Consider the following 274,521-nt stretch of genomic DNA (forward strand, 5'->3'; position numbering starts at 1 on the left):
GCTGCGCGGTGCTTGGAGATGGTGACAGCGGTGGGGAAGGGGCTGGGATCACCCCAGAGCTGCCCGAGACCCCGTGCTACCCCAAACCCCATTCTACCCGACCCCAAAGCTACCCAAGACCCCATAGTACCCGACCCCAAAGCTACCCGAGCCCCCGTGCTGTGGAGAGGCTCCCCGAGCGGTCCCTTCCCCTGCAGCTCTGTGATTTATTTATTTTCATTTTTATTTCTCATTTTTTTTTTGATCCTCCGTTCTCCCCTATCTGCCTGTTCCTCCAAACGCGATCGCTCCGGGCGGCGGGGAGCTCGTACGCCGTGCTTCGGGGCCGTTTTTCATCCACCCTTTCGGCTTTCTGCTGAAAAAAAAAAAAAGGCAAAACAACAAAAAAAACGAGCCCTGGGGCAGTCAGGGCGGCCCCGCAGCCTGGCGATGCTTCACCCACGGGAGCAGCGCCCGTTCGTGGCACCCGTGGGGTGTCCCCGAGCCCGAAGCCATCCCACGGCTGGGGGGGACCCCAGAAAAGCGCGAGCGGTGCTGAGCGGTGTGCGTGCTGCACGGGGAGGATCCCATCTCGGTCCCTCTCGCGGCGTGCCGGGGGAAGCAAATGGGCTGAACGTGGGATAAGGGGGGAAAAAAGGAGCCGTGGGTACGAGGTGACACCCGAGGGACGGGGCTGGCGGCGTGGCAGCGGGTGCTGGAGGGGTTCCAGCGCTGGGGGGACCCCAGCCCCGCGGCTGTTTGCCCTTTCCGAGTCCTGTTCGCAAAAGCGTGTGGTGAGATTCGGGGGGGAAAAAGCTTTTTTTTTATTTTCTTTTTATCCCCAGTCCTTCCACCCAGCTAGAGGGAGGCAGAGTCCGTCCCCGTAAAGAAACGCGTGGGGATGATGGGGTGCACGGCGTCCCCGTCCCCTCCCAGCACTGAAACTTCCCCGGGATCCGCAGGGCTGTGCTCCCGTGGCTGCCTCCCGCGGCTCCGAGCTGCCGTGCAGCTCAGCTCCAGGCGCGCGTCCCCGGCAGCACGATCCTAAAGGTTGATTGTTTTTTTTTTTTTTTCCCCTATAAAGCGTGTTTTGTGCCTTGCGGGGGCTGCGCTGCCTCTGGGCCGGGGGAGCCGGAGGCGTAACCTGGACGTGGTCCTGGGGGGTACCCCCGGGATGCTCGGGTACCCCCGGGATGCTCGGATGCCCGTGGCACCGGGTTGTGGGGTGGCTGTGAGAGCTCTCGATGGGAAAAGTTGCGTTTTGGTGCTGAGCACGGAGCCATTTGGGTTTTGGGGGTCTGTGCCCGTGCGGGGACCGTCCTGCACTCGCTGGCTGAGAGACGTCCCCGTGAACCTGGTGATTGGAAGCCGTTAATTGTTCCCTGCCAGATTGACTTAGAAATTAACGAGTTTGCTGGCGCTTTCTCCTCCTTCCTGTGCGTGGTGAGGGCCCATATTTCAAACAGGGTGGAGGGGGAAGCCATAAATACTCGGAGTAATGCGAGAGAAGCTTCCAGCTGAAGCGGTGCCGCGGAGCGATGCGGGAGCGCAGGGCGGTGAGGGGGCTCCGTCGGGGGCAGGAGCTCCCCGCGTCCTCCTGTGCTCATCTTTTGGCATCGTCATCGCTACCAGGACCGGGTCCTTGTGCCCCCAGTCCCTGTCCTCATGTCGGACCCCGGTGCCCATCTTCTGGGGATGATCGTCCTCTTGTGGGGTCGCACCTCGAGCAGCCTGAGCGAGGCGTTCGTGGGGAGAAGAGGGAAATGGGCCTTTGCTCCCTTCCCACGGGGGTGGGCTCCTGGCAGAGCCTTGGCGCTGTTGCTGCTTTGGGGTCGGGGTTGGAAGGAGGCTGAGGGGACAGCCGAGGATCGTGCAGGTGGTGTGTGGGGAAACTGAGGCGGGGGGAAGTGTCTGGGTGTGCGTAGCGCTGACTCCTGCACACCCCGTTCCCGTCCTGCTTCGGCCACATTCGGAGACCTCAAAGCAGCCCCAGGCGGGACAGCCCCAAAACCCAGCTCTGGGGCTGCCAAAAGCCCCAAAGCACCAGAGAGAGGCCATCAAGAGCCCGGCGTCCCCAATTAGGCAGGCAGCAACGAAGAAAACCTTAACGACCGCCGCGCGGGCTGCCAAACCCGGCGGCGATGCTCAGCCGGGCAGGGGCCTCCTGCGTCGGTGCACCCCGGGTTCCACAGCCCTAAAACACCGCACGGGGCTCAGCCAAAATCCCTGCAGCTCCCTGCCCTGCTGCGGGGTAAATGGGGGTAGCGGGCACGTGCTGAGCCCTCCGTCCCCTTTTCCACGTGGCGCCCGAGGTCGCGTGGGTGGCCGCGAGACGTTGCGTGTGGCCCGCCGCTGCGTCTGGGTTTTGTTGGGACCCTCTCCGTTCCCAGCTGAGCAAATTTTTCTCTTGGCACCACGGATCACAAAATGCAGGTGTGGGATGCCGAGGTAAGGGCAGGTCTGCCCCAAGTCGGTGCTGGCGGCGTGGGCTGATGGTAAGGAGGGAGGCAGTTGGGTTGCGTTGGGGTGCTGCGAAGGACTTCCATCCACAGCTGCTCAACTTGGAGCTCTAAATTCTTAGCCAAGTCGGTAAGGACGTGCGCGTTATTCCTGCCTCCATCCCAAAAAAGGCAAATCCGTAAATGATTTAACTCTGCCTCGACAGAGTGAACAAATGTGCCCAACTTTCTGCCTCAGTTAAATCCTTTCCCCAGCCCGCTCCCTCCAGCCGAGGAGCTCCCCTCCAGCTGCCACCACCGCGGGGATCGGTGCCGGGGGTTTGGGTGCCCTGGGCCGGTCGCACCCGCTGGTGCCAGGGGGGAAAAAAAAACAGCCAGGGCTGGTAGGAAGCGAAGCTCGTGGCTACAACAGGATTGTTTTTTTTCAGAATCGTTGGTGATTTAAAATTGCGAGCCCCGAAGTAGTAAAACTCAGGGCAGCTTCCTTCTTTATTACACAATAAGCCGGAACAATTTGAGGGCTGTCTTCGTTAGGCTCTCTCTGCTCTTGTCCTCCCCGACTGTTTGCTTTATAACTCGGCTGTTGTTGGTTTATTTTCTTTTGACACCACAGCCTTGCAAACTGGAACTTGTCTCTTCTACCTCCCTCCACCTCCTTGGACCCTCCGGACTGCTGGGTCTGCTCCAACAAAATGCCCTCGGACTTCTTGTTTCCTAGCGTGGCTATCGCTGGCCCAGCTCGGTAACATCGATCTCGGCGTTGGCGGTGCGGTAGCTGCCCGTCGGGTCGGTTGCTGCTTTCTACGTGAGCCCTTGCAGAGTTTTTCGCAGAGGCTGTGCCCAGGGCAGCCCCAGCACCCCGAAAAGTCACGCTGCCCTCGTGACGTGCCGTGGGAAGCAGTTTCCCTTCAGCTCCCTTTATCCAGGAGGCCTCCTGGCTCCGATCTCCCAAGGAGCTGCCGGGCACGGCGTGGCCCCGGGGGCAGAGGGAGGAAGCGGAGAGGTGAGGAGGAGGATGGTGACGGGTGTCCCTGGGATACCCAGGGCGCACGTGCGAGCTCAAGGAGAGGGGACACGGGCTTTGCGTAGATCCCAGTGTTTAAGAGGAGGTGTGCGTCTTCCGAGGCACCTAGGGGATGCTCTCGTCTCTGGAGATCAAGGAATCAAGGGGTGGTGACAGCAGCCCGTGGGACACGCTGGAGTTTCTCCCTGCCCCTGAGGCTTGTCCCCATCAGGGACCCCGCTCCTGGAGGAGTGAGGCTTTGCCGTGTCCCGGTCCTGGGCTGTTGGGGACTCGCGTGGGTTTCTGCCTCTGGGATTTAGGGAGATGGGCTGCACGTGGCTCCTGGGGTCGTGGAGCCCTGCTGCTTTGCCATCACCCCAGCCCAGGGGGAGATGAGGTTTTAGCAGTGCCCTCTTCCATGCACCGTTACAGCTTGGGCTGTCGCAACCTGAAGGTCGTCATGCAAATAAGGCCTCAAATAACCTCCGCGTTCCCGCTCCGTTTCCTGACAACACTTGCACAATTAAGGGCTGATCTAGGTAGGAAAGCAGATCTTGGTTTGTCTAAACAGGTTTAGAAACCTATCAAATTAAACCGGGCCAGGCGACCGATACGACGTGAGCGCCGGGATGGGTTTCACAGCTGCCTAAATCAGATGAGGTCGGGGCTGTGGCCGGGCAGGGCTGCTCTGGGTTAAGAAGCCTGTGGCAGTTTCTGCTCGGCTCCCGCTCCTGCTGGGGTGTCGGGGCTGTTTTGCAAAGCAGCAGCTGAATCACTTGTTTACAGCCTCCGGTTTTGGGGTTATTGCTGTGTGTGGTGCTGGTTTGCATCAGACCCGAAGAGCTGTGGTCTCGCAGGCCCCCAGCCTGCCCCGATCCCAGCGGGGATATCAGCAGAGGAGGAATCCCAGAGGCTGGGTGACCTCCATCCCAAAAAACGCCCTAACGGGGCCATGCAGGAGGGTGGGGGACTCCTATCGAGGCCAGTTTGGCTGCAGCGGGGCCGTGGCTGTGCACGAAGGCTCCCAGGAGGAGGCACGAAGCCTTTTTCCTGGGAGGTGATGTGTTTTGGTATTTCTTAGTTGAAATATGCTGCATCCCAAACCCAGAAGCGCCCTGACTTTACATATCGCTGCTCCCCGCTTTCTTTTTTTTTTCCTCTTTTCGCTGCTTTCCGTGGGCAGCAAACACACGATGCGGGGCTCCCACGTGCCGCGGGTGCAGGAGGCACAAGGCTGGAGGCGCAGCGCTGCCACCGCCGGCTCCCGCGGTTGCGCTTGCTGCAGCCACCGAGCTGGGGCTGCAAAGAGCTGGCAGGAGAGGGAGGGAATAACGTGCTGCCGTGTGCCCGACTTTTCAAAACGCGATAATCCCGTCTCAGGAAAAGAGCAGCCTCGTCTAAAATTCAGCTCGTCGTCCCTTTGTGGTGCTTGAGCCGCGTCTGACCGTCCCTCCCTTTGGAGACGCTGCTGAATTGTTTCCCCCTTCGTGGCGTCCCCGTATCCAGATGGGTGCTGCTAACCCGCGGCTGCTCTGAACGGGAAAGGTTCTGTTCTCAAAAGTCCTGATTTATCATTCCCTGGAGCTCGTGCTTCCCTCCATTTTGCTTTTGTGAAGAGAGCGGAGACGGGGAGAGCGGCTACCTGCTCGCAGCGCTGCAAATGCGCGCGTGTGTGCGCGCATCCGTGCAAAACCCGCAGGAACTGTGCTTTTTTTTTTTTTTTTTCCCCTGATTAATCTTCAGCCCTGATGACATCAAGCGTCTCCCATGAACCGTACATGGGTGCTGCTCCGGGCTCGCTCCCACCGAGGCTTCCCTTGCGCTGCTCTCCTTTGTTCCCTGCCCGCGGTGCCTCCCCCTCGGCAGGGCAGCGGAGCCGCACGTCCCAGCGCCGAGTTCCCGTTTCGCCCCCGGCCTGCGCGGTTCAGGATGTGGAGATGGGAAAGAAAGGTGCTGGGCAGAGCCGCTTCCCGCTGCGGGCAAGCAGGTGGGGGAGACGCGGTGGCCTTTGTCCCCAGCAGGAGGGGACGCCCCGGTCACAGGGGTGGCCCTGGGCGGGCCGGCGGCTGCGGGAGGTTTTTCCAGGGATGGTGCCGGGGAGGGTTTGGTGTGGAAGCACGTGGGAGGCGTTTCCCAGCATCAAACTGGACGGGCTGTGGTTTCCACCGACAAACCGTCGTCCCCTGGGACAGCTCCTGGCCCCTCCGGGCGGCTTGTTGGTGCTCCAGCCTGGGAGAAGGGGAAGACGGGGACCGAACACCGCAGCCCAGCACCGAGACCCGCGTGCAGGATGGTGCTGGGGCTGGCTGCCCCCCCGGGAGCAGCCCGGCTGAACCGAGCACCCCGTGCAGGAAAAAAGGGACCCACGGGAGTGACGTGATGGGCTGGGCACCACGGTGGCCATGGCACGGGGTCTGTCCCGTGCCCAGCTTACGAAGCAGCCGCTCTTTCTGTCCCCTGGTCCCCTGCTCGGCGCTGGCACCGACCTGGCCCCGCGGCAGCCGGGCTGGACCCATCCCACGGCGCGCACAAACCCGGTGGCTCCTTCCCTCCGAGTCGCCATCTTATTTTTTCTTAAACGTTTATGTATAACCATACACTAACCTATAAAAATTAGTTTAGGATGGCTGCCAAGAAAATCTCTGCAGTGCCTTGTGGGTAGTTCCCTGTGAATTACCATAAAAGCGGTAGTGCTGAGGCTGCTGTGGCAGTTGTGAGGATGCCAGTCATAATGCTCTGTATTTAAAATTCAGATGAATGTGTAATGCATTCGTGTCTGGATTGCAGCGGCTCGTAGCGTTTCTGGCATCCGTGCCCTGCGCGCCGCTGCATCCTCTCTCGCTTTTTAATGCCTCCTCGCGCTCCTCCAGTGTTTTGCCTGATCGCGGAGCGCAACAGGTAGCAGAACGTGGGCCGGGCGCTCCGGGAGGGAGAGTGGTTTCTGATAGCTTCCTCCCAGGAGAGAGGAACCTCCTGTTTCCATTGAGCCAGCAGCAATATTTCACCGAAGGGAGCGGCCGCCCCGTAACCCTTCCCCTCCGCATCCTGCGGCGCGCGCCGGAGCCCGAGCGACGTCCTGCTTCCAAGGGCGCTTTGGTTTCGCGGTGTGCCGAGCGCGGCTCTCGGGACCCAGAAGTGCTCGAGGAGACGGCCGCGGGGGTTGTCTCGGTGTGAGAAACGCAGGCTTGGCAATGCAAAGTGTGTCTTTACCCGGTGCTGCTGCTGCTCCTCCGGAGCAGAAAACCAAGGCTCTGAAACAGCCTCGGCCGAGGAGCTGGTGCGGGTACTGGCAGAAGGCACCGCTGCTCTCCCGCTTGGCGTGATGGATCATTTCATTTAAATTTTGCTGAAATATAATATTCATCACGGTGTCAGTGGCCCACCTTCATTATAGCTCACTGATAAACATCTCTAATCGGAGAGTGATCTCTCCGCCCTGCCAGAAGCCGCCTGGGGATAATGAATACGGTTTTTGGAGCCGGGAGAGGGTGTCTGGGGGCTGTGTTCCTGCTCTCCCCTCCCTGTCTGTGTGCCCAGAATTATTCGCCTGGCTGACGAATAAGGCAAGGAGCAAAAGTGTTTTTTCCCAGGGCCGTTTGTGGTCTGTGTGTGTGGCTGTGAGATGGTGGCAGCCGGGACGTAACCCGGTGTCCCCATGGGTACCTGACAGCGTTTTCCACCCAGGAGGTTCTGAAGGGTCTCAAACACGATCGTTTTCTTACCTACTTTATGCTCGGTGGGGTTTTAGGGCACGGCACGAGCAGGGTTTTGCCCCAGCCGGGCTGCCTCCTCCTGCAAGGGTTTGGTGCTGGCTGCAGCCTCCGCCTCCCCCAGGTCCCCCTGGCAGCGGCAGCGCCCGGGCTCCGCGGTGCCAGCAGCACGGCTCCCCCGTGCTGCACCACGGAGGGCTCAGAGCAGCCCTTTCCCCTTCTCCCTGCGGAGCCCAGAGCCAGCGAGGGAGCCTGAAGGAGCCGGACCCAGCGCCGTGCGGTGCTTCGACCCTCCCAAGCCTCTGTGTGCTGCCTGGCGGAGCAGGACAGCGTGGGGAGAGGTCGGGGCCATACTGGGGACTCTCCTCCTCCTGGTGCATCCTTCGAATCGCTGCTCGTCTTGCTCCTCTCGACTGGTTTCATGCCGAGGAAGGGTTGCTGTGTGTCGGAGGGCTCTGCCACCTCCATCCAGCTCGGCTGCTGGCTTCAGCCGCCTGCTGCAAAGCAAAGGTGACGTCTGCGGTGCCCGGGATGGATTTTTTCATCTGTGCAGCAGTGGGAGATGGCAGCCAGCGGTCCTGCACGCCCTGGCACATCCACTGCGCTCCTCCAGGGAAAGCCTTTGGTTGTTGGGCCCCCTGAGCCCCTCTCAGGAAGGAGCCTGGTGGCTCGAGGGGTTGGCTCCTGGTCATCTCTGCCTTCCTGACCCTCAGCACCAGAGCCCTGTGAGTCCTCAGCAGCCCTTGGTACAGGCGTGACCCCTTGGGTGGTGTTTCTGCAAAAAGGGCTTTCCTCTCCCTGCACCTCCGCTTCCTCCTCTGCGTTTGACCCAGAACAAGCTGAATTTTGCTCTGGTTTGGGATTTCCTGTCACCTCTGCTCCTCTCTGGCTTCCGTGTCCTCACACGTGCAACACACTTCTGTCCCACCGCAAAACTTGTCAGCAGGAGGAAAATCGCCCGGAATTTGGAATCGCTGGAGCTCTGGGCTGCGTTTGGACGCTGCCTGCTCGAGGACCCGTGCCCAAAGTCCCTCCGAGGACAGCCGAGCAGCGGCAGAATTATCTGCTGCCTCCTTCCTCCCCAGGCTTGCTGCGAGGGCTGGTGGCGTGATGCTGATAAGATGATTGATTTTCCAGGAGCCCACAGCTCGGTGCCCTCGGAGGCTGCGGATGAAGAAGAAGCCACCGCCGTGCTCCCCGGCAGGACGGAGCAGAGCTGCGCGCACCGGCCGAGCGGCAGCGGGGTCCGAGGATCAGACAGCCTTGCTACCCATGGGACATTGTCCTCCTTCCTCGGGGAGGAAGAGGAGGAAGCTCCGACTGCTGGGCAGCCCCCAAAGAATTGGCTGCCAGCCCCCAAGGGCGAGCCCGGCGATGCTGTTTGGGTTTCAAGAGCTGCCTGCGTGCTGGAGCTCTCAGCACCTTCTCCCAGGCTGCAGGCAGGACTGCGGCTCCGTCCCTTTATCCTTCCTTCGCTTTGCAAAAGCAGCTTGAAGCTCCGTGGGGTGAGCCGCTGTCCCTTCACATCTCCTCCCGATGGGGACGGGGACAGGGTGCAGCCGGAGCCGTGGGTGCCCGTGGCACCTCCCGGAGGCTGCAGCACCCCTCCGGCACCTCGCCGTGTGCTGGCCTCGCCAGGAGTGAGCTGCTGGGAAAAGCGGGGAGGCGGAGGGGGAAAACTGAAGCGTTTCTTAGAAGTAAGAGAGGAAGGAACGTGAAATATTCAACAGCCCTGGCAGTTCGGGCTTCTCTTCCCAGCTGCCCTGCAGAGCACTGTGCGGGACGCGGGGGCTCAGGCGGCTGCCGTGGTGGTTTTGGGATGGGGTGAGGAGCGGCAAGGCAGGAGCTGCACTTTTCAGCCCCCGAGGCGTGTTTGTGGCTGGCTTACCCTTTGTTCTTGGCTTACCCTTGACTTTTTCCAGTGTCTCTGAGCGCGTCGCCTCCTGTCCCCATGTCAGTTTTTCATCCCCCCCTGCCTGGTTTGTGCAGAACAGCCTCGAGGCAGCTTGGTGCTTGTCCTGGAGAGAGAGCCCTGCTCTCCTCTGAGCCCTCCAAGCCTTACTGTGATGAGCACCTCGAGGTGACGCCGTGGCAGGTTTTCCTAGGAAATAGCAGCCGAGTTTGGGACGCCAGGCCCCAGGTTTCACATCAGGCCCCCAGGATGCTCAGCAGCGCTCTTCAATCTTCAGAATGCAAACAAAGCAACGCTCTCAGCTTGGGTTTTTCCTTGGGAGTTGCTTTATTTGGAGAAAAAAAAAAAAAATCCTGAAATTCTGCGTGTTTAGGCAATGGCTGGCCTTCGGCTCTAAGTTGCAGGGTGGCCGCTGTGCTTCTCGGTGCTCCTCCCTCGAGGTAGCGCTGGGAGCGGTGGCATCAGACGGAGCCCTGTCTGTCTGTCCGTCCCTCTGGTCCCTCTGTCTGCTCTCGGGAAGGCTCTGGGGCAGGGGAGGATGAGTATTTGGGGACAGGACTGCGAAATCCCAGGATGGGCTCCTGCGTTGCTGTGCTTCGGGCATTGCAGGGCCTGCAGAGGTACGCGGGGGCAGGGGGATGGGGACGCGAGTCCTTTACAGTGGTGGCCCAGCGGTGATGTGGAGAGTCTGCCTTGTTTGGGTCTCGGTGTGGGAAGGCTGCAGGGACACCCACAGCTCCCCGCTTGCTGCGAGCGGCCCCGGGCCAAAGCAGGAGCGGGGCCTTGGTCGTGGCTGCTGGGAAAACCCAGACTCGGACCAAGAGCTCAGCATCCCTGCGGCATCCTGAGCGCAGGCAGCTGGAGGGCCGGGAGGCGCCGCAGCCGACCTCAGCCGTTGAACCCCCTCGGTTGCAGAGATGCTTTTAAGGCCGGCGTCAGCCTCGCGACGTTCGGGGAGGCTCCGGAGCTGAGATAAGGCTGGGGCTGACGCACGGAGGCCGGCGGCAGCACGTCTTCTCCCCGGCCTCCTGCAATTCAGCGCCCGACGCTGTCGGAGCTGTGTCTGCAGGGAGCCTGTGGGGGGCTCGGGGCTCGGGCCAGCAGCCTCCCTGCCCGGTACGGGGCCGGCCGGACACCAAACTCTTTTGCTTTCATAGCTGGCATAGCTGGCCCTTGTGCTGCGGGGTGTCCTGTTCCACCTCGCCTCCGGCATCGGCCGGGTTGTAACTTTATGTTCCTGGCCGCAAATTCCCCCGGGCAGGGAGATCTCGGGTTCCGTCCCGAGGGCTGGAGGGGTGCCCGGGAGCTGCGGGGCTCGCTGCCACCCCTCGGTGCGGCCGGTGCCCGCCTCGGCGGGGAATGCGGCCCTGGCACTGCCCGGGGTCCCTGCAGCACACTCCGGCTGTGCTGCCGCAGCTTTTGGGTTCCTCCGCTTTGTAGGACGCTCGCAGTGCTCCCTGCAGGAGGAACCCTTCAAACATCCCCGGTCTGAGCCCAGCCGAGGTCGTGGCAAAGGGAACGGGCTCTGCGGTGCCTCTGGTCCCACTCGGGTCCTGCCCTGGGTGGCGGGTGTCCCCAGCACCTCTGGACTTGATCCCTTTGCCTTGGTCCCTTGGTGCTCTTAGTGTTTGTGGAGGAAGCGTGGAGCGGTGTCCCTGGGGGCCGTGGGGCGTTGGGAACCGGTGTCCATCCCTGTAGGGCCAGCAGGAGCCACTTGGGGCTTTGCTGGCAGGCCCTGGGCAAGCTTTGTCCCACAGCCAAACCCTTTGGGATGCAGATTTCCCCTTCTCTGGGGAGGGATTTACAGCAGATTTCCCACCCTGGTGTGGGGCAGCCGGTGGCACAGCTTTCTTGGCTGTTGGGATGGGTTTGCCCTCATGCCCATTGACTGGTTATTCTTTTGGGATGCCAGGCTTTGGCCAAGCATTACAGATGTTTGTTTGTTTGCCCTGGGTGGGTGCAGGAGCAAAGCATTGCCACCTGCTCCCCACAGGGCTTACAGAGGGCTGGGGGGGCTCAGGGGGACACGCTGGTCCCAGCTGGGGTGGCGGAAGGGGGTTTGGGGCCAAGGAGAGCCAAAGGGACTCGTTTGCAGCCACGCGTGGATGCCTGTGCTGTAATGCTGGTGTTTAACATCCCTCCGTGCTCTGCTGAGACCTCGGGGACTGGGAGCACTGGGCTTGCAGCTGGGGGAGGCGCAGGCCGATGGCCCCCGTGTCCCCTGCGGTCCCCTCTGCGCCGAGCAGGGGCGGCTCTCGGAGAGCCCCTCCTGACCTTTCCAGCTCCCCGCCGCCGAGTGACACGGTGACATTTCACGTCCCGAACGTCTGAGCGATTCCACGAAGAACGCCGGCATCAACGCCGCGCCTTGGCTTTTGTGGCCAGCAAATCGGGTCTGTTAACCCCGAGCCTCAGCTTCGGGCTCGCGGGGCCCCTCGGCGCCTGCTGGGACGGGGTGGGAAGGGACAGGGACAGCCGTGGGGATGGGGGCAGGAGTGCGTGTAGGGCAGGTAGGAGACGCGTCCCCAGCTCCTTCCTCTCCTCCCCGGGGAGCGGGGGGAAGCGTGTGTGCAGGGGGAGGTGATTTCCTCCGCTGGCGTGCTGCTGGAGGGCTCTGTTTGGGCTTAACGCTGCTTAACCCCGGGCATTGGCACGAAGGGTCTCCGGGGAATTGCCACGTTGCTTCCCCGCATCCCTTTTCTTTTCCTAAATGAAGAAAAAAAAGGTAGGAAGCAAGCAAAAAGGCTCTCTGTGAAGCAGGCAGCTGAGCGTGCGTGGGGAGAGCCCGTCCCTGGCTTCCTGAGGTCTCCGTAAGGGCCGTGCAGGTCGAGCTCAGGGAGCTCCCCTGGCCGCGCTCTCTGGTGCTGCTCCTATGGGAAACGTTTGCTGCGATGGCAACAAATGGAGGAGGTGGTGTTTAAAAAATAAATGAATAGAAGTCATCTGTAGGGCCTACAGGATGGGGACACCAAAGCTTCCTTGTGTGCTTTCTGCGGGGCTCGTCTGACTTGAGAAACGCCTTCCCGCGAGCCCCCAGGATGGCTTTTGGCAGCAGAGCTGTGCAGGAGATGTCCCTTAGGTCCTAGGCCTGATGTCCTCACCCAGGCCTGTGGGAGATCACCACCATCGTCCTCACGTGGGCACCCAGCTGAAAGCCCCGGCAGCGTTTCTCCGAGGGCTGATGAACCCTGGCTTCTGGCCGCGGGACTCCTCGTGCACCCGCCGCTGCTCTGGGCTTTGCCTGAGCTCCCGGAGCAGCGACCCTGTGGGAGGGCAAAACGTGAAGATCCCAAATCTTCCTCGCTGCCGATCTCAGAGGGCTCCTGCAGGGCTTGGGGATGTGGCAAGCCTCTGGCTCTGGTCTTCAAAGGGCTCCCATGGCCGTGCTTCTTCAGGAGGCCTCTGTTGGAGGAATGCCTTCCAAGCCCACTCGGTTCCCGATGTGCACGGTGAGTTTTATTCTGTCCTAACATCGCCCAGAAGATCCTCACCACCACGAACATCAGGGACATGCTGCAAAGTCCGAGGCCAGGGCTGGATTTGGGGCCAGTGCCCCATCCCTCAGGCTTGAAGCGGGGCAAAGCTCAGGCACGGGGGCAGCAAGGCAGCGGGATCACCAGGAACAAAGCCGCCAGGAGAAATTCAGCGTGAAAGGGGGGGAAAAAAAAAAACACTTCTTTCAGGTTTTCTGGGTCTGAAACGTGAGCAAGATCCTCGGAGATGGCTCTTCACCAGCGTGGAGAAAAGGGCTGAAACCTGCCTGATCCGCCCAGGCCCCGGGCATGCGGCACGTACTCCTGGCTCCATCGCCTTGATTTAAGGATCTGATGCATCCCGCCGCTCCAAAATAAATAGCTAGTTATCTTGGGCCGGGGAGGCAAACAAATCAACAGGCCAGTGATTTCTTCAATCATCCTGCATGCTGCACAGGGGAAAAATTAATAAAGTACCTGCCATCCTCCGAAGCTGTTTGTTAAAGCCGCCGATAATGATGGGCAGGATGGAGGTGCTGCTTATGACGGCTTTGCTCCTGCGCTCCCGCTCCCTCTCCGAGGCATCGCCCTTCCCGACAGTCCCCTGGTGGGGAAGGTTTGGGTCTGAGGTCTGGGCCTGAGCCTCTCCAGCGCTGGGAAGGGCTGCACGTGGCTCTCCAACCTCTCTGGGGTCCCCTTTGTGCTCCAAGAGTCGCATCCTTTTAGGTGGTTTGGGATCCACACACACAGTGAGTCTGGAGTCGCTGTCCTGTGGTTAGTGCTCGCTTTTTGGTGCGTTTGGGACTTTTGAGGCTTTCCGGGGCCTCGCAGGAATGTTCCTGGCACGGGCACGTTGAAGCTGCCCCATGTGGTGGTGCTGCTGGAGGAAGGATGCTGGGAAGCACGATCCGTCCCTGCAGACCGCCTCAGCGCTGGTTTTCCAGCACGCTCTTGAATTTTCTCATCTGTAAAATGGGCACGTCCTGAGCTACCCCTCGTGAGGAGCTTGGGATTAAACTCGTTTTGAGCCCATGAGGTTTTTCCAGGACTCCAGCCAGCCTGCTGAGACCAAAGCTCGGCAGCTCTGACCTCACTGAGAAGCAGCACAGCCCTACCTGGAGCCTCGGGGCTGTCGGCTGCTCTGTGCTTGCCCTCCAAAGGCTAACCCAGAAACGTTTGGAGTAAAACGCCACGACACAGGAGCACGCCACATCTCTTGATTGCGGTATTCATGGTGCTGCAAGGCTCGGGGAGCATCCTCAGCTCTGGGTCTCGTTGCTGCAGAGCACCTGGTGCTGTGTGTCCCCTCCCCAGCCCCTGCATTGGGAGGCCTCCAAAATATTCCTGCTCCACAGCAGGGACCTCCCACAGCTTGCTTGAGTTTTGGGGGTCGTCACGGATGGGTCTCCCCCCAAGCTTACCTCTTGGCCAACGTATTCCAGGAATATTTCATCCTGAAGGTGTGAACGGTGCAGGATCTGGTGCAGAGAGAGGCGGAGGGTTTGGGTGATGCCCCGTCCTTAACCCCATCTGCAGGGGCCTGTTTGGCACCAGGGAGGCTGAGGGTGGTGTTTGCCGCTCTGTTTTGGTTTTTTTTTTGGTGATGAATGTTCTCCTCCCCACCAAAATACCCCGCTCCGGGCTGCTTTCATGTTCAAAGCAGGGCTCCTCCTGCTGATGCACCTCCGCTGCGTGCCCGGCTTGTGGGTGGCTGCGAAGAGCAGATCTGCATTTAGCTCGCTCTGGCAAGGCTTTGGGAGAACCAGGGGGAAAGTCCCTTTCAAGTTTACCGTTTCCAGAAGAGACACGAGCTCCACAACCGCTGCTAAGTGGGAACAAGGCTGTCAGGGGGTGCGAGCTGCCTTGGAGCCGAAGGAGGGGCGAGCGGTGGCAGAAGCTCCCAGCCACTTAGCGGAGGATTCACAGGTCCCGTTGCGGTGCCGATAAACACAGAAACCAGGAATTGATCTGAATTAAATAGTGGGAGCTGTATTTGTAAGCCACTGGTGTTAAACTCTTGAGATCCCTCTGATGGGAAGGGCGGCCAAAGGGGGCACTGCGGCGAGGCAGGGGCAGCCCCTTCCCGGCTGGGATTTTTGGGGTCCAGGTTCCCTTCATCCATGTCTCCACGCATCACACACCCCCTTCGCAAGCAGAGCAATATATGGTGTTTTTAGTGAGGGGGAAAAAAAAAAAAGAAAACAGAAAACCGGTCTCTGGTGATGGCAGATGAGCTAAAATCTCCCTGCTCTTGGAGGAACGGAGAGATCTGCTTCCTGCCGGATGCAGCTCGGGCTCAATCCCGAGTCCTGTCCTCAGGCTCCAGATGTCTGTTTTCATCTCCAGGGTGCCAGGTTTGTGGCTGGCCGGTCCCAAGACACCCTCTGTCACCTTCGGGGGCTGGAAGGAGCTGACCTCCCTGCTGGGGGGTTGTTGGGGTTCCCAGCTGCTCCCCCCAGCACGCAGGGACCTCGCCACGGGCACGCTCGATGGCACCGTGTGGCAGCCACCACGAGTGGGTCGAGGCCTTCTCTGGCACCAAAAGGACAAATTAAATAAACATGCTCGATTGCTTAAACATTTGTTTTTTAAATTAGCAGCAGCTTTTTTATATTAAAGCATGCTGGGGAACGCTTTAGCAAGTTGTATTTTTTTCTTCCCGGTGCTACTTTTCCAGAGCGAATCCTGATTTAAAAACCAACTGCAAAGCGCACGCCAAGGTTTAGGTTTGATCCTGTAGATGTCGAGGGGGAAAAACTTGCGCTGCTCGGAGCCGTGGGGCCCTGTTTGGATGCGTGATGGGGCCTTGAAGGTGGTGGCGTTTGCAGACCGTGCCTGTGAAGCGCTCGTAGCGCGTCTGCGGATGTGCGGCGTGGTCGGCAGATGGCAAAAACATCGAAGTCTCCTGCAAGGAGGCGTTTGGAGATGCGGGCTAAGGGAATAACGCAGGGCTCGGCATGCTCACAGGGACGCGGAGCCTCAGCCAGGAGGTTTTGGGGACCGTCCCCACCGCGGGCGGCATGCTGGCTGCGCCCACGCCGAGCTCTTCCCACTCCATGTCTCTGCTTCTGTTTCGCCTCTTCGGTCTCTGTCCTTCGTGGATGGCAACAGACAGCCTGGCGTGAGCATTACAGCTTGGTCGGCATTATAGGATAAGGAGGTTTTAGATGCTGCTCTAATAGTAACCAAGATTGCTAAATAGCATCTCTGGGAAGGCGAAGTGCAGCCAGATAGACGCTAATGCTTCAGATTGACCTTGCTCGGAGCGTGTGGGGGTTTTGCTGTTTCCGTCGGCTTGCGATCGGTTGCCTAAAATAACATCCATCCAAAAAGCAACGCCTTTGGATCGAGGATCCCTCTGCACGTACCTGTGCGAGTCCCGTCCCTGCTGGGCACGGAGGCATCGCGTAATAAACCAGCATCGTCCGATTCTAGAAAGAAGCAAAGAAAGACCCCAAGCCCCGGGAGCGCTCCGTGTTGTGCCGCCAGCTTGCAGCAAAGCTCCCGGCAGCCAGCCCAGGGCCCAGCCTGGCTCGAGGGAGCCACGGGGGTCTTCAGGACAGCCCCCTCTCCTCCCTTTCCCTTTGTAGGCACTTTAGAGCAGTCCACGAACCCCAGCCCACACCCTTAAGCTTCAGAAAGCCAGGTTTTGAAGACGTTGCACTTGCAGAAGGGTGCTGACCCCGTGGCTGGAGCGTCCCGCGCAGCTTCGGCACGGCCACGAGCACCCGTGCACAACCCAGGGCTGCGGGGAGACCCCGGCTCTGCGCCTTTCCTAAAGGCGACCGGCAGCAGTTCTGTTGTTGTTTTGTTTTTTTTTTACATATTAAAGGTTTAATAAATGGAATTAAATACTGTGGAACTTAAGGTAATTAAATGTGGAAGCAGAAAGAAAAAAAAAAACAACGTAAAGCATCCTCTCCAGGAAGCTAATAGGCTCCATGCCTCCTTATCTTAATGATTTTCATAATTTAGCTGAATGCAGAGATAATGGATCTGATGAACCTTTATGGAGCTAACTTTAGATTTAATGGGCTTCTTGCTGGGGAGCGGGGTGGGGGCAGGTGCAATCAATGCGCTTAAGGAGGGAGATAAGAGCACGAGAAGCTGCAATAGAAACGGCCAAACGGGGTTTCCAAAGACTTGAGAGTTGCGCTGAGTGCTCCCTGCTTCCCACCTGGAAATAACCTCGGAAATCATTTGCAGCGGCCACGTGATTTCCTCCAGCTCGGCCACGCCGCCGCTGCCAGCGGGTTTTGCCTTTGTGCACCACCTCTGACCCACCCCGCGACGAGGGAGCCGCAAAGCTGGGATCATCTGCGTTAATCTGGTCTCATTGAGGCGGGATCAGGGGAAACCACCTCGCAGATTCACTGCATTACGGAGCAGATTGAGAGACTTAGAGAGCAAATTTAATAAATATCATTTCGATATTACTCGGTGTAAGGGGGGAAAAAAAAAAACCCCGCCCAGCAGCTGATGGTGGAGCACCCCGTGAAGGATGGTTAATGGGAACGTGTCGTGTCTGGGGAGCTGGGATGTGGGAAACGTTCAGTATTGATATGGGGGGGGACAGGAGGAAAGGACCTTGCTGGGGGTGGTCAGAGTGGGATCACAGCAGCGTGTGCAGGGCTGGGAGTGCTTGGGGAAAGGGGAAAGGAGGATGTTTGCTAAGGGATGGAGGTAACGCCATAGGACGGGCACCTTTGGTTCCTGTCTGGCACAGCCATGAGTCTCCTGCTGCCCTCTTTGCATGACTGGGTGCCCAGGGAGCTCCAGCGGGTGCCGGAGCCGGGCTGGGTGATGCCGAGGCTGTTCCTGCACCCAGGGAAGCTTTGCTGTGTTGGCACAGCGGTGGCTGCAGAGCTGTGTCCTCCCTCGTGCAGCCAGGCCCTGTGCAGGCACTTTTGCAGCTATTGGCAATCTGCACCTAGGGTACAATCTGGGTACAAGGGTTCGGGGTCCCAAACCTTTGTGTCTCGAGGCTCCCTGTAGTTGCCGATGGACTCCTTGAGCTGTGCTCTGACATGGCCGCAGCCTCTCGGGAGCTTTCCAGTGGGAAAGCAGAGCTGCCAAGGGCACGAACAGGAGGACGCGACGCCGGCAGGGGCAGCCCTGGTGGGTGCAGGCACGCGGGGTGCCCAAACGCGACCCAGGGAGCCGGGCTGGAAGCGGGCGCTGTGCCCCCGCTGGGACAAGGGCACGCGTGGAGCCGGCAGCCCCACGCTCTAATCCCCGCTCTGTGCCAGACCCCGCTCGCAGATGGTGTCCTCCACGGAGCAGAAAGCTCCGATTACAGGAGAAGGGGAAGCGATGGCGATGGGAAACCCCAACTCCCTCTGCTCCAATGGTGATGAGCGGGATTTTGGCTGTGATGGGGCGTGGGGACGGGCGCTGCTGCCCGCTGCGTCCTGTGGGCATCGTGCCCGGCCCGTGCACCTTCCCGAAAGCCTCGGGCGAGGGCAGCGAGCCCGGCCCGCGCCTGCGCTGAGGACCGGCGGCGGAAGGTGCAGCGCTCGCAGGCAGCCAGAGGGGCTGCTTCAGCTTTGTCCGCGGCAGGACCCCCTGCCTGCTGGAAAAACACTTGGGCTAGGAGAAATGTGTGACCTCTTGCTAACCCCCTTCCCCTTCTCCTCTCGCTCTGCGAGACGTTAAAAAGAAGGGGAGAAAAAAGAAAAAAAAAAGGAAAAAAAGAAAAAACCTTCACTGAGGCCAATCCAAAGAGGGCGAGAGCTGGAGACCGTATCATTAAAATGCTAAAAATGAGTGTGCTGAAAACAGACACAATTGGGTATTTAAAGCTCTGAATGAAAAGAGTGTGTGTTAGCCGGCTTGCGGAGAGCTGGTCTCCCAGAGCCCCTGGAAAATATGTGGTCAAGCCTGCACCATTAACTTTTTGTTTCTGGTTTGTAAAGTAGCTGTGAAATCCGCAGGGGGGGTGCACAGCCTCTGTCCCTGCCAGGCTGGGGGGGGATGCCCGCGCTCAGCTTCGCCGGTCGCTCGATGCTTGTGTGCACCCTGAGTGCCAAAACCTGGCACTTGATGTGCGCACAACCTGATCCCAAACCGTGGCACTCATCAGCCCGGGCACTCGTGGCCCTGCGTCCCCAAATCACCGGGGCCACCTCTGTCACTCGTGCATACCCCGGGGTGATGCGTGCTGAAGCTGGAGGTGCAGCCTGGAGAGGTTCGGGTGCGTTGGAGCCGCAGCTGCCTGAGCCCTGCCCCAAACCCGCACAAATTTGCTCCTGGGTGAATAATCATTGCCAGGGCACCGCGGGGCTCTTGCATCATTTGTTTGCAGCTCCAAAGCTGGGCAGCTTGGGCTGCTGGAGGCGAAGCAGCTCAGGTGCCCGAGGTTTGCCAAGAGGTGCTGGGCTTTGCAGAGGGTTTCGTTGCCTCCTTCCCTTCCTGGGTGCAGACACCTGGACCTCTGCAGCCACCCTCGAGCGAGGGCTCGCTGCATCCCAGCTCGTCCCATCCCAGGGCGGGGGCTGTTGCTGGTGCTGAGCTGCAGGTTGGTGCCGCGCGGGAGGGCGAAGGCACGTGGGGTTGTTCCAGGCATGTGCACGTACACAGGTTTCCCTCGTCTGCATATGCAGAGGGATCTGTGTGGGTGCGAAATGCCCCTAAAATGTCTTCTAGGGCAAGTACTAACTGCCAGGCTGGGCTTGGCTCCAGCACGCAGGAACAGATGAATCAGATACTTAATGGTAAAATCAAACCTCGCAAAGCGTTAAAAACAACCCAGCTCCACCGGGCTCCTCTCTGCCGTCCAAGGGAGCCCCAGCGAGAGGGAACGAGAAGGGATTTTCAACCAAACCGGGATTTTTCGCCGTCCCCCCCCCCCGCCCCGCCATATCGCTTGGCTGCCAGCCTCTCCGAACGGGAAGTTTTACCCCGCCTCCCGCGGTCTCGGATGTCAGGTTGGCAAGAAAAATCCCATCTGTTTTCAATCTGGATCCTCACTTCCATCCACCGAGCGTTCCTCCTCCCCGCGCTCCCCCGCTCCCAGCCCCCAGTGCTGGCGTGCACGCCAGGCAGGCCTCGGTGACGCTTTTTTTTTTTTTTTTTTTTTTTTTTTTTTTTTTTCTTCTTCTAAAAATGTATGTGGCCTCCTCTGCCCCCCCCTTCTCCCAGGCACACGCTCCAGTGCAGCCCTCTCCGCGCTGGGGCCTGCCAAGAGCCTCTCTCTGTGCTCAGCCCTGAGAATTCCCAAATGACCGAGGGTTTTTCAACTCCAAGCATTCAAAAAACTGCAAAGTATCTGTGTAAAAAAAAAAAAAAAAAAAAAAAGGGAGTGGAGGAAAAAAAAAAAATTTTGTGGGTGAGGTGGGGAGGGAAGGAATTTTGTTGTTGTGATTTTGTGTTTGGGGGTTTTGTTTGGTTCCAGCTTCTTGGTATGATTTGGAAAAGAGCGAGTACAGAGTGTTTTGTTCCTGCCCAGAGATAACAGAGCTGCTCTGAAATCCTATATGGAGTCAACGCAAAGACGTATACGTAGCAATCATGATACCCTAATCTTTTTCTGAAGAAACCCTTTTGTTGCACACCAATCCTCGCCTTTCTCTTTGCTGTCCTCTCTTGCTGTATAATGTCTTATTTAAACTATGAAGTCCTCAGGCTAGGAATTACCTTCCCTCTTCACAGATGGCTGCAAGAGCTTTGCACGTCTGCTGAGCTCTATGAAAAATAAATGAAGGAGGTTGTGGCTTTTGTTGTTGGGTTTTCTTTTCTTTTCTTTTTTTTTTTTTTTTTAAGTGTTGGGAGGTGAGAGTTTATCTGATCGTAGCATAGACCCAAGGTAGCAAGGACTGATGGGTGCTGTTTGCTTTCGTGTTGCCAAAAATCTCAAGGTGAGGAGTTATCCCTGCTGCAACCCCTTCCCTTTCGGCTCTCAGGGAAGGGCTGGCAATGGGGCTGCTCGAGGCAGGGTTTTGTGCTTAGGCTGGGTCCTCGAGGGCTCGGGGGCTTCAGCTCAGCAGGGATCTGGCCCTGGGAAGAGCTCGGGTGCCGCGAGCCCCTCGGAGGGGCTGGGGATGCGAGCACCAGCCTCAGTTTCCCCACTGCATGGGCTCTGCCTGCCAGCAGCTGCCCCGTGGGGACGAGTTAACGGTGGTGGCGTGTCCAGGGCGTGCTCGGGGAGCTGGGGCGCCCCTGATGCGTGGGAGATGGTGTGTGTTGGGGTGGACTCTTCCTTTTCGGGAGGACGGTGCTAGCCGTGGGGAAGGGGCTGCGTGTGTGTGTCACTGTGTGGGGACCCTACAAGGCCAGGCTGCGGGATGAGGGGGCCCCAAGGGCAGGCTCAGGGGGGCCCCTACACAACCAGCTTCAAGTCCCAGGCTGGGGGGGATGCCAGAGCCGCTGTGTGAGGGCAGGGACCCAGCAGCACCGGTCCCGGGGGGGTAGGGGGGGGACCCAAAGCCTTGAGCCGGGCCAAGACGAGCCCTCCCCGGGGCCGGGCACCCTGAGGCGGGCGGGGAAGGGGGGACCCAGGCGAGCCCCGGCGGCCGCCGCTCTCCCCTTCCCGGGGCCTCCCGCCTCGCTCGCCCCCTCCGTGCGGTGCCCCCAGCGCCTTCCCCGCCCCGCTCCTCTCCCCCCGACCGGCTTGGGCTCGGCGGGGCCCCGCGGCCCGGCCCCTCCCCGGCTCCTCCTCCTTCTCCTCCTCCTCCTCCTCCTCCTCCTCCTCCTCCCTCCGCCCGGGCCGCGGCGGGCTCCGGGCTCCTCGGCGGGGTCGCGGCGCCCATGGCCCCGGTGGTGCCGAGGGGACGGCGGGGCCCTGCCGGTAAGTGCCGAGCCCGGCCCCGGCCCCTCTTATCCCCGGTGCCCTCCTCCCCAAGCCCTTCTCGGAGAGCCCCGGGACCCCTCCAGCACCGAAGCGAGACTCAGGAGAGGCGGTTTGATTTCCAAAAATCTTTTTTTTTTTTTTTCTTTCTAAATTAAAAAAAAAAAAATGTTCTTAAAAAGGGCAAACCCACCCAGCCAGCCCCGGTAGCGAGGTTCTCCGGGGAGCATCCCCGCGGCGGCCCCAAGGGCTGGGGCCTGGAGCTGAGGGGAGAGCGGGGTGTGGGGACGTGAGGGGCTGGAGGGCGACGGGCTTGGGGTTACGGTGAAAGACCCAAAGACGAGACCCGCTTCTGCACGGCTGCCCTTGGCCTCGCCGTGGCCTTGAGCAGCCGAGCGATGGGCAGAGGGGAGCGCAGGCCCAGGCAGGGGCCGCGGGGTTTGTCCCCTCGGTTCCCCATCCAGCGCCTCCCGGAGCGGTTCCCCACCAAGCAGGAGGCAAAAGCGAAGCCGTGTCTGGCTTCCCCCTCACGCGCCTGCCTTACAACTCTCCAACTGGCCCAAATAACCCCTTTCTCTTACCCCCTTTGTGTTTTTTTCCTGCACTGGGAACGCCTGTTATTTTCTAATGACTAAAAGGCAGCCCGGGTCCACAGCAGTTGCGTGCGCGATGCTCCCCCAGCTCGGGTCAGGCCACAGGTTTTGCTTGAGTAATACCCCAAATTTACTCGCTGTAAACATTGCACAACCGCGCTTGGTCCCGGGGATTAAAGTATAACGCACTTTCTCTGCTTTGTACGGCTCGCTGCCCATCAGAGCAGCGTTCTGCTGTGGAAAAGGGCTCTGCTCTACGGCTCGAGGTGCGGGCTAGTCCGGGGTGTGTAACCTTAGAAATGTGAGGGGGGGGGAAATGCTCCATTTTGTTACAGGAGCTGTGCGGCTGCAACTTTCCTGAGCAATGGCCGTATTTTATCCCTTTATGCTTCCTTTCCGTAGCAGAGGCAAAATCCTTTTATGTCGCAGGTAACTTTTACGTCAAGGCTCTAACTTTGAATTCGCAGCAGCTGGTTTGACTCGAGGCGGTGAAAGGAACGCTCGAAATTAAATTTAAATTTATATTGTTCGTTGGCGGAAAGATCTCCTGCAGTTAGGGCAAAAAATGTAAAGATGAGGCTGATCATTGCTATATATGAAAAGCAGTTTCAAACATTAATATTATGGTTCCTCTCTTAAAAAAAAAGGAAAGAAAGAAAAGAAAAGAATTCTCTGGCCTGTGCTTTGTATAGCTACATCTCCGTGTTCTTTCATTACCCTTTTCCTGAAAGCATCACTTAGAGGAGGAGAAATCAGAAGCTGAGGCACACTGGGCTCGCCGCACACAGAGGAACATCTGCTGAAAAGAGACTTTCTGAGAATAGCAAACCACCTGCACTGAGGAATTTTTCTTCTCTCGTAACCAGTTCAGCATTCGCCAGGCGTTTGTCCGTGATCCACCTCCGGCCTGCTTGTTGGCTGCAGAGGTGCTCGGCAGCCCCGGTGCTTTGCGAGGCTAACGTTTATTTACAGGCTCGCGCCGTTGGGTTTGGTTGTTGGGGTTTTTTCTCCCACCAGAAAGGAGGAAGTGAAAAATCGGTATTTGCGCTAATCCGGCTATGTTAACAGTTTCTTCACAACTTGCGTTTTCTCCAACGTAACGAGCGTCTGGAGACGATTTGTGCCTTTCCAGCCGCCCTCTCGCTCGTTGGGGAGGAATGTGTTGGACGTGGGAGCAAGGCTCGCTCCCGACGGCAGCACCGGCTCACTGCGCTGGTTCTGCACCAGGGAGGGGTCTGTGCAGAGGACCTCCCTTCCCTTCCCCTCTCTTGCTTTCCATCCCTGGTGTAAAAACCGTAACGGTCGCAATCCCCTCGTGTTACTGCTCCAAGAACCTGCCAGGGAGGAGGGAAGGTGTCTTTATCGACCTGGGAGAGTGCCAGCGATCCCCCTTGCACAGAGAGGTGCAGCACCTCAAGGAGAAGGGTGGGTGCGTGTCCCAAATCTTCCTGCCACTCGGAGGGGGAGCGCCGGGGCTGCAGCCCCGTGGTCCGGCTGCTCTGCGTCTTCCCCCTCTTGCCGAAACACAGAGCGGTGATTTCTGAAGGTGTTGAAACCAAAGACCCAGTTACGGTGGAGACGCGCATCGCTCCTCGGGAGGTGGGGAGACCAAAATAAACACCGAGGGCTCGGCGTGAAGACAGCGAGTTGAGCGTTAGGTGCTGAGTTCCTGCAAAGGTGACAGCTGCAGCAGGTATCTGAGGAAATCCCTCGTTACCCTGCAGAGCTGGAAAAGCAGGATACGGCGTTTTATTGTGCTTCTTAGCCTTGATCACAGAGCTTTCAACCACCTTCTTTACCCTCGCTGTTGAATCTGGCCTGTAGGTACAGATTCTTCTACAGAGCAGCTATTTTCACGAGATTTAATCTCTAAGGAGCGTGCCAGAAAAACAGCCTTGGGGAAATGGCAATCTGGGAGCTTCCTTGTCTGTGAAATGGGAATAGCGATGCGTAACTCCTTTCCGTGGAGTATTTCAGGGCCTACCAGCGAAAAGTGCTCAAGTGGCGCAGGTTTGAAGCTCCCGGCCAACAAGAGACGAGGCAGGAGAAGCGGCAGCCCAGGCTCCTCATGGCAGGTCGGCGGCGGGGCCGGGAGCAGAGCCGGTACCCCTGATTCTGCTCGAGCGTCCCCATCTGCTGCGTGTGGCTGCGGGCGGGGGAAAAAAAGGGAAGAAAAATCGGCAGCGCTGGGTTCGCCCGGCTGTGCGTCAAGGAGGAAAGCGAGGCTGCGCGAGTCCGTCCTCGGTGCCTTTCGGGAGGCTGCCCCCGTGGTACCGGGTGGAGAAGCGACAAGGTGTCTGCCACCAGCCCACAAAGAGCTGGATGGAAGCCACTCGCTCATTTCGTGCTGGCTTCCGTGCAAGCCTGGTGTAGCAGCCGCTTTGTAGTGCTGCTCACCTGAATTTTAACCAGTCACCTGGAGATGAAGGGTGCTCCATCCCATCACCGCTCCCTGCAAGCCGTCCTCTGCCCTGTTGGAAGAGGTTTTGACCCCCGGGGGTGCTTCATTCCCATGCGAGGCTTTGCTGTCGGGCCCGGCAGAGATAGCAGCGCGTCCTGAGGCACTGGGGGAGCGTCGTCTTGTTATGCTTGACTTTATTTCATGCTGCGTTCGCGGCTGTGAGGAACGAGCTGGTAAAATTAGGGACTGTGGAAGGTGTGAGACGCGGTGTTTGTTCAGATGCTGACAGAGGGAAAGCATCTGTGCAGAGCTGGCTTTGAAGGAGCAGCCGCCCTTCCAGAACTCTGCGGTAGGAGTAAGAACTGCTGTGCTTCGTGCAGGGAGGCACCTGGGGGGAATTACAGCCGCCAACGGGCAGGGGCTGACGCGGGCACGGAGATCTCTGGGCTGCACCGTGCAACGCCTTTATGTTCCCCACGTTATCCTAGATCATTTCCGAAGCGGCTGCCACCTGAATTTTGCGCTTGGCCGAGCTGGGGGCTGCGAAGGAGCCGCCCTGCCTCTCTATATCCAGTAAAGCTTTTCAGGGGGTTGTATGGGTGTGTTTCAAAAAAAGCTCCGCCGTAAAGGCTGTGCAGAGATCGTCTTGTTGGCGCGGGGACGCCATGCTTTGAGCTCGCCGCTCGCAGGACGACGTGCCTGCTGCTTTTGCCTCGATCCCTTCACGCTGAGGAGGATCCAGCCCGGTGCCGCTCAGGGAACTGAGGCCGGCCCCCTGTTTATGGTAATTCTTCAATAGTTCATTTGGGCGTAATGCCTCTTTTTACAGCTGATTCTCTCTTACAAACAGATTTTCTGATAATGGCACCTGTGCCATTCAGGCGGGATCATTATTATAATAGCAGCCAGCATTGTTACGGAATCGGCGTGCGGAATTGATGTCGGATCGTTGTAATGACAGCAGCAATGCCATAAACAAAACGGTGCTGCAACCGCAGCACCAAGCCCGGGCGTGACACAGAAAATGACAGGTAACATCTCCCCCAAAGCCTCGGCACCGCCGGGCTGCGGGGTGTGAAGCCCTGTGGAGGTGGTGGCAAATCCCTAGATGGAGAAACGGGGTTTTGCTCCCGTCCCATGGGGTTTCGCTCTCGTCCTGTGGGGTTTTGCTCCTCGGGCTGGCTCTGATCGTGGCTTTTTTTCGGGACGGGTTTCAGGCAGGGCTTCTGCAGGCGCAGCCCGTCCCTGCTGCGTGGTCCCGGCGGCACATTGCCTCGCACGGCTCCTCGTAGGAAATGTGGGAAAGCTCAAAATCGTGTCTGGGAGGCTCGAAGTGCCCAGCGGGACCTGCCGGAGGAGGCTGATGCGAGTAGCGTGCTCTAGCACCGTAAGCAAAGTACCAAACTCCCACAAACAGAAGAAAAAGGGAAAAAAGGGGAAGAAAATCAGCGGCTTGGAGAAGTTACCGGGGATTTGTAGCGTGGAAGGAGTAATACCAAACTCCCACAAACAGGAGAAAAAGGGGAAGGAAGAAGGGGTAAGAACATCAGCACGTTGGAGAAGTCGCTGAGGATTCCGAGTGGGGATTACCCCCTCCTCCGCTTTCCTTCCTGCAAATCCCTGGAGCCGGGTGTGTTGTTTTAAAGGCCGGGCCTGCGGTCAGGTTTAACAAACGCAGATAATCCAGGCGGCTAATCTGGAGCCCGCTTTGGCTAGCTAAATCCTGCAGGCAGGCGGCGAGGAGGATGCCGGGACGTGGTTTGTAACGGGCGCGCTTAAACCAAGTCGCCGCTAATGCTGCTTCGGCCGCCGCGCGGACAGAGTGCAGATGTCTTGCTTGGGGGGTTCTGATTTATTTATTTTTAAATAAAATCCCTTTTATTTTTCAGCAGCGCCCCCCGGATTAAATGCTCTGAGCAGGGGAGGGGGGGGATCGTAGCCCCTCGGTGGGCTCGGATGCGGTTTGGGTGCCCCCTGTGCAGCACAGCGGTGCCCGGAGCTGCGGCAGAAGAAGGAAGGGTGCTCGGGGAGTTTGGCGGGACCCCGCCGTGGGACGGTTGCTTTCTGATGGTTGGCCTTTGTCAGCGGACATCTGGTGCCAGGATTGCTGCTGTCGGGGCTGGGGGTGGGCTGCAAGGCCAGGGAATTTGATGGATTAGTGCTCTCGGAGGGCTGGGGGAAGGGACGGGTAGGGTTTCAGCGCTTGCTGCAGGTAGGGAGAGAATTTGGGGATTAGGGGCGTTTTTTTCTGGAAGCTGCAAAGAGGGGAGGATTCGCAGAGGGGGAGGGGCTGGGAAGAAAACAGCCTTTCCAGTTTCCCCGAAGAAATGTCACTCGTGTGCTCTGCAAGGGGGCACCAGGGACACGCGTGCGCGCTCAGAGCAAGGGATAAAAAAAAACCCTCAGCAAATTGCTCCGGGCTGTCCCCTGGCTTCGTAGCCCTGGGGAACCCGGGTTGCGTGGCCTCAGGGTCGGTCGGTTCATTCCCTGCCTATGGATTCAGCAACCTCCCCTCCCCAGAGATCGGCTTAAATTAAAACTTCATCCTTTGCTTAAGGGAGCGAGCAGCAGCCTCTCCTTGTGCGTTACAGGATCCGTCTGTCCGTCTTTCCCCGTGGCCACCAGATGGGCTGAGCTGGGGATCGGCAGCTTTGGAGCTGCTGGAGGTGGGGTGCGGGACGCCTCCTGCCCCCGTGTCCTCGAGGGGAAGCAGGGAAAATCCTCACTTCTCAAAGCCTCCCCCGGGGGTTGTTATTTCAGCACGCTTCGGCCCAGAAAGGGGAAAATTGCCGTTTTTCTTGGGGCAGGGCCCAGCCTGGTGGTGCTGTCGCTGGGGCGCCTCGCGCGGGCCTTTCGCCCAGCGCTCTGTGCCCGCAGTGCCCAGGCGGGGGTGGAAAATCCCCGTCCCTTGTCTGCCGTGTTAGTGGGGAGGGCACCGGGACCGGGCCAAAATGGGGACCTCGAGGAACAGCCACGCTGAAATCCAATCTCTGGCCAGGCTGAGGATCGGGGCCGTGTGTAAAAACGGCCCGGGAGATTAAATATCTGCTGGCCTGGCCTGCTGGAAACGCGGCTGCGAGCTCTCCGGGAGGCACATTGGGGTCCTCGGTTCGTGTTTTGGGGCTGCACGTGCACACGGGGGTGCGGGAACAGCGGGTTGGTTCGGGGCTGGCTTTGTCCTGAGCGGGGAGGGACCCAGAGAGAGCCCAGCCCCCGGCAGTTTCTTTCCTCCTTCCCAGCAGAAATTGAGGAAACTCGGTTTTGGGGGAAGAGCAGCAAATTCACCTGTAACAAAGGGAACTTTGGGACTGGGAAAAGGGAGGTGCCACAAACCCCGAGAGGCCTGAGGGGCATTGACTGGGTTGGACTGGGATCCATCGTCTTGCCTGGTGTTGCTGTAGCCTTAATGGCAGGGTACCGAGCACCCTTCTTGACTTCTGATTTCCTCTCCGTGGTGAGCAAAGCGTTGGTTGTGGCGGCAAGGCTGCTGTCCTCAAGGTGCCTGAAAGCCTCAAAACGCTGCCCTGAAAAAAGGAAAAATACGGGAACGAATTACCCCCGCCATCCTGCCAATGCCTTCACGTGAACCTGAAGGAAGAAAAGGAGGAAAAATCTGGGGGAGAGGAGGGAAAAACTCGCTGTAAAAACGTGCGCAGGGCACCGCGCAGCCGTGTTGGTGTGAGAAGTGGGAGCTGCTCGGTTCAAAGGCTCAGTTCAGCAGCCCAGGGCTGGGCTTCACGCTGGGGCTGGAGGGGAGCCGGCAGAGGGGCAGCAATGGCCTGGGGCTCTGCACCCGCTGGAGGGGGGGGGCTCTGGTGGCCGGGAAGGCTCCGATCTCCTCACCTCCTGCCGGCACTGCAGCGTCCTGCGGGTCCTGTCCTCCTCGGAGCAGTCCTGAGCCATCCCCGCTTCGCACCAAGAGCCTTGTGTACGTTTCGAGGAGCGACAGCCGGGGTCTCGGCTGCTTTTTCTCCGGCATTAATGGATTTGGTGCCTTGGATGCTGCAGGATGCAAGTGCTCCCTGGGGTCCCTGCCCTGCCGGACCGAGTCCTGCTCCGGGCCCCACGCCACGCGACGGCGGCTCGGAGCTAGGAAGAAGCTTCCCCCAGACAGGTAATTCCTCCAGAGCGTCTGCTTTTGGGCGCTGCCGGCGACGGTGCTCCCGACGAGATGAATCACCGTTGCCTCCAGCCTGACGTGTTTGATGGTTGCAGAGCTGCCTTCCTGGAAGGGAAGGGATTGCAGTCCGTTACCGGGAGTCCATTTCTCTTACCGGAGGTGGAGCGGCGCACGGAGCGCGAGCCGGTTCCTCGTGCGCCATGAAACACCCTCCTGACAGCGCCTTCCCCGGCAATATCCCGAGATGAGCGATGGGCCCGCGCGGTGCTTTATGCACTGCCCTGAGAGGTGGGGATGCGTAAATCGCATCCGAATGATTTAGCCCCAGGTGCGGCTGTGGTTCCAAATGAATTTCTCTCCCTGCTTCTCCCTCGTGCCGGCGCTGGAGGAACTGCTATAAACCAGGAGCTAACGGCAACGGCGTGCCGGGTGGGCTGCACGGGGCTGTGGGGCTGTGCCCCCGTCCTTCCCCTCTGCCTACATCCCCGGGTGTGCCGTGCACCTCGTCCCAGGCTGCGCCCACCCCTAGGCACGGAGCCGCGCGGCTGTCGGAGCACCCAGCTCCCGTGAGGCTTCGTGGGGAAGATGAGTGACGTGTTGCAAGGGGCTTTAGGTTTTATGCAAAGCCAATGATGCTTAAGCCAGCTGGTGGATTTTTAGGTTTGTCAGCGAGTTTCGTTGGACCAAAGATTGGAAAGCGTCACGGGTCCGGTGTGAAATGCTGGTGGAGGGCAGGGAAAAGCGATGGGGGCGGTGGGGTGGCAGCTCGCTGCTCCCGTAGGGAGGTGGGTCGTGCCCCTCCGGCTTTGGGGGCAAAAAGGCAAAATCACGAGATGGCTCCTGTTTCCATCGCGGCGAGGATTGAACATTAATATTCAAATCTTCGGGGGATTTTCATAAAGATTAGTTTTGCTTCTTGGCTGGTGCCCTGGTTTAGGCCTCCTGGAATAGGCTTGGAAATGCGAGTCGAGGCGGATATGTCGCAAACATGAAGCGTGGACTCGGCTCTGCTGTTTTCCTTGTGATTTGCTTTCCAGGGGAGCTCTTTTAGTGCCTCCCTGCTCTCCTGGTGCTGCCGGGATTCAGCTGTTTCTCAAAATGTAAAGGGACGGGGGGCGGGGTGAGCCCCAAAGACTCGATCCCTGTTGGATCTTCGGCTGTCTTCCTAACGCGGATCGTGGTGTGGGGGCTTTCTTTTGGGGTAATTCCCACCTAAAAATCCACCTTTCCCAAATTCACCGTTTTGGACTAGGGAGATTAAAACATCCCCAGGCTTTTTCTAGAGACAAACACGCGTTTGGTGTTCTTTGCCTGTTACGAAGCGCGGTTTCGTGGACAGCCAAATAAAACCCCTGGTTCGAAGCGGTTCTGCAACGCGTTAAAGTTTATGGAGCGTTTAACAAACTTTTCTAGTGTGCCGTAGTTTATAGTGGCAGCAAACAGCCAAGTGTCACATCGAAGTTGGAAGCTCTTCCCCCTTAATGGCGAGATGTTTAGTGCTTCCCCGGTTTATCTTGGGTGGCTTTCCAGCGCGCGGCTCAGCGTGCCTTCTGGTTCCCTTTCTTCTCCAAAAAAAAAACAAACCAAAAAACCCTCTGAAAGATCACGAATGCTGATTTGGGGTGCGCGATTCAAGCGAAGTGGTTGGATGTATTTTTATCTTTAAAGAAAAACGAAAACAAAACCAAATAATCACAGCGACTGCAGCGCCCTGGTGCGGTTCCCTGCTGCGCTGGGCGAGGGGGAATCTGCTCCGGGCGGACGGCGAGGAGGAGAGTTTTGCCAGCAAGCCTACAAATCCATGAAGCAGGAGCTGTGTCGGCCAGGGGTGGTTTCGGCAGAGGGGAGCGGGTACGGTCATGCTGACAGCAGCACCGAGGCTGCCGGTTTGGTGCCTTTTGCCAGGGTTTGGGGCTTTGCTCCTCCTCTGGATGGAAGGAGGCTGAGCTCCGGGGCTCTGCGTGGACCGCGCGCCCCTGCCCCGGGGCTTGGGATCGCGGTCGGGTGGGAGAGCATGGGGAGGGGGTGCAGGGAGTTACAGAGCTCCTGAAGCAGCTGCCTCCATCCTAGGGCTTGGCTTTGTCACCTCCCCTAAATCCGAACTAAAGAGGCATAAAAAGCCGATGACAGAGTCTGGCTAATGCATCTCCGAGTGTCTTATCTGCTTTATTGTAGATTTAATTATGGTCATGTGTATACGTATAATTACGTCCGCACGCAAGATCTATTCGGCAGTAAAGGCTTCACACGGTGTAAATAAGGGAACCTGAGCTGTACCAAGGGCTCCCTGTAGCATCCTTCGTTATATCCCGGCCGAAAGCGGGAAGAATCCCGTTCAGCGTGAGTTACACGCGGCTGGGGCTGCTGAGGTCGGGCTGCTTGTGAGGGATTTCACGGCGCAGGATGGGATTTTTCAGCCCCCTGCCTGCGTTTCAGCCTTCGTTTGCTTTGGAAGTTTCCCGTGGAGGGGAAGGCAGCGTAAAATGTCTTATTAACATCGATGTGATCTGTCAGCAGCAGTACCCAGTGAATCGGTGTGTGAGAGGGGCATGTGAACAGATCTGAGACTGAAATCATCTGGGTGTGCGTTATGAAAAAACAAAGCGGTACGCAGCCCGGGAACGCGAGGAAATTCCATTCTAACGACAAACCTTCCGCACGTTCCTCCCGTGCTTTATGTAATTGCTGACTCGCTTTGATGGCTGGATGGAATTACAGCCCCGCGTTACCCGATGGATGATCACTCCAAATAAAGGGTGTTTACCCCTCTGCTGCGGCGTGCGTGTGGAGCAGCGACGTTACGGTGGGAATTACTCGGTAACGTTGGGATGATGATTACTGGGTAACGTGGGGAAGAACAAGTCTTACGAGGAGCGGCTGAGGGAGCTGGGACTGTTCAGCCTGGAGAAAAGGAGGCTCAGGGGCGACCTTATCGCACCCCACAGGTACCCCAAAGGAGGCTGTAGCGAGGTGGGGGTCGGTCTGTTCTCCCACGTGCCTGGGGACAGGACGAGGGGGAATGGGCTCAAGTTGCGCCAGGGGAGGTTTAGGTTGGATGTTAGGAAGAACTTCTGTACTGAACGGGTTGTGAGGCACTGGAACGGGCTCCCCAGGGAAGTGGTTGAGTCCCCATCCCTGGAGGTCTTTAAAAGACGTTTAGATGTAGAGCTCAGGGATATGGTTTAGTGGAAGATTTGTTAGCGTTAGGTCGGAGGTTGGACTCGGTGATCTTGGAGGTCTCTTCCAACCTAGACTATTCTGGGATTCTGTGATTCGGGCTGGGTTTCGGGTGTGATTTCAGGCCCTGATATCTGCGTGAACCTGACCTCACCTGGTAGGCTTCGAAACCCCGCTGGCTTAGGCAGGGGCTGCAGAAACTTGCTCTTTCTGCCGTGCGTGTAGGAACATTTCTGCCTAAGTAAGCAGCGGGCTTGTTTGTTTAAATATCGTAGAAAATAAAACCGCGGCAAGGAGGCCAAAGGTGCCAGCTCCCCGGCTCTTCGCAAAGGCCAGGTAAGACTTGCAGGGCGACGTTCTGCCTTTCTGGGCAAGCGCGGAGGTGGGGATGTCTGATACTTCGTGGGCTGCTCCCCGCCTCGCTGGCTGTGATCTCGGTTTCAGGCTGGGTTTCGAAGAATTTCTTGCCCTGTTGACCAACTGTGCCGTTGGGAAACGTGGAAGGCCTTTTTCTGATGGGTTCCTGGATTAAAAATTAAAGCAGGTCTTTGTAGTGGCGGCTGAGATGATGTGTAAATGCCTTACGTCACCCGGTTAATATCTGCGTCTTGATAGATGACTTCTGCAGCAGGTGATCCCGTTTCCTGTAGCCCAGAGCACACCACGGATTTCAGAGGCTCTCTTCCTATTGCCTGCCCTCATTTTGGGTCCGTTTGCCTGGCGGCAGGGCTTTTTCGGGGCGGTTACGAGGCGCTGTGTTTGCTTAAATGGCTTCCGTGGTATCGCAGGCGCGGGGCTGTCCCTTTGGTCTCCCTCCTCCGCGTACAAAACCCGCCAGCTTGTGACAGAAGGCTGATAAAATGGAAGGGCTCCGGCGGGGCAGGCTCAGCGCCTCCACCTGAGCCGGAGCATCCCCCCCCCCTTCCAGCTGGGCTTTCTTTTGGGGTCCTCTGGGGCTCTTTGTCCCGCACAAAGGCTGCTCTCCCCCCACGGCTGCTCCCCGGAGAATCCCTTCCCCTCTCCCTCCTCGCCCCGCTGCGAGGGGATCACAGCTGCTGAGTAAATGTTAAGATAATGGCGTTATTACGGAGTAATTATACTGCGAGTTATTGAATTAAAAGCGACGAGGCTGCCTGTAAGGCCGAGCTGGGAGAGGAGGGAGAGGCTGCCAGGGAGGGCGCAGAGCTGGGAAGGTAGAGAACAGAGCAAACCTCATCAATTTCCTCTTGTCGAGAGCCCCTTGCTGCCGGGACCGGGCCTGAGAATGAATGAAAGGGAAGCTCAAAGAGCTAATAAATAAACCATTTCCCTGAGAATAGAGGGTATAATTAGAAACCGTGGCCCTGTGGTTTTGTGTCTGCCCTGGGGTGGAATCTGCTCAGCGCTGCACCGCGGCGATAAAACAGGGAGACAATGCGGAGATGATGTCGCGCAGTTGTTAACTTTTGAGGAAGGAGACGTGTTGTTCCTCGCTTTTTTCTAGAAAAATAAAAATAATAATAAATAATTTAAGCTTTATGTTGCAAAACTCCAATAACTGGCTGTACCCTGGAGCCTTTCCATCAGGAGCTCTGGCTGATTTTGCATTTTTATTCCTGTCTGTTTTCTGGAGGGGGGAGGCTCTTTTCTTTTTCTCCATTTTCTTTTTCCCCAGGAGTGCCAAACAAAACCGCTGCTTTTTTGCTTTTTTTTTTTTCCCCCTTTCTTTTCCTCCTGTCTCAGGCTGGGATTTACCTACAAATGCACCGCCCGGCTCCTCTCCAGGTACAGCAGGGGCGGTGCTGTGCTGGCAGACGGCGTGCCTGCGTTCCTCCGTTCCTCCTAGCTTGTCCTTTATCTTCGCTAGCCCAGCCCTGGCAGATCTCACCTTCTCGGCCGTGGCACGTCCCGAATTGCACGCGGGACCAGCTAAAAGCCCTCCCCGGGCAGGCTGAAGTCTGTTAAAGTGAGGTTTGTGCCGGAGCCTCCATCCCTTGCACCGCGGGCATCCTGCGGGGTTGGCTAAGCCGCTGCCACCGCTGGTGCCTCCGTTCTGCGCTTCGGGCTGGGGATAACGGTGGGACCGCGGGACCCCAAAGCGGGGGGAGCCGGGCAGGAAATGCAGCAGCAGGCGAGTGCCTGGGACGTGTCGGCGGAGGGCCAGGGGAGCATCCAAGGGAGCATCGGGAGTTTGTGGGCAGCAGGCGGAGAAGGAGATGCATGAGAAGCCCTCCTGGGGGCTGGGCAGTAGCCACCGCGTTGTCACAGGTAAAGAAAAAGGCGCTGCCTCCTTCCTCCCAGTGTGCCCCTGACAGACCGGGGGAGGAAGGCGGAGTTGGCGTTTTTGCAGGTTTTTAACCTCAAAGGATCTTGGGTGGCTTCGGATGAAGGGGGGGATGCTCTCGAGTGTGAATAGGAAGGGTCCCCCCACCCTGCACGGGAGCCTGAGAAGCTTGAATGGTGATTTGTGAGAGGCGCTTTGGTAGGTGCTAGGGAAACGTGGAGTGTTTACCTTCCTTTACAGCCGAAAAAGCCCTAATAAAATACACAACAGGAGCATTAACAATGAAACTGTTTTGAAGATTATTAAGCTATTATAGAAGAATGGAAGGAAATCTGCCAGGCATTACGTGCGGTGCCACGAGATATTTAAATTAATACTTTTCCTATAGCGGCTCCTTCAGAAATCTCAGAGCACTTCAACATCCTCAGCGACCGAGATCCTTGGCGCTGGGAACAGCTCTCGAGCATTTTCTTTTCATGTAACCCCTGGGGGAAACTGAGGCAGGGCCATTTGGCCACCGCGGTCGCCACGGGAAGGGTGAGCGGGGTCTGACTCCCGTGGCGTTTCCACGACCCTTTTGGGGTGATAATGGAAAATATCCTTGTCCAGCAGTGCTCCCCACTGCCCGGGGATGCCGGCCTGCGTTTCTTTCCTCTCCCCCAGCTCATCCTGCTGCTGGGGAGCAGGTCCAGGCTGTGGGCACCACCGACATCCTCCCGGCTCCGCCTGACGGCTGCCGCCGCAGTATTTCCAGCGCTGCCCGGACCCATCCCAGGGAAGCCCATAAACCCTGATCTAATGTCATTTACTTGTAAAAGGCAATTTGTAAAGATCTGTCTGGGGGCTGCTGTCACCATTTCCATGGGATTTATTTTTCATTTATTTACGGTTTATGCGCACGTATAAGCGGTTCTTCTTTCCCCTCATAATCTGAAACTCAATTGTCCCTTGGACTTTGCTGTCACCACTTGCAGCCTCAGCTGTGCGGGTCCCAGGGCTGCCTCATGCAGGTTGGGTTTTATTATTATTATTTTTTTTCTGAAGATGGTGAGGATCTGTAGTCAGTGCATCAAGCCTGGGTCCTGCAATTTGCTTCAGGAGAGAGGAGAGCCTGGAGCTTCCCTGAACACAAACCCTGGTCTGGCTGGTGGGTGATTTGCCCCAGCCTCCTATATTATCCCCCAAACCTTCTCCCTTTTCAGGCTCGGTTTTCTGGTGGAGCTGGAGAAATGCAAGCAAAGGCTGGGAGATAACCTTGAGGGCAGCCTGGTCCTTCCCACCAGCTGCTTCCTTCGGCACCTGCCCTCGCCCTGAGCCCGAATTAAGGGCTGCTCGCCTCTGCCCCACGGGGGGACGATGCTATTGACCGAGAACCGCTGAGAAAAGGGGCACGTGTGCTCCGGCAGCTCCTTTGCAGAGGCCTCGAACTGCGTCTGGCTGGGCCGGGTGAGGCTGCAGCTGCCAGGCTGCCGTCGGCGTTGCAGCGGAGCAGACCCCGGCCCGCACACAGGAGGATCCGTTGGTACCCAAAGATTTGGTGCCAAATTCCTGGCGTTCCATTTGGGATAAAAAATGAAGAATTTCCTGGCTTTGATGAAATTGTTGGGTTCAGGAGGGGGTGGCTGATTTGAAGGAGTGTTTTCTCCCTGCTCTGGGGGCAGGCTGTTGGCCGTGGGGTTTGGGGCTTTTGTTTTTCCTCTGCTTAGCGCCGGGTGTAGCAGGTCGATCCCTGAAGGTGCTCGTTTATAGACGAGGTCAGGGCATCCAGCAAAGGCCTCCGATGTCTTAGATTCCTCCTGACTGCCAGCATTCGGTGTTTGCTCAAGATTTCTGATTGCTTTCACTTCTAATGATCCCACCTAAAGTAAAGGCTCAGCTCTCCTCCCCAGTGGATGTCCTTGGTGGAAGGGAGCCGCTGCCTCCAGGGGAAACGGCCGCTGCGGATCTGCGCCTGGGCTGGGAGCAGCTCCGGGATCTTCGGCATCGATGTGCAACCCCTCGCCCCTGCAATCCGCCTCGAGCAAACCTTGAAATAGATCCCGGCACGGCCCAGGCCCCGGGCAGACGCCTGAAAGGCTCCGAGGCTGCTGACCCAGGGCTGCGTTCTTCTAGGAACAGTCAGAGAAGGGACCTGAGCTGGTGGAGTCGCCTGGTACGTGGAGGAACGCAGTCTAAAAAAAACCCAAAATCAAACAGGAGAACTGGTAGTGGAGCTCTTTGAAAATTGTTCAAAGGGACCTTGTCAATGTGGAGCTCCTATTTATGTTTTTTAGTCCTCCTCCCTCTTTCATTTGCTGATACGATCTTGGAAGTGGGAGGATTTACAAAAACGCGTGCGTTTTTTTAAGCTGCTTCTTCAGACACCTTTTTTCCCTTGTAAACACTGTTTGAGGCCAAGCTGGAAAATACAAACAGGGAAAAGTCCTCAGCAGACCCCTCCTCTGCTCACTTCACAAGCTGAAAATCAGCCTGCTGCTGGATGTGGCGTGAACGGAGCCGCACCAAGGGCAGAGCGGTAACAACCCGGGGGCAGCCCCACGTTTCGGCCAACTCAGGGACACCTCGAAGGGTCTGGGCTGCCAGGGCGAGGATGCTCAGCACCGCAGGGGCTCTCGAGGTGGGTCCGTCCGGTCTCTGAGTAGGAAGGATTATTTCAGAGTATTTGGGGCCATCTGAAACAATCCCGAGGGTGAAGGGGGAGGAGCACCCTTCACCTCCTCCTGCGCTGGAGCAGCTTTTGGACCTCCGCTCCCCGTGTCGGACTCCATCAGGGCACCCGAAAAGCTTGGCACCGAGGATCACTCCTGCAGGGAGAGGGCCGCAGCACTTCAAGCCATGGAAGTGACTTTTGCGAAGTTTTTCCTGCCGCTGCTTTCAGCAGCAACAGCACCAGGACACCTCCCTGCTTGGAGGACGTGTAAGGGCCGAGCGATCCCAAGAGGAGGTTACATCCGAGCAGCCTCCGTGCGAATGACCAAGTGAAGGCAGAATTGTGGGGTCCCTCGGCTCTTCGCTCCCCACCAGCTCCTGGGAACGCTGCACGTGCTTCGGCTTCTGGGCACGGCTCTGACAAGCTCGCGCTAAAACCGAGCCAGCCCCAAGCTCGCGAGGAGCAGCTTGCTTGGAGAGTCGGTGATGTTAGGGGGGGTTGCACTCGGCTGAACCTTTTGCAAAGGTGAAGGGGGGAGGAGGCAGCAGAGCTTCTTTCCTCCCCAGCTGGCTCCGTGCAGGTGTAGAAGACGAGGGACGAAGGGCGCAGTTACAGGGAGGGACGTGGAAAGCTGCGGGGAGAAGGGATTTCCCCACGGACACGGGGCGATGGAGCTGGGCTCGGAGCTCAGGGGCTCTCAAGGTGGACCCGTCCCGTGCCTGCCTAGGAAGGATCATTTCAGAGCATCAGCCCATCCGTGCGCTGCGGAGCTGTGTCCAGGCCGCTGCTGCTGCCAGGAAGTGGCTTTGGGGTGCGGTGCCGGTCCCTTTACCTGGGTTTTTCTGGCTGTGGATAACCCGTAACGCCTGGAGGAGCCGGGCTCAGATGGCTGCTCTCGGTGTCTGTCCCTGGGAGCTATGGAAAGCAGTGCTCGCGGTCCTGTTTGAACTTGCTAGCTGACGAGTTAAAAGGTTGTTTTTGACCCTTCGGGATATTTAAAAATAATTTATTTTTTTCAACCTTCCTTCTCCCAGTTTTACGAGAGGGCCACGCCAAGAGCTTTGTGTTGGGAGGCAGCGCAATTACAGCAAGTCCAGGCGAGTGGATCTCCCCGGGGGCTGTTTCATAGCTGGTTTTCACTCTCCTTTTGTTTTATTTCCTTCCCCCATCCCACTTACTGCTCTCGCTCCTCCGCTCCCCACACGCGTGCGGTGCGGCTGCGGGACCCCCCGCCGCGGGGGGCGGCCGCGCTGCTCAGCCCCGGGGACACGGGGACAGCATCGGGCCCGCGGGTCCACGCAGGAGAGGGGGAGCAGCGCGGGCTGGTGCTGTGCTCGTGGGTGCTGGGCTTTTCTTTTTCGGGCTGCCTCTCACCTCACGGAAAGCGCCTGACCCCCGCGCAGGCGGCTCTGCCCCGGCGTCTGTCGGCCCGCGAGGCCCCGCTTGCCTCAGGCTCTCCCCTCGCAGCGTGGGTGCAGGGGGAGGCCCGGGGAAGTGTTTTGTGTCCCCCAGATCCACACGTGGCTGCTGGGCCCCCCGCTGCTTCCTTTTCTGGGATGGGAAGAAGCACCGACTGTTCCCCAGGGGTGAGAGGCGCAGGCGAGTGCCGTCGGCTCCTTCGCTCCTCCTGCCCACAGGCTCCGAGGGGGCCGAGGAGGCCAGGCAGTGTGTGCACGGCTCTGCTGCTGTCCCCCTGCATGGCCTCGGTCATGCTCAGCGGGCTGTGGGGTGCCGAGAAGCCAACCACGGGGCAGGGGGAGCCCGGCGTGCACCGTGCTGCCTGCAGCCCCCCTGGCACCCACCACCCCCTGGGTTTGGCTCCTGCGCAGGGGCTGCCTCCAGCACGTGTCTGTGTGGCGCTTCCCAGGGACGCGCGGGCACCTCGTGGGTGCGTGTCCTCTGTCCAAAAGGGGTTTCTTTGGGATTTTCTTGGGGGTGACTGCCATGAGCGCACGTGAGCTTGTTTCAAACCCGAAAGGGGGCGTGAGCAGGAGCGCAGCCGGGGCTGGCAGTGCCTCTGAAGCCTGGCCTGGGCTTTATAAACGCAGACTGAGCTTGTGATGCTCGGGGAGGGAGCAGGAAATTACCACCACATTTAAAGAGGTGAGGATGAGCGGGACAGGGCCGAGGGCTGCTCTCCGCAGCCGGCTGCCGGAGGCGCCCAGCCCTGGCTGGAGCGGCGCCGTGGCTGCGAACAGAGAGAAATCCCAGAGAGCTGGTGAGTGCTCTGCTTCTCCCGGGAGCGTGATCGCTCTGAAACGGGTGGCTGCGAGCGCCCTGCTGTGCTCGCTGCCTTTTGCCCACTTTATTTAATTTCCAGCCTCACCGAGCGCTCTCCAGGCAAACAGCAAAGCTGCTTGGGGTTTGTTGCCAGCCAGGTGCACGTGGAGGTGGGAGGTGTGTTTGTAGGAGGTGAGCTGGGGCTCCTGCTCCCCAGCCGCCTGTCTTCCCTGGTTGCTTTTGCCTCAAGAGCTGAGGTTTGCAGCCTGGCATCGTTTTTTGTTCCCTGAGGAAAAGGCGGAGGCTTAAGGGTCTGGTTTTCCTCTGCATCTTCTGGCCGGGTGGATTTGCTCTGGAATAAAGTGGATCCAAGCCCAGAACGGTTCTGCTGGAAGAGCAGAGATCATCAAAGTCCCTTTAATTCGCAATCAGTCCCTCTGCCCAGGGCTTTGAAAATTGCTTAGATAAACTGCATTAAAAGTTAAATCGGAATTAACCTTTCCCTGCGTGAACGACCCCTCGCAGCCCCAGCTGCAGCTGCACGGGGCTGGATGCAGAGCACGGGGCTCCCAGCGGGGCAGCCCCTTCTTGGGGCTAAAATGGGCGAGTTTGGGTCCGTTCCCCTAACGGGACACCCGTCCCAGCGGGGCTGCTCCGCTCTGCGTGGCTCGGCCCCGCCGCGAGCTGACCCTTGGCACAGGGCTGCCGCGCCGGGGTATTTTTAGAGAAGATAAGAGAGATGGCAGGAGAGAGGGCTGCGTTCCAGGCAGCTCCGACTCTTTAATTATGTTTTTGGTCTAGAAAATTATATGGTTCCTGGAGCGTAAATAGAGAACGTATGGAAGGTAATTGCACCTCCGGGTGCAGAGCAGCTGGAGCAGGGAGAGGCCACGTCCGCGCAGAGGCCGGGATCGCAGGGAAGAGCTGGCCGGGGAGGCGAGGGAGAAGCCAGGGCACATCCCTGTGCCCGTCCCGTCCCTCGGGAGCAAGGGCACAGGGGGCCCCGTGGAGACCTGGCCCGTGAGCCGTCCCGCTGCTGTTAGTCCCTGTGCTTCGGGGCAGTTCCCTGTCACCTGGGTCACCTCCCCGGGGCCGCCCCGGGCACAGAGGACGAGCCAGGTTGTCTGGGGATGGTGGAAATCATCCCCCCAGCCTCGTACACCCCCGGAGAGCTCTGATTGCTCCACAGGGAGGAAGGAAATCTAGGCCTTGGTTTTGTGGCCGCGTCTTCCACCCTGCTCAGGAGCGGGGCACATGGGAGGAGAGAGCCTCAGATGTTCTCTGTGATTTCTTCTTCTTTGGAGCTGCCCTGATTTTGGGTGTGAAACCCGGAGCTAGCAGGGCTGTGGGGTGTGGGGCTCGCTGCAGCAGCTCCCCGAGCATCCCTCGCCGAGCCGCTGGCGTCCTTCGCTGCATGCTGCCCAAAAAGACATCCCAGTTCTGCAGGAGGGGGGGCAAGCGCAGAAGCTCTTTTCTTTTAAGCGCCTTTTTTTTTTATTAGTATATTTTAATCCAGACAAGTTTAATTTTTGGTGCATCCCGCTCTTTTAAAGAACGCATTAAATTCAAAACCACCCTGAGCTCTGCGTTGGCGGCGATTCTCTGCGCGTTTCCCTCTCCTTCCCCTCCTTCCACGAAGCGATGCGGCTGGAGGACGCTGCAAACAAAGGGAAGGGCACGCTCGGGCTGCTGCCGTGCAGCCAGGAGGACGAGGGGCAGCGCTCTGAAGCCACCGGGTGCTGCTGTGCGGGGCTCGGGACCTTGCAGGGCTCGGGACCTTGCAGGGCTCAGGACCTGCAGCGACGAGGAGCCGAAACCTTCGCTAGGTGCAGGAGCGTGAGGAGGGACCTGGGGTAACCCGGTCCCTGCAGGTGCTCAGCTCTGCGTGCAGGATGAGTTTTCTCCAGGTGGGACCTCGCCGTCCGGGCACCTCCAAGCCCGTCCCAGAAGCCGGGATGTTCTCGGGACCCGGAGCCCCTTCGTGGGGAGTCCGGCACGTTCTGCCTGAGACAAAAACCAAAGGTCTTGATCGGGGAGGAAGCCGGGGTAATTGCTCTGGGAGATAGGAAGGGACTCCAGGGAAAACAGCTGGGACTGGACAAGGAAATCCAGGCTTCAATCTCAAACCTGTCTGCAGCTGCAATCCGGGAAGGGGCTTTGCAGAGCCTCCACCCTGCCTCCCTTCGCGGGTTTAACTCTCCTCTGGCCGAACGCTGGACGTGTGGGATTTTTCTACCTCCTCCTTCCTCCCGTTTCCCAGCATAAATACATGGAGCAAAGCCGCCAGCTCTGTTTATTGAACACAAATAGAAGATAAAATAGTGGAAAACTAATTTTTTCATGCTCATTGGTGGGAAAGATTAAAATTATGCAAATCCTCAGCAGCGAGCTTGGTGCAGAGATAAGGGGATGTTCAAGTCGGCTGGCTGCCTGCTAATTCACTCATTGAAAAAGAAATGAGCAGGAAAGCTGTGATCAGCGTCACCGGCCCCTCATGGCGCTCACGGGGCCGGGATTTCTTCGCCGTGCGAAGGCGAACAAAGGAAACCTTTTTTGGAGGAGCTCGGGATGCGCGGCGAGATGCAGCCGCCCCGAGCTCCCGTGTCTTCAGCTGCGATGATGGTGATGGAGCACCGAGACCTCGCCCGGGACGTTTCAGCTGAGCCCCAGCCCTCCAGTTGGCAATGGCCTGAAAACCCCCAGGAGCTGTCTTTTTTTTTCCCCCAAGCGTGATGGTTTTGGGGATGAATGAGGCGAAATCTGCCCTTTGGATCCCGCTTGGGTCTGAGCAAAGCTGAGGGAACCGGCGGAGACGAGCGCTGCTGGTGCTGGCTGCTTTTTGCTGTGGCTCTGGGGGCTGCGTGCCACCAAGCGGGGCTCAGCCCGCGGTTTGCTGCCCCGACACGAAGGCAGGGAGGGGACAGCACTGCGCTGTGTGCCAGGCCCGGCCCTCTGCCAGCAATCCCAGCCCTGTCGTCCACCCAGCAGGGCCCATCTCACCCCTCGAGGCGGCCACTTTGTTACGGAAAGCGAGTCTCCCAATTCCCCTGATGGGCAGAATAATTAAATCTTTGCAAAGCCGAAGTGCGGTGTTCCTGCCATGAAGGGCCGGTGTGTCCGCCCGGGACGGAGCCGGGTATGCGCAGATGTATTTGCGGTCAGCAAAAAGCCTGGAGCAGCATCCCTTGGCCCCGCGCTTTGGCAGGAGGAAAGATTTAACTCCTTCCGACCAAACCGCGCCGTGTCCGACGCTGCCTCCGGCAGCTCTCCTCTCGGGGCAAATAAACGGGGTTTTGCTTGCTGCACTGCGTGCTTTGCCCGGCGCGGGCTCCTCGGCTGACCCTCGAGTTTATTTCTTGAAATCCCACGAGACGACGCTGCCGTGCGGTGCCCGGTGCCCCCTGGAAGCAGAAACCCCGCAGAGGAGCTCGGATTTTCAGCCGAGCAAAGGCACCCAGAGCTTGAAACGACGACGGCTGCTCGTCGTGCTGGGAGAAGAAGCCTGGTGCCAGCGCGTGTTTTTGGAAGGGTTTCTCTGACTTCCTGTCAAATCAATATTTATTCACAAATCTATTTGTTTGCTTTTGTCGCTGAAAACTCTTCGTGGCTGGTTTTTTTTTGGTTTTGTTTTGTTCCCCTTGTGTATTTTTGGCTGCGCGGCGCTGGCGAGAGGGGCTGCTCCAGCTCTGCCGGCTCCAGCCGTTCCAGCTGCTTCCTCCAGCCCGTGCTTCCGAGCCTCTTCTGTCCGGAGGGGCTCGGCTGGCATCAGCCCTTCGGCTGCCCACCGCCTTCTCCCTGCTCGTGCTTGGGCAGGAGGTGACAACGCCGCTGGGATCGCAGGGGGCTGCCCTTGGAGGCCGGGGTGTTCCACGGCCGCATCAGGGCAGCCACGAGACCGATGAGGGGGCGCAGAGGACATCAGCCACCCCCACAAAGCTTCGGTCTCCTGCAGAAACCCGTGCCTTTGGGTTTTCTTCGGCCCCTGTTGCTGCTTTGTAGGCACAGTAGGGGTGCGCACGGCCCCTGTGCCCCCCCGGGGGGCTGCAGGACCCCCGTGTGTCCGCACCAGCCCATGACCTGCAGGCGCTGCCCTCCAGCCCTGAGGTGCCGCCCCGGCGTCCTGCAGAAACTCCCAGCCCTCCAGCCCTCCAGCTGCTCCCAGCTTTTATTCCCATCACCGCGACCCTTCCCGTTCATTTCTTGTTCCATTTCACCGGGAGCAAACAAAGAGCTCCCAGCTCGAGCGTCGCCCTCCCTCCAGCTGCGCTCCTCCCTCCCCTGCTCCCACTGGCTCCTTCCCGGAGCCCATCGGGGCGCTGCTCGTCTCCCTCCCTGCCCGGGCTCTCCTTTTCCTGCCCTGCCTCTCATTTTCCTGCCTTTCCTTCCCCCCCGTGCCACCGTCGATCTTCGCTTGCGGCCGGGGACCGAGGCTCTGCGCGGCTGCGGCACCTCGCTGCTGCTTCCAGCTGGCGCGGCTCCAGCTGCTCGCAGAGCTCCTTACACCTGCCCAAAGCTGCGCCCGACGTCCGCGGGGCCGGGAACGGAGCAAGAGCTGGGGGTCCCTTAAAAAAGGGGCTTTTTTTTTGCAGGACCTGAAGTGCTCCGGAGCCCCGTGGGCTTGGGGAGAGCGTCCCCTCCTCCGGGGCTGTCTGCAGAGCCCCGGAGCTGGGATGTTATTTATCTCCCCCCAGCCAAATCACGCAAAGCTAAATTGAGCTGTGGCAGGCAAAAGTGTGAAGCGTATTATTAGGAACAGGGAGCTCTTGTTCCACAGCTGCTGCCGCTGCTGCCGTTGGTAATTAATGTTTGAGGAATTGCAGATCTTCATTAGGAGAACAATTAGATTAACGAGAGAGCCTGAACTGAGGCTGTGGTGGGAAAGAGGTGGGGGGGAAAGCTTTAAAAACAAATTAAAGCCCCTCCCTGGCACCCTGCCTTGCTGCTCGTGTGGATGTGCTGGGATCAGGGAGGGGAAGGAGCCGGTCCCCGTGTGTCAGAAGGATTTCAGGCAGTCCGGACCCGTTGCTCGGCTGCGGCACCTGGCTATTAGCAGAGAGAGCGTCGGGCGAAGGCTGCTCGGGGCTTGGTGGGGTCCTGGGGCTGCCTCGTTAAAAGCTTTAATTGGTGGCCTCGGCGCCGCGCACGCTGACCCCTCCGAGGCGAGAGCCGCCCTGGGATCGCCTCGCTGCGGGGTCTGGGCTTTAATTCAGGAGGGAGCAGGCCTGGAGCTGAGATCTGAGGTGGTTCTTTGGCACTTTTACAGCGAGAGGAGTTTGGGGTCCCCCCCACCCCTCGGTTTCTTCCCTGTGCTGTCCCCGTGATGGGGCCGTCCGTGCAGCACCGCTGCCTGACGGACGTGGCACGGGGACGTGCTCAGCATGAACGAACCATCCGGAGAGTGTGAAACCACAGGAAGCGAAGGCAGGCGGGAGCTGGGGAGGTCAACGAGTCCCTCTTGCTGGCCCAAGGCAGCATCGCACGTTTGGAAGCCCTTGGAGGCAGACAGACGCGTGCCTGGCCTGCTTGAAATCCTGGTGTGACGGTGGTCTGGAAGGAGCGGTGGTGGTCCTGATGGTGGTCCTGGCATGACGGTGGTCTGGAAGGAACCATGGTGGTCCTGGAACAACGGTGTTCTGGAAGAAGTGGTGGTGGCCCTGGAACAACCGTGTTCTAGAAGGAGCAGTGGTGGTCCTGGAACAGTGGTGTTCTGGAAGGAGCAGTGGTGGTGGTCCTGGAATGATGATGTTCTGGAAGGAACCATGGTGGTCCTGGAACAACGCCGTTCTGGAAGGAGGGATGGAGGTCCTGGCATGATGGTGTTCTGGAAGGAGCCATGGTGGTGGTCCTGGAATGATGCCGTTCTGGAAGGAGGGGTGGTGGTCCTGGCATGACCGTGGTCCTGGCCTTCCAGGGCAATGGGCAGCACCTGGCCGTGCCCCCAGCTGCCCCCGCTGCACAATCAACCCCACGGAGTTGCTGGAGACGCTTCGCGTGGCCCTGCCGTGCTGTCCCCTGCCTCCATCCCTGAGCTGGGGAGGGGAGCGGGTGGGGGGTCCCCAGCTCCTCCTGCCTTGGGACGTGGCACTGCAGGAAGGCGTGGGGCCAGCACGGAGCTGGGCTGGGAGAGGCTGGGGGGCAGCTCCCAAAAGCAGAGAGCGGCGGAATCGGGGGGGGGGGGGGGGGGGGTTGGGAAGAGCCACGCGCCTTGCAGAGAGGGCTGAGCCCTTGCAGGGAGGGAAAATGCCAGTTCTGCCTTTCAGGGACCGCAGATCTCTCCCTTCGGTAATTGATGGGGACAGAGGAGTTGCGTTTCCCAGCGGCTCCAGATGGCGCGGCGAGAATAAAAGCGTTTTCTGCAATATGGTGGCTTCCGCACGTCCGAAGGAGAGATTTGTTGCTGGCCCCGTTCCCGTTTGGCTCGGCGCCGCCGAGGATGGACAAGGCGCTGCCTGGCCGGGCACAGGGGTCCTGGGTGCTGGCGAGCTCCCTGCGCCGCCCTCGGCTGCTTCTCGGGGGCAGCTCTCTTCCTGCCCTGCCTCAAACGGAGGACAAAAAGCATCCTGCTCCCTCGCCAGGCTCATTCCGTCGCGTGCTGATGGTCTTAACGTGCCGCGTGAATTTGATGGCGTGTTTCATTCATCCCCTGCTTGTCCCGGGGGCAGGGGGTGCACGTTTGTGCCGCTCAGCGTCGCAAACCCCAGGCTGCGGATCCGCGGGCAGCCTGCTCACAAAACCTCGCTGCGCGCTCTCTGTGATCAGCGGCTGGTCGCAAAGGAACCCGGGAGCTCTCGCCAGCCCGTCCAAGCCCCCCTCGCGTTGGGTTAGAGCAAAACACAGCCAGACGTTGTCTGCCAGGTGGAGGCTGTTGGGATTGGGGTAACGGGTGGGGTCTCCCGGGGTCCTCTCACGAGCTCCTTTCCCACAGCCTGCTGCAGGAGGGGTGTTAGCAGCCTCTGAACGCTTATCAGCGTTTTAAGCAGCCTCTGATGCATCCTGGCCGCGTACGGGTTGCGTTATCGCAGGCACCGAGCGCAGCCCCCCCTGGGTGGGACGGATCCTGGCCTGCAGGACCTCTCCTCCCTCTGTGCTCCTACAGCCACTCGGAGCAGAGAGGGAGGAAAATCAGATAGAAGGAACCCAGCAGGGCGAGAGCGGGCTGGCAGGCAGGAGCTGGAGGACGTTACTCCCGATTTCTGCTTGTTTAGCAGCCTCTTAATGTTCGCATCTCGTGCGGAGGGTGGAAATTGCAGGCGAGCCCTGGCTGGCCGAGCTGCTCGGCTCAGCGCTGCTCCTGCCTGGCACCGCGCGGGCGCTCCGTGGGGCTCCGTGGGGCTAAGGTAACTCCTGCGGGCACTTGCTGGAGCCGGGGCCCTCTGCAAGGATGTGACAAGAGCCAGAGGCTTCCCTGGGTAGACGAGGCAGAAGGAAATCGGCGAGCACGGAGCGTGGAAGTGGCTCCCTGGCTCTGCTGCTGACCTTGAGCAGCGCAGCCGAAGACTCTGTCCAGTGTGCGCCGGTGTCTGCTGGTCCTCCACCAGCCCAAGCAGTGACCCAGCAGCATCCCAGCTCAGCTCTTAAATTCAGATGAGATCGTGGCAGTGAGTGATGGGTGGGATTTTTTTCTTTCTCTCCTTCTTCCTTAATCTCCCCTGGCTGGTGGGTCTGAGACACAGGATCCCTGCTAGAGCACGGGAAGGGATTTGCTCATCTTCTGTCTTGCGAGCTCAAGAGCAAATCCTCTTTACGGAGTTTAACCCCCCTGGGTAGGCTTGGGAGTGCTTGGCAAGGAGATGGTGGGGGAGAGATTCCACAAGAAAAGGGCTGGCGTTAAACACGAGAGAGGAGGATGGGGAGAGGTGTCCCGGAGCCCTCGGTGGCCCAGGGGTGCAGCGAAGCCTCGTGTTGGTCTTGTCTGCAGCTCCCCGGCTCCTGGGCTGGGAAGGGCCCGTCCGGAGGCATCGATGGGGCCGTGGTGGGGCGGTGGCGTTGCTCCAGGCACTGAGACCTGCAGCAGGTCCCCGGGGTGGGTGAGGCAGCCCCGGTGCTGGGGGGTGGGTGAGCGTCCTCCATGCAGGGCTCCCGAGCTGGCTGCTGCAGAGCCCAGGAAGACAGACAGCCCGTGCTAATAGCCCTGATTAGCTTTACTTGCCGATCGCTAATCAGCAAGATGAGAGCTATCGTGGCAGAGCTGTTTCTATAAGGACCAGGACAGATGAGCTCTCCGTCCTTCGTGCTGCAGCTCAGGCCCCGTCCTTGCTGTGCTGGGGGATTTGCTGCTGAGCAGCCGCACGCGCCCCGTTCCCACCGATGCTCCTCGACCTGTCCCAACCGTACCTTTTTCGTGGGGTAAGAAGCAAGCCAGCGTGTCAGCTGCGCTGCTGCCACCATGATTTTCCCGTACCACCAAACAGTAATTAGGCTAAACTTTGCTTGCCTGCTTCGTTACTTTGATTTCCTCTCATTTGGTTTCGGCCACGGGTGCGCCGGGGGCACCGGCCTCGTGCGGGGACCGCAGCGCTCCCGGGTCTTCTCCCGGGCTGCCTACCCAGAGCTTTGCAGGCCAGAGCAGCCGTGTCGTGCACGAGCCATAGAAGGAAATGTATTTCTTCCCCTTTTTTTTGTTTCCTGAGGCTTTCGGCTTGCCAGTACGTGGGTTTGAGCTGTTCCAGCCTCGGGAGTTTAATCGCTTTATCCTGATTCGAAAAGCGAGGGCAGTCCCTCGGCATCTCCTGGCCGCGGGAGACCCTGCAAATGATGAGCGTGAGGTTAAATCCAGCCCAGCTCCGTGGTAGGCAGTAGGAGCCTCTCTGGGGTCGGCGGGGTGTGAGGTTCCTGCCTGGGTCTGTGGGGTTTAAATGGGGTTCTCCAGGGCGTTGGGTTTTGAGTGAGTTTTGTTGTTGGGTTCTGGCCTGGCGTGGTTTGGGGATTTTTTTGCTCTATTTCTGTCGTAGCTCGTGGTATCGGGGGCTGTGTCTAGCCAGAAAAATAAAGGAGCAAACCAAGGGCTGGGCTCTGCAGCACTCTTGTCTCCGGGGCGATGCCTGCGGCCAGGGGGTGCCCGCACCAGGGTGCGAGGCCCCGCGGCAGCACCAGGAGGCACCGGCCACCACCGTCCTGCGGGGCCCCGCGAGCTGCCCAGCACCCGCTTCAGAGGAGATCTGTGAGGAGCCAGGGAGCAAATGAAGATGACAAACGGAGGCAATCGATCAGCCATCGCCTGTAATGAGAAGGTCGCTCTTGCGAGAGGGCCGCTGACATCCTGCACCGGTCCAGCGCCCTGAGCTGGAACTGATAAAGCACCCCGCGTTCCTAATTAGCTCTCCTTTTTTTCTTTCCCTTGGGTTTTTCATCTCCTTTTCTGTCTCCTGCGTGGGCTGAGGGCTGGTGGAAGACGCGCTGCTTGGATGCAGACTTGTAGCAGCAGGAGGTGGGCAGGGTGCAGCGCCCCAAAACACCGGCGCTTTGCCAGGGAGCGACCACTCCGGCGGAGATCTGCCGAGGTTCCGTGGTGAAGGCCAGAGGACGGCACGTGCCGGCGAGGGGAGGTGGAGAGGAGCAGGGGGAACGTGGCCCTGGGTGCGATTCTTCCCCGCCTCGCCCCTTCGTGCGTTCCTGAAGCCCCAGGGGGAAGCCACAGCCTCAGGGCTCTGCGCTGGGCCGGCTGGATGCAGCCCGGGCGCGCTGCTCACCCCAGCATCGCCTCCCTCGCTGCTTTTCGCTCTGCTTTCAGCACGGCTGGGCCCTCCCAGGGCTGCAGCAGCAGCACGTGGTGTGGTGGGCTTGGGCTTAGCCGAGGTGCTCTGCTTCCTCCTCCTCCTCCTCATCATCATTCCCATGGACCCGTTTGTGCTGTGCTGCACCTCCCGGCCGCGTCCTGGCCGCCGCAGAGACATCACCGCCTGTCAGAGCTGTCACTGTGGGGACACGCTGGGCCGAAATTAATTTCTCCTGACGCTGGAGCCCAGCTCAGAGCGCTCCTCTCGCTCCTCCTGCCCTGACCACAGCTTAACCCTCGCTGTGCCATCGTACCCACATTGCTGCCCCCCAAGCTCCTCTGGTGCCCATGGCTCCGGGCACGTGGCGTGCACGAAAGGACCAGAAACGCCGCGAGAAGCACGAAGGATGGTGGCTGGGTGCAAACACAGCGAGAGGCAGCACGACTGCGTGCTCAGAGCTCTCCAAGTGTGCGGTTTGTTCTGGGTTCCCGCGCTGTAAAAAAAAAGGATAACGCTGTCATATTGAAGCACTGGGAGATCTGCGGATGAAAAGCAGCGGATAGGACCGAGGCAGTCCTGATCAAAGCTCTTTTTCCTCCATCTGTGTTTGTTTCCCCGTGGAAGATAATACTCTGCCTCTTTCTTGTAAATATTTTTTCTAAGATCTGAGTAGCTCCGCGACGGATAAACAGTCGTGCTTAGCTCTGGAGGGGCTCCGCTGGCTGCTGTAATTGTGGCTGCCAGACCAGGGCCTGCGTTCCCAAGTGGGCTGGGGAGCGTCGAGGAGGGAATGCAGCCGGCTGACTTGGGGGCCGACTTGGAAACTCCCCGAGACCTCGTTTTTCAGGCAGGGACGTGCGTCCCGAGGCCAGCCCTTGGAGCTGGGCTCCTCCAACCACCAGCTGGCCTTGCAGTGAGCTTTGCGGGCGGCCGGGGCTTGTGTTTGTTTAATTAACCTGTATTGAAGTGCTGGTGTGGAGAAGGTGACGGGAGCACGGCGGTCCCATATACCCCGGCAGAGAGCAGGGCTCTGAGCAGCAACAGGGTCTGTGGGGCACCTGCTGAGCCGAAGCGGCCCGGGAGGCCGGGTGGTTCTGGGGGGCTTGCTTGGCCTGAGGGGTGAGATTGAGCAGGCACAGGGGGGTCTGCAGAGCACTGGGACCTTCCTTGTCGTGAGGGGAAGGATGCAAATGAATGTTGTGTGTGCACGGGTCTCACTGGGACCTGGAGCGTTCTGTTTTCATGCCTGGGGGGTGTTTTTTTCCTCCCCATGAGCAGCAGCAGTAGGGGGGCTGCCGGGCAGATCAGCCTCTGGGGCAGCCTCCTGGGGGGGGGGCGTCCCATGGCCAAGCAAGGCGTGAGGCCGAGCGCTCGCTTCTGGAGCAGGGGCACCACCATCTCCTCCCTCCCTGCCGGTGCTGCCTTGCACGTGACCGAGAGGGAATTACGGTGGCTGCCATCCCCCCCCTATTAAATAGGGTTTAGGGGGTCAGCACGGTACTGGGTGGGGAGGGGAAGGGAGCGGCAGCAAGGCGTACTTGGAAGCTCGCGTCTTCATGCTCTATTTCCCTGGGAAACGAGGCAAATAGTGGCCAGCAGAGCAGCCCGGCTGCGGGGCTGCCGGGGGGAAGCTGCACGTGGGCATCCCCTTGGCCCAGCACCGGGCCCACGATGGTCCCGGGCCAGGTCCCAGCTGCCCACGGTGCCACCGGTGCTGGTGTCCCCGTCCCAGCCCCCGCAGGGTTGGGATTGCCGGGGGGGGGGGGGAGATAGGAGCAGGGAAGGGCTGGGGGGCGGTGAATTAAAATCTCAGCTCTCCCCTCCCCAAGGGAGGTGACAAATGAGATATTGGCTGGGCTAAAAGCTCTCCTTTCTTCCTTTAAAGAGGTTGCTGGGAGGAAATGAAGCGACCCACTGACCTTTGTTAATTCGCAGCACAAACTAAGCCGGTGCTGCTGGAAGGAGAAGAGACCTCGGCGCAGCCCCGTGCCTGTAAGGTGTTTGCTTCGATTGCTGCATGTAATGGGAGTCATTCTCCCGCCACAGCTACTGGAAATGAAGATGTTTAATCATCTGCTAGATCTGCGTGGAAGTTTCTGCAGAGAATTTATTTAAAATGGCCCTTCTCCCTTTTGCTTGCGGGTGAAATGGAAGCCAGAGAAGCCCAAACGTGTTTTGGGGAGCTGTTTTTGAGTGGTTTCATTCTAGTGAGCCTGAAACGAAGCCGTGCTCCCTGCTGGATTTTTCTTAAATTCAGGGCAAACATTTCAGTCTCAGGTTTGATGCGGGCTAAGAGAAGCTAACAAATGGCAAAATGCCTGCGTGGCTCTGCCCCTCCGATGCCCGTACCTGTGCAGACACTTTTATTTCAAGCAGCGTTTCCCACAAGCTCTCTAAGCAGCAGGAACCAAGCTAGCCGAAGTGGTCTGTAGGCAAAGCCCTCCTCTATCCCCTTGGATACCCAAAGGAGCTTACAGCAGCTAGGTGTCCGGCACCCTCTGAAATGGGAGTTGCTGGGAGGAAAATCTTCAAAAGCATCTTAGCAGCTTAGGTTAAGTCCCTTTGACTCTCCATGGAACTTAAGCTCTTAAGAAATGTAGGTGCTTTGGGGCGTTTCACCCTTTGTTCCTAGCACCCTTGGGTCCCTGGAAGCCCCTTGCTCTGTCCTGGCTGGAGGAGCCACGGTTGGAGGCTGCTTCCTGCAAACACGTCTCCATTTTCTTAGTTTTAGTAATATTCTTGAAGACCTCGTGCACCCCGCTTACGAGATGCACATTTGCATGCTTAAAGCTGGAGATCAGGCATTGTGCGAGAATGAATGTCTTACAGGAGCTCTTTTACTGTAAGAATTAATCTTATTCCTGAAATGTGACCGTATCTAGCACAAATCTGCCCCCACTGGGGGCCATGGCTTCACTTAATTGCATTCTTTAGCGAGGATTGAGGTCTATTAGGTGGCTTGCTCCTGTTGCAGGAGAGCCTGTGCCAGAGAATTTAGTGAGAGTTCGCAGGTCTGTGGAGCAGTGCAGGAAAGCTGCCGTTGTGTTTGCGCCGTGCCGGGAGCTTGGCTGGGTGCTGAGCAGACAGGTGGGGGGAGAGATGGAAACCTGCTTCCGAGAGCGCAGACAAGGTAAGCTGCGCACACGCAGAGGGGAGAGGATGGGTGATGAAACCCTTGCGATCTGAGCGTTCACCAAAGCGATTCCCACTGGAATTCAGCACCGCCTGGAGGGCAGGAGAGGCTTGTTGCACGGTGCCTGCGTTTCCAAATGTTGCGTGTTCTGCATTGTGGGCAGGAATCGTGCAGTGAATGAGAGTTTGTTTCTAGTGTTCCCTGTCTCTATTGCCAGGGCGCTTCCCGAGGGCAGAGCTGACTCCTGCCCCAGTCCCCCCTCGATAACCACGGGGTGCCGGGTGGGTGCACATCTTGGTGTCCTGAAATCCCATGTCCAGGGGAGGCAGCCGGTGCCGTACCTGCTCTGAAGGATGAGTTGCTGGATTGAAGTTGACGTGTCCTAATATCTCTGCCAGCACTTTCTGTCTCCATCAAGGGCTCGGGAAGCACATTAGCACCGGAGCGGAAGTGTCACCCTCTGGCATCTCTTTCTCTAATCTTGGAGCAGATGCCGTGTCCCCTTAACCAGACCTTCTCCATCGGAGCCCATTACACGGCATGAAAAGCCACGCGAGATGCAGGGGAGAAGCTGGAACATTTCCCCAACCTGCCTGCGTTCTGCTCCATTTTCAGGGGGGGCAGGTTGTGTGGGGCAGCCTCATCTGCTCTGATGCCACGTGTCAAGAGTGGATGAGGAACACGGAGATGTTGGGTGGCATTTTCTGGGACTGGGCAGGGAGGGATGGAGTTTTCTGCAATAAACAGTTTGTGAAATGCTGGTGGGACCTAGGAGCTGGGTGACTGAAGCAGGGAGAAGGGAGAGCCAGCAAACAGCAACTAGTTCTGTTTGTTGTGCTGGCAGCGGTAGCACATCCCCAGTTTAATTAACAGTTACTGTCACAGCTAGTCATAATGTTCCTGGTCTCTGCTCGCCTCTGACAACACCAAGAGAAACCCAGAGCACCGCTCCGCGCTCTGGAACCCTGCGAACCCCCCGTTAAGTCTGGCTGCAGCCTCTGCGTGCTTCTCTAATCGCGTCTGGAACAAACATTTGAACAGATTCCCAGTGGCTTAATCCAGATTTTTTCTATTTCTTGTACGAGTATCAGTATTTATGCTGTATTTTCACAAGCCTGTGCTGAAGCACGCTGGATCTAGACTAGCACAGAGCACACAGCAGAGGCTTTGTAATCCTCAAAGTGCGAGTCCAAAGCTTCTCTCTGAAAAGTTGCTCTTTAGGGCTGAGTACATATGGGGACTTCTTGTTTATCCTAGATTTTCTTTTAATTCTGTACAGTTCAGCCTTGGAGAGTTAATGGGACCGAAAAAGATTAAAATGCCCCTTCACACTGCCTGTCCCGATGGTTTCATGCCCTGATGTGTATCAGAAAGCTTAAGCAGCTGCACTATCCCCTCAGTCCTTCTAAAGCCTTTGATCGCTGTACAATATCTCCTACCTGGCTTTCCTCCAAGAGGTGACAAACCCCGGGTTTGATTTTTAATTGGGGTAACTGATGGCAGGAAGGAATCCGCACAGATCTGAGAGCATCCTTCACACAACGCCGGCCCGTTACTGCGGCGCTCAGTCTGCCTGACGGAGGAACCGCGCGGCCACAACCCTACCAGGAGGTTTTGTGGCTGCAGTTTTCGCTGTCTCTCACCTCTATTTTCAGCCCTTCGGGGGCAAAGCTTGCCTCTGTCACTGACACACAGGCCGGGGGGACATGCTAAGAATACCGCTCCCTTAATGCCGTTCCAGCTTTGCGAAGGGATCAGGATAAAGCTGTAAGGACGGTGCTCCCAGCTCCAGGCTTGTCCTGGCCCAGCGCTGTGGTGGCTCGGTGATGCGGCTCCTTCGTGTGTCGCGGGTGGGGAAACCGAGGCACGGAGCAGGGCAGGGGCTGAGCCGTGCTGAGTAGCTGCTGGCACCCCAGCCCCGGGAAGAAGCCTGGGGCAGTCAGCAGCCTGCGTTTGCCACCCTGATGCCTGTGTGGTTTCCAGGGCCAAGGTTCAGGCCTGCTGCCTTGGGGTGAGGGCTGCGCTGCGTGGAGCCCCAGCAGGAAAGGAGGCGCTCCCCCAGCCTCAGCAAACAGAAAGGGATGCAGGGGAGGCATCTCCTGCTTCATCTTCCCTTTTGTGGGTGATATTTTTGTTCCTTCCTGGCTTTTTCATGCGTGGGGTTTCCCTTTTTCTTCTCCCGCCAGTGTTCTGTGGAAAAATCCCCCTTTGAGAGGGGCTCTGGGCCCTGTCAGGTCAGATCCCTTCACACCTCACTGCTCGCCAGCGCTGCTTTTCCCCTGTGTTGGGGATGGGGTGTGAGAGGGCATGAAGCCGACGGGTGGTAAACTTTAAACACGGGCCCTGCACAGTGGCTGCCTCTTGGTTACGTTCCCCTTTTCTCCCTTTGTGTGGGTGCTGTGCAGAAATTTGCCTTTAGCTGCTGAGGTGGGGAGGCTGGAGCAGGCCGGCCTCCAAATGGCTCTGGGAATGGCCCCTTGGTGACATCAAGGCCCAGGGCTACCCGGCCTCCTCACAGGGACTGTGAGTGGCCGTGGCTTTCCTGAGGTCCTGCTGCCTCTCCGGGCTCTGTCCGGCTGCCTCGTACCTCCACGCCATCCGCTGCCCTCGTTCGTCTCTCTGAGTGCTCTCCCCTTTCCCTCCGCAGGTGGTGACGACGCTGGGGACACGCTGTGAGGCCTGCTGAGCTGGAGCCTTCCCGGCTGGCGCTGAAGGCTGCTGCAGAGGATGAGGATCCTTCCCAGCCCTGGGATGTCTGCGCTGGTCTCCCTCGTGAACCTCCTCTCCGTGCTGCTGATAGGTTGCATAGCTGAAAGTAAGTCAGTGCCGGGCCTCTGCCCCTTTCTTTCACCCGTGCCTCACCTCCCCTGGAGAACAACAGCAGGGCAGGCTTTAGTGCAGAGAGCCAACAAACGCATTCCCAAATTTTTGACATTAGGGAAGTGCTCAGGACTTGATGACGTCTCTTAATTTTTCAGCATCTTTAGCTCTCCACTAGTGCCTTGCTGTTGTTCCCAGTCCTGCCTAGGAGGGACGTTATAGGGCAGCGAGGTCCCAGCCTGCTTTGAATCTCGGGTTGCCCTCAGACTGCCAAAGAGCTGGGTAGCAGGGGAGGGAAGTGCCTGGCAGCTCTGCTGGGGCCCTCTGCCCCTGCTCCTGGCCCCATCTCCACCCAGCTCGCCCATATTGTCCTCTCCTGCTCCGTCCTTTCAGGCGTCTGTCAGACACCAGTGACCGTTGTCATGTTACTCGCTAGGGCTGGATCCAAAACAGCATCCAAAGAAAGGGTGTTATGTTTCTCCTTCCCCTGCATGAGCCAGTTCCAGTTTAACACACTTTTTATCTTTGCTGCCTTTCAATTCTTGCTTTAAAAAATGAAAAGGGGAAGGAAAAAATAAAAGTGAAAATCTTCAGCGACTCAAATGTAATGTTCCTTCGACATGAAGGCTGATCGCTTGGGATCAGTGGGGAATAGACTCGTCCAAGCTGATTGAATTGTAACTTTTTTTTTCCTCCCCAGAAAAGCTGCTTGAAGCTGGTGAGAGGGCTGCTCTGGTCAGTGTAGCCCTTGACAGCTTTTAACGTAATCGCTTCGTTATCAGGGCTTATTAAGATGACGCAGTCACTGGGGATTGAATGGGATTCTCGACCTTTCGTTGCTGAGAAATTTTTTTGAACAGCGCTTCCCTGCAGTAGGCAAATGGGGATGTATTTGCCTTGCCTCGCTCCTGAGTTTTGCTCAGTTAGCCCCTCTCTGCAGGGAGAAATGTCCGTATGCAGAACAATAACGTTTGCTGTTGTTCACTGGTAACTCCAGTTTCTCTGAGGTCTTGGTTTTCCCAGGAAGGAACGAGTGTCTGGTCCACCCCTGTCTTCTGCGGGGCGAGATTTGCTCAGCAGAGCTGCAGATCCCACATCTGAGCGCTGAGAAGCGTCTCTGTGCCCTCGGGGAGGGCTGGTGCTGATCGGGCACAGACGGCACCAGTTGCATGGCCCCAGCCCTGCTGAAATCTGTCAGCGCTCGGCAGGCACCTTGCTGCCAGCAGCCAGCTCTCTCCTCTAGTTCTGCAGTGTCCTTGGGTTCTGAACAGGGAGGCTTTGTGCTTTTTTTCCTCCTGCTGCTCACAGATTTACATAGGGGAGCTTTACAGGCTGCAGGACTCGGCGTCCACAGCAGAGCTGCTGTTACCTGCTTGAGGTGCAGATGGAGTTGGCCCAGGAGTTTTTCTCCTAACCTGTAGAACTGGACGGCATCTCCTTGACCTGTGTGGCCTTGGGGATGCTCTCCCATCTGTGCCAGCTCTTTGAACTGCTCTGAGGCTGCCCCTGTTAGTGGCTGCCTGGTGATAGTGAGCTGAGAAGCCCCTGATTTTGGAGGGACTGCTGAACTCGGCCTGTGCCAGGAGAGTCAGTAGCATCCCAGCTCATCTGCGATGCTCCCCACTGAGGCATATAAACAGCAAACAGCTTTGTCTGTCACAACTGCGGAGACTGTGTGAGGAGCTGTCACTCTGTTCTGACAATGTCCTCTCCCATCAGATGGCCCTGGGCTCTGTCACTCTGCCTCTCGCGTAATCCCTTGGCCGGCATCCATTTGGCTGGCGCTCCCCACAACGCTGACCCCATTTCCTGCCCTAATTCATCCAGAGGGGCTGCCACGGCCACGCAGCCCCCCGGGCGATGCCAGACGGGGCCGGAGTGATGGCCCCATTGCAGTGGGAAGCCCCATCACGGGAAGGAAACCCCCAGGACAGCAGCTCGTGGCAGGGACCGGCTCACCTTGCAGCAAAACTGGAAGCTTGAGCTTGCCTCCTCTTCCAGCACAGTGCTGGAGGAGCTGCGGCCTCTGCAATCAAAGGCCCATTAAAATACTTCCCTTGTTTCCTAGGCTAATTGATCTCAGTCAGTGATTTAAATCTTTCTATGGCTGGAACGTTCTATTTAAAGGAAGCTTCTATTTAAATTAAAAAACCAAAGCACCACACTGCTTTTTGCCTGCTGTTCTTCCTTGAGAAGCTGAAGAGGATAATAATTGAAAAGTATAAAGCAGACCTGTTTCTTCTCTTTTTCTTCGATTGCCTATGGTCACTTCCATTGTTTCTTCTATCCAGTCGAGGGTAGCCATGGAACTGGAAATTGCTGGCTCCGTGCTTATTTGCAGTGGCCTCTCATTAGACGGAAGGTATTACCATTTTGTTAAGGATTCAGCTGGTTCTACGTTAATGGGCAGCCCTGCGGTGAGCTCGGAAGGGAAGGCCTTCCCGAGATCTGCTCCCTGAAGTGCTGCACGGCCCCAAAGGCAGCTCCTGTGTGCCTTGGAGCTCAGAGAAAACCAGGCAGCGCAGACAGGTGAGGTTTGGACACAGGTCCAGGCGGCAGAATAGTTCCCAAATTTCTCATGCGCTTGGGCGTAGAACCAAGAACTGCTGCTTCGTGGCTATGCACCCAGCCCAAGTCATAAAATCTCTGCATTGAGCACCTTAAAACATCTGTGAAGGCAGCCTCGCCTTGCTGTGCCTGGCCGGGTCCTTTTCCTGCTCCCTCTGCCCAGGGCTCAGCTGCGTTCGGCTGGAGCGCGACGCGGCGCTCGGGTACCCTGACCTCCCGTGCTACCTGCAGGAGCGACGTGCTCGCTTAAAGTGCTCCTCGGTTGCAGATAAAAAGCCACTTACTGTATAGAAATGTGGTAATTTTTATAACTGAAATCAGCACGCTCGCTGTTTTCAAGTGGATTTTTCCCATTGATTCAACCTTTGCGTTTTACAATAGTGCTTTGCTAATTGGTACTTTGCATACACAGAGGGCTGGTGTGTGGCGCTCTCCGCCCCAGCAAAGATTTAATAGGAGATGCAGTAGTGAACATTACTTATTACTTAGGTTTCCTTCCTTTTATAAATCACTTTATAGAACGCTTACTAGCACACTCCAAAGTATTACCATAAATAATTAAAGCCAAATTGCAATTGACAAAATAAAAGAATAAAGCCCCTTTTATGATGCATTACCCTGACTTTCTTCCCTTTTAATTGCCCTTGCTCCACCGTTTATTTGGAGAGCACAGAGGTTCGTGCCAGGCGCGTGTGCGGGGGGATCTCTCATGCTCCATGAGCTGCAGTGCCTCGGGGGAGGCCAGCAGCAGATGGCAGCGAGGTCGCTCCACGTGTGCAGGGCTTGCAGTAAGGATGGCGACCACGTGCAGAGGGTTGGGAGAGGAGGCCGTGCAGGTCTGTGGTCAGGCTGACAAAGCAGTGCAGTGTTTCGGGAGCTGGCACAACAAGGAGAGGTGTGTGCTCCGTGCTGTGAAATGGGGGAGCTGAGAGCTCCTGCTGAGAGCCAGATCCTCGCAGGTGGATGGTCTCCTCTCCTCCGCAGAGTCCCTTGCGTCCACAGGATTCATCTCTGCAGCAGAGCTTGTAGCTCTGGAGGTCCCAGCTTTGATCTGTTGCTGGCCAAGACAGCAGTTGTCAGATAAGGCGGTCGTGAAAATCAAGGTGGCTCCATCTTAGGACTTGATGGACGTGTTAAGATGACAGCAATGGGAAGGGAATCTTCCCCTGCTTTGTGTGAAATCTGCTCCATCGATAAGCATTTGAACCCAGTTCATGACAAAGCAGAAGCGCTGTCCAAAGAGAAGGAAGGTGTCAAAATATGGTGAACCCGAACATCCTCCCAGAAGGCGGAGACCCCCGCTTCCCTCCCCCAGACCCACCTGCTGCTCGTGTTCCCTGTGCACCAGTTGCCTTTGCAGGCAAGGGGACCCCTTGCTGGCCTTGCTCCCGAATCGCCCTTTCCTTTGCTGCCTTCTCCGTCTGCCAGCTGGGATCCAGCCGGCAGTTGCTGAGGGCTCCGGACGAGTTGTCCCACTCAAGGACGCTGAATTAAGCTTCTGTGTCACCTTGTTTAAGTGCCTGATTAAATTAAACCTTGCCTGCCTGGATTGAGTGATGTCATCTTTTTATTATTTATTTTTAGATAAATTGGAAAGGTTTTGTTTCTAGAGGAGCAGAAGAGGAAATAAATCATGCTTTGCAAGAGCTTCCTTGGGGGCAGGGGGGCTGTCACCTCCCCGGTCTCAGCTGTGCCCCACACCGCAGGAATTTATTCGATTAAGCTCTGCTGAGGTGCACCTGGGGACAGCAGCAGCAGCTACGGGTGTTTGGGACCCAGCCATGGGTGTCTCCTGGTAAAGGATCCTTTCCCACCCAGAGCTTCTTGCTGCTCAGCTTCATTAGATGGCTAAGTTAGGAGAAAAGAGCATCTGTGTGTTGCGTAAACAAGCAGCTCGTGTAAAAATGCCATCTATGTGGGGTTTGTGGAAGAGAAAAGGTAGGTCTTCACCATACCTGCGTGCCAGAAGTGGAGCATTTAATCCATTGCAGCCTTTACCAGGGAGCTAATACTTCTTTCTTTGTGACATTTTCCCTTTTGGGTGTGCTTTTCACCCAGATAGCTCTCGCACATGCTGCCAGGAAGGATGGGAACTTTGTGTTAGCTCACCAGGACCCTGGGTCACGGCAGCTTTTCATCTCTCTGGAAAGGTCTGTGTGGTCATGTCGTTTCAAAACCAACCAGATACGAATCTCCTGGGTCACTGAAGGGAGTCTGAGAGGGTATTCCCAGCTTTTTTTGTGGTCTGGCAAGCCCAATATTATTCTTAGAAGGCAAAACAGTGTTTTTCAAGGACACCCAACCAGAGGAATGTCGTTATTCGGTGTGCGTGGGATGGAATCTGGGCCTGAATTGGCCTGGGAGGGACAGAGTCTCCCAAGAACAGTTTCATTCACTCTGTGCCTCTCCTCTCCTCCAGTCAAGGGTGTTCTCTTGCAGCATAATTGGTCCCAGTGCCCACCTTAGGCATCAATGACGTTCCTGCAGTGCAGCTGCCTTTAATTTGGGGGAATTGTTAAAGTTCATGAAGACAGTCACGTTCTATGCCATCTGCTGCTTGTGCTGGAGATAACCACTGTACGGGCCGCGGCACGGTGCTGGACGAGGAGCCAGGAGCATCCTCGGTCTGCCTGCACCTTCTCCACCCTCCGTCCCTCTTTTTGCTCGTCTAGGTTTTTTATAAGCAAGGGCTTCTCTTGCCATGCTGTTGTCTGGTGTCATTAGTCTCGGTCTTGGTTTGGGGTTCTCACGCTGCAGACGCTAAACAGGCGCGTTACAGTTTGGCAGAGGAGCCGCCTGTTCCGTCCAAGGGCACAGCAGATAGCAGCGGGACCGTGGAAGCGATCGCAGCTAACCTAGACCTGAAGGTTGCCAGGAAAGAGCATTATAAATAAATTTTGGAACGTAGACTGCTAAGACTTTGAAAGGGGATATTGCAGGGAATGATTCGAGCAGTTGACACGAAGGAGCGCGGATTGACCTCCTTGTTTTCTTAGTATCGTTGTGCAGAGCATTTTTAGCGTGTCCCATCTTGCTTGTTGCAGACGTGAAACATTGCAGTTTCGTGTGAGCTTGGCTAAAACCAATGCCCCGCTCGGTTCATCTGTAATGCGCCATCATTTCTGTTTCCTTTTGAGGCTGAGAGGAGAAGTAAAGCTTTAGGAAAGGAACAAAATAAATAGAGGGAGCTGCAACTGGTTTAGCATTCTACAAAGTTTCTCCCAAGTCCTCCAAACCCTTAATTGACTCAGGAGCATAAAATTGAGAAGGGGAGAGAGTGAGAGAGCATGCGGAGTGGCGCGAGCAATTTGAATAATTTATTGTCCTTTGAAGTTGCAAGAGAAATTTCAGCTGCCTTGGGGAGTAATTTCTCCCCATTCTGAAAGGGTTTCTCCTTATTTTAAACTCATTCAGAGGATGATAGTTTTGCATTTTCTGCATAATTAATGAGCATAACTCCCCTCCACACTCGCGCAACCTTTAAAGAGTGTTGGGGTGATGAAACTTGGTGGTTTTTTTAATTAATAAAGTCAAATTAATTTGGCTGTGTCCTCTTCCTCCCTCACCTCCGTTAGAATTTGTGGATTTATTCATAAATTAGTCTGAGCGTGCTGTTAAGAGTAGCAACACTTACTAATCTTCAGCCTTGACTTTGATTTGTTTGAATGAGTTGCTAAAAGGCGTTGTGTTTTTTTTTTCAGCTCAGCTATTAAAGATCACGGCTCGTGTCATCAGCCAGTGAGCCAGGAAGATTCCCTCAGCTCTCATTTTTCTGTTGTCTTTCTGCATGGGTAGGAGCTGCTTGGTTTTGAGGGTTTTCTGTTTGCATCTTTCTTTATGAAGGCTTCCATACCCCCCTCTCCTTACATGATCTGCTGATCATGGTTAATTCCAGTAGCTGCCACTTGAGGGACTGCCGTCGCCTGAACGGAAGAGGGGTTTTTTTTGCTGTGGTGCCTGGAGGGGCTGCATTACGTACGGTCTTCTGATAGGAAGCCATCCATTGCATCTCTTGGCGGGTGTCAAGCATGAACAGAAAAGTGTCCTCCTGCAAACAAGGTCCCCATTCTCAATCATGGTTTTTGATAGAAGATTTAGGGGATTTCTTGTTGCAGCTTTTCCATGTTTCCATCCCTCTCTCATGTGTTGGATGGTTTTATTCTGGCTCGTTGACTCCCCAGTTGTCCCCGACCTGAATTTGTCAGATCTCACTACTGTTGTTGCATTCGCCCCTTTTTTTCTTCTCTTGTGTTGATGTGCTCACTACAAATCTGAATGATGAATCTTGTGGTTCAGAGACAGGAATTGTAATGACTCATGTGGTAGGAGTCAAAGTTCGTGATTGTTAAAGGTTGTGTTCGCCCATTAGTCAGGCTTTATTAGATTTTTATTTCTTGTTTTCAAGATCTCCCGTTCGTGAGCTCCCTTGACATCCCAGTCTCAATACTGATGAGCAATACAAGCTCAAAATACACTGTTAAGACTCTAGATGAGGTGTTTCAAGCTTGTATACCCAGAATTTCCTTTTGTTCAATGGTAAATGTGGGCTGAAGTCTCTTACCAGCAATCGGATAAGAATGATATAACAAGCTTTTGAAAATACCCAAAATTTTGTGCTCTAAGAATTGTATCTTGGCCTTTTCCTGTAGGCGAGGAGTCTTCCTCTCTTGCATAAAAGAAAGAAATATTTCTTAATTTTTGGGGGAGCGCGTGCTTCAAAATATATCAAAATATCAGGCTAATGCTTTGGAACAGTAGAACTGTTTGTGGGAAGGAAATGGAAGCAAGATAGCTTTAATTTAAAGGAGCAAAGGAGCTTTATCAGACAATAGTGTATTTATCTGGTGTGCCTTTCATCCCCAAATGACTGTATTAGCTGGCAAATCATGATTGGGATCGTTCATCTGCTGCAGCACTGCAGCCCCTTCTAAGCTGGCAATGCAAGGCTGGGGACTGAGCCGTGTGTTTACATTTTGCAGAAGTCTTTGTCATATCACTAAACCAAGGATCAGAACTGACCTCTCTGATCACAGCCTTGGGGCTTCTTGCACTGCACTTTCTCCGAAAGACCATGAGATGCTGAAGCTTGTAGCAGTTTGTTTTCCCCATCGCTGCCGATTCTGCTGTCACTTCCCAGCAGCTCAGGACCTCTGCTGGGCTATATTAAGATGGCATGCCCCCCCGGGAGCTGGGATCCTTGCTCGTTAAGCTTTCTCTTCTTTCAGGCTTGTCCCACAGGTGGTGGTTTTTCATGTTCTGGCATCCCCCATAGACTCTGGTTCTGTTAGTGGCTCAAGCAGAGCAGCAGAAGCTGAGTAAAGGCCAAGCCCTTTCTAGCTGCGTCTTCTCTAGGAAGGGGATGAGTTGAGCTTCTCCGAGGTGCCGATGCCAATGACACGGCTGGAGAAGAAGCTGTCTTAGCAACATGGCAGGGGAAGGGAGAGCTCTCTGCCGTAAGCTTCAGATTGCAAACAGTCTGGGATGGCTGTCATGATGTTGATGGACAAGGGGCACTCATTATGTTGCCAGGACAGCTCCTTGGGTTTCTTGCTCTGCTCTGGGTTATTATGCCTTGTTATAGGGCTTGTGGACAAATATGGGATGTGATGTTGTTACAGTTGATTGAAAGCACTTGCATGTCCCCAGGGTCTTGGCCTGCCACGTTGCTGAGGCTGCACGTGCTCCTGTGCTTCCCAGCCCTGCAGCAGCTGATCCCAGGGCTGCCATCTTACATGACAGCACTGCTCGTCTGCTTCAGCTCTTGCTGGTCTCAGGGAGTTTCTTTCTTCCTGGCATCACAATGTAGAGCCAGAAGGTGAATAAGAGTCCTGGGCAGAGATGCTACAGAGATCCATCTGCAACACCACCTACCTGCTGCTTTGCCCTGGAACCGCCCTGTGCTGGGTGCAGACAGAGAAGCAGTTAGTGCACCTGAAGCACTCTCCACGCACCTGAAGCACTCTCCACCCTATTTCTCCTTCATTAAACTGAAGCATATGTAGTATTCCTGGCTTCCACCATGTCACAGCTCTCACAGGATGAGTAGGTTCTGGTGCACACACACCACGTGTTGTGAGGCATCAGTTTTACTGAGCTGGGGACAGAGGGGAAAAGCAGAGGCTGCATGGCCCAGAATACCAGCCCACTCCTTGTGGAACAGGGACAGTCCTGTCGAGCAGTTTGCACCCTGCGTATGTGTTAGGTATCATTACACTGTGCCCTGTGCATTTGCGTAAAGCACAGTTGGAAGACTGTTTTCCTTGGCTGTGTCAGGGTGCCAGTCACTAGGGCTGGGACTGATCTGTGACAGCGGCAGATTCCCTTTGTGCTAGGGAGGAAGGTGGATCCTTTCCCTTCATACGGATGCATGAGAGTAGCCTGAAGAAGTCCTGCTGGAACTGGGTGACTTCATACTATCTGCTGTTCCCAGGCGGTAAGGCACGGTCCCATCCCTTAAAACTAGCAGTTTAAATAGACCAGAAGGAAGGATTATGCTTTTCCTCCAGCAGGCAGGATAACGTGTTTTTTTCTCACCTTGGGTGTCAGAACTAGGAATAGATTTCGGTAGCCTCAGTCTCATCCTGCCTCCTCTGCTGCAGGCTTGTACCTCCTCTTCCAAAGGGTCTGTATCTGAACGCATTGCAGATAGGTGCCTGAAGGCTGTACGGATGTGCCAGGTCCCCAAAACAGCAAGTCTCAAGGCAAGAAGAGCTTGGTGTGGTGCTAGCTATGAAGGGCCTGCTGCCTCATCCTGGCTGAGGGGAAAGGTGGGAGCTGGCAGGCCTCGGAGAGGAGCAGGCGCTGGGCTTGTTGGACAGCTAGCAGAGTCGTTGTGTATAAATGAGTTCTTGATCTTTCTCGCCCATTTTCAGCTTGTCTTAAATCCCATGCCGAGTCACATCCTTCGCTGTGTCCTTCCTTCTCTGTGGGCTTGCAAGAAAGGGGAGGGGGAAAAATTTCAAATGACATCCCCACATTTCTGACAGGGGGAAAGCCTGTGTACACTTGTGTGCAGCCCAGCCGTTCTGAGTCAGGTAAGGGCTTTGATAGATCAGCACCAGGGGAATAGCAAGGTGGAAGTATTTCACTTCTAAAAAAACGTCCTCAGTCTTTTTTTACCCTCCTTTCCCCAACCTTGCCAGTCCCATCTCCCTGAAGGGAGCCAAGAGCTGCTGACAGTAAGAGGAAGTCTCTGTCTGAAGCCTATAATTATCCTGTCTGCCTTCCCAGAAAAGGCCAGTTGGGGAGCGAGTGTGCTTCTGTTTCATGGACCAGCCCTGCGTTCTGCTGCCTCCCCAATTACTGCTTAATGGACTTTTTATGATGATAAGACGACTGGGTTGGGAAGAAGTTATTGATGGGGAAATGGAATATAATTCACTCCTTATTTGTTTGTTCTGTCAGAAAACCCTCATTTTAATTTTATTTGTGAGGCACTGAGAAACAGCCCCAAGAAAAAAATGCAGAATCTGTCAGTAAAACCTTGGATTTCAAGGGGACCAGAGTCTCTGCAGGACTTCTGCAAGGGGTGTTTTCAATCTCCTTGTGTGTCTCCATAGAGACCCTCGCCACTGCCTGCATCAGTCCTGCTCCCAGTTTGCAGCTCTCACTCCTCTCATGAAGAAAAATGTAAATTCTGAAGCCATCTTTCTTGCTTCTACCCCTCTTGCAAGCTCCCCCGCTCTCCAATGCCGCTGCTTTGCAATGCGTACCCGTTCCAAACATCGCATTCTTGCTCCCCACTCTCCATCTGTCTTAAATTTGGCTGCTCTCTCCTGTTTTCATCTGCTCTGTGGCTTGTCTCCTCTAATCTTCACTTCCTTGCTCTGGCTCTGAACAGCTCCCTGCTCTCCATCTTGCTCCATTCCTCTTGCATTCTCCCCATCAATCTCTCCTCTCTTTTCCCCCGCTAATGCGTCTGTGACTTTGCCATCATTTCTTCCTTCCTCTCCCTCCTTAGCTCCCCAGTTTACTGGTGTCCCAAAGCTGTTTTCTGCCCCTCCGGCCGTGTCCCCCAGGCCATCCCCAGCTGCTCAGCACTCCCGCCTCGATCTCTCAAACACAGGGCACACATCTGCTGCCTGCAAGCAGACCGCAGCAGCACGTGTGTCAAACGTGTTTCTAAAGCAGCAAACAGCCACCCGGTGCTGAGCCCTACCCAGGTTGTACGTTGCCTGCGAGGTTTTTAAAAGGGGAGATGAAAGCGCTACCGCCCAGCGCTGGAGTTGGGGGAGTACCTTGTCCTCCTTCTCCAATTGTGAGCCTGTCAGCAGCTGTGGGAAATGAAGATGGAGTTTCACTAGATCAGCAGAAAGTTTCAGCCCAAAAACCAAAGAGGGGGGCAGGAGGAGAGAGGGAGCTTAACCCTTTGCATGTTGGAGAGAACACCATGGGATTCTTTCATAGACTCACAGAAAGGTTTGGCTGCTCTTGAAGCTAGAAGGGTGAGAAATAGCCTGTCAAGAGAGATGTCCTCATTCAAGCTAACATGACCCGGTTGTTTGGAGATTGCAAAGCTTTTGTCTGGCTTTTACATTTTAACTTCTCCCAACCATAAATGCATGTGGGAGAAGGTCTCTGAGCTCTGCCTCTGCTGATTCTTCCCAGTTATTTTGTTTTGTTTGTGTTGCAGTGTTTAGAGGCTGTAGTTGTATGCAAGACCACCTATGGTGTTGAGTGCTGAGCAGATCCATGCTGAGACCCTCCTTTACTCCAAATTGCTCGTAGTGTCTAGACGAAAGCAGGCAGGCAGGCAGGTGTGAGGAATGAGGATTGTCACCTCCACGCTACGGGTGGCAGACTGAGGTGCTGGGAAGGGTGAGCGCCCAAGGTCAGCTGAATTTGCGTCAGAGCAAGAGAGCTGAATCCCGATTGTGGGAATCATCTGGAGCCTTGAAGAGCAGATTGGGGTTTGTTAACGCTAACAGCAAAATGACATTGACTATAAATGGCTTAATGGCCTCCTCTTTTGCCTTTGTTCTTGAAAGGCAAAGGTGTGGATGTTTGTGTGTATAGATTATATTGTATATGCACAAAAAAAGGATGTATTTTGATCAGTTCTGTATTTTTGAGCTAGGGTAAAGGCTGACACTGCCTAACATGCCCTGAATCCCTTCTGTGGCATGGGCAAGCTCTCACAGAGGGCACCTCCCCAGGGAAAAGGCGGGCTCAGAACCATGGGGCCATTTGTTGAAGGCTGACCAGGAATGGTGGGCAAAAAGACACTGCCCTGTGCGTTCAGAAAGGCTGCAATAAGCTGACCAAACAGCAATAAAATGGCCTTCTTGCTTTTGCCTTAGTCTCTTTGGCCGTCTCAGGTAGAGCTGAGAGCCCTCTCCATTCCCTGCGGCAGGGATAATGGCTGTTTATTCACCAGCGAAGAAAGAGCTGAAACCTGGGGCCTCGTCTGCTGGCACCATGGGTCAGCGGGACCTGTGCGTGGGCCTGTACCAGAATGCTGGTGGCGGGGATCGGGGTCACCAAAAATGGAAGCAAAACCTTTTAAAGTATGTGTTTTGTAACTGGCTTTCTTTTGTTTCCATGGATTGCTGCTGCTGTGGGCGAGGGGCCCTTTCAGCCAGACTCATGCTGCTCTGTGCTGGGGCCAGAGGAAAGAATAAGTGGTTTGTCTTTATTTGTGGTCCATTGTCGAGGTGCTTTCCTGGAGGCAATGTGGGGGGGTTGTAAAAAGAGGCCTGATGATCACTGAGGTGAATTTTGCCATCTCAAATCAGCCCCGGGCCCCTGCTGGGAGGCTGGAGAAGAGGCGAGAGCTGGGGGGTCAGAAGGAAGCAGAGGTGTGGAGGCGCCTGTATGCAGCCCCCTCCTCAGGGAGGGCCTGCAGGGTGCAGGTTTACACGCACACTGCCCGTTCCCCCTCCCAGGGCTGGGGCCAGTGACACACTGAAGTGGTCAGGGACCATCTTCGGGCCCTGCTTTGCCTTGTTTTTATCCGCCATGGGGCTGAGGGGCAGGGAGTCAGGCCCGCACCAAGGCACAGAGACAGGCCTGCGGCTCTGTTACAGCACCTCCAAGCCTCCCCTGTGGGAGCTGTGGTGGAAGGAGGTGGCAGACATGCTAGATATGTTGTCCTTCTCCCTGCAGGAGCAGCTTTCTGCCTCAGACTTGCCCCACAGCTGGTGGGGCTAGCTCGGGAGAGGAACAATTCAGGTCTCAGCTGAGTTTCCCATCCATTTTGTCAGTAAAGGTGGGGGGGGGGTCTCCTCTTCCTCTGGCAGAGAGGTGGGAGCCTGCATGCCACCAACTGGTGCTGTGCATAACGGGACTGAGGGTTTTGCCCCAGGATCTTCAAGGTGTAGGGCAGGGATGTGTGTGTGTGCTTGCACAGCTCAGGCTGGAGGAGCAGGGGGCAGTTTTCAGTCAGATCTTGTTGGTCCACCCCATACATTTCCCAAATTGCTGTGTATTCCTGAGCCAGCACCAGGGGCACTTCAGCTCAGGAGGCTGGGAGGATGTTGGCGCATCGATCTGGAAGGCTGGCAAAAATGCTTTGAGAATCAATTTTTGTCTCAGAAAAGCCCAGGGAAGTCAATATTTCCCCAGTGTGACCTGCCTCTCTCTGTCCCGCCATTTGAGCTGACTCTCGTTGACCTTCCCAGATTGCTGGGAAGCAGGCTAGTGCTTGCCATGCTGTTTTAACACAGCCCTCTCTGCTACCAGTGCTTCATTCCATTAGCCAAGCTGGTGTGAGTTTTCCCTTCAGAGTGTGTCTTCAGGCACAAACTGGGATAGCGTGGAGAATGCTGCTCCTACCCTGTTGCATGGTTTTGGGGCTAAACGCATCCCCAGGCTCCTTGTCCACCTCCCTGTCCACCTTGTCCACATAAGCCCACCTGCAGGAGAGGCAGCCAGGTCTGTCTGGAGACCAGTCTTATGGGAGGCAAGGAAGAAGGATCAGTGGTGCAAGTTCACAACTGCCTTTTTTTCCTCCCCTTCAGCTGTTGGCTCAGTTACATTAAGCCCAGTTGTGCCTCTCTACCAGCGCTCAAACCACCTCTGGGTTTTCCATCCCTTTCTCTGTCTTTGGCATCTGATGTTTCAAGCAGGCATATGGTGGCTGGCCTGTCTCCCTCACTCCTCATCCGCCCGCTACTCACCATGGCAGCAGCTCCTGAGGGACATTTAGGTTTAAAGGGTGAGATGTCCCCTCGTTTTCCCCACTCCTACATCTTACAAACTTCCTTACTGGAAAGTTCCTCAGACTGGTTTGGTATCTGTGTATTATTAACAGGAGGTGGTTTCTTTTTACATGACTGCATTTGAAGAACTTTTTCTGCTGATGTGTCACATGAAAGTATGAAGGAAGGAGAGTCGAAGCAGCAACAGATTCCTCTTCTGGGAGGAAAGCTGCCTTGGTGTGCAGGGTACGTGGGCTGATGCCTTACCATGTTCCCCTAGTGTTTGTGCCGCAGGGATGAGTCGGAGACCCCACCCTTATCACCTCACAGCTTCTTCTCAAAGTCTGCGTAAGGATTCACAAAATCCCAGCAGTAAATGTGCGTCATGTCCCTTCTGAACAGATGCCGGGACCGTCCGTGTTTCTCTAAGCCTGTGCTTCAGCAAGTGAAGCCGACTGGAGGTTGTCTGCATGGGGGGGACCATGAGGGTGAGCTCACGGTCTCATCAGCTGCCCTTGTGGCATCGGCCTTGGCAGGATTTAGGAGCAGAGGGGCAGGAGCAGAGCTCTGTGCATGGTCTGACAGAGGTTAGGGCAGGGGGCAGGCAGTGCGGGTGCTGGTCATCTTTGCGGATGCAGTTGCGTAGCATGGGATGGATAGTGGATATACGTCTCTTCCTTAAAATCCATGGCAACTATGCAGCGTGTCTCTTGCCCTGAGTGTTGCTTTTGGGAAGTGCGTGGGCAGTCAGCAGGAATAAAAGGTTCAGTTTAACTTGATGGCTTTCCATTAAGCTGTAGAGAAGAATCACAGGTACACAGCAGCCAGCTAGTCTTTGCAGCCTTCTCTCCTGAGACCCAGACCCCAGGAAACCTCTCATAACTAGGAAAATTCTTTTAAGTTCCAGGTTTTCCCACTCCTGCTTTGATACTGCAAAAACCAAATTCTTCTGCTTTGCAAGCTGAGAAAGGGGGAAAAGAAAAATGTCTTGTGACCCCCAGACCTAAGTAGAACTCACTCAGGGTTTTCCAAGACTGACTTTTCTCAGCTCTCCCTAAGGGAAGTGTTAAAAAAAAGCTCCTGGGTTGCAAGTATGTTGCCTGGAAAATGCCTGTCTCCGATTTTCATTTATTTATTTAAAACTGAGGCCCTGCAATCTTGGCAAATGAGGTGAAACACATAAGCCATTCTGAGTGTGCTGATAGTGTTTCACTTTCACACGGCACCTTGTTGCTGCTTTCGGAGCCTTTCGAAGCGATTTGCAGAGCTGGAGCAGGAATTCTAACTGCATGTTTCACTGCAAGCTGGACTTGGCACGGCAGAGCTGTAGCAATCCTACGCAGCACGTAGGAATTTGTTTCAGCTTTCTATCATCACCACCTTGCCTGTGATAGTGCTGGCTTTCTCTTTTCCAGAGGAGAGAGGGCTGTTCTGCAGTTGGTGTGGGCTGGAGTGACAAGGGGTGCATAGGTGGAGAGCGTAATGGGTGCTTTGACAGGGGGAGGGGGAGAATCAAAGCTTGGAGCTCAGAGTCTCGGGCAATTTCAAAAACAATAATTTAGCTTTGATTTTCACTGATTTTCCAAGTGAATAGCAAAATCTAAGGGACTACTTGTTAGGGATTTTTGTTTGGTTTCTTTCCTTTTGTCTCTCGTTCTCCAACAGCTAGTTTATCGTAGGCAGCTCAGCATTGAGGTGACCTCGGAAAAGCAGCGTTCACAGAGCAGGTCGGCTTACCTGTTAGCACACAATGAGTCGACAGAGTTCCTAAAAAGGAACGCTGAGCTATGACTCCGGTTCTTTCCCTATTTGGAGCACCTTCGCTTTCGTCAAGACAAAAATAGAACCTTATTTGTCCTTATTTGTGCTCTAATTGTACTGCTTGCACCCATTTAAATCTATACGTAACATTAAGGATTGTTAGGGGCTTGCGTTTTGGGAAATGAACTCGCATCAATAAAATGCTCTTAAAAGCCCGGGCTGATTTTGGCTGTACCTTCAGAATTGACCTCTGCAAACTCTTCGGATTTTGAATCTAGGAGAACAGAGGAAGGAAGTCAGGTTGCAGGCAGAACGAGCGTTTATATTTTAGCCTGAAGCAAAGTTTTGGTGTTGCCTTTCTTGGATGGAAGACAGATTCCCAGGTGCCAGTGCCTCCAGCAGGACTTGCGTGATAACCTTTAGCAGTAACATTGCAAAGAAGATTCTGACCTCTAAATATAGATTTGGATATTTATATATCTGATGCTTTGTACACACAGCGTTCGGTGGGACATAAACAGCTCCAGCAAATTGTATTTACCTCCAGCATGGAAACAAAGGCTTGATTGCATCACATGAGCGTGCTCCGCGGCTTTTATTTATATACTCCTGGCCACACCAGGCAGGGGAGGGGGGAATGCTGCCTTTTGTTTTTCGACCCCTAGAAGACCCTGGAGACTTCTCGTTAGCTACCATTTGCCCTCTTCTTCTGCTTTTTGGTAGGCTGTTTACATCTTGTTTTATGGACTCTGAGTGTGTACGTATAAACATACAGATTTCACAGTCATGTGGTCTCCTTTTCTCAAGAATAACAGACGGCAACTTTATGATCTGAGTGATTTTATTTGAACACAGCTGTGGCCTTGTCATTTAAATATTTCAATAAATTTTAAACTAACTAGACAAGAGGAAACCGTGCAGGGAAACAGGTTAGAGCGTGGAGGGAAGGTTCTCCAAGGACAGAGGCAAGATGGGCTCTGCATGGGCGCTCCTGGCCCCATTGTCTTCCCATCAGAAGGCCCTTGACACCTTCCTTGGTCAGAAAGCCTGTCCCAGCATCCTTCCCCTCCCTGCAGAGATGCTCTTGACTGTTAAGAAATGAATGGGAGTTGCTGTGGTAGGAGGAAGGGAGGGGTGCTGCAAGCTCAAGTGCTGTTCCCTTGGGTCCAGGCTAGCTGAAATGCAGCCCCAGGCTGTGGGTGTGCTTGTTCAGGCCTGCACCTTGGAGCAGCTGGTTGTAAAGAGGCTTTGCAGAGCTTTTGGATTCCTCTTTAGCATTGTGAATTCTTCATCTTTTCTCAGATGTCTCGTGATGAGTAGGGGGAGAAGAGGGGAAGGGGAAACTGCAGGAGCAGACTGCAGACTTGGCTGCCATGCTCTTGTCTTGACAATTGGATTATTTCAAAGTGATTTTAGCTTTCATTTCTTGTGCTGTATCCTACCAACTTGGCTGTTCCACAGGCTGGTGTGCCTGTTACCGTGTAAGTGTTCTGGTGAGGGAGAGGGAGAACATTTGGGGATAAAAACACAGGTGCTACATGCCAAGGGCATTCCACATCCCAGAGCCACTGGCATCAGGCTCTTTCACACCATCATCCTCGAGATCTCTTTGTACCACATTTCCTGTTCCATTTATTTCATGGTCCTTTTCTCACACTGTACCCCTGCCTTGCCTGTGTTCCTCTAAGTCCACCCCATTCTGTGGTGACTCGTTCATCTGCTGGGCTCTGGGGAGTGCGGTTCAGTGTTTCTAGATACTGTTTTCAGCTCTGCCAGCCTTTGGTGATGATTCGTAGATGGGCTTTACACGGTCGGCTTTCCCTGTGCAAAACAGTTTAAAAGTCCACTCTTCAGAAATAATAGGCTTTGCAAAATCATCCCACTGGAATCTCTCTGTAGGATCAGGCCCTTAATCATTTTGTGATGTAAAATGGAGGCAAAGACTGCTTGTTCCCAAAAGGTGAAGAGGTTTAATTTCATCCGAGATCCTTAGAGGATAGCAGTGATAATGCTACTATTAATTACAAACAGCGTTTATTAGAGTTTTTCTGTCCTCGTGACGATGATTATATTTATTTTTTTTATATTTTTTTTCCTTAAAGGTCCCCCTGTGTTCATTAAAAAACCCGTGGACCAAATCGGCGTGTCAGGAGGGGTGGCCTCCTTTGTATGCCAAGCAACTGGAGACCCAAAGCCACGGGTCACCTGGAACAAGAAAGGGAAGAAAGTGAACTCTCAGAGGTTTGAGGTAAGAGACGTCCTTCAAATCGGTGTCTGTGCGTGTGTAAAGAGAGAGAGGCTGACACAAAGCAGCTAGTGCTCTTGTGGCCGTTCTAAGACCCAGTAATTGAGGGAGGTTTGGAATGCGAGGAGTTTTAATGGCAGAAAGAGTGAAATGCAAGCTTTTGGCCATGTCAACAGCTGGGATTGTTCCAGAGCAAGAGAGAACTTGGCTTACTTACATTATTGGAGTTTTTTCTGTTGTTTTGTTGGTTGTTTTTCCTTTCCCCTCCTCAGATACAATATAAAGCTGCCTTCTTCCCTCCCTAAGAAACTCCAGCTAAGCTGGTGGTGCTTCATCTCTGTAAATGTACCTTTCGTACCCATCCGTGACTCATTATTTTAACCCTGGGACAGCCTGGAGTAAACATTACAGCTGCTGGCAGCCAGACCCAAGCGTTTGGTATTGTTTAGATAGAAATGAGAGTGGAGGAACAAGAACTAGGAGGTCATCCTGTGGAATTCGCTGGGGGACAATGTCCTGCCAGGCAGCTGTGTGCTGAGAAGAGCTCTGTGGTGTTAGTTGCCCATGCAGATGGAGGAAGGAGGTGGGGATTCGTTTGTATTTTGTTTTCACTTGGTCAGTTTCCCTGTGCTTAATCACAGTTGTACTCTGAACACCCACCCGTGCACACACTCACCACGGCTCATTATTTCAGAGCATTTGAGATGTGTGTATCAGTTTTGGTGGGTCGGTGGTCAGGGATGGGGTTTGGTGTGAAACAGTTCTCGGCCAACTTGAGGTCACTGGAGAGAGAAACCGAATATGCTGGCCATGTGTGTGGGACTGAGGGACAGCTGAGGTGTGTTTTCGAGTGTCTGTGTTTGGACATGGGCTGGTGCCTCCTTTAGAAGCAGGAATGAACCTTCTACTTACAACCCAAGGATGCTTACTGTCTCTCTTTCCCTTTATCCTCCAGACAATTGAATTCGATGAAAGCGCAGGTGCCGTTTTGAGGATCCAGCCACTCCGGACTCCCCGGGATGAGAACATTTACGAGTGTGTTGCTCAGAACCCTCATGGGGAGGTTACCGTCCATGCCAAGCTCACCGTCCTCCGAGGTAAAGATCGTGCCTGCCTGCCATGTGTCAGCATCATGGGGGAGAAGGCCCCCTAGAGCTTCTCCCTTCCTTCAGATGAGTGGGAACTGTCACAAAACACATGGCCAAAGGACAAAGTCCTTCGTTTGCTCTTTTATCTCAGAGAGTCATAAAAGTGCGATGTAAGAAACAAAGCTAAAACCAGACCATTCAGGAGGTTTGACTGGAAGATGAGCTGAGGTTCCTTTCCTCCTGAGTTACCCCATGATTCTATGATCTTCCCTCGCCTCCAATAAAAAATCCCTCCCCAGGTTTACAGGCAGCACCAGAGATCCTTTGCTCCATGCACTCTCTGAGAACACAGTTCCCCTCTCCATTTTGTTCTTTTTTTTCCACTTGTCCCCGCTCTAGAGGATGTTTACATGGATGCCTCCTTCATGTCATCTGTTAGAAATATGCTCTCTGAACTTGATGTGGGGGAGGGAACAATATGCTGTTGCTGTGGATGCCTCTGGATGTTTTCTGTTATTACCCTGGAGATCTGTAAAATTGTTATGTGAAACACCGAACTAGGCTGCTTGCTAAAACTGACCCACTTCAGGAGGAAAGATGGATGGTGATCTCCATGCAAACCACAGGGCAATGCAAGTGATCCTGGCAGAAAAGCCTGGCGGGGGGTGGTGGATAACTGCCTGCGAGCTCCTGACGGGGCCTTAGCTTGGGAGCGTTGGCCGTGGATGGAGCCATCAGCAGGAGGTGCTGTAGAAAAGCTGCAGGCTTTTGAATGGGGACACTTGTGGTAAGAGCAGTGATTTCTGCAGTCAGCATTGCTCACACCAGTTTGAGGTGCTCCAGGCATTGTGTGGTCCTCCTAAGGCCGAGTGGTGGCTCTGACTGAGTGCCAATTGCCTTTTCTTCAGCAGTTTCAGTGTTCTCAGGAGCATCTGGAGTCCTTTTGTTTGAAAAGAGAGCGAGCACATCCCTAACAGTACAGAGCCGTGCAAATCCCTGACATACAGCAATAAACAAAGATCAGACACGAAGGGCACGTGGCAAAACCCTTTGTGTCCCTTCGTAGCAGGAATATCCCCTCTGCTGCCCACCCGGCAGGCTCAGTGTTGTCAGGATGCCGCCTTCCTTGGAGCATGCGGGCTCGTGGTCCAGTCATGCCTGACAGATTTGTGTAGGTGCACTTCAGTCGTTGTGCTGCTCCTCTGCCTGGCGTGGCATTTAACCTTCTGTTAGCTGCGTGTGGTGGGCTGGAGCTGTCAGGAGGCTGGAACAGCGCTCTGTGACAAGAGCGTGTCGAGCTGGGAGCCTTGTTCTTCACACTTATTCCCGTGTATTCTCTGGAGCTGTGATGGGTTGGGAGGGATGCCCTTGTGATCACATGCAAAATTCCTACCCCTACAATTCAGTCGTGAGCAGTGGCAAGAGAGAAAGCGTTCCTCCAGCTCCCGCTCTCACAAACCCTCTGGATTCTCACATCATTTTTCAGGCACGCTCTACCACAAGAAAGCTGCAGCGTCTGGGAAATGACGAGCTGAGCTCAGTGGCTGTCCTTGGGGACAGCGCTTCTCTGTACATGTCTCTTTGCAGCTCTTCCTTCCGGTACCAGCATCACACACGTGTCAGCTAGAGAGGCAGCTGACAGAACAGGAGCTGCATCTCCCTGCTGCCTGCCTAATTACTCTCTTCGCTGATCCCACCAGAACATTGTCAGTGCGTGCTTTGCTCCTGGGCCGGAGTGCTTTCACGAGCACTGCTTCTCTGTTTGCCTAACGGGACCGTGGTCGGAAGCTTTGTTAGCTGACTGTGCACGAGCAGCTGGGGCACCCAGCTCAGGGTACCAGGGGCAGCAGTAATTACCTGCAGGCTGGGCCAACAAGTTTGTTGGAGAGCATCAAGGAGGCAGTTTTTGTCGAATCCCCTCCCCTCCCCTCCTCCACTGGCGTTATTCCATCCTTAATCTTTCCTTGGCTTTCACGTAGCACATATTTTCTCCTCTTCGTGCTCTTTTCTAAGTGCTGGGAAAGTTAAAAGGGCCAAGCACAAGTCCGCTAATCTCCACACTAACACAGTGAGTCTGTTGGCATCCCTTCTCTCTTTTCCCTCCCTGCTCCTGCATTCACCCACTCTCCTGTTTGTCTTTTCTCCATCTTTCCTTGCAATGCCTCCTCCTCTTTTCTGTCTTCTCTCACTTTCAGAACTAATGCTTAGCATAAAGATGGGGGCTGCAGCACAGCTTGGAGATGAATGTGAGCTGTCATTTGCAGAAGCTGCCACCTTGACATGTTTTGGAGTGTGGAAACCTGGGCCCCAGCTGTTACAAACTCTGCAGAATGGGCTTTGGTCTAATTCTGCAGCCTGTGGCTGTGCTGTTGTAATCAGAAAGACGTGCGTGTACCTTCATGTAGTACGCATGTATGAACAGCTACGGGATTTCCTTAACGCCAGTGCAAGCAGTCTGATGAACAGAAGAGGAAAAAATACACTCTTCTCTCCTAGATGCAGCTGCTGAAGGGATTGGGAGTAAACCCCTCTCCAATTATCCACAGGACTGCTCCTGGATCGGACCCTGGTAGAAATCCACGTGCATTCAGTTAAAAACAGGAAGCTGCAGGAGAGGAAAACCTTTGGGAGCTCCTGGGAAGCAGAGCTTGTGATGGACACCATTCAACTCGCAGAGCCTCTTAGCACCAGCTCTGCTGGCTTCTTGGTCCATCCTGTTCTGGTTCTCAAGGGACCTGAGTTTTGATAGGGCTGTGGAGACTTGCTGCGCTTCCCACAGCTGGCTGGACACAGCGCCTGCAAGCCTGGTTCCTGCAGAGCCCAAAGGAGAGGAAAGAAAGTGGTTTGGGGAAGCATTTTCCAGTTGTTGTTGACCCCAGCTGCTGTCGTTTTTCGTAATAACAGAAAGGAAGCTGGCTGGCACAGGCACCCCAGCTCCCACTTGGTGTTGTTTCTCTAAGCTCCACACTCCCAGGAAAGATTTACGTAATTTACTTATTATTATTATTGTTATTGCTTCCTATGTAGAGATTAGAGCTTCCCTCCTTTCTGGTGGCCTGAGACAGAGATTCTCATGCTGCAGAGGACTGTCCTGTGCTGGCAGCCGCTGACTGGGCTGCGAGTACAGGGGAGCTTTGCTGCAACTCTCTGCCTGCACTGCCTCTGCTGCTGGGAGGCAGCAGGCTGGATTTGGAGCAGGGGGCAGGCAGGGCTCAGCTCTTTGCTTTATTGAAGCTGATAGAGTTCCACGGGGGTTACCCTTTGCGAGCTGTTAGTAAATGCGACATGAATTGTACACTGATCCCATAAAAACCAGTGCTTGGTCCAGATAAATGTAATGGAACAAAATTCACTGGGCCCTGATAGCTTGCTGCATACTGGCTGATCCTATCTGTTCCTGAGGATTACTGCACTCTGGAAAATTGAGGAAAACTGGCTATTAGACATGTAAGGGCTGTGGTGGTTATTACCAGTATATGATGCAGGCTGCTGGGGATGGACGTGCAGAACTTTTTCGAGTGATTCCCTGTTGCTTTTTTATGAAGTGTTCATTTCTCTACCAGTCCTGGCCTGAAATGTTCCTTACACATTTCCTACTCAGAGAAGACATCTGCTGTGGGCTTGTGTAACGTTCTAGCAAGACTCTGCTGGTTTGTTGCTTTTTGTAATTGCTGGCTTTTTATCAGCAAAAATAAACAAAAATCAGTTGGAGATGCTCAGCAGAAAGCAGCGAGTCCCACGGGAGCACGTCTTAAGGAGAAGCTGGCCTCTCTGCGATGTTACCTTGCCACTCGAAAAGCTCTTGGCAGACTTGCTTCAAATTTGACTTGTTTTTCTGTTCTTGTAATGACCTGAAGATAAGGCCAAGTAGCGAGCAGATTAGTCCTGTACTTTATGAATAATGTCAGACCAATTTTAACTCAGATGCCTTTATAAGGAGTGTACATGGGGGCACGCTGTAGGGAAGGCAATGAATTACCTGCACTGCTACAGGAGCCAACATGCATATCGAAGTCTCTATAGACCAGCAAACATTTAATAACATTGTTAGGCTATTTAGTTATTTTCATAGCAGAACTCTCAATCATAATACATGGAATCAACAAACAAAGCATGTCTTATATATCCTGGCAGGTATTAAAGTCGTCTTTAGCTGTGTAATAGCAGTTATCTAAGACACGGGTACATACATATTGATGGCAAGAACTTGTTGATGTAATTTGACGAAATGCATAATGCAGGGATACCTGTTGGGGAGGCGGGTAGCTGAAAGGTGCTCATTAACTTAATGAAAAAACAGGAATAAGGTTTAGGAGTACTGGCGTTTGATCCTGATTCTGCTTCAAATTAGTGCCACTCCAGCTGCTTCATCTCTGCATTTTTGGCTCTTCCTGCTTGAAGTGAGAGTAGTCGGGTGATTAGAGACCAGCCAGTATCCATGAGCTGCACTTTGTATCTCCAGAAAAGAGCAAAAAATTCCTCCTCCTCTTCAACAACATCCTCACTGTAGCTTTCTGCATTCAGTACGTAGCGCGTCTGTACATGCTCACACCCTCATTCTCTTCTAAATTATTAAACAACTCTGCACACCCTGCGGGAAAAAGAGCAGCAGCAACACCCGCCTTATCGTTCCTCATCATCCTCATTTCCAGCACAGCTAATTATCTAAACACAGAGGTGCCACCTTCTAGAGCGACAAAGAGGTGCCAGATACCGGTGTCTCCTTCTGCTGTAGCTGCCGACCTCTGCTTTATCTGTAGGAACATGTGTGTGTCAGCACATGTGTCCTCCAGCAGGATTTATTATAAATGAGTGCTGAAGTGCTCTCCTCTTCTCTCCCTGCCTCCCTCCATCTTTCCTCCCCTACTCTTTCCCACTCTTTGTTCGGTGGCCTTGAGGTAATTTATCTGCTTTTCCTTAAGGGAGGCCCTCACACTTCTCAGTCTAAGAGCAGGTACGAACGAGGTGTTTTGGAGGCTCTGGCAGTACGGTAAGTGCAGCACGTGAAAACATTTGCTTGCGTAAGCCAACATGATTTGCAGCAGCAGGCCAGATGTGCCCTCAAAGCATCTTCAGCTCGCATCTTGCTTCTTTTGTTCTAGCCAGTTGCCTGGGCTGCTTTTCGAAAGAGAATTCACAACCCGATCCGTTCCTCATTTATTTATTTGGTAACAGGTTTGGGCTAGCGTTTGGGGATTGAGGGGGAGGGTGGCAGGGCATGTGTGTGCATGTCTTGTGGGGATTGAGTTGAGACTGTAATTGCATTATTACAGGGAATCCAATTGTTAGGGGATGAAGCCAGCTTCACTTTCCTGGCAGGAAGGAAATCTGAGCCTTGAATCAGTGCAATATGCGATGTTCAGAGATGCTTCCTCTGCTGATCTGATCCTCAAATCTGATCACGCCTCTAGTCGCAGTTGTTTTAATTAAACTCAGAGGAATTCTGCACAATGTGCTGCAAGATTAACATTTTTGTTTAATTAGAAACACTCGGTAATAACGGCTGTAGCAAGCCTCCCCCCAACACGCGTGCACATACACGCACACACGTGCACACACACGAACACACACGCCCTGCCGGTCAGGAGGGCTGTCCTCTCTGTGGATTAATTGGCTCGTGAAATTAACGGGCGCGGGTCTGAGCCAGGTGGAGGAGCATCACCAGGGAGCAGGATAAAAGCAGTAATCAATAATGATGTCATCTGCAGCCAATGCGGCAGCAGCTCTCCGGCTCCTTAACAACACACCACCGCCTGGTTAAATAGGAGAAGGGAAGCGAAGACGTTAAAAGCCTGGCTGAAAGCTGTGCAAAGGCAAAGCAATTCCCAGGGCCCTTCTGTCCTGAGCTCACTCTGGTGGGGGTTGGGGTTTTGCAGCACGCAGGATCTGCAAGAGCAGGCACTGGAGACTCCTACAATGCCCAAGCACAGCCTGGTGAACCGAGATCTCAAAGCTTGGCTTCAGTCCCTTGTTAAAGATGTTTGTGTTTTTATTTCGAATGCAATGCCCCGGTTTAGAGGCGTTTCAGATGCACTGAAATGACTGCCCCTTTATACAGCCGTAAGTTTGGCCATAGTAGGAAATCTGTGTTACTTCAGCAGTTATCAGACGGTAAGTGTTGTTGTTTGTGGTCAGATTCCTTTGATATATGAGGAGAGGTGTGGTTAGTACATTTCACTCTCCAGTGACTCATAATAGATGCTTTATAACTCTCCAACAATGGTCCGAAGAAGGAAACAATGCCCAATTTTAAACACACAATCGAGGCATTTAGAACCCTTTTCTCCTCCGCAGTAGCTGTGCAGTGCTAATAATGGTATTAGACAAGAATTTTGTGGCCTGGGGTATCAGAGCACTGCACAAACCTCTGGCTCTGCCTTCATGATCTTTGTAGCTTTCCAGAAGCTGAGAGGCACGGCAGAGGCATAATGCTGACCCATACCACGTATGTTCAGAGCTTGTGTCCAGCAGTACTGGGACCTGGCAATTCTGCTTTGCTGCTACAGGAAAATACACCCACCACAGCAAGGCCACCAGGTTTCTCTTTTGTTCCACCGTCTCTGGGCTCAGCCATAGGTAGTTTGGCTCCATCACTTCTGATGTGCAGCGTGCCAGTAGCAGGAAATGAGCTCTTGTGTTCACAGTTGGCAGGGAGGATTCCCAACCTGAGCATCGGGACGGAGTTTCCATCCCATCTCTTCTGCCATCACGACAGCTCCCACTGGTTTCAGTGCAGGGCTGGTGGTGCCCTCTGTTTTGTTTTGCTTTTTTTTTTTAATCCCACCTTTTTAAAGCCCAAATGTTTTATATGTTATTTCCCTTCTGCTACCTCAGCTGCTTTTGAGCTGGATTTGATGCTGTGGTATCCCCAGGCTGTGATTCCTTAACGCGCCTCATTTGTAATGACAGAGAATCCCCACCAACTCCCTGCCTGGTGCCCACATCCTCCCTCAAAGGCAGATTTGCTGTAGGAAAAAATGTCACATTCCTGAGCTGTAGCAGCCAGCATAGGCCAGGTCTCTTCCACGTGATGTAGGAGGTCACGCCAAAGATTACGGGGGACGCACTGGGGTTTTATGTTAGTGATCACAAATTAGTCAACATCAGTTCGGATTGCCCTCCTCGCCCTCATTAGTGAAGGCAAAGGCAAGGCAGAGGAAGCAGGAAGCTCTCCTGAGCCGTCTTCTAGGTGCTGGTGCCACATCCCTCTTCTTCTAGGGCAGCAGCACGCTGCCTAATAAATCTGAAAGTCACACCCTGTGCCTGTGTGTCCCCTCCGGTGACTGCAGCTGGATGATATTTCCCTCTCCTTTCCCTCCTAGTTTCCACTGCGCCTTTGACATTCCTTTTCACATAGTCACTTCCATTATTCCTCTTCTGCGGCGTGTTTTGTGTTGTGGGCTTTGGAGGGGGAAGAGGAATCTCTCCTCTCTGATGTGCTTGCGTGTGCTGTGCTCTGTGGGATCTCTGCCATGTGTGTGCACAGCTTCTGCTGTATAACCGATAAATGCGCGGCACCTGCCTGACAGAGGGCCTCGGTGCGAGACCTGGAGAAACTTGGAGGTGGCTGAAGCCATGCCCCAAAGCTTTTTTGAATAATTCATTGTATTTAACTGTAAAATCTTCTTGTGGGACATTCGGATAGTCAAACGTAATGGACGAGTGAGGAAGTTTTACTGCATAATGTGTTTCCACGAGTCGTCTGCGGACCATTTGCAGTAGCCTTTTTTAGGTTTCCCCAGAGTATTGGGCAGCACGTCTGCCTGGTGGTTTTCTCAGCATATTCCACTGAACTTCAGCTGCCTTGTCCCTGCTGTGTGTATAACTGCTCTTCTTTTGCTCTCTCCCACCAGAGGACCAGTTACCTCCCGGGTTCCCCAACATCGACATGGGGCCCCAGCTGAAGGTGGTGGAGCGGACGCGAACAGCCACAATGCTCTGTGCGGCCAGTGGGAACCCAGACCCCGAGATCACTTGGTTTAAAGATTTCCTGCCCGTCGACCCCAGCGCAAGCAATGGGAGAATAAAACAGCTGAGATCAGGTAAGGTCTCCGTGCGAGGCTGGAGGATCAAGGCCTAGATACAGCTGTGAAGAGAATGCTCAGAGGTTTCTGAAACAGGGGGGACCTGTAGACTTGGGCCCCACAGGTTTGCACTGGGGCATTATCTTTTCTTCACTTTTAGGACCGTTCTTACCCAGGGAGTGGTTGGAGTGTTTTTCCTTCCGTCCCATCTTCCTGCCCTTCCCTGCTGTGTAGTTGGCCTAAAGGAAATCACAGCAGGGAAGCTGGTTCCTGGGCAGGAGGCACTGTAACCAGTCCACTTGCCTCCTAATGATGCTCTTCGAGCTCAGGGTGAAATGGGGATTGGATAAGAGCCGAGCGTTTCCTCCTCAGCCCAAGACCTGGGTAAGGAAGAAAAAGAACCTCTACAGCAGACAGCACTGCAGGCCACACGTACCTGGTACAGGGTCCACAGCTGAGGCAGCCTCTTACTGTCGAAGCGTGATCCTGTTGGTGTAAATTGAGCCTGTCGAGCTGGTGTTGAAGAGCGGCTCTTGCAGGATCTCTCTGGCATCGAGTCCCTGCAGTCATTGCTGGAGAGCAGTTGTGAGCATTCTCGAGTGACCCCTCGGTGCTCAGTGGCAGTGCCCATGGAGTGGATCTCCATGAACAGATGTACCCCAGCTCCGTGGCTCTTGTCAGTTCTCTGTCTTTCCCCATCTGCTTGTCCATCTGTCTCTTTTGTTTGTTTTATGTTTGTTGCTTTTTGTGTGTGTCAACGTGACATCTCTTAATATTCATCTTCCAGGAGCTGTTTGTGTACTTGTTAAATATCCTAGTTCACAGTGTGAATGTGTGTGTGCGTGCGAGGAGGGCACAGGTGTATTTATTTTTGAATGCTACTGATAAAACACTTTCATTTCTCAACTTAAAAAAAATAGTATCTCTCTGAAAATATGCAAATATGAAACAAGCTGTGGAAGTTTTGCTTTTTGACAAAAACAAACCCAAGACATAATCCTTTTCAAGTACTTCTTGGACTGACTGCTTTAACCCAGCCTAAAGAAAACGTGCCTACATGGTTGGACCTAGCAAGTCCTAGCATCACTTCAGCTACTCAGAACGCTCCTTTGGCCAAGAGAGATCGAGCACTTAGAAGAGGTTTTTTTGATTGTTTTGCTTTTTGGGGCAAAGGAATGTCACTGTTGTAAGCAAAGGGAGAACAGAGGCTTCAGAGAAGCAACTGGTATTGCTCTGTTCAAGTTAGACATTTTGCAAGTCAGCCAGTCGAGTGGTAGCCAGATACTTCTCAGACCTCTGCTGGCTCCAAAGAAATCCAGGAGTTCTGAGTACTGTAGTGCTGGATCTGAACATCAGAGGAGTTAACTGCCTGGTCTGTCTCTAGACCTGTTTAGCAAAGAATCTATATAGATTTGTAGTTCTGTGGGCCACCAGTGGTAAAGGCTCCGTTTATTTCCAGTTCAGTGTAGCTTTTATACACCTGCTTCTTTATTCAGTGAAGCAAACTTACAAGCAGATACTTAAGCTGCTTTGTTAGAATTAGAATGGATTGTTGAGTCCCACAAACACAGATGAGATTGACCTCCCTGTTTTATTGTAACAGCTGAGTCAAATGCAAATAAAAAAAAATCACTCAGCATAAATAATGAGAGGTAAACTAGAATTATATCATGCTCTGTGACCGTGATCTGAAGTGTGAGTAATGCACAGGCAGATTATTTTTAATACATTTATCATCTTGCTAGAATGCCTTTATATTCCTTAACTGGATTTGATCTGATGTTTTCCTTAAAGCCACCTGAGTGCTGTGTTTTTATTCCAGTGAATTGGTTAGCCTCAGAGTGAACCCTTGACCTTTCTGATAAATCTGAATATACCTGCTGAGAATTAATCTTATTTACAGTATCTCTGGATTAGTAAACTGGCGGAAGCCTGAAGCATCCCTGTTGTTCTTTGGGACAGAAACCTGTTGCTTCTGTGAAAGGGAGCGCACAGACTCCTGGTCACGGCAGAGGGCTGAAATTCAGGACCTCTGATTTCTCCTATTTCATCTACTTTTATGGCCTTTCAAAACCTGCGTGTTCTATGATGCAAAGGCCTATGAAAGTGGAAAACATTAGCATTAAGGTCATCCATGCTTCGTTAGCATTTTTGTCAGTGGAAAGCAGTTTTTTAAGACCAAGGGAAAGGAGATTGAAGTGTGTGTAACGTGGGTGTGACGTGCAAGGCAATGCCTGTTTGAGTGCTGATGCTGCTGCGAATGTCAGAACTTAACGTAATGCATTTACCTTTACAGAAAGCAAACTTTGCTTCCCGAAGTGTAGTGCTAGCACACGTTAGGGTATTGGATGCTTCAGGACACTGCTAATGAGCTTCAGTGACTTTCACACACAGGTCACCAGGATGACTCCAGCCCGGCTTCTTGGGGATTAACAATTAGAGCCAACTAACAGGTGGTTGACGAGCCCTCTGTGAATAGGAGTGCAGGGAGGAGGAGTGCCCCTGGTACTAAATCACAACCTCGGCGCTTTGCACTAGCAGACTTAGTGTAGAAACCAGTGACTGTGTTGGCTCTGAAGGCTTGGCTTTGCCTTGCACCCTGACGGGGAGTGGTTCAGGGGCAGGCGACCGAGCAGCAGGGCAGGACACTCACCCAGGTTCTGCCCTGGAGAGGAAGCCATCAGGATAGCATCCACGCTGCTTTATTACAGAAGCTGCTAAGAACCAGGGAGGGTGTTAATAACTGAACTTATATTGATGTATGAGTTAGTGGCAAACATGCAAATGAGCTCATTAAATGTACAAGTGAAATGTCACACACAGAGCTCTGCAAAATTGGGTGTCCATGTCCAGATTTAGTTCTCATTTATATTAAAACAACTAAATGTTTCGCTGGCAGTATAAATGGACCTCTGAGAGCATGGTCATTATATTTACATCATCCTGTGGACCCATTTGTGTTAAGGGTCTTCAGTATAACTGAGAAACAGGTGATGTCATTAACCACAGAGCCTTTTTTCTCTATCCACATTCCTTTTTCTCTCTGTCTCCAGATACTCTTTCCAAGCAGCTGGAAGCCTTTTAATATTTGAGACTTTGGGCTGCACAAAAAGTTTAATTGTCAATCACAGAAGAATGAGAAAAAACACTCTGTCTAGCCTCCCATTTTCCTTAGAATTACATGAACATCTCAACGTTAGAAAGCCAGGTTATCTAAGAGCTGAAGTGGTCTTGGTGGTGGACAACAAATGGATATTTCTGCTTAGGACTGACACGAGCAATCTCGGGATATTTTGAGTAGAAGCCAATGTCCTTTGCTCAGCCGTGCCACCTAGGGGGGAAATGGGAGACAGCCTGAAGCTGACTTCTTACATCATAGAAACACTAAAACCTTTTGTGTCTTGTGTGTTGTCTTCTGCTTTCTAAATAACTGGCTATAACAAACTTAATTTTTTCTTTTTTGTCTTTTTTCACTATTTTTTACACTCAGAGACCTTTGGTAAGTTTGTTCAATAAAAAAAAAAAAAAAGCTAAACAAAAAACCCCAAACCTGCTAATGTCCAGATTTGTAACCCTTACCTTTAAACTAATTCCTTTGTAACAGCTTTCTGAGAGGCATGCTATGCATTTCTTCTACTAACTCTTTCAGTAGGGATCTTCTGCCCTCTTAATGAATTTCTGCAGGGGTATTGCAGGCTACAAAAAGAATAATAATCATCCTAATTAATATATCTGTATGAAGAGATAACAGCTAAATATGAACCTCCTAACATTGGATAGATTTTTTTTTGTAACTTAGCAACAGTTGTCCTGGAATTCCCCAAATACACAATAGCTTGTACCCTGGAACTGTGATAATTGTGTTCACACCTGCAGGAGGTCCTGGAGTTTCACATCTAACGGGGTTATTGGCATTTTCAGAAGGGAGAGGTGGGGGTGCAGCATCGTCAAATTGAAGCTGTTAATCACAGGTCATTGGCTATTGGAAAGAGTTGAGCAATGGAAAAGCCCCCCCTCCACATCATCCCTGTCCCTCGAGAAGCCAGGAGCCTGTCTGCAGAGCTCACGTCACATTTCCTCCTTGTGCCAAGTCCCCTTTTGTTATTAGAGCTGTAGCAATTGCAGCTGTCAGCCAGGATCCGGCATTTTAAAATTGCAGAAGACCCTTGATGATTGCTTGCTTGTTTAGAATAGAAAGCTCTCTCCAGCCCTCAGGAGAGGAGCATAGCACACACATGTTCGCACACGTGGCCTGACAGAAGGTGGGGATGTGTTTTCTGTCATTGCCATGGCAATGGTGACTTTCCTCCTCTCCCTGTTTTCGAAGCTTGGAGAATCCGTAGGCAGCTTGCTGGGTGGGAAGAGTCAGAGGAAGGGATGGTGGAAGAGCAGATCCCGTCCTCTCTGGCACTGGGGGACACCTGCATGGGGAGTTCTGCCTGGCACCATCCTGGCCCTTCATAATCCAGAGGCAAGTGCTGTATGGGGTCGGGTCCCTTTTGCCCCTGCCGTTTAACACTGCGCTGGCCATCTGGGCTCATGCAGCCTCAACGTTTGCCCTAAACAAGCAGATTTCCTCTTTGTGGGCGGTTGTGGAAAGCAACATGAATAGTTTACAAAACCAGCTTTCCACTGGGAAGGTCCAGCATTCATGTGAACTCTTTCTCCCTTAGTTTTCCTGCACACCCAAGTGCTGTTACTCTGCCCTGGGCAGTGGTCAGCAACCTGAATTCGCTCGCGAGCTGTCAGAACAACAGCAGGCAAGCCAGCTCCTGCGCACAGATGCCTCCCTCAGTCCTAATCAAACCTCCGGGAGCTCTCAGAATTATTCAGAATATATTAATGTGTTTCTGATCCTCCTCTAGCACCAGCCTGCTCCCCCTAAATTGAATGTGAAGCTGGTTAGATGTGAAACTCCAGCAGTGAAAATCTACCATCTGTGTCCCTGCCGCCATTCAGACTGCTGTTCTCGCCTTGCAAGTCACCAGATCTCGTTCTGGTTCAAATTGTCACCTCTGTCCCAGGTGTGGGCCATCTCGTAAAAGACATTTTGCTCCTCACCTCTGTGTCCCATACGCCAGAGTTAGAACTGGAAGCATCGAGGAGGCATTGCTTGGCTTACCTTGCTCTCCAAGAGCTGCTGACAGCCTATTTCCAGGGGCAATGCCGATGCTTAGAGGAAACGGGGAATCAAATAACCTATGATAACATTAACACAAGGAGGCAACAGCTGCCATTGTATCTTCTCTAGCTCCAGTGTGTTTCTCCTGTCTATTATAGCGAGCCTTTGCAGGAACTGCCAGGCCTAGCCAAGGCCGTGAAGCCTTCGAGCGGTGGGTGATGTTGGGGTCTTGTCCCCTCCTCTGCCCTCTCCTCATTAGCCCTGTTCGAGATTTGTGCCACAGATGGCAGATTTTCGCTCCAGTTTTGAGACAGAAGGATGTATTGGAGGCTGTTTTTATTTCCACTGAGTTGATCTATAACCCTTTGCTGCTTTGTCTCTCTCTCGCTTTTTACAACCTTCCTGCCGTCTCCCGTGTGGAGATCTGCCCAAGTACACGCTCCCCCACCTCTTTCTCTTTCAAACGCTGTCTCTCCAACCTTTGTCCTGATAGCTAACCAGCCTGCTTTATTAACCTTAGCTAGTTCCTAACCCTAACTAGATGCTAACTTTTTCTATCAAATAACCTAACCTCTTAACTAGAAGCTGAGTATAACTAGAATCTAATATCCTAACACTGTAACGCCTCTCTTCCCTCATCTCCTGTGAAAAATAGAGGTGTACTGTAATCAATACCTATATATTTTTACCTTCTATCCTGAAAATGGAGGATTGAACCGCAGCACAAGAAGGATGAGCAGGGCTGAAGGAGAAGGCAAGGGCTGTGGTTGAGGCAGAAGATGGACACAGGAGGCTTTGGCTCCTGTTCCTGCCTCTGCCCCAGACTTCCCTCTGAGACTGTGGGCAAGTTGCTTCGCCTCTGCCTTGGTTTTCCCATGTGCAAAGTGGGGGAAATAATACTGCTGTACCTCACTAGGGGAGAGGAGATTGTGTAGGCTGATATTTGTCATGTAACGCACTGCACGAGCCTTGGCTGGGAGGTGCTGCAGAATGACGGCGCTGTTACCGTTACAGAGAAGCCCTTGCATTTCTCCCTAGTCAGAGGCAATATTTGGAATTGCGGAATCTGCCCTGTTCTCAGGATTGGGGTAAAAAAAAAAAAACAACCAATCAACCCCCCTTTTTTAATTAGCTGTGTGACAAGTGTGAATGCCGCTGTGAGCAAAAGGACCTGCCGGGTTTTCAAAGGAAGATGGTTTCAGCCTCGAGAGGTCAAACGGGGGGACAGTGATTTTACCACTGACTGGGGTCACCAGCCACAATGTCACCTCCTCTCATCTGTGAGACCTGCCAGGGCAGAAAACTCATGTCAGGCACTAAAGACAACTGGAGGGGGTTTGAATAAAAATCACCCAAGGGATGCAGTCAACAGGCAAGCATAGCAAGACTCTTCTCTCTCAAAAAAAAACCCTCTCCTGCACTGGCATTAGGGAGGCTTCTAGAGCAGTAGCATGAGGTATCCCTTTCGTAACCTTATTTAAAGCATAGCATCTGGCTTCAATCTCTGTGCTGTGCAGAGACCTCTAAAGGATAACTGAAGGTCCTGCTAAGGACATGCATTGAATTCCTCCCACATCTTGCCAAAAGCTTAAGTTTGGAACTGGGAATTCACTGGCAGAGCTGGGATCAGACCTGCAACTCTAAATGTGGTGCAAGGTACCTGGATGTCCTTTCCCTGTCTTGGCTATCATCATCATAATGCAGACCCTTTCCCCCCAGGGTGATGAAGACAAGTGCAGGTTCATCATAAAGCAAGCAGTAATGTTAGCTGAGAGCTTGAAGATGTTCTTTCCATTCTTAACAACAAAATGGAGCCAGTCGGAAGAGTTTTCAAGCCAAGTGCCATGGAGGTTCTGTAAAGAGCCAGCAGAATTGGACTGCTTTTTAAAGGGCATCCCCACCTTAAGCACCCCGAACCCTCTTCAGTCTGTCCCTGCAATTCACGATGAGACAGTACAGGAAGTTTCCTACTGGGAACTGTCTTCCTTGACTCAGGTCCTTTTCCCACAGGCTATCCAGGTGTTTGGGGTTTTACAGTCTTTTCACTTCTTTTCTTTGTTTTCTTTGCAGAAGGTACACCGATCCGAGGTAAGACACCCCCAGCTCGCTCACTCACCCACTCTCCAAACACTTCTCTCCACTCAGTTCCTGTTTCATTGACCTGTGCTCAATCCAGATTCTTGTTGTTGTTATGTTCTCTTGTCCTGCATCACCTCTGGATATTTATTTCTTTTTTATACCTGTCTTTATTTTATATATGGTTATAATGTCTGTTTCTGTTTGCTGGGTGCACTTGGTAATATTGATACTGTTATTCTAATGACATCTCAGGCTGTGCTGCCTCAGATTTATGGCAGTTTTAAGAGCTAATCTCTCCAGGACTGCAAAGGACTGAAGTTTATCTTGGGCATTAAATGCTATCGAAGCTTGGTAAATACTTAGGGCCTCCTCTTGATTGGTGCAAAGCGCTCCTGAGCATTGATTGTGGTGAAAGTTTTCCAGTCCTTTGCTCAGGCAGATCTTCAGCACTCACTATTTCTGTGTACTCATTTGTTTGGCTTCAGAGCCACCTTCCCCTTTCCACTCTCTTACTTGTAGGTTTTTCTGGGAAAGATACCCATGGTAAGTAGCTTCTGCACTGTCTCTTTAATGGAGCCAAAAAGTCGTTAGACCTCAAGCTGTCACTGAAATTCAGCAAGAATGGGGTGTGTGCACCTTGGGAAACCCTGCTTTGGCTTTACCTACACTGGCAAATTTTAAAGTCCCTAATTCTCTGTTGGTAAGAGCAGTAGGAGGTGCAGTAGGTGAGGTATTTATTTTTTCACATATCATCTCTATTGGCTCCTGGCAAGTGCTGAAAACTCACTGGACACTCGACAGTATAATTTCCACCATTGCATTCACCAGCAAAGCTGCAGTGGTCAAGACGAAAGGGGTGAGTCCTCATTCCTCTGGTGTGGCTGCTTGCCTGCACTTCGTGTCCCGTTCCTGCTCTGGAGTGTGGCTCGGTCTCCCCTTGTGCACACTCAGACAAGCAATGCTCTTGAGCGATGCGGAAGATTTGTCTGGAACCAGTCGAAGCAACTCCCAGATTTGTCCAAATAAAAGAAATTTATATAAGAAGTCCCTGTCCAGCTGTCCACCCAAGTGGAGCTTTCAGATGACAGAGCATGCTCGAGCTTTAATTCAGTATGAAATATGCTCAGCCGATGTCTCAATGTGAAGCCTCACACCATTTGGTTTCCAACTCCTTTTGTTATACTGAAATACCCGCAGACTCTTTGGAAATTAATTTAGTTTGCTTTAATGGTTTGTTTTTTTGGGGTTGTTTTTTTTTTGTTTGTTTTAATTCTATCTGTCCTGCCTTTGGGAGCTACCAGACACAGTGGATCCTGGTGGGAGTTGCACTTTCACACCCCATCCCTGTCATAAATACTTTCACAGCCTCACGTCTTCCCACGCAACATCCTTTTTCACCCATGCACACAGAGGAACACGAGCTCCTTGTCCTCCTCGTGCGAACACATTGGTTTTCCTTCCTGAGGAGGCTGTATCTGTAACCAACAATGATATCATTTGCACTTTTCTCGCTTAAGATTTTATCAATAATATTACACTGAGCTGGAATTGTTTGGTTTTTATATTTAGGGTGTTTTTTTTCAGGGATAGCAGTTAAAAGTCTTAGCACATGTGAGGTCTGTCCATATCTGTAGTATAATCATGTACTCATAATACTCATAATGCATAAAGCATTTGATAGCCTGCTGAATTATTTATGGAGTATGTATTTTAACTGAAGTTTTGCAGGAGCAAAGCCTTTTGAGGTAAATGAGACAATTTTCTTCCATGTAGTTACATGCTGCATATCTGCATGTCTGCTTACAGGGGTGTTTAGTATGGCCCTGAATACATCTTGTGAACTCCAATAACATACAGGTTTAAGAGAAAACTTCATCCTTTTGGCCCAGTTGGTGTAAACCACAGGAAATCCAGTGCAGTGTTTACAGTTTTTTTCTCTTGGAAATACTCACTAGCAGTAACGTGATTTTCACACTCTTATCTCTTGTGGGTTTCCTCAGAATCAGGTATTTAGGTACAAAACAAGCCAGCACTGGTAAGGATTCTTCAGGGTTCCTGGGCAGTGGGCGACAAATCCTTTCACCTTCATGGTCACTGCTTCAGATCGAGTAATGGAAAGTTGGCTGCCCTCTGATAGATTTCTGGGGATCACAGTAATATGGATTATTGACGTTGATTTCCTGAGTTCTGGTGCAGGATATCTGCATTGCAGGAGGCACAAAAGTTGGTAATTCTGCTGATTATTTCAGTACAGAGAGAGGCACTTAGTATAGAGGCGGGGACTGGATTTTCTCTTCCTGGTGGCTCTGTGGCCAGCCATAACACTATTAGCTGATGTTGGCAGGGCTCCTTAGTTCCAGATCCCCAAGGCCAAGACCCCCCAAGCAGCCTTCCAGTAGGTATTCACCCGAGGGAAGGAGAAAGCAAGACGTTGACGCTACTGCTCCCTCCTAAAACAAAACAAAGTGGTGATGATTGTGTTTGCTGCGGTCTTCTCTCCTCGCAGGTGGCCTGCAGATTGAAAGCAGCGAGGAGACGGACCAGGGGAAGTACGAGTGCGTCGCCAGCAACAGCGCCGGAGTGCGCTACTCCTCACCTGCTAATCTTTACGTGAGAGGTAGGGAGCGCGTCGGCTCACAACGCTGGCAAATATCTCCCTCCCCGTGGCCTTGCTTTGTCCCCAGCTGTTTGATTCGATCCCGTCCCTGAGCACAGGGGAAGCACTGGTGGTTCTTGGTCGGATCCTTACGGTGCACTACTGAGCTTGCAGGGGGATCCTGGCGCACCCTGACTTCTCACCATTGCGCGCCAGAGCTGCAGGGCAGCAGTACAAGGCTGTGCCACCCTCAGGGAAGTCAAGTGTGGCCCAAAACAGTGTGCCCGAGTATCTGCCACCATCAGTCTGCAGGGCCCAGAGCAGAATGAACAGCTTTGGCCGCCGAGAGGCCGTAGTCCCCTTCCTCACAAAGGATCCCCGCTCTCTGGACGTGGGAAGGTTCCATTTCTGCTGGTGTGGGTGTGAGAGGAGGGGAGGACCCTCTCAGCCCCCTCCACGGAACTCTTTCTCCCCTGGATCTTCCCAGATCGCAACAGGAGGGTGCATTCTCACTTCTTGCTTGTGTCCCAGCTGGTTTTCCCTTTGCCAGCAGTAATTTGTCGCTGGTTCCTCGGGCATGAACACTGGCCATGGGCAGAGACTCACAGAAAGCTGGAGGTGGCCAGCAGACATCTCTGCCCTCGGTGACAGATTCCTTTGCCCTTTTAGCACCGGGAACAGATGACAGGGGGATTGGCTTGTGCTTAATGCCCCCTTGATGTTCTCACACCCAGCGGGCAATTGCCTTTCTTTCTTTGTTCTCTTATTTTAATCTCTCTGACCTGTAACATTTTGTGTGTAGCTTTGGTTTAATATCTTTCCACAGCAAAACCCTTTTGGTAATGAGAGAGCAGGGCTGGTCCTTCTCGTTTTTTTTTTTTTAAAAAAAAAAGAAAAATACCATTGGGAGGAAAAAAGAAAAGTTACATCCCAGTGAACTGTTCCCATTTCCATCCCATCGACAGAGGAAGCGCCTCCCACCTACACTCACGTTAACTCTGCAGTCAAATGCAGAGCCATGCTCCTGTGTGCACTCCTTTCTCTCTCTCTTTCTCTCTCTCTCGTGTCTCACGCTCACTAAATCACATGCACATGGAGAGAAGGCTTTTAATAATTTAATGTTTCCAAGCTAAATTTTTAAATAGCCTTTTGTGGCCAGCTGGAAAATTGCGTTTGAAATTTGCCCTGTCGCTTGGACCCTGAAATTCTTCTTTTGGGAAAGTAAATCTGGATCTGATGCTAATTCAGGGCTAAATCCTTCGCAGACAGTTTGGCTGGAATGTTTTGAGATTTTTTTAAAAAAGAAGAAACAGGAAAAAACGTGGGGATTTTTCATTATTCTTTTACTTACAAATCTCCTCTACCTTTCTGGCCACTCGGAAACTACCCTGGAGGCAAAGGTTGTAGCCCTCGAGTTGTCTCCCCACCTGGCTAAGGGCTGGCTCCAGGTGGATAGATAGCCAGCCCTCCTTCTGTCGGAGCTAGCCCTGCGTGCCCGAGGCCGGGCTACCAAACAAAGCCAGCAGTAGCCGGCCCAGAGAGTGCAGAAAACGCCGTGTAAGCAAGCTCGGCCTGTGGTTTGGGTGTTTTTTATGCTGTTTAATTCCTTGTTTCTTGTGTGTTAATATCGTGGAAAGGTAACAAAGGTCTGAAATGGATTTGCTTTGGTGGGAGGGGAAGTTCATGCACATTTTTCTTCCCGTTTTTTGTTTTAAAAGAGTCGTGAACACTCCCGTGTTTCCAATTGACTTGTTTCTCCCATAACATGCTTGTCTCTATAGAGCACCTGGGATAGGAGTTGTAAGTTTTAACATTGCAAGGAAATGTTTTGGTTTTGTTTTTTTCTTTTCTTCTTCTAATTATTTCTTTTTCCTTATTCAGTCCCGTTGTGGAGCTAGTGCAAGCAGAGCCGGGCGCGGGGCTGGGGGGAGCCGGGCTGGGGGAGCGGATTTCCACGTGGGGCTCACCTCGGTGCCAGGTCCCTGCCTGGCACGGCCTCCGCTCCCCCTTCTTTAAAGAGCAGATGCACGTAAAGAAGTGAGAACTCCTTTCTGGAGTTGGCATCCCCGTCGGGTGCTAATTCCGACTTAGGATTGCTCACGGTCTGACCTCTTTACAGAGCTTGGTTGTTCTAAAACAAAAGGTACCTAGCTGGATGGGAGGGGGAAAGCTAGGAAGGCAGGAAGGAGGGTCGTTACTATCTTCATTTTTTTTCCTTTCTTTTTATTTTGGTTAAGAGAAAAAAACAATCAATTTGCAGCTGACAGCCTTGAGAAGGCCTTTTTTTACTCTCTCTGTGTTTCCCCTATTTTTCTCTTCTCCTCATGTCATTGTGTTCCGCATCAAACCCCCTTAACATCCCTCAGAGCTACGAGAAGGTTGGTGTGGTTTTTTTCTTTTTTACTTTCTTTACCCACATTTTTACATTCTTAAGAGAAAAAAATATATATTTATAAAAATAAAAAAAAAAATAAAAAAGAGAAAAAGCAAGAAATCTTTAAGATGAGCGAGACCCGCCCGTTCCCGGGTCTCGCAGAGATGAGTTGAGTTGCATTGTGGGCCTCTCTATGCATCCTTTGGTAATGTTGCTGAGTTCTTGCACTTTTTTGTCGTCATGGTTACCTTGCCGTTTGGACATTGGGCCTGATGCATGATAGGAGAATGTAACAATCTTCTTTGCATGCCACTTTTTAAATTAATTACGACTTCTTTTTTCTGTATATAAATATGTATCGTTTTTTGATTTGGTTTTGGTTTTGGTTTTTACAATTCTGGTTTATTTGAAGTGGATTTACTCTTACTTTCTGAATTTTTTGTTCCGTTGGGTTTTTTGCTTTCTCTTGATTTCCTGTTTCGGTTTCGATTGGTTATGCTGTGCTGTAGTTAATTCCAAACGCATTGTGAGAAGCCAGTGTTCCTGCCCACCCGGTGGTAACTGAACTCCTCAATCCCTCCAGGAGGAAAGGAGTCACACAGCTCTAACGCCTGTCCATGGAAGCCCTGCTATTTGGGACAAGCCTTTGTTTTGAGGGGAGGGAGGGATCTGGGAAGTGGAAAAGATGGTAAGAAGCCAGGGTTTCAGTTCAAGAATCAGAGCAGACCGTGGGTCACCTCATTACTGACCAGTTTCTTGGAGGTGTGGCTGCTGTTCCACATCCTGCACACAGAGAAAAACCCTGAGCCCTGCTTCGAAGAGCTTCCCAAGCCATCCAGAACTGGTAACGGCCCCTTTCCCAACGCTAATACCCAAGACACTGTGTCTGGGAGCTAATCTGCTTTCGGACCAGGATGTGGAAGGACAGAAAGCTTCCTCCCGTGTTACTGAATCACACGCAGTTGTCTTTCCTTCAGAGAAACGAGCCCCGCTGTCGGGCTGTGCCTTGTCTCATCGGCAGAGCTCGGCACAGCCCCTTGCTGGAGGTGATGCCTCGTCCTTGCGGTGTCAAAACCCAAGGGCAGCCGGCCAGCTGCCTCCTGCAGAAGGGTGGCTGGATTTCATGGCTCTGCCTCTCCCTATTTACCCCCCTTATTCCCCGTCATTTAACCATTATTGCCTGCCTACAGGCACCTTGAAAACCAGCCTGCGTGATTATCTCAGAAATACCAGCTCCAGATAAGGTAGAGCCCTCCTCTTGAAAGGAATGTGAAAAAAGAAATGCAGCAGTGGTAGACACGAAAGAGGCTGCTGGGACACATCTGGCAGCTGCATCCTTATTGTAAACAGCAATAAGAAATCTGACAAGTTACATTCTAGCTGAAAATGCCTCTTTTCCCTCTTCTCATCTCCCTGTTTATCCCCATTAAGCTTCTGTTGCCTCCCATGTGTGCATCCTGAGTGGGCGAGCCACATGGGATAGTAAACAGGTGGGTTTTTTGCAGTGTGTTAGTTCTCCCATTGGTGCTTGGTGCTTTTGCCCTTTGCAGAATTGAATGCCCTTCCTTTCCCTGTTTATGCGTTTCCCTCTGCCCATCAGTCCTCACTACTCAATAATCTACCAAAGGAGCGGCTTTCCTAGTGTACAGGTATTAAAGCTGTGTGATTTTTGAGAAATCCAGTGCAGTATTGACACAGTATCTGTCTCTCTCTTTCTCTGTCTCTCTCTTTCTTTCTGTCTGTCTTTCTCTTTTTCTTAAAATACTGAGATTTCAGTGCTCGGACCCTCAGTACTGGTATCCCCCCCCCCTCCTTCAAGTCTCTCCCCCTCTCCCCTTAGATACAAGGGTACCACTCCGAAATGCTGCACTGTTGATAATGTCTTTCTAAAGCGGCCAGCTGTGGCTCTACTAACTTTGACTAACGCCAACAATAGCCAGAAGACATCCCCCAGTCCCAGTGTTCTATTTAAAGAAAAAAGAATAAAGACTTGTTCTATTTAAAATGAGCAAGAGAGAAGGAATAGTATTTGAAATGAGGTGTTCCCATCCCACCTCCCTCCTGCCTAGGACTAAAAGGTGATAATCACCACTAATCACAGGATTTTCCTTCATGAATAGGAGTTTGAGTTTCAGGATTCAGGTGCAATTAAAAAGGGATTTACACACCATTTATTTTTGTATTTGTTTATTTTATCTTTTATAAAATATCTCTAACGTGCCCAAACTGCGCTGCTGCTGCTAGAATCACTTGTGGTCTGAGAAGGTCTTAAGATTAAATTCTTCCTTAAGAGCCAATAAAAGCTATAATAATATCAACAAAATAAACTAAAGCTAAATTGGATGTAGGCACCATAGGCTGGAATGGCACCAGGAAAGGAAACACAGACTTGAAACCTGTCTAGAAGAGATGATCTGGTTTGCTAGAAGTTACAGGCATGGCCTTGAAATAATTGGCGCAGGGTTTGCATTGCATCTTATTACAGATCAGATCCTGTCACAGTCCAAAATAACAGAGAATCCACCAGGGAATTTCCAAGGTCAAAATGCAGAAGCATCTTCGTGGAGACCCAAAAAGCAGATCAGAAGGAGGTGAGAGGAATCCTGCCACCAGCCCGGGCTGCATGAAACTTTCTGACCTAAGCCAATTGTCTGAATTTCATTTGTAGTCAGCGTAAGGGAACACACAGCTCTGTCGGGCAAATCAGCACATCTTAAGACGGAGATGCTGATTTTGTGGGAGCTGTACAGCTCATCTGGCTTGCAAAAACAGATGCTTCTCTGTATCCCTAGGGACACAAATACCGTCAAAGTTCTTGCCCTTTAGTGACTGCAGGGAAGGACTTGTTTGAAGTCCTGGGTAGCAAGAGATGTCTTCCTCACCGACGGTGTTTGAGAGCTTTATGCCTCTTAGTGCACAGTGCTAGGCACCAGCTTCGTACAGGGGAGGCTGGTTTCAGAGCCTGGCAGTTCTCACGGCTAATCAGAAAGCAAACGGCTGGGTACGGCATCCATGCAGAGAGCTACATGGCCTTCCTTCCGCCAGGGCACAAGGGAAACCTTCCCGGCCTTTTAACAGGCTTTGAGTCTTGCCCAGAAGGGCTGAGACGCTCACTCCGCTTTGGCAGATAAAACCAGGTACGATCATTCATAACCTGCCTGTTTTTTTCACAGGCATCAGTGAGTCAACACGCGCAGCATCCAGGCTTTGCCCCAGAGAGGGTGGATGGCTGCCTGGCCAAAATCTGTGGCCGCAGCTGTTTTGCTCCCTTGAAATGGAGCAATTTGTAGCTCTCCTCTTAATTTTGAAAGCTTTAAACTCTTACCTCTGTTGCTCTATTTCGATCCAAATAGCCAGCTGCTTGGCTCAAGATAGAGCGCTGTGCAAAGACTGAGTGTCTCCGCATGCTCTTCCAGATTACAAATGGAAAGGAAGAAGGAACAATGCACCGTAGGGCTGTGTGGGCTGTGCTTTAGCAACCTATGCAGAGCCGCTGCTGTTGGTACAGGACAAATTGTCTTGGTTGAATTTACCAGAATTAAAAATTTTACCCTATTTCACGCAGCGGTGCCCTGTCAGGAGTTACAAAAGGCAGCAGTTGCGGTGCTGTAGGGATAATCCTTCTTCCCTCTGCTCAAGATTCTTGTTGCCGTGCTCTTTTCAAGCACAGAGGGTTTTAAATGGTTCGACAGGCATTTAAAACAGCACAGTGCACTCCCTGTGCCTGCTTAGGCCTTGCCTCTTCTGCTGCTGGAGTCAAGTACAGTGCTAATTCACCCCAAATCAGGTTCCGCAGCCCCCTTCCTGCTGAGAACATTGCAAATATTTTTTCAAGGCTGTCTGGAAAACCTCAACTCATCGAGAGCCTGAAGATGAAAACAGGCCAGGGATAAACACATAATAGCAAAACTAGTTCCAATCAATTAAAATAAAAACCATAGAAAATGCAGAAGTAGCATGCCTAGGACCTCAGGAAATACAGCTTCAAAATATATTAAAACGTGACTAATTTAACGAGTAATTTAGCCCTTAGCCTGCTCCTGGGTTAAGTTTGGCTCCTGCGTAATTTGACCATTAAATGAGAGCCGCTGGTTCCCCAGCCGGTCCCTCCGTAGACGAGTGGAACGGTTGCTGGAAGCTGTTTAACTTCCAATGCCTTTTACAGGTTAGAAGGAAATAATTCCAATTGCGCTATAGATTTAACAAATGGCCACGAGGTCAGAACAGTCCTTGATATTTTAAACCGTAGGAGTTTTAATACCTTTTTAGACTTGCGTTGATAAAGTCTTTAATGGAAGAGGAGGGAGGCAGAGCCGCCGCTAGTTCGTACAGCTGCCCCTGTAATGCCATTTTCCAGGCGCTGGAGTTTCGGGAGGGCGAGCTCTGGGACAGTCCTTGTTGCATTAGCACTTCCATGGGTGGGGGAGCGCCCTGTCTGTGTTTGGGGTGTCCTCAGCTCTGAAATTCTAGTTCAAAAACCAAAGCAAACAAACCAATTTGCTGTGTTTCTGCAGAAGGATTTCTCAAGGGTATCAGGAAATGGAAATGGATACAAAAAGCCACCCCCCCAAAAAAAATCAAAACTATATCTATGTATATCTATGTATATCTCTATAGAGGGCACTTTGCAGGAACACTGTGCTGTACTGATCTCGAAATCTCTGCCTGCCTGTGTCTCTTACACCTTTTGCATCGCTGTTCTCTTTGTTTTAGGGGAAAAAATTAGATTACACCTTGTCAAATTAAAATAACAAACATAAAATAGCAAAGCCTGTGTTTAATTTTACAGATCTTCTTGAGAAACAATTGGGTTCCAATTATTTTATATTCAATCCTGTAAAAAGCAACAGAAAAAAAAAAAAAAAAGAATTACAAAAGACCAGAGATGTTCAGCCAGCCTGTCACCCGACTAATGTGTTTTTTTAAGAGGAAAAGTGACAATGATTGGGAGGGTAATGGATTTCCTTAGACCAAAACCAAGCCTTGGTCTCATTCTTTATTTATCCAACTATTTACTTATTTATTTTTATTTACCATGAAGGAAATTAGGAAGGAGATGGGCATGAGGAGGGAAGTATCTCGTCCTCTGGAGGGACGGAGGTCGGAAATCCAGAGCCGAGCAGCGTCTCGCCCCAGTGGAATCAACTTGGAATTGGAATGGGAGAGGGAGAAGGCAGAGGCGGCTGCACGGACAGCCCAGGGGCAGGGACGGACCACCTTTTGGGAGGGGAGGACAGGTGTAATCTAAGCTTCACTAATAACGTAGAGGCTGCACATTATTTTGGCACCCTTTCCCCTACCCCTCCTCATTTTGGAGCAAGACGGAATGACTCCTGTCTCACCAAAATGGCCAATAATGTCCGCCTTCTCACCTCATTTGGAGCAGCAGCTTGCTGAGTGTCAAAATGTTTAATACCATTTGGTTTTGTTTGGTGCTTTCAACCAGTCACTTCACTTTCTTTTTCTTTGTTTTTTTTTTTTTCCTTTTTCAGATAATTTATTCTTTAAGATATGAAGTATGTTTATCTTTTGGTTGGTTTTCAATGTGAATCGGGGTTTGAAGTGATGGGTTCTTGTCCAGGACATTCTCCTTTCCCCACTTTGCTCCTCCTCCAACATTTTTCTCCCTGAGCTAATCTGGAAAGGGCTTAAAAAGTGGAACCGGTAGGTTTCCCCAGCACAAGCTGGTCGGTTGGTCCTCAGATTTCTTTCGCTAGCAGCATCCTGGGAACACATTTTAAGGATGGATTCTGGTGTTGCAAAAGTCAACCCTGGATCTCCCAGTGTCTCTTCCGATCAGGTCTGTAAATCTGTCCCTTGCCAAATGTCTCTCTCCTTGTGGACCCCAGCTGTCTTTATAACCGAGTGGTGGTGGGGGGGGGAACCTTAGTGATGTTCATTTCCTTTTCGTTGGAAAGAAAAATGCACCAAAAATGCCACTCACAGAACACAAGCTGGGTTACCCTCTGCAGCCATGAGCAGCAACAAAACCAATTGGCTTTGCGAGTGAAAAGTTCTGGATCTGTTCAGTTTCTCATGTAAGTTAAGTTAAGCAGAATCTGGGGTGCAGCTTTGCCTCTCTGAAATACTTACCCAACAATATAAACATAAATAATACTTATCCAACAATATAAAACAAGAAACTAACTGGACTTAAGAAATCTTTCCATGCCTCGGAAATGGCTTCTCTGCGCTGCAGTAATTTGACCTGCATCATAAATGTCCTGCTCCAGTCCTAAAGCCTGCTTCTGTCAGTAATGAGTTGTATCCTTGTTTGAAAAAAGCTCCTGAGAGTTTTTTGGCCATTGAAAATGTGTCTTTGTGTGTGCCTGCTTGTGTGTGTATGTCAGGAGATGTTGCACATGCACATGGAGCATGCACGTCTGTATGCATGCAAGGTTGGCTTTGGAAAACAGTTGGGACAAAGCTCTCATGGAAACCAAACATCCCTGAAGCTCAGGGCTAAGGTGCTCCTTGAAACCGGTGGCAGCTGGAGGCCTTGGCCTGACTGCACCCTCAGCATCCGAAGGGAGAGAAGCACATGGAGGTGTCGGTGACTTGCAGCCTTTGGACTGTGTTGTCACTGGAGGTGTTTTTAATCTGAATTCTGCACAATGGCAGACTGCCTTGAGAAACATGAGGAATCTGCTTTGCAGCTCCTGTAGGGTAGTAAATCAGTATTAGTGGAGAAAAAAAAATATATCCAAATTTCTGGAAGAGGAAAGATCTGCCCTGCTCTAGAAATGGGGTGTTCCTGCCTGAGAGATCTCAGTGCTGGGAAAGAAGAGATCAGACATGCAAGAGGGCAGTTCTTCCTCTTACCTCCCCAGTCTCTTGAATTTGTTGGATGGCAAAATAAAAGGATTCAATTCTCTGCATTTTTTAGATGGAAAAAAATCACTTTTTCAGCTGCTGTGCCTGAAACACAGCTGGAGCCAGAGCTGAAATTGTTCTTGATTCAATCTCTAGCTGCTCTTGGAGCTTTCTTCCCACCACTGCTCTCTTCCTAGGCTCTGACCTAAATGCTGACCCAGAGATTCTCAGCTTGAGAAATCTCATGTCAACAGTCAAATCAGAGTGGTATGGCAATTAAAATAAACAGCGACATGGTTCCTGGTATCCAGAGACGAGCCCTACAAGTATTTCCTGTTACAGAAACTGCTGTTGTCGCAGCCCTGAGCCCTGGCAGGGATGTATCGAGGGACTCGCTGAGATCTCCAACCTCAGCTTGCGCTGGAGTGATTTTCACCTCCTAGACCAGCGTGTGGATGTCTGTGTATCTGTACACACAGCAGTGTGTAGCTTTTTTTGAACCAGGATGCACGACAGAAACGCTGCTGCCCCTTTTGTCCTTGCATCAGCCCGCCACTATCCCTGCCCCAAATCCTCCCCTTTTCACAGAAACACACCGTGTCTTCAGCTGGCACCCACATGTGCCGGTTGCTCCCCGTAAGTTAAGTGTGAAAACTGCAATTAAACCAGCAGAGCAGTTACGCTGCCCTAAAATCCCACAGAACTGACCTAAAACCCTAAGCCCTGGGTGCAGCGAGGTCGGGGCGGGGGGTCAGAACTGCTTCCCTGCTTCCCTCTGGACGTGGGCGTGCAGAGGAGGCCAGCTCACCGCTGGGCTCCGTGGTCCTGAGCTTGTGTTTTGTGAGTGGCTCTTCCCCGTCCCTGCCCCAGACACGCAGACGGCAGCAGGCTGTTCCCTTCAGGCTCCGATTCTCAGCACTCCGCCATCCATCGAATGATGCTTTTCAGTTATTAAATTCTGGTTTGTTCTTCCTTTTTTTTTTTTTTTTTCCCTTTCTGTTTCGGTTCGGTTTCATTTCTTTGCGATTAGCCTCGGTTTGAATTAATTGTCTTGTTCTGTTTCCATGACAACTCGGTGTTTGCATCCCACCTGCCGTTGTTTGTTGCTGTCGATGCTGTTTGCTGACCGGATCTTGTCCGGCCTACGTCTCCCCATTTCTCCTCACCTCTTCCCACCCTGCCTCTCCTCTCCAGAAGGTTACACATCAGCCCCTCAGAAGAGCCATCCCCACCCAGATCTGTCTGCATGGTGACCCCACTTGTTTCTTTTCGAGTTCTCTCCATCTTGTCTCAGACTGTGACCGGGGTGGTCTTCGCGTGGCTCCATTTTCTGAAACCTCCCGTAACACACAGTGGAAGGAAGGACGGGGTAGGCCACAGGGCCAAGCCCTCGTGTCCAGGGCTACCGATCTTCACAGGGGTATGACAGGAGGGAGCAAGAATCACGTTGCCTGCCCTCGTGAGCCAGTGCTGGAGCCGGAGGTTGTGCAAACACCATGGTACTCCCCTCACACCTTTCACTAAGCAGAAAGTCACTTTTTAGCGATAGTGGCCAGGTGAGTTTGTAGTCTGGCCTTCCGCACCCCAGACCTTTCCCCAGCACACCACAGGTGAGGACATGCTGTCCGTTCTCTTCACAAGGCTGTGCACGTGGGATGTCTCCTCTGACCCCTCTGAGCTCCTAAGGCCCCGTATCTGGAAGTCCTCTCCTCCTTCCCTGTAACTGTGCAGAAAAGGATCCTGTAGCACGCTGGTAGGAGAACACCTTTCTATGAAGATATCTCCCTGTCAGTTCGTGGGAGGAAGCAGAGGCCATATTTGGCTTTTGTTTAACAAAACACCAGTAAATGGAAAACAGCCACTATCTCTCCTGGCAGCACATTTCCCATCTGAAAAGATCCATAATGTTGAGCGGCAGCCAGGGGAATGGGCTGGAAGATAAATACCAGAAAAAAACGAGGACATCAATTCCAAGGGACATCTGAAGGCACTAGGACTTGGGAAAAGAGATTGCAGGCTTAGCTCTGGTGTCCTTCGCATTGCTATTGCATGGATGTGACCGTTGCTGGTTTTAGAGAGATTGTTTAGAGAGGTTACCTGGGAACAGGACACCAGGAACAGGTATTTCTCAGGCCCCCATCACCCGTCCCCTCGCTCACCCTTCCCAAGGGGTGTTTATCGCACGGCTCTCTGAAGCTGGGAGCATTCCCACCCTCCTTTTTTCCTTGGGCTGCTGCTGTGGCTGCAGCTTACTGGGGTCTGAATCCTTTTGTCCCTGCTTACAGGATGGGACCATGCCTTCAGCTCCCTCCCTAGGGCCTCTCTCAGGCACTTTCTTTTCTCCTTTGTCCGTTCTCCTGCTTTCACCCCTGAGGAAGAGCACCCACCTCGGCCAGCCGTTAGTTCAGAAAATGGAGCCAAGGAAATCACCCCCTTCCCTTTGTGTCCATGTTCTTATCGTGTAAGGTCTGGAAGCTGCATCCACCTCTCTGCTAAGGAGATGCACAGAACATGTCACTGTTTTCTCAACGTTAAAGTTTCATTACCTTGTTTTTCTTATTAATTCTATTCTATTTATTATTCCGCCAGGGCTGAGATGTGACAATGTGAGCCACCACATTGGGTCACATCAGCTAGAAAAAGTATGCAGCATTAAAGTGGGTTTCCCCCTCCCCTCCCTCTCTTTCTCTCTCTTCTTTCTCCCTTCCCCTCCTTGTTCTCCTTCTCCTCGTCTTCCTTTCTTTCTCTGTTGCTCTCTCTCTATTCAGTTTCCATGTGGGCATTTGCTAGCCGCCCATAAATTATATTTCTCTGCATTCTCCTCTCTCTCTCTTTCTCTTTCTATCTTTTTCTCTGTCTCTTTTTTACCTATTTTGCATGATGTTTGTGACTCTGAGAGCTGCATCTATCAATGGAACCGTGTCAGATCTTAAAGAGGCTTCGTTAGGGTTTCTATACCCGAAAACCACAAAAATTTCATTAGAGTTTCTCATCTTTTCCACACTCTGTCTCGCTCCAGGGGGACTGCATCCCCCTGGACGATTCTCACACGCAGACACCAACTAAATTCTGTCCCGCTCCGGGGACTCCCTCTCTCCCCTTTTTTTTATTTTTTGCCTCGCTGCTTTTCAAGTGGTGTCTCTCCGGCATCTGGGGATGTGATACTTCTCTCTTGGTTGGATTCTCTGGGTCACAACAAGATTTGGGCCTTCCTAACAAGGCAAAATCTTGAGAAGTTTCCACCTCCGTGCCCGCCTTCTCCTCGCCACCACCCCACAGCTGCAGCATCCCTCACCCCCCGTCGGGCACGGAGCCGGCCCCTCGCTGGGGACAGGGAAAGCCCCTGGGGTGTCTCCAAGCCGTGGTGGTGGAGCAGCCGATTTATTCGGCCGCGGGAGAAGGTGATAGGGGAGGATGAGCTGGACCCCACTGGAAAAGGGGAGGAGCGGGCTTCCCGGGGCGCGGAGCGGGGAGCTGGGGGCCCCAGCGGCTGTGGAGGAGATTTTCGACGCTCGCCATGCCAGCTCTTGCCAGTAAAGATGAGAAATTGCTAATAAATTTTTGTGTCTTTATCTGTGCTGTGATGGGTCTAATCTTGATCAATGGAACCCTGTTGCTATGAAATATCGCTTTTATGTCTATATTCTATATATTGTTTGTGAAGTACAAATTTATTTGAAGTTTAATTTTTTTGGTTTTTGGTTTTTGATTTTTTAGTTTCTTTGATTTTCGTTTTGTTTTTAATGAAGGAAGAAAATAAATGATGACAAACCCCATCTGTATTTAAATTATCTTTTACTCTTTTTTCTTTTTCTCCCTTTTCTTCTTTTTCTTTTCTTTCTTTTTTGTTTTATTTTTTTGTTTCGTTTTTGTTCTGTTTTGTTTTTTTGTTACCTCTGTGCGTCTCGTCCACAGTTCGCCGCGTGGCCCCTCGCTTCTCCATCTTGCCCGTCAGCCACGAAATCATGCCCGGCGGCAACGTCAACATCACCTGCGTGGCGGTGGGTTCGCCCATGCCATACGTCAAGTGGATGCAGGGAGCGGAGGACCTGACGCCCGAAGATGACATGCCCGTGGGCCGTAATGTCTTGGAGCTCACGGATGTCAAGGACTCAGCCAACTACACGTGTGTGGCCATGTCCAGTCTGGGAGTCATAGAAGCCGTTGCTCAGATCACGGTGAAATGTAAGGGAGTGTGAGCACACCTGCGTGAGCGAGTGCGTGGGTTCCCCGATGATGCATGTTTGGAGCGTGCATGCACAAGTGCGTGAGCTGCTGCATGGGTGTACGTAGGTGCAAGGCACGTGTTGGGCGCGTGGTCTTCACAGAGCATCTGAGCACGTGTGCAAAGAGCTGTGGGCACGTGTCGTGTTCGTGCATGTGAGCATTTGTAGACACGTGGTCGTGCCTGTAAGCCTTCGCCAGTGCATGAGTGCGTGTCGTCGTGTGACTGCGTGTGTGAGTTGTGGTCCTGCTCGTGGCTTTGTGTGCCTGCATGGGGCGAGCCCGTGACTGACCTGCACGTGGTGAACGTGGGGACGTGGTTAGGCATGAAGCACGCTTGCCGTGCACGTGAGTCAGCAACGTGGCTGTATGAGCATGAGGGTGCCTGACTGCATGTATGTACGTCCGTGGTGGTACAAACCCGTATGTATATGCGTATGTGAGCATGAGCAGGAAGACAAACCTGTGCACCGTGCGTGCCACGTGCTGGGATCTGTGCATGCGTCTGTGGGGATCCCGTGCCCAAAGGAATCTCCAGAGAATGGGATGCTGATGGCTTGAGATCTTCCCTTGCTTCAGGACAACTGGGCTGTCTGTCATGAAGAAAACTGGTTTAAAGCCCTGCATGCTTGTTTCTGTCCTGGGATATGGGGCTGGCTGGGCAGTTTGCAAGGAGCCTTGGATGGCTTGAAGCCTGCATGCCATCCTGTTCTGAGGTTAGAGATTCAGCCAAGGCCCTGAGGATCTCTGACATGTATGCCCTTGCAGTAGAACCTAGATCCAGCATCTTAGTGGCCGTTGTTGCCTCAGCAAGAGGGGGAATATCCCCAGCTTCCAGCTAGCAATTTCCAGGAGGAGCACGGGTGCAATCTTCAATCTATTCTGTCCTCAGCAGGGGAGTATTAAAACCCAAGCGGGATGCCCCTGTGGTTGGGTGAGTGTAGAGCTCTGTTTATGAGCTGGTGTCTGCTCTGAGTGATGGCATTGCCCACAAGGGATCTGGGGGAGATGGGGTGGGAAAGGACTCGGAGGGGAGGGGGAGAGGAGGAGAAATACCTTGGAGAAGGGGAGTGATGAAGAGAAACCATCCAATCTGTGTCAGTGCATCTGACTAAGGGAGATCTCACCATAGAAGTGAGTAGGTAGGCACTGGTGAATCTTGACGTGACACCGATCCTGTGCTTTTCACAGGATTGGGCTTACATGCTAGTGAAAGGATGCCCGCGGCTGGGCTGAAGTGCTGTTTATTCTCCTGTTGTCTTCCTTCCCTTTTTTCCATCTTACACTATTCATTTAAAAGGCTGATAGATACATTGCTTCTGCTTCCAATTGTCCTCAGGTGTGGAATCTTGCCCTGCCGGTACCTTCTGCCTTTTGTCATTTTATTTCACTGCTATTTCCCCTTTTGTTCCTGTCTGTAAGCATCTGCAATATTCCCCAGTCAGAAGATGAAATGAGAAGTTAGAGCTTTAAGGCTGCTCAAGCCTAGAGAAGATGAGATTGGTAAGGGTCTAAAACATGTAGTGAGGAACAGGTTAAAGGTTTCCAGCATTCAGCATGCAGTCTCCAGCAAGTTTGTCTTTTGGATGAGTGACAGGAGATGGACGTTAACACGTTTGTGGATTGAGGTGAAGTACTGCATGTATTTATGGCTTTCTGGTTCTGGAGAGTACAGTCCATGCTGTACTGCTACCTGCGCGCTAGACGTGGAGAAATTCGGCAGTGCCAGAGCTGGGTAGCCGCTGCTTCAGAAGATCTGATGATGTGCTCTGAAAGAGCTCTTGCAAAACCGCTTTTCCTTACTGCCCTGTGAGCCAGCGGATGTTCAGCTGAAGCCTGTGCTAATGATTCCAGATGTTTAGCTGAGCACTTCCCTTTTGATGGAGCAGTTTAAGGAGGATAATAGAGTGTATAACTAGGTTCATAATATTTCAGCGGCACTTTACTGAACTGCCGCTCTGTGATTGGTACTGTGCCTCTGGCTCCTACAGCCCTAACTAGCTCAATTAGGCACCACTTCAAAATACCTTTTTTTTTTCTTCTTTTTTTTTTCTTTTTTTTTTCTTTTTAACGTCTGTTCTTCCTAATTCTCAGCACTCCCCAAGGCTCCTGGGACACCAGTGGTGACAGAGACGACAGCAACAAGTATCACCATCACCTGGGACTCTGGAAATCCAGACCCCGTGTCCTACTATGTCATTGAATACAAGTCTAAAAGCCAGGATGGACCCTACCAGATCAAAGAGGACATCACCACCACGCGCTACAGCATTGGGGGGCTCAGCCCCAACTCTGAGTACGAGATCTGGGTCTCTGCAGTCAACAGCATTGGGCAGGGGCCTCCCAGCGAGTCCGTGGTCACTCGCACAGGGGAACAAGCTCCTGCCAGTGCCCCCCGTAACGTGCAGGGACGAATGCTGAGCAGCACCACCATGATTATCCAGTGGGAAGAACCAGTGGAGCCCAACGGGCAGATCCGTGGCTATCGTGTGTATTACACCATGGAGCCTGATCAGCCTGTCAGCAACTGGCAGAAGCACAACGTGGATGACAGCCTCCTGACCACGGTGGGCAGCCTCCTGGAGGACGAAACCTACACAGTTCGGGTCCTGGCCTTCACCTCGGTGGGAGACGGGCCTCTTTCGGACCCCATCCAGGTTAAGACGCAACAAGGAGGTGAGCACCTGTGTCACTAACCTTGGAGGCACTGGGCTGCAGGAGGGAGAGGTGGTGGCTTATTCCATTATCCAGCTGTGTGTGGTCTCTGTGTCACCAGAACATTTTTTTTTCTTTATTGGTTCAATTCGGTTAAAATAGAAATAACTTTCTAGGAGGCAGTTTGGTCCAGCAGCTGGAGCCCAAAGGCTTGGCACACGATTTTCATTCTGTCTTTGCTCACAAAGGTTGTTGCTTAAATGGGTAGGGCAAGCAATTGTGCAAGGGGAACCCGTTTTTGCTGTTCCATGCTTCAAAGTGAGGTATATTGGTGTTTCTAGTTTCTAAATGTCATTAAAATAGACCCGAAAACTCAGGGAATGGGGAAGCTGAACTCTTTTAAAGCACCCAGAAGCTGCCTTCTAAGAGCTGAGTGGCAAAGGGCTAAATTTTGTCTTTTTCTAAAAGCAGAGTAAAACAAAGCTATTATTGTCACGGCAGGTATGTTTAGCTGATAACAAAAGGTGTTTTATCACATGTTGTCTCCCAGCATTGCTTTGGGTGCTCTGCTCACAGGAGTGGGGTGCTGGTGAGGAAGCCCTGCCTTCCTCAGGAGCCTTCTGCTTCCTGAATCTCCTAACGCTGGGGAAGGGCCGTATCCTGCACTGCCAAGAAAGAAGCATATGGTCCAGTAGGATCCTTCTCTCTACAGCAGCACTGGACCTTCCCTAGTCCTGCAGTGGTATTTTACCCAGCACTGCTTTAAAGGAAGGGCTTCCCCACTCTGCAGTTTGGCATTTTGCTGGTGACATGCTCTCCATACACAGGCTCTGAGGAAAACTGGGTAAGGTTCTTCTAATAAGCCAAGTTAACGTGGTTCCCTCTGTCTCTCATCTCACCTCCTCTGCCCTGTCCTGCCCTGTGGGCTCCTTCTCTGCGTCAGTTCCTGGGCAGCCGATGAACTTCCGAGCTGAAGCCAAGACAGAGACGAGCATCGTGTTGTCGTGGAGCCCTCCCCGCCAGGAGATCATAGTGAAGTATGAGCTCCTCTATAAGGAAGGAGACCACAGCAGGGAGGTGAGTCTGGAGAGGAGCAGCGCTGAGGGTTGGGGCCCTGAGGACCATCCCGGCCCTCTGTTTCTTGAGGTGGCTGAGAGAGGGGAGTGTAGGGCAGGTGTCTCTGGGCAGGGCTCGCCTCTGCTCCTTTTTGTTTGTTTTTATTTTTTTTCTTCCCCCTCGCCCATCTCAGGTGCTGAGGAACTTCGAGCCAACGACCTCCTTCACTGTGGAAGGCCTGAAGCCCAACACTGAGTATGTCTTCCGGCTGGCCGCCCGCTCGGCTCTGGGCCTGGGGGCCTTCACCCCGGAGGTCAGAGAGCGCACCTTGCAGTCTAGTAGGTGTCTCTCCTTTTCGCACCCTTCTCTGAGGGGAAGACAGTCAGGGAGCCAGAGATGGTGGGCACAGGGGTACGGAGCTGTGGGGCAGATGTTCGCGGTGCCGCGGGGGTTCACACATCTGGGGTTGCTCTGCGGGGAGGTGGGCAGTGCGGGGCATCTCTGGGACCTGGTGCCTTCCCCCTTTACACCCAGACAGCTGAGATGTGGTCGAAGAGTGGGGCCGCTGCATGCTTTGCGGGGGACGGCGTTAAGTAAGTTAGCAGTGTCCACTTGGTGTGGGGTGGAGGGCAGCAAAGGTCTTACGGGTGGGCTGAGCCCTTGGTGCTGAGCATGCTCAGGGAGGACAGCACCCCACCGTCGTGCGGCAGCGTGGCCGTCCGCCAGCAGACCCTGAGCAGCAGCTGTCTGGAAGGGGGGCACAAGCAATGGAGCAGGGAGACGGTGGGGGACTTGGGAGGAAGAGGAGAAGGGGAGGGGATGAATCGAAAGTGCAGTTTTTTCGCCAGCCTTTGGGAAAGCAGTCCTCATGCTATTTTTCCATGAGTGACCTGGTAGCCACTGGGAAGAAGGCCTGCTGTCCCAGCAAGTGCTGGGAACGGGCCCGTTTGGGCTCCAGAGCGGGAGAGAGGAGTCATGCGGAGGCTGTGGGGGGATATTAATGACACCAGGATGGAGCGTATGCAACCAAAATGTGCTGGTTTTAGTTTAATGGATTGTCTCCCTTCGCTGTTGCCCTGGGGACAATAACCCTGGATGGCAATATTTCAACCTGGGCTTTTCACAGATCTTTGCTTTTAAATGAGGTGTTTTTTCACTGCATGAGTGGCTGTGGCAGCTGTTCTTTGTGTTTTCTGTCTCCTCTCATCTCTACTAAATCACTCCGCTGCAGTTTGGAGTAGCCGGGAGCAGAACTAACTCAGAAATGGCTCTGGTCACCAGTGTGAGGAGAGAGAGTGCCTGCTCCCATCTCTCTGAGTCCTTACCAAGGGGGAGCAGCGGGCTCCCAGCTGGGCACCTGCCCCATCTTGCCGTTTCAGTTCTCACTTCTGCTGTCTCTCTCTCTCTCTTCTTTTCCCCATCTCTCTCCTTCTCTTTCTCCCTCCCCCCTGGGAGTGGGAGGAAAGGGGAATCTCCTCCTGCATAGACAGAATTCCTTTCAGCGGCTTTCTCAGGCCTCCAGTCCATTCAAAGATATTTTGTTTTCTTCTTTTCATCAAATGTTTTTCCCCTTTTTTTCCGTTTTTCTTTTTTTCATGCTCTCTATATGTACTGAAAGAAAATCCTTTCCTGACTTTGCTGCAAATCCACTGGTTCTGATCCCAGTCTGGTGCTGTCACACGGACCACATCACTGTGGAGTGGGGGAAAATGAACTGAAAGGGCCTGAACAACAATTGTCAACCTTACCCACACTCTGCTTCTGTTCTGCGAGGGGTTTCCCTCCTTGAGATTTGTGGGGAATGGGGGAACAGAGGGTCTTGAATTTGTGCTTTCTGGTTTGATAAAAACAGGCTGGAAGGATGGCTGTGGATGCTGATGACAGCAGGGCTTAGTGACACGGAATATTTTTCCCTCAAGGATGAAGAGAAGGGGGTCCGGGAAAGGGGAAGGCTTTGGGTCTTTTTCTAACTTGGCACCTGCCCAGAATGAGGCCTGCTTTATTTCTCTGTAGCTCAGCTTTCATAGGGATAGTTTCATTAATTTAATGCTCTTAAGAACATCAGCTGGGAGCTGTCAGTGTCCTGTAACATGGTGAAACATTTTTTCCTGGCTGGCTGTTGGAGGAACGAGTCAATTCTCCCTGGTCCAGGCGACATCCTTCGGCTCACAGACCTTCTGGCTCGAGACAGGCTTTTGTGTCTTCCCTCTGCAGCTCCTTTTCCGTTCAGCTCTTCCTTGGCCCGCTCCATGGCTCTTCTTTCTCTTCTCTCTTCTGCTGTCTGCCTGCCCGCCTGCATGCTCTCACAGCCCGATGAAACCCGCTCCCTGCTCTCTGTCTGTCTCTCGCTGGGCGGTTTCACACCACGATGGCATCTTGTCTCTGCAACAGCAAAGCCTCCCTCATCCTCCGGCAGCCTGCTGGTGCATTCGGTGCTCTTCCCCTCCTCGCTCAGCTGGCAAGCATGTGCCTGCATGCCGCAGCCCTCCCTGCATTGCCCACCTTTCTGCACAACACCCACCACCTCCCTGTCAGGGTGGCTCCTCCCGAGCATCATAACCAAAGTAAAATCCATTAAACTAAAGGTAAAGTATATTTTTCTTCTTGAAGTAGCTGGGTTTTAACTCTTCAAGTACCAGAGACGTAGATTGTAAAAATCACAGAATCTGATGGTTGGAGGAAGCTGTTTTGCCCTTTCTAAATAGCCACGACCTTCCCAGGGCTCCTTGGCAACTCTCCTACTAAGAAATTTCAGAGTGCAAAGCACGTCTCAAGGGACAGGGGTGGTAGGGTGGGTGCTGTGAGGCTGCATGTGCAGGTGTAAAGGAACCACGAGGATTTCTTAACCCTCTGTTCCTTCCTAAGAAAGGATGTTTCCCCTACCCATTAGCTCTGCTCCCCTTCCCCCTTCCTCACAGTGTATGAAGTGAAAAAAAATCTTATACAAAGTCTATGGTACCTAAAGGGTTAAAAAACATTGTATTGTACAAGGTCAGTAAGGGTCATTCTTGTGGCTTGGACAGTCAACTTTAAAGCATGTAAAAGATGCAGTTCAGGTGAGTACTGGCTGGTCTCAAGCAGATTCACAAATACAGTCCACCCTGTCGCTGCAGGCTCACGCACACGTGCGTGGATCTGCACACACTCGTGTACATCCTGGAGCCCGTGGGAGGGTGGGGAAGGGTTCCCAAAGAGCTGCCTGCGTGATAAAACCAGAAACCAGCAGACAGAGATGACGAGCTGCCTGCGGTGGCTCCCACCCATGCTGTGGCTCCCTTTCCAGCAAAGGAGTTTGGCGCAGAGGTGAACTCGGAGCCTCCACTTTGGGCTGCGGTGCTTTCCGTCCTGCATACAGCTCCCGCCTTATCGATTCCGTCCCCACGCACGCATGCACGTGGCCAGGGTCACGCAGGTTGGGCTGGATTGTGAAGGAAACTCACAGTGCCATGAACTCCCCAGATGCGTCTCCAGTATGGCCAGCCAGCACTTGGTGGCTGTTTTCATCCAGGTGCTGTAGTCGATGAGCGTGATGGGGAGGGGGCCCAGGTGGGATCTGGGCCTTCTCCCCCATCACCCACCCACCCTGCCTTTTTGACCAGAGAAAGTACAAACGACCCCAAATGGAGGCCTCACTCCAGGGCCTCTCTGTAGGTCCCTGTGCTGGAGCGTAGAGGGTGAGTGAGCAAGCGAGCGTGACCACGCGCAGCAGCTGCCAGTGCAAACAGTGAACCCAAGTGCCAGCTGGAGCTCCGGCTCAGCTTACTGGGGCTTTCATAATGAGTTTCAGGATGGAAAGGGTAGGTCGGGTCAGACCCTCTCTGCAGTGGGTTTCTCAGCCGTGTGGCTTTGGCTGGACTGCTAAGCAGGAAAGGTAGCTTTTAATACACCAGCCCCTGGCAGGGGAGAAAAAAAAGGAGCAAACCTTATTGCAAAATACTCCAAAAAAAAAAAAAAAAAAAAGGAGTGTCACGGCAGGCACTGGAAGAGGGTTGAGGCTTTTTCCTCCATGCCCTAAAAGAGACTTGAGTTGCTTCAGGGGTGTGAGAAGGAGCAGTGTGCCTCCGTTCCGGAGATGTCGGTACTGCATCAATCACAGCAGAGGGAGAGAGCTGCAGGCGTAAGGCAAAACAGCAGTGGGAATCAGCCACCCTGCTCTCTGCCCTCTGTACAGGTAGCTGAGCGAAAGAGAATGGAATAGAGACCAGAATTACCATTCCTGTGATAGGGTTCTGCTGGCAGGGGGAGAGTAACTCAGCCAGGGGAGTCAGCAGCGGGGCAGGGCGGCACCTGAAAAGCCAGCCATGTGCAGAAACCCACCAGGAGCTTGGTCTGGCCTCGTAGCTCAGTTTCTCTTGTTCTCTCGTAAGAAAGTCTTATAAGTTAGCAGTTGAAGCGTGGAAGGTAGGTAAACAGACTGGGAATGTTCTGGAAGGAGTCACTTTTTATATCAGTATTATTTTATTATTATGATTTCCTTTCTGATTTTTTTTGTTGTTGTTTTAAATTATTGGTTTGATTTATGTTTTATTTTCAAGTTTGTTGCTTTTGATTTTGTTTGTTTGGCATATTTTGTATTATTTTGCGTGGCTAGCCGTCGCTGGCTGATTGTCACCCTCTGTAGTGATACGTGTAAGGGTTTTGTTCTCTCAGTTTAAATACAGCCCAATAATAATAATTAAGCATGAAAGTAGGAGAACAACACCCAAATTGTCCTACTGGACAAAGTGCTCAGCACTGCAGTGTAAGGAACTGTCTCTACTCGTTCTGCAAACCCTCTTGTTTCTATTTAATGGAGGTATATGCGAAGCATGCAGCTTTCCCTGCACTGCAAACTGGGAGAAGTGTGACTTGATTTAGCTGAGTCCTCAAGGCAAGTTTGGCCTAAACATCTGTTTGTGACTCAGGGATAGGAGTAGGACATTTGAAAAAAAAATCATTTCTCAGTAAAAGAGCTTTGTGTTGATTAAAAAGCACCAGAAAAAAAATAGAAATGGTGCAGCATTTATCTATTCCCTTGCTTCTGTCAGATGATGCTTTGGGGGCTTATAAGGACACCCCAGTTTCTGGCAGTATCTGCAGAGAGAAGCTGTTTTTTTTTTTGCAATTTACGGTTGTTGGGTGCGACTGGATTTGCAAATTTGCCTTGAAAATGTATCCCTCCGTGTGCTTACCTGGGCTGATTGATAATACTTAGTTTTTGAGAGAAGTCTAGTTTAAGATTTCCCAAAATGACCAGTTTGCAGCTGGGGTACAGAAGTGGCAGGCTTTCTGTCCAGACTTCACTGGGATCCATGGCATTTGCCTTCCCAAAGACCCGACTTTCTTGCAGTTCTGGTGTCTACGGGCACAGCCATGGTGTGTGCCAGTACCTGGTGTGCGACAGTGTCCGGCTTCCTACTGAGCAGATCTCACTGAAATTGCCTTGTGCAGCTCAGTAAACACTGACGTGAACAGAAGTGGGGGTTTACACCTTCCCCATCTCCCAAAAATCAGCCCTCAGACAGTTGTTTGCTGCTACCCTGAGAACATGCAGCTGTGTAGGGCCAGATTTCCAAAGGTGTCCTGGGATTTTCATAAACACTCTGAACTTGTTTGGACGGAGTGAAACAGGAGTCAGGCACGCTACCACTTCTGAAAATCCCACTGGGTACCCAAATACTTTGACAAACCTACTGCCTCACTCCTTGCAAGACTTTTTACTAAAGCTATTCCTGTCTAAATACTTCCCTCATCCAGCATCGTGGGCTCTTTGCTTGGCGATATCCTGGACGTCACCACAATGTTTTTTCACCTCCTTCAGTCTGTGGACAACTAATAACTTACAGCTGGGTATACAGACTCTCAAATGTAAGCCTCCTGGCAAAAGATTTGCTTTTCTTACTTACTTTTCACAGATCCCTTCAAGGAAATTTGAGATCCCAGAGACGGCACTTTGGAAACAAACGCTTTACCAGCCAGGGCAGGATTTGCCAGACCACTGTAAAACAGGGAGCTAAAGGGAAGGGTCTTTTATAGGGCAGAGTCGGGGGCTAAGCTCCGTGGCACACACGCTTACTAGCAGCAGCAGGACCCCTCTTGGCTAGCCCGCTTACTGTTTTAGTCCTTTGCTTTATTACATTTCAGTTTTGATGCCCCATTTCATTTCCGTTGGCTTTTTTTTCTTTTCATTTAAAAAAAAAAAAAAAAAGACAACAACAAAAAGCTCTCTTCTTTTTTAATTTTATCTTCCTGAACCAAATTTTTGTACGTTTTATTTTAGATTTTTTTGTTATCATTTTCTTTTGTTTTTTCTTTTATCTTTCCCATCTTTTGTTTTCTCCCCCTTCTTCCCTTTCCCTCCTGAATTTTCCCCCCCTCGTAGAACCGTCTGCCCCCCCTCAAGACGTAAAATGCGTCAGCACCAGATCCACCGCCATTCTGGTAAGTTGGCGGCCGCCTCCGGCCGAAAGCCAAAATGGCGTCCTGGCTGGATACAGCGTCTACTATCGAGCGCTGGACTCTGAGGACACGGAGCTTAAGGAGGTGAATGATATCCCCCCAACCACCAGTCAGATCCTACTGGAGTCCCTGGAGAAGTGGACAGAGTATCGCATCACTGTCGTGGCTCATACGGAGGTGGGGCCGGGCCCGGAGAGCTCGCCAGTTATCGTCCGGACGGATGAAGATGGTAATTGCACTTTTTTCTGATTTTGTCCTGGGTCCAACGGTGAATACGTGTCACTGCGGTGGGCTTCCCCCACGCTGGGGGGGATGTGTCGAGCCCCTTCTCGTGGCCGACCCGGGGTGCGAGGGCAAGGCCCGAATGAGGCCTCGGCACAGCCTCCCCCCACCAGCAGGGATCCGAGGTGTGGAGCACCATTTGCTGCCATCTCTAAGCCCCTCTGAGAACTGGGGTCTGTAAGGTCTTCCCTCCCTGCTTTAGAGCTAGTTTTTCTTATTTCTTGGGGATTTAATTTCAAGGTCATGAGCCCTGTCTGCACGCTTTTCCTGAAAAGATTCTCTTCCTGACCAAAGACACAGCTGAGGCAGCAAGGAACTGAAATCAGAGAAGAGGAGGAGATTGCCTGCCAGAAATTATTTTAAAGTATTAAAAGACTTCTTCCCACACATTCCTTGTTACTAGCTCCTCTTTAAGTCAAAGTTTTGGTTAGTGGTAGAAAGGAAGAATCTGATCGTTTATTTCAAAAAACGTTTAATAACAGTATACAGTTCAGTGATCCAGCTTGGAAACTTGTGCTTGGTGCACAGACATGAGCGGTAATGGGACTTGAACTTTCCTGGTATTTCTACAGTAAAATAAAACCAGGAAAACTGAATGTACACAGGGAGGGAGAACAGAATACTGTGAGGGTGAGATGGGACCCTCAAATAATATGTCAAATAAATAACAGAAGTCAAATCCAAACTCCAGCTTTCTTCTTCCATCCCAACGAAAAAAGACTGAAAAAAAATCAAACAGGTTTATCCCCAGTGTGGCTCCTGTTTCCCTTACCATCTGCCCGCATCCAAATGGATAGATACCTTACTCAGAGAAATTACAGCTTTCTTGCAGACGAAGCTCGCAAGCACTGTCCTTTTCTATTATTATCATTTCCAAAAATTCACCCCGTACTCCATCCAAGACATCTCTCGTTTCTCGTCCTGAGATTATGCAGCTGCTCTAACCACCAACCTGCCCTGTCTTAGAGAACAAGGAGCTGCAAGGGCAAGTCCCCTTCCCCATGCTCTCCACCCTAATGTCCCATAGGCATGGCCAGAGCTTTTCTGACTCCTTAGAAACTGGCTTTGCCCTCAGAATTTGATCTGGAACTATGTGGCTTCTACCATCCAAGTAAACTGGAGAAAAAGGAGACTGTCAGAGAATAACTGGACTGTGAGGTGGACCTGTTCACATGCATCCAGATCCCTGAGCCATGCAGATTAGATCCCCCTAAACTGCTTCCCTATTTCATTGAATAAAGGCCAGTGGCAGATGGTGGGGCATCCAGTTTGCAGGTTAAGTCTCCCCCTCCTTTCAGAGCTGTAGATTCGGTGTGCATATGCCACAGAACTGAAGTGACAGGCTCCAGACAGAAATCTCCAAGTGATTCTGGTCCTTTTTATTTCCTTCCTCGCAGTGCCCAGCGCACCACCTCGGAAAGTGGAGGTGGAGGTCCTGAACTCAACTGCAATCCAAGTGTTCTGGCGCTCTCCAGTCCAGAACCGCCAGCATGGCCAGATCCGCGGCTACCAGGTCCACTACGTGCGCATGGAGAACGGAGAGGCCAGGGGGCTGCCCCAGATCAAGGACATCATGCTGGCTGACGCCCAGGTAAGGATTCACGTCCTGCTGCAGTTTCTGTCTCTCTCAGGGAAGCTTTGAGGGGGTGGGTGCTCCAGCTGCCTTGTCTCATCCCAAGTAACGTATCGCTGGAGAAAGTAGATGAACATCTCTGTGATAAAGATATATGTTATCTTCCTGCAGTTCATTTGCAGTCCCAGACAATAGCTGTTGTGGAAGAGTATGAACTGCTCTCCCAGCACTGAACTAAATACCATCCATCCTCCTCTGTCTGGGAAATCTTTTAAGACAGACAAAGGCCACAGTGGAATCTACTAATTTCTCCCACTCTACTTCTTCCTTCATGCTGGCCTGGTAACTTCTGACCTTGTGTGGCTGCTTGCTCAGGGACTTCTTCCTCATGCTGTGTCTCTGTCTTTCCCTTCTTTCCCCTCTTGTATTCTCATGTGCAAAACCTCTCTTGTTCTCTGCCCAGTGGGAAACAGATGACACTGCTGAATACGTAAGTAAAAAAAAAAAAAAAGAAAAAATCCTTCCATCCTGGTTCTGTCCCTTCCCTTCTCCCACTTGCTGTTGTGGTGTGATATTTTCCTTTTCCTTTTTATTTTTTTATTTTATTTTCAGTGCCAGTGTGCCTGTTTTAAAGCCTGTTGTTGGTGTTCCCATCCATTGTCCCCACCCTGTTTGCTTTGCTCTGCAGCCCTGTGTGATTGTGTAGTTTATCAGCACGTGGCAGTCCTGCAGGGTTTTCCCCTCAGCTCTGAAGAAAAGACAAATCTGCTGCTCCTCCACGGGGAAGCAGGCAGGACACTAAAACTGGGACTACCTCAAACACCTGCCTAAAGATGGGCTGGTCTGCAACTACCTTGCCTTTTGTCTGAAAAACAGTTAGGTTGTAAAGCATTGGGTATTTAAAGCCTCGTAAATTCCGAGGTATCAGGGTACGAACAAATGCTCTGTGCCCTGAAAGGGCCAAGATTCTTAGATATTTGTTCCGTACAAAGCCCTGAACCACTGTTGGCCCTTTTACCTTTCAAGTAGACCTTAAAATCAGCTTGGCTGTTTGGCATTTGATACTTCTGTTAAAATGCTAAATGCTTTCAGTGATCTTACAGCTACAAAGCAGTAGGAGAAAGCATTTCCTTCTTGGGTCCCAAGGTAATACATCGTTAAAATGAATATATGCATGTCTCCTAGAGATTGCCAAGTGCCCTACAAAAGTGAGGGGCCTCTGTTTTACAGAAAGATAATGTGAGTCACATGAAAGGCAAAGTCGCGTGCCTAAAATGTTAATAAAAGTCAGTGGCATGTGTGAAAGCAGGACAGATTTTTGACTTCCAGAAAGCAGCCCTGTCTCTCTAGCTAATGGCTTCCAAACTTAGTGATCGAAGTCCTGCTGGTTTGAAATACTGCTCTTCCACCTTTGCTCAGCTCTGGGGGCAATACAAATATTTTCAGGACCAGCAATTTTTTTTCCCAAGTGCTGCTCTGCAATTTAATATTTAAAGCACCGAGGGAGAGTGGAGTGGAGGGGAAGGCCATAAAACATGCACAGAATTTACATCTCCCCCCTTTCAGAGCCTTGGCGAAAACCCTGCTGCATATGCCCCCATCCTGTTTGATTTAGCACGGGTGTTCCTGTTACAACCCAGCCCTTTGAAGGGCCGAATACTTCATGGGGAAGGGCTGTTCTGGAGGCCAGTCTGCTAACAAAAGCTCGTGGGAGCCAGGTGTGGTGAAGCTGATAGAGGAAGGAGGGTGCTGGGGATTTAGCAGAGAGCTTTAACGTGCAAGCAAAAAATGTCGTCTTGCACTTTGCGTTAAAGCAATCCCTTTAATATTATTGAAGGCATTAAAAAATATCCCTGAGGAGAGAAGGGAGGGGGGTGATGGAGAAAAAAATGTAATCTCCTTGAAACCGCTGAGACCTCCACTGAGACGGCATAGTGAAAAGGAACACTTTGAAGAGTGCAGCAGCGTTTTGATGGCTGAAGCAGTTTGTGTTGAGATAGGGAATGTGTGAGAGGTAGATCTGGAAGAGAATACGTTGAGCCAGGGCCTGCAGAGACACGCTGTGTTCACGGAGGGGCTGCTTGCAGCTGGAGCGTGCGTGCTGCTCGCCAAAGGAATGTGGCTCTCATCCTCCTGCCAGTTGCCACATCTGCCTCGTTGCCGCAGAGCGTCTCATGGTTTCAGATTCAGTGAATGTTCCTGCATGCTAGAAAAGACCCGAGACTCCTGCAAGGAGAGATCTACCTGTGTATGTACGTAATTATTTACACCGTTTTCCTTTGGAATCTCGCAAACAGGAAATGATCATTGCTGGGCTCCAGCCTGAGACTGCGTATTCCATTACCGTAGCCGCCTACACCATGAAGGGAGATGGTGCTCGCAGCAAACCCAAAGTGGTCACCACTAAGGGTGCAGGTAAGAGCCTTTTATTCACCTGTTAGGTTTCACCAGTTTCCTAACATCCTGAAGCCAAGAAGCTTCTTTCATCCCACTCTCCTCACAAAGAGGACAGACATGCAACAAACAACATGCTGCCCCTGAAGAAAAAAATACTTCTAGGAAGGCAGAAAACCCTTCATTCCTGGCAGGTAGCTCTCACTAAATGAAACAATTTTCTCTCCAGTGCTGCAGAAAGCCCCATACATACAGAAATGCAACAGGGGACAAATACAGTGCATGTAGTCTTATGTCCTGTAAGCTCCAGAAGTCCCAGAAGAGAATCTTTACCCAGTCTGACCTGTACGGTGACACTGGAGAGACTCCGGCTTTGATGGCTGGCACGCAGAGGAACCCTGGGGAACAGAAGACCCAGAGGCCTGCTGTCATGGTGTTAACTTGCAAAGAGCTGAAAAGCAGCAGGGAGGCAGTGAAGACTTATACCACCCAGTCTTTTCTTTTGGTATCATGTCTGAACATAAGTTCCCTCTTTGCCTAGGAGTAGTGATCAGTAGGGAAGAAAAGTACTGACAGTATTGACCTTTTCTTGCAAGAATTTCTGCAACCTGGGCTCACGCTGCACATACCATCTAGACTCATTCCTCCCTTTGCCCTATTCCTCGTGGCAAAGTGTCTGTCAGCCTCAGTGCAGAGGACACGGTGTCAGGCGAGGATGTCTGAGCCTGAAGAAAGAAATGACAAAGGGCAACAAGGTATTCCTCGTTCCTCCACACAGTTGTGCTGCAGGCAGAAAACAGGTCTGTGTTCCACCTGTCCTCTCAGCATCTGCGCTCCTGTGGTTAGTGCTCTCACAGCTGGACCTTTGCTGTGCAGTAGGGGAAAGGTTTTGTGCAACAGAGTGAGACTGCTGTGCCCACACGTAGATTTGACACTCCTTCAGCCCATTTGTTGTCAGCCTGTGGTTGTCTTCTCTCACCCCATCACATTCTTGGTCATGCTGCCAGATGATGGCTTTCTCCCCTTGTCATTCCTTTTCATTGTCTAGTCCCTTCCCATCCCTGGCTGTCTATTCGTTTTCTTAGTTTTGGGACAATCATCTTCACCCTTCCTGTAGGAGCTGCATAACTGACATCATCTCTTGTTTCTGGGAGAAGGTTGTTCTCTGCCTCTGCCTTTGGTTAGAGTGACACAATTAACCTGGAAACCTCTGTTCAGGCTCTGGAGGTGGCACAGACAGCTCAGTGCACAGGACAGAGGGGGCTCAGGAGCACTGGCCTGAAACACACAGCGCTGGAGCAGCAGCTGCCCTCTATGCCCTTGTCTTTTTTTCTGTCCCAGCTCACATCTTCATCCCATTTTATGGTCTCGTCTTCAGAGAAGTGAATGAGAATTGAGCCTTTCTCTCCCTTCTTGCGTTTCTTGCTTAGGTAAGAGACAGCACATAAGAGAACAAGGTTGTTTTCCAGGACACAGATGTTAGAGCAGGGTACATTTAGGTGACAGCATCCAGACTCCTGCCTTCACACCTTGTAGTGTCAGTGTGCTGTCAGAAGCCTTTTCCTTCACTCACTCTCTACCCCTTCCCCCTCTGGCTTTGCCCATGGTCCTTCTCACTCTGTCTGGTTCTCTCCTCTTGTTTCCTGCTTTTCCTGAGGCTCTCTACCTTCTTCACTTTTCTCTCCTCGAGCCTTTCTCTCTTTGCCCTCCCTCCCTCCTTCCCTTGTCACTCTCTTGTCAAGCTCCCTCATCTCTCCCCATTAGGATTTGCAGTGCAGGTGATCAGTCACAGAGGGATGTTTTCTCCAGCACAGCAGCTATTACCCAAAACTCAATTTCCCCCAACTTGAAATAGCTATTTAAAAAAAAAGAAAAAAAAAAAAAAGAAGAAAAAAAAACAACTTTCAAATGGCTCTGTAACATTCTTATCTTCTTTGCAGTGTTGAGTCAATATACCTTCTGAGAAGAGAGATTTCTTTCTTTATCATTCAGGGCTAGGGGCTGAATTTAAATACAGTAATACATCCAATTTTCTCCTTTACTGTCTAAACCAATTGCGAAATAAAACACTTCCCCCTGTTTTCTTCTCACCTTTCTCCAAACAATATTTGTTGTGCAAATGTAATATTTTCAAGCTCAGCTGATTATAGCAACATTTGTGATAAAACCCAACACATAAAGGTAATGACATTGTTTTTCTCTGTGATGTGTTTCTTTGGCATTTCCGAGGGAGGCTCTCCCAGAACCGTTCCCTAGGCGTTCTTTGGCAGTTTGCAATGAATAAAGCATTTGTTTCAGGGACGACCCCTCATCCCTGTGTTCAGATGTCAGTCGCTACACCGGGCGGAGTGCTTTCCCCAGTCTGCCTTTGCCAGGATCCCTGACACACGCAGCATCCTTCCCTGCCGGCTCCCTCCTGCTCCCTTCGGGAGCTGCACTCCAGCTTTCAGCCTGCCAGCCTGCAGTCAGACTGGTGCTCGCTCCTAAACTCCATTCTCCTTCCTTTTCCTGTTCAAGCAGAAGAAACACCAAGGCTCAGAGAAGGAAATTAGATCCCTAATAGTGGAGTGAATGTAAATGACGCGTGAGCTGCTGGAATTAATGCTCTGCTTTCTCCAGCTTCAGAAACCTCTGGGCCTACGCGTGTCATTTAACTGTGGCTGTGGGCTTGCTCTGCAGTCAGGCTGTGCCAAGGCTCATTAGACAGAGGCACTGCTGAGTTCCTGCAGTATTCCCCAAACATGGAGGAACTAACTGACAGGATGAGGAGGGAGCTAGCTGAAAACATACCGACACTCGGGTGTCCTTTCCCTTCCCTCAGAGGAAAGTGCATAGTGCAAGCAGCAACTCTTCCTGCCCTCCGCCTTGCACAGATTTTGGGCTCTTGTTCCGACTCTTTGTGTGCTTCCTTCTTTCTCTACCCAACTGGGTGATCAGATGCCTGCCAGACTTGCTTCATCTGGCCTTGTGCCTGCTGCTCAGGACCCGAGGCTGCCCAGACTTCCTTTCCCATCCTTCATTACTTCACCCGCAGCTGCTCTGGCCTTCCCAGCCTGAGCCAATCTGTTCCAGTCCCTTTCTGCATGAGTTGTGCTGTGTGAGGGAGACAGAGAGGGAGCGGGAGGACAGGAGTCTGGGGAACTCCTACATTAATTCTCCCCTGCCCTACAAAGCAATCTGCTCGGGTGTTCAGGACAGGAGGCTGAGATTCAGGACTCCTGAGTTTGTTCCCTGTGGTAAGGTATTTGGTCCAGTGACAAGAGAAAAGCAGCGCTCACCTTTCCTTCCTGAGGAAAGGGAACAAAAATGTATCTGGAAATAAGTAAGAACGTCCCAGCTGACACACTGGCAGTGCATCTCATCTCCTAAACTTGACAGAGACCATCTGCGTGTAGTGGGTGGGTAGCAGCAGCCTGGGTTCAGGGTGAGACACCGAAGCACACAGAGTCAAGGTGAAGCCTTGCCACTGATTCAAGGAACCTGTGCTGCAGCTCAAGAGCCCCTGCATATTTGACTGAAAGTGTCTCTGTTCTCTCCCAGTCCCAGGGAAACCCATCCTGTCTGTGCACCAGACAGAGGAGAATACTCTTCTGGTGAAATGGGAGCCTCCGTTGGATGCTGAAGGCCAGGTGATGGGCTACCGGCTCCAGTTTGGCCGCAAAGATGTCGACCCCCTGGCTACCTTGGAGTTCACAGCCCTGGAGGATAAGTACACTGCTCCCAGCATCCACAAGGGCGCCACGTATGTTTTCAAGCTGGCCGTGAAAAGCCGGGCTGGCTTTGGGGAGGAAGCTGTGCAGGAACTCACCACCCCTGAAGACATCCCCAAGGGTTACCCCCAAATCCTCGAGGCGAGCAACATCACTTCCATGTCGGTCCAGTTTGGCTGGCTCCCCCCCGTGCTGGCCGAGAGGAACGGAGCCATCATCAAATACACCGTGGCCTACCGGGAAGCCGGTTCTCCCGGCAACCCCCTGGAAAAAGACCTGCCCCCCTCCCCAGAGAACTCGTACACCCTCAACGGCCTCAAACCCAACACCGCCTATGATGTTAAAATCCGTGCTCACACCAGTAAAGGCCCCGGGCCATACAGCCCGACTGTCCAGTATCGGACGTTCCAGCTGGATCAAGGTAGGACTTACCGGTTTCTCCTCCCTCTCTCTCCTTGTAACCGGGGCTGGTGCCAGGAGGCAGAGAGCTGGAGAGGTCAAGCCAGGCTCAGCCAGGCTCGTGAGTAAATGCAAAGCACTCTGGTTTCACACTCAGTCCCTCCGCTCCTCTCTGCCTTGTGCCAGGTAAGTCCCTTTTACCGCTTTCTTCTAAGTTAAGTCCGGACACCCTTCTTTCACTGGCACCTGAAGTGGGCTGCCAGTCGCTGTACAGGTGGGAAGAGCATTTTCTTCAGCTTTTGCAAACAGCCAAAAGTAAACAAGAAAAATCAGAAAGCCTCAAATGTGACCTGGGATGGGTTTCCTCACCTGAGCATGCTCAGAAAGCCAGCACCTCGTTCCTGCAGCAGCCACCCAGACCCGTAGTGAGCACTGAGCACGGGCAGGGTGAGGGCAAGGCTATGCACCCTCCTCACCCTTCCCCAGGGTTAGACTTGGGGACAGGGAGCACCGGGAGATGGACCTTGACAAAACTCAAGCAAAGTGTGGAGGAGGGAGCAAGCCCTTCCATTCCTGCAGCAGCAGCCAGACCCAAACTGGCAGACCCTTTTGCCAGTGTCTGACCTTGTCTTCCTTCTCTTTCTTACTATTCCTTCCCTCTGCTGCCTTTTCTTCTCCTCTCTCCCCTTCCTCCTCACTTTTCTCTCAGCAGTTTTACCCAAAAACTTCAAGGTGAAGATGGTGACAAAGACGTCTGTCCTTTTGAGCTGGGAGTTTCCTGAGAATTACAACTCTCCCACCCCATACAAGGCAAGTGGAAGGGAAAAGTCAGAGCTGTGTTCCTTCTCAGTTTCCTGGGAGTCTTGTCTGTTGGTTTGAATAGAAGATTATAAGAGCCAGAAATTCTGGAGCCATTTCTCAGATACGGGCAGATAATAGTTAATCATTAGATCAAGGAGGTGCGCCCCTCAAAATCAGGCCTCTTGGCTTGCACTCCTGCTCCTGTTACCAAATCACCACCCCCCTGGGCAAGTTACCACAATTTTCCCATTTCCAGATCCAAGTTTCTCTTCTCAGAGAAGTTCTAAGGCCTTGTCCTGTGTGAGACACAAACTCACCTAGCTCCTGTTCCTCTGTTTGCACCAGCTCTGGCAGAGCTGGGTGGAGCCCAGCCCAGCCAAGTGCCTTATGCAAACCAAAGCAAAGAGAAGGGAGCCTGGCTGATTAAGCTGTATCCACCTTGCTCATGGTACATCTTTGCTGCCTCTTTCCCTCCCACAGATCCAGTATAACGGGCTGAATGTCGATGTGGATGGCCGCACCACCAAGAAACTCATCACCAACCTGAAGCCCCGGACGTTCTACAACTTTGTTCTCATGAACCGCGGCAATAGCATGGGTGGCCTGCAGCAGAACGTGGCTGCCTGGACTGCCGCTGACATGTTATCCAGGAAGCCCGAGGTGACCCACAAGCCTGATGCTGATGGCAACGTGGTGGTGATTCTCCCGGATGTAAAGAGCTCCGTGCCTGTCCAGTAGGTTTCTGATAAAGTCCAGACTTGGTTTGCCCAGTTCGTGGTGCAGGGTGTCAGAGTTCATAGCACAAACCAGCAAGGATAGTGGCAGGGAGTGTGTTCCCTGCGTTTCCAGCCTTGCCTGAGTCCTGTCTTTCGAAGCCATTTCCCAGGATTAACGGGTTGCCACGGGAACCCAAGGGGAGGCATTTTATATGGGGTTGTCACTGAATCCAAAAGCAGCAGCAACAACTGTGCAAAATCCCAAGTAAGGGGCTTGCTGGCTTGGTCAGTGGGGCTGTGTGGGCAAACCTAGCCTCCCACCATCAGTGTGTGCACTCTCTCCTTCTGTGGCTGATAGAAGGAGATTCAGTCCTCCTATTTCTTCTGGTTATTCCCAACTCTTAGGGCTTTCTACATTGTGGTGGTGCCTCTAAGGAAGTCCCGTGGAGGACAGTTCCTGAACCCCTTGGGCAGCCCTGAGGAGATGGACCTGGAGGAGGTGAGTGGGGGTGAGACTGAAACCAGGCGTAGGGAGAGAGCAAACAGCTGCAGTGGACGTTACGGTGACCTGAGATCCTGGGAAGGGTGGGTTTGGGGCATGCGATCCATGTTCTGAATAGCTAACGTGAGGTCCGTTTGAGTGGCGTGGTTTGGCTCTCCCTCCTTCCTGTTCCCCTGAAGGTGCTGAAGGCGTCATGGCTCTCACACCATTCCTTTGCTCCCTCCAGCTCGTTCAAGACATTGCCAGGCTCCGACGCCGAAGCCTGCGTCACTCTCGTCAGCTGGACTTCCCCAAGCCCTACATCGCTGCCCGTTTTCGCTCCCTCCCTTCCCACTTCATCCTGGGGGACATGAAGCACTACGACAACTTTGAGAACAGAGCCCTGGAACCAGGGCAGAAATATGTAATCTTCATCCTGGCGGTGCTCCAGGAACCCGAGGCAGTAAGTGCCGCCTGCTTTCCCCTACCCTCCTCAGATGCTCGCGACCCTGCTGTCCCCGTCATCGACCAGAGGCAGCAGCTGCAGGGGCAGCTCTCTTGAGAGCTGCCAGCAGGTCTTGTGCCTTCCTGGCATTCTCTGTAACTCTCTTCCACCAGATGCCAGGGCTTGAGCGTTTTTTTTTCTCTGCAGAGGCCTTCCAGTCCAGCTGCAGAGCTTTTGCATGCGGCTGTCAGAGCTGTTTGTGCTTGTGTCTGCGTACAGCAAACGTGCAGACAACAACACAAGCATCTTGTGCGCTGCTTCTGCGTTTTGCCCGTCTGCTTAGGCAGGACTTGCTACATTTGTGGCTCCAGCTTTGAGTTCAGAATGGGGGACCCTGAGCTCAGGAGTGCACTCAGGTGCGGAGATCCCTGGGTCAAACCCCTTTACAGAGAGTAATTTCTTGTAAAGGCTGTCCCTGTGTTCCTTAGGGCAATGACCCCAGACATCCTGCTTTGAGAGCAGCGTGTCACATGTCCTGGTTATTACCAAGTTCCCCACCAAACAGAAAGGGGAGAGGTTGTGGTTTTTTTATGGAACATTAGACGTGCTTTCTGCTCATTTCACCACTTCAGCTGATTTCAGTGATGTTGTGCTTGGCTTTATGAAAACAACTATTTTAATACTTACCTGTCCTTCCTCGTGAACAATAGGAAGCCGTCTAATTCTTTGTTGTTTTTAAATCCCCCTGTGGAATAGGGGGATTTCAATAGCAGGGAGCTATTTGAAATTAAAGGTTTTCAGAGTAGTTTTTTCCCAAATAAATATTTAGTTGTGTATTTGATATTAAAGGATTAGGCTGACACGCCTGTGAATGGGTTTCTCAATCGGATTACTGCAGCTTGTGGTAATTTCTTCTTTAGAACAAGGTACTGCACACTCACTCACGACAGCCTGGAATCACTGCAGCTCCCTCCTGTGTAGCAGAATTTCAGTCTTACTAAGAGCTGGTAGAGTTTCAAATACCCTGAGCCCAAATCTCCTGTTCTTGTCCCGTCCCAGACTTTACGCTTGTACCAGGGCTTACCAGTTCTCCTTGGTGCACTTCATTTTCTGCAGTCTCTGTGTAAAATGGGGATGCATCATTCCTGGGAATGATAGAAAATTGTAGCATTCATGAGAACGAGTGAGCAATGCTTGTTGGTTAGGACTCTTGTGGGTTTGAACGTGCCTGTGATTTTCTCAAGAGCACAGCTCATTGCAGCGAGCAGAGGTGACATTACATTTTATTTTTTAATGTTTAATTGTAAGGGATCTTTTAAGTCACCAGACCAGACTGTTTCTAAGCATTATTTCTTGGTTCAATCCCTTCCCTCTTTCTCTGTAATCCCATCTGACTGACAAAATCCAGATGGTGACGTGAGAACTTGACAGAAGTGTTTGTGTGATTGTGGAAACTGAGAGGTCTTTGGGATGTGCTGGAACAGAGGCACAGTCAACATTTTTTTAAAATCCCCTTCCTGGCTATAAGATTAGGTGAGCCACAGGCATGAGCCAGCCTAAAACTTCATGTGAATATTGTCTTTTAATGGTCTGTCTTGCCTGAAATGTTGGAGGAGGACAACACCTGTCACAGGGACACAGACACGTGTTCTTTCTGTAGGTTGAAGAGCTTATTTTCTCTGTTACCACTTAGGCTGTGCGTCAGGGAGCCCACATCCTCTATAGCAATTTCTCTTCCATAACGTTTAGCCATTGTTTTCGGTCCTCATTCCCTCTCTGAACTCTGTTCCACTATCGTCCGTGTCTTCCAGACTTTTGCTGCCAGTCCCTTCTCCGACCCCATCCAGCTGGACAACCCCGATCCGCAGCCAATCATCGATGGAGAGGAAGGGCTGATCTGGGTCATCGGGCCCGTCCTGGCCGTGGTGTTCATCATCTGTATCGTCATTGCCATTCTGCTCTACAAAAAGTAAGAGATGCTTCTTGCCCAGAGCTGTGACCGTTCTCAATGCCTCTGCTCATGACCCCTAAAGGGATTTTCCTCCTTGGTCCTGAAGTTGTCAGCTGGGGGGGAAATCCTCCCACCAGCACCAGAGAGGAGTCCTGAGGCAGAATCGCTGAAACTGAAGGGTCTGGCTCGAACAGGAAATTAATTAGTAGTGGATAGTCAGGACCTGCTGCTTCAGAGACTACCCCATGGCATTCTCAGTAAAGCTGAGCTTGTCTGAGTGTTGTGGCATACGTGCAATGAGTTTGTCAGGTCACTTGCCGGTCTCCCCCAAAAGAATTGGTCAGAGCTGCAGCCCTGGGCTCCCCTTTGGGTGCTGTGAGGGCACGGTGGGGGTGATGCAGAGAAGCACCTTTGTGCTGTGGATTGGCAGAGACCTCCGCCGTTGTCAGGCTGGTTTTCAGCTGGAACTGGGAGATGAGCAGCAGCTGGGGGCGTGTAGTAAGAGTCTGCAGGAGAGAAGAGGGAGCAGCCCCTGGAAATGTCTCCTTTTTCCTTGGATTTCTGAGCAGCTCGTGGTGCATGGTTGGGGACAGGGGCACAGGTCACACTGTGCAGCAAAAGAGGACAGGAAGGGAAGCAGATGCTGAGTAAAATGAATCAAGAAAAGGAGAAGGACGGTAGCTCTGCCCAGTGCAAGGGTGTCCTTACCTGGGACATCTACCCAGTATGGAGAGAGTTCAGTTAACCCCACGTCATCTTTCATCTGCACGGGTGCATTTGCTTATGCACCCCAGCATGTGTGAAGCTGCTGGATGCACACAAGTGCTCAGGGGAGCAGGGACTCCAGTGTTCCTGTTTGGTGCTCATTAGCACTGATCTAACTAGGGAATTTACTAGTACCACCTTCCAACTGTGTTACCAGGGTTAGCACTGAGCAAATGTTTCTCCCTTCTCCTGCGATTCCTTTCTAATCTGAACATTTGTCTTGTCTTCTCTCCACTTACTGCTTTCCTGGACAGCAAGCCAGACAGGTAAGAGCTCCAGATTTGCCATTTACTAAGGTTCTTTTTTTAACGGGCTGGCTGTGTGTTCGACAGTATTTATCATCTCTGGTGATGGGGCTGTGTCTGTACAGTTTCTACTGTTAGATCTGTCCTGAAGGACACCCTGTGTTAGACTAGCACAGGGCCACGTTTGAATTGGGACAGAAAAAGCAAAGAAATCCCATCTTCCTCCTGCTTGTCCGTTCCTAAATATAATGGCCCTTTCTCGAGCTGAGCAGCAGTGACAGTAAGCGGCTCATAAAACGTTGAGTTAATGGAGCAGAGAAACACCCATTTATGTTGCAGTCAGAGGTGAAAGCGGGTTTTCTCCATGTCTGACTGCTCCATACAGGCTGTCCCTGAGCCACTGGCACGCTGGAAGCAGAATCTCACCAGCTGAGCTGTCCTCGCCCCATTGCAAAAGCCATTCTTGCCCCATCAGCCAGGGACTTCTAACAGAGTTCGCTTCTAACTGCAGAGTGAGGCTTATTTCGAACCATTTACAAGGCTGGGAGAGCTTTCACTGAAAGTAACTGATGGGTTGAGCCAATGAACTATTAACGGCAGTTTCAGAACTGCGGCAAAAATAAACTGCTCCCAAACTGCAGAGTGGTATAATTCCAAAACGCTGCCCCATGCAGTGCTGGCAGGGCTCACGCTACTTCTTCTGGCTATTAATGACATTAAGAGACAGCGAACAACGTACTGAATAACCTCTCTGCCTAAGCAATTACTGCTATTGCTGCAGGCGTATTTCAGGAGGCATCTGTACAACCCAAGCAGGAGAGGTGAGGAGCTCTACAGCCATCTTGCTGGAAGGGCCACGACAATATTTGCAAGCCTTGGGGTGTGGGTACGCGTTCTCTGCCCACTGGAGAAGTTCTGCTTCCAGCAGCTTGTCACTGTTCCCTTCCCAGAGGTTATCACCTCCTCGGATCAGCGCTGGGCTTTGCTTCCAAATTCTTTTCAAGGAGAATGAGCCAGGTCAGCAAAGACTTTTAAAGTGCCTCAGCTAACCTAGCCCATTTTGAGCAAAATTTTTTATGAAGCACTCACATGTGCAGCTCAGTTGGCATGTTGGAGCAGGCTTCAGCTTCTGGCAAGGAGGTGAGAGGGATCGCAGCAGGCACAGCTGTGATCGGAGAAGATGTGTCTATGCTGGTTTTGAAACCAGGGTTTTAGGGTTCTGTAGATCAAAAAAGATTGAAAACCACTGCTCTGACTTCTCTGTCTGCAGCAAGGCACTGAGAACTCCTAAACAAGCCAACAGAGAAATAGCAGTACTTTATGTCCAAGGTCACGACCAGGAGAATCTGTACTTTTCCAAATGATTATGTTGTCTCTAGTTCTTTCGGGCTGAAAGTGGCTTGCCCAGAATTGGAACACTTCTACTTGCAGAGCTCTGCAGAGTTCACTGGAGGCTGTTCAGGGAGGCTGAGGTGTGAGTTCACAGTACCTCAGCTGCTCCTCGTTGCTTATCTGTACGTCTGCTGTGTGATGGGAAACTTCCAGACTTGGCTGAAAGCTGCTGGGCAGTTGTAAAATCCCATCAAACGCTGCACTGACAAAACATTCCAAACCTCATCCCTTTTCTGATGCGTTTTATGTAATTTACATCCTTGTTCAGGACGTGGCTGTACCTGACCCTGATTTATGTGGGAGCTACGCTCAGGCCTCAGTGTGGCCCGTGTAGCTGAAAAAAATAAGAGGTCTGTAAGCTAAGAGGCTTTGTCTTTTTTATTATTATTATTTTTTTTTAAAGCAAACGGAAAGATTCAGAGCCGCGGACAAAATGCCTCCTGAACAACGCTGAGATCACCCCTCACCACCCGAAGGACCCTGTGGAAATGAGGCGCATCAACTTCCAGACTCCAGGTAACCAGCTGCAAACCAGCCTCCCTCCCTGGGAAGGCAGGAGCGGAGCAACTGCCCTTTGCTCAGCCCCTTCCTGCCGGGCTGCTGCAGTGCTGCTGCCTCTGAGACCCAGCGCTAACCTGGGATGCAGCCGAGGAACCTCCAGCCTTGTCTGTGCTAAGCCAGACTGCTGCAAGAAACCTTTGCTGGGAAACCACAAGGGCCTTGCAGACTCCACCCAGCAATTGCAGGGCAGGAAGCAGGGCTTTTCTGGAAATCCAGCTAAATTGGTGCATTCTGGGCTAAGTACACAGCTGCGAGCTCTGTGGCCGTGCTGGGCTTGCCCGACCAGCACAGCGCTGTGCCTCGTGCTGGGAGCCCCCCGGGGCGGTAAAGATGAAGCGTGGCAAGCTGCCAAGCACACACCTCACCCCCACCTTGTAACGGGTGCTTGCTGCATACACCCTAAAACACTCCCGTTAGGCGCCAGGCCTGCCCTGCGGGTTGTGAGGACAGAGAAAGGCAGCTGGATGCTTCACGCAGACGAGACGGCGTCTCCTTGGGTAGCGTAGCTGCCGAGCTAGCCTGTCACTGCACTTAACTCCTGGCCACAGAGTACTGCTGCACCCTCCCTTCTACACACGGGTGTCCCCACGTACGTGCATGCCTAAGCTGCCTGCATGGCACCTCTGCAAGCCACCAGTGACACGGCCCAGCCCGGGCACGTCCTCGGACACACGGCCGGGAGGTGATACCTGAGCAGTGCCTGCGCACTGGTACGCACCTCTGCTTCCCCCTTCCTGGTGCTTGAGGAATTTGGAAGGGAATTTATTGTGCTTTTGGGGGCTGGCTGTTGTTTTCGGTTTGTTTGTTGTTGTTTATTTTATTTTTGTTGTTTTGTGCTTGTTAGTAATGTTTCTGCAGCTCCTGTTTCCCCTTCCCATCCCAGTCCTGTCCTTAGCGTTGTCTGAGTTTTCCTAGGGTGAGACTGGCAAGTTGGTGGGTGCCCAGAGCAGAGGGATCTTGGGGGCAGCACTGAACTGAGTGTCTCATATAAAAGCTAGGAACAACCCATTGGTATGAGTCCAAGCTTAGGAAAGATTAAGTCTCAGCTAAGGGATGGAAGCGGGGTTAATCCAGCGTGCAGGGACTGAATGCAGAGCAGCTGAACTGCAGCTGGGTCCCAAAATCTGCTCTAACCCGGAGGTGCTCTTGCAGGAGAGTGAAGGTGTTCGAGACCTGCAGCAGGAGAGCAGGCTTCTGATTCTCTGAGCATGCAAGGGACTGAGCAGGGCACTGCTTGGAAAGCTCGAGAGAATCCTCCTGTCCCAGCTGTTTTGCCCTTTGTGTAAGCAAATTCTTTTGAGGGTCCCCAGCTGCAGCTCAGCAGCAGTTCGCAGGTGGCCGGGTTCCCTGATCCATACCAGGCACAAACAAGAATCCCCTGTGGGAGCGGTTAGGTTGGCTGCTGGGTCCTCCAGGAGGTGGTCTGAGACCCAGGAGAAGGAGCTGCACTCTGCCACGTGAAACCGATGCTGGGATAAAAGCAAAGACAGAAGATTGTGGCCAGCCGGGTTAGCCTGGATGCTAGGAAGTAGCTGGGAGTGCTGCTTTGTGTGTTCCCTGAGTGTTTCTCCCTGTCCTCGCGGGACTGCGGAGCCAGCTCGGGACGAGGCACTCCCTGGCTTCAGTTAATGAGATCAGCAGACGGCTGGGCCTGTCTCGTGTTTACCATGTTGTTTTGGTCACGCTGTGCCTCTGAATTCTTGACCTAAGAGGCTTGTAGAAGGTAGCTAAGACCCGCAAGCCTGCCAGCAAGGCTCCGCTAGGCAAAGGTCTGCAGGTCTCAAAAGACTGCCAGTTTGTGTCCCGTGTAGCTTTAAAAAGACGCTGCCAACTTTTCTTTAGAACGTTATCGAGCCGAAGCAAGCTGGCAAAGCAGGATGAGGTTCTGAGGGATCTGGGAGAGCTGGTCGCCTGCCTCCCGCGGAACTTCGATAGGGGGGTGGAAACGGATGGGAATACAGAACTGGAGGTGTGTCGGTGATTACAGGGAGATGGTGGGGCAATTTCCAGGTGGGAGACCTGCAGAATATTGGAATTGAGTCTGCAGTGCTTTAGGAATGGCCTCTGGGCTCTTCTCCAGCCAGGTGTCCCGGGGGCAGCACGCAGAGGGTCTCTGTCCTGTCCCCAGCAGCAAAACAAGAGGGGGGGGGACACGGGAACAGGAGAGTGCATGAGCATCCGTACAGCTCGGAGAGAGCAGAGGGAACAGCACATCTCAGCGATCCTGTCCTTGCCTAATCAGCACAAAAAATAACTTTCTTTTCCTCCTTAGATTTATGTTGTTTTGTTTTTGTTTTGTTTTTGTTTTTTTATTAGCATGAAATTTTTTAAAAAGTGTATATTTTATTTATTTATTTTTTTTACTGTTTTCTGCAGATTCTGGTCTGAGCAGCCCTCTCAGTGACCCTGAGTTTGACTTTGAAAGTTAGTTCCTGTGTGTTTTTGTTCCTGTTGGTTTCATTTTATCCCCCATAATTATTTTTCCCTCTTCTGTCGCTTTTCCTTTCCAATTCGGTTTTGTTCCTGTTTTGGTTTTTTGCTTTTTTATTTTTTTGCTGAACTCTCTGTATCCCCGCAGTGTTTGCCCATCTCATCCCTTCTCTGTGCCATCTGTTTGTCTGAACTGAGCTTCCAGTTTTACAGTACCGAACAACAGGCCTCTTGCAAGACGAGGATAGGAGCAGGAGCACCAGAACAGAGCCCCCGGTAGCAGTGTGAGACACTGTCCCTCCTTCTGTGTCCCTTTTGCTTTGTCAGGAGAAAAACGGGGATTTCGAGGCTTCTTTTTCTCCCCATTGTCGACGATGTTTCATTTCGGAAGCTTGGCTGAATGTCCCTCGTCCTTGTCCACGGACAGAAAGCGATCTTTTGTGCACCAGTGTGAGCGTTGTGTGCGTGTGTGCCCGCGGTTTTGTGTTCGTTGCTTTGTAACGTGGGGAAGGAGGAAACTGTGGATGCAGCTGACGACCTCCTCCCTCTTTGGAGAGAGCCACGCAGGCACCTTTTCCTGTCTGACGAGGACAAGAGCCATTTCCCATCTGTGGCAGGTGTCTGTTCCTTGGCACCGACTTATTCCAGGCGCACAAAGAGCAGAGGCCTCTCCATGGTCCTCCACACCCGTGGGTTTCACGCGGAGTGCCATCCAGCCGCAGTTATTTTGCAAGGATAAATGGGCTCCGGCCCGTTAACAGCTGTTAGGGTGACGTTTCTGGTGAGTTGGCTGGTGCACAGAGAATCAAGTCTTTTGTGAGAAGATTAGAGAGATTCAAGTGATTGAAATGGTAGATGAGACCGGCTCTGAAAGACTTCATCCCCGTTAGAAGCCAAGATCCCAGCTTTGTTGGGTGGTGGTGTATTTTTTTGGGTTTTTATGCTGGGCAGGGAAATAGATAGGAGATTTCAGCTGACAAATGTGAAGAACCACGGGTGCTGCTTGCGTTCAGAGATGTGAGGGCTGGGGCAGTTTTCTGAATGCTTTAATCCCACTACCGGTCTCTTTTGGTGCTGAATACTCCTGCCAATACTGTCCCGGTCCACCTGCCACCTCCGTCACCCCCCTTTATTGTAACACAGAGGGGTTTGTGTGTTTTTGAAGCCACGCTGATCCTTCAGCCCTTGGCAGCGCTCCCTCTGCCACCCTGGCTGCTGCGGGAGGTGGCAGCGCGGCAGCCCCGCAGGTAGCCAGGAGCTGAGCAGAGGAACCCGTGAGCCATTTTCCTTCGGGGCTAAAAAGAGTTAGGGACTTACAGCAGACAAAAGAGAAGCTGCTGCAGCTGGCACGGCAGAGCTGGACATAACAGCCTCCTGGACCTAACGGGAACCCCGATACGCTTGGCATTTTGACCAGGAAAGTGTTTATCACTGTGGAGGTTTCCGGTTTTTTATTATTATTATTACAAAGAATCCCAGAAATCAATCCGACAAGGAGATTTTTGTCCTTAGCAGCAGCAAAACAAGGCAAGTTCCCATCGGCCAAGTTCTCAGCCAGCGTTTGCTCGCAGCAGGTGGGAAGCGGGGGCAGGATGTTCCCCAGCAAAGAGGCAGAGATGGTTTTCAGAAGCTGGTCCCACTGATGATTTTTCATCAAGTTTTTATGAAGGCAAGTAGTGAAATGCCTTCCAAGGGAACGTGACTTCTCTTTCCAGACTGGCACAGCGGGGCCTTGCCCATGCAGCCCGTGTGCTCGGAGGGAAGGACACGTACTGCTCTGCGACTTCAGAGCCAAAGAGCGTCTGATGGTTTTTATTTTTCCTTGCTTGCTTGTTTTTATGGGGTTTCCTGGTTGTCGTTGGCTTTTTTTTTTCCTTATAACGTACACAGGTTCGTTGTTCGGGATTTTATCTACACCGTTGTGTTTCTAATCACACGTCAGCAAAATAATGGAGGGTTTTGCAGCGGTCAGGCGTGGCAGCTGGGCTGGGAGCTGCCTGGCTGCCTGCCGCTCCAGGTGGGAAGGAGTCAGTGAGGGGCGACCCGCAGAGAGCTGGAGACACTTCCTGAGGTGCCAGAAGTTGTGCTGAGTAGGGCTGGGCTCTGCTCTAGAGGTACAGCTCAAGGTATGTTTGCTGCCCTCTGCAGCCCTTACGTTCAGAGGCAGAAGGCCGGGAACTGGGTGAACCGTTTGTTAATGCGCTTTGACCTCTGGTATCCCAGCGTGGTTCTCCCCTCCCAGTGAGGGCAGAGAGAGGACCAGTTCCTCTACGAACCCCCAGCCTGCATCCAGTGCTGGGTGCGGGGTGGATGGCTGCCACCTTCCAGTGGGAACCCGAGGAGAAATCCTCTAGGTGAAACAGGCTACAGGACTGCAGAGTAAGTAGGAACTTCTTCGTGAGCTGGGAGAGGCTTTCTGCCCTGACCACCAGCAGAATAGAATGCAGCCAGTGCAGCGTCCAGAATACCTTGGGGTTATTTTGGGGGGCTTTTTTGGCCTATTTCCCCCCCAGCCCTTCTATTTTCAGCCACACCTCCTCGTGCTGAAAATAGACACCTAGTTAGCTCAGAACAAAATGTTGGAGTGGTGGCTCAGGGCCCCGCTCTGCGGCAGACTCGTCCTGTCCCCAGGCCTGGGGGAGGCAGCGTCTCTCGAGGACTCACTGTAAAACTGAGGATGTCATGCTTGCTTTGCCATCTCTGTGCTGATATTTCAGAGTATCTGACCATGCTGCTGCCACCGCCGCTGCTTTGTCACACACCAACACCCACGGGGCTCGAAATTCTCCCTGGCTTCCATCTCTTCTCCACCCCGGTCCTTCTCATTGGGGGCACTGCCCAGGGCTTTTCGGCATGCTGCTCTCCTTGCCTGTCCGCTGCCGTCCGTAGCGGCATCAGCTGGCAGACAGCATGGGAAGCCTCTGGAAAAACACGATCCAATGCAGATGAGCAAAGCATGGAGAGCTTTTCCACCTTGATTTGTAACGTAGCTATTCCAGAGGATAGGCCGGGAAGGATCCCTGCTCTTTCCAGGGCTCCGGCCGCTCTTCTTGGAGCGGGTTGTGCAGATCGTCCTGTAGGCGCACAGACAGCTCTGCCCTTGGTGCTCAGTCCCATTTGTGGCTGAGATGTGCCCTGAGCCTGGTGTAACGTGGCCCTCGCTGCCAGGATCTTCTCAGAGAAGACCGAGTCTGTCCTTTGGCAGCTCTGCCTCGGTAAGAGCACAGCTAGCGTTGCTTAAAGCTGCAGGGGAAGCAGGGAACTGGGGGCCGTGAGGCACTGGGCTCCCCAGCAAATCATTTCCCGTTCCGCAGACAAAGGGGCAGGAGGATCTTTGCCCCCCCTGTCACAAAAGGTAATGAATCCCCAGCAGAGCTGGCCGCCCAGGTCGGTACAGCCTTACCTGCAGGTGGCAAAGGGAGGGCGAGGCCAGAGCAGCGCCTGCGGGCTGTGCTGCCCAGCATCCTCCGCAGCCCAGGAGCAGGAAGAGGAGCCAGTACCTGACTTTTCCCTACCTGGCTGCGCTCTTGCAGCCCTGAATGCTAACCCCACTGTGCCCATGAGCTCACCGAGAAGCTTACAGAGCCAGCGTTGTGCAAAGGACAATTCCTGAAAAGCCTCCCCTGCTTCCTCCCATCTGCATTCCCTCCCCCTGCCCCACATTGCCATGGGTGGCTGGATCCCTGCCCCTTCCCTTCTTTTGTGTTGGAGTTTGTTTATGATCATTGCGGGTGCTGTAACATTTGCTGCGTAGGTTCCTCTGGCAGCGTTTGCTCATTTTAAGTCCACTATTGGAATTGCTAACATGCATCTGCTCTTTGGATTTTCCTTTTTTGTTTTGCTCTGATTTACACATTGAAAATGGGGCCATCACGGAAACACTCATTTTACTGTTTTTTATTTCCTTGATTTTTATTTTTTTTTTTACTTCCAAGGATACAATTTCGAGCCCTGAATTCTTCTCTTCTAACCTCCCTACTTTCATTGCAGATCTTACATTGTAATTTATTTTCTTTTCTTGTTTCTTCTTTCTTATAAAATGTGCAACAGTTGTGAGTTTTAGTTATTATTAAATGAGATTCTTTTCCTGCTGTCTTGTCTTTTAGGTATGCTCAGCCACCCACCAATCCCTGTTTCCGAGCTGGCTGAACACACAGAGCATCTCAAAGCTAATGATAACCTGAAATTATCCCAAGAGTATGAGGTATGAGCAAGAGTGAGTGCTGTGCATGGGTTTGCAGAGCCAGGAAATGAGGAAATTCAGACAGGCCCTCATCCAGATAAACGTAGTTTCATTTTAAGGGTATGGTCAGCTGAAATAGAAAAGCCATTTACATTTTAAAATTCAGTCCTTGCTCAGGGTTTTCCTAGGTTCTGTTCCAGATAGTAAAAGAGGAAGACACTTGATCCGTGAGGCTTTCCTCAGGGGGCATCTTGGACAGGGCTCTGAGCTCCCTTCGTGAAGGAGGGAATGCATTTCTGGAAGGTGACGTTTTAGATGGCTGGGATGGGGACTTCTCCTTGAGAGTGGCTGTGTCTCTCTGCTGAACGTGCAGAGGATCAAGCTAGGGAATGAGATCCGTGCTTCCAGATAGCTTCAGTTAGGAGGGATGACCGGTAAGTCACATCCCCAGCTGACGTGACCAGCAGTCACTGAACTCAAACTGAGGAAGCGGGGTGATTTGTGCCTTCCTTGTCTTGTCTGGGATTTCTGTGCCCTCGTTTCTCCTTCCTGCTAATGTCTGGGTACCCAAATGAGCTCTGCAGATGAGCAGCCAGGCAGGGCTGTGCCTGCTGGACTTGCACGTCCAATGGCTCTCCCAGTCGGTAAAATTGCCACCCTGCAGGTGCTGTGACAGGCAGGGCCAGTCCCAAGGCAGCTTGAGGGGGGAAAGAAGAGAATCGAAGCCCCCACGTCACCACTGCTGCTACTTTACAGGGCTTCCTTGCTGCCAGAGTGTGCTCACATGCAAACCCGCTCCTGGCCACGGGCAGTACTGGGCTGTGTCAGCACTGCTTAAATCTTAAATCCCAGTGCAACTGCCCGGTGCTGATGGGGTGGTCTCTGCGCGAGTTGCTTTCACTGCAGACTGAACATACAGCCGAATATTTCGGTGGTGGTGCTCAAAGACAAAACGCCCTGATATTTTTAGACTAACAGCTAGTCTAGACTGCCCAGTTCTGCGTACGGGCAGAGAGCGAGGGGCTATTTTCTGAACAAAAGGTTGGTTCTGGGATGCTTTCTCCCCGGTCTGGCTTGCAAACATCACCATGTGCGAGGCAGCTCTGCAGTCCCAGCTCCACGCAAAGGGGGGCTGCGCGGTGGAGGAGGCGTGTTTGCTCTGCTGGGGTCTTTCACCCCACATTGGGGCGCAAGGGGAGCAGCAGCCTGGTAATGTGCTCCATCCTGATTTCAAAGGCTGATTTGCATAATGCAATATCCCAAGTGCCCTGGCTTCGTTCCAGCACAACCTCCTCTAGTGGGAGAGCCAGAGCTAAACAAACATCGCTAATGAAATGAATGTGAGGCGAGATTAGAGGGATAGAGAGCAAACAGACACATTACAACAGTATAAATACCCATTAGTTAGAAATGCTCTGCAGTGAGAGTGCAAGAGAGGACGCTGGTGTCGGGCGCTTTTGTAGCAGCGTTGCCCCCACCACCGGAGCTGAGTTCTGGGGAGCTCTGGGGTCGGCACAGCAAGGGGAAGGCAGCGGCAGCAGGCACCTGGTGAGGGCCAAACTCTGCAGGCCCAAAGGGATGGGCCCAGGTGGGTGCGGGGCCCTGTCCCCACCGGGCAGAGCAGGGAGAGGGAGAGCAAAGAGCGGGAAGCGGAACTCAACGCACTCCTGCCAAGCCTCCAATTGAGGCAAACCCCTAGGGCTCTGCAAAATGATGAAGGAATTAAGCCCTTGTTTTATTTAATTCTCCGGCTGAGGATTTAGAGGTAAACGTAATTAACCTAATTTCCATATCTGGGACAGCTGGACCTTAAAAAAAAAAAAATCACCAAACCTGGCATAAATCACCAGGACAGGCAGAGAAGATTTCTCTCTCCAGCACATTTCATTGTTTACTCTTTTATCCCTTCTAGGAAATAGCTGTGTTGATTCAGGTCCTTAGGGCTAGTTCCTTACCCCGTCTGTCTGGGGAGATGCACGTCTCCCTCCCTGCTGCCTGCAGGTGCCTGCCCCTGCCACGCTCCCGTGGTGTTTTCAGCCCCCTTTGCACCTGGGAGACCCTGGGCACCGAGCCCTTGCGGTCACGAGCTGCGTTGTCTCAGCTCTTCATGGAGCAGCCTGCTCCTCTCCTGCTGCCTGTTTCCCTAGCATTTCGTACCCTGCTCGTGTCCGTGGTTATAAACCTCACCCTCGCTTAAATATCTCCCTTCCCAGGTACTCACTAAGACGCTGGTATATTTATGCCCTCTTAATTGTCGTTGAGTTTAACCATGCACAGATTTAGCCTCTTCATCATTTCATAAATACCTCCTGATGTGATTGTCCCCGTTGTTCTCTCCCGACTGCCTGCCGTTTATCAGTGTCAGTAGCGCAGGGCTGTAACTAATCGGTACAGCCACGGCACAAGTGGGATTCAAGGCCTCCGTATTGCAGCCTGAAATTGCACCGATGCTTTTGCCACCACTGCATCATGCCAGAGAGGGAGTTACCTCAGGTACTGCTCTGGGTGCTTGGGGCCAAGGGAAATGGGACCTGAGCACGCTATGCCACTGGGCTGAGGCTTTTCCACAGCAAAGATCTGCTCTTGAGGGAAGAAAACGGTGAATGCTGCATCCTCAGCTAGACCTCCAGAGCCGTGACCTGTCCCACGTGGAGCAAGGGACTCGGAGCTTCATTCGCTGCCTATTTTTCCCCCCTCTGACTCTTCTGTTTTCTTTCCCGATTCCTCCAGTCCATTGACCCTGGTCAGCAGTTCACCTGGGAGCACTCCAACCTGGAAGTGAACAAGCCCAAAAACCGTTACGCAAACGTGATCGCCTACGACCACTCGCGCGTCATCCTGCTGCCCATCGAAGGTACCGTAGCAGCGTCTGCTCCTCCGCGGTAGCTAGGCTGAAGTTCCTGCCCGGGAACACCTTACACGTGCTCTCTTCCCTTCCCTGTTCCCCTCTATTTATACTCTTCTCTTAGCGTCTCCCTGGGGGGTAACAAGCAAGAGCTACCTGTGTAAACCACACATTTGTTAAATTCTGGTGACTGACACGTTCCCTGGAGCTGCAATCTCTCATTTTAAAGGATGCTTTATCAAGAAGCTGTCTTTGCTTTACTTCGAGATCCCCGCGATACGAACAGGAAGAATTCAGACCACATAGTGCTTCAGAGCGAGCGGAGCAGGGCAGCGGGTGGCGGTGGATGTGGAACGTATCTGTACAGCAGATGAATAAGAAGTAGGCACAGGGCTAATTGTACAGATGTGAGTGTCAGCAGCACAGCAAAGATGCGGCTGCTGAGTCGTGCGGACGTAAAGCTTGCGCGATGTGCAGCTCCCGCTGCAGTGCTGGCCCCTAAAAGGCTAAGAATAAGCAAGGCTTGGTGTTAGCCTGAGAGGTCATCAATTGTTTCCTGAGCTTCTTCCGTGAGTGATGGTGCAGTTAGAATATTTACATTACATTTCACAACCCATGGCTCCTGACAGAGTTGCTATGGTGCATGCTACGATAAGAGGGGCTTTTGGTGGAGAGGAGATGGAGTCTAACAGGGGATCTGCTTTGCTTGCTGCCTCTGAGATAACCTGAGATGATGAGGCTTGAATATTATGTGTGGCTGCGCTGTATGGATAAAGCATTTGTGGCCAGTCTTGCATTGCCAGAGCTGATCATCTGAGCAGAGAGGATATGGGACATGCAAATAGCCCCCTGGTGATTTTAAAGGTTAATTCAGAAGCCTTCGTGGCAAGGGAATTGCTAGAATAATCTCCCTCTGCCAAGGTAATTCTGAGGGATCGGGGGAAGTGGAAGAGCTGCTCCTGAGGTAACAAAAGATCGTGGTGATCTGCCAAAAAGCTGCACAAATCTGGATGGGTCTTGTCTGCCATTAGAGGATTTGAAGCATTTCTCATTGTGCAGACGCCTGTGTTCTAGCCTGTTTTTCTTCTGAGATTAATATTGCATGAGCCAAGGAAAGCCAAGTCTTTAAAAAGTTGCCTTGTCATTCAAGAGAAGAGCCCAAGTGTAGAAATGAAGGACACCGGGCTGGTCTCTGCTCTCAGGAAAGCGGGAGGCAGGGCTGGATGCAGGCAGCGGTACTCGCTGCCCCGGTGGCATCGTGAGCTGCTGACGGCAGCATAAGTACAAGGGACCGAGGTTTAATTTCCAAGCCTCTGAGAGGTTCTGACTTGTCTTGGTTGCTCTGTTCCTTCCTACCAGGCTGTAGCTTATGCTGAGAGCTGGAAGATGAAAGGTGTTGGAGGAATTAGTTGTTGCTTTCTTTTTGTTTTAAATCTGGACTTGTCAAGGCTGCAGATTGTCACCGTCTGCTTGGTCAGGAAGAAGTAGTGGCTTTAATTCAGTGACTTCTCTGTAACTGGGCCTGTCACAGCACAAAACATTGCAGGGGCTCATGGCCACCATTTTAAATTACAGAGCGGACCCGAGGGGGCTGGAGAGGAGATTAATTCCAGAAGCTCAGCCTTGATCACGTTCCTGCTGCCACTGCACAGCCACCTTCCCTTCTGAAATTTCAGCTTGGGAAGGGCTGGGGGAAGGGAACCCTCCAGAAATTTAATCAAAAGCCATTTCCACCAGCAGCTGAAATTACCGAGTACCCTTGAGGACTGGCAGGCAATTCAGCCTGGATCATACCTAGCCAATAGAAGCAGCGATGCCTTTTGCTACAGCAGGACGAGGACCAGCAACCCAATTTCATATTGGTACAGCTCCCCACCCTTAGCTCCCCCTCGGGACACGAGTTAAGCGTTCTGTACCGAGTTAATCTTAGGTTAGCAGAAACCTGCCAGCCCGGCCAACCGCTCCGCTGTAATTAGGAACGGGCCAACTCTCCAAACAGTGCAGACTGTCCGTGCCAGTCCTGGAGGCTCTCTAAAGCTGAACCTGAACATCAGTGCATGCCAGTGTCCATTTTAACTTCAGAGCAGCTTTCTCCTGCCATGTCCCAATCACCCTCTTCACTCTGGCAGTACCTTCTGCCACTCAAACCCGTCAAACAAGGACACGAGCAGGCAGCTGTAACTCAATAGCCTGTAACTTATGCAAATAGAAAAAAATAAAAATAAAAATGACAGCGGGCAATTTAAAGCAAGTCAAAGCCTGTAATTTCAAAGCCTTTACTGGCTGAATCCAGCCTGGTTTTATTCCATACTTTGTCCAGCTGTAGCTCGCTGCCTGGAATTAGGCTATGGACCACACTGCGCATCACCCAGATGCGTTTGCTACCAGCTTCTGGGCATTCTGGGACAAGGACTTCTTTTGTTCTATTTGAGAGCAGTAAAGCAAGAGCCCTAAGCCAGTGATTTTGCTCCTATAAGTAACACCAATAAGAAGAGTAACACCAATAAGAGGTTTCAAGGTTTGACAGTTGGGCTCTCTAACATATTCTGCAGGAAGTTGTTTGTCTCCCTGTAGCTCAGACCTTCAAGACAGGAACTTCAGCTGGGAGGAATTTGTAAAGAGTCTTCCAGCAGTGACTCCAACCCAGCAAGCCACGAAAGCTCTCGTGTTTTTGCAGGGGAAATTCTCTCTAACGTCCTTGCGAAAATCTTATGCTTCCAGCTGCATAAAGTCCTGTCCTGCACAACCCACTGACTTGGTTTTGCTGATTTCACGCAGGAATTGTGGGCAGTGATTACATTAATGCCAACTACATCGATGGCTACCGGAAGCAGAATGCCTACATTGCCACGCAAGGACCTCTGCCAGAGACCTTTGGGGACTTTTGGAGGATGGTGTGGGAGCAGCGCTCAGCTACTATTGTTATGATGACTAAGCTGGAGGAGAAATCACGGGTAAGAAGCATGAGAGGGATGACAAGTTAGTCATAATCCTGGGGGACTGGAGGGTAGGGTTGGGGAACAGTGAGTTCCTTTGATCTGCAGCCCACGTTTATGTCAGTGGGGGGTTTCTACCTGCTTTGCCAGCACCCTCAAAGTTCAGTGATTCAATCCTTTAAAAAAATTAAAAAATTCATCCCAGAAAGCTGCAGCCTCCGTTGCAGCTCTGAGGGAAGAGGACACAATCCCACCACGTGCTGTCGCTCTGTCCTGGAGTTAATCATTTGGCAGACCTCAGATTTTACATTCAGTTCTCTTGTTTAACAACCCCCAGTACTTTCACTGTCATCTTCAAGATGACTCCGGTCTGTTGTTGATGTGACTGTGGTGCATCAAAGCCTGTACTTAGTAGGAGCTTTTCATGCCAGGTGTCTCCGTGTTGCGGTGCTTTGGAAAGAGACACGTTCCTTGCACCTTCCGTCCCCTTTGCAACTTTGCGAGCTTCACCTGTAACATCAGGACACTTCTGGGATGCGTTCCAGCGGTACGGGGTTTGTTCCAGCATTCAGCATTGCTTTCTGTCTTCCAGATAAAGTGTGACCAGTACTGGCCGGGCCGAGGTACAGACACCTATGGAATGATTCAAGTGACGTTACTCGATACCATCGAATTGGCCACATTCTGCGTTCGAACGTTCTCCCTTCATAAGGTGAGCTTTCTCCTGCTCCCGTTTCCTTCCCAGACGGGCACGCTGTCCTCCTCACCTCGCGTGGTCAGGGCATGGCGCTGCGCTGGTACTGCACACTACTCTGTCTGCTTTTCTCTTTGCAGAACGGCTCCAGTGAGAAGCGGGAGGTCCGCCAGTTCCAGTTCACAGCGTGGCCTGACCACGGTGTACCCGAGTACCCCACCCCGTTCCTGGCTTTCCTGAGACGGGTGAAAACCTGCAACCCCCCTGATGCTGGTCCAATCGTGGTGCACTGCAGGTACCGGTTTCGCACACCGCACTCTTACACGGGGCTCTGCAAGGGAGGCAAAATGTCAGTAGGATGTTGATTTGCGCCTCAGAGACATGTACAGTCTCCCAGTGAGTACCCAGTAGGAGCTGTCCTGTGAAGTGGATTCCCAGCCAGCATCTGACAAGGATACTTGGGGTTTTCATTCAGTGCAGAATTTCCAGCAATGAGTGGTTTAGTTTGCTCTGAATTACTCAGACCTTATTAGCAACAGGAAGCACCCTGTGCTGTACCGGCATCTGCTTCTCTGTAGAGGGTTTGTTTTTTTTTTGTCACACTGGGAAAGGAGGAAGCTGAAGTGTGACCTGAGAAGCTGCTTGGCATTGCTGCATTGGGTGTTCAGGAGGCAGAGATGCTTGAGCTGTCAAAGGGATAGCTGACAGTGATTGAAAGGCAGGGTTTTTTGAGTGCTGCAGCCATTCTGATATGACAAACTGAAGGCCCCCACAGGCAGGTAGCATTCCCTAATTCAATTTCCAACCCAAAGAGGAACACTTGCAGCCTCAACTTAGATAAATCCCTGTGTTCCTCAGGAGGTTGTGGAGAAGCCTGCAGGTTACTCAGCACTGAGGGAAGACATCTGAATTTTACAGGCTGCTGGGGGAAGTTAATCCTGCCTCTCCTAGAGGATGCCATTTAAGCAGTCTTTGTAAGTGGGCAACTTATCACTAACCTTGCAGATGGCAATTATCGTGCACCTCTCAGAAAATGAATAAAGAGAGCTGTCAGCTCACAATGTGCAGGAACCAGCTCCCAGATCAGCTGCTAAATTCTTGCCAAAGCTCCAGTCACCTGCTTGGTTCAGGTGTTAGGCAATCTAATTAACAGAGATCAAGGGGGCTTTATGAAAAAAGGCACTGCACCAGAATAGTAAAAGGAAACCCTTTATTAGCAGTGGCAAATGCACAGACCCGCAGAGCCCTGCTGATTCACAAATGCCATTACATGCAAGTCTGATGTTACCTCAATGCACAAAAACGTTTAGGAAAAGGGGTGACGCATGTAACTCGTTACAACATCAGTAGTTTCTCAGATGCTGAAAGATCTGAGCGTTAGACATGCTTTTTAAGCCCTTAGGTCGTGCTAACCTTTTGCTCCAGCCCCCTGCCGAGAACTGTCGTAATTGTGTGTCTGCCAGGATAGCTCCCCTCATGGGGACGTCACATGAGGAGGCACGAGAAGCGGGGCAGATCGGTGTGGCGGGGCAACAGTCACGCTCCCAGAGGCAACTTTCCATCTTAGGTCCTCAGGTGACAGAAGACCAAACTCTGTTTTGGAAGTTTTTGCTAAACTGAGCTGAGACTCAAAGCGAGTCTCTGCACGTTGCAAACTGTCTCTGGTATTAGGCCTGAGCACATCTGCACACAGAGTAACACAGGGAACTTTTCCATCCACTGGCTCTAAGCTCCAGGAGCCTCCCCGTGCCATTGTGGCAGCACTGGCCCGGGCTGGGCTCAGATAAACAGCCCTGTAGGAGCCAGCGCAGGCTTTACAGGCACCACTGCAGCACCAGGGACTTCAGAGCAGCAGGAACTCTGGTGTCATCGCTGCCCTCCACTGTCCCAAATCCTCCAGCAGTTTGGTTTTTTTTGTTGTTGTTTTTTAACTTTGCTAAGAGCAACACGTGGAGGTGAGTGGGAGCTAACGCAGCCAGTTTGGTTAAGCAAATTCCTTTAATACAACAAAATTAATGAAACGGATGAACCAAAGCCATTTGGATATGGTCTGGTGTTCTGGTTTGCTAAGACTTCCTTTGTCTCCGTTCTTCAATAGCTGCATTCACAAGGCTTCAGTTCCTTCCCATTGAGTGCAGTTCCCACCCCACGATTCCTGCTGTTTGCATCAGTGGAAAGCTCCTCACTCAGGTGGCTTTTTGGAGCATCTTTCTTCGGTGGGTGAGTTGGCCGTCGCTTAGTTTTCTCCCTTTACCTTTCAGCGCGGGAGTTGGAAGGACTGGCTGCTTCATTGTGATCGATGCCATGCTAGAGAGGATAAAACACGAGAAGACAGTGGACATTTACGGGCACGTTACCCTCATGAGGTCACAGCGCAACTACATGGTGCAGACAGAAGACCAGTACAGCTTTATCCACGATGCCTTGCTTGAGGCTGTTGCTTGTGGCAACACAGAAGTCCCAGCCAGGAACCTCTACACATACATCCAGAAACTGGCACAGATCGAAGTCGGAGAGCACGTGACAGGCATGGAACTGGAGTTCAAGGTAAAGGCAGGCGCTTGAATTGGGCTAGTAGTGACTGGGGAAGGCTCTGTGTGCCTCGTGGGAGCTGTCTTCTGCTGGCACTCGTAGCAGACAGGGAGCCTTTACAAGGCTGATGGAACTTCTTGGTGCCATGTTAGAGAAGTAATTACTCTTCTGGCTTCTGCTACTGCAGTTCCCAGGGGAAACTGCGCTGTTGCTGCAGGAGGCTTGTCTGGTCGTTTCAAATCCACGCTGAATTTGCTCCTTGCTTAGACTGGGTTTTTAAATGTTTGCTGGGGGGGGGAAGGTGTCACACACTGTCCTCCAGAAATGGAGAGCATGCAAGGTGGAACAAAATGGAGGAACATGGAGGGCAAGTTAAGTAGGCTGCCGGGGGGGGGGCAGGCAGATGAGGGGCACCCGGGAGCAGAGCAAGTGATGGTGACTCTGCTTTTGTCTTCAGCGACTCGCCAACTCCAAAGCCCACACCTCCAGGTTCATCAGTGCCAATCTCCCATGCAACAAATTCAAGAATCGCCTTGTCAACATCATGCCCTATGAGACGACGCGGGTCTGCCTTCAGCCCATCAGAGGCGTGGAAGGGTCAGACTACATCAACGCCAGCTTTATTGATGGCTACAGGTAACCAGCACCTGGCTGCCCCCACCGCTGTCAGGGGGTTAACTTAACTCAGCAGGCTGCTTGCTGAGGCTGCAGCACTAAGGGGTGGACTAGGGAATAACACCGGTGCTCTGTTCTGGCCCATCCCATCTGTACTGCACTTGGTACAATTCTAGAAGGAAATTCCTTCTTGCTTACGGCTTGTGACAGTGCGATCTGGATTCACCTTGTGGAACCAGTAATTGGAAAAAGCTTCACCACCTGAGCTTCTGTTGTTTTGGGTTGGTCTTGGCTTGGGTTTTTGGTTTGGTTTTTTTTTTTGGTTGGTTTGGTTTTTTTTGGCCACTAGCACCAAAGACACTGCCTCAGGCCCCCTTTAGACATTGCACCCCTATAGCTCTGTCCCAGCACTCCCATTTTTTCTTTCTGTTTTTCAGCCTTTGTATGTGCTTCCCACAGCCACGTGCACAAACCCTGATGTAGTCTCATGGTACAAGCCATGACGTAGCCGCCTCTTGACCCGTGCCTCAGGTTTGTGTTCTCTTTCAGACAACAGAAGGCATACATTGCTACTCAAGGGCCCCTGGCAGAGACCACAGAAGATTTCTGGCGGATGCTATGGGAGAACAACTCCACCATTGTCGTGATGTTGACTAAGCTTCGCGAGATGGGTCGGGTAAGTGTGCTCTAAGAAGCCGGGCGGAGAAGCCTGCCACCCAAGGGCTAACAGAGCCATTTCTTTCCTCTTGGCAGGAAAAGTGCCATCAGTACTGGCCCGCAGAGCGTTCTGCCCGGTACCAGTACTTTGTAGTAGATCCCATGGCTGAATACAACATGCCTCAGTACATCCTGCGAGAATTCAAGGTCACCGATGCCAGGGTAAGTGCTGCACAACGTGCAGTCTGTGTTTGCAAAGGTAATCGTTTGTGGGGGTGGGGAGACTGGAGTGGTTCAAACACGTGATAGAGAATGTGGCTTACAGAAAACGAGGGAGTTTGGCTCCTATAAGAAAAACTGAGGTGTAAACTCTTCCTATGAGAAAATCTGGGATTATCCTCAGCGGATGAGAGACTAGTTATGATGCGGAACAGAACGCAGAGCCACAGATAAATTGTACTTTACTATGTTTTCTTATAAACTGAAAGTACTTTTCTAACCTCTGTTCACTAATCGCAGCAGTGAGTCACTGTTAGAAGTTCACCAAGCTTTTGGTTTTACTTGCAGCTTATTTGAAAGAAAAACAGAAAATAGTATGTCCCCAAACACCTAATAAAAACAAAGACTTGCAAAGGATGCTCCTTGCCCTACAGAAAATGTACCCTTCTCTTCTGGTTTTAAGATGAGACGCTATCACTAAGATTCAAAGGGGCACTGACTCAATCTTAGATTCAACGTCAGATTTCTCCTCCAAGGGAACATTTCAGTTCCTTCTGAGATTTGGTTAGCAAATGTAACTCTCATTCTCAAAGCAGCTTTCCCTGCTTTTGAGGTTGTCAGTACTGTAGGACCTGATAATCCTATTTGCAAGGTTGAGGAGGAGGATGCTTCATCAGTCCTGGTAGAACAAGATTTATCTTCCTGTCAGCTGTAATTCTGACACTATGGCAATTCTTCCTCAAGATTGATAGAGAGGCCATAACCTCTCCTTGGATGTTCCTTTGCTGAAGACTCCATCTGTGCAGACTTTGCAGCGGTTGGACCTTTTCAGGACACCTGCCAGGAGCATAGATCTGCACTGACAAACCAACTCCCGAAATGCCAAGTGCAAGATGAGCTTCATCATGATATATGAAAGCCAACACAAAGTTGGTTTGACTTTTTGTGCCCCTTAATGAACTAGCAGTAAAATGGGGTGTTTTTTTTTCTTGCCGTTTGCATTTAGTAACACAAATACAGGATGTTTTAGCTATTAATATTTTCTTCCCCAGGACGGTCAGTCACGAACTGTTCGTCAGTTCCAGTTCACTGACTGGCCAGAACAAGGCGTGCCAAAATCAGGAGAAGGTTTTATCGATTTCATTGGACAGGTACATAAGACCAAGGAGCAGTTTGGCCAGGATGGCCCCATCTCTGTCCACTGCAGGTAAGCATGTACGAATGGAAACATTGAATTAATTTATCTGAGGATGCAAAAGAGCAGAAGGCGTTAAAATCCTGCAGGTATCTCCCTCCCTTCCCATCCCATCCCTGCCGATAGATTTCATGGGGTGGAGCTGGAATGAATGGCTAAAGACTGTTGCTTTTGCCAACCAAACTCTTTTCCCTTCAGACCTGGGCAGTGCCCCCAAGGCTTTTGCCCCCTTCTGTCCAGGTGAGAGGTATGAAATGCTGATGCTGTGCAGGACACAGGAATCAGTGTTTCTCAGTATTTGACCTGCAGCATTTTACCTGTTTTATTACCAGTCTCAGCCCAGTTCTGCAGCCCAACACCGCTAGCCTGTGTTTGCTGATAGCAAGAGACCTTCCTCACTCCCCATGGGCAGAAGAAAACACATTCTTCACCTTATATATTTCAAAAAGCCTGGTGTTAAATATTAGTAATAATTTTCACACTGAATGCTGTTCACCGCTACCCAAAACTCTTTTTTTAATGTCAGTCTCTCAAATGTTTGTCTGGGTCACACATTTTGGCACTGTCCTCCTAGAGGCTTTCCAGCTCTTAACATGTTGATGTTCATAGGACAGGGCCGTTAGCTCAACCATACCGGAACCTCAGTGTTTAAGAAAGCATTTGACCATTGTAACGTACCCGTTTTTTGGTGTTTTTCCTCTTCCATTCCTGCAGTGCTGGTGTGGGCAGGACTGGAGTGTTTATCACACTGAGTATCGTCCTGGAAAGAATGCGCTATGAGGGTGTTGTAGATATTTTCCAGACAGTAAAGATGCTGCGAACGCAACGACCTGCTATGGTGCAAACAGAGGTAAGGTGGAGCGGGAAGCCCTGTCCCTGTCATGGTTTAGAGGACCCGAGTAGCAAGTCCCAGACGTTTGCAGACCGATTCCCCAAGCACCCTGGCTTAGTGGAGCAGACTTGTTGCCCTTCTAACCATTAGCAAAACCTTACCTGAAGGGTAAGCGAGCCCAGGCTGCACTAGGGGTTTACTTTACTAAGTAATAACAACCATGGGCCTTTACATTTCTTAAAGATTTCATCCCAGTCTGCCAGCCCTGATTCTTATCTCATCCTGCCCCTGAGGTAAGGGGAACTCACCCACCTCTAAACACAGCCCACTTTTTTGGGGGCTGCAGAGAGAGGAAAGTTATGGGCAGGATGACTGCTATAAGATGTGTGACAGTAAAGAGAAGGGATTTCCTTTCCTACGAGCTCATGGCTCTTTGAGGATAAAAGGGTCTGTGCATGGTTCCTGCCCAGGTGTGCACTAGCTGGAAGCAGGGCAGGGGAATGTAAAGCAGCTGTTTCACCCTCTGAAGCTGAAGCTCTCGTTCTCTTTACTGTTTGCAGGATGAATACCAGTTCTGTTACCAGGCAGCTTTGGAATATCTGGGAAGTTTTGATCACTATGCAACATAAAAAGCCATCCGTTGTGCAGACTCTACCAACCACTTAAGTCCTGGAAGGCCTCTTTTGACCCAGGAGGAGCGCTTGAACTTACAAACTGAATCAGAAGAAGTACCTTTTCATCTGGACAATGCATTGGGGAGCAGGGGGAAGGATTGAAAGGAACACCCCTTCGGGAACTCCATGTTGTAACCTGGACCGTGAAGAGGCAGCTCAGGAGATTGCTGAAGGACTGCTTTAAGTGGTGAACTGCTCTTGTTACCTCAAGTGGTGTTCGCTGTGGAAGATGTATGGACATCATGAAACAGATCCAAAAGCTAAAACACACCTTGCGAAACGTTACCGCTGGAGAAGGGAAGGAAACCGACTTTGGTTACATCATTAGAGTTCAGTTTATTTACTAATATAGTTGGCAGTCTTTAAAGGAAGTCACTTGCAGAATTGAAGGTGTTCTGTAAAAGATAAGAAAAGGAACTAAATCTCAACACTTAGACAAACTTAGGGTCAGGAGTTCTTCTAGCTGGAGTCTTAATAACCTCAGTATCAACATTGGGATGATTCTGGGCTTACAGGCACCTTGCAAACAGCATTCACTGAATGCCCCTGCCACGCGAGAGGTTTTATAGCTCACACTTTGAATACTTGGAACATTCCTCATTTCTTCTAATTCCAAAATTTATTTTTTAGGATATTTAAAATTAGAGAGAGAGAAAGAGAGAGAACCCAGCCCTGGCTGTGTGGTGTGGCCCCCCCTCCCCTTGCACACAGGTGGGACAGGTAGAGGTGGCAGCTCCCCTGGGCTGGGTTCGCTGGCTGCTGGTTCTGTTCCCCCTTTTCAGCACATCCAGCTACACAGAGGCATTAATTGGGCAGCAGTGGGACACCCCAGTTCAGAAAGGCAGCCCCTTTCCCATGCTCTTTGCACATTCACACAACCCCACTTCTGCTGCAAGGAGCTGTGCCGCCCCACCAGTTCCTGCCACAGAAGGCCAGGAGCATCTCTCTGGAAGGAGCCTGAGAAGCATCCTTAAGAAGTTTATTTCCACTAGCCAACTGCTTCTTGCTGCCAACCCCTCACCTCCGGACGCAGCGGCTCTCCGGGCGCGATGCAGCGATACTCCTCAGGACTGTCCCGGTACCACATCAGCCCAAGCTCATTGGCACAGCTACGAACATGCCCTAGCTGTATAAATAACTGGGAAAGATCAAGTAAGATCAATGGCATATACTGTGAGTGGCTTTCTTTAAAGTATCGATGTAACTGTAACAAGTGACATTACCTTTTTTTTAAATAGTGTATTTTTTCCTTTTTTTTAAAAAAAAAAGACAAAGAATATCAGTCAATGAATTTAAAAGAAAAATTTGCTTATTTGTTCATATTATGTTCAAAGACAGTCTATTTTTTCACTGTAGAAATGTTACGTGTAATGGCTGTGATATATAAAAATGCAGTGCAAATTGCTACTTCTACATATTGCTTTTCTACCATTTAAAAGGTTTAACTTGCTCATGTAAGAACAAAATGTCCTTTCTGGATTTTTTTGGGGTTCTTTTGTTTAAAATCACAGGCATATCACGTGTCTTTGGAAGGGTGGGAGATCAGCAGGCAGGCCTAGATGTGGCGGCAGTGCCAACCTCTCCCCTTCAGCTGTGGCCGTGCTGCTCCATCTTAACAGGGCCAGGGCTGAACTGGGAGAATAAAAAAACACCAGTGTCTTACGACTGAAGACAGAAAGGCGGCAGTTCCAGAGCCATGGCACACAGCGGCACCTACACAGATTTTAAACATCAGTGGTGTAATGCAGGTAACAGCCCAACTCAGTCTGTGCCCTGGGTTGTAGATATAATGTGCTTGCAGGTGTACATGACGAGGAGTTTTCTTGCAGAAGTGGCAGAGGAGAGAGCAGATCTCGGAAAAGATGCACTGCCCTGAACACTGCTTGCCTGGGCCTTTTTTTTTATTTTTCTAGAAGGGTTTATCATTGCCATCAAGTGCTACCCAGAAAACCCCACAACAATCCATTTCCTGTCTTTAACTGAAAAAGAAAAAAAAAAAAAAGAACGAAAGGCTTCTTCGAGATTTAACTTCTTATCTGTGTGAAAGTTGCCCAAATTTCTAAGTATGTTGCAGCAAAATCTTACTGGAAGAGTTGGGGGGAGGGAGGGAGGTTTTTTTCCTTTGTATGAGAGCAAAGTGCTGTTGCTTTCACACTGTTATTTCAAACTGAAACAGTAAGTGGTTTTCATACCACTGTGTATGTAGATATATTGACTTTGTATTAAAGGAAGATTGTCTGAAAGGCCTGACTGCAAACCTGTTTGTTGTTAGAAGCGGGCAATGAACGAAGCCGTTGCTCTGTGTAACGCAGTGACTGCAAAACCCTTTTCCCTGGCACGTGCAGCCAGGTGGCAGGTTGCTCTCCCTCTGCTGTGCTTATGCTCTTTCTAAAAATAGGCCACCTGTACAAGCCAAACATGCAGTTGCAAAGAAACACCCTCATTTGGAGAGCTTTTAGCCAAGTAGCTGCAGTGACGCGGGGATGCACAGACCCCTGGTTTAGGTCCAGCCATTGGCACGAGCGTACCAGGACCCCTGCTCAGCTGGGAAGCCCCTCAGCCAGTCCAGGCACCCTCCCGGCTGTGGACCATGGCCCAAGCCTGCAGGCGAGTGTTTTTCAGTGAAGAAACGCACTTAGAGCAGAAGGAGGTTAAAGCCGACGGTCACATTTGAAGCACGTGGCCAGGGCAGACGCAGGTCTCCCTTGTGACGCTGCCGACATTCCCAAGTCTACGGCAAGGGGAAGAGCCCAGGAGGAGCACCCAGCTCACAGCTCCACCGGCCGGAAAAGGCAGTGCCTCGTGCTTCCGTTCCCTGCAACACAATGGGGTGGCAACATGAGATCCCGTCTCAATTTCAGCATGAGGTGCTCACAAACTGTTTGTCCAGCCAAGCCAGATTTATGGCAAATAAGCTAAACCAGAGTCTTGTACTAGGACTGCGGGTGCTGTGCCCAGGTGGCTCAGCCTACCCTGAGCTTTACCTTTTTTCTTCCACATGAAGTCAGAAAGACATTAAGCAGGGAAACACAGAAGATGTGGGTTTTTGGAAGCAGCAGGAGGATGAGGGTATTCCTATATCAGTTCCTCCCCCCCCCCCTTGCCTTTACATCTGTGCTGTGCCAGCACAAACCCTCCCGCCCTACTAGAACACCACCAGCAGCATTTTGGCTCCCACTTAAAGGAAAAAAAAAAAAAAAAAAAAAGGCTTAGCAAGTTAACATAGAACTGGGATCAAACATCGAGCTGTGAACTCAGGGAATTACATCACCGCCAAAATTTCGATACTCCACGTGATGATGGATAGAGCAAGCGGGGAGTCAAACAACATCAAACCCTGATGGCACAGGAAAAAAGGGGAGAAAACCAGTATCCTTCTTTATAAACAGCTCATACAGGCAGTTACATGAATAGTCAAGATTTTTTTTAGTCCTAATAATATCTTGGTCTCAAAGATAATTCATGGCACAAGTCAGCAGTACAACACAGCAAAGATACCTTTGTATCTTTCATCAACCTTGCCTCAGTCAGTGTGTTGGGTTTTAATATCCCCTTATTCCATCACTGAAGAATAGAAAGGAAAAAATTATTTTCCTTCTAAGCACTGTTCATCAGCCTCTGTAGCTCTGGCACGTGCCTACCTGGTCTCCTGCGAGCTCAGCAATGCTATTCTTGTCTCTCTGTGCTGCTAATAATTTCTATCACCGCTCCCCAGTCTCTTTGTTTGGTTCCATCCCTTTTTTGAGCTGCTGTGACCACCCCCCAGGTGGAGATGCAAAACTCTCACTGAACAGAGAAATAAATACCACGTGGAGCACAGGGAAGTGAGTGACAAAGAACTGGAACAGCAGCTAGGGACAAGGTAAATCTTTCAAAAAACAATACAGCAGGGAGCCAGTTACCAAAGCAAATACGAAATAAAATCTCAGAGCAAGATTCAGGCTGACAAGAACTGCAAAGCTGCCTAATGACACTGATTCCACCCTGATGCAGCAGCAGCGATAGGCCTACAACAGGCAGCAATCGGACTCCTTTTCCTCCTTTTCCTGGAATATCAAGAAAGACAAGCATTATAACCACAAAAAAAATCCTGATGATGCCTCTGCCTTCTGATTTTCATTGCATCGGACACCCACAGGAACTGCCACCGCCAAGGCTGGGAGCTGCAACATCGCCAGGCGCCCCCTCCGGGACCCCCTGCCACCCCGGCGGGCAGCAGCACGGCTTTGAACATCCGGCAGGAAACCAAAACAGGACCCAGGGTGGGCTGCGTGAAAACACTGCTCGGAAAACACCAACACAGCCAAGCAGCCCCAGCCCTGGTGCATTTAGGTTCCTACAGCTCCCAGAGCACAGAGCAGACAGCACCGCGCACACACTCCTAAGGGCTAGGAGGGAAAAGAGGCGCCCTGCAGAGCCCGGGATCCACAAAAAAACCTCCGGGCTGGAACTCTTGCTGCTCTGACTCAGCTCGGTATGATCGGTACTGATGCACACCGCCAAGCTCCGCACGGATCCCTCCCATCGCACGCGATACCAGCAGGTTTTGTGTGCTTTGCCTCCGCGTTAGGCCAGGATGCTCTGAGCCTCGGGGAAGCCGAAGCCCCACGAACACGAGCACAAACCTGCACGCACTAAGAGGTCCCACTGATGCAGCGTTTTACTGGCGCTCATAAGCTGCCGAAATTACATTCTAATTTGTGGCTTCTGCATGTGACAGCCCGACGTGCTGGTGGTGTGATTAAGCATAAATTATCCCCGGCCGCAGGACGTGCGCAGCACACGGGTTGCACCGCGGCGCCCGGCCTCGCTGCGCCGAGCGGCTGAAATCGCATTTCTGGTCCAGGCTCCGTCTGCCAGGGCTCGCTGTGGCAGCCAGCAGCAGCCTGAAACCCAGCCCACCGTTAGCTGGCGTTTTTTAATTAAACCCTAAGCGCTGCTCCATTAATGCCCCTTTTCAGCAGGGAAGGTTCTTGTTTCTTATTGATTCGAAGGTCCCTTTTTAATCTGTCTCCCTCTTTTTTTCTCTAACCTGAGCTCTGACGGATAGCTTTGACAGCGCGTTATTAGCTATGCCCGTGCATGGTGGGAGGAGTAAAGCATTGCAGGCAGGATTTTTCCAGAAAAGGCCCGGCAGCAAGGCTCCAGATCTCCACGGACACAGCCCCGCGCAGAGGATCGGGGCTAGAGTACAGATCGTGGTTTTACGAGGGCATCTCCATCGCAGAGCCCTTTGCTGAGGCCAAGAGGGACGGCGGAGCCTAACCCAGCCTTGCGGAGGTGGCTGTGCCGCACGCTGTCCTCATGGGGAGGGCACCCAGGGCGCTTTGGGCTTTTTGCTCTGCGGGGCAATACCACACCACGGCCACTTCAGCCAGCAGCAGCCCGGCTCCCCGCTGCCCCGCAGGACTCAGAGTTGACCCCAAGCCCTGTGCAGCCCTCTCCAGAAGCAGCTGGGTCTCGAGGCATCATCTGACATCATTTACATGCAAATCCTGATCAGATTCTTTTTGCAGTTTAATAAACATCTCTTTGAGCCCTCCCTCTTCCCCGAATTACGCTTTCCCTGCTCGAGTGCAGCTGCTGGAAGGCTGCCGGGCCCCAAACCCCTCACTGGGGCCGGGGCTCAGCTCAGGGCAGCACGGCTGGAGCTCGGCAGCAGGGGTTTGCAGGGAGCAGCCTCGTCCCGGTGAACATTTGCATCACGCCATGCAAAACCGTTGCATGCATCCATCTTAATTTGCATCGGCCTGGATGCCAAATCACCACAGGACTGATTTGCAAAAGCCCCCACGTCTCCGCACGAGCCTAAACCAAGAGCCCCCTTAGGCCCCTGCAGCAGAACGAAGACTTGAAAGTAGATGTAACCGTAATTTACATTCCAGAGGAAAAGGAAAAGCCTTTCTTGGTTTACAGAATTACCCAAGTGGCAAACCAGTTCCCAGGCCAGGAGACATTCTTCATGTTGCGCCACGCTTTAATTATAGCGAGGGAAGCAGTAACTGAATGAGAAATCAATTCCTCCTCCTAAATAAGATGGTTGCAAATTCCAAGTCAGTAACCGAACAGATGTAGAATTGAAATGGAAAAAGTAAATACCCTAGCAGGCGCTGAGAAAATTGTCTTATTATCTCAACAAGTTCATCCACTGGGAAGGGGATGGGGGAGGCTGGTCCCAAATCTCCCCATCAGGAAACCAGAACCATTCCATCACGTATCGCAGCGTCACAGCAGGAACCCGAATGGACCCACCACTGCCCATCCCTGCACCCACAGCTCACCCAAGTCCCCCCTGCCCTTCCTTCCAGGCACAAAGCACACCTCTGAACTGCTCCCCGAGAGCCACCGTAACCTTTCCTCGCCTCCAAGCACCAGCCAGCCCTGCAGGATCCCACGGGAAGGCCCTGGGGTTACCACTGCCTTGCCTCCAGCCGCTCATGTTCCTCCTCTCTTGGCACTGCCCTCGGCCCTTCCAGCACCAGCTCCCATCGCAACCAGCACCGTTCCAGCTTGGGGAGGCTCCTGGTGCTGTCCCCGTGAAGCAGAACAACAGAGAGGAGCCTTGAGAGGAGCCTTGGGCTCTGAAAATCCTCCACTCCTGCAATTGCCCTCCTTACTGACATGCTGACGGCACGTGCCCAACACCTCGGCCTCCGTGGCCTCCAAGCACCTCCTGGGGACTGCTGGGCAAACCCGAGCACTGGCACGAGGTGCTCTCAAGGCTCCCGCCCGGGCCGGATAGCGCCGTGCTCACCAAAACGGGCTGGGCTCAGGTCCACAGCTCACCCCCGCAGCCCGGCACAATCTGATCAGCGCACCCCTGGGTGCCAGGTCAGACACAAGGACCCAAAACAGGACAACGACTGCTGTAAGCCTCACCCATGCATACTGCTGGGTCTGACTCTGGTGCTTGTATGAACTGCTCACAGTAAAAGCAAACTACTAGATGGTTTCAAAACTAGGCTGAAGCCTGAACAACAGGGAAACGTTTCTATTTCTTAACAGCGCTCCCTCCCCAGCCACTAAACGTATTCATCCCAGCCCACCTTTAACCTGTCTATTTTCCTATTGCCCACTTATCTGTCCACCCAGCTACACACCAGAGCGGTAACTCCAGATCCCTTTGCAATTTGTACCGAGCCCAGACCCTGACGTTGCTGTCTCCTCACGCCTTTATCTCGTGGAGGACAGACGCGCGGTTCCCTCCCGGTCAGAGACTCCTGATTAACGGAGCTCGGTGCTCCATCCATCCGTCTGTGTGCACACAGCAATGCATACACACAAGCACACATGTAGGTGCAGATGGCGATCCCAGATTAATGGGTTACACAAGGGTTTTAGGCCAGGCTTACCGAGGATAATAAACCCCTCTAAAAAAATGTATCCAAATGATTAAAAAATCTTTTTTTCCTTTAAACACGTAACATTGTGCCTGAGCTGCACACAAGGTGTTGTTCAGGAAATTGCTAAACGCTTCTAATTCAGATTTCAGCTCCCCCAGGCCCTCCTCCCGTCCCTTTCTGGCTGGGAAAGCCCAGCGCAGCCCCACAGAGCAACAGGCGGCCACGAGTCCCCAGCTCTGCTCCAAGGTTTTCGAAATGAGACGCAGGCACGGTGACACAAAAGCATCCCAGGAGAGGGTGAGGGGATAACACCAAAGCCAAACAAGCGGGTGGGATCGCTGCCCATCAGCTGGCAGTGGCTGCTGCTCCACCAGATCCCACAGCACAAACACAACTGACCTCCGTCTGTGCCTCCGTGCGCAGGGAGAGGGAAGCTCCAGGCACCCTGCCCATGGAGCCACCTCGCTGCAAATCGACCCAAAGTGGGACCCAGAGCCCCGCAAAGTGGCACCAGGTGTGCAGGCAAAGCAGCTGGGCACCACCAATGGCTGGACAATTAACCTTCTTCTCTGTTTGCCTGAAAGAGAAGCAAAAAGAAAATCTGCTACAGCTGTTGTGCAAAGCAAAGCACCTGAGAAACGAGCAGAGTCCCACGATATTTCCAATTTAGGAACCCAAAATCCCTTCTAAAATTAACAGAAAACCAATTGTTGGTTCTCAGCTTTGGCAACGACTGTATCACAAAGTGCTGCTCAGACTCCTTGCAGCACTCACAAAATTTTTCACCTGGCGAGCGGGGAGGTTGTGCTGTTCCAAGGAAAGGAGGGCTGTCCGCTCGCTGAGGAACGGGACCGGTCTGTGGCTGCAGACACCACTCGTGGCCGAGCTGGGCCAGGGACGGGACTGACTGGGAAAGCCCCACAGCCCGAGCAGTGCCAGCAGCATGGGGCACTCACTGGCTTTGGCTGTCAAGGGCATTGGAAAATCTGGACAATCCAAGGGCGTGGGACGTGGGCCTTCACGACTCACACGATGCAGCAATACATATGAAATTCCTTCTTAGAAATAGTCTTGTGCTAGCAGCAGGCCTTGGACCAAAATCAACGGTCCAGTTTCCACGAAGAACACCGCTGCCCTCATCCCTGCCCCGGCCCTTGAAGCTAAGGCTCTGTGAAAGCCACACAAAGCAGCGTCAGGCAAGTAGGGCTTTTTTTTTTTCAGTTGCTCAGGGCAGTTTAGTGTCACCCTTACAGGGCAGCAAGGTCTGGAGGTCACACTCAGCTCACACGGGGGTTCATTCCACAGGTGAGGCCTCTTCCTTCTTTCCCTCTTTTCCACAGACTCTCCGTCCAGGCGCCGCTCCGAGCTTGCCACCTGCACTTTGTCTGCTTCAACAGCAGCCTCAGAAGGCATTGAAACAAAGAACTCGCCAGCACCTTGCTCACCTTCGGTCACCTTCCCGCGGAGCACAACGTTTTTCAGTGCGCAGCTCTGGGCCTGCTTTCAGTCCATACATATCGACGTTGAGGGAGGCGTTACCAAGCTCCCCGGTGATTATCTGCAAAAGCACGTTGAGGACCCGCTTCGTTTCCTCACAAAAGATCAGACAGGCAGAAAAAAACCATCTACGGATCTAATTAGTATCGCAGAGCGGTGTCATCGCGGCACGCGTTCCACAGGTGCCACCCGCAAAATTCCTCCCCTCCCTTTAAGCAGTAAGAGATGCTTGCACAATCGCTTGGCCTCGAATGTCCCCACAGGACATTTAGGTTGAAACCTAAAAAATAAATAAATAAATAAATAAACCTTTATCAAAAACCTGTGTCAAAAAAATTACTATTCCACCTGGAAAAGCAAATTCAAACTGCTGCATATTTTTTTTTAATCTGAATAATGTTCAAATTTTAAAAGGTAGGGGGGAACTAATTACATCTTTGCGTGGAAGATCATAAATCACATAATTACAATGGGAACCTCTGCATCTTTCCAACAGACTAAAAGCAGGCTACGCAGTTCTTATCTCATTACAGTTTAATTAAGAATTATGTTTGAGCATCTTCTTTTTAATTATCAAGGAGCCCAGATGACTTCTAATCTTTTTTTTTTTTTTTAAACCCAAAATGAGGGAGGGTGCGGTCCAAAACGGGCTCTAATGAATTTACAGTTTGCTCTTTGGGGAACTTTAATAGAATCACTCCGCAGAGAAGATTAACACCGGTGTAGTGAACTTCCAAAAAGAACATTTGGTTCCTTTCAATTAGCATCACACAACCGTCAGGAGCTTCTGGAGGGGATGCTGAAGTGTTACTTTTTAGGGCAAGGATGGGCATTTCAAGGTGGGCGAGAAGGGGACGAGGAGGTTTTGCGCTGCTTCGCTCAGTTCCCGAGTGGCACAAGCAGGACCTGCCTCTGCTTCGCAGAGGGATCCAAACCTTGCGGGGAGCCTTCGGCCTCGCTTCATCTCCATCTGCTGCAGGGTTTGGGGCAGGCACAGCCCCAGGGCTGCAGCAGGCACTTCCCACCACGCTCCCCCACGGGGCAGAGACGCAGAGGAGAAATGGATTTTGGCCCCGTCTTTGGCTTCTGGGGGAAGCCAACACCGATGCCCACAAACGGTCCTGGCCCTTGTAAGACCTGAAAGCTCATGACTGTTTTTTTACCCATCAGATGAAAAAATGAGATCCCAACACAATGCTTCATCCCTCACTGCCAGCAGAAGATGTGAGATTTAATCAGCCTCTGAAGAGGAGATCTCCTGATACCTGTAGTTACCTATTTATTGCTTTCTCTGGATAAAATCCACTTACTAGGGCTGCAGCTGCTTTACATCCATCTACGCTGTCAGCGTTATTCCCTGTGCTCTGCTGTGAGCCCCACAAGGTGCCCCAAGGCCAAGCCTGTCATCCTGCCCGGTTTCGGCACAGCCACCCGTGGGGGTCAGGCACCCATCATGAAGTGGTTCGGTGACATTCATCCTCCAAGAAGCCTCTTGGAAAGGTTGTCTGTGGTCAGCCGAGCTAAAGCTGTTAACACCTCTGTGACCACACCATTGAAAGCTGCAGCCAGGCCCTTCTGCCCCAAATAAATCCCCAAACGTGGGGACACTGCAACAGCCAGAGGAGTAGGATCCCTCCAGCTAGCCCCGAGATGCTCCGTTTCCCTCCCTTGCACAGCCGGAGAAAGTTTTCCCCACCGAACAGTTTGCCAGTGAGACCCTATTGACTCCGTGCCACGCTCAGCCCCGCTGCCTGCCATCACCCGAGGTAGCAAGTTGCAAAGAGCACACATATATTTTTTTAAACCCAGCACACAGCAAACACCTCTTAATTCAATTGGTTGAATCGACACAGAGAGATTATTAGTTTTCAGTAAGATTTGATTCAATTAATTAGCTTGAAAATATCAGCACAGCCAGGCAAGCAAAGAAAAACAGAGATAAATCCCTGCCATAGCACTGCTTCATCTCTTAAAGGCAATTAATTCTTAGTTATTAGCTTTTAATTAGGGAATAATAATGACACCATTAATACAGTTTATTATACTTGTCAGCAGACAGCTGTTCCAAACAGATTTTATTATCAGATCTTGGCGGCTTTTGTCTGCTCTGCTCCCCCTCTTAGCAGGCATCCCCAGAGGGTCCTCCAGGACTGCAGAGGAGTGGGTGCCTTGTGTAATTCTCACAGCTTTGTTTTATTTTATTTTATTCTATTTTATTCTATTTTATTTTATTCTATTTTATTCTATCTTATTTTATTTTTTCTAACCTTTATAAAATGCTTTCCTTCACAGAGAATCCTGGCGGCAGCAGGATCCAGCCTTGACAGTGCATTTGATGTCTCTCTCACAGCACACGCCTTTCTGTCTGGGTTTCTGGGGGGGTAGAGGCTGGATCTGCGCCAAAGCTGGTTTCACACCTCGGCTCCTGACATCTGAGACGGCATCCAACACGCAAAACATTTAAGATGCCAAAAAATTCACTGTTTTGTTTTGTTTTCTTCTGAGCTTAGCCATCTCTTTGGAAGCACCGTGTTCATTTAGAACACAGTAGAAATGATTTGGAAGCAAATAATAATTTTAAGTAAATCAAGCATTCCAAATAAGTTTACCCATTCTTAATCTCATTCCACCCTGCTGCTGAGTGCCTATCACTAGGAGAAGGCAGCTGCAACGGGTGAAAGAAATACCATGTAATACTCTTTATTTCCTTGACCCAAATTTACCCTGAAAGTGTAAACTCCAAATCCTTTAAGAAGAACCTCTACCACGTTATCAGCAGCAAGCTGCCTCAAGTTTTCATTGATGCTTTATTACTTCTTTGTCTACTGTGTCACTAAAATAAACTATCCATAAGGCTCATAATTATACATGCTGTCATACATACAGGAAAGCACATGTTCTCATTATTTTCACCATCGCCCTTTTTCAATGTGTCCTAGGCAGAGCTGTTGCATCTCCCTGGCAGAGGCTGCAAACTACTCCCAGGGCACAGGCCTTTCCTAGCTGTGCTTTACTATTCCCCTATCAGAGTCTCAAACCCAATCAGGTATGCAGGATGCCACTGTAACACAAAAATGTAATGCCATACATTTCCCTGATTTACTCTGGAGTTTATAAATCACAGAAACACTACAGTGTAAAATAGCGTGTTGGGTTCCACTACCTTGATTCAATTTTTTTTTCCTCGCTCTGGACTGGAAGAAGCCCTAAAGGAAATTCCAGGTTGCCAGGAGCTTGGAGGCTCAGGTCAGCAGGAGACAACACGCTCCCCAGCACCAAACGCCTACTCATGGCAGGCATCTTCCTCCTCGCTCAATACGGTGCAGCTAAGTCCCAAGGAAAGAAATTAACCCGGTGTAGGAAGAAAGCAGCTGGGAGAATCTATTTGCAATTTTCTACAGGAAAGCGGAGACTTGTTAAATTGAAAGCAAGGCTGTTAAAAAGAAGAAACTTCCCCTACTGAGAACTGACATAAAAATAAGAAGGAAAAAGGATGGCAGAAAGGAAAGATTATAACCATTACCATACAGATTTAGAAACCGAGGCTCAGACAAGCAAAGTGCCGTACTGAGCCAGGAGGCGGTGGCAGGACGAACTTCAGCATCAGGAACCTCCAGCGGGACGTGGTGGCTCTCAGCAGACAGCCCTGCTCGCTGCAGAGCTCGCTGTGCCTCCAAGGAGCTCATTTCGTGCTCTTTTCCCCCCCTGCACTGACAGAGGCTTCAGGTGCCAGGTGCTGTGCTGTAGGCGTTTTGCGCATTTGTATCCGCACGCAGTTTCCAAATCTTAGAGCTACGCTACGCGTTCTCACTGGTGACTAAGCCTGAATATTTTAGGAGAAACTGCTTTAGGGATCTTAGTGCAACTATAAAACCTCAGCCGAGGGTGTTTTTTTTATGCTCAGCTGTATCCAGGCAGAAGTTGGGAGAGGAAAACCAACAGGCAAACTGCATGTCGTCCAACTTTGTCTCCAAAATACATCACACAGGACACTGTAATACTACTTTTATAAGGTAGCAATAAAGAGCTTAAAGTAGAGGTTGGTAAGGGAAGTGTCTTCTCTACTATAATTAGTACTCCGGTAGCACTAGCACTACCAATACCAGTGACAGCTTTCCTTTAATTTTGGCACTGTCATTTGGGATCACACACAGGATGGGAGGGAAGAGCCTCAGCCCAAGTCCCCAGAGGCCAGATTCCCTGTTTCTCAGTGAGATACCTCAGTGCAAAGCAACCGGTCACGACCTGAAGGGCTTTGTGGCAGGAATTCACTCACCTGCAGCTGGGGTTTTACAAGCGCTCCTCCTTGGTCGGCCCAGCCTCACCCGGCAGGCCCAAGCTTTGCCTGGAAGCCTCCTGCAGCAGGACCATGGCCGTGGTCTCCATGGCAGATGGATCTGCGGAGGAGCAAAGGAGAGGGGGGTTAACACTGTGCATTCCTTGACTCACACAGGAGACAACAGCCAGGGACGCCACGAGCGGCCTTCGCTCCTCAGGGCCTCCAAAGGCCCAGTCCCCATCGCCATGCCAGTGTGGAGCCTGGGGATTCGTTTCTGATTTTACCACTGCTCTTTATCAGAGAGACAGCTCTGAAAGGCACAGATTTTCTACCCCACAATGGACCTGTCACAGTGACAATTATATTTAATAGTAGCAGTTCAGGCTTGCCTTTCAGGGGCGCTGATTATGGAAGTAAATAGAAGCGCAAGAGTGAGGTGACAAGACACTGACAGGCTGCATTTACACTGCATCGGGGGGCTACAAGAGCCCAATGATGCTGGGGTCTTGACAAAAGAATCCCAAGGGGACATTCTTTTTTATTGGGCTTTTGGTGTAGAGGAGAGAGGCACAGAGGTTAAACATACTGCCCAGCCTAAGACCAGAAGCAGCAGAGAGCAGAGGCTGCAATGGAAACTGTGTAAGAAAACAAAGCAGTGCACCAGAGGTAAGATAGTGTTGTTTTTTTTGTCCTCATCTTTTCAGTCAATCACCTGCTGGGAGTGAAATATTGCCATGATTCTGGCAGTGCTATAAATAGAGGTGAAGTTTGGTCTTTGTGCTTTGAGAATAAATAATTTAAAAACATAAAAAGGGCATCCAAAATCAAGGGAAGTAGCTACCAGAGCAGTCGGTGGTGGGGCAGAGAGGCTTGATGTTGGGGTTCCCTTCCCAGCTTTATCACACAACTGTTGGGAAATCGTTCGAAAATTAAATAAAAAAGCAGGGGGGGAGCTTAAATTCAGCCACTGCAATAGGTCAGTGTGACACCACTCATTGCAGAGCACCACAACCACCTTGTCGTCTGCAGGTATGTAGCTACCATTTGGCACTGCATTTAAATACTTAAGGTTAGGTACTCAGGTCTGGGCATGAACATCTCAAATCAGGAATATCTCAAATCCAGGCAGAAAAATATGACGATATCTCTTTTCCTACTGAGGAAAACTACGGAGATTAATTTGGATAAAATGGACCGTGCTCTTGATTTCACAGTGCCACAGAAGTGAGAGTAATAATAACATTTAATAAGCAGCCAATTTTCTACACTCAGAATTAGTCAAAAAAGCTTGTAATGAACCGTTTCTATAAAACAGAAACATCCCTGAGCAGTGGGATCTCACAGAAACAGTGGCACTCGGGCAGATTTTTCACTAGACACAGACAAAAATCTCACATTAATCACCCAACACAGGACACATAGCTATGGGATTGCAGCACTAATTCCATGTTACAGCTGAATCCCAGATTAATCAGATGCACCGTTTCCTCAGCCTAGATTTCCTCTAGCGGCTCCAAGCTATTAAGGTAACAAAAAGAAATAAACCTCAGCTCTACGTGGAGAGACCAGGACACTGGACCGGCGCAACAGCCCTTCTCCCCCACCTCATTGCTTCTCCACGTAGAAAATTGTACAGTGACCCTTCTGTACCTGCAATCAAGTCAGATTTGATCTTGCTAGTCAGGCAGATGAATCCCTGTTAGTCCAAACAGTGACAGCATCTTGGCTTGCATCATGGGTTACTGACCATTCATTCCTAATCAAAGAAAATTTGCTGTGTTTTCAAGAGATGGCTCCATTAAATGAAGCAGATGAGCAGTGGATCTGTCCATTTATTTATTTTTAAACCATGATCTGGGGCACAGGGGAGGGTATCACTCCTGTTTCAGAGACAGTTTGGCTACGAGCTCATTCGCTGGAGGATATTAGCAGCTGGCATCTGAAATGGCAAGACTAGAGTATAGAGGTATGCCAAAGTCAACTGTGCTGAAACACAGCCAAATTTGTATTTATTCCACAGGAAAAATGGCTAAGCTGTGGTGGCTATGTAATTCCAAACAGTGTTTACACAGTGACCTTTCCATTTCCCCTCTTGGAAACAAAAAATTTAATTGTTTTGCTCCTCTAATGCAGAATAAATAACTCCCAGTGATTTTCTATTGGTGTGCAAATAAACCAAGCGGTTATCTTTTTTCTGCTATCAAAGCTGCCAGACCATTCCAGCTCAACATCCCCAACTCATTCCAGCCTTGGTACTTTGCCAAAGTTGCTTGTTTTTTTTTGTGTGTGCACCAGTATGGTTGTTGATGAGGTGAGAGCCCTGAGGTGGCCTGGATACGGGGCTGGAAATCGGTGAACCCCCAGGAACTCATTCCGAGTGTTTTTGCCAGGGTCTTAAGAAGCTTGTTCAACCTTTACTCCCGTGAAATTCTGGTTGGCAAAGCAGGCAGTAATGCCCCTCGAGGAGCACCCGTGAGTATCATCACTATTAGATGCTTGGAAGCTGAGATGGTTTACACTGCTCAGGGTTAAACTCAGGTACAGGATTTCCTCATTAACCTGTAATGAGATAAAAGGACAAATTGTCCTCCTAGCCCAGGCTGAAGTCACAGCATCCCACGGACAGGCACAAAGACAAGCGCCCTGGGAGGTGTCTGGGATGTGTCAGACTGCAGGAGGGTGTGGGAAGGGCTGCACGGAGCTCTTCCCTCACCTGCCAGGGTACGAGAGGGACAGCTCTGGCACTTGGCAGGTTCCGGGCAGTGCTCCTCCTTGCTTTAATCCATCAAAGTGTAATCACATGCCTGGAAAACCTCATCTGCTGCAAACCTGCACTTTGTGACTTGGTCCGTTTGCAGTTCAGTCTGAAAGGGGGCTTCTGACATTGTGATTGTTTGAATTATTTTTTAAAAGGGTGTAAAAAGCTCACTAGACTACCTTTAGCTGTAGGAAGCACAGGGAAAAGAAACCCCAACAAGAAAAGTAACAGGGACTTGCCCACTGCAGTACTAGCAAAAGGACCTGCTGCAGGAAAGGCTTCATTTTGTGCTCTGAAAAAATCCAAGCCAGAGAGAGAAGCGACAGAAGCAACGTGCTGATCGCTCACTGCCTTCCTCATAGCCCTGAGTCACAGGACGCCCACTACCAGGGAAGACATGCCCTAGTAAGTTCTGCTAGTTAACTCAAATTGCTTTTAAACTAAAACAGCATCCCCAGGTTCAAAGCAAAGTTTAGTTTAAAACTGCTCCTGATTATCTTAAGCTAAAACTCCCCTAAGAAAGCACTCCAACCAAAATAAGGGCATTCTTCCAGAAAAGAATTGCACCTGTTTAATGAGTAGTTTCAGTAAACTGGTGCAATTTGTTCAAGCTGAAGAACTACTGATGAAGAACTAATGTGAACAGTGAGGGAAGAGGAACAGAGAAAAATCCCCACAGAATAACCTTAAGAAATAGGAGTTCTGCAGAACTGGCCAAAGCACAGATGTCTGCAGCATGTGACGATGTTTTTCCATCATCTGCTCTTTCCCTAAAATAAACGGTCACAAAAGGAAAGCAGAAAGTAGCAAGCACATCAAAGAGGGAGTGCCTGGGAGCTCTCTTTACCCTCCCATGTACCGGCAAAGATGCTGGAAGCCAGGAGAGGCCATGAAGGGGAAAGCCACAAACCGCGACGTGTGAACGTGCTCACAGAGACCTGCATGCTGGAAATTGCAGCAAGGCGCTTGCAAGAATTGTTTCAGTAGGACTAGAAGCTGCCACAAGGCATCTTCTAGAGTGACAGTATGATGGGACAGCAAAGGACAAGATGGTAAACGTGGAATCCACCTTTTTGGAAGTTATGGCTGTCTGCTCCGTCCCAGCAGTAGCCAAGGGACAACAGCCTCACCCCAACCAACACCGCTGCTTTTAGTCTACTAAATAATCCTGTCCTTTATGAAGAAAGGAAATAAGTCATCTCCTCCATTTCTCCTTCCCAAGCTAAGGATCATTCTTCAACCCAACCAGGAGTTAACAAATCGCTGTCCCCTGTTCCACTCGCCAGGCAAACAGCAAACGTCTCCGCTGACCTCACGGTAGGAATAAGCAACCTGTCCATCCCTGTCTCTTCATTGCTGCCAGCAATTATCACAAAACATCTTCATTGTGCATGTGGCAGCTGGTGACACTGAGTCAGGGAGTTTTATCAGCTTCTGTGCTGCACGTTTCAGAGCAGCTGTTTGCCGTAAGGACACCCCGCTGTTCACCAGCCCAAGAGAAGCTGGACTTGGGAAAGCAGCAAGGAGAACTTGCAGTCCTGTGCACAAGCCAAAGCATCTCACAGGGGCATCTTGTCCTCACCTTAGCAGGTCTGCTAATGGCCGTGTCCTCAGAAAAGCTCCCTGCAGGGCAGGGCTGACAAGTGCCAGGCAGGAGGAGACCACACGACGATGCCCGTGAGCATGCTGCGGGATGAGGGGACACCAGCAAGGCCTCCCGAGGATGGCGTTGGCACAGGTGAAGAAACTGAAAAGCAGAAGGACCGCAACTTGCCTTAGCAAGAGAGGCAGCTGTCTCTGTTTGAAGACACACAAACTCACTTTCTCCAGGGACAAGAAAGACAGAGAGGTTAGAAGAAAAGGCTAATGAGTTGCACTCATCTACAGTCTTTCATCCAGCCCCAAACGGTGCTTAAGTGTAGACAAGAGGAAAGCACAGGAAGCAAAGCTCTTCACTACAGCGCTCGTAGTACTCACACCAACTCCCTGGGTACAGCACCATTTCCTTTAACTCCACATCAACTACGTTTGAGTGCAGCAATCTCAGCTAGGAACAGAAAACCACAGTGACTTAGGGAGGTTTGTGTGACAAAGCCCGTCCCACTCTGCGAGGCTGTGATAGAACGTTTTGAACCTTGGCTTTTGATGACTGATCCAGGCAGTTACTTAGAAGCATGTAGCGCTTCTTAGCACATCTCTAGAATTATATTTGTTCTTATTACAGCAATATAGCAGACCTTAAATTCAAAGGTAAGCCCTGTGCGGGTGTAAATTCCAATGGACTTAGCAGCAGCTTCTTCCCACTAGTGATTCCTCAGATTATCTCAAGAAAAACTATTAAGCCCCAAAGGACTGGAAGCTGCAGATTCCTTTTCTTTTACGTGTTCTGCAGCATTAGCTTCACACTGCAACAATTTGAGAGGAATTTGTAGAAAAGTATTAGGGCTTAGAGAGGGGGATGAAGGGGATGAAGGTGTTTAAAGGAAGGTTCAGGAAGATGCTATTTCAGAAGGTTCAATGTCAGCACGACCTCCAAGGGCTAGAGAGAAAGGCTACTGGAAGGCTACGAGGCAGGCTCCCAAAAGGGACAGCAACCTGGTGATGTAAAAAATAAGGATTTTAGAATCACCTCTGGCTATTTAGCAACCGTTGTTCTTATGAGAAATCCAGCTAAAGCAAATCCTGGGCCTTGGACCAAAAATACATTGCAAGCTTGGTTCTTAATTTTGGGAGGGGGTGCAAAAGCTCTTCTGCACGATTAACGGAGCGGAAGGAAAAGACCATGTTCCTGTTTATGAGTCTTGGCTTCTCTTGCTCAGGTAATCAGTCATCGTTACAAACCAGATCTCTGGGAGCTTTCTTCTCCTGCAGTACGAAAGCCTTTAATCTTAGAAATGAAGAGACTTCAACCCCCCAAAAATTGTAATTCTGAAGTGCTCAACAGCCTTTAATTCATTATGAACCTAGAGGCAGCGGGAAAAAAAGTAAGTAGGCAAAAAATACATCACATCCTTAATCTAGGGAAAAAAATTCAGTATTTTTATAGCACATAATCAGACACTTACAAATATATTTCACTGGAGGAAGGGGAGGGTAGGAATGTGCATTTCCTATTTCCTTTTCAATAGTCGGATGCACAGAGGCCATCAATATGGTCATTAGAGATAATCTGCACAAGTCATTCCTAAACCAAAAAGAGGGATTTAAAAAGAAACAAAAAAAAAAAGGAGAACCCCTGCAACAAGGAAGGGCATTCTACAGTTCCAGGTTCACGTTCAAACATAACTCGTCATCTGAATATGGGGGGAGGAAACACACTTTGTTTTGTACAATATAAATAGTATTTTTTAAAAGGTACTACATATGAATACAGTAACGGTGCTATTTCAGTCAGGACTTGAACATGCAGAGGAAATTCCCCGTTGCTCACAACAGCTCGTCCCCATCCCACCCTTCCCCTCCCCCTCCAAAAAAAAAATCCTCTGCTGTTAAAATTCTCTTTCAACTGTTTTAAATATTTCTCTGTGGCCTGGCAACATTCTTTTTCCTTTATACAAGCAAGCTTTCTGCTAAATTATGTTTTAACCGACAGGAGACAGCTATGTAGGAGTAACAACTGAGGCTTTTAAGAACCTTGCCAATTTTTAAAACTTTTATTAGTCTCAGCTTGATTTTATTCTTGGAGACATCCATTGAAAACGTCAGTATCTCAAATAAAAAAAACCCTGTTTCAAACTTCTTACAAACACGCACGCGTGCTCACGCGCCGACACACACACACAGAAAATAACCCGTAGCAGAGGCAGGAAGAAATAAAGGGAACTCCGATTCTCTCCAGGGAGAACAAAACCCAAAAAATAAAATAAAAAAATTAAAAGGTTGCTTTATTCTATCTCCACTCTTCCACTAGGACAGTTTAATACCCGTCGAGTCTTTTAAGATGCTAATCTACCATCTGCTAGCCCACAAATCCTTCCCACTTATTCCCTTCAAGATCCAGCTATAGCCTTGCTCAAAAACCTCTCCACAGCACAACGACCACGTTGCTAATGGGACTGCAAAAAAAGAATGTCGTCTCTTTCTGTCCAGTAATTTCAGGGAATTAAGTGGAAAAGATTGCCGTGCAGCGTTCCGGATAGCTCTACTGTGTCACTGCGGCCTCTGCCAGGCAAAAGGCATCTGGGCGAGCGGCACGATGCCTCCGCGCCCCCCTTCACCCAGACTTTCTGGGGGCCACGTCCCCTTCCCAGCTCTGCACTAGGGCTGCAGTTCTCTTTCTGCATTTCTCTTCCTTTCTGAACTGACCGAGGTCCTCCAAAGAGAGTGGGAGACTTTCCAGTGACTTCAGTAGGGTTTAGGACCAGGCTCTTTAAAAAACTGTTCCATAACAGCTCTTTGACCGGAGGTGATTTTCAAGTGTTGGGGTGGGAGCTGCCCACTCCGTACTTGAGGATTTCTTTTTGCCTTTAATGCTCGTTCAATTCTCAGTGAACTGAGTCCAATCAAAAGAAGGGTTTGCGTTCCTCTTCCCTGGAGTATCTCAAAGGCTCAGTCTTTACTTTAGTAAAGGATGTCACAACAATCAAAGATGTTTGGGGAATTTCTTCTTTAATAGGATAAAAGAAAAACATACAAACACCTCCCAGGCTTCTGTCATGGAATGATTCTCACAACTGTAAGGAGCACAACTCAGAAAAAAAATGGAGACAGAGAAAGAAAAGGTTCCTATGGGAGACATGCCTACCAGAGAGCTAGAACAATCCCTTTGTGCTCTAGTCTGCAGTGGGGAAGGGGATGGCTCGTAAAGGAACTAACACAAGAAGCAGCAACAGAACACTTACCAAAACCGAGTGGCGTATTGTAACTGAAAGCCATGCTGATTTTTTTGTATTTTTTTTTTAAAGTAGAAAGCAACTTGGATGGCAAAGATGGGGAAGGAAGATGACAAGAATGGCCAGAACCTGGCCATTGTTTCACTAAGTCCCTTCCTGGTGACATGGCAGAAATGCACACATCTATCACATGTCTTTAAGAGAATTATCTGTAAGAAACATCCCAGCTATGAAACATTTCTTTCCCCATCTTCCCCAGATTACAAAGAAGATAGTGTTTCTTTACAAAAAAGAACCCAGAACTCTCCAGGACATCTGCACTTGCTTTCTCTCTCCCCGCTGTAATATTAGTCACATTTCATTTGGGGATGAGAGGGGAGGATTTTATTTTCAGTTTTAAAGCCATTACCTAGAAAAATGTTTTGTGGAAACTTTCATTTTTCCTATTTTTGTTTGCCTTTTTTTTTTTAATAATGCTTATTTATAGAAAACTTCACAAAGGTGACTTCTATGTACAGAAAACACAATTCCAAAGGCTGCTTCAGTAGTCAATGTAATAGCACCTTTAAAGACAAAAGAGTTTGACATATTTTAAAAAGTCATTTTATCAAATTTTAACCCTTTACAAGCCAAAAAAGGAGTCAGTCACAAAGCTCTGTTAGTACAAACTCTTCCCGAGTCTCCGTGTGAAATGCTGTCAGAAAGTTTTTCAAGCTCCTATCGGTCGGCAATGTCTGGCAAAGGAGAGGTAGTGTGCAGCCAGACAGAATTTTCTTGCAGTCTAAACCAGAAGAAGATGAAAGGAATTCACAGCAAACTATTGCACAACGCTGGTCTTCTATTCCACAGTTTTCTGTTTTTTGTTGTTGTTTTTTTTTTCCTCTCAGGCTTGAAAAGGGTTAACTTTGTATTTAATTAATCCTAGTTAAAACATGTTGCTCTGAGTTCCAGGTTGGTACTGCGTCTGCAACAGGCTCTCCATAAAGGCCAAGTAATCTGGGTTTTGTCCATATTCTTCAGGATTTCTTGAATTCCCCAGCCGGGGGCGCTTGGCTGCTCTCACTTCATCTCCCGAAAATACATCTTCCTGAGGGGCCCCAGTGCTGAGGGACTGCAGGAGACACAAAGTACAGTCATTAGGGGCACAGAAAGAAGACAGACATGCACAACCTGTTGAGTGCACCTGCATAACAAGGCAGCAGGGACAACAAGTGAGCGAACAACCCGGTACGGAGAATTTCTGTACAAAAAGCGAACTCCAGAAACATGCAAAGCACATGGCTGAAAGAAAAGCTTCTGGGTTTCTGAAACCAAACTTGAAGAGAAGCCCTCAGGTTGCCTTCCTTCTGTATCAGGATATCTTTTACTTCAATTCCTGCCTTGCCAGTTCACTGTTTACTCCTATCCTCTCTCCGCACGTTGCTCATTCCTAGTAGAAGGCACACAGGAAACTGGGGCTTCCCTGATGTCTTAAAAAGATCAAGACCTAAAGAAAGCATTTGGGGTTAACATGACTGTACAAATGATTGCTTCTGTTCATCCTCTTCTTACACTCTCAAAAGAGGTACATTTCTTGGTAGAAATTACCATCTCCTATTGCTTTGTTCTTTGCTCTGCTGTTCTACATTAAAGCACCGTGAGCATCGCTTCCACGGCGTATCACCTAACGCTCCTGGCAGCGGAAAGTACACGTGAAAAATCTTAGCTTTCAACCAGGCTTGAAACTTTTAATTCACTTTCCAGCCTGCATTCCTTTCCCTGGAACTGATATAAAGTCTGATGGTTTCCCCTGCAGAGAATACGTTACTTTCCAAATCTTGTATTGTAAAGTTCCAATAATTGTCTTTATTACTAGTCAAGCTTAAATAAGCCAGAATATTGTGCACACCCTAGAAATCAATTCTAGGATGTGTCTTTGCCACCAAAAATCTTTTGAGGATAACAAGGTGAATTATTATTAGACTGTAAAATTTATGCCATGAGGTCTTACTGTGATAAATGACCTCAAGATGGAGAAGCCACGCAGAGCTACATTACAGAAAGCATTTTACAGATGTTTTTTTGGTAAAACCCTTTCGTGCATAAGCAAACAAAGGTTTCCTCCAAACTGACATGAGTTTTTCCACGTAACTGCCTGTTTCTAGGCCATTTTTAACGATGTGCCTCTCATGCTTCTGCTGGTGGCCATGGATTCACAGCTTCAGAGAATCACTGGTTCAACTTGACAGAGAAGTCCTCTGTACTCCTGAGGAATGGTTGGACCATCCTCTTTTTGTCTCCTAAGAGACACAGAAGCCCACAACCTTTAACAGAATAACTCTGTGGATCTGTCCCTGTCATGCACTAGCTAACATGACATTTAGAATGAAGAGGAAAACAGTAATATTCTCCACTGGCACAGAATCTGGTCTCATTATTTGTTTAAATGAGATGACTTTAAAGATCAAAGCACCAGGTCTGAAAACATCTGGCAAGTCTGGAACCAAACAAGCTGTGAAATAAATCCCTCATTTTCTAGGCTGAATATTTCAGTTGCATGCCGTTAAAGGCACACTGATCTTTTATATAAGGGATCTGTAGGTAAGGTCTACGTGCTGCATCTCCTGTGTGGTAAGAAATGGGGGCTTGGTCCCATGTCACTAGTCAGTTCTCCAGGTTCCACTTAGCTGTAGGCCCATCCACATGACTTATGAGGCAAGGCAGTATTCAGCCAGAATGGCAGTCTGTGTAACTAAATTCATACACTATGCGGTGTAAAATGGCATGAACATAATCCTTTAACCAGAGAACACAAAAATCAGGTCCGAACGCGTAAAATGGAAAATCATTTAAATGCTTGAGAAGCATTTACATCGAGAACTTCTCCTGCTCTACAGATTTTGCACAGGACCTGGGATTTTACGACCAGAGAAAGCAGAGGCTGTGTTCATTTAATGCCTAAACAATACGTTAAGAGAATGTGAATGAGTACTGCAAGCCACAGCCATTTTACCGCATCTCTTACTTTGATACCTACCAGGCGAGACTTGACTCTCTTTGGAAGCTCTTCCTCCAAGGTATAAATATCACCACGCTTTACCATTAGCTGGGAGCCATCTTCAAACTCAACCTGCAGAGTAGGCAGAAGATGAAATAAGAACATTTGGCCTCTAGATTTACATTCCCAGATTATGCCAAGCATGGGCCCTTCAGTCCCATGGAAATAGCAAGGAAGCATCAGAGGCCAGCTCTGTCCCACTTCTGCCCTCCCTCCCAATCAGAGGGCTAGAGATTTCCACTGGTTTTTACATTCAAATCCTGAAAAAAGCAGCTTTTCACTTATAATAAAAGGCAGCCCTGTATTCAGGCCAATATGAAGATGAAGAATCTCTTTCATCTTAAACAAAGGATTTTTTACACGTCACGAGGAAACAACCCCAGCTACTAAAATACATTTATATTTTAACAAGCAGAAATCATCAGCCAGGTACAAGAAATGGTGGTAAGTCTTCACGTCAAATCTCTCTCACTAAGCACTGATTATATCATGAATTATGCATCAGTTGTTACAGGAATGTTTATTCATGAAAACGTGCATATAAAAATGTTAAAACTATTAACAAATTTTAAGAGATTCTCATTGCCTTGGCTTAAGACTTATTACTTTTCTGGATTAACACAAAGACACAACACGGTTAATAGGGGATGGCAGGTTCGGACTGGACACAGTCAGAAGGAAGCAGTCATCTGTTTTCTGAACTCCTCCTCCCTTGCTGCCCAGGTCTTACTACTCATCAGTTACACCAGGCCTGCGATGCCTGCTGAGGTCCCTTAACCGAGCAGCATACATCAGCTGTAATAACCATGCAGGTAGGAGAACAGCCTTTGACAGATGAGCTCTGCTGAGCCCTACTGAGGTGGTTTAAGGTGCTACTAGTCCCATTTACTCTCCGGTTTTACAGATTACTGCCAGCATAGTGGAGTCAGAAGGGAAAACAAATGGACAAGTTCAAGAGCGGAGCCACAAGCAGGTCTGCCACTTCCACTACCTGTGCTCCATCTCCTGCAGAAAGGTAGAACTGGCAAGGCAGGGCAGCGGCACCACAAACCATCACAGAGCGGCTGGATTTTGTTTATTAAAGCTCCAAATTACTGATAAGGCTTAAGGCCTGTTCTGAACACACATCAGTGTGTGTTTGTTTTTTATTTTTATTTATTTTAAATATACACAACTAATCTTAGCACACAAAGCACAGGCTCAGATATGGGAACTGGAAAGCTAATGCAAAATAAGGCAAGATGAAAATGCTGAAGCTAATCCGTGCAGCCTTCCTACGAACACACTCATTTCCTAACAAAAACCCCATCGCTGCGTTGTTAAATATAATCCTGTTAGACAATAGAGATGCACAGTAAGTACTGAAAATAAGCATCTATATAAGGAACCAATGTCGAAAGCTGTTCAGGCAGTTTTCCCCATGGAGAAGAGCTCTACCTATAGGTAACTGCACGATTTGAAAAACCCAGACTCCTCATGCATATTTTTCTGTCATCTCTCACTATCAGTGGAATAGCCTATTTCAAAATTTTTTACCTTTGAGAAATTGATGACAATTTCCCATACTGTGATTAAGCTGAAAAGCATGCATAAAAATAGATCTTTATGGAACTACGTTATTGTACTTATTCATAACCAGGGTCACCTCAGATCACATCTTCTCTGAAGCATTTACTTTCCATTATGCACACGAAGAAGACCGTTAACTGACAAGGTGAACTATTGTGCTCTTTGCACACAGATATGAAACACTCTGTGTGCAGTAAGGATAGAAACCAGAACCCAATTTCAAACAAATGCAAGACTTGGGACTTCCTTTGCCTTTTACAATTGTCTAGGGGCATCAACCTCTTTAAAATAACAATTATATTCCAGCACGTATTTTTCAAAAAGATGTGCACGAAGTACACTTTCCTTTATAAATCACTGTAATTTTCAGCTTCTTGGTAACATTTAAAAGAGATTTAATCCAATGAACACACTGCATCTTATAAAACCTGTGTTGAAATACTAACGCTGTGGTATCAGGCTAAATCTTCCTTTACTTTCAGAGCCTTCCAGAAACAAAAATCCTCTATGTGCAAGACTCAAAGACAAAAAAAAAAAAAAGCTGTTGTTTTTCTCTACTTAAAAACAGAGGTGGTGAGAGTGTGTAAGGCTTATTCCCACATGCTGCTACTGCTCTGCAAAGTACCTTCCCATGGCCAGAGGTTTATTTCCCCCCTTGAAGTAGTCTCCTGACCCATAATTTCCCTTACTTTCTCTTGAATTGTCAAGGAAAGTTTTAATTATGTAAATACTGGCTCATGGGGAACTGTAGGTCACAAGCTCAGTTAGCACGAGCCACCAGAGAGTAGTAAGAGCAGGTCACTTTTGACCTGAGTCAGATCTGAGCTGTTTTTCAGTATTCCACTAATGAATCTGAGACATCAGCCATTAAACTCTTCTCCCACAATGGAGGCGAATGGCTTCTCCTCCATCTGCCCTCTGTTACTGGAAAGTTCCTGTGTACAAGCTTCCTAATACTGGTGAACACTCAGGGAACAATTGCTGTGGGTCAAGAAGGAACAGCTTCTGGAGACCAACGTGTCTTTAAGTGTTGCCTCTTCATCCAAATAAAGAGCAAAGACATTTACTTTCAAGAGGAAAGCTACTGCATGCTAAGCAATCCTGTACTGACTTTAACAAATCCTTTTGGTTTATTAATGCTTTTTTCCTTCTCTTCAGCTGTAAAAAACTGCACAACTGTAATCAAGAAGTTGTGTGTTTTTCCTACAACATGAAAAATGGCAAATCTATTTTATATTTTAAGAGCAGTCTGAAATACGTCTAGCCATGCAGCCGTATTCTGCCACAGAATACCTTTACCCTGATCCATTTTAACACTACATTTCTCTTAGTGTACCAGCAGTATTAATTTCAGAAGGCAAATTGTCTCTTCAGGACCAGAGCAAACGTTCAACGTTAGTGGCCTCTACAGTAGGGGTAACAATCGGACACGTCGGTATGAAGTACATGGATGCTCTTCCATACTTACCTGATAAATCTGACTGATCTGGGCTGCAATAAACTTGGCCTTATAGACAATTCCATCTGTCCACTGCAGTTGAACCATCTCACCCTCTGGAGGGGGTCCCATTTGGATGCAGTCTCTGCTCTGAGGACGGACAGGCAAAGAGGTCAGACAGCCAACAGAGACAAAGCTCAACAAGTAGTTGAAGTGTGTTAAAAACCACTACTCGGGGAAGTTCCTATATAACACTGTAATTAAGCATAAGAAAGTTACTAGACTGGTGATTAATTGCAGTCATCTCAAACAAACCATTAAACACCAAAAGAGCAGAAATAAGCACTTGCACCTCCTTCTGGTGACAGTACTCAGTTCTCGAAAATTCCTCGTTACAAATCCCAAAACATCAAACTGCCTATATCACCAAAACCACACGGGGTGACCTGCTCTGTTCCACGTGGTGAATCAATGGGACAATCAGGAAGAGAACGCATGAGTTGACAAGTCAGCCTTTTCTATGCATTCCCTCTATATTAAGTGCATTTCCTATTTTGAACCAGAAGTGCTTACAATCTAATCTGCTTCCCCCATGAATCACGCTTGTCAGTTGAAAAAGGAGAGATTATTCAACCACAAAACAAATAGGATGCAATGGAAAACAAACACTGCATTCCGTTAAGTTAGATGCCGATTCTGATTAAGTTAGAATATCACATTTTCGTAATGGAACAAAAAAACTGAAATGAGATAATGTCACAAACAGGAAGGGTGGTAGTGAAGAACAGTATGAGCTTTTCTATGCAAGTAGCAACTTTACTTTTACGATTTTTTTAAACTTTTGTTGTTCCACCCCACAGCGTATAGAAGGATGTTATACACACGTTATACTTCGTACTCGTTTATAAGGTTAATAGTCTCTATAATGAGCTGCTTACAATAATGCTTTCTGGGTAAACGTTGTCACTGTATGAGCCATCATCAAAGTTTACTTCATAGAAAGTCTGTGTTGTCGTGCCAATCACTTTACACCTGTAGTAGAGTCCATTCCGGTTTTTTGTGATCACAGTCTGTCCAAGGGTCACTTCCCTTCGAAGCTGAACCTATGTTGAAGAGAAAAGGGAGAAACTGGCAATCAGAAAAGCTGGGTTAAAAACACAAGTGCAGAGAAACCGTTCTATAAAAACAGCGGAAATTTTAAAAATTTAAAAAACATCCAACAAACTTACATTCTGGTTAGCTGCTTTGTGTTTGAAGCAAGTGATGGACACAACGTAGGGCCAGTCATCCGGCTCCATGGGTACACCAGCAGCGTGCGCACAGGTCACATGGAAGGAAGTAGAGCAGTGCTCATAGGAGCACTGGATGCAGGCACCAGACACTTTCTTCATCCGCTTCCGACAGTACACGCATTTCTGACACACAAGTTAGCATTATGCAGACAGGCCACAGCAGCTTTAATGCAACATATCGGCATCCCGATAACTCACAGGGTCAAAACGTTTTTACCATTAGTGGCTACAGCACAGGAGCTGTAGCCAAAAATGGTGATGTTTCATGCTACGAGGTCAACTCCAGTACTGCCAGAATTGCCTGTCCAACTCCACACACTTGCCTAGAATCACTTGTAAGCCAAGTTAGTACCTGCTGTAGCTTCTTATCATTCCCACAACCACAATGACATCTACCACTAAGTCAGCCCTCCAGAGCCATACTGGATGGTGAAGCAGACTAAAATCCAATTTGAGACCATGCTCACAGGAGGACAGAGAGAAAGGAGGACCTAACAGACAAACGCACATCAGTGTTGTTAAAGAACTGCTTATTAATGCTCATCCTCCTTAGATACATAAAATATACCTATCTTATTTCAAACTGCAGCTGGACCATCACAGACACGGCAGAAAAATAACGTTCATTTTTGGAAAGAACGGAGCAGAGGATAACTGCGTAGTAGTTTGTTCTATTATGTTTAATGGAACATTTTATCTATCAGATCTAATAGAATATCATTTCATGTACTGGAACAATGGTGGCTTTTTTTTTGTTGCCGTTGTTTTTTTTTTACATACAAACATATCAACTGTGTTTTATTGCTATCCATGTCAGATTACTGGAGATAACTCAGAAGAAATTAAAACATCGTACCAAACATCAGAATTACAAAGGGAAAAAAAAAGTATGTAACCTTTCGGCATTTTTAAATCATTTTCTGCAAAGCAGATCCGCTTCTTAGACCTATCTAATTAGACAGCATTTAGAGGGGACAGGTAAGCGACTTAAGACATGACTGCTTTAAAAAGAAATGTAAAAAAGATTGGAAGCAATTATTAGGTGTCAGCGGGAAACAAGATAAATCTCCTCCTTAACAGCACCAAATTCTTGTTTAAAGCTTCTCAGAAACACATGAGATTAGATTTTGGTAATCTCAATCTAAAGAAATTTAAGTTGGACACTTGGAAATATTTCCAGACAACTATTTGGAAACACCATTCTGAGGCTTTTAACACCTTAAGTCTAGAGGATCTGTGACTGATCGATGAAAGCTCCTTTACCTTAGCCGAGGCTTCTTAGACAAGGCAAATCAAGGAAAATTTAATATCACACATGAGATGAACATGCATTTTACTCGTTAGAATGAATTGCACTACTTAAAACAGCTCGTATAAATAAAATCCTGAGAGATATTATATGCCTGTGAATCCAACTATACAGCCACGTAATTTATTTATTACAGAGAAATAATTTCCATATACAAGGAGGAACAGAGGAAAGCAATAATTTTTAGTGCCCATTTCCAGATGACTGTCTCCAAAGCACATTACTCTGGCTTGCTCCAGCCACTGCCCCCCAAGTTTGATTGACTGCCTCCCTCCCAACCCATCCGCCCACCTAAATATAAATGTCCTATAAACATACTCTGATATTACGCATAACAGTCTTTCTCTCTGCAGTGTCTGATATTAAACAGGGCCTTTCTTTCACTCTTTAAATCTCCACGTTTCGTTTACCTCACTTCCATTAAAGCAGCACTCCAAGTATGCAACATAACAGAACTCACGACCTGAACTGTAAGGTCCGTATGAATTACTACATCCCATGGGATTAGCAACGTAACGAAAGCTTCCTGAGGTCACGCGCTAAGCCTAAGCAACCCCCAGAAATAAAAATTCACTCTGCTCCTAGATCTGGGCTAACTGAAAAGTGTATCCTCAAAAATACTGAGAGTAATACTGCAAATAAACAATCCCCCCCCGCACAAAATAAGAACTGCCAAATTTCAGTGTTATATTTGTGTTATCATAGTCCATGGGGCCTAGCTAAGAGCCCCACTGCGTTACAACCCATCGCCAAGGCAAATAAAAGACCACTCCTTCTCCAAAGACTATTTCTCTTTTCCTTCAAAGCAAAACACACACAAAAAAAAGGGAGATACCTTCTTCCTTCTTTCTCTGCAAGCTAACCACTCCCCGACTGGGACCTATCCCCCATGTATATGAAATAAGTCAAATTCACTTCCTGTGAATTAAATTAAGTCAGTACGTTTACACCAAAGATTAATTTGGCCTTTTTACTGAAACTAACAAAAGCCAGGAAATTCAAAAGTCAGGGCCTTAGTGTTGCCAGAATGTGTTTTTTCGTATTTAATAAGCCTTGCCTTTATCGCGCCGTAAACCACGTTCAAAAGCCAGATAAGCAGCACAGCAAAGTGCACAGCAGGAACCCGGCACTGAAAGCAAGTCAATAGCAATGAGATCTCATTATTAAACTGTCAATACCTAATTCTCTTGCCAACAGGGACAACTGCTGATATACAGTGTGCTCGATACTGCCTCTCACGGGAGCGTTAACCCTGAAGTATCAGGAATCTGCCTTTATTGATGCCAACAGGTTTCTTCCAAGCCAGAAGGATTAGCGTGCATCTAATGACACCCCGGCGGTAGACAGATTCCTCATGGCAGGCAGAAGAGCTACAGAAGTAGAATATTGAGAGCAAATATGACCACAGGATAAAGAGAAACAAGAGCTACAGTAAGACTGAAATGTAGATGGTGAAAGGAGTGAAAATGTTGAAGATCTGGAAGTGTGGGAGATGCGATGAACAGAAGCCCCAGTGCTAAGTACTACAGTGAAGCAGCACGTGCAAGATTGAAGACGTTTCCTGGGGGAGAAGAGATGTGAGAAGGTCTAAAGCACAGGAGAAAAATCTTCAGAATAAATGCACACCGGAGAGTTGGGTCATAGCTGAGAGTAAGAAATGGGCTGTCTCCTGCTTGATGAACACCGCAATTCATTTACTCCCCTGAGGAATGACAGCTAATTATTCCAAATTTCCACGTCATAAATAATTTACGCACACAGGCCCATAATACACCATTAATCAGGAAGCATGCAAGCTGCATTCTTTGAATGATGCAATACCCGCAAACGAAGCAAGAAGTCTGTGATGAAAAAGGGAGGCCTGGTGTGGGCTTGAGGAACAGAAGATACTCCTTAAAAAGTCACTGCAATTCTTTGATGCATCAGCCCTCCCACAGTAACTTTAAAAAATAAAACAAACAAAAAAAAAATCACGTATAATTCTTATCTATTCACTTCAACAACTCACAACCTTCATGTAATTTCTACTATCCTTTTCCATCTCTTTCAGCAGAGAAGGCCGCCTCTCAAATTTTATCTAACACTGCATCATCTCCATCAATGTCAAATCATCAGATCCACAACCTTTTAGTCCCCTTCAATTTGTCTTCCTAAATACAGCTGCACATCCCTCCCCTCCCAAAAAAAGCAACAAAAGAAAAAAACACAAACCCACAAAAAAAAAGTTACACCCCCCCCCACATATCCTCCACTGACTCCCTCATGTGCTCCAGGAATTACCTGCAAAATCCTTACTATTAAGAAAACTCTCCCCAGTGGCTCGTGAACGTGTTTCCCCACGCAAGCCTACCCAATTTAAATTTCCTCTGTCCTCCTTCACACACTACCCCAACGCTGCCTGTAGGAACACCACTGCCTCTCACGTTATAGCTCCAGACAGTTTATTTGCTTTCTTTCCTGCATATAAAGTCACGTTAAATGTGGTGGCAACACCAACAAACTGTTTTCAACAGACATTGATGGTGCGTGCACACATACTGTAAAGGCACTCGTAACTAAGACCAACAGAGCTGAATGTTTTTTATAACCATTAATTAGCCTAGGAGCCTACTAGGCTCTGTGAGTTGAAGTGCTTCTTATCAAAATGCTCTACCTTCCTTGTGATATGAAGAAAACATGAGGTGTAAATGGAATATGATGCTGAAGACATCAACAAAACTATGAAGCTTTAATTCAGGAACAGACGACGTGTATGTAGTAGGTCTGCATAGAGGCTTTGGATGGAATAGCCAATGTTGCAGAACAGATTGAAGCAACAAAGTCTTCATTTAGCTTAGCCAGTACATTAATACTGCCCTGGCTCTACACAATTGTAAGGTAGCCACAGAAGAGTTAAAGAATTAAGTCATAATGTTTCCTTGTGAGGCTCCATTAAGCAATACAAGTAAGTCTTGTGTAAAAGGATTTTCAGTTCATCGTTACAAGTGCTGGTAATGAAGGGGATGCATGCTGGAAATGTCAGATGATCCATAAAGACCCGGTGCTGTAAGATTTATCACTCTCACATCACACCGCTCCATCACTCCACCTGAATAATGAATGCTTTTTACATTCACATTTGTGTACAAAATCCATTTGCACAACAGCGAAATAACTCTGGAAGCAGACAGAGATTCTTCCTAATCTCTCACCCAGCCCTGGCTGGGCTGCCTGCACTAAATAGCTGCACAGTTAACAAACACATCAGTCCTAACCAATACATCACTGCTAGCTTCACCTTCCCCCATACCACACTCCCAACTGTCATCCAACTGATTTCTGCACAAAAAAAAAGCAGCAAAAGCACAATTTATTTTGCAATAACGCACTATAGCGATGGAGCATTAACTAACATGAAGATTAATTGCTCTGAGCTAATGAATCACCCATTACTAATCCCTCAGATGAGGTTATTTGCAGCTAAGTAACAAGTTGTAGCTGGACTTTTATTAAGGTCTTTGCAGAGCCTCGTCTTGCAGTCACGGTCACAAAGATGTGTGCATTTCTAAAATAAACTTCTTGATGGACAAAGAGAAATACTTTAAGGAAAGTTGAAACTAATTAGAAATGACCAGGTCAGCATGTCAGCTTCTTTCCAGTTACTACCTCCCATCACACTCCTGCCACGTGGTACTTTCAGTAAATGAAGGATTCAGGTAAGTTAGCCCCAGATATGGGGTGGGCAAATACCCCAGGCCCTGCCGAGGGTAAGGTAAGAGCACACTCCTAGAGCGTAAAGGCAGATCAGGTAATCACAATTCTCTTGTGTGTCAAGGCACTGAGAGAGCACCTTAAGAATACAAGCAAACAATACAGCTTCCTTGGCATTTGTGGGAAATAAGAGTGAGAACACGGAAATCAAAAGAAACCTACCAGTTTCCATCTCTGCTCTGGAATAGCGCTGATATCCACAGGATGACGCTCTATAGCATTGAGAAAACGAGCCTCAGGGACAGCAATAGCACAGATTATATGGATCCACCTGGAAAAAAAAAGGTTGGGAGAAAACAGAATATACTGTTATTTGAATCAAACACTCAAGAGGGCAGTTAACATTTCTCTGACTCCATCACCTCCAGTACCAAGGCATGTTTATGGTGGTTGGCAGCCGTAGCAATGTTACCAACCGATTCGTTAATCACGGTCGTGCAAGGTAAAGGTCTCTGGAAAAACAGGGCTCAACCTTCTTATGCACTTGATCTCGCATGATAGTAAACATTTTCTGAAAACTTTTCGCTGAGGATGAACCAAATTTAAGAATGCTCAGAGCCACAAAGCCCTGATGTTTTCAGCATGGTCCAGAGTGTAAGACGGTAGTTATTCAAGCTCACCCTGCTAATTTAGTGAATAGCAGTTACCTTCGTAATGCCACAACTATTTGCAACAATGGGCATTGAGACCAAAATCACAAAACAAGAAGATGAGGTGCAACATAAAGGGCAAAAATATTTACAAACATTACTTACCGCCCATCAGTGGTCATCTGAAGAGCTCCTCCCCTGAGATTACACAGGCAGCATTCCTGTAGTAACAAAACCACTTCAGAGAGGACTGAAAAGGTCTGGCAGACCTTTCACAAAAAGCTGACTACATCTGCGATGCAAACCGTATCCTCCCAGCACCCATCTCTGTGGAGGTATGTACTCAACCCACACAGTAAGTTTTCTTTCATCTCCAGAAGAGTAGATGCTTACCGCTGCCCATGCGTTGGCTGAGCACCGTGAGCAAGACCAGCTTTCATTCACCAAATCTGGACGTATTCCATAACAGCCTGAAAGAAATGACATTATACCCAGAGTTATGCTAATATTTCTGTAGTACTGAGTTATCGACTGTTCAATTCACGAGGGACAGTCTCAAATTACTGAATTAAACTTAAAAGAAGTTATTCATAAAGCACTGCGATTGCCACAATAACTCGATTTATAAAAATCATCCACTTAACCACACAAACATTTTGTCAAAAAAAAGTCAATAATATAGATTCACAGCTGTCTCCTGTATCTGAAGTCTCTTTTCATCACATGGCAAACCAAGGAAGCAGATTCAACCCAACCCTAGAAAATGGGCAGGGGCGGTGAATCTTAAAAAACTAAGCTGGAAACTAAGCTGAAAGACACCTTTAACTGAAGTACTACTGGAGCTCGAAATAGGGTAGAATAGGCTGGAATTTAATCACTGATTTCTTGCTTCAAGTCTACAGACAGCTTGACTATGGGATCTGAGGGAGAAATAGTTAAGACTGACTGAACCCCCAATTCTCCTTTAAAGGAACTAGAAAAATATGTTTTTATGGATTTTGTCAACACCCTAAAAACCTAGAAACCTTTGCAAAAGCTTTCTTCTGTTTGTCCTTGCTGTTGTCATAACCTATCACAGCTGGGTGAGGGCTCTTCTCAGGAACAAGAAGATTGCCAACTGGTTTTACAGCATGCTGCCAGATAAACCAAAATACAACTGAGCCCTGCAATCCTTTAATAAAGCAAATGGATTCTCTGCAGCAAAGTCAAAGGGATATCACAGCTTTGCTGTACAAACAGACAAGGAAACACGAAGACACTCGAGACCACATCAGAATAGAATGTAGAAAGTAAATCCCATTCACAAAGGCAAGGCACAGCTAAATCAAAAATCTGAATTTCTCTACAGCCTGACTGAGACTGCAGATGAACATCACACTGCCCACATTGCTCTCTCCCTCAGTCGGAGTTTGCCCACATTTTGATAGACTAGCGTACTGAAGATGTATGGATGTGGGAGACAGCGTCACTGTTCTGATTGCTAGAGAGGCCACAGTCTGGGAAGAAAGGAAAGTCTTTCTCCTCACACTCACTCCTTATCATATGCTCTTATTAGCCAGAAGTGACCATAATCACAGGCGCAGTATGGAAATGAAGTTGTACTTTGGTTCTCCACAAGAGACGCTCAAGCTGAGCTGCATGGTGACATGTGGACTATAAAATTGGAACAACAAAAGTAATTCCAGCTGATGCAAGTCAAATAAGATTTCCCATCTGTCAAGATCAAACAGCTGAACAGTAATTTGTCACATCTCCTGGTACAAGTGCAAATGTTAACTAGATGTCATACAATCCACAATGAAGGTACACTCTACAAGGATTAATCAGATCTTCTTTTAGACAAAACTACCAGGGAAACAAACAGACATATGTTCCTTTTTGTTAAGGAAGTGCCAATCCTGCAAATAGCAACACAGGCACTAATAAAAATATATCGCAGCAACTACTCCATAATCTCTGGGGCACACAAGAACGAGACAACCTAACCCACCTTACCTTACCCAAGGCCGATAAAGGAACAAGCAAAAAGAGTGCAATCAGCTTGTGATTTCTGCTTTATTGCAAAAAATAAAAGATGACAAAATGAAGGATCTTTTATGTGAGGCATAGAAGAATCAGCCAACAAAACAGATAGTAAAAAGTGCATTTGTGTATATTTTAAGAACAGTTACTGCCAAGATGGACTTGAATATACACACATACTAGTATCAGAACAGGAAGGAGCGGGAGTGACAGGAATAGCAAGCATGCCTAGGAGGTATTCAAATATAGGCAACATAAAAAACTTGAGAGTTTCTGAATACCCAAAACACTTTGGTGAAGAAGGGAACACTCACTAGCATGAACCTGCAGGCAGCATTTGGCACAGGAAATCAAGGGACTGGTTCCATCTTCTCCAATATATGAATTTGAAGGAAGAGGCTCTGTGTTTTCTCCACTTGAGGTAAAGCACATCTCTGGGATCAGAGGCTTGGTCTTTTGTCCGCACTTAGAAAGGTGGACGAAGGAGGTGGTCTCCCCTGCAGAGACTGGGGCAGCTTCCTTATCCACCTGTAAAGACTTTGAGAGAAAATTGCATCATAAGAATCTCCTCTTCCCTGATCACAGCTTTAACCTTAAAGTCGAAGCATTTACCCTGCAAAAAAAGTCATCCCCTCCTGTCATCCAGCACCTGACACCACACAGCACAAATAAGGAACTTTAGGCTGCAACTTCTCGTGCACACCTCCACCCCCACCCTTTTGCTCCTCTCCCTTAGGCCTGTACTGGGATTCATCATTTATTTTGAAAGCTGAAAGAAATATTAGAATAATGAGAAGCTTTCCCTATTTTTCTTCTGTAAAAATTCAATCCCTAAATTGCAGCTAAAAACACCAAGAGGGGAAAAATATATTAATAAAAGCAAGACGTCCTCCTCCTCCCCACGATGCTCCCATCCTTTTGGCATCCTTCCCTATTCTTTCTGCAAGATTTTCTCCATTTCAAGGTTTCTGGTAGGAGAGCTGACTTAAAAACAAAGGATTAAAACAGCCCAGCTACAGCCAGTTTTCCTCACAACCATTATACAACCAACCAGCAATCCTGAATACGCATTTTATTTTTGGTCTGTGTAATAAATTAAAAGATTTATAATTGGAGAATGAGGTGGGTTCTGCTTTTCTCAGAAAAAGCTTCCAACACACGCATATGAATACACTGCGTGTATTCCTACCGGATACGTAGAGCCAGATTTGGCTCTGCAAGCATGCAAAAATGCATCAACACACAACTGGACAAATAAATAATTCACCTGATAAATTCTGCCTTTCTGCTCATAACATAACCCAAAGCATATTAGCAGTTTCTAAAGGATAATGTATATGCTTATTGAGTAAATTCCCATTTTGCTGCTTGTTTGCATATATTCAGAAGCCCAGGCACAGATCTAAAAACAAGAGTGATCACAGACCAACATGGCACTGTTTTGCTGCATGGAACAGTGTTTGCAGCGCAAACCCACGTATGTGTGATTTAAATAATTAAACCCGAGAAAGCCAGAGAAGCCAGGACAGATAAAAAAAAGGCCTGACCCACTGCCTCTGCCACAGGCAAACACACTTCTGTGCCACACAAATTTGTATGAGATTTCCTTCCCATTTTGTTACAAAGGTCTGCATCGTAACTTGCACAGAAGCTACCATTTAGCACCCAGCACTGACGCATCGATCGGAGATTTGGAAATTACCTGGTTATATGGGTAGAAGAGGGTACAGACAGCGCAGTATGGCTCACTCAGTGCAGCAGCTGCATTGAATTTTCGTTCAGCTGGGAAATTATGTGGTTTATTCTTCCACTGAAGGGAAAGTAACGATTTCAAAGCCTCCGGGTCGCTCATATCTTCCTCCCCAGAAAACGGAAACGTTTCTAGGAAAAAAAAAGTCCCCAAACGATGGACAGGCTTTAGGACAGACAAAATGTAGTGACAAGGTAGGGTTAAACAGCTTATGCTTCAACAACACCAGTTGAATAATTAGAACAGTCAACCCATCCATGGTGCTTCACTTGTGTCTATACTTCCTAACTGGCTATCATCTCCCCTTTATGGGTAGGATAGACAAGGTAGAGACACCAATGACCTGATGAAATCATCCATGAGGAAGAATAAAGAGAATCTGTATTTATTGCCTTCCTAACTCTCCACTTTTCTAGCCCTAGAAACGTACAACATCCTTTTAATGAGGCCAAGTCCAAGAAACATGCTGCAAGTGCAAGGAAATCCCTCTGTCCTTTCTCCAGCTGGGAGCTGTGCTCTCCAACAGACGCGCACGCAGTACGTGCTGGCTTGGTGAGGCTAAGCCCCTTCTCCCAGCTGGCAGCAGCAAGGCCATTTCAACCTTCACAAAGTGCATCCTGTACCTTCTTGTGCAAACACAGATGCTGCCCGTGAGATGCACGCAGTTCAAGTTTTCCTTTTACTTTTCTGCAGCTGCTTCACAGCAACTTCCAGCGAGTGCACGCTGCTAAGCCTTCAATTCACATTCATCACCACCTTTTCTTCTGCCAGAGCTCTGATAGGTACTGCTTGCGCTAATTAGCTTGCTAATTCTTTGTTTTTAAAAAACCTTTAAAAGGCCCTTGGTATTTTATGATTAAACCACCACCAAATCCATTTGTGCCAGTCTGGGAGGTCCAAGTTTCTTACCACTCATTATTAAAGAGTTTTGAGTCACAAGCGTTTAAGAAATTGGCCATGCAAGTCTAGGTGTAAACTGCTCACTGCATCACCAATCTGCCAAGCACCCAAAAGAACAGCTTTGGCCAGGGGAACTCAAAAACATCTTCGTGGAGCATCATCCCCAGAGCCCAGCACATGAAACAACATTGCTCACTGCTTATCACTGGAAATCTGCAGTTAATGCTCTCCTCTCAAGAAATCTAAGCCTCTTCTCCCTTCCTACCTCCCCTTTTACATTTTCCAATTCTTCTGCTGCTGAAAAAGATAGGAGGAACTTTCAGGAAAACACTTACAGCTAAGTTTACATCTGAGATTTTGAATGCTCCTTCCAACTAATCTGTAAAGTATCTGTCAGACAAGTGGGAAATTTGGCTGTTTGATCTATCCTTTTTTGAGATCATGAACACTGTTTGTCTTTGCCACTCTAAAATGACGATTCCTTTCTCAAATGTCTTTGCTTTCTTACAGCATTTTTATGTTGGACTAACACGGGTATCCACGGGCTGACAAGAACTGCTAATAGCCCAGCCTTTTCCACAATAGTGCTGAGCATTCTGGTGGAAAGGGAAACAAAAAGGAACAGCCTTGCCAGCGGCTAAGTGAGGTGTCCCTTCCTAGTGGGAGACAACGCTTGCACCACGTGCGGACTCCCAGTTCAAGCAGCATCAGCACACAGCTGGCCTTCTAACAGAACCAATTTACAAGGACGTGTTCTGCTCGTGGTCGTTTCAGCTAAACACACCAGTCCACATCTCGGGTAGGGTACAGCTAAAATTAAAAAGATCAGTGAGCCTGAGCATGCAGATTGATCCTACCGAGATAGATTTCCAAAGCACAGCGCAACGGTCACCTCTTAAAGAAATCAAGCACCTTTAAGGAATTTTTGAGACGTGAGCCAAAACCAAACCATATGTTCCTCCAAATTTTAATCAAAGCGTATCAGGAGACAGGGAAGGATTTATGATACCAGTGAAATCAATGAAACCAGCATCATAATCCATATTGACGGGAAAGAGAAAAAAGGAAATGACTCTCGTATGTGATCACTGCCTTCATTCATCCCAGGATGGATTCCAGGTGAGCCACAGTATTCAGGATGGCTCCCGTGTCTCCAAAGCAACTTACACAGAGGGAGACAAGCCCTGCAGTTTGTCTCAATTGAATGTTAGTGTAGAATATTGCGTTCCCTTAATTTATATGCTCACTTTTCCTCACTGCAGCCTCCAGATCATCCTTACACATTAGCCCTGAAAAAGCACGGAGTGCAGAGAGCTGCTTCTATTCCCTTGCGGGGAAGAGAAGAATTTGTTTCATCAGATTTTGCCCAGCAGTGCTGTAAATCAGTCCCCAAGAAATGCCAGCTCTCACAGAAGCAGCTCCTGAGTCAGCCAGCCAAGTCCCCATACACCATCCAACAAGTCAAAACAGTGAAAGAAATCTGTCTAATGAGGATCCTTCAGCAGAGTTTGTTGCAAGGTACACCAAAACAAGATAACTAACTAGACTCAACTGCTTTTCTACACTTCACTCCACGTCACACGTATGCAGGATATCAAATGCATCATCCCTAGCAAGGAGACGGAGGTGCCTATGTACAGCGTACCCTGCTGCCACACAAGGTTTCTTTAAAATCTGTGTCTTCTCTGTTTGGTGTCCTTCTGAACGTAAAGCTTTAAGTTCCTTGAAAGCTGGGACTGGCACCTACACCTTCAAGTACCTGCCCCAGTGTGAAAAATCTTACTATGGAGTTTCTATATTCTGCATATTTCATGATGTAGGCAAGACCCAGAAGTGGTAAGTTATACCACACTACGACACAAGTGAGAAGTAAGAGCCCTCTTTTTTTTCCCCCCCCCCCCCCCCTTTTTGCCCAGATACTATGGAATTTACAGTGACTGGAAGGTGTGAAAAGAAAAATCAGCGTGCAGTCAAGCACTGAGAGACTTCCTAATTCTCGTTTCTGGATCTGTTATGAAAAGGTGGACCCCAACATTGATGTGACCCAAAAAGTTAGAATTTACCATCCCTGTACATGTTAACAGCAGACTTTATATCCACCTCCCTCTGAAGTGATCTCATACTAATGAAACAGCTAAGAAGCAGCTTTAACTTTGTTATTTACTATGAACTCTTATTTCCCTTTGCTCAAAATGTTGCCTCATTCTGCAACCAGCAAAATATTTTTCTTGATAGAAAAAAGGGGTGGGAGGTGAGAAGGGACGCCTCCTACAGATGTATTTTGCTTCTAACCAGGTTATCAAAACGGGAACATGCTGCATTTTCTACCATTTTCTAAGTATAAAGTGCATTTTCCAAGTATAACACACAAACTTTCAAGCCATCCAATTCTGTTAATCAGCTTCAGCAATTTTCCACGTTAGACAAGACATACAAGCAGTCTCCATGCTAGTGCAGCACTCACCCTCGTCACTCGAGGTCTCCTGTTTAACAACCGACAACGGGGAGCGGGTTGGGGGTTTGCCCAGTGGATGACGACGACTTTTCTTTATCTCCATCTTCATTTTTGAAAAAGCAGCGGTCTGTAATGAACAAGCGAGATGGGAACCCCAAGATGTGTTGGCAAGCAAAGGAGACTACAGGACAACAGAAGTAGAATACTTGTGAAGAATTGCTGAATTTACACAGCCAACTTTTCATTGCCTTTTGGCTGAATCACCACGTCTGGGTCTACCACACAAAAAGCTAGAAAATCTAGTATGAAAACTACGGACAGGGCATATAGCACCAGAAATATTTTACTAGAGCATTACAGTGCATTTTATGACAAATGTATTTCCAGTGTTGGATGGTGCACGAGGCAGTAGGTACAGTACACTATAAATACTGCATACATACCAATCACAGTGGCTCACAGTCCTTTTTGGTGAAAGGCACTGAACTCATTACAGGTAAGCTGCCTAGTACTAGATATCTAATACCTAGATAGTACTAGGTGTCTAATTTCTAGATATCTAGTACTAGATATCTAATTTCTGAATGTTTTCCTCCTTCCTCTTTTGAAAACGGTCCTCAAGAAAGCACTCACCAAGGGAAAAAAGATGCCTGCAATAGATTATATGTCATGAACTGTACTGCCCATGAAAAAGTTATGCCTGCCAACTTTTCCAGCTCTAGGTTCTCATTACAGAAAAGATCCAAAGGCAACACTACAGCAGGTCAATACCTGGAAGAATAAAGCACATGCTCTCAGCTGGGGAAGTCAGAAACAAGGCAGAAGAATTATCGAAATGCTGGTGCAATCCAAGTTCCCCTGGTGACTACTTGGTTTTCATCCTTGTCTTGGAGCAGCTGTTCTGCAGCAGCCATTTACTTGCAGGGTCTTCCCTGCCTAGCATTAAGGTCGATCATTCCAGTAATTTCTGTATTTATTAGTAGCAGGAAGAGAGATTCCCGATTTTATCTTTTGCAGACTATAACGAGTATTATTAATCAGCTAGCATCAATGCAACGACTTACTACAGACTGAAGCAGGAGAAAATAATCTCTTCCTGTCAAAGCAATCTATGGCCCACCAGCACGGCACTATTGCACTAGGGGCTCGGGCCTAATTTAGGACTCCTGTACTTAGCTTGATGCTCAAAACCAGCAAATCTTACAGTCGCCTCCTTGGTCATGCATACCTGTAAACCACTGACCTCTGTAGCAATCTCTGTATTTCCTGCTTCTGCGTTCTCCTCCTCCTTCATAGGGATTTCCAAAGGGACCGTCTGTTCCCGCCAACCTGGACTTTTTTGTGTCGCAAACTGCTCAAACGCCTGCTGGCAGGACATGCGCTCCTTGTCAAACACCACCTTTTTGGTCCGTGGAACCACATAAAGCATGGGAATGATAGGCCGAGGCTTAAAGTCATCTTCCTCAACTGGCGTCTCCGAAGGCTGGATAATGTTCAGGGGAGCCGGGGGCAAGCTCTTCTCTGCTGTGGATGACGTGGGTACTGCTGCGGGTGCTGGTGGACGTGCTGCTGGTGCCTCCTCCACTGCCAACTGCTGCTGCGGTGCCGGCGGCAGGGGTGGCTGCTGCTGCTGAGGCTGCGGTGCTTGCAGATGGTGCTGGTGTTGATGGAAAAGGTGCTTCTTCTTCCTCTCACCTTTTACTTTCGGAGGACGGGCCTTTACTTTGCAGTCACCTGTTTGAAGAAATGGGCAACAATCAGCTTCACATGTCAAGATTGTCAGGCATTTAATTTTTCCCCCCTTCACCAAAGGGCTCCACAACCTCTCTGGGTAACCTGTGTGGGTGTTCAGTTGAGAAGAATTGAACAAATACACCTGAACCGTTATTACTGAAGATTTCTGCTGTAGGGCCTTTAAAAACAACGCCTTTAAAGCATGAATCAAATACAGCATTGAGCTACGTCTACTACAGACACCATGCCAGGTCCTGGTTACTGAGATATCCTTTCCTCATACTTGCTCCATTTGTCCGTGTTACTACCTGCTTACCGTCCCTCATGTTAGCTGCATGCTGCTACAAGGCTCTTTCATGGCTGTGACAACGCTTTTTGAACACACAGATGTCTCAACAGTTTCACCACAAAGGCAGAAATGATCCAGCAGTCTTCCCCACCTATCTCTGCAATACAACTCTTCTAAAGGATCCACACAGTCTCATTTTACAGGGGTAATTAAAATTCCTACTGGCCCATGTGTGAGTGTCTCTAGGTCAGGACTGGAGACGCGTTCAGAGTTTGCCGTAATCCATTTAAAATGATGTATTTTTCCCTCTGTCCAACTCTTCCCCCACTTCATGAATAAAGTTATCAGTTCACTGAAAGGAAAGTAAATAATAGATGCTCCACAGACAGATGCCAGTGCTCGATTTGTTTCGTAAGAGATTGTTTTTTACCTGCAGATGCTACGATGAGATGACTTTACTGCAAAAGACCATTTCCCCACTAATAGGATGAGGGCGAGGGCTGTTGACAAAAGACAGAGAAAGCCTATCCACCCTAAAAATGAAGCTTTACCGATCCCACGCTATTCGGACTCCTCCATTAAGGACTATACTAAAGACTGCCAGCCAAACTTAGTAAAGAGAAAAGCAGGTAAGCCATCACACAATAACGCAGCATTTGCAGGAGGAAAGGTTTGAAAATAGAAGGTGAATAATCCCACAGTAAGATGAAGTGCCAAAATCCCTGCTGAAACATTCTAGTGGATACCTGGATCTGCACATTTCCCAGAAGTCTGGGCTGATGACTTTATTTACATTATTTAGAAAAAAAGGCAACAAGTCCATCCCAAATAGTATTCTTGTACTCGTGTAGGCAGTCTCTCGGATAAACTGGTTTGTTCCATCACAGAGAAAGGAATATTGAATTTCCTTAGAGAAACAAACATATTGAATGAAAGTCAAATTGGATTTTTCCCCAGTTGCACAAAACCAGATCATATTTACTCCCTATACGCTCAGCGAACTCTCTACCCAACAACAAAACAAATGCCATTCACCAGCTTTATCGACTTCTAAATGGGTAATTGGACAGCAGCTGCCATGCAGAACTTTGTTTAAAAGTTCCTCCATTAAGATGAACAAACTAGTTTGCAAGTGAATCCATAAAAATCAGAAGACAAGAGAAAGTGAAGTAAAATTCCAAGGCCTGATCTCGCTTATCATGAATACTTCTAGAAAGTAAAAGGATCGTTACAGACAAATCAATATGGTAGGCTAGCAAAGGAATCCCTATCAGCTGGTCTTCCACAGAGGGAGAAAGGCACAAGTAGCAGGGCTCATACACGTGGAAAACAGAAGCACGATGATGGTAAAACTCACCTGTCTGAAGGTAGTTTGAAATACTGCTCTGAGCTCACTGAAGTCACAGGTATCGGATACCGCTGAGGTAAAGGGGTGTTGATGGGGAAATCAAACCACTTACACCAGAGCTTACGCCATAGCATCAAGCAATGAGATTATCAAAACAATATCCCCTGGCATCGGGCAAAGGCAATTAGAGATGGGCTACAGCATGAATAATTAAGCCATAACTTTAGTTAAATTATTTGTACTGTCAACAGCTCAAAAAGCAACCGTAGAAAAGACACATTAATCTAGCAGATGAACAAGCACAGAGGTAAGATGAAGCTGAACATGGGAGAAAGCAGGGGAATTTTTCCAGTACCTCCCTCTAATGCAGCACTCCATCCTTCTAGATGTTGTCTGCATTCGTGCGCAGTTGCACTCAAGGGGTTTTCTTCAATCCATGTGGGAGACTGCTGCAGATGAAGTAATCCCAAAGACTGTTCCACTGTTCCAAAGTTCCTCCTAAGCACTGAGTTCATGTTCCCTTTCAACAACATTCCCTACTTCTAGAAACAGAACGTTACCCTGAAGCAGTTCCTGCACAGCTAACGCTTACATCTTATACATCACCGCTGCTAACACGACTGAGACAAGAGCAGAAGTGGTAGGAAAACGTCTTGTACGAGCTTCTAGGAATTGTGTCTGTTCAGCTGTTACCAGAACTGCATCGAGCACATTCTGCAGGTATGTATGTGGATGGACAAAGCAACTCCTAGCAATTTGTAAAAAGGTTCTTTTATCTCTATGTGATTCTAGAAAAGTCCACAAACAGGAGAGAGCCCCATGTTATGACGCTGTTTGGTGATAATCCCTCCGTCACATTAAAGAGCCTCATCTCTCAATGACTTCACCTTGCAAGCTTAAGCCACGCTGGAGAACCCAACCTTGGGATCCTGCCCGAAGTAAAATCCTCACAAAGCAAGTGGTCATCTAGAAGATCAGCTATGTATGCGCTGGCTTGCTATTACATGCAGATAACAGCAGAAAGGTTTTCACTGCTGGCTTATTGGCACCTTGATCACAGCGTTACTTCATGTCATTACGTACCTAGTTTACAATCACAACCCTCAGAGTATGTGTGAGAATGCCATTTAGTGGAACACACTAGAAAATTACACAGGACGACTTTGCAGCTTGGCATCTCGTTGCTGCTTCTCACATTAATAAAAAAATTTCTCCTGCGAGATGTATGGGTTTGTAGCCCGGCTCTGCGGGACTCTCACTACACACAGCACAGCAGATAACACCTGCTGACTCACAGGATGTATTTCTGCTGCTTAGCACACCCAGGGATGAGCAGAGCTCAAAGACTCTCTTTTTTTTAAATTTCAAGTCCCTTGACAACCTGCTAAGAATTCTAAATTCATTAATAGCAGCGTAATAAATTATGAATATAACACTGAGTCATAAAGGCAAAAAGAAAACGCTTAAAGGTATCTGGGTGAGAAATCCTGAAAACCTCCATTTATTAATATTCAGCTAGTCCAAATAACCAACACGAAGCGTTAAGATCTACTTTGAAACTACCAATGATTACTTTGAAATCTCATTCTTCTTCCTACTCAAGGGCATTATTTTGGGTATAAGCAGAAAATAAAAACAAATTAAAGTCAGAGCAAAAGGAAAAGGAACTGGAGGAGGGAAAAAGCTAAATTGCCATAGCAGGGCCATTGAAAAAGATGCTGTGTTCACTAAGACACTTGTGAGAGGTAGCAGAGACAGTACAAAGTAGGAAAGCAGAAAATTTAGTGCCACTGCATTGCTATATTGCATTAAGAAAAGTGTGTATTTGCATATGACAGCCACACCCAGCACTAAACCCCTCAGAAATCGCAGTGCCAACAGCCTAGTTACAGCGACGCTTTCTGCAACAATCCTGAAAATGAGTTTGTCCCTCCTGTGCTAACACTTAGAGAGCTCTTAACACGTAGCCTAAGCGTATGATTTAGAACCTACTCAGCTAGAACAAAGTTTTTATTGTTTCGCTGCTATTCTAAGGATCTCAGATCTGTCCTTGTCACTTATCTTGTCTCTCAAGGGATATCAGCATTTTCAGGCTATTTATTACAAATATTAACTATTAAACTTGTGTAAGAGCTAAAGGCACACAATTTAACACCCTGCTGCCACTTTCAAGCTAGGGCAACAGAAATTAACAATTCACACTGCACTACTCCTGCTCTGCATGACAATGATTTTCCAGCTCCTTATCTCCCATGGAAAAGGAAAGCACACTGCCTAGCTAAGAGACCATGGAACCAAAAGAGCAATTCTTTAGCCAGAGCTTCCACAAATTTCCTTTAAGACCATCATCAAGGGTCAAGAAGTAGTTGACAGCATCAGCTACCTCCATATGCAAAACAAATACTGGATATGTAATGCATGAAAATGAATTCACTAGTGTTTATGAAATGCTTGAGAATGCGTCCAAATGAGAACTATCAACCACTCATCCTTGTGCATTATGAAAAAAAAAAGAGGAAAAAAGCTTACTCCCAGCAAGAACTGCAACCCTTCATACACAGCCAAGAAAAAAAATAATCCTAAAAAGAGCCTCCAGCAAGATGGCTCACGTCAGGCTTTTGGACTAAAGATACACATGAGGAACACGTTACACACAAAGATATCCTCAGTTTTTGCAATAGGCCTTCAGTCCTATTTTGCCTTAAGTCATGGAGTACTCCAACCAACAGCTTCAAAGAATTTCACAGACATTGTTTGCTACAGGAGGACGATAATATAATAAAATATTATGTGCACTCTATAGATGTGCCAAAGAGCAGGGAAAGGTTAAATGCAACCTTATCCAAGGTTGCACATAAATTGAGCCATGGATTTGTGGAAAACAGTTGTCACGTCAGCTACTATTCCTATTTGCCTTCCCCTCAACAGTTTGAAACCTGTGCTTTTATGCAGAAGAAATCAAAAAGGACTGGGAGTTGTCATGGACAGCTATTAGCTTCAGCCCTGAAAAGAAAGCTGAAAACTTTCTCTCCTACAGCTAGACTTGACGAAAACCAAACCTGCAACTTGTATCATGCAGCAGCTGTGGATCCCACACAACCTAAGGCTAACTTTATTCACAGTCTGTTAAGAAATGGGGAGGAAAGGAGAGAAAGGAGAAAAGATTAATTGCACAAAGGAGTGCACAAATCTTTTCAGAGTAGGACGCAAAACATATTTATTTGTTTCTTTATGAAATATTTAAAAAATATTCCTCCCTTAAAATATATTTTTTACAAGCCTCTAATAGTTTTGGCAGAACTTTCAAGCTCTGCCAAGAAACCTATTTGGACTGAATCCTTAAACAGAAGGAAAAATCAATCGCTGTTGTAAATGATGGTGTATTTCACTGAGCATAGATTTAATTCTGGGAAAACCTTCACTGATATCTCAACAGAAGTAAACAAGAGCAGACAAGTTATTTACAAATGTGTTCTAGAGAGATAGCTCGCCTCAGTTCTTCGCTGAGGTGATCTGCCATCAGTGAGCAGAGCTCTCACCTTCTCCCTCAGTTGCTTTGCTTCTCTCTTCTTCCTCTAGATCTGGCCCCCTTTTCAGTTCCTCTTTTACTTTCACATCTTCCAAGGCCGTTTCAATAGCCATGACATCCCCAATAGACTTCTGATCCTCTGTTTTATGTCTTCTGGGTTGACTTCTTTTTCTGTGAGACCTAGAAGTACAGAAGTGTGATTTGACTTAAAAGAGCAGCCTTCAATATATAAAACAATCACCAACTTAAAAAGCTGCACATGAAACAAAAGGATCTTCTTTGGAGAGAAAACACAAGGTAGCTAACAATAGCTGCAGGGCAAAACAGATATCTGAAAGGAAACAGATGAACCTTGCATAACACAACATTTGAGATCCATTCACAGCAGCCATTAATTGTTCTGGTTTCTTAAAGAGCTTTTTCCACCCTAATATAAGCTCATGAGATGCAGTTAAAATCCTTTCGATTGTATTTTAAATCTATTTTGCTTGTATTTCAAAAAACAGATGAAAAGATGTTATAAATCTTTCTTTCATCCTCTTTCCATTCCATCATTTCTTTTCATTCTCTACGTGCTTCCTTTTAGAAAACTGCTGGAAGTCTGCAAGCATCATCTTCCAGCTCTCAAGCACTACCCCAGCACTGCCACTTTTTCAAAACACCGAATAATGAATGCTGATAGCATGAGCAATAGGCAGCCTATGATTTCAGTAGTCTAATTCACAGGGTCCAAGGCCTATGAAGAAGCCTAACTAAAAAAAAAGTGCCTATTAATGTGCTCAGACTAACAAGCTAAGGGTGTCCTCTCTTAAGAGTCAACGTCACTATGACAAAAAGATCACAGCAGCCACAGTGTGAAGGCAAATGCAAAACCAGATGCCGGGAAAATGCCTTTTGGTTAGGACCCATACCAGAAGCCAAGCACCCGCACTGCCACTCACTCACTCCCCAGCAGGACAGGAGGAGAAAATATGAGGAACAAAAGCGAGAAAACTTTTAGGACCAAACACAGACAATTTAATAGGTGAAGGAAAGAGGAAAATGAGAGAAAGAGGAAAAAAAGGGCAAAGGAAATCACTTACCACCTCCTACTTGCAGGCCAATGCCCAGCCAGTCACTGGCAACTATACCCACCCACTCTTCTTCTTCCTCCACCCCAGTTTTTACTGCTGAGCATGACGCTGCATGCCATGGAATATTACCCCTTTGGCCAGTTTGGGCCAGTCGTCCTGGCCTCTGCCTCTCCCAGCCTGCTCGCCGAGCAGGGGCAGAGTGGGAAAAGCCTTGCTGCTGCACAGGCACTGCTCAGCAAAAGCCAAAACAGTGGTGCTATCAGCATTGTTTTAGCCACACGTCCAAAACATGGCCCCGTTTGGGCTGCTGGGAAGAAAGTTAACTCCATCCCAGCCAGACCCAGTACGGACTTCTCCTTAAAGGATCTGCCAAACTGCTCCCTTCAGTTGGGGTGCAAGCCTACCGGGCTCTGTTTTTCAGAAGAGACTAATTCAGAAACCTGCATTTTTACACTATTTTTTTTAGCATGCAGAGATATATTTTATTTTTTTTGAGAACAGGATCCTTCCATATGGCCTCCCTGTTCCAGGCCCTTGCATCTACCATCACGTAAGAAACCAAACCACGCTGATACTGCATGCCCTTCCATCAGTCCTAAACTGTAGAAAAGCTGAAATTCAGCTTCACATCCCCAGAAACTTGGTTGCTAATTAGATTTGGAGTACTACAAAGTTAAGAGTCCTTAATCAGGCAACCAACAAAGGAAGGGAAAAAAAATCAACCTGAGATGAATGATTAATAGAAAGGAAAGTTGATCCATATGCACAGGAATTTATAATTGCTAGACTACAACCATATGGTAGCACTCCAAGTATAGATGTTAACTTCGCACCTGCAAGACTCTCATTAGCAGGAACACGCAGCTGAACCCAGAAGGATCAACTTTTCACCAATATTCCACGCACACGCCACCTTTTTCTCCATGTGGGGGGAAATCCAGGTGGGAGAAGACAAACCTCTAAGACTTTTCTGTTACAGCTGAAGCTTTCCATAGCTGGTAAGGAAAGCAGTGGAGTAAAATCAAGCTATTTTAAGTGAAGTGTATGTTTTACTGCCATTGTGTAGAAGTGCCAGGCAAAAATTAAGTCACACAACTTCATACTCACGGGAGATAAAAAAAGATCTTTCTACACCACTCTTTTGACTCTGAAGTTGTGGAAAAGCGAAGAGAGGAAGAAAGAGCACATCCATTTAAAGAAACTGGGCTTCCAGAACTAAGAGCCGAAGGCTGTACATTTCCAGAAGTGAAGATGTTCTGTACCTGACAGAATTCGCAGACCAGAAACGGGCTTTTTGTGGACAAGACTAAAGCAGTCCCTTGCTGAAGCCATAAAGTAAACAAAGTAGGTTTTTCCAAGGTAACTAAGTATGAATGACCTTAGAGAAGAAATAACATATCTCTTTGCAGAGTTTAAAAGCTACAGTCTCCAAGAGAGATGGCAAAAAAGCTGCTTTGTACTCTTTGAAGTACAGACCACAAAGTGACTTAAAATTAAGTAGATACAACTGCGAAGAGGTTTGGGCAGAGGTGAATCCCATTCTTCCAGTAAAGTCCATCCTGCTGAGAAAAGTCAGTCTTCAAGTAAAATTGTGTCTTTCTAAGACATAAGCATAAGAGGGAGACTACTGATAAGCAGTACTAAACTGCTTGAAACCTACTCCAATGTAATACCGAAAAAATGTAGGAAACAATGATAGATAAGAAAAAAGTAGCTGGATGTTTTACAATAGCTCGGGTTAAAAGAGAGGCTCCTCTGCTAAGCAATAGGTTCAAACAGGGGAAATATCCTTGGTGTTACACGTGCAACGTTAAATATACCCAAGTTACCCTGAATATCCATAGAAGTTATTCCCATAAAGAGACTCCCAGTTTACAGGCATGGAAGAATAGGATGCAGGGACCCACTGGAGTTCGGTTGCAGCCCCAAGAACAGAAATCCCAGCTGCCGACTCTCAGACCACCCTGTTTTTCCTGAAGCTCACTACAGGAGGAAGAACTGAAAACATTTTAGGAAAATAACCTCTGGAGTGAAGCAACATTGCAGAGGTCTGCCATCTGTCAAAAAGCCCCGCTTATATCTTTAAGAGCATGCCTTTAGTAGACAACACACTTTCCCTGTTCAGCATTTTAAAATAAGGGCCTAAGCGTTTCACGTGGGAAAGGTAAGGCACAGGACCACCGGTGCGAAGCAAAACTAGGTGACCAAAAACTCCTGGAGGACAACAAAGACCATGCTAGGGGAAGAGAAACACTTACTGGCATATCCTTTTCTTTGATATAATACCTGAATGCATCCAACATCATCAAATTATTAGGTCTGTAATTTTAAAACTCCAAGCCGCTCATAGATCCTACCAAAGATGGCCTCAGAAACCTAAAGACTAATTAAAGTTTTATTTCTGGATTTCAAGGAAGTGATGTTTGAACAGAAATTACAAGCGGAACGTGACTTTTTGATGAAGCAGGACAATTTCCAAAAATTGACAACACTGGCATCTGAAATGCAACGAATGGTAGATGAGATCAGGAAGAAAGAAGCTGTGTGCGCTACAGAGGAAGCATTTTGGGTAACAGGCAGGCTAGGAATGAGAATGATGTTAAAAAAAAAAGGAAAAAAAAAAGTGTAAGGGAGCATATGGAAGAGCAGACACTTTACATCTATCTGAGTACATGAAAGCCTTACGATCATCCAATTTCTTGCAACATAGAGTCTCAATCTTCATGCAAGCATGCCACGGAAGGTAAGTTCTCCCAGTGGCAGCCCATCTCTAAAACACACTAGTCCAATCCCACCTGCCAAGGCAGCAGCAGCTTTTTATTGACTATCTGCTTTGGTGACCGGTAGCTTTGCCCACATCCAGTTCTCCATCGGACAAATATCACATCTCTGGCCTGGGTTTGTTCAGGTCGTTAGCTGAACACTCAAGAATGGAAAACCAGAACAGGCAGCTGAGGTTGTCTAACAGGACACAAGAGGGGATCTCAGAAAACTGCACAAATACAAGATGAAGTCTGAGAAACCTCGATGTCCAAAGATTTTCTGTGCCCGTTCAAGGAAGCAGGCGTGAAAAAACTAATTGAACCAGGAAAACACTTTAGGAGTTACTGTTTTAAGAAACTTGACAGGAGAAAGAACAAAGTCATTGAAGTTGATGAGGGAAGTCACATACCGGTGTTTGTTGTCCTCTTCCTCATCTCCTATCCTATAAAGCAAGATTCCAACAGTAAAAGGTTAGCATGCCAAATTTTCAATTCAAGCATGCTGTAACACAAAAAACATGATGAACTTGCAGAAAATTAATACAGAGATCAAAGGAAGCACAAAAAGGCATGCATAAAATCCCTTTTGCAATTGACAACTTTTTCCTCCTGCCTTCTGATAAGCGAAGCTATGAATGTTTACTATAGATTTTTTGTCTTCTAGGATAAAAGATGGGATGTGAGAGCGCAGACAGTGTCCTACTTTCAAAAAACTTGTGCTTCTATAGTGTTTAGAAGAAACAGAACAATGAGGGAGCGTATTACCCATGAAAAAAATAGAAAAGAGCAAATGAGAGAGAGTGAGAAAGAGTTTGAACTATCCCAAACTGAGAGTTACCGAGTTTAAAAGCTTAGCCATTAAAATCAAACACAATGCTTAGACATTTTTTTGTTGTTGTTTTTGTTGTCTGGGTGGTTGGTTTTTTGTTTGTTTTACCTGCGAAGCAATTTGGCCTTCAATTCTGCCTTCGTCTCATTCCAGGCATCTAGTTCTGGGCTAGTCAGAGCCGTGGGTTTCATGTGGTCCAGGACAGCAATGTCTTTTCCTTGTTTCCACAAATCGTAACGTTCTGGTTGCAGAACCCTCACAAAGACATCCATGGAAATCTTCACCATGTCTTTGCGGCAAGTACACTGCAAGAGATTTCCAGACACCAACACCATGTCAGATCAGAGGAACTTTTTCTTTTCCCATCAGCTGAGCTTGCCTTCCTCCAGAGGCAAACTGGCACTCTGCAGGCTTTGTCTGTAAGGCCGACAGTGGGTTACGCAAGGAAGTGCACTGACGCACACATCGGTATTTCAACTCGATGAAAAGCATTGCCTCCACCTGCCCTGGGCAAAACCAGAGACAGCACAAGCTGCCATATGCTCCAAGGTAGCTGAAGACTCTGTTCCCCAACGTTTTCTTCTCTAAGCCCACCAAGTTAGAACTGTCTTATAAATGCTACACGGGGTACGCGTTACTCATCTGCTGTCTTGCAGTCATTAGACAGTAACAACTTTGGTCAATACAGACCAGAGGTCTGGGTTTGAGCTCAAACCTCCATTTCCCCTCTTAGCCAGTCTCTTCTGGAGTTTCTCAGGCTGAAATGAGATTAGCAACACCACTTTGTAACTGAAAAAGCCTTAAAGGAACAAAAGCTTAACCTAATGACCAAGGCAGTTAAACTTCATAACTGTATGTCAAAGATGTGGCATATAAATCCTTTACAAGACAGTAAATTGCACAACCAAAAATTAAGAACATTCTGCTGCAGGCAACGCAAGATGGTTTGAACAGACGGACAAGATCTGTTCAGCTGTGTCCAGCTTCCAAAAATTAACTGGTTACTTAGCAAAAGACGGTAAAAATAGTGGAGTGGGAGAAGAATCAAAAGAAAGAGCAGGAACGTACCGATGGCACTGGATGCAGGTAATAGCCAAGACACCGGTTTGGCAATAGCATTATTCAGGAAGCTCAGCCCACACAAAAATGGAGCAGAATAAAAATACAGATGTGCGTCACGGAAAGCAAGCAGCCAGCCACCCCGCAGTAGGAGCCCTGGCCGCCCTCCATTTTCTGAGCTGGTAACACCGCAACTAACAAAACCTACCTGTACGTTGAGCAGGCTTTTAAAAATCAGAAGAGAAACATTGGTGATTTATAACTAAGAAATTATCACAACTTGACTCCCCAGTGCCCCGATAGAAGACCTAAAGCAGCAAAAAATACCAGAATATTCTTCAACCTCCAGCAATTAACACACAAAGCTCAAGAAATTACTTTTACCTGTGCACTTCAGGAAACTAATCAAAGCACACGTAGAGAAATAAAAAAGGCTGAAAACCACCAACAATCTGCATTTAACCCAAATATGCCTATGCCCAAGAAAACACGCCTTTCATTTCAGGTAGCGTACGTTCATTAAAACCTCTGGAATTCCACCCTTGCCGTTGTATTCATCTACACAAAGACTAGTTACAGGTTTATTTACTTGGATTCTGTTTGCTCTGATGAAGCTCAGAATTAATGGACTGTCTCTCTTCCAAGGAGATTCTCACCCAGGACGCAGACTCCAGGCTGAAGGAGCATCTGTTCTTTACGAGCTTCTAACTCAAAGGCGGCACAGGATTGAGAAGGGCACAGCAATGCAGCAAGGTCCCCTCGTCTCACGGGGGCTGAACTGCAGCTTTGCTGGTGGGTGTGAAAAGCGGGACCCCTTCTTAGTTCTGCTCTAAGGTTCACAGCACTGCTTGGCTGGCACCTGCACGAAATTGCCTTTCAGCTTCAAGTTGAGGGTGAGGTAATTTAGCCACTTTGCAGGACTTTTTTTTAAAGCTGTTTCACCATCCCTCTGTACCTTTTCTAAACTATCCTATCCTTTTTCCTCACAGAAATGCATAAACCTGTCTCCTTTCTTCTTTCATTTTTCACTACCATTATTAAAAGCCTTACGGCTTCTCAAGAAGCCATCAAGAGAGGAGAAGGATTCTTTCTGTGCAGTTCTTGGCTATCCCACTTCCCCCAGCCCGTTTCTCATTTGGGCTACCTGCAGCCCTGCTACGACTTGGAAGGCAGCAACCACCGAGCACGTTGAGTGGGAAGAAGTATTTATGGCCAGGCACTTTCAGGAAAACTCAATTCATTTAATGAAAAATAGTGCAAGAAAGAAAGGCTGGAAATGCAATTTGGCCAAAAAAAAAATGGCAGGCCCACAGCTGGCGCCCATGTTTCAAATTCCTGCCCAGGCAGAAGCTTCTCACCAGCACCTCCACAAACGTATGCTTAAGGGATTTGTGTTGAGCACATTCTCAATCACTTTTCCTTAAGAAATGTTAAAAGCGCCTGTGTACTGCTACAGAGAGGAACGCAGAAGAGCACCCCACAGCATACATCACCAGAGATCGACCTCCTCTGCCTTTACGAATATGAAAAAGGGCTTAAGAGAGGAACAGCCCACTTCCTGATCCTGACCTGGCACCAGGTGCTACAAGCACGCAGATGTCAATCCCTTCAAATCAAGCAGAGCAAATCCTGAGTCGGACAGGTCTAAAGGTCTCCAGTGCAGTCTCCAACACCACAGAGCCACCGGCAGCCTAGAAGTCTCACAACAACGTGAAATATACACAGATTATCGCGATGCCACATACTGAGCTCGCTGGATGCTGCTCCTCACGCTGCTACTCAGAGAAATGCCACCACGGGCTGCAGTCTCCAACACGCCGCAACACCAGCAGCCTGCAGTAGCCAAGTTCCTTTCTTCATACACAGATCTAACATGATGTATGTTTATATTTCAATTTTAATTTAATTTTATTGCTTTCACAGTAGCAAGCATGAATAATTTACAAAGCCTTTTTCCTCTGGGGCTTCTCCCAGATCATGCAGTTATATTTCCTCAGCTGCTGCAGTTCTGTCACATTCATGCTCCCAGAATGGCCAGGGTATTTTTCCATACCCTTCCCTCAGACACAGCAGCAAGATCCTGCTAACACAGCAGACACAATACAACTGCAAAAGGGAACATGCACGTATGTGTTAGGAGTAGTTAGTTAGGAGAGGGAGCAGAAGGGGGAGATGAGAGAAGGAGACTGCGGGGAAAGAGAGGCGAGAAGGTTCCTTTGCAGCTAATTACCTGCTCTGCTGTATTAGAACAGGGCAAAAAGAACAAGAATGTGTTTCCTTGTCAATGACAGACATTTCCATATACACAGTCATATTTATTCCAAATATTCTAAGTATTTAATTTGGCCATAAACACACAAGCTTTCTAATATTATGCCTACACTCCCCCCCATCTCTCCCTACTCCAATCTCTGCAGAACATAGCTTTCCTTTTCCATTTTCCCTCCTCAAATTCTAACACTTTACTACCCCAGTATTATTAAAATGTGCAGAAGCAACAATATAAAATGAACACGACTACACTTACACAACCACTAAGGAGAGATAAGAAACCTCGTTTCCTTTATGTGAGTGAAAACGGAACCACAAAGTCCCCATTCAGGTATTCTAGAAATTCCTACTACAGATTTTCTTCCTTTCTTTTGGCAGCACAACACATACCAGTTGTAGACCTATGTAGGATTTAAAAGTGATATGGTCACCCAAAGCACGGACCATGACTAAAAGGCAACATGAGGGATGTGCTTGTCATAACAAGCTGGCAGGTGAGAAATGTAAGGAACTCTGAGATCTAATCAAACATCTTGGTGCCTCTTCTCTGCCTCTCCCCACCTGGTAGCCAGACTGCCACACCGACCTGCTCGGGAACAGCACGGCTGTAGCAATGACAGATCAAACAACAGAGCATTTGTCATCAAGGAAGATTCATCTCCGAGGACCAACTGCAAGTTCTGAGGAAGGCGGCAGGGGACAGAAAGCAGAACAGTGTTAGGGGTAGTTCTTTGCCTTCAGTTACGGGGTATTTGAGACCCAAAGGAGCAACAAGACAATAGGAACTTCCATATTCACCAAGCCTCCAGGAATTTATTTGTTCCATCTTCTGAAGACTTTTGCCAGCCCCAGCTCTCCTTTTGCATAAGCTAATGACTTTGCTACCCATACGGGATAAAAATACACAAAGCCAATTTGCAAACAAAACACCTACAAAAATAAGGAAATGCAAAGGTGAAACACTTTTCCAAGATGGAAAAACATTCTTCCCCCATTTCCTATTTTATTATCTGTTACTCAGAGTTGGAGACTGTGGTGAGATACCTAACCACACCAGGAACCGTCTCATCGATAATAATTCACAGTGATAGCTGGAAATTTGTGACTCCTGAATGTGTAACTGTTATTTGCTATTTTATTTTTAAACAAGCATATATAAAATTACAGTGAAATAAAAAGATGAAATGATCTATGAAAAAAACGTAGCCTTATTCAACCTCAACCTCATTGCTGTAGGGCCTCTGTCCCTCGTTTCCCAGCTATTACCACTAAACTGAACCCCATCTGTTCTGCAACATAGAAAGAGTTAATGTAAAACATCCCTTCTCCTTATGTAGGAATGGTCACAAAAATGATCTACGCGAATTGGCACATCTGGTTCCCATGGAAAAAAAAAAAAAACAACAACTTACATTTAGATGAAGTCAGGGCCTGTTGCAAGCACAGTTGTTTAAGACTCAGCTAGCCTCCCCCACTTTGCCTTAATGGAAATTTGAACAGAAAAAGCAACAATGCACTCAAAGTTAAGTTCTTTCAGCTATTATGCCGTCATTAAATGGAAAACCTAAACCTTTGCTTAAGGTTGTTGTTTTTTTTTTATCTGCTTCTTCATAATGATGAAGCCTAAAAGCAAGTTACTGGGAAGGAAAAGACGGTTATGTCCAAAAGGTCAGAAAATTCTTGCTGTACATTATCGGAATACACACTGCTCACACAGAGAACACTCCTAAACGTGTCTCTCTGAATTGCCAGGACAAGATATAAAGCTTCAGCTTTTGGCAGAAACACAAAATCCTCCCAGTACAATACTTCTAAACAGCTATCCCAACTGCTTATCCGAGTACAGATGTGTTCCTTGAGATCTAATTAATACTCACCCAGTACGACAGAAAAAACTAGTCTGGGCTGCAGTTTATCTCCCTTCCCTTCAGCCCAAAGTTACATTTCCACTCAGCCCCTTAGTGAGCAATGCTCCCAGAGACAACCAAGTTTTCAAAAGTGACAAAAAGCACACAAATTGCAGGTGGGTGCCTAAAAGGTGAGCGGCGGGTATTCTGCAAGTCACTGAGGAGTTAAACTTCGAAAAGAAGGAGAAAAACCTAAAATGCATGGTCTGTGTGCTTAATGGTTGGTAGTTGAAAGCTTGTGGGAAGGGAGATGAGTCTTGACCCCCCGTTTCTACTCTAATTACAAGAATTGCTGTAAGTCTCAACAACAAACCAGTTCATTAGGAAACCCAGTGGAAACCCTCCACAGAGTTTCATAAACAAAACAATTAGGCAAAGACTTCCAAGGACTCCCCCTGGTCCCTGGCCGCAGGGCATGCTTTCTCCTCACTTGCTTCCTTAACTTGCTGCCATAATGTTCCGTGCAGATTTCTGTGGGCAGAAGAGCTGGGTAATGGCAAGTGGTGGTAGCTGGGGCGGCAGTTTTACCCCATTTCACTGCAACCCTCAAAATGCAGCATGAAGTGCCACGTGATGTGCTTTGTTAGGCAAAACAGTAACACTCCATCCAACTCGCAGGTTTCTGCTGATGTGGTACGTGGAGATGTGTCAGCCTTTCCCCCCACCATGCTATTTCACAACTTCTGCCGGAATCGGCTTTTTTTTTAAAAAAAAAAAAAAAAAGCTCTTCTACTCCTCTGTGCACTGCACCTGTACAGTTGCCAACTACTCCTGAATGTCTCTAAAATGTTCCATCATCGTTCCTGTGAGATGGACGCAACCCCAGCGAGTGAGGGTCCTGCACTGTGTCTCTGATAAGGCTGAAAGGACCAAGAAAAGAAATTCACTGCTCTCAGCAACGCTACCAAGGGCTCAATGAAATCCCAGCTCCTCTGTGTATGGACAGACTTGTTCCAGTACAAGAATTAAACACAGTTAAGACTAAATCATAACCACTGGATAAAAGCCTACAGTGAACACCATTTTAAGGTAATCTCAAGCTATTATTTCTTCTGCATCGTAAGCCTTGTGGTTGGTGAAATAAGTCTACAACCGAGCACTTCTGCCGGCAGAAAGTGTGTCGTGTCAGCAGGTCAGCACCGTGTTTGTGCGTTAAGGAAGCAGCTACCATGCACTGACATGGCTTAGTGAAGTTCTGCAGCTCTGAAGTGACAGATGTACTAGACAATTCCTGCTAAGTCAGTGCAGTTAGCCTTTTATCCTCCTGTTGGATCAACCGCTTTTTCGTTTCGTTTAAAAAGAAAGCCAAAAGCTGCGATGGTTTGCAGGCCTGTGATATAACAGATGAAGCGGTAAAATCCACCATTTTGTATACCACGTATGACTAGGAAAATCTACAGGCAGTTTGTAGAAAGATGAATCATTTTGTTTGGTGGAATATCAAGCGTTGGTATCTGGAGTGACAACCCAAGATCTGCCTCTAGCACACTGGAATTATTTTCCTTGGTAACAAGTATTCCTCAGTGACATTTTTCAAACGGACAAGAAGCTGAGATTTGTTTGTTCCATCTCCAAATGATATAAATTAGAATCAAGGGAGGGCTGATGTATAAATAAAGGAGGCAGGAGGCTGTCTGTCAATCCTAAAAGAAACAGCAATCGAGGCCCCTCTGAAAACCACACGCCAAAAGAAGCACTTCTTTCTCTTTCCTGTAATAATCTATATTCACCTGCATGTATTCTCAAAGCAGTCAGAGAGCTTGGTGGGTTACAGAGCAGAGGTGAGATCTGAATCCTGACAACTGAGATTAGGAAGCGTCCTCAAAGACCCTGCAACAGAACCTGCTGACTGAACCTGCCAGGAGGGAACGGGCTGGAAGAAAATCAGGAGCATGGCTGTCAGGAAAGACAAGTAATTAAGCCAGGTGAAGTTTAAAAAATTAAAAGATGTTGTTCGTAAGCCATCTACTCTAACCATGCTATAATAAAAAGTGGGGTTTATTTTTTAAAATCTTCTTCCTGCACAGAGCGAAGAGACAGAAGGTTAACAAATGTTGCCCTGAAGTATGCTGAAGGAATTACTGTGGAGGACAACAAAAACAAAAGGTGCCTGATGAGAAAGTGTGATGCGACTTCACAGCTACTTTACACTTTTACACTGCCTTTCTGAGTTCTAACATCATCATTTCTGCAACTCTTGAGCAGAATGCACTCTTATTTATTCACTCGTAGGTGGATAGGACTGCTCTTCTTCCTTTGTATCTAAGCCCCCGTGTGTCACCCATGAAGCGATTCAGTGGAGCAACACCAACTGCCCGGGAAAGCACAATGCTGCAGCTGCTTTCAGAAGGCATCGTGATGGCCTCGCAGTCCTACTGTCGCCAAAGCCCGATGACCCCAGAGCCCCAGCTCTGACACATGAACGACTGGGGCCGGTAGCCTTTACCAGGGACTCCACGTGACAGGGAAGCAGAGCAAATAAGCTGCAGGGAGCACATTCTTCACATAGCTATTTACTTGCAGCCACAAAGCACACAGCCACCTCCATGCTATAAATCACGGGGTTAGTGAGGCAGGGAGAGGGGGGAGACTGGCAGCCCAGCCACATCAGGACCCGATGGGCTGAGGGCAGCTCCTGTAGAGGCACCCTGAGCTGGAAAAGTCCAAGTCAAGAACAGCATGCTTTACACCTTAGAGCAACTAAGCTAAAAGTAAATCAGCCTGAGCAATCTTGTAAAGCAGATTCCTACCAGTTCATCGCCCTAAGGGCGAGGACAAGGGGTGAGCAGAGCAGGCAAGCTGCCTGAAGTCATTTCTACCCCCACTGCCCACCCCGAGGTATAAAATGTCCCATTTGGGGGAGGCAGGTCCTGAACAGCTCCCTGTGACCTGGACTGGGCGCTGCAGTTGCTCACGTGCCCCTTCTTCCAGCAGAAACCCACCTGGCAGCACCCAGCCCAGTGGCTAAAATCCCCCAAACCTCCAGATTTTGTGATTACAGATCAGTATTTGTTCTTCCTTCCTTAGGAAAATGCTGCCAACCAACCTCCCAGTCAGTACTTCAGAAGGAGATCTCAGAAGAGAGCTGATAAAACGAAGCTCCGAGAAACCTTCAGAAAAATAACTGTCTCCTCTCCGCCTTAACCTGAAAAGCTTTTTATTGCAAAGAATCAGTGCTTTGTGGAGAGTCAAGCATTAGGAATGTTTACAAATAACACAAGAAAATAACTACCAAAAAGGGGAGAGATTTTATACAAGAGCATTTTTTGAATCTGTCTTACAAAAGGGAACTATGGAAATGCTATTCCATACTAGAATATTTTTATCTTTTTTTTTTTTTTTTTTTTTTAGTATTCTACACTTAAAAGGTCCAATTAGAATCAGTTAAGGCATACATACAAAGTAATGCAAAAATACAAGTTTTATTTCCCCTATTTCAGAGACCAATTTTATGGCACTACCAAGCAGTTTCTGCATAATTCTCAGGAATTTTATTTCCTGGGAAATAAAGGACATCTTTCAAGAGAAAACCTACTAGCATATGAATAGTGAGGAGAAGCAAGCTTCGATTTTGCAATGAAAATTATATGCCAGACAACTTTAAATCACAAACACTCCAAAAGTAAATTTGAGATCTGTTATGCCATTATCATCTTAAAAACGCACACCAAAAAATAAAAATAAAAATCTGCCATGGAAGCGACGGTTCGGAAACAGCAAGCTATGCAAAAGACCGTAGTGTAAGCTCCAAAAGGCACCTCTCCTGGAGACACCTTTATGTATCAGTAAAATCCAAGCAGAAGAGTCTTGCTCGTCTTCGCCTTCTCGCCAGAGAAAGGAGTAAGCAGCTGCGCCAGAGCGGAGGTCTCTCCTGGAATGCTCTGCAGGAGGAGGTGAAGGCTACTTATTTCAGGACACAAAGTGTAGGATTTGGGAAGGAGGGCAACTTGACCCCATTTTATACTGAGAGATCATTCCAGCACTATCTCTGGAGTAAATAAGAGATAAAATGAAGGTATGTAAATGTCAACCGATGGTAACGCAGACACTATCATCCAGGAGTGTCTGCTGGGAATAAAAAGGGAAGAGCAAGAAATCGTTCCCCTCTCACCCACTTATTTCCAGTTCAGTTTGTAAAAAAAAAAAAAATAGAAAAGCCGACCTGTGAGAGACACTTGAATTTCTTATAAAATTGTATACTCTGAAAGTGGCTTTTCAAAGTAGAGGAGACTTACAGGCCGCATCGACTTCAAGGAGGACACTTCACTAAACCAGTTGATGTTGAAAGGGTTGTTTAGTCAAACACACTGCTAAGACCACCCTCGGCCTATTCATGGTTGCATCCAGGAGCTTTCAGAAACAAACTGAACCAAAAAAACAATGCAGAAAGCAATTGCAGGCTCCTATTAAAAAAAAGGAAGAAAACACAAACACAAACCACACTGAACAAAGCCAGACCTGATGGTAGGGAATGAAAACGATCATTCACTGCCTTTCATTCATCAGGCCTTTTTTGACAAAAAAAATAATGGTAGACAAACGACTGAAGAGCACCAACTACCGAGTACAAAGGAAAGTATTTCTCTGTAGTTTCCAGGCTCTGTCTGTGCAGGTAAACATTAACTACAGCATACAAAAATAAAACCATCCCTATTGAACTGCATTATTTAACCAATAATACGAAGGCCTAAAGCAGAGTGTTCAGATCACAGCTGACTCCTGACATTGTGCCCCCATCTGTAGCTCCTTGAGAAACCCTTTAACTCCTTTCTGAATCTCTTCTCACTTCACACATTCTAGCAGCCCGATGCTGATGTTAGTCAGATAGGAACGGATCTTAAAAAGGGCATCTCCTGCTATGGTTTGATCTCCACATTTAACAAATAATGCTGAAATGAATTACCATTAAATATTTGGAGAGACCTAGAGATGACTGCACCCCAGGATGACCTACGGGAGCCCCAAGAATAACTGAAGGTCTCTCTCCCACCTGTAGAGTAGCTGACAGATGTAACATTCAACTGCTGCTTTCTGCACAGATTAAGCGAAACAGGAACTATGGTTGGTCTTAAAGTCAGTCACCTTGACTGGAAAGAAGTCGGCTGCAACAGAAGGTTCCTTGAGGACTGATGGGAGACATTTACAATGACAGTAAATGAGGTAACAGTTAAAGAGCTGTTAATTCTTATACTTCTGGGCACAATGTCCAGCTGCAGGCGAGACATCTATTTCCCGGTGGTACGCTACCATGTAATTAGAGACCTGAGGTAAAGGAGAGTGTTATATCCTTCCTCTGAATCGAAGGAGATTGACATTTTTCTAAGAACTGGGAGCAACCAGTCCTGAGGATTTAAATACATCATGAGTGGTGACAGGAATTTCGTCCACCACGTACCAGCACTGAGGCTAGAGAAGCACTCACCACATAGATCAGCAAGTCAGACTTCAGAAGCAAACACCTGCTATAAATAAAGAGCTGAAACAAAACCAGGGCAAGCATAAGGAAAGAAACCAGAGAATTCTGCTGAACGCTTGTGGCAACCAGTGTGCCAAAAGCCTTCAGTTCTCAGATTTCCCACCTGAGCCTGGGGCATGCTAAACATAGAGGAGACGTCTGATAGATGAAGACAGTAAATGGTAACAGGTTGTTGTCAGAGATGGCTACAACTTGCATCTGAACACGTGAAACCCAGAAGGCACAGCCCCACGACCACTGCAGGCAGACGAACACCCGTCCAGTTCCTTCATGGCATTTTTAAGCACCTGTTGATCCTGGCTACGAGTTTACACAATACACCTACCAACTAGCAGTTTCCCACACAACTCCGCAGCCATTGCGGTTTTTGCCAATGCTGATGCTTGTTCTACAATTTGAGCAGGAACTGTGTCTGAGAAGCTCATCTTTAAACTTCACTGCAGTCATCATGTATTTTTACAGCCTAGGCAGGTTCCACAGTGGTTAGCAGAACATTTCATCTGTTTGGCAGGCAATTAGCATGGTTCTATCTGTGGTTTTTGGAGGTAAGCCATTACCTTCCCGTCTCTTACTCTATGCCATTGACATGTCTCACTCTATTCATAGCTCTGAAAAAAGCAGAATTCAAATTTAATCCCCAGGATAACACTCAGGAGAACATTACAACTGTCTAATTTTGAACCTTACCTTGTCGCCAATCTCATGAGTACTGGCAGGACAAGGAGAGAAAAAGAATCCCTTTACAGCCACCTGGTTTCACTGCAGGAACACTATGGACCTATGGAGCACCATCCACTCAAGAGTTTCTAAGAATTTTAAAAATGAGCATATAACATGAATAAAAAACCTGCTCTGATGTAGGCAAATATAATCAAATTGTGCCTGACAGCACAGAAATCAATATAGCCATTTCTAAATTTAGCAAAGCTGCAGCAGTTAACCAAAAATTGCACTCCTGGACATCTCTCTTCCTGAATTCCCTTCTCCTTAAATGTGCAGGCAGGTGGGGTGTAGAGTCAGCTGATTTTCCATTAAAGTTCCTGTTTAACTTAAAATGGGATTTAAATAAACCTTTTGCCCTTACTGTGTAACAGCATTCATACCTCATCCGGAGCCTGATAGTAAGGTATCAAAGGGTTAATTAACACGTACGCAATGTGTGGTTTAGGTAATATTAAATGGAAATCTCTGAACAGACAAGTGTCAGCAAGTGCAATGGAAATAAATTGGGCATCTCCTTCCACACTTCAACTTTCTCTCCCTAGATTTGCTCAGAGCTCTCTATGCTGCTTGTTCAGTAATTTCACGCTACGCTGCTTAACAATGTAAGCATGGAGGCTCAATCTAAAACTGCACTTCCCAAATGTCACTTGTTTGTGAACACATGGCTGAACCCAAAATTGCTTTTAATATTAGAGTGGTGCCTGCTGGCACTGCTGTAGTTAAGGGTCTGTCAGAACTTCCACGATAAACCCCATTTTCTGGGGTGTATAACCACAACCATTTGCTACAGACAAGCCTGGCATACAAGGTCACAACAAACTAGACTGTTTTTTAACGTTTTCAAACCAAGTTTGCTTGGCCATTTTTGACTGCAAGACACTTAACACCGATTTGAGGCCTCTCACGGTTCTAGGTTTTTCTTACCATCTCTTTACCTCCAGAAGAATTTCAAAAGGACAACTCCCAGTCCACCTCCACATGGTCTCAGAGCCCAAGGCTACTGCCACATGGTCTGCTTTACCGCCTTGAAGGATTGCAAAAAGATTACAAACACCAACCCTGGCTTCGCATCCTTGAACACTGGCAGGGGACAGCAGGGACAAGCATATGACTTTTCAGTAGGAGGATTTTTCTGTTCTGAGAATCATTTCAGTTGCCAGTACCAGCAATTCAGAGGCATTACCTGGCTGGCACAGTGAATGTGGCTATTTTATATTTCATGGCATGCCTAACGTAAGGTGCTTTTACGCTGCTGTGGTTTCAGAAATGAAATAATAAAATCTATTTGTTTATTTTAGACAAGGAGAGTGCTCAGGTGCCAAATTTGTTGGCTAACAGCAGACTCCTTGAAACTATGGGCTGAATATTACTGACACAGTAAACAAGATACTTCACCTTTTTCAGCAACCCAAAGGGCTAAACTTGCTTTCTATGGATAAGCTTCTCAGACACTGAGTGTTGCAACGTTTGATAGTCAAGGACTGCCTGCCTGCAGTTGCTGAGGCAGGATATAAATACCAAGAGATGGGAAAAAGCAGGAAAAAAGGCTCCTGTGGGCTAACAACCACCTTCCTTTCCTAGTTGCCTTAATGATGCTTACTAATTAGAAAGGAAAACTAAGAAGAAACAGCATGGCTTTTTTCATGATTCTACAAGATCCCTCGCTGTCTGCAGTGCCAGAAACAGCACTAGCTTCGAGAAGCAGGAAGGAGTGACTGGCATTAATCACAAAGCAACCACTCAGGCTAATTAACACACAGCAATGATCACTTCTGGATATAATTATGCGTAGAAAGTTTCAGCTTGGGCCGAATGTGGTTGGAAGGCATTACAGCACAAAGGTGAAGGGTTAAAGACAGCATTTTCAATGAGCCCAGGATCCCAAAGCGGAGAAGAGAGTGAGTACACTCAGTAATCATCTACCTTTCTTAGAATATAAACCCTAGTAAAGGAAAAATGGGCATCATTACCGTGTTCCACAGATTGAGGTACAGATGCACTTGCAGCCCATTTTCAGTGGAGTTGGTTTTGCCCAGAACAAAGCATTTGGATGCATTACGAAACCTGCAGAGTCACGCCGAGTTGATAGAAGAAAAATAAGTGAAGGAGATGATATAAATGCTATTCTAGAGTGAAATCTAAGTCTGCCTTTCTGGAAAGGAACATCTGAGGCAATTTTACACAGCTACCCCATGGCAATCATTCATCCTTTCCCCAAAGACTGTGTGGAACTGATCCCTAATTTAAAAATTCACAGATTTTATTGAACCAGTTATGCTGCACTGCATCACATCTAATGTACCAAAGACATCAATGCATTAAAAACAACCCATTTAAGGCAGACTTTCAAAAAAAGAAAAACCATATTAATCAGTTTGAAATATATGCCCATAGCTGCTAATAATTCACATTTAAAAAACAGAGAACGCAGTACGCATGCTTTCATGAAAAACTGTCGGCGCCCTCGGAACTGCCAAAAGTAACAAGAACATACAAGAAGTCTGCCCTCATGAAATAGCCATACACAGCCATTCCAGCATGATTCTCCTCCTCAGACATGACTCAGGCCTTTTGTGCTGTGCACATGGTAAAGAAATTCAAATATTTTCAGAAGGTTATCGGTATATTCCTATAAAAGTTTAGGATGTCTCCAGCTTATTCCTTCTCTTTCGGGGTGTGCCTAATGAATTGTATTCAGTCACATCAGTCACCTTATTCAGTGTGAAATACAGTTTGAATGCTTCAGAAAACTAATCCGAACATATTAGTTTCAAAACAACCTCTCCACAAGGTGCATGTACATCCAGCATTCTGGAAAGTCATCGCTATGCCCTTAAGATGACATGAATTATCAATGAGAACAAAACAACAACATGGAGCAATGAAAGAGTATACCCTCAAAACAATTTCAGTTTTGGTCAAAAGGACAAGTCCCCCACTCAATCGTTTTTATTTCATGAGCTGGTGGTCTTAAGTAATCCCTCAACCAAACAGACACCTACTTGGGTTGCCATTTTTCCATAGTCGATCCATCGCAAAGTGGCAAAGTTGGTAGACTCGGCACAGTTGAAGCCATGATTGAAGCCAGCATGGTAACCGTAAGGAAATGTAATCATGAATTCTCCAGCTTCCTGGGTGATCTGAAAAACAAAAATAGAAGGAAGACTTACCCCACAGATCAACTGAAATAGCAGTTTGAGAACAGAGTTAAATCTCTCTGGTTAAATCTCTCTCTCTCAACTGGAAGGGATGCAGAACACTCACTGCCAACTCTTGGCTAAGTCTGGAACAACGTCTTGCTAACAGCAGAAATACCAAAGTAATTCTACTCATGAAAAAAGACAGTAAAAAGGATGGAAGCCATCACAAGATCTGAACTCTTTTGAGTCCAAGTTACAGAAAGGATCCTGCAGTTTAAAAGATCAACACATCTTTTGATGGTCATCACGTCAGCTTATGTTACATCCAAACTTGTGTTCATCCTCCATGCTAGTCGAGCCGAGTAAATTGGATTTCCCACCTGAACATCCGCTCTGCGTTGCAGTGTCCTGCTGAAATACTTGCTACTTTTTCACTGTATTTATTTCCTCACTCATATTTATCATTCTTATTCCCATTTATTCACCCATTAGTCAAACCACCTAAAAATTACAGCTCACCATTTGTCTACTCAAGTAAAATTAAAACAATAAGCAAAAAGATTGAAAACTGCAGATTACAGCTGTAATCAGAGGCTAATCAATTCCCAACGCTTTTAGAAAATCACCTTTTAAAAACCTATGAAGAGGAGACGTCAGGGAAGAAAGGAACGTAATTAAACACTAGCACACAGCATAAGAACAACTGGCAGCAATACAGCGCGCTTTGAGCAATCCTCCCGGGCCAGCTCGCCAGCTACCCAAACGTATGATAGCATCTCCCTTCGACAGATAGAAAAGAGGCAACATTTGTCCTTCCCCTGTCTTTCTAAACCAGAAGTGCTGACCAGGCTTTCATAACAGCCACATGACGCCTCTGGATTACTTCCCACAGCACAGCGGTTCAGAGCCTACAGAGGTTTTGAAGAACTCAGACTTAAAAACACAAGGATCGGTCCACATAGAAAGTGCTAGCAGAAGTTAAAATATTTACCCGCTACACTGATCAAACACCTAAACCTGCTAATGCTATGAACGTTAGTGGCTAAAAAAAATAGAAAAGCTTAAATGACAACACAAGAAGCTTCTGGATGAGAGGTGCCGAAGTCCGGGCTGCAGCCAGCTTCACGGCGCGTTCCCCATCCAGCCCCCTCCATAAATCAAAGCGGAGCAGTAGATTGCTAACTTCAGAAGACGGAAAGATTACGTTTCTGTCACGAAATCTACATCCTGGTGTCTTCATTTCAAGCCCACAGTGTATGTCCTCCATGTCACTGCTGTCAACATTATCCCTACAATAAATTAGAAAGCACTCGAGATGATGGATAGGCCATGCAGAAAAGTAATAACTATTGAAAGAAAGCCAGCACAAACTGCCACTCATGGAGAAAGCCCTAAATTTACTGACTTGTGCAAGCTCTTGAAGAATAAATGGAGAAATCAATAGGAGATTACAGAAATACACATTTTTAATTATTAAAAAGCCCTAGTATTGATCTGCTTCTTTTTTTTCCAGAAGTAAATACCATTATAGAGATTTATAAATGTGTGCTTATTCACTTCATTGAAGTCTGCCAAGAATTTAGATGAAGGGATCCTATCTCTGTTTCTAAAGAAAAATGGCACACACTCCCTGTCTCTGAATAATAGCGATCCTCCTTCAAAAGCTACTATTTCAGGACAGGGGTTATTCAGATACAGGCTGCTCTGACTTACAGATCTCCTCCTCCTCTTCACATTTAAAAACAACCAGTGACTGCCAGAGAGTTGAGAGAATCTATCACAAATACACATTTCCACCCTGCGCTCTGTAAATCAGGATTAGGAATTATATTTCTTTAGGTAAGATGTTAATAATCCCCCTTCCTTTAAAATATAAAGCTTGGCTTTGGCATGCACTAGCCTCTCCTATTTTTGTGGGGGAAAAAAAGGAAGAAACAGACAAAAATCAGATTCGTAGCATTCAGGTAGCACGTATTTTAAAGGTTCTACGTATAATCAGCATGAAGGAGACACCAGCCATGAATCTGTAAAAAACCTTCACATCACAGATCAAAAGATTCAGAGCAGGAAGCCTAGCTAAGTGGGAGAAGGCTTTTTACCAAGCAACAAATTAGAAATTCCCGTATTTAAAGCACTTCACACCCCATGCCTACCACCACTCAGAACAGCAAAGCTGAGCTGGGATAAGCTTGGAAGGAAAGCTTTCCTCTACCGTCTTTGTTACGAACCGTTTTGCTCCTCTTGCACGGTTTCTGATCAGAAACCACTTCCCATACAATTACCAGTCAATGCCACTTTCCACAAACACATGGAAAAGCAAACACACAAAGATGCATCACAGAATCTGCCCGCCTACAACATTTCAACTTCTGAAGCCTGACAAGAATTTCCTTCCTGTTCCGACCCCCTGCAGACACCAGAGCACTGCCCAAACACACCACCCAAATGGCACGGCAGAAATTAATTCCTATTTCCTGATCTCTTCTGTTCCACAGGACAGGATGCCAGCAGGGGACTGCACGACAGACTTCCCTTACAATGCCGAGGTTGCACCAAGAGGTACTTTTTGATCATTATTATTTTCAGCTTGTTTAGATAAGCAGTGACCCCTCGTTAGGCTCTGTTCAACCTGTTTTTGCATCACTTATGGCTTCTGTGTGATCCGAAGATCACAATGGCTACCTGTTTTGTACTCTTTTGTGCCTAAGGTCGCAATAGACATCTTTGACCCTCTATCAAGTCATTTCTCTGAGGGGCATTGAGATGCCACTCACACCCCAATCCGCCCATCTACTTTCCTGAAATTTGTACAATTAAAATCCTTACCAAAAAAAAAAAAATCAGGTCCCACAATTAGGTATTTTCATTATTATTTTCAACCGTATATAGCAGATGTCAATATTTTCACACTTGGGCTTTAGGTTTCACAGATAGAATTACAAGAACAATTGTTTGTTGATCTGTAAGAACAATTTAGTATCGACCATCGTGTGCAAACTAGGCCAAGTCTAGCTAGCCACTGATGTTGAACCGTAAGCACCACACATTGCTTCACGCAAGTCTCCCCTGCGCTGACAGTGAGCTCATCTGACGAGCCAGATGATCACACTTCAAATTTCATTCATCACAGCCTTCCACCAGGAAAAATGAAACAGTCCCTGGAGCAGTAAATTGAATGAATTCATGGTTTTTATGCTATAAAACAGCCAAGATCTTTTACCTCCATCTCAAAGAATCACTAGGCTCATCAAATAGGTGCCATACTTTGTCTCAGGTGGACTAACTCTAGCAAAACCATGCTTACAAATGATCAGAGCTCAAGAGTTCTTACTTAGAAAAAGAAGCACATAGGATCTAGCATACTGATGATGCAAGGGGGTTGAGGAAGGATGAAATCAGTTTGAGTCAGGCATTCTTTGACACTTCCACCAGAGTTAAGAGTCCCAGTGTCTCCAGCTCAATTCCCTTTCCCACACCCAGACAGGATCATACCCTGACACGTCTTCATCCCCCTGGCAGGACAAGAGCTCCGTACACTGGTAACACGCAGAAGCAGTAGCTGCTTGATTGATTCTACACAGATATGAAATCCGTGGTAAGCATGCTTGGCTGAGGAGATTTACTTCTTGTCCAAAGACTTTGAGAATAAGCACATTAAAGCGATCGCGCCAAATAAACATGACCCAGCATTTCAAATACGAGGACTTAAGAGATGCATGGATCCTTACTGCCCCTGTGTAGACAGAAGGCTGGTACAACACAGAACCAGTATGTCTGACTCCAGGTTTTGATTCATATCAGATCCAGGAGAAAAAAATTAACCCTGCGTCCAAGAACCTGTGAGTTATGCAGCCTATTGATAAGCCATAGCACCTGAATTACAGTTTACCCCAGCCTACCTGGAGAAGCTCGTTAAGTGAGGAAGTTACAGTGCTTAAGTTAGCTCTTGTGAAGGGTTTTACGAAGAGGTACTTCACAAAGCTTGTCCTAGACAAACCACAAATCCTCATTTACAGGTCTCCAGCTGGTTTAAACTGATATGATACATTTAGCATAATAATGCATTTGGAAATTAAGCAAATTGCTCCCTGGTGGCTTGCAATGAATTGTTTCCTTAAAAGAGGGGTGTTGTGGTTTGTGCAACTGAACAGCTTACCAGCATCTCCAAAGTATCTTTTCGGTACATACCCGGTCAAAAGGAATGCCGTACTTCTTCAAGATTGACGGCGAAATGAGGGTCATCTTGTGACGGAGGAAAGCATCGCATCCCTGAGAGCTTCCAGGAAAAAATCCTGTGGAGACATTACAAAGAGGGCTATCATTTCTGGACTGTTATATCCAATCATTATTTAATCAGAGACAAGATGACAAAATGAAAACCTGCCTGAATACTTTAGATAGATAAAAACAATAGGCGCACTACTAAAGATGTCAGTAGTTAGCACATGCCTCGCTGTTTAAAATACCCCATAAATCTTATGGAAAAAAATTGCATGTTGATGCACAAACGTGTTAATTCCATTCAAGTTGAGAGTTAGCGTGTAAATCATACACATGTGAGCATAAGCAACTTGGCCAGAATTTCACTAAAATCTTAACAAATTAAGAAACACAACCTGGCTGTCTCACGTTTGGGCTAGACTCTGAGCCACCCTTTTTCTGAATACGGACAAGGAAAAACTGACAAGCATGCACCATCTACTCCATACTGGTATGTCCTTTTTATACCTTCTTCGATGGGCAGCTATATTATTCCTGGGAAAGTAACACAACTGTTATCAAACGATTCCAGAACGATCTGCCCTACATACCAGCCTAAAGGGAAAAAAAATAAGCATGCAGATGTTAATATGCAGTCAAAGGAAAGAAAACAAAACACATCCACTACAATGCAATGGAAAAAGGGACATTCACTGGCCACAGCAGTCACTCGTACATCTGGCAGAGACAGCGTGATCTGACTCAGCAACTCAACGGTACGAAGTGCAAGTTCAACCAGAGCTACGAGATCCACACCGAGTCATTAAAACAAACCACAAATAATTAAAAGTAGGGTAAAAAACAAACAAAACTCTTGATGTCAGTACTTCCTTCCCAAAAACATCAGCAAGACCAATGTAAAAGCACTGTGTTCAAGACCATGTGTTCGGGTGATTCAATCAACAAATTACGTGTTTGGGATAAAAAAACCACCACCATTTAGAAGAAAAAAAAAAAGGCAACCAAGCTCTGCGAGCAAAACTAATTGATGGGACATAATGGAAGGGGTTTCAGAAAGTGAAAAAACAGGATTGCTGGATTCCAAGTTTTCTTATATTTTTGTCCTAAAAGCATTTCAATTACAATTATGACTGTCTACTACCCAGTCTGTCATCCTTCTCTGCACTTCCTCTTTTTAATGCACAGTTTAAGTGGCTCTCATTAAAGCCACTAATAAAGAAGCACATTTTAAGTGATTAGCACCAATAACATGGCAACACATTAACATTCTCTCCATGGGCTCCACAGCTCTCCCAGTGAGCCCATTTACAGCTCAGCTATTCATTTTCCATATTAATTGCACACTCATCTCTCCATAGTGAACTTCATCGTCGTATAGACCACTGATGCACAGGGCAGGGAGGATGCCCAAGCAGTAATGCTGCTTCATTGTAGTTTTAAAGCATTACTCATCCCAACTTCCATAAGGCAACAACCAGCTTAAAATAAATCATTGATAATTTGTGTCCGGTTTATTGCCAGCCATCACTGTGCTCCAAAACCCATCATCAGTAAAATGAAGTTACAAACAGCAAGTCTTAATATTACTGTGCCAGACTTCGGTGTGATATTTCAGATTCTACAGAACACGAGTCATCTAGATTTATTAACTTTCTAATAGATGAAGCAGTAGCTTCTATAAAACCTGACAAATGATTAAACAGAACTGCAGACCCGAAGTAACTTTGAAATACAACTTTTCTGAGCCACAATTTTTAATATTAGTAGTATTTAGGGATATTGTTTTCCTCTGCATTAAGAGACAACACGACCATGCCCAAGGAAATTTATGCCCATTTATTCTAGATTTATCCTACACTATCAACTGATCCCTTCAACACTCTCCCCTTTTTTATTTAAGTAAAAAACAATCTCTGTAATGACAGTCAGCAAGAAACACCATTCCTATGCATACCTACTTTACCGATATTATTATTTTGCATCAGAATACACGCAGCCTTCCAGATCTTCCTGCCTTAGCACAGGCAGTGCTTTTGCAGCATTATCTTCAACAACAGATTTAAATCATTAAAGCATGCCTCATCGAAGATGAAACATGTAGATTTTGAGTTAATTATTCTGGGACAGCAGCTTTTTTTAGCTGGGCAGCACTTAGAACATTTGCAAGTACACAAAAATAGCAACAAAGCACAAACACAACATCAACAAATAAAAATAAGTATTTTTGCAGTCAGTCATCTTTCCTGAAGCTTCCATCATTACCAACTGGAAATCAGAAGTGCCCAAACCAGAACACCGATGCCTGTGTTCGCTGCTCTCACCAAGGGCAGGAGGCAGCTTGCAGGATGACCCTGGCAGGTACTCAGGCAAGAACACACACGGGGTTTTCGGCAGCTGAGGCTGGCACTTTGTAAGGCCAAAAATTACAGCCAGCCTGGTGAGAGGTGGATGTTTATCACAGCTCGAGCTAGCCCTGCTTTTTGAGACGGACTTTATTGTACTGAGAAGACTGAGAGGGATGAGGCTGGAATAAAAGGCAAGCCGCCAAACACTGTGCATCACCACACAGGGAAGCGAGAACTCCCCTAGCTGTTCTCCATGAATGCTGGCGCTGCATTTGCAGCCCCTTGCCTAGTTAAGATCAAAAGTAATTGATGCCCATGCTGTATGTGAAACAGTGACAGTGTAGGAAGGATGGTTTATACCACACTGCTTCCCAGCAGAATGTGTGTAACGGGGGGGAATTATCACAAAGACCCCGTAGACAACACACCACAGAACTGGAGCACCAGAGTTCTCAGCTCACTGCCACAAACCTCCTGTTATGCGTGGAGATGCACAAGGGGTCTCTTATTAAATCCATTCCCCACACATGGTCTTACTGCCTCAAAAATCAAGTCTTTTCCATCAATTTTAGTTAGGGCCGTAGCGTGTCAGAAGACTGAGGCTTTGAGAAAACAGTTGCACTGGTAGGAAATGCTCACAGCACTTCTGACAAGACGACAAGGTTTCTGCCCCTGAAACTATTAAACCAACGCGGGTTCATCAAGCAGCTCTCGCAATAGTAAATTACAGTTGTCAGTTCAAAATCAATCCTTTGTAAATCCATTTGAAAATTAAGGGCAGGATTCTCCTCTGGGATGCTTTAGTTTTCACTAGGAACACACCCGGGTATTTGTCCAAACAGTATTAACACGGCAAGGAGCTAAGCTTACCTTTCGCCAGGCGTTCCAGCCTCTTGCCGTGTTCTGGAGGAATGGCATACCTAGGAGAAAGTCAGAGAAGAACAAAACGTCACACCGCAACCTATAAACAGTGAAATAAAAAAGGGGCTAAAAACAACCGTGGTAATAACTTTCAGCACAGCACAAGTACAATGAATGTCTGGAAATGTAACCAAAACTTGAGGTCTGGAAGGTATCAACAACATATAACACGTGAGGGAAAGCCAGTATTCCCCTCCAAGCCCTCAGACACGTTACACGAGGTGTGATATTTGTCTGCAATCGTTTAAATGCATAAAATCATAAGGCTGTGCTAAGGATCGACAAGTAAGAAGTTTCAGAGAGGCTGAGGAGGTGTGAGGGAGGGTCTGTGTGGATTGGCCTATCTACAGGAAACGCAGAGAAACATTTTTCAAAGAGAACTGCAAATCTTTTAGGTTTTATTCAAAAAAGTAAGCACTATTCATAACAGCAGTCAATGCTTGTCTGCGTGCTGGATGGCGTTGCCTGATGTGAAAGGAACAGAATTAAACTTCTAGGCAATTTTCTTGAAGAGGTGAATGGAGAAAGCAAGGTCTTCTGAGGAAAACAGCATTAAAGAATACAGGGAACAACTTCTAAACATCTGTCTCCCAAAAAAGTTATTAGTTCGCTTACTGCTCTGAAGTTATACGACCTCAGTATTCACAGAAGCAAAATTCAGGTGTCAAGATTTTATATATTCAGGCTATGAGGTAACTGAATACTGTGATACACTTAAACATGGTTAAAAAGATGACAAAAATAACGTCAGTGGAATTTTTTAAACTGTTGTTTACACACTGCATCAAATTAAACGTGGCTCTCATACTCATTTTTGTGACAGTAAGAGAGAATTTTGAAAATTTATGTGAGAATTACATTTATTACTAGCTGTAACTCCTGCACAACATGAATAATAAAAAATGAGTTATTTTTGTTATTTTCAATAAAGTTGTCAAAACCATCACGTCTCATTATAACAAGTTGAAAACAGGATATTGTAAGCAGGCAACTGCGTGATCTCAACGACAGGTAAAGAGTATTGCTCTACTAATGATAGCATCTCTCTAAATTTTAAGGACTTTCAGCCCGTTCCCTTGCTCAGCTTCTCAGTTTTCAACTTAAAAGTTTTTTACAATGTAAGGAGAAAGAAAGAAGTCTCATCCCACGTTGCTTTTGTCCACAAACAAAAGTTTACCTTTTGTGATCTGGCAGGTTAGAAAGGACAACCAAGGAAAGAAATCCTACATAGGATGCTTCAAGAAAGATTTAGACATTAAGCCGATTTGAACTGATGGCTTAAAAAAAAAAATCTAAGGGAAAACACTATGTAGCACCTAATCTTATAAAATAATAAACACAGCAAAGGGCTCCCAACGTCCTCTGACCAAAGTTTGACAGTGCCTTAAATTGCATAATTGTCAAACAATTCAATTTCATTTGTCCGGGACAAAGCTAGTAACTTTCATTTTACAAAGACCATTCATCACTTACATAAATGTGATAAAACTAATCCTGATCCAAAGCTCCTTTGTGGGATTAATGTCCCTTAAAACAGGGAAATGAGACATTCCATTTCTTCTGGGAAAAACGCTGAAGGATTGGGAAAGAACTAATTTATGGCTACAAGGCTGCTGATGATTAATGTAATATCCCCAGTCTACAATGCAACCTTCACTTAATTAGTGTCTGTAATTGGGAGTTGTAAAGATAAGATTAATTGAATCTTGAGGATGTTAAAAGTTTAATATATTGGAACATGGTTATTGTGCTATCTGAAACTGCAGACCGCAAAAAGCCAAGCTGAGCTTTGGAGAGCAGTCCGCGGAGAAACAAAGAAGGACTTGCCTGGATAGAAACCAGCAAGAAAGGAGGAATTTCCAGCTTATAAACAAGAACTGTACGTAATAATATACAAATCAGAATACCCTACCACAGAGCAGCCTCCTGGTAATAGCTGACTCCAGTTTTATAAATTAACTTCTTTGTTTGGACCAAGTCTTTTAGGAAACAGAGTCTATACATCCTTATAAATGTATTCTTAGAAATTCACTAAGTTAACTGCAGAAGAGAATTAAGAGTAGGTCAAATTCTGCTTTAAGTTGCACTCACAAATCTGACCGATTTACATAAAGATAGGGAATAAAGCAAGAATTTGGGCTGCTATTTAAAACCAGTAATAGAAACAGAAGGCTTCTGCAAGCATTGCACAGATTGAGCTAGCTAGCTGTGTATGATCAGACATAAAATGATTGATTACAAGGTAGAATAACAATGGAGGTGACATGGAAAGATTAGAAATTGCTGCAATCAAAGGAGTATTGTAATTGAGCATATAAGCATCCACGAAGGGCTGCCTTTTGTGTAAGACCTTATGGTAGCATCCTCCCGCTTTCACTATGAAAAACGGCCAGGCACTTATTAGGAACGAAATACCTGCCAGAGGGAACTGACAAAGCACTGTCACTGAAGACGATTTCTTGCCGTCCTTCTTGCACCCACAGGTTGGGGTTCAGATCAACAGCAAAATATCTTTAATTCCAGAGACAGCTGCCAAGATTGCGCATGGTAAAGCATATCCAATTATTTCCTTTTTTATATGCATCGCTTTGAACACTTCAAGGGTTTTTTTTAATCAAACAGTAGGGTTCTTTTTCCTTTAGTACCCCAGCCCTAACACTAAAAGAAGTGGGTTTCCTCTGGATAAATACCAGAAACAAAAGCCATCCTATCGAAATCTTAAAAAGGAAAAGAAAAAAGAAGCACGTGTAAAACTGCTTCCCTTTTCTGTCCCATTCAGATGATAGCATAAATGCATTCCATAAAGACACAAAAAGAGAAGAAAAAGCACCTCGGAACAAGAAAAATACCAGTGGGACTTTTACATCAATTGGTCAAAATAGATCACAGTCTCCATTAAAGTTCTCAGACTGGGCTGTGTCTGCAATATGAGGCTGACAACTTCCCGACGCTTCACCACTGTTGACAGAAGCAGTTTCATGACATCCACCTGCCCGAGTGAAAGTGACTCGGGAGCACAGCAGACCTAACTTTGACACAGCCTTCAGCAGATTTTTCTTTCCAACCACAGCAAAGATGGAGCAAGGATTTTCTGTCGTCCCAAACAGCCACAAAATTAAAGAGAAGCGATGCTGGCAGCATAAATATTTTAACAGCCCTTATTCATAACTATCTTTTTATAGGCTACTTCTGCTTCAGAGAAAACATCTGCAACTGCCAACAGAAAACATGACAGTGCCAAAAATGCTGACCTTGAGCCACTGCTTCAAGTGCAGTATCTGTCCCTTCTGGTTCATCCAGGCTCCCCAGTAAGAGCTAAGCTGGCACCAACGGCGCCAATCCAGCGACTGTCTTCAGGTGCATTGAACTTCCAAGAAACTGGGCTTGCAAACAAACCCAGAGACCACATCTCAAGTACCTGCTCCCAAGGGTCGGGGCAGCCTTACCTTGGTTGGCTGGGACAAAGGGCCAAACTTAGCCCAGAAACCTGCCACGCGGCAGTTTGTTGAATTACTGCATGAATAATGTCTTGCTGCCCTGCCAGGGAACATAAGATTTACGGAACAGGAAAAAAAAAAAAAAAAACTCAAGATAAAAAAACTTACAGCTATATGACTCAAATGTCATCTTACCCTGAAGTCAACAATCTGAAAGTAATATACTGATCCTTCTAAATTACCTTTTCCTACTCTTTCTACTAAAACAAGAGCAAGTGCCTGAAATAGATTAAGTATCACTTCTACAAAAATGGAACTTACTGCTCTACGTGAAAGATTTTCAGCTTCCAAACTTGTTTCACGAAACCTAATTCCAGAATATCTGATCTCTATTTCCGTTTAATTTTCTGAGTTCTTGACTATCCTGCAAACCTGATTCTAATGGTAATTACCAGACATCGGGATGACGGGTCTAGAAGGTCCATGCCCCAAAGCTACAGACGCGTGAGGTGATCATTCCCATACAGTGGTAGCTTGCTTTTGTTCACAAGTAATAAGTTTAACCGGACAGTCCCCTTTTTATCCTTAATGCACAAGATCCTTCCTATTTGCCATAAAGGATGTCATTAACGGTGTAATTTTCTTGGTGTTTTGTTTATTCCCCTGGAATGGCTTGATGGATGTGGATAATTATCAGACTATAAAAGCCAGCAAATGTGCTATTTTCTATCGCTCTAAATCATCAAACAAATAAAGTGTGAAACAGCATTTTTGAATACAATTTTCCCCTCTAATGGCTTCGAATTATTATCGGGAACAATGAAAATAAATAAGCAAATGTCTTGTGAGTTAAGAATTAAATGAGTGTGCCAGTAAAAAAAAAAAAAAAGTACACCGGCCATGCTGGGATACAAGGACTGGTTCAGAAGCCATTAAAAGATGACATAAGAGGGAATTCACTACTGCAATGTCACTGCTTTCCAGCATCAGGTGTTCTTCAGGGGCCTTCCAGGCTAGCTCAGATTCTGACCTAAAGCTGTCTCATCAAAGTGGGGGATGAGGATGGTTCAATTTTGTCTCAAAAGCTATTAAAACATTTTACCCACAACAAAGCACTGCTGCCTCAGGCAATCCTCGGCCCACCCGTGCCCTCCCCACCGGTTTCTCCTGGTTTAAGGGACACCATTCGCAGCTATCATTAGCTTCGGCAGAGCGCCAGAATATCCCGTCCCTTAGTTCAAGCTTCCCTCAAAGCTTCCAAGCCCTTTTCTTGCTACAGTTGTGACACAGGCTCACAGATTTGGATAGTTACGACACCTTGCACGTCAGCAACTTGGCCTCTCCTTCGCCAAAACGGAACAATTAAGCAATTACTAGATTACTAAATCGCAAGCGCCCGCTCTCTACTAGAGATTGGGCACCACGGGCAGAGGAGGTTCAGCTGCAAGGCTTCGGAAATGTCACTTCAGCCCAATTCCTGTTAGAAGGTAAGAAAGTTAATTTCACAGTGTCTGCACAAGATCTGGCCAAACAGGGCCCACACAGTTTAACATGCTATAATTACTGAAATAAGGAACGCAAACAAAAAGCGAACAGCACATTTAAAGTGCCTAAGACCACACGTCAAGCTGGGGGTTAGTTACCTGTCTTCAAAGCAGATTTAGTTGTGCCAAAAATATTGACCCTTTGAAGATTCAAATGCCAACCTACTCTCGGTGGTGACAGGCAGAATAAAAAGCTATTATTTCAATCTCTGTAAAATAAATGTGTCCATAAATGCATAATCTGAACCTTAGCCTTCAACATCTTTAGCCTCCCTGACAGCAGTAATGCTTCCAAAAAAAAAACCACACAAACCAAGCCTTTGTCTATCAGGAATATTTATCACCCAATAGCAGCCACTGAGAGCCACCACTACATGCAGAGGAGATCCTCGTCTGCAAAGTTCACATCCTCTTTCCAAGACCTGTTTTTTCTCTACAAGGTAAAGTATTTATAATACATCTCCTAGCAGTGTCAAAATAAAGCTCAGAGCAATAATCAAGAGTTTTTCTGTGCTGTTCTTAAAGCTGGTTTTGCAGCCTGTCTGGAGAAAAGGTATTTCAACAACAAGAATGGATTGCTCCTTCGTCGTGGGCACTGTCAGCTCCCTACCCTTCAGTCAGCTCTCCTTTTCCTCACCTTTACTGTCCTCCACATTTAGTAGTCCTTCATCCCTTTCTCCCTCCCAATCTGTTAAAAGACAGCAATCAACACCCCTTCTTCTCCTCCTTATCAGTATCTGAGGTTATCCAACAGTGAATTTGCTTTAGGTGCTCAGTTCCACTTCTCACAATCACCATTTGGAAAGCAAAAAGTCTCTGGCCTCCCTCATCTGTCCCCCTGTGCTGTGGCTCCTCTGCATCAAGAATGCAAACGCGTGCTCCGGAGATAAGACCGCACACGGATCAGAGAGCTCCTTGTTCCTAGGAAAAAACCTTTATTGAGTGTCTGCAGTTTTATCTTTAATGGATCATTTTACAGGACAATAGATGATGGAATTCAGTATCTTTAACCAGCAGTGTCAATGATTTCAAATAATGACATTTTTATTGAAATACACATAGGAAGAAAGATAAACACAGAGGCTTGGGAGTATCTGCTCAAAAAGCCATAATAAGGAGTAAATAGGTAATGACAGAACAAGATTACAACCACACAAGCACACCAAATCAACCTGTCTTCTAAAGCTCAGAGAAAAAATGAGCTCTGAAGACAGCTGCTCAAATGCAGCCCTATGGGAACGAGCACAGGAAGAAAACCAGGACAAAACCTGCTCAGAAAGGTAACAGTGAGCGTTCTCAGCGCTTGTACCGTGGAGGCTATTCCACATAAGATCCCTCTTCCATTAGCGTAGCTGTCTAATTATCAACCCCACTGCCATCCACAATACCGAGAAGTGGCAAGTAATTGTGCTCTTAACAGAACACCCAAGATGAGAAACCTCCTCCTTCCCTTAAGAAACTGTCTGGGCAATTACAGCCCTTCAGTTTGTTCTGCAGCAACATTAGGCAGGATATTTCAAGCCACTCTGGACTTTGTATCGAATCCTAATGGATCGACTGCTGGAAGATTACCAAAGGTTACCAATCACAAGTCGTTAAATCACTCTCATCAAAAGGCTCTTCCGATCTTAAAGCTGCCATGAGCTAGAAATAGCATTAGAGACAGTTTCAAGAAATAGCATCAGACAGCTGCTTTTTCAAATTCTGATTTTAAAGCAATAAGAATTTTTAATAGGTGCACCTGAACAAATAACTTCAGAACATGCACAAGACCACCAGACAATTGAACATTTCACGTTGTTTCCCTAACCTAGAACTAACCTAGAACTGGGTATGAGAGTAAGATTTTTCCAGAGCCCAAATGCAATTTTTAAATACTATTTTAAAACAGGGAGTTTAAATACGAACAACCATCTGGTCTTGGAAAGACTACCAATGTAACAGTCCAGTAAGCTGCACAGCAACAAATGCCGGGCACAAAGCACGAAATTACAAATCACATTGGAGTGATTCTACTTCCACATGCACAAAATAAACCCACAGTCTGCTTCTGCACGCAGTGAATGAGCTGTATATGAAGGGGGTATTTTACTAAGAAAAGGTGTTTGGGGGAAAACATTATGAAATCATTTATTCATTCAGTTTGGCCAAGAAGATAATTAGTATACAATTCAACAGAGATGAATGACTATAATATGCATCCTCTTACCACTTGCTGTTATTTGTTTTGAAGAACCTGTTCACATCACATTTATTTCCCTAAACTGGTAATCAGATTATTAATTACTGGTTCCTTTCATAATGGAAACTGCACCAACACAAAAAGAAGCAAAGATTGTGCTTCAAAGCCCTTACACGGTAAAAAGACCTCAACACAACTCAAGAAACCTGGAGAAAAAGAGGTAACCAGGGGAGATCGCAGATGTTTTATCTGGTGCCAACTGGCTTGTGAGAGCTGCCTCCTTCACTGGGCACCAGCACGTGTTTGCTCCTGCTCACTGCTTTTGGAGAAGAATATAGATAGCTTCCTACAGCAGACCAAAAGAAATCCGGTCGTTAGTAATGAAAGGTATCTTTGAATGCAGAAACCCCTCGTGCTAGAGACGCAATGCCACTACACACATTTCCTTTTGGAGGAAGAAAACATTCCAAAGATGTAACGATCCTCAGCCATCAAATGATGGCTGAGCACACCACCACCTACTTTGAAGCCAGTGCCTATGCTCCATCAGCATCAAAACTAGGAGTGCTATAGCTAGGGTCTGATAAAGGTTGGTGACACAGCTCGTAAGGGTTCCTGTGTTTCATCTACTCAATCCCCCTTGCCACGCTGACTGTCCAGTTGGAAATGAAGTGGCTAGAAACCCAGCACAGACGTTACTTCGAACATTAACTAGTTAACAATCACACAGCACTCCGACGCAGAGTGCTATTTAAGTACTGCCATTACTACAGGCTTCTGTTATTTTAAACTACACTTGCACTGCACTTGGCATCACCCAATGTCAATTTTCTCTCCTGAGCAAAAAAAAAAATCCCTGCTGATTTCTGCCAATGCCTTAACAAAACACGAATACAGACAAAGCTCTGCAGTACCACTGTTGGTTCCCTCTCGTCTAAGCAACCCCCTTCAGGGCCCTGCCAAGCCGGAATTTGCAAGCTCGTTCTCCCACAGGGCCCAAGTCAAATCATGCCGAAAGTTACGTGAAGCATGGAGGCACATCTCCCTCCCATCTTGTCTCAGTGGCAGAGTGCACCGTTCAAAAGGCTCAGTTATTAAAACCAATCTGTGATCCTGTCAGACTTCCATAGATCTTCATTTCAAATCAGGCCTGAGCTTTGAGCAGACACTTTCAAAACGCAAGAATGAGTTTCAGCAAGAGCCTTCTTGGATCAAAGGCACGCTTCTTTCAATCCAGACTGGGACTACCGAGCTGTGATGAATTATTAGTGCTGGCGGAAACGGCAGCACACGCATTAAATGCTGGAGTAGGAGCCCACTTGAAGACACCACTATAAAAATAAGAATGAGATCACAGATCAGCATTACCACCTCTCAAGATCATTATGGGAGAGCACAAAGACGAGCCGTAGATTAGAAGGATCTTCACTTTCCTAGGCTCAGGACAACCACTAGCAGGCAAACCCCAACTTGTGGGAGTTTTTAATTTCAAGAAACTAAACACACACAACAGAGATTGGTGCAAAATGCATAAACTGAAAAATCAAATGGTACCGAAGAATGTACTAATACTGAACCTTCTGCAGTGGATTTAGGCAAGAATAAGAATAGCAAACAGAGCAGAGGTCGTCAGCTGGGAGGAGAAGGAGAAAAAGCACTGATGTGACAGAGCTGAGTGAAAGGAGCAGAGCAAATGGATACCAACAGCCTGCTGCCTGGCTGAGGTCATTTCACCCATTCTTACAGAGCAACAGTCCCTCCTCAAAGGGTTTACACAGCTGATCCCATCAGTCCGAGTCTGCCTTGGCCTTCATGGCATTTTCTCTTGGTGTTAGATGAGAGTGCCTGCAGAAAGGCCCAGAGCACCATGCCTCCCCTGCAGCGTGAAAAGTTATCTTTTAATAATCTATCTACAACAGTGTAACACCACGATAAAAATCCAAGTCTATTAGAAAGAAAAATCCCCACTATTCCAACTGCAGGCACCTCATTTGGAAGATAATCCCCCTAACGCGTCCCTGGGCTCATCGTGCTTTGTATGGTTTGGTTTGATGACTTCACTACATTCAAAACACTCCAGTCCCTACAACACGCCGCTCCCTCGGACGTGTAAAGCAGCCTATCAACTACGCCGGCCCCTTTTTAATGAAGGTTACATCATCCTTCAGGCACAGCACCACCTCCAGGACAAACAGCGCCCTCAGCCCTCGGGGAGCCTGGAGGAAGGCTCGTTTGAATATCAGCAGCGTAGCGTGGTTTGTATTGATTAACTAATGACTGCGGTATATGAGGCTTGAAAGGCTGTATTAATAACTCACTGCTGCACTGCTCTCATTTATCAGGGAATTACAGGGGGATGCAACTCTGCATCTCAATATATCACTCCTTTCGTGAATCTCGGAGCAAAATCAACATGCACACGAATTCTCAATGCAGAAACCCGAAGCAGCTTTCACCTAGCAGTTGTGGAAGATGTAGCAGAGTGAAAAGCTGCTCTGCCTGGTCATACTTTATCTCCCTTACTTTTGATTTCTTTTAATGAATATCAGTGTTCCTTCCTCTATCCCTTCTATCAACAGAAAAGGGTCTTGCTTTGCCAAATCTGCCTGAGAGTAAATGGTGGTGCAGTTAATCTATAAATCAACCTTCACCATAAATTCTACTTTTTCAATCCAAAACTGCAAAGCTGTAAAACAGATTACATGGGATAGCAGAGGCTGGAAGGAAATTTGTGAGCTGCAAGGAGCCCCTCACTGCCAAATGGCCTTCCTCTGCCTCTCCTTTCTCCCCCACTCTACCCCAACAAGCCGATAAATCTCCACTGTCACGGAGTGGAACGCACAAACAGCAAACGTGCACACCCATTTAAAAAAAAGGAAGGCTGCAGACCTTGGGGATCGAGGGGGGTGAGGGAGAAGGCTGCAGAACCTTCTTCTGAATTTCCTAAAGCCAAGAAATGGGTCAAGGAAAACTCAGAAAATAAAAATAAAAATCTCTGTATGGATAGGGAGAAAAAAAAAGGCGTACCAATTCAGAGTCCTCAGTCGCCTTAAGAGCAAAACGCCTCTGTGATTCCTGCCAATCTGCCTTCAAGAAATTCACAGGATCTCCAGGGTGCGAGGGTTACTGAGATCCCAATAATCAAGACTCAAAATCACATCTGATCAATTCAGTGATTCAACCATTGTGTGCAACAGCTCCCTGAGGGAAGGCTATAGTTAGAAGGCAGTAAGTGATGCAAGGGAGAAGTGCCCGTCCCCCCTGCTGCCATACAGTTCAGTATCAAACATTCAATCCAGCTGCTTTAAATGGGATTACATGAAGCCCACAACAAACTGCAACATATGTGAGCGTGTGTTAATGCAGGAGGATGGCGGAGAACACCACGCAGGGGAAACGGGGACAAGGACCCAGTGTCCTGCATTGAAAAAGAGTGAGAGAAACTGGAAGAGTGGAGCTCTGTGCCTGCATTAGGTCATTTTATTTCCCCAAGATCGTTTTCCAGGGATCAACGTTTTCTATCCTGGAGGGAGGACAGGACGAGAATTCTGACTAAGACAGCTGCAGTGCTCCCTAAGACAATAATGAAAAATAAAATCAGCAGTAAGATGCTCAGCACTTGCATATCTGCAGCTGCCTTAGTATATGCTATTAGCCAAGAATAAAGAGGGCTCCCTGTACAACCCACTCCCAGGGGAACAAGCACGTTTTGCTTTAGATCTCCCCCTTAGATCACTCCTAGAAAATGTGCTATTTCCATATTGTTGGTGGCATCAGTAACAGATACTCCAAATTTATTAAAACGTGGATGTTACAAGCAAGTCCTCCCCTGGACTCGTTTTCCTCAGTTCCCACAGAAAGACTTGGCCTGCGCAGACATCATTGCTAGAGAGCAAGAAGAAGGTAGAAACCCTAAAATACTATAACCAAAGTTTTCAGGTAATTCTACATACTTTCAAGGAAGCCGTGTTGAGACCTTTACAACACCGAATTCTAGAGTGGTGTTTAAGAATGTAATCCTATCAGTGACCAGTGCTTTTAACTAATCATATTATTTTAAAATTCCTTGGGTAATTTGTCCTTAATTCTACATAAACTGCTGTTCTGGCAAAAGCGTACTATGTGATATCAAAGTCAAACAGATTAGGCATGATCCACTTTCAACAAGGGAACGTTTTAGAAAGGAGACCATACAACTTAAAAGCTAAAGCTGGCTCCCTCTCTTAATTAAAGGGGGATTAAACATCCATCATGATAAGGAAACAGAGACATTTTATAAAAATTGATTACCATCCTCAGTGTCACTCTGGTTTAACACCTGCAGTTTCTGAGAGGAAGATTACAGTATAGCATCCCACTAATACTTAAAAAAAATATCAAATATTGTTGCAATATGGCAAGATCAGTCACAAAACATCTGAGAAAAGTGACCTTATTACCCAGTCAGCTGTTACCGTGTTGACAAAACATGATGGAGACAGTACTGCCTCCTAAGTGTATTCAATCTCAATTCAATAATTGTGATTACAGGCATTTCAAGTTTCCTTGCGTTCTTCCTTACTACTGGAAGCCCTGCAAAGGTGCTATTGCATTGGCTTCTCATGGGCAAGGGACATGAAAGGTCTCAGTGCTGCTGTTTCCAAGAGGAGAGCCTTTCTGAGGCGCCTTTCTGAGGCTCAAATGAAACCAGCTGAGGCTGCACTGCTCACCACTCTGAAAGGTGAGAAGTGCTGGTTGGTGCTGCTTTGGCAGCATTAGAGCGTGGGGCTTATTTTGTTCCCCTAAATCTGTGTGATTACTACTGCTGCGGCAATTCAGAAGTGTAAAACAACCCTTATCTAACACGGGAAGAGAACCTACATAACGGATATGCAGGACCACAAAGCACAAATATATGCGCTCACACATTTTTGTAGAGATGAAGTGAAATGGCGGAGTATCTCAGTGTTTAAAAATATGCTTTTGAAACAGCAACGGCTGAGACGCATACATTCCTCAATAAAATGCCATAATAACCATGAAGTATTATACTTGGCATTCAGTTTTGTTGCTTCTGTCACTATAAAAAATCAGTCCTCTCTTAGCGTCATTTGACAATATGCTCTATTTTAGATCTCAGCATATGAATGTACAAGGTAATTATACATAATATGTATAATTGATACAGTAAAAACTCCTACCACAAGAGGTTTAATATAGGGCTGCAAAATGAAATACATTCAAACTTTTGGAAAAAAATGAAGACTGACTATGAAAAGGTTGTAATTAAACGACTAATGTGAGAGGGACATTTTATTATAATTTGAGAAACAAGCAAGCAAGAGACTCAGTCTGGCAGCTCCCTGCCTGAGAAGCTTAAAATGAAGTTTCCCAGCAAATTCACGGCACGTTTGATGGATAGTGCCCACACCTTCCATATTCCCTCTTCAGTCTAATCTGACTTATTTTCTAGTTAAGTCAACAGAAGTGTGACTACGATGTAGACCAGATGCATGCACCTGAGAAACAAAGCATCAAAGAGATGATCAATAACAGGCAAGTATATGGCCAGTATAGATATCTTCACAGAAATAATCATACTGGTTAAAGACAAACAGTGCTCATTCTTCTTGGTGTGAGACAAAGCTTAAGAAATAAATTCATTTCAATCTACAAGCACAGATAAATCATTTAAAGATACTGGAAGAGGGAAAAAAAAGCTGTCTTCCATTACCCCCTTTGCTCTCCCCCATCACTGGATGACCCTTTACTGCTGCAGTACTTCACTAAGCACTGAACATCATTTTAACCTGCATCCCCAAGAACTGTGCAGAGAATTCATTTTGCTACAGTCTGTTCTACTTAGCTTATGGAAAGGGAACGGCACAAGAAGCGTTGGCAGCAGGACTTCACTGCAGTGAAAGAGACACATATTAATCAAGGAGTTGTATGACCAAGCAGCTGCTCGTTAGGTTGTACAAAGAAGTCATCTTCAGTTGTTGAACCATAAACATTTATTTCAACTCTCCCACTCGAAGTACCCATTTTGCAAGAGGTATAACCTAGAATTCCAAAGGCAGGAATAAATACATACATGCAAAATAATCCTTCAGTAACCACCCTCCCTGACCTACAGAAGAGAGCGATTGCTTTTGCAGCTTTTGTCCACTGAGGTGGCTTTTTATGGTCTGACTGCATCCTGACTTCCCTGAGAAGGTACTTCACCTCTTCCACAAAAAATCAACATGTCCATTTCTCGTCCAACTCACCTGGATGAGGTCTGGGCAAACAGCCCTATTCCTTTCTCACTGTGTCTTTGAAAAGAAACAGAGCTGGTGGCTTCTCACTGTTCCCACTTGCTACCCTGCAAAGCAGGGCTCTGGTTACACAGCCTGAATTAAAGTAGCCCAAGATAATTTATGAGGGGCATGAAGAAAGAGTTATGTTTTGAACAGTCAATTTTGAGGCAGAATACTACCAATATACAGAGTGCTTGGTTTCACTATATAAAAATCTCTGACAGCCAAACAATAACTCTGCCTCTTATTTTAGAGCTCAACCCCAAACTGGTAGACTTCGTAACTCTCCACACTCCTGCTATTCCCTGAGGTGCTTCTAAGATGATCACTGTCAGAGTCAAAGAGTCTATAAAAAGGATGAAGGAAGCTGGGAAATTTCCACAGTGGTAGTGCCAGAAAAAACAGAACTAACATTTTAGCCATCTCCCCAGTAAAGCCAGGCTGCACCACTGGAATTTCACCGCTGAAGTCCACGAGCTCCCCCAGCTGACCTCTGGGATCACTGCAACCGCATCCAGAAGATGGGTTATTGCTCATGTGCCTGGAAAGTTCCAGTCTGCTCAAAATGGTATTCCGATTTACCCCTCAAAAGCCCATGCTTCTTCACAGAAGAGCTTAAGAGCTCATTAACAGAAGTTGTCAGAGTGAAAACGAAAAAAGAAATGACTTGGGCAAGTGACATACTCTTGCCTGCTGCTTCAGGGAACAGCAAGAAGGCCTGCCAAACCAGCAGTGGCATCCTGTCACAATACATCTATTTTTTGCCTTATGCAGTTATCTATGTAAGAAGCTCACTTGAACAGGAAAATGGTTTACCCAAAACATGGCCTAACCTCAAAATCCTCATTTTTCCCCCACCATGTACGTAAGGTTTACAGAACCAGTTACCAGAAAATAAAACCTGTACATCTGGATGAAAAAATCCCAACCTCCCCTCCTTTTAAGCATGGTAAAAGTGCCTTCTTTTCCCTCACCTCAGCCCCCAACCAGGTGCATGGCACATCCCATTATTTTTAACCAGCAAGACTTGAGTTCTTTCATAAGAAAATTTTATGATCTCTTTTATCCATTTATAAGCAGCAGTGGCTGAACTTTTCAACAACTAAAATCCCTCTTAGGGAGTATCAGGTGTTCCCTAGCATCTCCCCTGAAATCCTCAATAGGATTAGACAGAAATAAAAGCTACTAAGAACTTCTAAGACTTGGTATTTAACAGACATGATTTTCAGTCTACGATTTCTAGTTCTTTCTGAATCTTACCCAAATTCATACAAGCATGCTACACACAGGTGTTTTGGGTTTCCCTTCTTGAAGGATTTCTTTGTTTTTCTACTATGCAATCTGTATATACCACAGGAAAAAATAAAAAAAAAAACATAAGAACATAAGGAAAAGGCAGTTTTGCACAGATGAGGCAACAGCTTCACACAATGAGTTTATCATCCTTATGACAGACACAATATGTTGTTATCCACATATTGTTATTTACAGAACTCAGAAAAATCAACCCAAACAACAAAACAGAAAAGCCACCGACACTGACATGAAAATCCCAAGATACATATAAGTAGAAAAAGTTTAGTTCAGGCCACAAATATTAGGATATATTTCATTTAGTACCTGTCCTCTCACTTTTGCTCACAATGTCAGAGCTTGTTTGTTCCTAAGCAGAGCAGCCATTACTTGCATGTTGTAACCTGCCTCTCTTTTCTGTCCTTATTTTTGCTTTTGAAAGAGAACCCTCTGTTCTGGGCCCAGAGCAAAAAATAAGCAAAAGACAGGTAGAGTAGAACTCATAACACGTAAGTATGGAAGGAGTGGTCAGATACAGCCACGGCCACGCAACACTAATGCGGACATCAAGGCCAGCCACCTGTACAACTCCTAGAGCAGCTAACTCGTGTGTGCTGACACCGCCACGCTGAAGAGGGGGCTTTGCTGATGGTCACTGCAATGTCTGTGCAAAGGAGAGTAAGCGGGTCTCGTGTGCTGGTGGCACCACCTACTGGAGGTGAGGGCCTAATGAAAACGATTTTGAATGAACCACTTCTAAAGATGAATTTAAAAATTTGACAGTATCTAAAATGAAAGCATGTAACATTTCATTCATTATCCAGAGAGATGTTCCTTGAGATCAAGCTTAACTGAGGCATCATAAGCGATTCTGCAAAATCCTCATGCATCGAACGAGGGAGACTAAGAATCACAAACGCTGTGGCAACAAATTTCCTGACACGTTGGGAAGATTTAAAATGTTCACATTAAGACGACAGCTGAATGTTACAGATCCAGCCCCTCCTTCCACTCCTTTTCAAGCCTGTGGAAGAACCCTATATCCATTCATCATAGCATCTTTGCTGTTGGTAGCTTTTATATGCCTGCAGGCACTAACAGCCTGGAGATATGTGGTGTCACCGGGGACTCATATTGCAGAGATGGGAGGATCTTGTCTGCCAGTGCCAGGGCACAATGACAGCAGTTTCACAGTGACATTTAAGCTCTAATTTGCACGCAAATGTCAATATTTATTAGTCATATCAAGATCTTCAGCAAAGCTCTTCTGGGTTGCTAGAGTCTCTCTGGTTATACTTTTAAATAGGAGGGTTGAGAAAAAATAATACTGGCTCTTGTTAACTTATTCCAGATCTCCTAGGTTATTAATTTCATCCTCATCTATTGATTACTTTTGTGTAAAGTTATTTCCAACCGGTCTATGCATCAACAGTGTTGGGAAATGCTTATCGTTATTCTAAGAACTGATCATGAAAAAGCAGTGCTTGGACCTACCTTGTTCCTGGATTTGAAAGCATATTTACGTATCTAAATAATGGAAATTTTAAAGTAACACATGTCCCCTGCCTACAAAATGATGCAACAACAACAACCTTTCACTATTAAAGGGCCTCTGGAGCACCTATACATTCTTATCATCGTTTGCTCATGTGCATCAGTTTTCTGAGAAGCCCCAAATGTTGAAATCTGTTTTAATCGTAACTGCAGCAAGTGTCCCTAATTCTGCTACTTTTCTACAAAGTTGGGAATTAGGCCTCTAACCTAGTTAGCAATGAAGAAAATAAAATTGCTTTCAAATATAGAGTAGGAGAGGGGAAAAATAGAAAGTGAGAGATTAGGTAGGCCTTACGGAATCGGGTAGACTTGAAGAAAGTGACTTTGCAGTGATCTCTAAGTACAGGGCAAAGGTACATAGTCAGCATCTATCAGTACTCTGCCACTTACCAGGATTTTGGCTCCCCAAAATGCAAGTAGTTGATACTGTAGAGATCCATGTCCTCTGTATGCCAAGCAAACGTCGTCTTCCACATCCCAAAGTAGAGGTACGGAGTGTTTACTCCTTCTATAATAATACCACACTCATGTTCCACCATGTCTAAGAGGGTGTTCAGATTGCCAATATTCCATTCTTCCACATCCTATAACACAAAGTAATGTTTTGTACTGGTACATAACAGGACTTGCTATAGCACCCTAACAGACCACAGCTTCTTTTCAGAACCTTAAAACGTGGATATCCTAGTGTAATCCGGGAGGGTTCCTGTATTTGCATTAATTTATTTCCACCTGCTGCCAGAAAGCTTACTTTTTATGTTCATCAATGACCATGAAGAGGATGCATTACCACTGCTTTGTGGTAAAGGGACTGATTACTAGCTAAATGTGTTCTCTGAAGAGGCACTTGTACTCCATGATACTCAACTATTAAGTAATAAACTCAATAAACTCTACTCATAAACTCAAGATAAACTAAAGGTAAAAACCACTTCTCTCAGTGACATTCCATCCAGATGCTCTTCACCTGGTGAACACGTATCAGATGATGAGAAACACTAGACTGAAACGTAGCCAAAGTGGCAGAGGACTCTACATCAGCTCAGTGCTTCAGATAAAGAATAGGGAAGACAGCTTTGTTATTATCAATATTTAAACAGAAAAAGCAGTAACGGGAAGTGTTCTCAAACTGGTAGCTGGTTTCCTCAGAAATCTATGTTTATTCCAATTAATTCCTTATTACACCACATTGATAATAAAAAGACAACTTTTACACCAACACACAGTTTATACTGTGGCCAATCGTACAACACTCCAAAAATGATGCAACTTTCTACTCAAAACTACAGAAGAGGGGCGCAGCGGTAAATTAGCCGCCTACACACAGTAAGAAAACAAGCAACCTTTATCATTTACATTCGAAGAAATCACACCACACATACTTTAAGCAGAGGATGTAATTTCACCAAGGAAAAGCCAAAACGGTTTGAATTGTAACATAAATTAGCACACAGGTGTGTTATGCCCTAATGTAACTGTCTACAGAGAAAAAAAAAAAAAAAACAAATGTAAAGAGTTTAGTTGTATCAATTACCAAAAAACTGCAACAAGGGATAACAAAGTGCTTCTGATGAAGGGCCCAGTTCCTTGAAATACTGCTTTTCCAGCAAGGTACAGGTGAAATATGTTTTATTCTCTCTTTAAATAAACTAGCATGAAAGAGATAAGGACCAGCAGAATACTTTTAATTTACCCACATGCTGTCATACATCACAAGTCCAGTTTTCTTTAACCTTTTCTGCAAGCTTTATACAGCTTTCTGCCACATGTTTCCTAAGAACTCTTTCAAAACACATTTTCCCTCATTTTTCTAGTAAAACTAAGCTTTCACAGGCTTCATTGCCTCTATTATCCAGAATCTCTAGGGGCAGTGGAAATTTTAGTCATCATTTATTAATGAGTGAAAAATAAATATGTCCTTTACTTTTAAGTTGCTAAATCAAGCAAATTCTAAATTACTGTTCCTTAATAAGTTAAGAGCAATAAAGGGAAGTCAGTGAACACATTAAAAAAAAAAAACAAGGAGCCTTTTACTTACTGCATCATATAGTGAGCCGCTGATATCAGCCCCATAAATTGGTGAGACAAACGTGAGATTCTTCCAGTACTTGCGCTCCAAGTCTTCAAAATCTTGATGGCGTGGAGTACAATACCTGATAAGAACACAGAAGAGGTAAGGATGCAACAAGTCCCAGGGAAGACTCACCACAGACATAAAATGACTGCCAGGAAGAGTGCATTTCTCAGCACTGGGAAATGCTGAGTTGGAATTGCCATTCCCACCAGTTCACATTACAAAAAGGCTTGTTAGTTATAGTTTGGGAAGCAGATTCCATACAGCACACAGTATACTGGACGTGGAACATGTTTTTATAGCATCTGCCATCTAATTATCTCGAACCAACGTACAAATTACAGGAAACAAATCTAGATTTTGTTATTACACCATAAAAGCATATTAAATTCAGCAAGGGGTGGGGGAAGAGCAAAGAAAAATGTAAGGTGGACTAAGGTCATGTCATAATGCACGGATATAGCCGAGCACAGAACTCAGGTCTTCTTGCTTCTAGTCCTGCAACTTACGCTAGTGAACTTTTCATTTCCTAGTGGCTGTAAAAGTAAGTTAATAATCAAAGCAGGCAGACTCAGAGGTTACTGAAGATGCATCTCATTTTTAATTCTGCTCAGATTCATGTTATTTACTGCCTCTTCGATCCTTCTACAAAACCTCTTCATGAGTATGGACAAACAGGATGAGCATTTAAGTGAAGCAGATCCTCATCCTAACAGTGCATGAGGTGAAGTTATCACAGTCTGCTGAACACAGGCAAGGAACGTGTATAGGCTGTGTTAGCAAATGTCAAAGTTGATTGCATAACATCAGTAACGTAGAGTTAAAACTCATGGTAGCCCGGAGCTCTGGGAAAGCAACTCTGGAAAAACAATGCAACTGCAGCTTGTATCAGTTAGGTTGTCCCAGCGAACTGAGGTGTTCCCAATGTTCCCATGTTCAGACAACACTTGCTATTAATATTAGCTCAGGCACTCATATTTGTACCTGAGCAATGGAAGACATTTCCCAGAACATCCATTAATATACCAAGAGCTCTTCTTGGAGCCACAAATGATTCTTTTCAGGCAGATTCTTAGCCAAATACTGACTTCAAAGAATTGTCTATACCAGCTCCCAGAAAAAGATCAAAGATACACCAAACATATCAAGTTATGAACTCGTTTGAGATTCTGGATGTCAGCCATCAAGAAAAATTTGTTTCCTCCAAAATGCTTCCTATTTAACAAGGCAGACGACATCTTTTCATTTTTTCTTCAGGCTTTCCACACTACTCCCCCATTCGCAAGGTGAGCATAGTTAACGCTAACATACTTCTCGCTATTAGCCAGACGCCGGTACTCTCCCACAGTCATTGGTTTCTTCTGTATGTTGTACTGGGTGAATAACCCCGACTGGCCAGTAACCACCTGCTGAATGGGAGCTGGGATAACCATATCATCTATGTCATCATAGGTTTTTCGTGGCTTCCATTCCTTGGGAGGAATCACCTGTAAGAGGAAAAAAAAAAAACTTCAAGTTCACAACAGGCAAACACAACTTTTACTAAGGAAAACAAGTTAAATGGAAGGTATTTCACCCTGCTGTGTGTTAGCAGGTAACAGCAGCATCTCAAATAACAAGCACATATGACATGACACCTGTTCTGCAACCGCTGAAGTACAGTACTAGCTGACATGTTTAGAGGGCTGGTAGCCTGCCTGCCAGCTGTGCCATCAGTACGGGGTCACAGGAGATGGCCAGTGAATGAAGAACAGATCCACAACTACTGCAAGGAAATACACTGCATGCCAAGAGGACTGCACGTGCTTTCCCTCCAGAGCAGCATTCCTCTCTCACCTGCCATTCCACAACACTGCATGAAGGCTCAAGAAGCTTTATTAATACGCTGTAACTCTACAACTCTGTAACCTTTTATAGTAGTCTACATCACTGTTCCACCTAGAAGTTCACTGACACTAAGGGGGGGAGGTGGTTGTTGCTGCTTTGTTTGTTTAATTTTATATTCGGAAGGGTCACAATCCTGTCGCTTTATTCCTGTTGGTACTCCTGCATTCTAGGGGACACGTCAGGGGCCCAACATCAAGGGTAAAGGGTAGAGAAGAACAAAAGAAAACTGGGGAAAACACATCCAGGAAAAAAACACCGCTGCAAAGCAGCGCTGAATCTGGAAGAAAAAGCTGTAATTTTAAAGAGGAGAGTTGCCAATAATTCTAGGCTCACGATCAGAGAACAATCAGTAGAACATTCAGCGGGCATGTGGAATTAAAAAAATAACAATAAAAAAATCTACAATCTAATTTGGTGTAAGGATTTACAAAAAAAAAGTTACAGGAACATGAAGACAAGTTATTGATTTTTGTGCGCATGGTTCCTTTAGGATATGATGAGCTCTGCTTCCACTAAACAGTTCTGAACTGCAGTTGCAGTGGAGACACAAAAATTAACTTGAAATGCTGAGATTTAGTCCTACGGGTAGAGTAATTTCTTTAGAACATCTGGAATTCACCAACAACCTTTATTAAAATAATCTACCCTAGCGGACTCACAGAACATAATTGCTAGTACACTTGAGTGGACAAGGAAACATAACACAGAGCTTTTTATCAATACTCTGTTCTACTTAGAACTGTAATAAAAACAGTAATTGACCTATTTTAGAAGAAATAACTATTATTTCATGCCTAACAGCTTTACTTCTCTGCTGTGGTTTATTAAGTTCTGCTAAATACCACGTTTAACAACTACCTTGTCAGAAGAAATGCTCTCTCAGTCTATGGAGTAACATGACACTTCCACAGAAACAGTTCGAATCAGTTCTATTTTTCTTCCAAGCAGCAACATTTAAAGTATTGGAATTTAAAAGTGTCACAGAAGATTTCTTATAATGTTTCATTGATTTCAGCGTAAAGACATGAATGTGAATAGGAGGCAGAAAAAGGTTTCAGAGCTGGCCGGAGAACTATTTCCAGAAGATCAAAAAGGCTTTTGGATACCTTTAGGAATCTCACACACATACACAGCACATTTACAGGTGTAGATTCAAGTTCGCCTAAGACAGTAGCTCAGAACATAAAAAAGGTAAGAGCAAGAAGTTTGCATCCATTCATATAAATATGACTTAGGAACTCTGTCCCCATCCAAACCTAGGTAGACTTGAAAAAGCTTGATCCTTTACCCCAACCGTCTGGGGGTAGCTGAAAAACCTCAATATTTCTCTATTTCCAGCAATAGACTTGGGACATGGCAATACCCTTCACCCATCTCTGTAAGGATCGGGAATATTCTTGCTTTCCTGTTTGGGGTCAGGAAAATACATTCTTTAAATAAACACTTCTTCCTCTCTTATGAAAGGCCTGTAACTCCTTCGCCTTTCCTCTCTGTAAATCAAAACAAAGAGTTTGCAAGTACAATTTACAAAAACGTTCTCCACTTGACCACATGAACAAAAACTACTTTTGAGCGCACAGGCACCTCACATAAAAGAGTCTCAGGCAGGCAGCCTTCAGAAAGCTCTCAGCCACTGGAGCTAGGCAAACTGACCTTGGCAATCCCTGCTCGGTGAGCTCCTTGCGATTCAATGTAGGCAATATATTTCCCGAAGTCCCGAAACTCCTCGAGGGTGGGACGAAAGGTCATGATCTTACAGCCAGGATTCTGCGGACTTGGGTTTTCAGACCCCATATTTCCACTATGGTGGCGGCACCTGAACAGCGAAAACAAAAGGGAGAAAAAGAAGAAAGGCACAAAAAAGATAGTTAATTTTTTTATGTTCTTTCCATGTGCTTTAATAAAATATAGAAAGGCAACAATACATTTTTCATTTTTCTCTCTCCTCACATCTGAGAAAGTATTTGTAAGTAGCATCCTCCAGCATGGCTATGAAGGGTTTCTGACCAAAAATCCAAGTAGTCTATTTGATAGCAGGGCCCCAAGAAGTATCAGGGAACTCCACAAGGTGTTCTATGCACTTCTCCATTGTTTTTCTAAGACATCAGAAGCTGTAACGAGTGACAGAACTCACTTCTAAAACAGTTAAAATCACTGTGGTGAATTCTTATTTCCATATAGGAGAAAGCCACACTAAGGTGAGTATATTTATTATCGTGTAACCAAATCTACACTTGAGCAGGCCAGAGGAAACAACGATGTTAGGAATACCAGTGTCACACTTCAGAGGTCAAATATGGCCTAAATATAGCATGTAGACTTGACATCGGGCCCCTCTGCTCATCATATGAAATGGTGTCTCCCCAGAACAGCACTCAAGAACGAACTTCTCAGTATCTTCAGCATCTGTGCAGTGCATGCATGGAACTAGCTGCTGCCCCCTCACAGCTCCCCATCAGAATGCTTTTTCCTTTTCTATATTTATTATATATATATATATATATATATATATATATATAATAAAAAAACAGCTTTGACCAATGCATTAGCACTGTATTAGCAATATATTTCTTCTATTTTTGGGGGGTGCTAGGCTACATAAAAAATTAAAAAGATGGCTTTTTTAAAAAATGTAATTTCCTTACACTTTGATTGTATTTGATATCTACACAGACAAAATTAAGAGCCAGACTATTCATTAAAAAAAATCTAGATGTCTAAGTGTTCAAAGCGTCTTTCAATATGAGAAATAAAATTGCTCAGTTTACTCCAAAATTCACAAGGGAAAAAAAATCCAAAATAATTCAGGATGCAATCCCAATTTTGAAAACAGACCTTTTAAGGCTACTTTAGAAACTCATAAGGCAAACAAAACCTTTTAACGGCATTTCAGCCGCCAGCACAGCCACGGAGCCATCCTCCATGTCAGAAAAGCACCACGGCGCTCCCGCTGTCACCAGAGGGCACCGCGGGGCTTTCAGGGAATAGCACGAGGTGCAGCAACGCTACGGCAACTGCGGCTTCAAAAATCGCAAGTGGGATGGGATTTAAATTGATTTCGACCTAGCGAAAAAGTATTCCAGATGCTACTAGAAGTACTCGTCGTGTTAGGGAAAGAAGAAAGACAGTCTGCTGTATCATGGCTTTAATCAGAGCGCATGGCACTGAACTGCTTCTCCAGAGACAGGCAACTAAGGAAATGTCCCGCCGAGATGGACAGACAGCATCCAGCTCTCCTGGGGCATCAAGTTTTCCTTTCCAATTCTAACTGGGTTAAATGTATTTCCTTTCAAAGGGAAACAAACAGTTTTGACTTGAAATTTCAGAATATTTTCAAAGTAACTTTTGCATCGGATTTGTTTCAGAAGAGCGGTCTGCCAGCCCGCACCCCTCCCCAGCACAGCTCTCAAAGTAATCCCAAGCCTAAAAACAAGCCAAGGCTCTCCTGCATCCGCGGTGAACAGACAATAAACCCAAGCATCCCACAGCATCCCTGAGCCAAATCAGCCCAGTAAAAAGCTGTGGACCCAGTCCCTTAGCTCAATACATCACAGATTCCCACAACGACTGCGTTTCTGACAGAAACCCCTGCTAGCTGAGACATACGGCCCTGTGCCGGCCCCTCCACCTGCAGGGTGACCCCGCCTGAAGAGATTTCTGACTGCCTTGCAGAAAAGACTTCCCTGTGTTTCAGGATCAGAATTGGAAGATAAGAAACATCAGATCTATACCTACACAAGTGTTTTCTAGAAACATTAAAATAGCAAAGAGCACCTCCTGCCCCTGGAGCTGAGCAGGGCCCGGCTCAGGGCGGCCACAACCGCAGGCGGTATTTGGGAAGGCGCTGCTCTTCGTCAGCAAATGGCGGGGGCTGGCCCTGGTGAAGAGTCCAAAGCAGAAGAAAAGCCAGTATCGGAGAAGTGGGGGACACAGAGAAACCAACCCCGAAATCCTGTTCAAATGCAATCGCATTGAGGATACTTCTGCTATTTTTAAAGCAGGACCAGAAATGCCACAGGGCCACGCAGCAGGAGTGCGGTGCCGTGCTGCATGCAGGCTGCTCTGGCGTATCTGGCCCTGAGAGAGAGAAACCCTGAGGAAAAGCCTGCCAGCACCATCTGCTCCAGGGAGGCCTTCCCAGTATTTGCAGCTTTGCCCACAACCAGGAAAGGAAGAACAACAAAAAAGTAGTTCTATCCCATCTTCTCACGAAGATGCCCTTCGGCAACTTCAATTTTTACTCAATGAACTGGGAGAGAATAGTCCAAAGAAATCCTCAGACAAAGCAGGGAGTGGGGTGGGGCTGGAATCCAAAACTACTTCCACAGTTTGACCAATTAATTAAAGGCTTTACTCAGCACAAGAACGGTACTTCGCGGCTCTGCAGCACAGAGCTGGTAAAGCACACTGAATATTTCCATGTTTAACCCCACCTCTTTATCCTAAGGATACATCTCCACGTGTTTCCTAGATAACATTTGCTGCAATATACGTTCACCTGACTAAATTAACCACGCCATTACAACAAAAACTAGCCACGGAGCTCAGGTGAACAGAGAACCAGCTCCAGCCACATCCCCTCCACCTCAGCAGCCCTGAGGAGCTTGGTACCCAGAGCAAGCCTTGGGAGAAGAGGATTTCTTTCTTAATTCCTTTGCAATAGCAGCACTACAGAAGTTTAGATAAATAGCGGCAGCATTCCCTGTTAACCCCTCAGCTCCCAGTCCCACAAGGGGCCATGGGAGCAGGAGGAGCCGGAGGGCCGCTGAGGGGAGCCAGGCGGTGCTGCTGCGTTACACGATCGAAGTAGAGGCCACCTCGATACAACACTGCTGTAATAAGCTCGCTGAGAAAGATTTCACAGCAGAATCCAACTGTTTTGAGAACACTAAAGCCATTTTGCATTCAAGGCTCTGCTGTACAGCAGAGTGGATGGCGACAATGCGAACTACCTCTTCTCTCTTCACTAATAATACTGAAAAGGACAATTTTGCAGAAAGAGTCTAAGCCCCCTATTAGTTCATGAAAAGAAGAATTAAGGTATTTTTCTCAGCTGGGTGCACTCTGTTTCTTTGTAAGAGTGAGTAACAACGTGAAATATTATGAAATACCTTCTAATTTGCAGTGCTGGTAAGGAAACACTACAACTTGTCTCCAGAAATGATCTCAGCGGACACAAAGAGCTGAGTTTTTAATTTCAATGACTTTTACGTGAGACTTTTACCTCTAAAACTGATGTGAACTAAGACACTTTTGTGACTGAAATCCTACACCTGTTGATTGAAAGCTCTGTATAGCACAGAAAAAGCCTACGAAACCCAGCTGAGATCAACGACTTGTGCTTACTAAAGGACTTCCAGAACCCGGAATCCTGTCTTTCAGTGAAAGGCTTGGGACTTTTCAAGCAGTTCCCCACGGCTCGGGCACTATTGATCTTTGAGGAGTGGAATAATGCCAACTCATCCTCCTCGGGCTTTTGAGTCAGGGGGTAACTTTGACTACAGGTAGAGACTATTAGTGGAAATGAATCTGTCCTAGCGCTGGAGCTGAACACTGCACACGTACCCAGGGCACACTTCTGAAAGCGTAAAACAAGTCACTACTGCTGGTCCTACAAACTACCTGTTATCAGTCCAGATCTCAACAAGAGAAAACAGCAGATTTGTGACATAAGACTCATTTTGTTTATACAGCAGCACCAAAAGACCATCTTTAATCTTGTAAAGCAAACCATACTCTTCAGAACCCTTTAAGAAGGCATGGGGTTTCTGTTTAAAGGTAAAACTTCTGCCCAGGCTATGCCCTGCTGCCATGCACATTACTGCATACAATTGACAAAAATACTTTGGAGTGACTTTCCAAAGGTGCAATTTTACATCATCAACCCCACCAAGCCTCTTACTGGCTCTTTGTCAAAGGCAGTGAAGCCCAACAACCAAAATTCACTAAGGTGAAGAAGACCACCCTTTGGAATACATGCTTGAAGGGCAAAAGCAGAAAGCATGGATTCAAATCTGGTAGGGAAAATTACCACATGGCAACGACGGGTAGCAAAAATAAGTTTGTTGGAAGAAAATTCATAGCATCCACAGCAACTCCACAAGATTTTACTTGGGTTGTGTTAGAAGAGGCTGAAAAGGAAACTTTTGAATATATGAAATATCCTCCCAAGAGCTCTCTGCAGCCTGGTACCAGCAGAGAGCAGAAAACATGCACACTGACCCACTTGTACTCGTGGTGGGCACGTGCTCTGGCAGCAGCATCACACCCCTCTGTAGGAAACAGACTACAGCCATCCAAATTTCGCAGAATAAACAAAGCGTCTGGCCTTGGTTTGAAGCAAGAGGAAATTTCACAGCAGTACCAACTTGGATAGCTACTGAGCTCCCGTCCATGGCCATTTGCTCCTCTCCTGTGCCAAACAGGATTACTGTGGTGCCACAGAGCGAAGCCATCAGGGAGCTGACGCCGGTTACATGGCTGTGCTCTAAACCACGGCTGTAATCACCAGCACAGGACTCCTATGGCAACAGTGCAAAGCCACCATCTCATCAAACCACAGCCTTGCCACGAGACAGAAAAAGCATTTCAAACATCCGAAACAGTTATAGGAAAAGAGTCAGTAGATAAAACTTTTCTGGAAGGCACGCTTGTAGCGAGTTCTCCTCTCTTCCCCAGACAGATGAGTTTATCACCCGCACAAACTGGAGTTCGTACGTGTCTTAACACGGATCGAGGGTTACTGGTGCTCTTCAGCCGGATTGCCCTTTTATTACAGAACACTGAACATACTAACTCTTAATCTAATCAATGCAACAAACATCACTGCACTTGTAATACCAGTAAAGCTGCTGTTAGCAGTTAAGAAAATTAAGTTCTACAGTTCATTACACTATGCAAGGACAGTGAATTATAACACCCTTGCAGGAGACCATTTAAGGACAACATAATCCACAGCAAGGCAGGGAAATACAAATCTCCAATACTGAAAAGGGAAAAAAAAAAAAAGATCTAATGGATTATTATAGCCCTCTGGATCTATCAGAACAGTCGAAGCTTGGCAGCACTGCAAAACAACAGGAAACTGAATATCAGTGGTAACAAATTCTCTAACCTCGTTTCAACACCCAAATTGTTAAACCTTCTGGTTTCCTTATCTGACAATTTCCCTTGGAAACTCGTATCCATTGATCCGAATACACTTATTAAGCCTCCCCTGCCCTTCCAGCATACTGACAACAAAAAGACAGGTCTGGCTCACTCCAGATTTCTCAGCATAAGGTAGGCTGGACAGCATACTGAGAACTCCCCAGTGCCTTTACGTATTTACCACCAGCAACCACGACAGGCCTTACTTCCTTGTCACTGCAAAGCAAGCTGCTGAGAACGTGCTACTGTGCACCCTCTGGAAACTGCTGCCGAGTGTTCAGCAGGCTGGAAATCCATCCTCACCTCACGCTGCCCTGTCCATGCTAACGCCTGCGCCCAGGGCAAGGCTCTCGAGGGAGACCACTTCGCTGCGAAATAACTGCTTTCCCCACAAGTAGGAGAAATGTTAAAACAACTACTTCTGTCAGTGCTCGGAAAAGGGAAAACCTGTAAAAGGGACTTAAAACTCGTGCGTATACCTCGCTACCCTCAGTTAAACTGCCCATCGGGGTGGTTTCATGCCCCTTCTCAGACGAGGCAAGCAGCTGCTGATTAGGAGGAGTGCAACAGCAAACGAAGCGTGGGCGGAGGCAGAGCAGCCTCCCTTGCCTGCAGTAAAGCACAGGGTGCTCAGCAAAACCAACCTGTCTCACAGAGCCATCGCCCAGCACCAGGAGCAATGGGGATTCACAGCCTTGCAGGTTTTTTTACTTCCCTCGGTGCTCTGCTAGGCACTCGTGGAGGCACCAGAGCTGTGTGCAAGTGCGGGCCGTGAGCAGCCTCTTCTCTTCAAAGCAGGGGAAAGCCTCTGCCCTGAATCCTGCCCAGCCTACCTCGCATCCCTGGTAAACGTAAAATGAAAATAAGTTCAGTTTGAGGGGAAAAAAATAGTCTGATCTTCAACTGAAAATACTGTTAAAATTGCATTTAAAAAAAAAAAAAAAAAGATTTTAAGTGTGCCTGCATCAACTTCTTGTTTTGGATCACTATTTGAGGCATTTCACACACACAAGGTGGGAAACCTATTCACAAATGATTCTTTAAGTTTACTTTTAACTCATTATTCGACTGTTGAGTACTGAGTGCAAACACTAATGGAAACCTCATGTGTTTATTTGAAATGACTTTTTTTTTTTTGATGAATTAGGCTGGAACTCAGAGGGCAGATTCTTCTGTTTCTATCGACTTCCTTTCTCAGCACGTCAACTGCGCTCAAATTTACAGCCAGCTTCTCGTGGATCGGGACTATGGAAATTTCTTAGCAGAACAAGAGATAAAGAGTTGCAAACCATCCCCGCTGTACATAAAGAGGCGATTATGTACCCTGAGCGTTCGGAAGGGTTACAACAAGCATCTGCAGCACTGTTCACTGCTTCCCCCTTAGCTGCCGAGAATCAGATTTCAGCATTTCGCGTGGATTCGCAAGTTTGCAGCTCCTGCTGCTGCTGCTCAGCCCACTTTGAAAGGGCCGATCTCCTGGAAGACTACAGCACGAATTTTAACCCAAGGCCTTTTCCACAAAGTGGTCCCTATGGTCAGCTCGTTACCTTTTTGCCCTCGAAGTGCTCTGAGCTTTGTCCATCCTGCAAAGGGTTTAAGCAAAGTCACAGAGAGATGAGGTACACAGGCGGCATTTCCACGCAGGCACAGCAAGCGCCCATCGGCCGAGCGCGGAATTCTCGGATTGTGACAAATTGGAACATCCCCTGTGACACCCCGCAAGCCTTCCCCAGACCTCCCAATTCTCCTCTGCTTGAAATCGAGCAGCATATGTAGCTCATTAGAGTAAAATAAAGTTTTCCCTTAAAACATCTTCTAGCTGTAAGCGTACAGTTGCTCATACATCTCTTCAAACTGCAGCAGAATTGTTTGAAGTCACAAACGGCATTTGAAAGCAGAAAACGTGTTTAGAGTTAAGAGCAATAAATTTGTTAGAGATTAAAACAATTACTGCCTGAGTCAATGCAGTCAACAGCCTCCTGTGATGCTTATTTCTGACTGAATTCAGAATCGTTACACGACTGCCTCTCCTCCTCACATTCACTGCCGCACTGAATGGGCAAGATAAACTAAAAATGAACGAGTGTTATAAAAAATAGGCACTAAAAAGACAGACAAAACCCGAGAGGCTTAGCATGCCATCACTGAGACAGAACCTAGAACCAAGCATCTTACAAATCCCAGTTATATGCCGGGCCAGTAGTTATCTTTACAGCCCTTTACTACCTTTATTATCTTTAGTGCAAGGCTATTAAGTACATAAAATCAGCCGGATTGGTCCTTTTGAGATTCAGCCTCATTGCAATTACTAGAACGCCGGAGGAATGCCTTTGAGTTAAAATGGGCTGAATTATTTCTCCTCCAAGAATAAGACCCCAATAGGCAGGGGCGCATTTTGCTCAGCAGCCCTCTGGGATACCCACGTTTAAGAGCTGCTGCCTGCCCGGCACCACTTACACGGGCATACGTCAACGCCGGCCCCAGCAGCTCCGCTGTCACTCAGTGTTACTTCAGGTTAACTTTGTGAGAACGTCAGAGCAACGCAAGGCTCACCACATCAAACCAGCAGCCCACTGAAAGCAGCGCCTTCTTCCAGAGCGGGAGCAATCGAGGATAACAAGCGCCTGTTCTCCGTATATTCCTGTTCACTTGGAACAAGGATTCACAGTCTCAACCCACAACACTCGGATCCAAGGCAGCAGCGCTGCAGACCTTGAAATATTGTGAAGTAACCCGCAGACTGCTACCAGAAACCTTCGTACCAGAAGACTTGACTGCTGCATCACCTCGTAAGCAGGGGAGCTCCTGTACCAGCCTAATACCTTAATGAGGACTAATTCCCCACAGCCTTCTGGCCACAAACCTGCCAGAACTCCAAGCCCGCAGCAACGTTCTCAGCAACTTGCTCAATTTCTTCTCTAGGTTGCTCCAGATATTTCTGAGACAGAATTTCCACAGATTAGCTGGTTAGATCATTGCATGCTCTAAATGCTTTTGAATATTTCGCCAATATGAAGTCAAAATCTTGGTTGCCTTTTTTTTTTTTTTTGCACAAGGTGCTTACAGGTCCTGCACGGGGTGGGCGTGACACACTGACCCAGATTCCAGGCTTAAGAGCAGCTGCACCACCAGAAAATCATTTGCTCGGGAAGAGGCTGAGCAGGAGCAAAAGCCAGCAGGGGGAAGAGCAGGACCAGGAAGCATCTCGTACCTCGTGCACCTCCGGATTGCTCTTTAGCAAGAAATCCTGTCCTCAGCTGCACCTGTAAGTAACTTGGAATCGTCATCTTCACAGCGAGAAGGGGAAACAAGAAACAGTCTTCAGGTATGCATTTATGTCACATCCATCTCATAATTTTTAACCAAAACCGTGACTCAAAGGAGTGAAAATTTAGGACCTAAATTAAAGCAAAACCTGGTAGAAAACCAAGGCAATTTCACACGAGCTTCAAGGTAATTTTAATGTCTCCCAGTGCTTCCCTCTGAAAGCTCCAGCCCCAAATCTTAACACACACACAGCACAGCCCAAGAGGCACTGCTTGCTTTGCCAACACAGAACTGAAGCGGCAAACTTTGTATAAACTTATCTACAACAACAGAAAACCACAAAGCTCCACCAAAATCTTCTACCCTACTCTGAATACATATCGGAAACTCTAAAGGAGAAACGCAACTCACCAAGAAAAAATCTTAACACACCACCAACTTCCAACAGCGTATTCTCACGCCAAATACAGCATTTTTGTCAAATAACTTTAGGAAATAAACAAACCTATACGTTTCCAGAAACTGGGGAGCGTGACTTGTTCACAAACCTTTTGAAAAGCAAGGAGAAAGAAAAAAGAATCCAGCTGCAAGCCATTTCTGCCACATCTGAGGCACAGGAAGACGAAGGATCTTACACGGCGCTAAACCAGCGCAACAGGACACAAATGTGTTCCCCCGTGTTAGCAGCCATCCAGTACGAACATACCCGAGGAGCTTCTTATGTATAAAAGAAAACCATTTCCTCTACGAAAGCATAAATAACATTGAGCACCTAACAATTAAGCCATGGTGTAAGTGACTATCTGCAAGTTGGGACAAGATGGGACATCCTTGGGCTAAAAGGAAGAAAAATCTGGCTAAGCAATGACCAGTTTACTGACAACTACTGGAAAGGGAAAAAAAAACACCTCTCATCCCACGACAATTTTATAGAGATGGTAACGTGACATCGATACCACCAAGTACAAGGTTGCTGCCAGTATTTTGCAGTACTCAAGGATTTCAGTTTGCTGGTGCATCAAAGGGACGAACCATCTTTGGATTCTTCAACAGACGACAAAATTATTTCAAGGAGTGCCTCGAACGGCCACAGAGAAGCCTGGTAGCATCCACACATACTAAGCAAATCCCCCCCTTGCAGTGACACGTTTAGCCGTCATCCATCTTTGAAATTAACAGATGCGATATCGCAAGCTCCGCTGCGTATAGCGCAGGCAGACAATGAATGGACAGACAGTAACAGGCACCGCAGATCCGGCACAAGACAAAACGTTCAAAAGTGAGTCAGGAAGGGTAAAAAAAAAATCACCAGCGTGCAGTTTTTCTGCATTGCCAAGAATTAATTAAAAGATAATAAAGTTTTTAATTCTTCTAACTGCAAAGAGATTCGCACAACGCGTTAGCCGATGCGTGGGTGTCTCAGCCTGCAGCAAGGCAGTGCGATTATTTCTGAGGTATGAGCTTCCACTGGAGTACGATGGAAGCTCTGAAGGGTAATTGCAGCTAGCTGAATGACGACACGCTGCTTGCGTCACAGCTGGACATCCCCAAAACCCCAAAAACGCTTAACTTGGTACGCGTACAAAGAAATACAGAACCAACATACTTAGCCAGCAGGGCTGGACAAACTGGTTTTCCCAACACATGTAAAATTTCTTGAGTCCTGTTATACAAAAACAGCTCCAGGTTTTCAGAAGTTGCCCAAGCATTTGAGGACTTTACACGCCCAGCATCTGCAGATCTGTAAAATAAATCCCTCTTCTTTATCTGTTAAAGGACTGGGGCTGATTGCCATCACTAGAAGTAGTTCTCGCTGCCATTTGTGCCAACAATAGTCACGTTCAATAAGCCTCTGAGCAGCTTTGAGCACTGCATTTGCCTGAGCCCAATAACCAGCGTTATCTGCAGGAAACGAGTGGGATTCGCCCTCAAAGTTTTGCTATCAACTCCTCATCAAAAGCAAATGAAACTTCTTATGCACGGGAGATCTTAAATATAAAAGACCACAATCACCCTCACGTCAAAGTTGGCAGACCCGCGTGAGCACTTTGTTCTTCTGCCCCTGCGCTCTGATCTCCTGATATAACTAACTTCTTCCATGTGAAGCCGTATATACGCTGCTCGCCCTGGGTCGGGAGTGAATTACCTCCTTTAAGGGAGAAAAGGAGGTGAAAGGATCACACGGTACTGAGTGCTGGGCAGCATTTCCCTGTCAGAGGAAGTTTTGGTGAGCGTCTCATGCAGGAGCAGCAGCTCCGTAACAAAGCCAGGTGCATCCAGCTCCCTACGCTTTGCATAGGAGTAACTCCTACCGCTAACGAGGAAGATTCCTTTGGGCACTGGAGGACTCAGTCTGCCTCTCTCGATTTTTTCCATTTATTACAGGGGAACCTGAGAGCTGGGAGCTTACTGTCAAAAAGCAATTACCCCTACGTACTCCAACGGTTATTTTCTGTAATTGCCGGAATGTAACTGTAAGTTTTAAATTCCAGACTTAAGACTTACGGTGATTACACGAGTTTTAACAGAACAGTAGAAAGAAAAACACTAGGAAAAACGCACGGACCTCAAAACCAGAAGCATCAACAAGAAAGAAGTGACTTATTGGGTGCGAAAAGGGAAAAAACGCTATTGGGCTTCCAATGAGAAGAGTTCATGAGAATCAATTCCTTTCGGTTAAAAGAAACAACTTTGGAAAGGTCAAACTTGATACAACACCACCAGGAACTTACGCTACCGCCCACAAAGACAACCTGGTCCCATACCAAACCCCAATGCTCCAGGCCTGTTTCTGCATTGCTGAGTTTCTGCCCTGAGCAGCACCCGCTCTCTGCAGCAGCTTTCATAAAAAAGCACAGAAGTTAATAAACTAGGCCTAATTTGTAAGTTTAGCCCCTGCAAATGAGTCCAAAACGGTCTTTCTGCAACGTATGTAGACCCCACGCAGCTGTACGTACCCTTGTGGGGAACAAGAACCAAAGCCAGCGTTAAAGCTCAAGCACAGCCTTAAGATGAAGGCTTTCCCCTTCCACTACACACACGACAAAAGAACAGAACCTCACACATCTTACAGCTCTTTCTTATAAAGTAGAATAAAAATAACAAGGAATAAAGCAACCGAGCAGCTAACGGCCAGGGGAAGTCGGCAAAGCACGAGCGGCCACACAATTTCTGCAGACCGTACCCCCTGGGGACTGGGCACCTCACTTCTTCACGCCGCAGCGTTTGTGCCCCAACTGCTGGGCAGGGGAAGGACGTCCAGGCATAACTACGAGTGCTGCTATTAACGTCAGGCTTATTTTAAATAAATAAATAACCAAGAGGGGAGAAAGGCTGGTTTTGACACTAGACTTTGACAAGCTCTGGAAGGAAGAAATGAAAATAAAGCCCGGCAGCGCATCCTAGCCGCCAGGTTTTCCTTCCAGCCGGGCCTTTTGTACGCTGCTGCGGGGCCCCCTCGGGGAGCGGAGCCGCTCCGCGCAGAGCCCACGGCGGCCGCAGGGCCCCGGGCAGCGCCCCCCGGCCCCGAGATGGCGGCGGGAGGGCCCCTCCGCCGAGCCCCGAGACAAAGCAGGCGGCGGGGCCGGGAGAAACGGGGCCGGGGCGCCGAGGGCTGGCTGAGGAGGCGGAGGCCGCTGTCCGGAAGCGAGAGGCAGCGCCGGGGCCCGGCCCGGGGCAGGCCCCGCGGGCCGCCGTGAGGGGAAGGCCGCGGGCCGGAGCCCCGAGGGGGGCAGCGCGGGGGGCTCCGAGCGCCGCGGGGGTGGAGCCGCGGACGGAGGAGGAGGATGAGGAGAAGGAGGAGGAGACGGCGGCGGCGGGGCCCGGACGGAGCGGGACGAGGCAGCGGCGGCCGCCCCCGTACCTGAGCCGCGAGCGGTCCCCCCTCGGCGGCGGCAGCCCCGTGCGCGCAGCGCCCCAGCGGCCGGGCCGGGGGCAGAGCGGAAGGGGGGCGGTAGCACAGCGCAGGGCCCCGCGGCCAGCACCTGCCGCCCGCCTCCTCGGCCCGCGGATTCGCCGAGGCCGGCGCCGCCTTCGTTCAGGTTGGACGCGAGGTCGCTGAGAGGCGGCGGCCGCAGCCCGTGGCGTGGCGGGACGGCGAACAACAAGGCGATGGCGGCCGTTGATTGGGAGAAACGGTCCCGGCGAGGGCCCGCCTACCAACAGGAGGGCCGGCCGGTAGCGCTCGCGTCGCTCAGTAGCTTTCCGCCAATAGAACGCGGCTCTCGGGAGGCGGCGGCCCGCCCTCGTCTCCTATTGGGCGCAGGCAGGAGGACGGCGGGCGCCAATAGGCGGAGCGAGCTGTCCGTCGGCTGCAATCAGAGCCCTGCGCTCCGGCGGGGGCGGGGGGCGGTGCGTACGTGAGGAGCCGCACAGCACCGGGGGGGGGGGGGGGGGGGGGGGGGGCGGCCGGCGCCCGCCGAGGGGGGGGGGGGGGGCCCCCCCCCCCCCCCCCCACACCCCCCTCCGCACCTCAGGGGGCCGTGGAGAGCCGTGGCGGCGGGGCTCCGGGGGACGGAGCCGCCTCAGAGACCCCTCAGGGTTTACGCAGGGGTCCTGAAGCGCTGTCACCCCTCATACTGCGCCCTAGGGTGCTCAGCACCCTGCTGCTGAGGAACCCGGGAGGGGGAGCAGCGCAGAGGGGGTGAAGGTGGCAGTTAAAGGTGGCACACGGTGGTTTGGAAAGAGACACGGCCGTGAGTGCTGGCAAACGGGCACAGCCCCAGCCCTGCTACCCTTACACCCACCCTGAGGAGCAGGGGGCACCCAAGGGCCTGGACAGACCCAGCGCATAGGCAACAAAATGCATGCGAGGAGAGGAGAGCAGCACTCAGCTCTTAGACACCTCATGGGAGTAGGGCGCTAGTTCTAGGGTCCCTAGCCTGCACTGTCATGACTCCACTAGCTACATTTTTTTTGGTTTTTAATTTAAAAAGTTCCCTATCTCCACCTCTTCCCAGGTGCAGCTCATTCCCTGCAGGCCATGGGCTTTACCTACGCCTCATTCCCACCCCCCTGGAACAGGGACATGTTTGATGCAACCCCACTAGGGACAGAAGCCTGCCACGTCCCTGACTCTGAGGTGGTTTTGCCCAGCTGCAGGTTGTGGTGAGTACCTGAGCCTACCTCGGGAGTGCTCTGCAGCTCCTGGCATCTCCGTCTCCAGCAGTCACCATCACCACAGGACAGAGGCAGTTTTTCAAAGTGGCCACACAGCCCATAGGAGCATGCCAGGATGAAGAAGTATCAAATGAAGAGGTATCAAGGACTTTTTCTAATTTTGTGGTCTGCAAGTTTAATTGAGCACAAATTCTGCATAGCTGTTGGGAAGAGAGATGGGAATTCCCAAAAGAGAAGGAAGATCCCTCCCTTTTTTCAACATTGGTTTTCTTGCTTCCTGATTTTACGCATTAAGTGCTTATTTTACCACATCACGCACTGCTTATTTACTCTAGTTTCAGAACACAAATTTACACAAGTATGTATGTTAACAGGATGATGCTTCATTTCCCAATTTCCAACATTAAGAAAAGCAAATTGCCTCATATCCAAAGCCACACTAGCTCACATTATAGCACAGTAATTTTTTTCTAGCAGATCTTTACGGTTTCAAATCTGTAAGCCTAAATTACAAAGCATCTAATTTGCAATAAATTGTCCTAATTCATGCTAAATAAACACTAAAACTCAGAGCAGAACACTGAAACCCATGTGGGAAAACAAAGCACAAAAACAATATATCAAGGAAGTCAATTACAATAGGTTCTTTCTATTTAAATATACACATACTTCCTCAAGTTTGCCCACCCACCAATTCTTATCACAATATAGACTAAAAAGTCAAAGGACATTTTCAGTGGAATGTAAAGGCCTGCTATTTAAGTGATTAACCTTAACACTAACCTTAATACAAACTTATTTGAAACAGGGCAGACTAAGCAACAGTTGCACAATTTCACAGCTTTGGTTTTCAGTATCTCAAATGTTGATCTGATTCCTTCAGTTATTTCAGCTGCATTTGCTTTGGAAAAAAATCTCTTTTAATTTAATTCTCTGGTTTGGGAAGTTGGTAGAGATGCTCGCACGACTTGCTACAGATGTCACCGATACAACGCATGACAGGGTACTTCTAACAATTCTGGTTTTATTTAGTAGATACACAGGCAACCCCAGTTAACATTTGGATTTTAGTAGTGTGGAAATCTGCTAACCCCTCCAGTTGAAGAGATACTGGGAATCTAGGTGTTTGTTTGTTTTAAATTGAACATACCATGTTCAATGGTATGTAAGGCCTCTTAGTAGTGCCTCCAAGAAAAATACTTTGAATACAAGAATATCAAAGTAGTATTTCCACAATTTCTTTGTAGTAAAAAGTAACAGGCCTTAAAAAAAGAGAGGCTTAGAATAACAGAACATAAATACAAATTCCTGCACAAGAAATTACATCTGGAAACCTTCTTCAGAAAGAATTAAGTGAAAACAGTCACCGCTTTCATCTGAAAAGATATTTATTTTGAGAACTTCAACTTGCACATTGTACAAAAATTGACAAATTCAGCAAAAAAAAACTATAAAACGTTTTTTTCTTCCCCTAACATATTAACATTATAATTTTAAAAAGGGTAAGAGTTAAGAAAACTTAAGCCAGGCACATTTGTTCCAGTCTGTCTGCAGTAAAGTGTGATTAAAAACGTCTTGTCATGTTGAGGTATTAAACTGCAAACTTTGGTAATGTTAGAAAAAGACAATCCATTCACAAAAGCAAGCCTTCTTGGTGTCATTTACAATATACCAAAATGTTTCATAAAAAAAGTCAAAATTGATCATTCTCCATTTCTAGGTAGAAATACACTGAAACAAAGAAATTCATGTTACCATAATACACCTAGCATTAGGAGGAAACCTGAAAGTTTGCAAATCCATGCTAATCGTATACAGCTACAGTGTTATATTTAACCCTAAGAACAAAATCCGGTTGGCAAGTTTAAACAATTCAGTGCTTATGAAAAAATATATACGGTGATTCCGAGCCCAGTCTTTCCAAAAAGGACAAAAGGCACTTAAAGAATGGCTTTAGTATATTCCACAATGGCATTTCTGGATAGAAGACAGCACCTGGCTGAACAAATAGTTCCCTAATAAGAAGTCCAACTGAGGTAGTACTTCATATTGCTCCAACTACTTGACTATAAGCAAGCAGCTTTTTTTTTTTTGATATACAAAATTAGCAGGAAATGGCTTTTGATAGGTCTGTCAAATGTATAAAAAACAGTTATTTAAAAAATAGTAAATACCCACTTGCAATTAAAAAGAGTCATAAGCCAGGAACCATCTTGTACAAGTTGAGCATCAAAATGCTGCCAAGGTGATGCAAAAAATCTACCTTTATGGCCAAATCCCCAAATGCTGAAGATTGTTCTAGCAACCAAGCCATTTTTCTTGAATTAAAAAAAGAGGGGAGGAGGTGGGAATGGGACAGAGGGCAATCCGAGAACTTTCACAATCGTTAGCAGCCTTACCGGAAGCACTTCGTATAGAAAAAAAAAAATCTGTGCTGATGAATGGCAGTTTTGAGGGAAAAAAATAAAAAAGAAAAATTCAACATTTAGAAACAAAATCCACAAACATACAGAAGGATATTCCTTGAAGTTTATAGTTTTTTAAAAAAACAAGGAAGACTTTAAACTTTTTTTTTTTAGGGATCTGGGAGAACACAGACTACTTTTTTTTTTAAATTAAGCCCATTGAAAACCCATCAATAAGTTTGAACACAAGGAAATTAGAAGTGCTTTACAGAATCACCGTCCATTGCCGTATCCAGGAAAGAGCTGAGTTAGAATGGTCTGCAGTGTTTCATTCACTTGCATGGTATAGTTTTTGCCAAGATCGTAGCGGCAGGCTGGACAACTGTACACATCAGCTTTGAAGGATCTATCCAAACAATCCTGGTGAAGGACCAAAAAATAATTAGTTAAGAAATACAGATGTGCACTTCAGCTCGTTCTACAAAGCCCTACTGGAGAATGAGGTGCCTTTTACATCTTAGTTCACCCAGATGTTGACAAGAGCTGAGAAAGGCCAAGAGCAACGCAAGGCTGGCTGTTGGAGAGAAAACGTCCTCCGTTACATGCAACACCACACGCTCTTCAACAGAGCACGTCAGTCACGGCAGCATTTAAGGATGGGGTAGAGATGTTAAAGACTGTCATAGCTTCCACAACAACACTCCACGTTATTCCCCAGAAAACAAAACAAACCCCTGCACTTTGTAACACTGTCAAATCCGCCAGTGTCACCCAGCAGCATTACTCAGCCTGCAGAGCTCTCATCATCGTCTTTTCCAAGAACCAGGCAGTGGCAATACAACTGTGGAACTTTTCTTTAAAGTGAACTTTCCTACGCCAGTGAACTTTCATCAAATCGTAAGTTTTCACATATCTAACTGAGTCCTGCTAAAACACTACCAGGCAGAAACAAACAAATCTGCTTCACCACTTAAGAAGTCAGTTCAAGGCTCGACTGCTCAACAGAAGTCACAGCAACTGCTCACCTTGCACACGTTATGTTGGCATACAGTTGTGACCGGCCGAAACACAACCTCCTGACAGCAAATACACAAGAAAGCCTCTTCAACTTTATTTAGAAATTTCTGTAAAGAGAACATTTGAATTAACTTATTGTTACTACGCTCTAAAAGGTACATACCCCCCAAAAAAACACACAAAAACATGAAATACAAAGGATTATTTTAGACATAGGTTTTGCTTTTTTTCCTTTAAACAAAGTTCAACATAGAAAAGGGAAAAAAAAGTCACATTAACAAGTTCTTAACCTGTTCACTGCTCTCAAATAGTGCTTTAAGTTATGCTGTGGATGTCTCCATTTTAAAAAAGTGCTGAAGTTCTGAGGCTATTTCTTTATGCAGTTGATATTTAGGAATAGTACAATAGTTAATTATCCCCATTTCAGGACTAAAAAGCATTATATACCGGTCCATCTTTGAGAGCATCTAGTACTTCATTCCACAGTTTTTCATTGGCTTCATCACTTTTTATAAGAGATTTTTGCTGAGATGTCAGCTTGTATGGCTCTACTTTAGTTTTCTTTGGAGTCCCTGTAGGAGAGTTAATGACTTTTTCCTCCCCTCCACCTGAAAAAGAAGGAACAGTGACTTCTTAAACAACAACAAAAAAAAACAAACAAAAATTATTAAGTAGGTAAAATCCACAAAGACCTACGAGGCTTTCTATATCCACTTGCCTACTCCACAAACCTGCTGATTTCCTTTTCCTCTTTCCTTTCCCTGGGGTATCAAACTCATCGTCTCCGTTATTTTCTTTTTCTTTATCTTTGTTTGCGACAGCTTCCAAATACCCCTCAGGATACTGCAGGAAAACACAGAACAAAAAGCATCCAATGCAAACAGTGCCAATTCATAGACTTACAGACTATTGAAGGCTGGAAAGATGACCTCAGAGTTGCTCCAGGGGTTATCTGTTTTAAATAATAGACCCCTGCTCTCCTAAGGTACTTTGACTGTAAAAATTCCATACAAGAAAATGAGTTTTGTCCATTTAACCTCCTGATGTAGAAAGAAAACAACCCACGAGTGAAAACATGTGTGTCCTTCAGTCTAAAGGGGGACATCTTGATTCTTAGATTCTTACACAAGGCAAAGCAGATTAACCTCAGTAAGAATATATAAGAGAAAAATTCCTGCTAACCATCAAGTCAAAGGGAACCGTGGTGATGTTCCAAAAGTGTACCTGCATTGTTAGGCCAAGCTTTTTCATCCTGTCCTTTCCTTCTTTGGTCCAAGGAGCAGGTTCGTCGTCATCCCTCCTAAGTAAGTAACGCCACACCAAAAATCCAGATTTCCCTGTTTCGGGCCAGTATTTCACAACCTGAAGAAACAGCCAGGAGCAAGTCCACCAGATACTATTAAAGCTTCTTAGCCATAAGCAAGTTACCTTTCCCTACTTCAGTAAATTCAAATCCTTCTTACCTTATATATCCCATCATATCTGTTCCCTTCTACAGGAGCGTATTTGCTGTGTTTGCCTCCTTTCACATTCCTCACCACTCGGACTGGCTTCCCAGCTCTCCAGTCCTTAGCTTCAGCTCCATTTTTGTCATTGATGGGGGCACTACAGTTCAGAGCCAGAGCTCTGCAAGAGAAAATCGATTCCATTTAGTGCATTTACCCAAAAACTCTTCAGAATCAGAGAGGGAACACAGTAAATCAGAGCTTGCATGGAATACTATTTTACTGAGCATCGCACTGGTACAGTCAGGTACCACTACTACAGCGAGTACCAGCGTACTGGCATTGTGCTGAACCCTAGAAATAAGGTAGCAAAAAAACCCTGGAAGCTACCACTGCCTATGGGAGCCCCTTCTGGGCCTAGTCTCATGAAAAAGCAGGTAGCCAGTCTTTTGCTACTTTGCCTTACATAGTAACACTTTCAAGTATCCAAGAACTAACACTAAGTAACACTAAGAACTCTGTGAGGTAGTATTCAAGTCTGTTGACTAGGGATCATGTTTTACATGCACTGATTATTCATTACATTACCCTAAATCAGTTGCATGGACCACCTCCTCCACTCAAATCCACACTTAGTGCAGGAGTAACAGCTTGGAATTACGAATGATCTGGTCTCCCAAGGTGACTCATACACCAGTGGCCGCCAAGGATTCAGGAAAGTAAGAAAGTTTCTATGCTATTTTACTACTCCCTTCCATGGATTTCAGTCACCATAGAATTGGAGTGATATTAGTCTCACCTTTTTCATTTAAAGCACACTGTAAGAAGCATTTCCAGTGGACAACAGATTGACAGCTGTTGTAAAACAACAGTTTTACAAATCAGTGTAACAGATTTCAGAGAAAAACAAGTTTTTAGGTCAGACTGCTAGTTATGAAGGTTCAGAACAGAGTGCAAGTGTTGCCAACCTGTTCATGTTGGTGAGTTTTTGATCACAAGACTGTTCCGCTGTACGTTTGTTTCCAGAAAGATCGCGACCTCCGCTCCCTGTATATGTGAAGGAATTTCCATGATCCTGAAACGTATATGGATGGTTGCAACATATTCACAAGAGTAATTAAATAAAAGAGTATTTTAATCAGGTATCTTTAATATCGCGCTCTGAAAGAAGGAAAAATGACACCCACACACCCATTTAAGCCTCCCAGACTCGACTTGCCTGTCGTCCCCTCAAGTTTGCTAAGAGCAGAGGGGAAAGTCAGGGTGACAACTGTTGTCTTATCACACACCTTAACAGGAAGTGTCTGATACAAAATGTAAGAAGTCTACACAATAATTTGGTTCTCAGACATAAATAATCAGGGTTTACTTACTATATCATCTTCATAGCCTCCTGCCAGAACCAAGGAATAAGCACCATCATTACTTCTGCCATGTATACCTGCTACGTGGGGCCTGTGAACACCAGATTCGCTCACCTGGAAAAAAAAGAGAAAGAAAAAACAATCCAAGAGTTTGCTGGGCAGTAAATGAGCAGTGTGATCAATCACTGGTCTCGGAACTAAACCAATTAATACTAAATACTACTTTGCATTTGTTTTGCATATATTACAGGATGAAACTGTGTCCTCACCACCACCATCCAAACGGCTCCCCATAAAGGAAATACACATTTTTCAAAAATAAGCAGTTGGATCCTCCAGTGAATTAAACACCTGGATATACTTGGTGATGTGAATTTAAGTTCTTCTCATCTAGACCGCTTTTTAACAAGCTCCAGGAATTTTAGAGTAATGTAGGTACTAAAATGAAATACTTGTATAAGGCAATTGGTCTTGAAAGACTTTCACGTCAGTCTTGAAGAACAAAGGCTGGATAGCTCAGGGCTCCCCGCCCCACACTCTTACAGGATGAGAAAACTTTAATACATCTAGTTACTTGGGACAGTCTTACCAGCAGAAAAATTGGGAGATAATACACATCTCCAAGGCAAAATACTGGAAATGTATGTTTGGTTTGGAGCTTGAGTCACCAAGAAAGCACAAAGGAGAAAAACACTTGAAATGCCTGAACAATACGACATTAGTTATGGAACACTTGATAGAGACAAAGCCAGAATTCTTTCCTTTCTGCACTTACATATCCAGTGACATACACTTCACTATTAACTGCTTCAGGTTTCACATCTAATACTTGGATCGTTCCCATTTCGCTTTACAGTGGCTGAGGGCAGGATTCAGCTTCATACCTGGACTCTGAATTTCCACATGGTGCCAACCGGAATCCCAGGAATTGGTCCATAGTGGTTAGAGGGGACAATGGTGCATTCCTTTGTGCGGCCAACACATGCCATACCCTATTTCAAGAAGGAGACCAGTCAGCCAGGAATTACAAGGAACACACACCAACACTGTTCTTCAACATAAAAACTGCTTTAACTGACCTTGCCCCAGTCCCTCCGCGAGGACGAATTAGCAGATGCCATCTTTTGTTTCTTCTTACTTTCTTTTAATTTCTCTCCGGCTAAAACCACCTCACTTGCATCATTTCGACATTCAGGGCAATACCTAAAGTCACAAATCAATAAGAATTAACAAGCAGCAAAGCCTTAAATTAAAAAGAGAATTTTCTCAGTTAACCGAGTTATGATACTACAATTTCCCCATATGAAACTGGACAGGACGCTGAAGCAACTCTCCATACTGGAACTAGATCTGTATTAGTGATTGTCCTTGCATCATTTCCTAAATCACTGCAGAGGTCAGGAAATACTTATCATAAAATTCATTGTATGAAATGCTGACACAGGATACAGGACCTAAGCAGCATATTTTGACATAGATACAGATATAGGTGAAGGCATATCTTTTATATATGTCTATACTTGTATTTATGGCAATATATATATGTATGGAATCAGCATGTGTAATTTATATAAAAATGTACATGTCACAAGCCTACTATGATGATTGGGGACTGGGGAATACCCATAAAAACCACTACACCAGTTAAGTTTACTGGCATCAGGTTTACATTTGGTTTATAGGCATCTGTACTCCCATTTGCATAAGCACCTACATCCCAAAACTATGCAAAAAAAAATAAAAAGCTTGCAAGCCACCAGCTTTCTGGCCTAAAACATGCTCTCCCTAGACTCGAGAGAAGTTATGAAGCCGTATTTAACGACAAAACCAACACTCAGACCACCGGTAACGGTAGCGTACCTCTCTTCACCTCGTACAGCCACGATACCGCCACCTAAGGGCAGCATTAAGCCCTGGACCTCGCTTTCTGCTCGATCTAGGTGGCAGTTGTGATAGCGCACAGCATCGTTACAACTTACCAGTCCTCGTCGTCTGGTATACTGCTAAGGGGAGGGTTGAGGCAGTAGATGTGGAAAGCCATATCACACTCATCACACATTAGCTGTTTATCTGGATCTTGTTTACCCCCACAGATGTAGCAAGCACAAATCCTGCAGGTTTTGTTCGGGTTGTCCTTACAAGCTTTACACACAGGGCCATTTTGTCCTGTTAGCAAGGAGAAACAACACTACTACGACTCCAGAAGGTGCCAAGATACACTAGAAACGGTCAAAGGAGGCACAGCTAGAAGTGTTTGTGAACTCTTCGATACTCAAAGAGCATTAACAGAATAACAAAAGGTAAGACAATATCGTACACACAAGAGCCACGTGGCAGACTCACGTTTTAATGGACTGGCACTAATAGGACAAGCACTGCCTGGTTCTTCAATTTTATAAATTTCATCCACAAACGTAATTGTGCAGTCGTTCAAAGAATCACCAGCATCCCTACAAGGAGAAGTTGATAAACGTCAGAGATCATCAAGTATCCCACAGCATGCATTCACAGCCGTGCACCAGTAACGCAGACTGGTTTGGTGGCAGCCCTGTATCACAAGACCCCTGCTGCAGCATCGCCTGCTCTAGCACAGTGGTATGACAGCGTCACCATGAAATACTTCTTGTGAAATTAGACAAAGGGTGCCCCTTCTTGTCTTAATGAAGATTCAGGTACTTGTAGCGTTCAAATCACCATCAGTGACTGCTGTCACCCCAAAATATTTCAGACTATATTCCTCTCCTCTTCTATAGTTATGAAGTCAAAATAACTATGGTGAGAGGAAAAAGGAACGTTCTGGCAACCCCATGAAAGTATATTCTTCTACATCAGCAACTACAGTTCAGAGTCTCTTATTTGTATACTTGCTTTCTTCTAAAGAAGAGATTTGGAGTAGATTTTATTATCTTTATATGTGCAGGGTTATATAAAATGCAGGGTTTCCTTCTGCATTTTTATATCTGACAAAATACGACACTGAAGTTTTTCTAAAGCTATTAGAGATAGTTAACACAAGCAGTTAAACAATTCTTTGCCCCTTAGCAAATACGGGGCTTTGCATCTTCCCAGCAGTGTGTGAATCCACAGATCAGCGTGCCCTGGGATTCCTTGCAGCGTCCAATTCCTCCAGTGGAAGTTAATTGAAAACGCAGTACTACAGGGTCAGTCACCCAGCTTCCCATCTCTCCTCAGCATTTCTGGTGTACCATTTTTTCAGCAGTCACTCAGACCTCACGAAGGCTTAAGCAGAGCTGGAGAATTCAATTTATTCCACGTTTCTATTCAGAATTGCTTACCCAAGTAGTATCTTGGCATTTATCTCCTTAATCATTTTGGTTTCCCTTTTCTGCAGAATCTCAGCATCATACCAGAAACCTCTCTCTTTCGGTTCATCGGGATTATAGTTGACCATCACCACCTGTCCTACTTCTAGCTGGTGCCATTTCAAAATAGTCCGTGCACGAGCCCGTACATCATTCGAACTCAGTTCTACGACTCCGTTCTCTGGATAACTTGAGGCAGAAGGCCGGAATGGAAGGACAGAGAAGACAAATCAGATTCACCATCAGAAGTTATTTGCGGTAATTTTATCTAGACAAGTTGATTTAAGAACTGATACGACAGAGCATACAAACATACTGCGAAGAATAACGTCTCCTCCTCCCACACAGTCACAGCCAGAATCAGTCAGCCTAACTTTGTTAGTATCGTATCCCTTTCAAAACCTGGGTAATAAGATTTCATACGTCTACAAACATGATCCCAGCCCACGGGTTTTGTTTTACAGTTAATGTCTTACAATTACAGCCCAGTTCTGTTCTATCTTCGTGAATTCTTACAATCAAATTCCCCACTGACATCACAGCCCAAGTGACTATTAGCCAAGAAATGAACAAAACTCACTCCTCGTATTTCACATGATATATTACATCTTCTTCAGGAATGGTCGTCTGCTGATCAGGATCTGCACAACTGTCATTTGCAGCTTTTTTTCTGGTTACATTTACAACCTGGGCTTCAAACCATGCTCCCATATTCATATCACGAGCATCAACCAAGTCATTGATCTACACAAAGCAAAGTATACAGCTCACCAAATGGATTTTCAATTTGAGCATTAATTTTCAGACCTACTTGAAGATTTGTCCACCTCAAGTTAACTATCATCAAGATACTTCACCGATCATCCTCAACATGAAGCTCTCCTTTGCCTTCCTCTTCCCATTACGCAGCCCTATAGTCTTCTCAGGTTAAACCCCTAAGGCTAAAAATCTATTCTACACCAAATGCATACAAGCCTTATCTTGTACAAACTACTATTAATTAGTTTACAAGAGGCTTTCTGGACTGTCTTACTCATAGAGTGACGAAGACATCACTAGATCTGTAATAAAATCCATTGAAACAGGCAAGTAAAAATGATTCTGAACAGCTTGTTGAGATTTTCTGTGGTTCATTCAAGGAAGTTCCAGCTTTGACAAATGCAGCAACTCCAAGCAAAAATACTGGGGAAAGTTTTTAAATTAAAACAAGCACTTGCAATGCTTTTTTTTTTTTTTTAAAAAAAAAAAAAGACAAAAAGAGCATATTGTAGTTTTAATTTAAAGGGTAAAATGAAAAATGAGATATTTTAACCCAAAACACGTTGCATTTAATTAGCTTGTGGTTGGTTGGTATTTTTTTTTTGTTTGCTGTTGGAGCGTTTAAAAAAATAAAGAGCCAATTGGAGAATGAAAGATTTACAGAAGTTTTCAACTTCTGAACACGCTGGGGCCCCCCCCCCCCCCCCCCCCGTTAAGCAGCGCTCGTTCTGCAGCGACTCGCTCACCTTATAGAGGCCGAAGCCCGGGTCAGTCCAGTCAGGCTGCGCAGCCGTACTAGGCTGTCCCTCCAGTTCCATGGCACCTTCTCCGTTGTGAGAGCTTTTGTCGGATTCGCTTTGGCCTGAGCCGCAGCCAGAGTCTGTGTCGGAGAGCTCGGAATCCTTCTCCTTACTAACAGCAGGAAGCACTGCTGGGCTTTGTCTAACCAAGAGCTGAACAATGTCATTCAGTCCAACACTGTAATCAAAAAGGGAGTGACCATCTTCCATCTACAGGGAAAGCATCAAAAATAATCGGGTTATTTAATTCCACGGAGGTTTTCCGACTCAAAGCCACCCATCGCATTGCAACCGTGTCCGTGGGCCAAGAGAGACCACAGTTCGAGAACCAGTAACAGTCAAGGAACTTGGCAGATCTTCAGCAGCACAGATACTTACAGATCGTTATTCTTACTATTCAAAATGTTCTTTTTTAACAGACTCCACGAACTAGGAAAGCTTCCTTGCTGCCCACATTAAGCCTGTGTCCCGTGAAAAGGTCTGTGGCGCGTTTCCTAGAAACATCCCTTCTGGGAAGAAGGGCTGAAAGCACAGACCCCCTACATCCTATCAAGATTTAAAGATAATTCTACTTCACATTAGGAACTCTAATGGGAGTTCTTTCTTGCTTAATCGAGACACAGCTCATAATTAGCACAAAGCGGTCTTCACGTTGTATTTGCGCCCGCTCCAGATTGTTGTTAAGACATCGCTCTGTTAAACGCAGCATTAAGTAGAAGCCAAAGAATTAATCACCTACTTCTCTCCGGGCAAACACGCAGTTTTTCCATTGAAAGTACAAATCAAAAAGGATTCAATTCAACTTGAAACCACCCAATCACTTCTCAGCACGGGCAGGCAGGTCCTAATTTCACACCCGCTCTAGTTTTAAGAACGTATTTTGAAAGTCTGGCACTGTACGCAGTCAAACCAAGAGCCCAGCCCTGCAAGAAGTCAGAGAAGCTCATAGGGCCAATGGGTTCCTCTCCTTTCAGGAACTCCGAGGAGCACCACCATTTCGGAGTTAAAACACAGCACTCGAGACTACGCTGCAGCTCGAAGCTTAGACAAGCTTCGCCACATATTTAAGGTCTGACTAAGAAATTATACAGGAAATGATCATCCCCTTCCAGCCCAAACCACCAGAAAAAGCAATCCCCCGAGCTTTGTTCTCTATCAATGGGAAGCAGAGAAAAACCACAGAAATTTACACTTTACGGGAATCACTATGAGAATTCAGATCTGATTTATGGCTCAAAACGGTTACGGAACAATCCCTGGAAATCGGACCGTGCAGGGAGCGATCTGGACTTTTTCTGTTTTAGAGATGAGAACTCACAGAGATACACAAGACCAAGAAACCGTCGCTCGTTCTTTTCGGAAGGAGACAATACGACAAACACGGCATTGTTAGCAATTGTCACCGCCAAAGAACCGAGCGACAGCAGGTGCAGAGAGAAATGAAAGAGCAGAGAACGCGAACAGGACACGAAACCACAGGAGTTCAAAGGAAATTCTGAAAGAAGTGACAGCAACTGAAGATCTACCTCCAGCAAAGGAAGCCTTTTTTTAAAAAAAAGAAAAATTAACGAGTATTTTCCTGACGTTTTAAAATTCGAGCTAAGGAAACACGTGAACGTTTCCAACGACTCAAAACCTCAGACAAAGCAGCGATGGGCGCAGCAGGGAACGATCGCTACAGGGTCACACTGGGGGAATGTTTCCACGTGAAAGCAAACAAGAAAAAAGGAGATCTCAACTATGAACTGGGGGCGTTAGACAAAAAGGAATTAACTTTGCAATGCAAGCGTATCTTTGGTGAAAAAAAGTAAGATGTTATGACGGCCAACAGATGGGTTTAGGGCTTTTTATCTGCACAGACAGGGGCAGAAGCCTGGCTGACAGCCTGCCTCGCTCAGAACCTTATCTGCGAGCCCCCCCCCCCGGGTCTCTGCAGCCCCTGGGTGCCCGTGCTGGGGTCGGTGCCTCCGCTGACCCCACAGCCGGGTGCTGAAAGCCCGGGCCGGTACTGGGGGTACTGGGTCTGCTGGGCAGAGCCCGGCCGGGGGGGGGGGGAACACGAAGCAGGGGGGGGGGGGGCCCCCGAGGGGGGGGACCGGGGGCCGCGGGGGGGGGCCCACGGGACACCCCGGCGCCGGCGGGGGGCGGAGGGGGACACGACACGGCGCCGCTACCGAGGCGCCCCCCAGCCCCTCAACCACCCCCCCACCGACGGAGGGGGCTCAGGGCAGAGACCCCCCCCGGGGAGGGGGGTGGGGGGGGTGGGGGTGAGAGCCCCGTCCCGGGGCGCTAGGTGGCGGCAGAGCCCCCGCGGATGGCAGCGGGCCCTGAGGGGGCTCCTGGGGGGGGGGGACCGTTGAGGGGGCCCGGGGGGGCGGCGGGGGGGGGGGGTTGGGGGGGGGGCCGTACCTGCTTGCCCCGGTAGAAGAGGCGCTGCCGGTGGGGCTCGACGCCGAAGACCTGGTGTATGCGCTGCCGCAGCCCCTCCACCTTGGTGAGCTTGGAGAGCGAGTCCACGCGGTGGGTCTCCCTGCCGTCCATGGTGCGCACCTGGATCCACATGGCGCCGCTCCTGCCCTGCCCGCACCGAGCCCGGCGTCAGCGCCGCGGCCCGGCCCGGCCCCGGCGGCGCCGCTCGAGGACACCGCTCAACCTACCGCCGCCGCCCCCCGCCCGTCCGCCCGCCAGCCGGCCGGCCGGCCCGCCCTCCCGCCGACGCCGCCACGCCATTGGTCAGCAGCCCGGCCGGTTCGGGCGCCGATTGGTCGTTAGGAGGTTTAGGCCCGCCCACCCGGGCGCCTAACGGCTTTGGTTGCGCCCCCCCCCCCCCGCCCCCGTGCCGCCTCGCGGGCGGGCGCCGCGCGCCAACTGTATCTCGCGCCACAATTGAAACGCTCCCTGCGCTCTCGCGGGGGCCGCCCCCGGAGAAGCCTCGCGAGATTATGCAAATGAGGGAGCCCGGCGGGGACGGGAGGGGGAGCTCTTAAAGGGGCCGCTGCCGCCGCCGGAGACGGCGGAGCTCGGTGCCGGGGGGGGGGGGGAGTACAACGGGGCC

The 274,521-nt window shown here is 48.5% G+C and overlaps 3 protein-coding genes across 19 annotated transcripts in view; 1 reads left to right on the forward strand and 2 right to left on the reverse strand.

The window, feature by feature from the left end:
* The first annotated feature begins 21,187 nt into the window (after positions 1–21,187).
* Positions 21,188–152,365, forward strand: PTPRS (protein tyrosine phosphatase receptor type S). Of its 17 annotated transcripts, none has more exons than XM_035347978.1 (38): positions 21,188–21,321; positions 54,242–54,409; positions 71,984–72,129; positions 73,082–73,223; positions 81,068–81,256; positions 84,729–84,737; positions 88,431–88,448; positions 90,946–91,056; positions 93,402–93,413; positions 104,138–104,407; positions 106,541–107,122; positions 108,045–108,178; positions 108,351–108,495; positions 114,519–114,824; positions 116,275–116,468; positions 116,914–116,940; positions 118,748–118,865; positions 122,385–122,975; positions 123,666–123,763; positions 124,235–124,488; positions 124,876–124,969; positions 125,199–125,414; positions 127,208–127,365; positions 128,367–128,378; positions 130,153–130,265; positions 132,687–132,734; positions 136,847–136,944; positions 139,654–139,777; positions 142,547–142,722; positions 143,297–143,416; positions 143,539–143,693; positions 145,660–145,945; positions 146,388–146,566; positions 147,095–147,221; positions 147,299–147,424; positions 148,474–148,628; positions 149,331–149,466; positions 150,009–152,365. In XM_035347978.1, the coding sequence occupies exons 2-38, from the start codon at positions 54,322–54,324 to the stop codon at positions 150,075–150,077; spliced, it is 5,826 nt and encodes a 1,941-aa protein (XP_035203869.1). In that variant the 5' UTR covers positions 21,188–21,321; positions 54,242–54,321; the 3' UTR covers positions 150,078–152,365. The 17 variants fall into 17 exon arrangements, with proteins under 17 accessions (XP_035203869.1, XP_035203868.1, XP_035203876.1 ...); XM_035347977.1 differs by lacking the exon at positions 21,188–21,321 and adding an exon at positions 37,764–37,780 and having other exon boundaries at positions 54,240–54,409; XM_035347985.1 differs by lacking the exons at positions 21,188–21,321; positions 132,687–132,734 and adding an exon at positions 37,764–37,780 and having other exon boundaries at positions 54,240–54,409.
* Positions 152,366–169,017: 16,652 nt separating this feature from the next.
* On the reverse strand, positions 169,018–259,258 carry KDM4B (lysine demethylase 4B). Its single transcript, XM_035348250.1, has 24 exons — positions 259,078–259,258; positions 258,179–258,182; positions 246,473–246,620; positions 244,244–244,419; positions 242,897–243,011; positions 241,249–241,442; positions 224,520–224,569; positions 221,272–221,375; positions 216,946–217,083; positions 202,616–202,812; positions 202,089–202,121; positions 197,854–198,023; positions 192,172–192,677; positions 190,953–191,070; positions 187,541–187,719; positions 186,153–186,375; positions 184,210–184,286; positions 183,982–184,037; positions 183,389–183,497; positions 178,105–178,290; positions 177,814–177,978; positions 176,906–177,025; positions 173,848–173,940; positions 169,018–171,942 (listed from the first exon to the last, which is right to left on the reverse strand). Exons 3-24 carry the CDS (start codon positions 246,611–246,613, stop codon positions 171,757–171,759), a joined length of 3,336 nt encoding a protein of 1,111 aa, XP_035204141.1. The 5' UTR covers positions 246,614–246,620; positions 258,179–258,182; positions 259,078–259,258; the 3' UTR covers positions 169,018–171,756.
* A 2,465-nt stretch (positions 259,259–261,723) lies between these two features.
* Positions 261,724–274,521, reverse strand: part of UHRF1 (ubiquitin like with PHD and ring finger domains 1) — a 13,592-nt gene continuing 794 nt past the window's right edge. Inside the window, exons 2-17 of the mRNA XM_035348393.1 lie at positions 273,876–274,054; positions 271,413–271,676; positions 270,488–270,651; positions 269,881–270,096; positions 268,928–269,034; positions 268,564–268,750; positions 267,664–267,787; positions 267,469–267,576; positions 266,594–266,698; positions 266,189–266,295; positions 265,239–265,401; positions 265,000–265,137; positions 264,507–264,618; positions 264,223–264,383; positions 263,784–263,882; positions 261,724–263,178 (exon numbers count right to left, since the gene is read on the reverse strand). Coding sequence (XP_035204284.1) covers positions 263,032–263,178; positions 263,784–263,882; positions 264,223–264,383; positions 264,507–264,618; positions 265,000–265,137; positions 265,239–265,401; positions 266,189–266,295; positions 266,594–266,698; positions 267,469–267,576; positions 267,664–267,787; positions 268,564–268,750; positions 268,928–269,034; positions 269,881–270,096; positions 270,488–270,651; positions 271,413–271,676; positions 273,876–274,028 — 2,355 coding nt within the window. The 5' untranslated portion in view covers positions 274,029–274,054 and the 3' untranslated portion in view covers positions 261,724–263,031. The remainder of the gene's footprint in view (positions 263,179–263,783; positions 263,883–264,222; positions 264,384–264,506; positions 264,619–264,999; positions 265,138–265,238; positions 265,402–266,188; positions 266,296–266,593; positions 266,699–267,468; positions 267,577–267,663; positions 267,788–268,563; positions 268,751–268,927; positions 269,035–269,880; positions 270,097–270,487; positions 270,652–271,412; positions 271,677–273,875; positions 274,055–274,521) is intronic.

The sequence above is a fragment of the Oxyura jamaicensis genome, chromosome 28 (assembly GCF_011077185.1).
Source record: "Oxyura jamaicensis isolate SHBP4307 breed ruddy duck chromosome 28, BPBGC_Ojam_1.0, whole genome shotgun sequence".
Taxonomy (NCBI): Eukaryota; Metazoa; Chordata; class Aves; order Anseriformes; family Anatidae; genus Oxyura; species Oxyura jamaicensis.

Excerpts from the sequence above, each read along its gene's own strand:
- KDM4B (XM_035348250.1), bottom strand. The coding sequence starts at position 246,613 with ATGGGGTCTGAAAACCCAAGTCCGCAGAATCCTGGCTGTAAGATCATG. Across the intron at positions 173,941-176,905 it reads AGATCAGTCAGATTTATCAG|GTTGAGTTTGAAGATGGCTC; the intron begins GTAAGTATGGAA and ends CCTACTCTGCAG. Across the intron at positions 171,943-173,847 it reads AGAGAGTCAAGTCTCGCCTG|TCCCTCAGCACTGGGGCCCC; the intron begins GTAGGTATCAAA and ends TGTCTCCTGCAG.
- PTPRS (XM_035347978.1), top strand. The coding sequence starts at position 54,322 with ATGAGGATCCTTCCCAGCCCTGGGATGTCTGCGCTGGTCTCCCTCGTG. Across the intron at positions 114,825-116,274 it reads CGTCCGGACGGATGAAGATG|TGCCCAGCGCACCACCTCGG; the intron begins GTAATTGCACTT and ends CCTTCCTCGCAG. Across the intron at positions 123,764-124,234 it reads ACTCTCCCACCCCATACAAG|ATCCAGTATAACGGGCTGAA; the intron begins GCAAGTGGAAGG and ends TCCCTCCCACAG.